The sequence below is a fragment of the Pholcus phalangioides genome, unplaced genomic scaffold (assembly GCF_987345545.1).
Source record: "Pholcus phalangioides strain wild (caught in Gottingen) unplaced genomic scaffold, Ppha-v1.0 ptg000004l_1, whole genome shotgun sequence".
Taxonomy (NCBI): domain Eukaryota; kingdom Metazoa; phylum Arthropoda; class Arachnida; order Araneae; family Pholcidae; genus Pholcus; species Pholcus phalangioides.
Genome location: NW_028301597.1, coordinates 1,591,121 through 1,868,902, shown reverse-complemented (window position 1 = coordinate 1,868,902; position 277,782 = coordinate 1,591,121). Strand labels below are relative to the sequence as shown.

The 277,782-nt window shown below is 36.4% G+C and overlaps 6 protein-coding genes across 10 annotated transcripts; 2 read left to right on the top strand and 4 right to left on the bottom strand.

The window, feature by feature from the left end:
* The first annotated feature begins 69,291 nt into the window (after window positions 1–69,291).
* Window positions 69,292–137,509, top strand: LOC149086411 (uncharacterized). The gene is made up of 5 exons (XM_089255440.1): window positions 69,292–69,580; window positions 103,425–103,797; window positions 125,266–125,405; window positions 133,621–133,686; window positions 134,854–137,509. Exons 1-4 carry the CDS (start codon window positions 69,521–69,523, stop codon window positions 133,675–133,677), a joined length of 630 nt encoding a protein of 209 aa, XP_089111566.1. The 5' UTR covers window positions 69,292–69,520; the 3' UTR covers window positions 133,678–133,686; window positions 134,854–137,509.
* A 271-nt stretch (window positions 137,510–137,780) lies between these two features.
* On the bottom strand, window positions 137,781–140,901 carry LOC149086410 (uncharacterized). Its single transcript, XM_089255430.1, has one exon. It carries the CDS (start codon window positions 140,786–140,788, stop codon window positions 139,808–139,810), a length of 981 nt encoding a protein of 326 aa, XP_089111556.1. The 5' UTR covers window positions 140,789–140,901; the 3' UTR covers window positions 137,781–139,807.
* A 5,208-nt stretch (window positions 140,902–146,109) lies between these two features.
* Window positions 146,110–183,325, top strand: LOC149086408 (uncharacterized). Of its 2 annotated transcripts, none has more exons than XM_089255419.1 (13): window positions 146,110–146,457; window positions 158,077–161,850; window positions 163,000–163,154; window positions 163,312–163,480; window positions 164,604–164,827; window positions 166,034–166,293; window positions 167,931–168,043; window positions 168,246–168,354; window positions 170,379–170,472; window positions 170,739–170,866; window positions 180,589–180,702; window positions 181,457–181,610; window positions 181,727–183,325. In XM_089255419.1, exons 1-13 carry the CDS (start codon window positions 146,376–146,378, stop codon window positions 182,090–182,092), a joined length of 5,742 nt encoding a protein of 1,913 aa, XP_089111545.1. In that variant the 5' UTR covers window positions 146,110–146,375; the 3' UTR covers window positions 182,093–183,325. The 2 variants fall into 2 exon arrangements, with proteins under 2 accessions (XP_089111545.1, XP_089111536.1); XM_089255410.1 differs by having other exon boundaries at window positions 166,034–166,305.
* LOC149086409 (DC-STAMP domain-containing protein 2-like) lies at window positions 172,548–174,818 on the bottom strand. Its single transcript, XM_089254813.1, has one exon. It carries the CDS (start codon window positions 174,816–174,818, stop codon window positions 172,548–172,550), a length of 2,271 nt encoding a protein of 756 aa, XP_089110939.1.
* Window positions 183,326–184,128: 803 nt separating the features above from the next.
* Window positions 184,129–204,838, bottom strand: Top3beta (DNA topoisomerase 3-beta). The gene is made up of 16 exons (XM_089255397.1): window positions 204,333–204,838; window positions 200,524–200,601; window positions 197,866–197,988; window positions 197,382–197,549; window positions 196,358–196,492; window positions 195,763–195,875; window positions 194,944–195,144; window positions 194,537–194,620; window positions 193,711–193,831; window positions 189,931–190,113; window positions 189,366–189,575; window positions 188,371–188,588; window positions 186,433–186,613; window positions 186,093–186,292; window positions 185,860–185,974; window positions 184,129–184,452 (listed from the first exon to the last, which is right to left on the bottom strand). Exons 1-16 carry the CDS (start codon window positions 204,564–204,566, stop codon window positions 184,225–184,227), a joined length of 2,592 nt encoding a protein of 863 aa, XP_089111523.1. The 5' UTR covers window positions 204,567–204,838; the 3' UTR covers window positions 184,129–184,224.
* A 19,073-nt stretch (window positions 204,839–223,911) lies between these two features.
* Nup50 (nuclear pore complex protein Nup50) lies at window positions 223,912–256,178 on the bottom strand. 4 transcript variants are annotated; one of them, XM_089255369.1, is made up of 7 exons: window positions 256,047–256,178; window positions 246,605–246,749; window positions 241,293–241,851; window positions 237,894–238,250; window positions 235,591–235,669; window positions 231,049–231,164; window positions 223,912–224,329 (listed from the first exon to the last, which is right to left on the bottom strand). In XM_089255369.1, exons 2-7 carry the CDS (start codon window positions 246,746–246,748, stop codon window positions 224,118–224,120), a joined length of 1,467 nt encoding a protein of 488 aa, XP_089111495.1. In that variant the 5' UTR covers window position 246,749; window positions 256,047–256,178; the 3' UTR covers window positions 223,912–224,117. The 4 variants fall into 4 exon arrangements, with proteins under 4 accessions (XP_089111495.1, XP_089111508.1, XP_089111489.1 ...); XM_089255382.1 differs by having other exon boundaries at window positions 237,894–238,235; XM_089255363.1 differs by having other exon boundaries at window positions 256,060–256,178.
* Between the last annotated feature and the right edge of the window lie 21,604 nt (window positions 256,179–277,782).

Below are 277,782 nucleotides of genomic sequence, written 5' to 3'. Positions count from 1 at the left end.
GTATTTAGAATTGCAAAATCCAATGCAAATTTGCAAGGGCTTCTCAGTGTACATGGCATTAAGCCTTTACACAGTGACATCTTAACATAATGCCCAACGGGGGCTCGAAGTAAACAGTACCCAAAGTTATCTAGTTTCATTATTCTGAAATCATTTCTTTCAACATTTCTGAAAAAGATTTTGAATAATTACGTCCTTCAATTATTCTGTAATTACTTTGAAATATTTATTATTCTGTGAAGGGGTTCGTGGCCTTCATCTTACTGACGAAGGGAGTCCCTGGCCTTCGTCTAATTTGCACAAAGGGTCGGAGGAAACGGCACAAAGGTCGGGTAAGAATAACTGCTCTATCAAATGATTTTCATTGCAGAATTGTTGAGCGCAAAGAATGCACTCAACAGCTAAATAATGCGAAATAAATGTGTGGATGAATTTCCGTATCAATCCGGCAATTGGTTAATGCCACAGAAGGCTCTGAATGAGCAAAATTATTCTGCGCTCACCCTGCATTTATTCAATTTGAAAACAAAAAATGTGTGTGAAATATTTTCAGTTTTATGTTATTTGTTGTATAATTTATCGAATCGAGAGGTTTTACTGTATCACGCACAGACATGAGCTGACCAAATCACAAATGAATCGAGACACCTATAAACTCGACTGATTCGTGTCAACGCCAGATTTAGCAGACTAAATTAAGCGGGTATTGGTTGCATACATAGTGTAAAATAAAAAAGATCCTCAGCATCTCATCTTTCCTTAAATTCTCATTTATCCAATATTGAAGCTGTTTAGCTAATTGGTCAGTTATTGTAGCGTTTCTTTTTATAGCGCTCTTTCGTGTTTTAAAAAACATATTTACATTTTGGGCGGCACCTGGATCGAATTAAACGATTTTCTATGGAATCCTATGAACAATCGCGTTTCAGCTTACGAATGCCATTCCAGAACGAATTATCTTCGCTATCCGAGGTATCATTGTATATCCACATTAGAAGGGAAAACAATTTTCTTTGCAATAAGCAAAATAAGGCACCCGAAGAAACGATAACCCTGAAAATTTTCAGCAGCAGAAGAAAAAAATATATACATATGGAAAATCGGATTGACTTGATACGGATCCCGCTGTTGAACGAATAGGATGCGAAAAGCAGAAATGACTATAAAATGAAACATCCGTGACATCATGTTGATGGCAGTTGAACTATATGTATAAGAAGAGAGGCAAGTCCAGTTCGTTTTTATGGCTCCCCTCCCACGTTCTTCCCAAGAGAAAAACATTGGCAACATATGGGGGGGGGGGGGAAGCAACAATGATAAAGTGCAATCTCGAGTGAAATCCACGCGCGTGTGTGAATGTCTCGACAGTTTACTGCTTCTCCATTAATTGGCTTGGTTTTGCTCAGTTATACGTTCCGGATTTCGTGTGTGTGTATGTGATAGACATTTTTTTTTTCTTTTCTGTCTTTGGTTATCTTGATAGCGGAGCTGCACAAGCAAACAATCTTCTTGTTATTCCAAGCTATCAGTACGTATATGCTCGTGGTGTATATGGCGAGGGGGGGGGGGGCTGTGGGAAGAAAGTAAAGAAAAAATAAAGACATAAGAGAAAGAGGGCCACACACTGACAGAAAGAATGATTGACCTCGCCCATCTGTTATCGCTGGTAAAAGCCAACTGGAAAAATTTGTACTCACCACGAGCATGAAATGACCTCAACCAAGTAGATGCGGCACCAGCTGAGGTTTATATTTCCTCACTGCGGATGTACTTTGGTTTCACCACCCTCTGCTTTAAAAGAAAAGGGGGGAAAAAACCATGCTAACAACATTTCACTGCTGCTGAACCTTAACTGGCAATGGAAACGAAGACGCCCTCTTCGTGAAGCTTTTTATTGTGTATGTGTGTTTGTCATTCAAGGATGTCAGATTTTGCCAGTAAAAATTCAAAGCACCACTTGTAAAGAAAAATATTTGTCTAGCACTTCTCGATATTGCAACCTTTTTTTTTCATTGCGTGATTAATTTATTTCGCGGCCCGTATTAGAATTACTAATTTGGTTTACTCACCGTATTTCTGTTTTCGATGAACACGAAATTCTTTCCAGTTTCTTAAATGTCCTCATCGTTAATCAAAATAATCACCTTCAACCCAATTTAAGCAAAGAAAAGGAGTTATAAACACATTGCAATTGGTAGCACGTTTTAAATGTCAAATCCAGTACATGAAAGCAAAATATGAAATAATCCATATGCGAGTGCCCTCGTAAGGCCTAACTCGGCCTTCTTTTATCTCAACCGTTCGTCAAAGACGTATGATTCCAATTTGCAATGAGAAAATGCCAAGAAAAAATGCTCAAAATGTGTTTAGGGGCCATTCAAGTATTACGTACGCAGATTTTCAGCCCTTTTTGACCCCCCCCCCTCCCCTTATCAGCAAAATTTCATCAGCAGCTTAGAATATTTCATATCTTCAAAAAGGGATGGTTGATGACGTAAGCAACCTTCAAATCCCCGCCCCCCCACGTCATGGAAACTCAGCAAATTCGAAACCCCCTCCCCCCCTCGATGCTGACGTAATACTTGAATGACCCCTTACGAATCACTGAAAATACACTGTCACAAAATAAAAATAAAGCCAAAATCTTTATTTGCCCTCCTCTCCCCTCCTCCGCGTCCTGCAACTACTAATTAGCAAGCTGCCTATCTTTCCTGAGAAAAACAAAAAAAAATTTGCAATATTCGCTGAGATATATGAATTAAAAAGCAGAGAAAATTTATCAAACAACATCACAGACTAATGGTCAAAGCTCCTTTCCTCTCATTTATGCGGTTCTTTCCCAACTTTTCTCAGATTTTTGGATTTAAATATCTCAGCGAATATAATAATTAAAAACATGGGATTTTTTTTTGTTGGGTTCCAATAAAACAGGGCAACAATTTTCTAATTGAAAATTAAAGGATGGGGGGGGGTATAAAAATTTGGATGTTTTATTTTTTGTGACGCATTGTATTTTCACCCTCAAAACTGATAAAGGGTGATTTTTAAACACATATTTTGAGCATTTCTTAAACTGGAACCACGCCTCTACGAAGAACGGTTGATGAGATAAAGGCCGAATTAGGACTTACAGGACACCCTGTATATTCAAACTCGGTGACACCGAAGATTCTCTGAAATTTTTTCATCACAACCGAGGTTGACGTTTTCAAGACCTTTTAAATGCGAATAATATAATCACATGCAGTCAAATACAATACATGAAGTTGAAATTCCATTACACACACAATTCGGGTGACTATATTTTTTCAAGAAAGTGTGAGAAATTGGGATCCTGTATAGAAACAGGACTCTCCGTCAATTATCACCAAAAATTTAATACATGAGGTCGGTGGCATTCCCAGTTATTGCTTATAAAAAACCCTCAGCGGAAACAGCAAGTCTGAACTAAATTTAAATGTATTCATGAGAAAAAAGGTTGAACACAAAGGTTGGCGTATAATGGATATTTATATGTAAGTATACGCGTGTATTGCCATATGCTCACGCCACATTTCTGAATTTCTAATTCTATACGCTTACCATATTTTTAAATTACGCACATTCTCTGTGTGGATCAGTCGAGACCGCCAATTACTGGTGCTATAGCCGAAGTGACGTTGCAGCCAATGCAATTTTAATTTTTTTAATTTTTTAAATGTTAATTTTAAGTTTAAGTTATTTATTCTTCATTCATACACAGAGCCGCCCTTAAGGGTGTGTGACAGGTGCGGTCGCATCGGATCCCTTGGTTTGGGGGGGGGGGGGACTCCGCATCCCAATTTTCAACCAATCTGGGATTTTCCCCCTCATTAATTCTGAACTTTCATCAGAAGCTCTGAGATTTTTCCTCTTTCTGAATTTTTTTTTTTATTATGTTTTATATTTTTTCTCTCATTAGTTTTGGATTTTTTCTCTCATTAATTCTCAATCTTCATCATTCTTTAGGATTTTCTCTCTCTCATTAATTCTTAATTTTCATCAGTTCTGGGATTTTTTTTTCCTTTGATTTATTCTGAATTTTCATTGCAGTAGATATTTTTAGCATTCTACGATGTTACATCAATCTTTGTATGCCGACTCACCTCCCCCACAAATTTATAAAATCAGGACTAAGAAACCCCGAGATTATTTTCGCACCCGCCCCCGCGTCTGTTAAGAGCGATCCTGTTCATACAGATGTGAGAATGAAGATTTAACACAGATTTATAAATCATACAGAATATGGTTGTAAAATAATGAAAAAAAAAATGAAACTCGAAATTGCAGGTCTTCGGCTTTGCATTTATGTTCGTGAAAGATTCGACTTATTAGTTTTTACTATTATTATAAAATAATATTTACTCTTCTCTTCCAAAGATTTCTTTATGGTAATGAATGTTGTCGAGATGATTTTCTCGCTGGTGAGCGAAATTGAACAGCTTTACGATTCCGCAATTTTTTGAACATTCCCTCGCAAAAAGATGAAGTTTGAAACTTTGAACGTGACCTTCGAGATGCGTTAAACTGCTTCCGTTCGGAGATTTCCGAGACGCTTGAATTTAATGGTGTTTACTTCCGTCCAACTCTAAGAGAAACATCAGGTATGATATAGATATTCAACCAACGCGACTCTTTTATCGGCTGTTAGCTTAAGCCCCCAGTATAACATTAATACCGCCCGCCCGAGTCAATTTATAGAAGTAGATTATATTGAACTAATAAGAGAGAGAATGAATCGATTCCGCTTCGCCAGCAATGTGAGTGGAGCTAACTCAAAAGATGGCGCCACCCGAAGTTCGGTTCCTCCAGGAAAAGTTTAGTTCTTCCTTATGCCCATCTTTTAACCAGGCTATAAAATCTTGATGAAGTCAGCGCCTCTCTCAGACTTAATTATATTTACTTTTAATACGCCGTTACTAGTTCCATACGGCTCACACAAACCTCCCCAACTCGTGTTTTAATTAAGAACCCCTCCTCCTCTGATTTGCTTAGTTCATAAAACTTTCAGTGAAGGAGTTTGTAGCTAGGGTGGAAGTATCTCAGCTGATGATTTTTATATTCAGTAGTAAAATGGTAATTAAAAAAAATAAGAGGAATAAGGAGGGGAAGGGCAAGACAAAACACGAACTCGCACTCCTCGATAGAATATATATGAGGTAATTAATGCAAATGAGTTCACCTACCGTCAAGCGATGGCGATAGAACTAATGCCAAATAGTCGTAAAACAATGGCTAATCCTCTTCCGCCGTTCAGTCAAATTTAAGAACTTATTCCCTCCCCCGTAATCCTAGGCGACCGGAACTGATTTTTCAATCTATTCAATAATTGCTTCGAAATATCGACAACTTATAATCATTCACTTAAAAAACACAAAACTTTCGAACCTCGTTTCTTGCAAACTCTATAATTACTTATTTTCCCTATTTTATTTCCATTACAGAAAAATTATATTTGCCAACTTAGTTGTCACTCAATTATAACAAACCGCATGTACGGGGTCAAAAGTCGTATCACACTACGCGCCATACAACTCATTACACTGGTCAACATTTTCTACAAAAAATTTTCATAACATGAGTGCAATAAGTTTCTTTATCCGTGGATGAAGTCACTCTCCGCCATCCATACAAAGATTTTTAACAGCTGGCTGATGCGAAGATATATTTTTGGAAAAAGAGAAGATCCAACTGCCCCTGAAGGGAATCGAACCAACGCCCTAGACCACTAGACTGAAGAGGAAACGAGTACCTCAATCTTTCCTTGTAGTTCGTGTGTACTGAACGGGACCTTACATGGACGGTCGGGCAGAATTCAGGCCGAAGCTCACAATTGCTGACGATGCCACCAGATGGCGAGTTCAGATATTCGTTGCCTCTGTAGTCTAGTGGTCTACGGCGGGGGTTCGATTCCCCGTAGGGGCAGTTGAATTTTATCTCTTTCCAAAAATATATCTTCGCATCAGCCAGCTGTTAAAAACCTTTGTATAAGTTTCTTTAGACTAATTTCGGGGTGCTGAATTCAAATATCAGTAAAAAAAATATATGTTGATTTTTTTTCTTACGAAAATATTCAAAAATATTGTTGATTTTTTACCGTCTTGGGGAGGAGGTATGACACGCCTATGCGCCCACTTCCCCTGCTAAGCCTCTGATCAAACCCAATTTAATGTGAAGATGTGGCAGCGCACTAGTGTAAATAGTTAAACTTATTTGGAACATACTCCATCTGCGACGTTGACTTCGCTGTAGTTAGAAATGAAATCAGGTTTCCATTCTCGAAGTTTCAGATGCCAAAAATAGAAGTACAGTTATCTAATATCATTTCACACGCATAAATAGGCTAAGTATGCTAAATTTTTGGAATATTTTAAATATTAAACACCACATGACAAAAAACAAGACGTGATGGACCTTTTTTAATTTCAAATCTAGAATCAGTACCTAAAAGTTGATTAAGAACAGCTAAATTTTTTTAATGTTATGAAAACCTTGTATACCAGTGTTATTTGGAAGTATATCTAGATAATCTGTGCATATATTTATTTCTAAACCTTATGAACAGTTTGAACCGTAAAATGAGGAGAAAAATAAAATATTTTTGAAAATATAATAAAGCCATTTTCTTTTCAAAATACATGAATTTCATCATTTTACTTGTTGCAAACATTAATTTTACATTTAAAATTCCCCAGTTCCCATAAGTCTACAACCGGTTCTCCACAGAAAGCAATCGTGCTTACGATATTCGATGCATACTACGAAAGACGCAACAAGACCCTCCACGCGGTTGCTTCCAAATTCGGAAGTCAATTGGCAGCACTATTTGAAAACATTCCTCAGAAGCAAACTTAATGTCAGGTTTACAGCACATACACGGCAGATTTCAACAATTCGTTAGAAGTCCCTCAGTGGACTACTTATGACGTGCATCTGCGGTTTAGTAGTAGTAGTAGTAGCCTACAGCAAGTGTAGACCTAGTTCATCAGAAAGTTATGAAACTTAGGGATCGTCTCAAAGAAAAGGAATCGGATGCATTTTCAAAGCCTTTTCTAAGTTCGAAATCATTATAGAGGTTCTAGTATAGAATCACTGTGTTCTTGTAAAGGTTCTTCGCCATCACATCACGTTCTTACAACACAACGTCATATTTATAAGTAAAGATAGGAAAACAGAGCAGGTTCATCGCTCGAGAAATTTCGATACCCCACCGTGGGACTTCAGCAAATGAGTCAAACGGTTGCAAAAATTACCATTTGAATTCAGAGAATGTCTAGTGTTGAATGCCCAATTGATATTTTTTCTTTGTATTATACACATACAAGACCACAACAGGCAAAATGCCCAACAAGGTAGCTGAGAAAAGATGCCAATCACATGGTATGGTATAAACAATTAGCGTTTTCACGCTGCTCGCAGCGCAGAAACCTACTCCAGGCAAGTCTTTAGACAACTCCCTGAAAAATAATCAGGGCCAGGGCCATAACTTCGGTTTTTGTCAAGGGCTAACAAGTAATTATCTTCATAAAGACCTTTCCAGTTTTTTTCCGTAGCCATCTCGTGAATTCTTGGGGTTATGACTTTATTATTAAACCGTACATGCAACTCGTAAACATTCCTATGGGAAATTTCTAACGAACTGATAGCTGCGTATGTTCTGAGTGCATGTGTGACCATAACGTATTTATGTTGTTTGAATTATGCTTGTTTCGTGTCATACTGGTGCTGCCATTTTGTATTCCATAATTTGAATTGAAAATGTGATAGTAGAAAATAGCTAATGTGATAGTAGTGAAAATAGCTAATGTGATAGTAGTGAAAATAGCTAATGTGATAGTAGTGAAAATAGCTAATGTGATAGTAGTGAAAATAGTTATGACTGCAGAAAAGGCGGTTCAGAATAGGGGGAGTTTTGTTTATAGACGACCTTTAGGAGGGGAAATTATCACGTCCCAAAGACAAATAAAATACTTTAAAAAAAAGCTACTCCTATACAGATCCAAAAATAATGAACTATTTCCGTAGCATTAAAAAAATACAATTAGCATTACAAATTCCACAGAAGACATTTTGTGTCAATTATAACAAAACTTAAATTATGTATATATATATATATATATATATATATATATCATTAAAAAAATAAAAATAAAAACATAAAAACATATATTGTGATCTCTCACTATTAACGCCTGAATTAATTAAGATTATCGAGCGCAATGTTATGTTAACCAACTACAATACCATAGTAACCAACGCTTTTACATTGTAACAACTTCAAGTATACGTCTCATTTAGATCCGATGGAAGGATTGCTGCACCCTATAGGTCACAAAGTGTGTTTATTTTTCTCTTTTTTGTTTATATTGTACCGTTTTGTGTTTGGACGTTTACTGTGTGTTTTTTGTATTTTGTCTGATTGCGCGTGTCTTTGAAAAAAAAACATGGTCCACATATCCCTGGACGGATCATGCATCTTTTACGTTATGTAAGTAATTTTTTTTTTAATTTAATTCGATAAATGTCAGTGTTGTTGAAGGCGTTATTGATATTAATTCTTGTATAACGAGTTGCAGAATGGCAACAGCATGGCATTCGAATGTCAGCTCTTTCATTGATCATGTTTTAATTTGCTGCACGTTTGTTAAAGTATAGCTAGTTTCACGTTCGTAAACGATGTCATTTGTATCAACAAACAAGAGTTTGCATATTTTACGTTTAAATATAATATCATATCAAAAATGCATGTAATACAGAAAAAAAGTTGAGAAATTTTCGAATACTGAAATTCAAAATTTAATGGAGATAAAAAAAACAGCTATTAAGATAATTAATCGTCTTCAATATACCGTTTCCATATAGTCCACAAATTTATTCAAAAATTACATTCATCACGCTGTTATTATTTTTCCGTCGTTTTTATTCAAACTATTATGAAAAATTCTCAGATAAAAAAAAAAAGAATGCTCTATGCAGTTTTATAATTCAAATAAATCCAATAAAAACATTAGTTTTACGGCAGTGTATGTAAAATTACGGCTCACGTACGCGATAAAAGATATGCGTAAAAAAGCAAATACACAACGTTTTTTTTTTTTAAATTTGTTTTTTGTTTTTTTTCTGCTGACTGGCTAAACGCACGAATGAATGCTGTTTAATTAGTTATAACAATAGCAACTGTGCCAACAATAAAAGTTCTCTTTAACAAAAAAAAAAAACATGATGAGAAAAAAAGATAACGTTAAGAAAAAAGAACAAAAAAAGATTGAAATGCCGGTGAAGAGTCGATAAAAACAACAGTTAAGTCAAATATTTGCTTGCATACACCGTAGGTTTTAACGAGTTCTCATCTGAGTTAGTTCTGTTCGACTGTATACAGAGATTAACTAGGATCACACAGAGAGAGAAGACACACACACACACAAAAAAAACAGAACATTAGAAGTAACATTGAAAGCGTTGCTGCACCCAAATATACTGTTTCTCTTTTTTTTTAAACTTTGTTTTTTGCTGTTTTTTATATGAGATGTGACTTTGTTGAGTTTTATATATATTTTAACAGCGACCACCCACTATTTCCTGGTGGCCAGATAAGGTTATGCTGAGCGTAAACAAAGAGAGAGAGAGAGTCGAGCACAAAGTGATCGTCGTCGCCACGTTCACAATAATTACCACTGAGTCACGTTTTCCTTTTTTCACGCGCCATTACTTTTTACCGCTATTTTCTGGTTTACTCTCTCTCTCTCTCTCACTTCAGTGTGTTTTCTAAAGCTCGACTCCCCGGAAATTCTCATTCCACCAGCAATACGAAATTTCCCCCAAAATCTAGAAAATTTTCATCAAAAGAAAAATAGCATCAAAATGATGATGAGGGGACGACTCGTGTTTTACACGCGTCTATCCCCATGTATCTTAGAACATGCAGAAAATTGTTTTCCCTACGTCTTATTGATTTCAAAAATTATTAACTAGTTTTTGGATTATATTTGAAACAATGTTTGATTGCGTGACTTGTTTGATTGCGTTCAGACTATCTGTCTAAACTCGCATCATTTCCAAAGACTTCGATGCGGGGATGCGAGCCGGTCTTCCATTCAAAAAAGAATTGAAAGACAGATGGCAGCACCAGCATAACACGAGACAAGCACAATTCTGACAATATAAATACATTACGGCCATAAATACACTCAAAACAAGCATTGCATTCTGGCATGTTTTCTCACAAATTTTCCCAAGAAATTCTACAGCAGAATGTGCACGAGGCTCGTATACGGTTAAGTGGTGGTAGCATTTCTAAAACCGCATTTCTAGAACCGCTCACAACACTCATCTCAGAAAAAGGTCGTAAAGAGTTTAGCAGTGGTCCCCCTTGTCTCGTGCTCGCAAATATCTAATCACTCATACAACAATGTTTCGTTATGCAAGGAATAGATCTCCTTTACAGAAATATGATGATAGCCTTGCGATGTGAATACATGACCGTACATGCACCTCGTAAACATTCCTCTGTAAAATTTCTGACGAATTGGTTACATGCAATAACGTGTTACGTGTGTGTGAATGCGTGACCCTAATAATGCAACTACAATTTTTTTTATTATAATGTATTTTCATTTTAAATTTTATTTCGAAATGTGAAGTATATTCGAAAAGCTAGGTAACAGTATCTATTCCCTGTATTCAGTAAAAAGACACTCGCTCAGTACAGCCATATATCATTAATTTTCAATAATTCTATTAAAACTATAATTTACTATATGCATAGCACACGCTGCGATGAAGAGTTTCTCAACCAAGATTCGTAGAAAATGTATATTATTTCTCCAGAGTTCCACAAGCGTGAATAGAGTGAAAAAAGGTTTATAGTACACGCAGATCCGCTTTTACATGTGCGGCAGGTGCGGTCGCACCGGACCGGACCCCGCACTTACGGAAAATTACTAGAAGCTCACACGGATTTTGAAATTATTTCTCACGTTAATTCTGAATTTTAAACAATTATGAAATTATTTATTTTCATCGTTAATTCTGTATATTTTTATCATTTCTGGAATTATTTCGTCTATTAATTCACTATCAATATTTATATTCACTTATCAACTCTAAAATTTCAATTGTTTCAATATCTTTTTTCTCATCAGTTCAAAATTACCTTCAATGATGAATTTTCAACAATTTTTGTGTTAATTTGCATTTAATTGTGTGTTTAAAAAGTTTTGTGTGAATATTTTTCAGCATCCCCATATATTCTGAAATAATATATGCCGCGATCCCCCCCTTCCTCCCAGCATATATATTTTTGGGGGAAAATATGGATCCTAAAAATATTTGGTGCCCCGAAATTTTTGAGACGCACCTGTCCCCGCGTCTGGTGAGGGCAGCCCTGAATAAATTATAGTATGATGTCTCAAAAAGATTCGAGACGGAAGTCCAAATATATATTTGAGTATAAACGAGTACGTAAAATTACGAATATGATAGGTTGTGTGGGGGAAAATGAATTTTTTTATAAATAGATGGTTCTCACATTTTTCACTGCCGAATACAAGATCTCATCGAAACGCTGGCGTCAATTTGAGGACGATCCACACGAAAGCCATCATGGTAAGTTGTCTGAAATAGTGAAGAAGTGAATGGTATGAAGGAGAGAGAGGGGGGGGGTGGTGTGTACCGAGTTGGTACAGAGCAAGGCTTTAATCTGAGTAAAAGGAGATGATGAGCGCGAAAAGCTTTATAGTACAGACATTGTCGGTGGCCGTATACGGTCCTTGCCTTTCGAAAACGGTTAACAGCGTGTAAACACGGCTGCAGAGCGTGCGTCAACTTCTAACAAACTCATTAAAATCCCGGAGCGAAAAACAAATATTTACCAGAGCTCTAGTAAATGAACCTAAACCTAGCCGAGCTAATAATGAGTTTTGCACCGCCACTCTCTAAATATTGCCATAATAGACTAATTACTTACTTTCAGGAACAGAATAAAAGAGTAACAGGATCGAGCCGACGAGGGAACAGCGGAAAAAAAATCTACTCGGGCTTAGAAAATAACTTCCCCCCCCCCCCAACCTTTTTTTTTGCTTGGCTCGAATCATAATGCTTTTACTATTATTAGGCAGCAGCACCATAATGTATCCCAACAAATTCCCCATTTTCACCTTCCATTCTTGTTCTTCGTCACTGACCAAACAGAATAAAATAAAAATGTTTACATACAAAAAAAAAATGTGTACGCAACGTGTTTTTGAATGAGAGTTTACAATGTTTACCTGCGCCATTGTCCGACGTGAAAAACTCGAATTATAAATGAAACACACTGAACTCGTTAATTTTTCAGACGTAAAATTCGAAATATGTATGATTAAAAAATGAAATTTACTTACGAAAATTAACTGCGTTTTTTTCTCTTCGTGTCTTTCTACATCTTGTTTATTTTACATCAAAAGACACTTTTCTTCCTCCTCACAGATTCAACAGCAAAAAAAATAGTAATGTCTTGATTATAATTGATTCGGAAAAGAAAACAATCCCAACTCCAGTTAGCTTTATCTTAAAAATTCATGAAATTAATTTAAAAAAATTGCTTAGATGTATTTCTGCTATAAATAATCAACGGACAATACCTATGTAAATAATCTTTAAACATCATATCAAGCATAATGAAAATAAGTTATGTATTATTTTAAACATTTTATTTTAACTCATTCTACATTTGGTATTTATCATCTATGAAAAATCGGTGTGTTTTTTTTATCTACTAGCTATAATACACCGCGCTGCCTGAGATTTCTTCAATTGCTAAGAGGATTGAAAAAGTGACAAATCATTACAAAGGCATAAACTATTATACATAATACTGGCAGCATTCAAGAAGTAACAAACCATTGTAAAGGCATATGTATGTTTGAAACGCATTACTAGGGAACCACGGTAACCAAAGTAAACACTCCGAAAGTGAGGCTCGGAAACCATTGTTGCCCGACGGTTTTCCGTCCATTTCGGGCATTTGCTTAGCTCCGAGAAACCTTAAAAGTAGCCTATCGTTCATTCCGGGTCCTGTTTGGTATATATGCAAAATTTAGCGACGATCGATCTAAAATTGTAGATTTGTATAGAGAACGCACACAGACATAGAGACACCGACAGAAAACCAATTTTATATATACAGGGTGTTCTGTTAATGGACCGACAAACTCAGAGGGTTGTTAGTAGGCATCAAGAGAAGAACAAAAAATTTCAATGGAGCATGGTGTCGCAAACCACATTGATAGGGTGAAAATCGCGAAAAACGCATGCAGGTTTCGACGTCACGCTGGGATGACAAAAAGTACAATAACAACTGCAAAAAGATTTATTTGATTAATTATTACAGGACGATACTCATTGAAACAGACAACTAACTGCTACAGCGACTATCGTCTGTATAAAAGCTTACCTGGTATCTTCGAGCACGTCCGGGAATCGTTTTTAAGTCGTTGTAGACTGTGCAATGACGTCAGTGGCCGCCACTTCCAACAACTCTTGTAATAATTAATCAAATAAATCTTTTTGCAGTTGTTATTGTACTTTTTGTCATCCCAGCGTGACGTCGAAACCTGCATGCGTTTTTCGCGATTTTCACCCTATCAATGTGGTTTGCGACACCATGCTCCATTGAAATTTTTTGTTCTTCTCTTGATGCCTACTAACAACCCTCTGAGTTTGTCGGTCCATTAACAGAACACCCTGTATATATAAAATTGGTTTTCTGTCGGTGTCTCTATGTCTGTGTGCGTTCTCTATACAAATCTACAATTTTAGATCGATCGTCGCTAAATTTTGCATATATACCAAACAGGACCCGGAATGAACGATAGGCTACTTTTAAGGTTTCTCGGAGCTAAGCAAATGCCCGAAATGGACGGAAAACCGTCGGGCAACAATGGTTTCCGAGCCTCACTTTCGGAGTGTTTACTTTGGTTACCGTGGTTCCCTAGTAATGCGTTTCAAACATACATATGCCTTTACAATGGTTTGTTACTTCTTGAATGCTGCCAGTATTATGTATAATAGTTTATGCCTTTGTAATGATTTGTCACTTTTTCAATCCTCTTGGCAATTGAAGAAATCTCAGGCAGCGCGGGGTATTATAGCTACTCATTGTAAAGGAATAAGCATGTCTGAAATGTATTGTTTTGGAACCTCGGTAACCATAGTAAGCTTTCCGAATGTCATTGCTGAGGCTCAAGTAACATTGTTGTCCCCAAGAGGTGGCTAAAATATTTCATTCCATTTATTCATTGCGGAGTACCCTCGCCCTCAGGAATTCGTCACTGGGTGATCATCACACGCCAAAATCATTGCTTCAACTCAATATCGGACACTAGATAAATATGAAAAATATAGTCATACACACTTGATGTTGATAAACAATTCACTATTCCGCAAAGGAATTATTAATTGTTTATCAACAATCTTACAACGTGTCAAAGACACGAAGGAAGCTTGTAAAATAAATTCATAATTTGATTTATTTGCTATATTCATAAATATGTTGCGGTAAATGTGATAAATGATGTAATTATACATAAATACTGGTAATTATGCATACTTATCAAGCATTTTGGTAAGTTTGATAAATTTCCCTGAATTAATCACTTTTACCAGCGATTATGTATAACACCCAACTGTCGTGTGGGTGAAAAAACATGATGAATCGTACTATTTGGTATACTATACGTGATAATTCATACATGTATTGTATCATTCTATCGGTGGGTAAGATCGCAAAATCTGTTATCATTATATCGGGGTCCGACTGCATTCGTCACACGTACTAGACTCATTTGGATTTTTTTTTTTCATATTTATAAAATTCATTAAAATTACACTTGGGTATTTATTATGCATAATCACAGATGAAGGCGATAAATTTCAAATATTTATAAAATTTACCAAAGACGATTGGGAATTATGCATATTCGTCGGTAAAAGTGATAAATTTATCAAACTTACCAAGACGATTGGTAAATCAACAAAAAACTTGTTATTATACTTATATGTCTGATAACCCTTATCATATATATATTTACCCAAACATATATATATATAGATTTATCTTTTCAATCACGTATAAAATACGTATCGTAAAGTTACTAGCTTTCACAGCTACAGCTGCCGCCATCTATGATTGAAACTCTAAACGAATTGGTCAAACAAATAACAGGAAATTAAAAACGTTATCAAAATATATATTTTTTTTTCAATTTGACATTTGTTCTCCAATATTTTATTTTTTTTCAGATTCATACAAAAAGAAAAAGTGGTATTCAAACTGAAAGAATGATTTTTGCGTGCGCGTGTGTGTGTGTGTGCAGGGCCGGAAACGCAATCATCCTTTAATCTCTCCTTCAACATTACAAGGGCACGCCAAAGTGGGTGCTTGGCCCCGGCTGGCCAAGCATCTAGTTGCGGCCCAGTGTGTATGTGTGATGTTTATTTTAAAAGTAGTGTACAACGCGGTGTACAGAATTAAAAAGTTTGCATATTCTCATATCTACAGCCGTAACTATTCAATAGAAGAAAAGAAAATGAAAAGAACGTCATAAAAAAAAAGGTGTAATAAGAATTTTTCAAAGCCCTTAATACCGTACCAAAAATATCCGCATAGCTTTCGGTCAACGTGTTCGTAAAAGAGTTTCGCCGCAAAGGGGCACGTTCTCAATTTAGGGACAAACTCAATGCCACACTTTTGAATGGAGAAATTTGGATAACATGTCATGAAGCGTCGGTGACATGTTCGTCGAATAGTAGCACGTACTCAAAGATTTTCATTGAAAACACTTTCTGGCAGAGGCGCATTTATGGTTTAGCCGCCTATGGGCCACACGAGTTTTGGTCGCTCTTATCTCATTCCAATCTGATTTTCTTGACCATTCATTCCTCGAATTCGCCTCCCTGTGTTATAACCCGATTGCGCCCACACCCTTGTTACTACGCCTGTAACTCTAAAACATTATTTTGGTCACTCACATGCTTGCATAACCCCCATCCTGGAGCTGGCCCCTGGGATGGGGTTTTAGGTGACCTTCCCCTCCTAATCCAGACTTTCCATAAGCTCTTCTTAGTGAATTTATAGCATGGATAAAACAAAAATGATGGTAATGGTCATGGGCCCCAAGGCTGGTGGTCAGCCCCAGTTTTATGGTGGGGAGGGGGGGGGGCATGGGCACTTTTGTGTACTTACAGTTTGAACTCAAACTGTAGGCCCCCCGGACCCAGGTCTTTTTTGTTTTTTTCCATGCTATAACTTCACTATGGACGAGTCCGTGAAAGTCTGGTCTGGGGGCCGGAAAAAGATCCCAACCTAATAGAATTGCTGCAGAATGTGCGAAGCATGGGCACTCACGTGCTTGCAACACAGTGTAGGTCACTCTTTTGATCATTCACATGCTTAGACACACTCTAGTTGACTATTTTGGTTATTCACGTACTTGCACACTCTTTTGTTGGTCAATCACTTAGATTGCCAATTGTCAATCACTTCCCTTACACCCTAGGTCACTCTTTTGGGCCCAGACACACTGACATTTGGACCTTTTCACTCACTGACATAGTCCCTTGCTCTCTAGGCAGATTTCCACCCTTCCCCATCCTACCAATTTTCTTGACCACTCATTCCCCAAATTTACCGCCCTACACTTATACACCAGATAAGTCCCCCCCCCACACTTCCTCCGTAAATGCTCCATTACCTTCCACTGAAATAATTTAGCCCTTCATTTTTTCTCCTCATCCCTTCACTATCAACATGGTGAGGCATTCTCAAAGTTTTGCAACTTTCGGGGAACTTTAATTATCTTCACCCTGCACTTCAATTTCAAATCTTTATTTCAAGCTGTTGAAAACTAAGACAAATGCAACCATCACTACGCTTTCTAACCCTCAGCGTGCTCCCATCATTAACGGACGCGTGTGTGTGTGTGTGTGTGTGTGATCAGTGTAATAACGTACCAATCATCTCTAGGATTACAATTTTTTCTTTTAATATGAAATTCTTTAAATGATGTATAATTATTTCTGTATTTTCTGACAGGTTTGCTTGCACTGCATTTCACGGGTGGGTGTACATTGTCTAACAGTAGGGTTACCAACCGTACTCCTTTTTGATGTCATTTAAAGCGTCCTCCTACATTTCGGAAAGTTGGCCCTTTTGTTCTCCTTTTCAGGTTTCCGGAATTATTTTTCTTTTTATTTGAGGGAAATTTTTTTTTCACCATTTTGAAACATTTATTGATATGAGTGTTTTGTGTTTTTCCCTACGCGCATTCACCAATAGCCGTCGAAATTCCTAGAATTTTTCCCGTTTGTGCCTTTTTTAACGCGTTTCTGTTTCAGAGTCGGGAAAATTATCGTTGAGGCCGGTTTTATTGGTCGGAAGAGTAGTGACATCTATTGGGAAGATTGGGATAAGTGACGTCAACATTAGCAAGGACTATTGGGAAGATTGGGGTAAGTGACGTCAACATTAGCAAGGACTGTACCACTCTTTGCTAATCGTTGTTTTGTCGGTGATTGTGGGTTTGAATCCAGATTTCTCTGAACCACACCTTTTTTTCGATTATATTCAATTTGCAAGTCTAACTTTGATTGCCATTTATCTTTCATAAAAAAAAGTTAACTAAAAAAAAAAGATTATTTTTTTCACTCGGCCGTACTAAGAAAGCAACTTTTCTCCGGCTATTCCCGCAGCCTAGGGGGTTAATGGTGTCTTGAATAATGAAATTACAAAAATATATACATTTATAATTTCTCTTTTCGATTTATAAATCTGGAAAACATGGGGGATTTAAAAATGACTCAGCCGGCAATCTTTATCATATTATTTCGGTTCGGCGAATTACCGGCAATCGCGATGGGAAAATCGTCGTATAATCAAGGGAGGGATCGTTTCCCCGCACGAGGTTATTTCGAAACGCGATCTTCTCCAGCCGCAATAAACGTTTCTCCCTTCGACGTATTCGAGTTCATCGCGAATCCGAGTACGTACTAAGTCTCTCAGTCAGCGATTCGATATGAGATCACCATATACTTTGTAACTTGGGCCGACACCATCCATCATCATTTACTTGTCCACTGACAGCAACCACCACTAGTAGATAGATAGATAGATATCGTTGCTATCGTATGGATAACCGAGCGAAGAATGCGTTCATCCTCGGTCACGATCAGATGATGGTCCAGATTTGCAAGTATTCACAAACTGATTATTAAGAATTGATTTCGTTCAGGCTAATCAAATTACCCGATTATATATTTTCACTTTATTATTTATTTATACTTTTAGTTTCCGGAGAGATACATATAATAATGGTTGAATCAATAAGTGATGAATTATTCTCGAAAATTCGTAACCGTGACCGGTAACAATTTCCTTGCACTTATTGATTGTCCTTTTGTTTTCTTATTTTTCTGCTTCATTCGAGATATTGTCTAACTCATTTATAATGACCTTCGAGTTAAAGCAAAACTATGTGTGTCGTTGAATCTGCAGTTGGGGCTTTTTAAGATAATGGTTCTCCCCAAATTATAGTATCAAATGCAATCACGAAACATTGATGTAAAAAATTGCAGAAATAAACAAAATTTACACCATTTTCAGGCGATAGCTTTCTGTGTATAAGAGACGCATAACATATCTTTGAATATCTGAATCGACGGTAAAAACGGAACCAAAAAATGAGGTTTTTCTAGCTCGTGAACATGATTTCCAGTGAATGAGTGAAGATTTAAGAGATTAAAAAAAATGTATGGACTGAAAATAGTTGTAGATATACTGTACTTGTAGCTTGATATGGGTGTAAAAAAAAGACGAAGAAGAGAAAATATCATTCTATATCATTGATGATTTTTGTGGTGTTTGGTCAGAACATGATAAATCCAAAATCACATTTTTGAGATATAAGCATTTTCATTGTCATTTAAAAATCAAAAATAAAGCATGCACACAAATACAAATTAAAATATCATACACAAGCATGTTGTTTAGCCGTACGCACGTATTTGTATATTTATCTCACTTGTAATTATTTATAATTAGCAAGACTTACTTTTAGATCAAAAATCCATTTTTTGGAGATATCACGTTCTGACCGAACACCACAGGTTTTTTTCGCACTACTGCCATTTTCTGCACACGATGCCTACTTAAACCAGGATTTACAATTTATTGCCGATTCCGAACGGCACGGAAGAAGGTCATCTCACCTATAGCCATTGGATATAGGAGGCTGACCCGCATGCGCCATCTTTACCCTTCTTTGTAGCATATTCAATAATAGACGACAAAAAGATTCAGATTTGAGTGTCACACCTTGATCTATAGGTTGAGAAACATAATCGATATTAAGTGGTGCACGTTGTCGTTGATTCCAGCTGAACAATGTTAAAATGGGCATTAAATTGCATTTAAAATACGGTAGAGGAAAAGCAAAATATATTCTATTCAAGCTTTTATTAGTTTTTAAAAGTTTGATGTTTAACAACTTGATCGAGGAAAGCAAAGTCTGGCTTCTTGTAAGATTTTTCCAAACAAAATTTAGAAAAATCCAAAGTTTGGACATACAAAAAAATCATGACTTCGAATTGAACGAAAAATTGTTATATTAAATTAGATAAAATGCTCAGGGGGGAGTTCTTAAGAGTTCAAATTGTCCGAAATTCGAATTAACCAAATTATACTGTATCAGATTTCGTTGCATTTCATAGACGCTAAAGAAAAACTAGACTCTCTCTCTTTATTTAGGAATATCCCTTATTTTCGTTACAGCCAAGGTGTCGTTCAAGGTTCATTGTAGTTTAGAATTTTAAATGAGCAATTTTAACCCATTTTTGACCCCTCTTCCAAAATGGCACATGATTATTATACATGATTACTGGTTAATTGAATACTATGTTCGGGAAGTTTCGAAAACATTTAACGTTAATTTAGTATTTTTTTCTTCTTAATTAATGCATGGACCTCTTTCACGACGTTGAGAAAAATATTTTTCAAACAAATTTTAAAAAAATAATAGGGCTCACTCAATAGAACTTTTTCATTTTCAAAAATGATTGTCTCTTACAAGAACTGATTTTTTTTTATTGTAAACATAGCGTTGCACAAACACAATGTCGATCAATGATGAGTTTTATTGAGCTATAAGAGCATTCGTGATAGTTATTAAACTCGTTGATTGCTTCGGTTACACTCACGCAAACGGTCCTCTACCTCCTCCATGATAGCCTTGCAAATTCTATTTTATGAAAAATGAACACGCTATTGATAGCTAACCATCTTTATTTCTTAACTTTAGACTATTAAAATATGAAACTTTATTTCTTCTCATCTTTCTGCTTAATATCCCTTTCGTAACATTCTTCTACCACTCCAAATTTAAAGAAAAAAAATTGATTAATAAACATGATCTCATGGAACTAATCATCGAAATGTGTCGCAAGCTATTATCAAAAGAACTCGGTCCGAAGCCTGTGATAGGTAATTCAGCAAAGCCATTCGCTATAAAATGGGGCAGTATTTCTGGCAAGCTGTACGGATGTGGGATAAATCTCAGCGTTTGTGATCGTTCGATACCCCTTGCTATCTTGGCAATTTATCTCGGACAAATAGGGGATGGATTTTGTCGGCCTACATCATGGGACTAGCGTAATGGGAAACGACAACGTGGGGAAGAGCAATGGCCGCGAATAAAGAAGACAGAGTGAGAGCAAGGTGTTAATTTCGGATGGAGAAATCTTCCATCATCCTCTTCGTCATCCCCTCTCGGATCTCTACCAAGACACACAACAAAGACAACTTATAATGAGAAAAATCGAGATTAGGATCTAACTCGCATATCGTTTCCTGTACTGTTTTTCCACTACAAAACATTGGAGTAACGTACAATGAAATGACTCTCGAAGAGATTAAACTCATCCTAAATTCACCAGTTTTAAAAGTTTCACCCATTCTGCAAATTGAGAGGGAAAATATCTGGAAATTCGCTGATGCCACTATACTGTCTTTGGTTTATAACGAGTGGTATTAATATATTTATTATTTTCACACTATTTATACAAAATAAAACAAAAATCATTAATCCCCCTGAAATCGATTTTTCAAGCATGGCTTTAAAAAATATGTCATCCATTTGCAAATCAAATGCCAAAATTTTCGTGTTACGCAATCGTTATTAATTTGCTCTTTCAAAATAAAAGAAAGAAGTAATTAATTATAGTGCAAATGCATACAAGAAAAAACAAATAACACTTTGATCGCCATTTTCTGAGATTGTAATTTTTGAACTCATCCGTAAAAGTGCAACAAAAACTAAAAATTCCGAAATTTCGCAGAAATGCTTATTCAACATGTGTTAATAAAAATGGACCTCCGATTTAGCGATGACCAATGGGAAGTATTTAAAAAATGGCTGTATATTAAGCTCATACATGTCCCCCCCCCCCCCAGAAATGTGAGGAAGTGACCGAAACAAAGGATAAACATGGCAAAATCTATTGTTCTATCACTTTGGTTCCCCGCCACGAAATGAAAGTGATCCCCCTCCGAACGAGATTTCTGGCTACGGGCCTGCTTTAAGTCATCCCACAACACCCAAATGTCTCAATACCCGAATAAAAATAAACTATCACAGTATCGTTCAGACTATGAAAAATAGAAGTAGTTTTCTTGCAAGAGAAATAAATACAATACAGCAGTAGTTCTCACCATGCGACCATATAGGCTCCTTTGTGGTCCTGGGATATACTAAAGTAAAATGACAGGGGAACTACGAAAAGTGGTGAAGGGGGCCACAGAGAGCTGTGAAGAGAAATAATTTCTTAAAGTGAAATATATATATATGTTAAGAAAATTATATATATATACATATATATATATATATATATATACTTTCACAATCCAACAGAGCTTTCCATAGAACCAGAACCATTTTATCCAGGGCCTCATATCGGTGCCTACATGATGAGATCTGGTGCTATGATTTTCGAATGTAAATATGTAAGATGTTACTTCCACCTAAGTAGGAGCGTCCCAGAACACCATTTTGCCTGAAGACCACTGATGTTGTGACGGCCATGCATAAAATCTCCACTATAATAGAACGAATCTCACTAAACTCTAGCCAAGGTAGGCGTGGACCCAGGGTGATGAGCCGGGAGGTTTAGCTTATTGTGTAGGTTCGCTGAACCTCGTATTTTACCACAGGCCTATTTCTCTCGTATAATTCTGCTCCTGGTAGGGATGATCACCCATCTTATCGGGAACCGTACCTGGCCCAGGGTTCCAGGAATAGATCTTATCACATAAAAAAATGTTTATTATGTTTATTATATAAATTTACTTTTGACTGAATTTAATTGGATAAATAGAAACGGGCCTCGTTGTTGGATGAAGATAGGGAGCCCTGGATAACACAGGGTGCTCACGAGAAGAAAATATTTTGCCGGGGGGGGGGGCATGGGCTGAAATGAGTTTGAGGAAACACAGCACACAATACAGTCTTAACAACACCGTCAGCTTCAACTTGTTGGAAGCTGGACTTGTTCAAATGTTGAGTGAGTAGTCTCTCGTACGTTACGAGCTCGCAAGTCGAATATTTTTGTACCCGTAACCTTGAATTACTCGCACATCGAGACGCTCATAACTCGAGGTACCTCTGTATTTGATGCAATTAAATCCACATCACTGTTCGACGTCGAAATCTAGACAAGTCACGCTCCCATAAATTCAACATCAGCCACGCGCAATTTTCTTTTTATCTGTTTTTAACGTTTCCGCTTGTTTGGCGGCAGGTCTTTCTCAAATTAATCAAAATTTACGAAACCTTAAAAATTTGCATCCCGTAAAAAATTTTAAAAGACAGCTATTAAAAAAAAATCAAACTTTTTCTGAAAATATCGAGTCTCTACTTCTGATTGACACATTATTTTACTTTTCAAAATTTACATCTCATACTTGGATGAAAATCAAAACGATGGCATGTTAAAAATTGGCTCTAAATATCCAGAAAATATCATGCATGGAAATTACAACTAAAAACATCGCAGTGCTAAACACTATGTACGGAAAATTTATCCCCACCGCTACGAAAATTCATCGATAAAATAACATATTGAGTGAGTGGATGAGCAGGTGAGTAATTGATCAAGCGATTCGGGGTGGTAGTGAAAGAACAAATGAGTAAATGAGTGAGTGAATGATCTGGTGAGCAAGTGAGTGAGTGATTAAGTTAGCGAATGAGTGATTTGGTGGGCAAGTTAGTGAGTCTCTCATACAGTCACTGAATCGGTAACTCACCCAATCAATCACCACTCATTCAGTCGTCAATAGTGGCATTCACCCACTCACTTGGTCACTCAATCAATCGCTCATTCACACTCAGGCACTCATTTTTATATATGTTTACCTACTCAACACTCACTAGTTTATTTTTCTAGCTTATTCATCAACTTATTCGGTCACTCACTCGATCAATCATTCAGACAGTAACTCACTGGTGACGAACGGTTGTCGGTGAATTTTCCGTTAAATACAAAATACGTTCATTTTTACCTTTTACCACACACATGGAGTACAGTCAAACCTCGTCAGTGCGTCACCCGGTTAACACGTCACTCCTCTTAACGGATCACTTTTTGGAAGTCCCTATTATCTTCAGGCAGGAAATGTCACAGCTATGGCTTATTCCGTTTAATGAGTCACTCCGCATATCAAGTCATATTTTTGCTCTCCCAAGAGTGACTCATTAACGAGGTTTGACTGTACTTGGGTGAAATGAAATTAAAAGCCATAATTAATCATCACGCATGGGAAAACTCATACCAATACATTAAATTTGACATCGACTCAACCCTTAACTGGTGTGGGGGGGGGGGGTCATTAAACACATTCTCCATCTTGCCACTCCTCGAGAACGAAATGCATCTGGATCATCTTATTTTAAGTATTTTTAAAGCTAGTTGTTCACATGTGTTTGACAAACTTATGATGTTATTCTACTTTTTTCCCCTCTATGTCATTTATCAAAGCTTCCGTGTTAAGATTGAAATGGCGTATCGGAAGAGCGCCAGTTTTCTCGATATATAACAGTTTCAAATTAGTCGTGAAACACAGGGTATCCGAGCTGAGCATGAGGATAGTGTTGTTAGCGTTGTTGTACGTGAATCTGTGTGATCAACATGTCATGGTGTTGTTTGCATGTACTGTGTTTTTGACTTAAAATAAGACCAATTCTGGTGCTCGTGAAAATACAGTAAATATTATTTTAATTTGTAAATTTTATTTTCTGTGAGTACATTTCAATCATATCTGTTCATTTTTTAATCATGAAAGTTGCGTTCAAAGTATTTAATAAGTAATTTAATTTTTTTTAAAGTCTTTTGTATCCATCCATTTTTTTCGAATGCATGTCTTAATAAAATAAAATTTTTGGGAAAATAATTTAAAGAATTTGAAAAATTATTTAGTGAATTAATTTAGTGATGAAGTCATGTAAAATACGCATTGTTTTTATGAAAACTCTTTTTGTTGATTTTTAAAATGCATTAATATTTGCTGGGTCCAACGATGCCCTTTACGCACAGAATTTTTGCAACGCCAGTAAAGGGTTAAGCTATGAATAATGTCTTTTGATTTCTTTTCATTAATGTATATTTCAATGTTTCTTTAGGGTAGAGTCATGATATGTTTTATAATTCCCCCTCCATTCCGAGAATGGAAGATTCCTTTAGTACTAATTTACTCGACACACACTCTCAGTAGACAGAAAGATTGTCTGTATTGCACTTAAATGTGACGAATGCGTGCAGAGAGTAAAAGACGATGAATGACTTTGTGGACTCGAAGAGACCAAGATTTGTGGTACATCGCAGGAATCTGTCGCAGGAAGTCTCGAAAGCACGTCAGCATTGAGACGAATTTCTCGTCAAACTGTCTGCGCTAAATCGTTTGTGATGTCATCTGGAACTTCAAACAAACGATTCTCGATGATCTATCTGACAATGGTCACTCGACCGTTCCCTCATATACGACCCACCGACCACCAAGTGCAAACGACTGTAAAAACTCACCAACAACCGACTTTCTACCGATTCTGACTCCTTTTTCACTTTTTTTTTTTCTATTTTTCCAAACCATTTCATTTATATTCTGTATCTCGATATAAACTTGGAGTTTATCTTTTATAGTTTTTCAGGAAAACTTTTACGCACGACGCATCGAAATCTTGAATCTTAGCCACTCTACATTTTACCTTTGGTTGATTTTTATTGGCTAAGTCAGAAATATTTTTTACGCATTCGTTTTCATCATTAACCGCGCATATTACATCGTCAAGAAGGTTGCTCAACCTTTTAATGTGACCACTACTTCAGTGATTTTGTAATTTTAGATCTCGCACTTCACCAGTTTGAATAGTGCTTGGCTTCGTAGGATGTATCCAACGAGGAAATATATTTACCAAGTATGGCGCAGTCAGTTACTGATTTCTAAATTTTAAAGAGGCAGAAACTCTTTTTGAGCCAGCTGTCTGAGAGGTAATTTTTCTTGTCTCGGCACTTTTTGCGTCATGTAATGGGAAAATTTCCATATCATTTTGGATAAAAAGTCACCCTCGGTCATTCTAGACCAGGGGTGGAGTATATAATCCGCACCCAGTATAATTGCTTGCTATGGCATCGCGGGCCACAAACATTGTGAAGAGATTTATATATATTACTAATTAACTTAACCCTTCATTTAATTAAATACTAATTATAAAAAATTAGTAATTAATTATATTAACTGAACTCAGGTCTTTGATGCAGTAGTTTTTTTCTTTAAACTCACGGATGAGCTCAAAAACTGCAATCTGAGAAAACCACGTTCAACGTGTTTATTCACTCGTATATTTACACTATATACTTAATTCATTACTTCTTTCTTTTATTGTGAAAGAACAAAAACTAACCGATTGACACGAAAACCTTTGCATTTGATTTGAATGAAATATTTTTTTAAAGTCATGCTTGAAAAATCTACTTCAGGGGGTCGTGACACCCCTTAAGGGAAAAAATTGCATATTTGTATTATGTATCATGAATTTAATACTATTCCTAAAAAAGATATATATTTTAGATTATATATTCCAACAATTCCGATTACAGTTTCGCACTGAAAATCAAATTCATTCAAACACGGCAGTTTTAGCATCAAAATTAATAAATCCACTTCAGATTTAGTTTTTGATCACTTCGTACAAGAATTCTAGAATCGTAAGTAATTTTTGTTTCAAGCTCTCCAACAACAAAAACCATTCGAGTTTAATTACGTTAAAACCTCAAGTTACGGATTTGATTCGTTCCTGAAACTGAATTTTAGACCATAATAGAGCTTTTTGCATGAAAAGCATATTAACCGATATTTTAGAGATTAAAATCTTGCGTTGGTATCTACTATGAAAACAAACAATGTACGGCCTCATGCTACATTCATTTTCATGCGGCACGCCAGTTTGAAACGAACAACAAATTTCACTTCCATAATTGAAACAAATAGCTTTTGTTGTTAGTTTGCGACAGTGGTCCCAGCGTAGATTTTTTTTCTTCTCGTGTATAATTAATAACAGCATATTATTGTTATTTTCCCATTGCATAATAATAAAGTAAATTGTTGGTACACTAAAACCCCTGCTATCATCTACAAAAGATAAAGAAAATTGCACACCGTAATCGATTGTCTGCCGCAAAATATCCTATTCCCATTAGTTCAAATTGATGTATATTCATATTCGGTACAACAGAGATAATTCTACGGCAAACGTAAAAAAACAAAAACAAAAAACATAACCAGAATTACAACTCATAAAAATATATACCGGTATCATCCCGAATATTTTTCATTTCCATGCCGCACACATAGGTTGCGAGAAAAGATGCCGAACAACTGCTCTCAGTGCGGATGAGTAAAAAAAAATTCCTTTTTTTCAGTTGACTTTTATGAAAAATAGTTTGCAATCAAACTCAGACTAGCGAAATTGAATATAATTGGGGAGAAAAATGCGTAATTTAGACATAGAATCTGAATTCGAACTCACAACCACCGATAAAATAGTGAGTGGGGTAGGTAAGCAGTCTACCCCATCACTTAACAATATACACCCGACGGACACAGTACCAACAAAACCTGTCAGGAAATGGAGAAAACAATAACAAAAATCATTGAATATAAACGTTTATACAGGGTACATAATGGTAACAGAGGGTATGGCATTTTGCTGGTGAACCATTGATCCTAGAGACACACTTGACACTTCCAATTAGATAAAATACGAAAATAAAGTGTGGTACGCAATTATGACATTCATGTTGCAAGGGTTTTGTATTGCTATTTAAATAAAAATGTTAACTTTTCATACTGACACCCTGTTCATCAAAAAAACCCCATGTGAAAGTTGTTGCCCCTGTCTCTAATGATGCCAACAACAAAAACTCCATGTTTTTAAGTGCAATATTCACTGAGATATTCGAATTCGAAAAATGAATTTTGAAAAAAAAAACCACTATTAAATACGACTAAGTCGTTTTACCCGTTATATATATTCTAGTGTATACTAATTAATATTGTGTGTACGAAAATTATATTCTGATATATAATTTTCACTCTGCTTTGATATAATTCTGCTTCAATATACAATATATACGTCATCTATACCTTATTTAAAGAAATATCATATAAGAATGACAACAAACCACCGGGCAAATTAAAATGTGTGTTAATAAATGCCAGGAGCTTGGGTAACAAGAAAGATTTTTTACAAACTATGATAGTTGTGGAGGACTTGGATCTTATAGCCATTACAGAATCTTGGGCAAGCGATGGGGATGAATCTTTCTTACACATCTCCGGATACGATACTTTTTTGAGAAATAGATCTGATAGGAAAGGGGGTGGAGTGTTGATATACGTGAAATCATGTTTGAAGGCTAGAGAGTGTAACGTGCAGAGAAGTGATATTGAAACCATATGGGTTGAACTTGAGAACAAAAGACGTCATAAGCTTATTGTTGGAGTTTGTTACAATCCACCGAATAGGGATCAAAATTATATCGCCAAAATGCATGATGAAATTTCCTACATGTGTAAGCGAAAGAGGGTTCTCATACTAGGGGATTTCAATTACCCGGGTATTGATTGGGAGAACCTTTCATCTGGAAATCAGTATGAAAGAGACTTTCTTAAGTTGGTGCTCGAAAATTTTTTGTATCAGCATGTATCAGAAGCCACTAGGGGTACTGCTATTTTGGATTTAGTTCTTACTAGTTCTGAGGATCTAGTTGAACATGTTTCGGTGGGGGAAGAGTTTTCTTCCAGTGATCATCGTATCGTCAGATTTCTCTGTAACTTTTCCTCGGGTAAGGTTGATAACAAAAGACTGGTTCCTTGTTTTCGGAGAACTAACTTTGATGTTTTGCGAAGAAGGTTAGCGGAAGTTTTCAAAGACCGGTTGGAATCAGTAGGGGTGGTAAGTCAATGGGAAGAATTTAGTACGAAGCTGTCCTCTGTTTTGCACGACGTCATACCCTTTGTTCGAAAAAAGCGTGTTTGTACATCACACCCTCTATGGTTCACGGATAGCGTGCGGAACCTTTATCTTGAAAAGAAAAGAGCATTCAGAGAGTATAAAAGTGGACGAGGTGACCTATCATTGTTTACTGATAAAAGAAGACTGTTGAAGAAAGCGATAAGGGATAGTAAAAAGCAAGTTGAATCTAGGTTGGCAGATAACATTGGCTCTGACCCAAAATCATTTTTTCGATACGTCAATAATGGATGTAAGGGGACAGTTGGCCCCCTCTCGATAGGAGGCTCAAAAGTAGAGAGCAATGTAGGCATGTGTAGTGCTTTCAATGACTTTTTCGCGTCGGTTTTTAATGGAGATAATGATATTCGATATACGGGTGTTGCATGGGGTAATAAAACGCTCAACGATATTCAAGTGGAAGACGTGGAGGTCCTAAATCTTCTAAGAAATGTATGTGCAAGCAAAGCACCAGGACCAGATGATATCTATCCCAGGGTTCTCAGGGAAGGTGCTAATGAATTGTTGGGGCCAGTCGCACAGATATACAGGAGTAGTGTTGCTGAGGGTATCGTCCCGAGAGATTGGAAACTGGCTAACGTTGTTCCGATATTTAAGAAGGGTAGTAGAGAAGTGGTGTCTAATTATCGTCCAGTGAGTTTGACGAGCTCCCTCTCGAAAATTTTGGAAATTATCATCAAAAGGCAGTTTGTGAAGTGGATAGACGAGAATAATGTATTGTCGGATAATCAGCATGGGTTCAGGAAGGGGGAAGTCATGTGTAACTAACCTCCTTTGCTTCTATGATTACGTGACTAAGGCTTTGGGTAAGAGCAAAAATGTCGACGTTGTTTACCTTGATTTCCAGAAGGCATTCGATCGGGTCCAACATGGCAAACTCTTGAAGCGTTTACACGAGATTGGAATAGGGGGCAACTTGCTGAATTGGATAGAATCGTGGTTAAGAGATAGGTCGCAACGAGTTATGGTGAACGGGGAATTCTCTGGTTGGACAGACGTCACAAGTGGAGTTCCTCAGGGAAGTGTCCTTGGCCCCATACTTTTTTCACTTTTTATCGGTAAACTCGATCAGGGTATCGATGGAATTACTAGCAAATTCGCGGATGATGTGAAGCTAATGGGGGTAATCGGGAATGAAAGCGATAGGGAGTTGCTCCAGACCAACTTAAACAAGATTGCAGCATGGGCAAATGAATGGAGCATGACGTTTAGCGTAGATAAGTGCATGGTCGCTCATTTTGGTTCGAACAACCCACGGTTCTCTTACGAGTTGAATGGTGTCACTATCCCGGATGCAACTAGAGTCACCGATTTGGGAATTCTCATTGACGAGCGACTTAAGTTTTCTGAACATTGTTCAGCGGTTGTCAAAAAATCGAATAGAATGCTTGGTCTCATTTTCAAAAAGGTCTCTTCGCGTTCTCCTAAAGTCATTCTTCCTCTTTTTCGAGGCTTAGTTCGTCCTGGACTGGAGTATGCTGTAAGGTTTTGGAGACCATACCTACAGAGGGACATAGACTTGGTTGAAGGGGTGCAGAGAAGAGCTACGCGTGTCCTTATTGGCACACAGGGCTTGAGTTATGAAGAAAGACTTCATTTTTTGAATATGTTTACATTGGATGAACGCAGGTGTCGAGGAGATATGATCGAAGTGTTCAAAATTTTCAATGGGATGGATAGGATGGACCATGAACTTTTAGTACACCGCCAATCGACTGCTTTTACAAGGGGACACCAGTATCGATTGGTGAGGGACAATGCAAGGTTATGGTGTCGCAGGGAATTTTTCTCCAATAGGGTTGTTAATAAATGGAATAGCTTACCCCCGGAGGTAGTAAATTGTAACACAATTGACACGTTTAAAAAGAAATACGATAAACATGTTGGGGTAAATCGAGAAGCTATCCATTCTTAGAATAAGACAACCATAAGTATTCTTTATGGGCATTGTATAATATTTTTTCATGTGTATATAGTGTTTGTAATTTGTGTTAATTGCATTTTTTAATTGGGTTGCTGTATTTTTGAAACATATGACAACCATATTTTTATGGGCATCTTTTTATCAGCCACCTCGTTGGGCATTTTGCCTGTTGTGGCGTTGTATTTGTATTTGTATTTGTATTAAGAAGAAAAAATTGTATTCCTCGTATATATATGATTGAGCACGCTACTACACTGATCATCCCTCAATGATGGAAGCACGCTGTGAAGACTAAAACCAACCATCAATTCTGTGGTGTTTGGTCAGAGCATGATATCTCCAAAAAAATGGCATTTTGATCTAAAAGTAAGTCTCTTGCTAATTATAACAAATTAGAAGTGAATACGTGCGTACGGCTAAACAACATGCTGATGTATGGTATTTTCATTTGTGTTTGTATGTATGTTTTACTTTTGACTTTTAAATGCCAATGAAAATGCTTGTATCTCAAAAATGTTGGTTTTGGAGTTATCGTGTTATGACCAAACACCACAGAATTTTATTTCGAGCATTATATCAAAAATTTTGCTTATATTTGATTAGTGGCAACGGGGCTCCCAGTGCAACACTTTTTTTTTTTTGTATGTTAAAAATAGAGAGAGAACATTATAAATACGAAACATAACATTTTTGTTTTTTGTCTTTTTGCTGGTTGGCAAAATGATTTTTCATATTTATGTCAGCCCCTAAATTTCTCCTTAAATTTAAATTAAAAAAAAATTTAAGCACCTACTATAATTGTATATCCATTTTCATGTGTACTGTATTTTAAATACTGTACATTTATATTATTATTTTTCTGTTTCATCTGTCATTCTCAAGCGTTGTGTCCATGATATTTGGTATTCCAACTTTTCCAGTCAAAGTGTAAATTGGAACTGTGATTCCCACACGATGTGCCGATGATTCCTAAAATATAGGATGTCTGGATTAGACAAGGTGTGTAAAGGATTTAGTCTCTCCAGGACGCGGCCGAACACGAAAATGTTCCGAATCACCAATACCGATGTTATGGTGCTGACATCTACTGACGAGAATCGTACACCCAAATTTTAAAAAGTTTCACGTACATACAATTATACGTAAAATATTTAAAATATATATATATATACTTATAACCAATTCTGAAAGCATGTTAGTGTATTCGCAATCAGCTATGTCATTTACCTTGCTGAATAAAACTAAATAATTGCGATTGTGCCAGAATGTTTATTGGAGTGATCTAGTGTTGCCATCTATAATTCTTAATATGAACTGTTTCTAACTTTCTCATGTTTACTCGGATGTTTTGTTCCAGAAATACGGCCTTGAAGGAAAAATTATGAGATTAAACGAAGAAGGAACTTTCATTTTTTCATGGAGACGTAAAGGCCTCGTGCCTGCTCCCCCCCCCCCCCCCAAGATGATAAAATACTAAGGTAATTTTTGTTTCATAAAAATATTTTTATATAGATATGATGTATAAAGATTTATAGGGTAATAAATAATGAATGCATAAAGATGCCAATTTTTTCGAAATGATGAATAAGGGCTACTCCTTCAATCATAATCAAATTTTTGGGTTCATATTTATCTTTTCGGACCTTTCAGGTCAAGATAAATGACTCGTTATCGGAAAAAAGACTTGGTACCTTAGGAATTTACCAAGGCTCCAGCCTGGGCTCGATGATTCGCAATATTTTCCATTGATGATTATCCTATGGTGCCAAAGGGCATTCTGGATTTATACGCTGACGATGTTATATTAATTTCAACCGAAAGAAAGCCCTTGAAGACGTTAAGTAACCTCCAGGAGCTGAACACAAATGTCAAAAAATGGAACACATGCAACAATGCCAAGTCGAATGTGAACAAATGTGTGATGATAAAAGGCCCACAAACCGAGATATCCCATCAAACACGAAGATCATCATAGAGCGACAAAACATAGTGCCATCGACTCAAACTAAGTACCCGGGTGTCACCCTGGATGAAAGACTCAACTTCGGGAGCCATGCCAAGAACAACATCAAAAAGGTTCAGATCCTCTTGGAGAATCTAATTGAGATTCTGTTATCCGAAATCCAAACTCAGTTTGAGCAACAAAGTTTTGGATGTACGAACAAATCATTCCACCAGTGTTAACACATAGTGCCCCAGCTTGGCAGCTTGGGCTTTTCACATCCAAGAACAACATGTACAAATTACAACGATTCCAGAATCGCATCCTCAATCGCTTCAATAGAGCACCAAACTGTTTCCTCCTCACCGATGTGCACAAAGATTTGAAGGTGTCGTCCAGGTATTCCCACATCAAAAAACTAGCTCGAAACTACTTCGAAAAACAAGAAAGGTCGTTTCGCCAAGATCTAAGAGAGATCTCCAATTATGATGCTCGCGAGTTTTTGGAACATCTAAGACCTAAAAACATACTCCATAGAAAATATGTGTCCAAATTTTGAAAAAATGTGTGCGCGCTTCTGTATATAGTACTATATATCTACTCTATAATATAAAATCACAAACTCGAAAAGGACCTGTTACTAAGCAACCGAGTGACGGAAGTGGGTGAAGTTTTTGAGTGACGGAAATCTGTTACGTTTTTGTGTTACGGAAGTCGGTTACGATTTTGGGTCAAGTATTCATTTAACTCTAGCACATATTGGGACCCATTTGACAAATCGGGACCATGTTATGTGCATGTACCGAGAGACCCGGGGGGGGGGGATTGTACGTATACCTTCATGGGAAAGTTAAAAGTTTTCATTTCCAGGGGTCCTTGATGGATCTCATTGTTTTCTTGCTGCTTTAACGTTGAAAAATTTGCGATAGCGGAAGCACAAGATATATCCAGTCTGGGGGCTCCAAAAAATTTGCGAATTCGGTCACGGGTAGTTGCGTGGGTGGTCCTGGATTTTATTCGTTGGTAAAACGAATACAAATGAAAATGTTTCATGGCACTCGCAGCGGGATATGACTGACAAGCTTCCAAGTCACCAAGTCGGGGGCCCCATGTTTACAGGTTTCATTTTGGGGGCCCTGGATGAATCTCATTCTTTTCTGTTGTAGAATTTGCAACAGCGGATGCCCGAGATAAAGCCAGTCTGGGGCCCCACTAAAAGTATGCGAATTGGTGTCCCGGGTAATTGGTTGGGGGCGCTGAATTTTATTCGTTGGTAAAACGAATACAAATGAAAATGTTTCATGGCACTCGCAGCGGGGGATGACCGACAACCTTCCAAGTCGGGGCCCCATGTTTACAGGTTTCATTTTGGGGGCCCTGAATGAATCTCATTCTTTTCTGTTGTAGAATTTGCAACAGCGGATGCCCGAGATCAAGCCAGTCTGGGGCCCCACTAAAAGTATGCGAATTGGTGTCCCGGGTAATTGGTTGGGGCCCTGGATTTTATTCGTTGGTAAAACGAATACAAATGAAAATGTTTCATGACAATCGCAGCGGGGGATGACCGACAACCTTCCAAGTCGGGGGCCCCATGTTTACAGGTTTCATTTTGGGGGCCCTGCATGAATTTCATTATTTTCTGTTGCGGAATTTGCAACAGCGGATGCCCGAGATAAAGACAGTCTGGGGCCCCACTAAAAGTATGCGAATACAACGGGCAACTGATTGGGTGCCCTAGCTTTTATTCATTGGTAAAACGAATACAAATGAAAATTTTTCATGGCACTCGCAGTGGGGATGACCGACAAGCTTCCAACTCGGGGGTCCCATGTTTACAGGTTTCATTTTGGGGCTCTGGATGAATCTGATTCTTTTTGTTTTTTAACATTATACAATTTGCAACAGCGGAAGACCGAGATGAATCCAGTCTGGATTCCCCACTAAAAATCTGCGAATTGTGTTCCCGCTACTGGATGTGGGGCCCTGGATTTTATTCGTTGCAAAATTGAAAAAAATTAAAAATTTTCGTGGCCCCTTACAGGGGTGTGTCCGACAAGCTTCCAGGTCAGTGCTCCATGGGAATGTTGATAGGTTCTAATTCGGGGCCCCTGGATGTATCTCATTGATATTTGTTGTTTAACATTGTAAAATTTGCAACACATCGGTAGCCCGAGATATATCCAGTGTGGGCCCCACTAAAATTCAGCGAATTGAATCTGGGGCCCCAGTTTCTGGGGGTGCTTGATGAATCTCATTAGTTTTTTGTTGCTTTATCATTATTTTTATTAAAATTCGCTTCTTCAGTAAGCTGGTGCTTTCACACGTCTCTTTCCATAGCACGCTGATGAAGTGGGACGAAATAAACAAGATATGTTGTGAAGAGAAGTGGGAGGGGGTTGGCCGCCAAAGGCGGAGGGGGGGCACAGCCCCCCTAGTATTATATAAATATCGAAACATTCAATAGTTTATCTTCCAAGACAATGTTTAAGACAGTCTCACGAGCGAAGACATCAAATGTGTGACGAACTGATGGAAATAAGGCAATTTCCCACAATATTGTCATTTTATGCCAATGTGATATTGCATTACCCCAAGATGAAAGAGAATAGAGCTCTGCGCTCTGTATAACGTTCAACGGTCACGTCAAATATGAATGTAAAGGTCATCTTTCTTTTTTATTATAGCACACCAGTTTTTAACAGGGTCAGATATTTTATAAAGTTGATTTGTCAATCGAAAACTTTTCCCTACGCTCCACTCAGTTTACATCTGTTGAAAATCGATAGAAAGTCTATTTCTTTTAAAAAAGATATGGTATTTTGAAAAGAGAGTTTAGTGATTTTTAATCGCCACTTGAAGGGTAAATTAGTTTCTGTTATTTTGAAATAATTTTTGTAGATAAATAACTCATAGTAACTCGAAATGTTTTGGGAAGAAATTCCTCATTGCCCTCCCAAAACTGATGTGCCCCCCCCCCTCCTCCAAATGTCGATCCTACGTGCGCCCCTGCAGAGATCCAATCATTTTAGAAAACAATATACGATACACAAAAATCAGTTTGATAAATATAAAGGTTGTAGGGCCTCGAGGTGGGAAGGTTTTTAACCTTTTAGACACGGCGGTCAAATTGAAACTTCCCACGAAGCTTGCGAGCCACCAATTTCAGTAATTTAGTGGCATCTTAATAGAAGGGGCTAATGAGGTAAAGGCCCCCCCGAGTTAAACAGGAACAGAAATAATTGAAGACTTTTATTTATTCTGAAAATATTTCTTTTTTTTTAAATCAATTTTGATTGGTTCTGAAATAATTTCTTTCACTGATTCTGAAAAAAGTCTGTGATTAATTACTGATTATATTAATTAATTCTGAGATTAATTTTGATCCGAAATCACTTTATATGATTCTTTATAATTATACGTATATTTCGGTGATTCTGAAAAAAAAATTATTTTCCTTCTTAATATATTTTGAAATCGTTTCTTTGAATAATTATGTAATTATCCAAAAACAGAAACTTTGTCTAATTTTAATTCACGGAAAATAATAAAAAATTCCCGTTTTTAAGACAAATTCTTTTTTTTTACTGGTTTGCGAGTTTTGGCTCTGCAATGGGGAACCGTCATCAGAACCTCGTGGTGAGAAACAACACAAGTAATAAAACCGCGGGGGGGGGGGGATGATGACGATCGAAAGTAAGCATTCATACCTCTTCCCCCCCCCCCCCACACACACACATACACACACAACGGTATCGCTACTTGTATGTGGTTTCTGACCAAGAGGTTCTGATGACGGCTCCTCATTGCAGAGCCGAAACCCGTAAACCACTAAAAAGAAACAAAAATAATGCATTTGCCTTAAAAATGTGTTAATTATTTTCTGTGAATTATGCAATTATTCTTTTATTGATTGTGAAATAATTTCTATCAGAAATTAAGAAATTATTTTTCTCATTGATTTTTATAAGTTATTTTCTGTCATTAATTCCCAAATCATTTGTTTGAAAAATTCTAAAATTATTTTTTTCATTAATTCTGAATTTTCATCAATTTTTGTTCCGAAATAGTTTCTTTTATTTATTCTATAGTTATTTCTTTCATCAATTCAAAAATCCTTTCTGTCGTTAAGCCTAGAATTTTTCGTTTTTACATGTTTTCAACCATTTTCTGAGAATGATCGGCAGGCCCCGACATGAAGCTTTGATGGCCAAATGTGGCTCGCGAGCCGTGCGTTGAGGAGCCCTACTGTACAAGAAGAGACTTTCGTTGCAAAAAACAAGGTGCTACGAGAAAATAATACATTCCAAAGTGGAGCCATGTGTGATATAGTGTTGATATAAACTGCAGAACTCTCTATCATTCACTGAATCAGTATATCAAAAAATACCGCCCGCTATGTAATGTGCTTCCACTTTCATTTTTGCTTTATGATATTTGATTTTAGCACTTGTAAAGCTTTTTCCAATCATATTCCCTATGAACTATGTTCTATTTTCGTGTTCCCCACCCCAGGTTTTATCCAGGGACTTCCCTCCCCCACTCTCCATCCAGGAGCGAGAACTCTCTTGATATGCAATTGTTTGTTGTTGGTTTTTTTTTAATTAATTTATAATGAAAAAATTTCATAAAAAAAATGACAAGTGAGCTTATATATATTTTCAAAAAAGAATCACTTCCTCTTTTGCAGGAATTTTCTCAGGAATGGGCTGCTCTCTCTCTCTCTCTTTCTTTACAAAAGTGGAAAATATCCCAATAGGTAGCATGTACTAATGGAAGAACATTTAAATATATATAGATCAACGTTGTCCAAGAATATTAAGAAGTTGGTGACTTCTTACTATATTTCTTGATCAACATTCGAGAGCGGCAAATATCTACATATGAGTTATCCACACATGAATTTTGTAAATATTCCGTTTTTGAAAGAAAATTAATGGAAATGTTACCTTTTGATTAAAATTTTAGCTGGTCAAGTCTAAAAATTAGAAATTTCTATGTCATCTGTTGACTCCATAACGTTATACAGTAAAAACCTGTTCATAACGACACTGTAGGGACCTAGAAAAAATATTGTTACAAAAAGGTTACCGTTATAGACAGTTTGAGCATTTGTGGTATTCCCTATTGAATAGGAATTCCTCCGGGACTGCAGAAAATATCGTTATAAGGAAGTTTATCGTTATAGACAGTATCGTTATACACAGGTTTCATTGTAACTAGCCCAGCAAGATTACTGCTCTCTCGTCATTAACATAAGAAACACGATCATTCTATAGTGGAACCTCTCATAAGGGGCCATTCAAGTATTACGTAAGCAGATTTTTAACCATTTTTGACCCTCTCGCCCCCCTCCGCTTGTCTGCAAAAGTCAGCATAGAATAACTCCTAACAATAGTTCCAGTTAGCGGACACCTCCACAGACGGACACTTTTGAATCACATCGACGGGACTGAATGTATCTTACTATCCATTAATTGACACGCCGCGTTAGCAGACAAATTTTCGGTGGCAAGAGTGTCCGTTATCGGGTGATTAAAAATGCCGAAGTATATGAAAGAGTTGGACATGTTCCCCTTTCAATGGAAGCAACTAAATTTACATTGTAATTTCTACCCAAACTATTCCCGTTGGGTAGAAATTAATAACTTGTCAGGGTTGCATAATCTGACAGAGCTTATCACAAAGATTCACATAAACCGTTAAAAAGTGCATTTCGGGGAAAAAAATGGAAATGTGCCTTTTTGAAAATAAGCTACTCAAATAAGGTCGATGTACAGATTCAGAGTTTAGCGAGCCCCCCTTTTGAGGGAGTTCTATGGTTTGCCGTCTCAACATCGTGGAGGGGCCAAGGCAAAATGATGTTCTGGGATTCCATAATCAGACGAATCGAGTTTCATCTCAGTGTAATTTTATCCAGATGTTACAACGTAAATTTCTTTCAGTACCATAAAAAGAGGCACGGAGTTGATTCAATAGTTGATTTATTGTTATTATTATTTTAAACTGTACAAATATTTTGATTTCTATATTTTCTTCAGTTATTTATTTACGGAATTTCCACGTATATAGATAAATTAACCTCTATTTGTGTTATTATATTTTAATTCTAGAATCAACTGTAGAATTTGTATTTCTCTTGGACACTCTTATTGAAACCACCCTGTATATACATTTAATAAAACAATTTTTTTGTTGAAAAATTGTGTTAGAAAGTGACTCTAGCAGTCATTTTCGGAATCGAAGAAGGTTATTCAGTGGTATAGTCTATTATGATGAGAGAAATTGATTCCATGTTGGAATGAATCCCATAGAATTGAAAATGCCTAATGCTCTTTATCATTTGATTCGGTATACAGGGTGTCCTGTAAGTCCTAATGCGGTCTTTGTCTCATCAACCGTTCGTCGTAGAGGTATGGTTCCAATTTAAAAAAAATGCTCAAAACGTGTTCAGTAATAACCTTGTAACAGTGTTGAGATTGAAAATGCAATAGAGTGTGTCGTAAAATAAAAAATCCAATTTTATACACGGTTCCCCTGTCCTCCAACTTCCAATTAGAAAGTTGTTGCTTTGTCTCTCCTGAGGACAACAAAAAGATTTCCACGATTCTAAGTGCATTATTCGCGGAGATATTTTATTTCAAAACTCGAAGAAAAATTGGGAAAGAACAGCATAAGCTAACGGACAACGTTCTAAAACCTCAGTTTTTCTTTCCCAAGTTTTTTACGGTTTTTGAATTCAAACACAACCATGAAAATTCCACTGGTAAACGTGAAATTTATTTTGTTGACCTCAGAAGAGACAGTACAACAACTTTTTTTCTATTCTCTGTAATTGAGATTTTTAGGATTAGGGTGTCCATATAAAAATTTAAAACTTTTATTTTGTGACATATACTGTATTTTCATTCTCAAAACTAGTAAAGGGTTATTTTTTAATGCATTTTGAGCATTTTTTAAACTGAAACCATTCCTCTACGACTAAGGATTAATGAGATAAAGGCTGCATTAGGACTTACAGGACACCCTGTAGATTATCATAAGCAGATTGAAAAATAAGAGTTATTGCAATCAGCTTAGATTAAATCAGGGTGTTTCATCAAACGATTTAAAATTTTATAATTAGCTTCAAGATGTATTGGACTCATCACAATAAGCTTCAAAAAAATACCATTCTGACTAGTAAGTGGTAGATAATTTTGCAATTGGACAGGTTCATTGCAAATTGACCAAGATTTTCGCAATACGCCTACAGCATATGTAAAGTGAATCACCTCAACATTCCCACAGTTTATGGTGAACGAAATCTATAATTTAAAATTTCACTTCTCGTGAGATACGAAATCATCAACATTCACATGATATATAAGTAGATTAAATCCATACATTAAATGTTTGCATGAACTTTTTGGTAGCAGCAATCAGCATACGTACACACACCACCTGTCATTGTCGCACGCATGAGTGCCTTAACTGTAACCGTCACCTGCGCAACATGTCATGGGCCACGACCACCATCATCCATGGACCGACGGTACAAAGGAAAGAAGCCTACCAAGAGAATCTATGATATGAAGTTTCACCAGAGTTTAGAATTCATCAGCGGACAGCTGGTGGCGCGTGTGCTGCACGTGCCGCATGTTCAATCAGGAGACCACCTGGTGTCCCATCCCTATCATCATTTCTTCTCTCCAAAGAAAAAGAAAAACTGCTCAGCATTGCCTAGTGGTGTGAGAAGATGTGTCGGGGGGGGGGGAGGGGGGGGCACACCAATCGCCGTTTAAAAAAGAAGCCATCTGCAGTACATGAACTGACTTATGAAAATTAGATCTGCTCTCGTATTACAGATGCCGCAGGCCTGCTGCTTCACAGAGGCCATATTAACATCTCAAATAGAGGTCTTAAAACTACATAGCTCCAAAATAATGGAACGAAACACATTCAAGAGACGCAAGAGGGAACAGAAAATTAGCTCTAATTACAACTTCGCTCTGTTTGAGATTCAATGAGGAATATATTTACATTATAGAAATGAATGAGAGCGACAAATGTCTTCAAAGTATAATGACAACTCTGTGGTCACTGTAGAAATCGACATCTCAATTGACCTGTACCAGCTTATCAAGAACATAAATAATTCAAATTCTCATTAGCACTAATTGCTATAAATGGAAATTCGAAAGTATATTCATATGAAATGCTTAGACAACTATCATATACCCTGTATACGTATATGATGAATAGGAATATGTAGGATTCAAACGAAAAACTTCGCGCGAATGTTTTCAAACATACACTGGAATTTATTCGAAAATTTTATAGTCCATTTTCTTTATACAGGGTGATTCAGAAAAGATAGGAAAAACTTTAAGAAGTGATAGTACACACCGATACAAACAATTGTCATCAAAGAATACATGGTCTAACATGAAACGCAAACGCGTTTTGAAACGGCCGCTCCGCAAACGTTAAAACGGAATTCCTGTTAAAATTTATCGGAAGAAAAAGAGCACTATATATGTATGCAAATGTAACCTGGGGAAGAAGAAGAAATTGTATACAAATCTGTATCACAGTGAATAAAACGCGCAGACTCAGTATTAATAAATTGCGCCATTATCCCGTACGTTACAACTGTTAGAACGCTGGCATACGCGCCTTTTATTCACTGTGACGCAGATTTGCATACGGTTTCTTCTTTTAACCCAGGCTACATTTGCATGCATGGTGTTCTTTTTCTCCCGATAAAATTTCAACAGGAATGCAGTTTTACCGTTTGCGGAGCGGCTGTTTCTAAACGCGCTAGTGCGTTTGCGTTTCATGTTGGACCATCCATTCTTTGATGAAAATTGTTTGTATTCGTGCGTACTACCACCTCTTGAAGTTTTTCCTATCTTTTCTAAATTACACTGTATACTTATACACGGAATGCTTCGTAAAAAGTGTCGCAAATGAATAAAAACTCTACGGTCCATTTTAGAATTACATTAAAATATGGAAAATATCATTGCCAAAAAGAGAAGGATTTGAAATTGTGATTGTTATAGCTCTCCCCCCCCCCCTGAAACATGATAATAAGTATAATATTAAAAAAAATTCACTTTTTATCCTGCCACAAATTCAAAAAAAAATGCAAAATCGGTGAATTATACATTCATTCATTCAACACCATTCCCAGTTTTTCTCTTATTGCTATAATTTTTTATGTATTCTATTTTAATTTTAGAATCAACTCGCATAAAGGGAATTTATAAAGGGAATAATAACCATAAAGGGAATTTTCATATTTAATTTCAGTATCATTCGAAGATAAAAGAGATATCGGTGATGCAAACTCGTGATTTTCGACAGTTTTAATTCGTTATTTCAGCACGCAAAAAGTTTAAAAAAAAAGAATTTCAACTATTAGTATCTCGAGAATTATTATTATTTTTTTTTTTTCATATATCAAGGGTAAATACACTGAAAAGCCAAAAGTCATGGGATACGTCTTAATATTGCTGCACTTCGCCGGGTAAAAGGAAGTCCCACGCGATATTAAGAGGTATCTCATGCCTTTTGGCACTTCAGCACTGAAGTCGCGGATTGCCTCTTACTATCGTGTGGGACCTCCTTTTACCAGACTTTTGGCATTTCAGGGTATCTTCTGTAAAAATTGAAGGAAAAGTACATTTCATTAATTTCCTTTCTTTTTATTTTTTTACATCACATACCTATCCTTTTCTTCTTGTTTGCTTATTATTTTTCATATATTCTATTTTAATTTTAGAATCAGCTCGCGAAACATTAAGAAAAATGACGTGAGAAATCAATCACTTAAACTATCTATATCGTGACGAAATTCATATCACATGTTTCTTTCGTTAAAGAGAAGCGTATATTTTACCTGTTATTTTTTTACTTAAGAAGAGCGTGTAAAAACCAATTTTTTTTATATCTTCCCCAAATATCATTTTATGGGCTTGCAATTGTAGCAGTTAAAGTATTGGCCGCCTTCCACTCAAATATTTTCTGTCTCGAAGAGTATAATTTCAAACAAGGGAGTGCGTGGGCGTTTCAGAAACTATTAGACTATAATTTGAATGCAAGATCAATGTAGAATTCTGAAACGAATTAATGTGCAACCATTTTTTCGTGATTCTGTAAAATAGTTAGTTCCTTAAGAAAATTGTCACAATTCCTACGAGAAATTCTAATAAAATTATTCCTAATAAAGACTAATTTCTAAATATAAATACTCGTCTCTCCATTTTATCGCTTCCTCTGAGAGATGTTATCTTGGCCCTTTAACATAAAAAATTATAAGAATTAAAATGAGGATGATAATAACTAAAAATATCATAATAAAATGATAATTATAATTGTCCCATGTGTATGTAAATTATTCGGTAGGTCATTTTAGTTCTTATTTTTAAAAAAATCGTTTTTCAAGCAATTGGTACAAATTATTTAACCTAGTTCTTTAAAGCAGTGTTTTTTTCACCTTCTTCTGCCCGTGGCTCCCTTTTGATGATATTTTCTTCTCGTCACCCCTTTTGCCTTATCGAAGGCTCCCCCACCCTCATCCGGAAGCGAGACCTTTCCTTGTTATTCAATTAGCTTTTAGACTGAATTTGTAACGAGCAAAAATATCATAAATATGGCCGATCTCCAAACGTCCGATTCAGTGAAGGATCTTCGGGAGTCGATGGGAGGTCTATGCATAAGAAGGCAATCATATATCCTCGGGGTAAAATGATGCTTTAGACGTCTAGAGCAGTGTTTCTAAACCACCGGCCCCGGGCCGCGGCCCAGTACCGCCCCCTAACACTAGTTACACCGGTCCGTGAGTGATTCGAAGTTTTATTTTTCCCATTAATTTCTCGTTATTTGTATCCGTTTTTTCTTTTTTTCAGACCGAGCACAACTCAGGTCTATCGCCATGGGCAATTCACTACCTAGTGAGTTGTGCCGGAAATGTGAGTGTGTTTACCTAATAGTCTGAGTGCGTATTTAGTGTTGTGCATGAGTTTTCAGTGCTGCCATCTATATTTCACAAGTGAAGTGTAGTGACTGGATATTTCTGCTGTTTTTAGTCCTGTCGCTCTCTCTGGCGAGACCTTTTAATGGAGAGATCAGCTCACATTTGCTCCTCAAAATTGGAAACCACAGAAAACCAACTTCAGTTAGTTGTATGTATGGCCGGGCCTTTCACTTACTCAAAAGAGTTTTATCGGGACGCGGGCTTCTAAAGATTGAGAACCACTACTCTAGAGCAGTGGCTCTCAACCTTCGGAAGCCCACAACCCGGTTGCCTTTTCTTTATAAGTGGTAAGCCTCGATCATACTCACGTCCAATGGGAAATAAGTGGGTATAATTGAAACACTCACGACTCCGTTTGACTGATGCCAGGGTTTAATACCGAGCCACGGACCGGCGGTTGAGAAACACTACTCCACAACCCTGCACTTGGCTAAAAGTAACAGCTTTTAGCCAAGCGTTTATAGTCACGAAAATCATTGCATCAATAACACAGCCCATCATGTAGGTCCCCTATAGCCCTACTTGGCTGAAATAACCTACCTACCAATTCACACACTATTCAGACCTCATTATCAGACTTCACTTGATAGCAGACACAGGCTCTTCGAATGGGGAAGAGGGGGATTTTGACCTTCCATCTATGCTTTTTTATGCAAAATTTTTGTTGGAACGGGGGGGCTGCCATCTTTATCCGTCTATGCCTCACATTCACTTAAGCCAGTGGTTCTCAAAGTGTGCATAGCGGCCCTAAATGCGTCACCAACCTTTGTCAGAGGCATCGCGGCTAGCTGGACATATTGGCGTACGCAAGGGGGGGGGGGGTTCTAAACTCCCCGAGCCAAGATTATAGCGTTATTTTGCAGGAAAAGAAAGTAAACCCCTCCCTCAAGGAGAAAAATAATCTGAAACCCCCCTCGAGAAAATTCTGTGTACGCCTATGGCTGGAGATATTCATTTGTGTGCCCATTTGTGCTTTGAAGTGGTTCTTTTATAAGTGAAAATAACAACTAAACACTGTTCTGGGGTGCAGCAGATGAACCATGATTGGGCAGTGGACCGGCGGATGACAGAAATTTCAAAGCTACTGACTTAGCCCTTTGGGCCGTGTCCGTGTAGCCCCATGAATTAAGACGACACTGGTTTTATGAGCAATTCTGTTGGATTCTGAAAGTAGTCACACTTTTCCCCTCATACCATATTTCACTTAAAAACTTCACTTCTGAATTTTTTTTAAAGTTCTCTGTGGTCGCCTTTTCCCCTTAAGCACCTGCCGCGATTCCTCTTTCACTAGATTATTAGCCGTGACCCCCTTGTAATATCCCAGTAGTGTGGGGGGGGGGGAAGGGCAATATGGTCCCATGTTGAGAAACACTGCTTTAAAGTAGTCGGTCGTTAGAAAAAAGGTGGGTAAGCAACGGACTAGCATATAAGTGCTGTAATCGTACACAAAATTAGTTGGGTGACCAATCAATCTCGCTTCAACACTAGAATAATAATTAAGCCGAATCCTTTTAAATGAAAGAACGGTTCAACACGATTTACATGACACATAATGCGTGCCCCACTGATCTTTTTCTTTTCTCTTTTTTTTCTAAAGAATTTGTAGCGGCATTACCGTAATTTTGTCATATGTGCATACATTTCCATCTATTTACGTATTCAACAGTTGCGAGGCCTAATTTTAGGGTTTACGGAATCGATGAATACGGAACATGCGGAAATCTGATCTCTGGACGACAACAAGTAGTTTGAAGATCAAGCGGGCATCAGATCATTGACTCACTGAATAGAATCACGGTTCACAAGTGGACTATAAGATTGCGAATACTGCCTTATTTGCATATGAAAGACACGAAATTACTTTAATAAGAACTCTCGGCAGTGCCAATTTGGAGAGAGAAGAGCTTTTCTGAACGCGTTGCATATTCTCGAGAACACAAACTGTTCTTTCTATTATTATTTTGTTTTCGAGATTCGCGTTCCTGCTTAGTATAATAATAATTATTTTATTTTATTTTTTTACTGGATGCATATTGTCATAAGACGGATCATCATTTTCTCTCAAAGCTTCGTTCTTTTAATAGTTTTGATTATACGTTTGGGTGCACTGGATGTCTTGACAGCTGCACAGTATGTTTACCATCTTCATAAACGGATGCATCTCATACTTCCGGGAAAATATAAGAAGAAAAAGAACGTTTTGAACCCGTTCAAGGACATAAACTCACAATTACTTTGAGTCTGAAATGGGCGGGAATTTGCGGCGAGAATTAAAAAAAAAAAGAAAAATAACTCGACGGACGAGACGAACAAAATATGAATATGGCTTCATCCGATACAAAAGAGATGTTCATTAACTATTATTATTATTTCACGTTAACGAGGAGTTCTGAAGCTGAATCGCAATTAGTTTCCAAGAAGTACAGCTTAGTTACTTGAAAATCTTGCACAATAGATTTATCGTTATAGGACTGTTTTTCCATTCGCTAGTCCCGTGAGAATGCATCGAATGAACGTAATGGGCTATATTTACTAGCAGCGCAATAGTAACTATGAGACAACAAAAAAGCAATACATGAATGGCTCGGGTGAGAAAGAAAGTTACTATATTATTAAGCACGTTCTGGGAAATTCAGGATGGAATTCGTATAATTGTAGGCAGAAGCGAAAAACAAAACCACACAATCAACAAAAAAAGTGCTTTCTCTCTTTTATTGATTGAATCAGGGATGCTCAATGTGAGGCTACATGGAGCTCCTTACGGTCCTGGTGATATATTCTAAGGGAGCTACGGGGGGGGGAGTCAAGGGAAATGGGAGCCACAATAGGTTGTTGAGGGAGTGAGAGGGGGCACACAGAAGATGCGAAAAAGTTCGGCTGTAAGAATGTTTCATTTGAAATAAAGTTTTCAAGTGAAACATTTTGGAAAAAATGTGACTGCTTTCAGAATCCAACAGAGCAGTCCATAGAGCCTGGGCCATCTTTACGTATGGGCCCATCCGAGCATTATTCGGGAGCCTCATGCCCATAGTAGGCCTACATGATGAGATCTGGTGCTACCTATGATCTTCGCGAATAAGTACACGAATATACAAGTATACACTATTACGACCAGCTAAGTACGGAAACACAGAACATCGATTTGCAAGGGGACCCATGATACTGAGACGGCAATGAATAAACTTCCCCTATCCCAGGGGATCACAGAATTCTATCCCAGGTTATGTCGGGACGGACTATTTATTGTGTATATTTTATGAGAAAGACCATTTTAACAATATAATATTTCGGCTCTTGGGAGTGATAATAACCCCTCTCACCCGGATCAACGCCTGGTCTAGGATTCCAGATCAGACTTATTTATAACATTTTTGTTCATTATAAATCCAATTTTAAGTAAATTAAATTCAATAAATATGAATGGTCTCGCTATATACTGGATGAGGGAGGGGTGCCCTGCGTCATAAGACGGAAGTTACGAGAAGAAAATATGGTCCAAAGAAGGCCATGAGATAATAAAAGCAGTTCTTGAATACGTAGCTCATATTTTCCTCTCAGTAAAATTCACTTCTTTCCCCTCAAAAACTTTGGAATTTAAAGAAATGGAAAATTCGGGAAAATATTATAGCGGATGATAATATAGTGAAATATACCGTCTGTAGAAAACGTCTCGAACTAATGGTAAAACATCACCTAAATACAGTGATTACTGATTGTAATTCAAACTGATTTGAAAATGATCTGAAATTTTTGAAGTGTCAGAATACTTTGAAATTTTGTATGAATGCACTCACTTTTGCGAAAAGCAATGAATGCATTCGCATCTCGAAGTTGGAAAGCCGCAGAACACGTCTTCGAAGAATTGTTACATCTCCTTTGCTTGAAGTGTTCAAGCCACTAAAAAAAATTGTTGTACGAAATGTGTATGGAGGATTGATAGAGGTTTAGAGGTTACTCAACAGACTGCATAAGTTTTTGATGCAAATTCTTCGTTTTGAAATAAAATTTGGTGACATCTCTCTCTCTTCGTATGCCTGTCTGTCCACATAAAAAGAAAGTAACGAGTTAAAAATCGCAAAAGGAATAAACAGTAATAATTTACTATGGAATGCAAACACATATTTTTGAGAGCTTTGAAGACATATCATAGAATTAAATATCATCCATATTCAATATAGATGGCGCAAAAAAAAATCAAGATGACCGGAAAGTTAGCCCAGTAATTTTTCAGACAAGGTGTGGGTAAGTACAGTGAGTAAACTCACCGATCGCATTCGTGCAAGGCCAATCATGATAAATCTGTATGTTTTTTATTTCTTCGCTGTAAAATTAAATCCTTCTGTTAAGGGAAGAAATGACGAGAGGTTTCTTGACGAACCATCTGCAAAGTGAGAGGCAGTTTTCTGCAACTGCCTCTTCGTTTTGAATACTTATCACGCACGCATCGAATAAAGAAGAATCAATCCCTAAATAAGAAACATCTGCTTGTATTGATGAGATAGAACCTTCCTTCTTGCAAAAACTCATATTTTTTCTCCTCCTTATAAAAGTAATAGGATGAGATATACAACTGATTGTTACATCAACAACTTCTCTCTATATATACATACTTTTTTTACATATATCTAGGCCATTTAAAACACAGGAAGGAAATATGAAATGTCTCCTCTTTTTTTGTTCATGCAAAGTTTCCGGTAAAAAGACCTCTCGTGTTTCATTTCGAACATTCGAGCGAGTAGCCACCTGCCACGAAAAATGCTTTCCACGTTTTACCATTAATGTGAATCTCAAACATATGCAAGCTCATCATTTGACCCTGTCATACCCGCAATTCTGTTCCATTTTGATTATTATGTGATCCCTATTCAGAACCCGGAAGATTTCCTACTTCTTTTTTTCAGGCTTTTGGAGCTTTTTTTTTTTTTTTTTTCCTTTGTAGTCATTTAATTTTCTTTTTTCAGGCATTTATTTATCCATTTATTTAAAAATACAAACTACAGGCAAAAGCCCAGTTACAGTTTGCATTCAATTTTTTCCTACAAATTCTATGAATATTTTTATACAACTTACGAAGATCTTTTAGGACTATATTTGTTAGTAGTTTTTTTGTTTTTTTTTTTTGCAAGTATTAACTTCAACAACATGCTTTTCCAAAACAAAAAATCATCAAAATTTACCCATACTTTATTCCACAAAATTGCTTAAAATCATTTGAGAAAGAAATCCTTTAGTTAAGCTATGTAAGCTTAAGCTTTAGTTAAGCTTTTATTTCTAATAATTTTATTGATAGATGATAATATCATCTGGGACCCAACCCGTGCACTCGAGGGTTAGCGGTGCTTCCATCGGCAACCGTTTTAATTTGGAAGTGCGGCCCAAAACATTTTTTCTTCTTCCAATGCGGCCCAATAAACCCAGACAATTCTAATATACAGAAAAGAATGGATTTGTTCTGTTCACAATAACAACTCGATTTCGAAATTGTCATGTGCTTGTTTCTCCGGAAACCATTTCACTGAGTTAATAATTTACTAGAGATTCGTTTGTTTTTCAAACCCGTATTGTCATGAACTCAAGCTAATAAGCAACGACTTTGACCATCGTTCGAGAAAGATATTGAGCATGTTTCCGTTCACAGTGAGACATAACAAGCATCATTATATGAAGAGAAAAAATACGGGCACATAAATGTCAATCAACCATTCCTACAAAACACGAAAGCCAAATCGCCATCGTAAAAGTTGAAGTTCGTTACCGATGGTGCCAATCCATGTTGTGCGGAAAATTCGCTCATTGCATCGCTTATTGGAAGGACCAAAAATACTCGTGTTGTGTACTTAGTTCACGATCACGCTCGCAATAAGTATACGGATGCATGAGAATCGCGGATTTCTAAATTGTCAAATTAAAGCTGTCACGATTCAATAAAAGAGACCAAATAAGTCGATTCCCCCTTCCCCCAAATGAGTTAGACTATATAAAGCTATGGGGATTCTTCTTATGAATTGTGGGAAATTCTGTCGAAAAGACCTTCGAAATATGTTCACACAGAATTAAAAAGCAACGAATTGATTGCGTGCAGCAGAATTTGCTTCACACGCAAAGTGACCATGGGTTTTTGTCGTTATCTCAGTCAGTCGAGGCAAATCGCTGTCGTCACTCAACCATCTGGCACCGAAATTCGCAACATTGTGTCGCATGCAATCGTTATTGAGCCATATGATTCCAGTGGTGGGACTTGACACACATAGTGTTGCACCTAGATACATGCATCCTATAGATGGAAGGTCATGTTATTTCGTATAATTTTAATAGCCTGCTCGGCTATCGTGATAACGGTGGGAATGCCTCTTGTGTGTATTGATTAAATATCACGTATGAGAGGTTGTGGGAAAATTTTTAAGGACAACCGAAAAATCCCCATTTCTCGAAAACCTGTTGAAGCAAATATATGAAAATTTTGAAACGAAAATTGCAAGTAGAACTAAAAATTTCCCAATTAAAATAATGTCGATGAGTGCTGCACTGCTCCAGAAAAAAGTTATTGAGATTATGGTAAAGGTCAAAACCTGGAAAAAGTGTAAGGACGATTGAAAATCACGTGCAAATATTTTGTTTTCATCAAGAAAGACGCTTTTTTCTTCATAATATATATTTATTTATTTTTGAAGAAGAAGAAAGAAAGAAAGGCTTTTATTTGTATGAATAAGATACATACAATGACATAACAGGAAAACAACGCAACACATAAACTACACACAACTGAATCCGTCCAGGGCAGATCCATGAAAATAACATCAAAATAATTTCTCGTAGCAACAACATCGCTTTATATATATATTGCTTTTTCATTATAGTTTTACGAGGAAGAATAATGATTTGAAATTGGGTTTTATTATGTCTGACATTTCTTGGAATTTGTCTTATTCTAAACCAATCTGTATTTCCGAATAGAAAGAGTAATAGTCGAAAAAAATAAAACGTAAGTTTTACTGACATTGAATCTGTAGTCATTTATTTGGATATTTAATGGATGATGAGTATTAAGCGTGATTGTATTCAAACTTTTTGTTATTTTTTTGTTTAGTAATTGGATATTGCAGTCATAATCTCCTCTCCATATGCAAATTCCATAATGAACAGTGGACAGGATCTATGTATCATAAATAGTTATTAAAAAAATTCTGATACAATATTTCGGAGATTATACATTCTTATATGTATTCTATTGTTGAAGATTTCTGTATGATTTGTCCATTTCAAATTTATACTGAATGTTATTCCTAAATACTTGAAGGTTTCAGTCTTTCCTGTTTAAGGGCAATCGCAGATCTCATCCATTCAATTTGGGGAGTGGTATAACTGAAATGAATTGTCCACGTCATTCCTTCGAAGAAGGAATGTTATGTTTTGTTTTTGTGACATTTAACTGCAGTTAATTTTTACAGAACCAATATTGACTTCAAGTCTTCTTCTGCATGTTGCTTTAATACTTGATTGTTTGAAGCTGATATGTGTTCAATGCAGCATCATCGGCAAATGTGACTAATTTCCTATGCAATTCCAAGGACTCTCGGGTATCGTTTATCTATACTGAAAATGTCAGTGGTCCCAAAATTGATCCCTGAGGAATTCCTTTTCTTATTATCTTAAAATCACTTATTATATTATTTTATCATCATTTTGGAGAAAGGTAAGCCATAAATAACTATTTGTTTAACCGTCTTCCAATCATGTTTATTATAACTGCAATTAGATTATGTTTGTTTTAGTACAGCGTACCATTTTTATACCCTCCATGAGTCAGAATGCAACACGAGAGAGAGTGCTCTACAGGATTAAAAAAAGGGCTTCTCAACGACCACTTGATTGGTTCCACCAGAATTGGATAGACACTAACACTTTTAAGACTGTTAAAAATGTGCAAGAGCGGTGTCCTGTTGGAACAAAAACTATCTGAGAGCTATGAGAGGTGCCTGAGAAAACAGAAATTCTGCCGAGACTGGTAACAGCTCAGCCAAACATATCAAGAAAGCAGATATTTCCTGGATATTATGCTGAGGTGAACTCGGAATGTCCTCTTGTCTCCGCCGGGTATGCAAGAGGGCCTGGGTTTGAGTCCCGGCGGAGACAAGATGACTTTTCTTCCCGATTTCACCTCAGCATAATATCCCGAAAACATTTTTCTCTGCTGAGACTCTTGATATGCCTATACGGTATTTCCAAAATAGGCCAAACCTTAAAAATATATGGTAAAATATCATTTTTAAATTTTGTAGTAATACAATCAACAGATTTTCAGAAAACATGTTTCAAATTCAAGTAAAATGTCAAAAAATAGCATTCTTCGTAAAACGCGTTTAAAGTTTTTATTCACAGGTTATTTGTATGTAAAACCGTTACATAACGTGGACGTAACTTCTGTTCTAAGCGTCATATAAACAAAACAAGGCATGTTTTGGAATCAAAAGATGGGGCTTTCATAAAAAATAAAAATAAATAGACATCGATATATATATTTATTTATTTATTCGAAAATGGCGTTTTAAACGTAGTCGGATACCTTAAAACAGTGTTTCCTCAAAGTGTGCATGGCGGATTTTTCGGGGCGTCACCGTGAGCTACAGATATTGATTTGTGTGCTTTCAAGTGGTTATTTTATGAGAGAAGTTATCTTCTAAACTATATAAGTAGGTGAGCCACAGATGAGAAATGAATTGGGCAAGGGTGTTCAATCTTTAAGACAGTGCGGGCCATTTCATCTATTTGGAAACGTATAACGAGCCACAAAATTAAGTGATCCGGAATAGCGCCGCAGGTAACTTAAATGATATGTAAATATACCGCGGGCCATTTAAGTGTGTCGCGAATCACCTAAGCGATCTGTAAATGTGCCGTGAGTCTCTTAAGTGCTCTGGAACTGTGCCGCGTTGATCTGTAAATATGACACACTTAAGTGATCGCCTAAGCTGAAAACGTGTCGCCGGTCACTTGAGTGCTCTTGAACTGTGACTCGGGGCACCCAAGTGATCTGGAACTGTGCCGCAAGTCACTTAAGTATTCTGAAAATGTGGCATAGGTCACTTGAATGGTGCCGCTTAGTTCGATTTTACAAAATTAGGTATGATGTACCGAGCCATGGGCTGAGCATATATGCCTTAAGTATTCGTATCTTAATGCGAAAATGAGTAACCAATATATATTCGAAAACAAAAGCTCGCTGTGCAAGCATCTTGGATGATAGAACAGATGAGAATTTCTCCAAGTCACGTGATCTCATTTCTCGGAAGCCATCTGCCGTGAGTCCTCTACTTGGTCAGTTTCACCTCCGATGCAAAATCAACGTCACTATATAGCGCTTGCTCTTTTTTCTTTTAAGTGGGGTTATATTTCTTTGATGGCAAGTTCTTGTTTTTCTTATTACGGTGGTGGTTCGAACGAAGACGACGGCTGCAGCGAAGAAATATAAAAATCTTATTTCTTCCTCGTGGATGTTGCGCCTCTAGGCCAACAGGTGGTCGCGAGGACCCCTATCACCTGCTGAACTCGACACGCAACCAAGAGCTGGCTCTTGTTTTGTAGCAAAACTTGATGCAATATTTTGTCTTTTTTCTCTCTCTCTTCTTTTCTCAAAGATGTCGAGTTGCTACGCACATCCAAAACTTGAGGAAAATAATTTCCGGTGATTAATCTTGACTTTTGTTTTCCGCATTTATTCAGAAACTGATTGGACGTCTGTTTACGTTTAGACGGAAGAGAAATTTCAAAAACACATTGATCTATCAGCACATCATAAAAAAACTTCTCAAAAATTCATCCGTATTAAATTTGTGCTATTAAAAATGGACGCATTTCCGACAAAAGCACATGCGAGTGATATATTAAAGCCGGAATCCGAAGTTTGCCAGCCACTTTTTGATATGCTCAAACACATTGGTCATGATTAGAGCCCAGATTATATGCACTAAAAAAAATAACGAAATATGCTCTAAAAATGTGTGAGTACGGCAATGACAAAACATCAATATATGCATTAAAAATCACAAAATTTGAACTAAAAAATTCCCCCAAACGTCGTTGAAAATCTAAAAATATGTACTTAAACAGAAACTATGCATTTAATAAACAAATAACCACGCAAAAAGCTAATGTGCTTTTAAAATGCATATTTTCTCTTTCTTAATGAATATTCGTTCGAGAAAACCATTCTGATGGAAATGAATAAATAATGAACTTCTGAATACTTTAATTTAAGAATTTCTAGTTACTAGTAGTTGTGCTCACCAAATAGGAAAATAATTTTGCTCTCAAGAGAAATGACGTACACGTGCACACCAGACTACTATCTCACAACAATTATAAAAGATTATAGAGATTTCGCCCAACATCAAATTTATATGCTCTTATTCTGAAATTTTTTTCAGTTTTACGCATTTATATACATTAATGCTGAAAAAGGCCGAAATATGCGAATGCACTTTTGCATGTGATTCATTCTCTAGTCATGGCAGATGCACATGGTGTAAATATTCTCGTTTATTTTATGAGTGATGTGCATTTTTCGTTCCCTTGGTTTTATGGTAGAATGTAGTATTGAACTATTCCAATCATTTTGCGAGTCAATTGTCTAATTCTTAGAAACGCAGTTTAGCGCATTTGTCTTTTGAAAAGCGTTTCGATAATATTTTTTACGCAGTGAATCTGTGAAAATATTTTCATAACATGGTTTGATCATTTTTGTCGCACCACGATCATTTTCTGCACACGAGGGCTAATTAGAGCGGGACCTACAATTCATTGCCGATTCCGAACGGCAGGCTTGCTTTCTTATACTCATCGAGAGATTGGTGCGCTAACCCCTCGATAGGGGACTCCCTGCGGTAGCAATTTTTTCTGTGGTCTTATCCCTGTGTCAGGAAAGCTTTCTGACAAGGACGAATCGGGTATCGAACTCGCGACACCTCTAAACATCCTTTGGTACTTTAGGCGAGTATCTTTTCGACCTGGGCTACCGCGCCCCTTCATAACATGGTTTATAACTAACTCGATTCTGTTTACCATAGCGAGGGCATTAGCAGAATCGCGTTTTGGAAGGATCACAAAACGTTAGAGAGGGGCACAAGAAACCTCCTCCAGAGAAATTTCGAGTTGCCAACCTTCAAAGAGCATTTGAATTACCGTAAATTGATTAAACCATCATACACCGTTTATGCAACGAGGCTTCCGTGCGAAGCTCGTGACGTCACTGAAGAAGGTAATTTCCCTATTGCCATTGGATATAACAGGCCGACGCATGCGTTATCTTTACATTTTTTTTTTGCAGTATATCCAATGGCAATAGGAGAAATGGCCTTCTTCATTGACGACACAGGCTTCGTGCGGAGGCCTGGTTCTGTAGGTGGTGTTGGTACGACTCATTTAGGAAGCTCTTGCGAATCAAGTTTGGGTCGTGAACCATAGCTCAAGAATCCATGGCTGTAATTCGGTGTTTCTCAACTTTTCTGAAAATGAGGACAAGTGAAATGTCTGAAACAATTTGATGGACCACTTGAGTCCCGTATTACGAGAAAATTCCTGTAATTTTCGTTCTATTTTTCTCTATACATTTGTCCCATTTTTTCAACGATACTTATTTGAATTTATAATATTTATAGTCGTTAATACACAGAGTATTCATAGTGTAAATAGTAAGTTCATAGTATAAATAGTAAGTTCATAGTATAAATAGTAAGTACATAGTATAAATAGTAAGTTCATAGTATAAATAGTAAGTTCATAGTATAAATAGTAAGTTCATAGTATAAATAGTAAGTTCATAGTATAAATAGTAAGTTCATAGTATAAATAGTAAGTTCATAGTATAAATAGTAAGTTCATAGTATAAATAGTAAGTTCATAGTATAATGATAGTTTTATACCATCTATTCATAGTGTAATGATAGTTACGGCAAAAATTATAAATAGTATTCATCTCATATATTTGTCAGTTGTCCCGTATTTTACGGATTATTATTTAAAAGATCCTAGTTAACCGAATTTTACTTTTCCTTAGTGAAATATGGCCACAAGATAATTTCAATACTTTTTTCATGAAATAAATTTTTAATTTACTGCGATTTGTAGCAACACTTCATTTCCACATCTTTCAGCAATTTTAGTAGTAATTAGCAAATTGCATTTAAAGCAATAAATTGCAATTTTTGACCAAATTTAGTGGCATCAATATTTTGGATTTCAATTTCCTGCATGCTCCTCGATGATATATAGTGATGTCACGTATGAAGGTATAATTTTATCTCAACTCATATGGATATTACTAACATCAGTCACTGCGGATCACTAATGCCATCGTCGCGGACCATAGGTTGATAAACGCTGCTATAATTGCTTTTGTACGACCCATCCCGGAAGTCTGCGAATTAAATCTACCCGAAGCTCAAGAATCCGCTGCTGTAAGTGAATTTGTACGACTCATCTCGGAAGTCTGTTTAATCAATTTTGGGTCTTCACCCAGAGCCCCTGGCTGTGAGTGGATTTGTCCGACCCATTTCAGAAGCCTTGCTACCCATAAGTTAAGAACCCTTGCTGAAAGTGCTGCCCTGGAAATTCAAAGCGTCTGCGTATCCCTTAAAATGCAGGCATTCAGGCGTACGAGTTGCATGCACTTTAAGGTACTTCTAGAAAGTCGCGGAAAGCCTGCGTACTCCCTGCCATATAATTAAGATTTTGTTCTTCTTTTATCACTTTGCTCATTTTTTTTTCATCTCATTGGTAATTATTTTTTGTGTACCTCTAAACAGCTGGTCCCTTACCCCGAGGGGTATAGGTCGGGAATAACTTTTTTACAATACGGGTTCATACAAATTCCGTTCGATTGGCTAACTGAACCCATTTGAGATTTTATGTATTTTTCCCTTGTATTTTGCCATTGTAAAATTGAGCTTTTATACGGCCCAGAAAAATAGTCATGTGTGAAATACGGTTCGCAAGCCGAAACGTTTGTACACCCATTCATTATAGTTTTGCGTTGCCCTATATAAACATGTATTGTAGTACTTTTACTTCTTGAAAACCTGTTCGTTCTTTTTCTTTTTTGTATCCTTCGGAAACAGAAATAAGTAAGGTATGAGAAAAATTCAAATAATCATTTTTTTTCATTCGCTGGGGAGACATTTATAGTTATTAATTGCATAACGCCCCCCCCCCCCCACCATGCTAGGAACACGAATGTGCAATGTTCTTGAGAAAAAAAGATCGTGGGAAATGGCGTTTGAATTCTTCTTAAAATATTTTGTAGCATCATGTGTTTCAATAGGGATTTACGTTCGCGTTTAAAAGCAAACTAGCGATAACAAAATAAGGTATCCAATCAGCTGATAAAAAAAAGTGAAAACATTTGTACATTCGTGCTTCTAGCGTGAAGGGGACGATGGCATTTATTAACGTTGATTTCCATATGGTATTGAGATTGGTTATTTGAATAAAATGTGAATATTGAGTTTTCTTAATTCCACTTCTTTGTACTCAAAACGGCAGTGGCGTCGTTGGAACCGGAGGGAGGGGGTTGTTGTGACACCCACGGAAATTTGTAGAATGAGTCCAAGCACTCCCGAAAATGGATTCACAAATAGAAATCTCTACATGAGACCCGAAACGAGCACCACACGCCCCTGCAAAACGGTAACAGATTCAATGACTTAGGGCATTATCACTACACGTCTTTCTCGTGTCTAAACTGACTGTGAAAACAATACTTCCGACCAAACAGAATCGATAACACAGTCATTCAGTATATAGGCATACATAAATTTTCAAATCCATCAGACTTTTCAGTTTGATATTCCTCCAGAGTTCACTGCTCTTCACTGACGACAGATAATCTCTGAGAATATATCTAAAATTACAGCTTCCGACACAATGTGACAATTCCTACAAAACCGGCGCTTACGTTGGATGATGTATTTTGAGTGATTGAAGCAACCATATTATGATCTTCATAGAGAAGACTAATCGTGCCCTAATCAAAGCCTCTTGTCGCAACCATCGACATAACCTGAAACTGGGCGGTAATGATTGCGCTAACCATCATCCCACAATACAGAGCCTGATGATGCTAATAACTCGCTATTAGATCGATCTAGAAGCGATTCGATCGTGGAATACTAATTCTGTAAATTCGATTCACTTGGTATTCCGCGCGTAAAGTAAGTGCCACGCGATATCTTTTTACACGATTCCAAAAAGTTACATGTTATTACGTTTTTCTGTTGTGTAAATATTACTGGAAGATTAGAAAGAAGGTCAATCGAGTGTCATTGACACACTGAAAATTTAGTGCATCGGGAAATCGTAAATAATGAAAAACTCACTTTAATTCATAATTAGCTCGATGTTTATTGTTTGGAATTTTTGTCCAAAATACTTGACTAACTCTCCCCCCCCCCCTTTATGCGAGCACGGGGCAAGGGGAGCCACCACTATAAATCTTTGCTAACTTTTCCGACACAACTCTGCCTCTTTTGAGGTAACGGAAGTAAGGTGCTTCGCATCAGTCCGGGGTTGTGAGCGGTTCTATCTATCTATCTATCCATTCCCCCCCCCCAATATTTGACATATTTTATTAAACCTTCAAGTGGTATTGACGAGATATCGCGCCTCTTATTTTAGCATTGACAAGCCCAGATATTTTGTAAACTTCGTTTCTCAATGCAACATTTTCCCTGCACCTTTATCTTTGCACCTACTGAAAATCAGAAGGAAGCCTAATTCATTGAAAAAGATATGCAATTTTACGGGGCGGAAGAGGGGGAGGTTTAAGAGTTTTCACTCTTAAACTTGAAAGGATTATTATCGTCGATTCTAGTTTAGATGATAATTTTTCTGCCAATGGGATTTTTGTTATTTCACTTTGATCAAAAACATTTTACACGGGTATTAATGAAAGTGTATTCACAAGCATTTTACGCAAACTCGAACCCCTAATAAATCCCATCCGTTCGATATTTTCTGTGTTTTTCAGTGGTCTTAAGGCCTTGGAAATTTAATTAAGCTTTTATACTTCCTGGAAAAGTATCTCAAAAAACTATATTCAGTATCTCGTGATTGTTTCTCACAGAGAGCAACAGGTCTCTCTCTCTACAACGGTATATTATTCAACGGTAATTTATTCATTCATTACGCTTTACTCACTATGAGGTGGGAAAAAACTCATAATTTAAAAAACTGATTGCAGATGACAGCACTACACATAACAAGTATTACACAGAAACAAACTTCATGGAAGGTTCACTATACGTACACACACATTCCAACATGTACCAATTCGTTAGAAGTTCCTCAGAGGAATATGGACAGGTGCATGTCTGGTTTAGTAGTAGTATCTGGTCATCTATATTCAGATTCCAGTTACTGTATTTTCCTGGACATAGTCCACGGCTGCGTGTAATTAGGACTTGGTCGTTTAGCGTCCCAGTGCGAGAGCAGTTTTGCGTCCTTCTTTGAAACTTATATGCATGTTGCTTTCACCCACGAGAGATGATAGGGATCAAAGGCCCTCCCTCTAAAAAAATGAACACTCCGAATTCGGGTCCGTCAAAGAAACTCTCGGAGGAAGGTTCCGAAGTGTAGGACCGTCTTAACGTGTGGGATTAGGTCCACTGGGCGGTTCAGGTGGTTAGGGAGCCTGATGTTTACGAGACATATGCAAAAGAAAATATCTAATGCATGAAAAAATATTTTTAATAGGGGTGAATGGTGACTTAAGTTTGGGAGACGTGCCCAGAAAATCTATGCGGAGAGAATTTTTTTAAATGAGATACCGGCTCGCATTCACGCCTCAAAGCTGGAAAGCCGCAGAAAACCAGCTTCACCCAACCACCACTGTGTCGTCAATGGGGTTCGAACTTGGATCCTCAGGACGAGATTCCAGCACGATTTTGTGATATACTGTAGTTCCACTCTCAAAACTGGTACAGGGAAATTTTTAAATACATTTTGAGAATTTTTTTAAATTGAAACCATTCTTTTATGATGAACGGTTGATGAGATAAAGGCCGAGTTAGGACTTACAGGACACCCTGTATATATGTATATTTGGCACTTGGTCAGATTTTCTGACCTATTTCCCGAGTCACGCTCGCGGCAGTATCAAATCTCAGTGCAGCATCCTAATAACACGAGAAGGTACAATAATGTAAATGAACCGCCAAATATTTTTGGTATTTTAAGGGTGTTTTTTTTTTCCTTCAATCGAAACGCAAAACAAATACGAACACTAATCGAAAGAAAAAATTTTGCTACAACTCGAATTTCATGTGATAGATTTTCACAAGGAAAGTAAAAAAATGTCAAAATGTCTGCTTTATGTATGTTTTTTTACGAATCGAAAAATTCAATTTTTATCATCATTTTAATTTTTGTGAATAATCAGTCAACATGTTGCAATTTTTTCGCACCCCCAGTTAAAAACCACTATTTTAAAAGCAGGATATGAATAATGTTGAAAATAAAAATATTTTTAGGTGTCCAAAATGTTTAAGATATTAGAGCATTGATGGTTGTTATTCAACATCTTACCAGCCTTACCAAGTTTAAAATTTTATTTACAGGTAGCCAAACGAAGAATTGCTATAAATAAATTCAAAGAAATAGTAGATCTAAATTAGTGGCGTAATAAAGGTGTCCCGTCGGCCCGAGTCAAATAGGGAACTCCAAAATAATTTATAAATTTTATTCACCCATTTTATCATGTTTTTTAAACTTCTTGCTTCAATATCTCATTTCATTTTGTTATTTTCACCGATTCCATTTCGTGTTTGACCACCGAAAGAGTTTTACAGACATTGGGAACACCCCCACCCCCGAACTCTTGAAAACGTTGTTGGTGTCATTTGTAATAGAGGGCCTCATATCTTCACGAGCATATTAACGAAATGAAGGGGGCTTATGGGGAAATGAATCATTTTAATGTAGAGATTGAAAACTATGATTCAGGAGAGAATCCATCAGCTCTCTAGATAGTTGGTTCCGCTCTTTGTATATTCAAACAAATGAGACCTTGTATGAAGTCATAGAAAACAGAATTCACTTAGCCTCGTTTTTCTCATTATCGACAAACACTTATGCAGAAATTTGAATATCACTCAAAATAAGTAGATCAAAAGCTCACACCCGTGTGCCTCGATGAAATTGTTTTTGAGTCATTCCTAAAACAAAAATTTTCTTTTAACAACAATAACAGTTCATACCTAAGTAACTGAATTTTCTCTCATCCATGATTCATTCAAACTTCAAAAACAATTTTTGATTTTTCTCCGTTATATGAAATGAACTAATTGAGCAATTATGACACAGTGAAAATATTTTAACATGTTTCTTTTCCCAAAGCTTTCACCATTTTTCTACATTTTTTAGAGACCAGTTTAATAAGGGCTTTCCCATGTTTTGGGATATGATTGGAGTGTTTAAAGTTTTCAACGGAATGTATACGATTAACCATGAGTTAGTTGTAAATGTCATTTGTGTTACATGAATCAAAAAATATATATGCAAGGTGCATAGCAAACAAGAGGTATGACATCAGGGCCGCAGTGTGCCTTCTCGGAGCCCCTGGGCAGACTTTTCCTTGGAGACCCCCTCTCTTGAAAAGGGTTATTATTATGCAAACAAATGTAAACTCTTATGGGACCCCCATTCGGCTTGGGGCCCAGGGGCAGTGCCCGAGTTGCCCCAGTCTAGTTACGGCACTGTATGACATTTTACCGGTGGACCGTTGATCCTAGAGGTATACTTCTAATTATAAAATATTTCCAAATGACGTGTAGTACTCAGATAAGTCATTCATGTTGCAAGGGGTTATGTAGTTATTAAAGTAAAAAAATTAACTTTTTATACAGTCCCTGTGTGCCCCAAAACCCAATTAGAAAGTTGTGGCTCTGTCTCTTCCGATGCCAACAAAAAGATCTACTTTTTAAGTGCAATATTCACTGAGATATTCAAATTCGAAAAACGGGGAAAATTTGGGGAAAGAACACGTTAAATGCGTGTATTGTTGTGAATCAATGTAATACTTACATGAAATCGGTCATAATTTCTTACGGGCATTTTATTATTTTTTTTCCTCATCGTTTTTAGTTTTTTCATAGAAATTTCTTTATTTTGGGTTGACGAACTTCTAAATTTTTATTTGACATCCATATTTTTATGGGCATTTCCTTCAACCACCTCGTTGGACAATTCGCTTGTTTTGGTGTTTGTATTTGTATTTTGAGGTTTTACAACTCAACAAGAATCGAACTCAAATTAAATGTGTGACACAAGTAGGTTTTCCGTAATACTTCTTACATATACTCACATAATTCAAAAGAAAACTCAGTTCTCATTGCTAAACCCATCACGTCACTCACTTGTCATTGAATTACAAGAGCTATATCATATTTCAAATACATATATGTAAATCTATATTCGTAGATCCCGCCCATCATTCACGAAGCTTAACATCTGTAAAATGCAGATGAATATTTTATGGGCATTGAGGAACACTTCCCAGTCCATCTGATAGCTATTCTTAACGCACCAACTTTCGGCTATCAAAGTTTAGGCTCTCCTATCCCAGCTAACACACGAACGTCTTTGCCAGCAATCTAGAATCACCTCTCAATTGTAGTTTACCAATGGCAGTTGAATATGCAACAGATATCGATGTCTTCATTTGTGATATCTGTCGTTGACATGGTCGTAACTTGCACTCTGAGTTCACTCTTCACTTTGATCAAAGCAAGTAACTTCGAATCTCGATTGTGTGTGTGTGCGTTTAGATTGCATTGAAATTCGACTGCGAATGCAAATAACCGGCTTTCAAAAACATAACAAAAAAATGGGAGACATTCGAGAGGTCATAATTAATTTGAGCGTTCGACCATGGTAAGAGAAGGGTTCCTATCTTGAGAATGAGAGTGGGAGGGGGAAAGAGGGGATGGCTGCTACAAAAGGCATGGGTAGGTGTTGTTGCACACCTTCTGCATGCAAAGTTGGAAAACTAACAACAGGTGGAGAGAGTGGTCACCTGGAAGAGAACCTTCTTTGATGGCGGTGGAGGATCCGTTTTCATGTCCCACGATCACGTGATGGCACAAAGGCCTTGAACCCCTTGGTCCCTTTCATTTCTCTCTCTCTCTCTCTCTCTCTGCTTTTTCTTCGCATATTAAAAGATAGAGTCGATCCAATCGGGAACGTTTGCAAGAGAAATATATATATATATATATGGACGAGTCCAAATAAGGCATACTGCTTCCTTGCTTCCATCCCTTTTAACGTTTGAAGGACATTCCCAGAATACAATGGTCCTCCCTTGTGTTGAAATGTTAGTGAAAGACTTTTTCATCAGACACTATCATGATTCCCACGGTTGTTCACTGATAAATAATAACGTTATTAACCCTGTCGATCAAATTCTTCCCTTTAAAATATTCCCAATCACTTGACATCGTACGTGCTCAACCCACAGCAAATGTGGAATTCAGATTCATCTGATGTGACCCACGACCTCAAACTTAATTTTGTAAAAATGAACTAAGTGGTACATGTGTACACCCGCGGTGCAGTTCCACGTGACTTACGTGGTACGCAGCACAAATCACTTGAGTAACCTGCAACACAGTTACAGAGCACTTAAGTGGCTCATGGTGCAGTTTCACATCACTCAAGTTACCCGTGACACAGTTTCACATCATTCAAGTAACTCGCGGCACAGTTCCAGATCACTCCAGCAGCTGGTGATTTTACAGATCACTCAAGTGGATCGCTGCACATTCCCAGATTACTTAAGTAACCTGCGTCATATTTACAGATCACGTGAGTAACCCGCGACACAGTTACAGAGTACTTAAGCGGTCCATGGGGTGTAGTTCAACATTGCTCAAGTTAACCGCGGCACAGTTCCAGATCATTCAAGTTACCTGTTTGATAGTTTCACATGACTCAAGTTACTCGCTGCACAGTTTTAGATCACTCAAGCAGCTAATGATTTTACAGACCACGTAAGTGACCTGCGGTGCTGTTTCAGATCACTTAAGTGACCCGCAACAAGTTTTCAAACCAATGAAAGGGTTTCCCTAAAGGTTGTGTGTGTGTGTGTGTGTGTGTGTGTGTGTGTGTGTGTGTGTGTGTGTGTGTGTGTGTGTGTGTGTGTGTGTGTGTGTGTGTGTGTGTGTGTGTGTGAGGACCCCCCCCCCTCCTTTTGCTTTGCATCCATATTTCTTATTGTTTTGTACTGACCGCGAATTTTACTCTATCTCTCATTACTTATTTGAGGTGGTTCTTACTTGAAATCCAGTTGAGGACCACTACAAAATGGATTTGTGTATTCTAACGATAACAGCTGTAATAAAGAATCCACATTGCTACATGTTATGTATTACATAATCTCCAGCTTTTAATGATTAGTTAAAAAGAAGAAAAATAGTTTGAGTTCGGTAATCTGGCAACATTCAACGGATCGGGGATACGCCAGCAAGTGCTCACTAGAATAATTAATAAGGCCGCTCCGCAATAATAAATTATCTTAAGTAAATTAATTGCGTGTCTCGGTGATATTTATTCAACGAGCGTTTCTCTTACTCTTTATCATCGAATAGACCGCAGATGTCTCAAGTAATTCCAATAAAATACACAGCGCATTGCTTCGTTTTCGGCTTAATTTGTTTGTTCGCTGCCCTTATTGCTGCATTTATCTTCATATATCTTCATATAGATTTGAGAGGAGCACTTTTCGCTATTCGAAAAACATTCATATAGGCCATTTTTATTTATTTATTTATTGCATTTTTCCCTCTTGTTAATTAAGTTTGCCTTGTGCATTGCCTTGAATCATGTGATTTCGGTCATGTTAATTCATTAGTGAAAGACGAATCTAGCAAAAATTCGTCAAATATGACGAACATTGAGTTAGTTGCTAATGTCATTTATTTAATCACACATTGATCTATAAATGAATTATATATAAGTTACCGATGTATATAATTCGATTTTACGAGATCAGTGTTCTCGTGTCATTTATTACCGAAACCCTGAAGTTGGCCCTTTCATGAAGTCGACAGTTCAGTTGACCCGACCAATGTCAGAAATTTGAGCTTTAGCCGGTCCCTATATATAAAATCCATATCAACACCCCTCTATAGATAAGATCATATCTATAGGGGTGTTGTCCGTATACATCCCTGTAGATTTCGGATCATCGCCACGCTGGCGTATTTTTTTTTTTTTTTTTTTTTGTGATATTTATGGCCGTGGTCATAGCTAACCATAATTATTATGGTTATCTATGGCCACCCCAACGATCAAAGGAATCTGAATATCGATATCTTAGTGATACATATCTAGGGAAGTATAGGGATCGACATATAGGGGCCGGCTAAAGTTCGGCGAAAGACCGAATTTCGGACATTGGCTAGGTCAACTGGGCTGGACACTTCGCGAAGGGGCCAACTTTGGGCTTTCGCAGTAACATATGAATGGAAAAAATATATATAAAGGGTGGACGAGAAGTACTCCACACATTTTAAAAATTAACAAATCAACCAATTGACATAAAAAAGTTCGGTTTGCACTAAAATACTTATCATGACCTAGAGGTGTTTTTTTTTCATAAATTAAAAAAAGTTCAAATTTTACTCACAGGTGGTGCATGAATAGTTCACGAAATTTTCTTGATATTTTAGAAGGCAAATTCCATACGTTGTCGACCGTATTTACCGCATATGTAAAATATTGACAGTAATTTACTGTGAATCAGCTGCTGGGGCAAAAAAAAACTTATTTTTTTTTACGTATAACAATTTTCTTGAATACTTTTTTCAAATATAACAGAAAAAATATTTTGGGGTAAAAAAAAATATTTCTTTTAAATCGTACTAAAAAGTATATAGGGTGTCCTGTAAGTGTTAATGCGGCCTTTATCTCATCAACTGCCCGTCGTAGAGGTATAGTTTCGATTTAAAAAAAGCTCAAAGGCATTCAAAAATTACCCCTGTACCAGTTTTGAGAATGAAAAAGCAGTGTGTCTAACGAAATGAAAAAAATCTACATTTTCATATGGGGCCGTTCAAGTATTACGTCATCATCGATGGGGGGGGGGGGTTCAATTGCTGACTTTTGATGACAAGGGGGGAGGGGGGGGGTTTGGACAATGCTTACGTCATCAACCTCCCTTTATGAAACTATGAATTGGATTCAGAGGGGGCAGAGCTGATGACGAAATTTTGCTGACAAGAGGGGGGAGGGGGGTCAGCGTGTTGCTGACTTTTGCTGACGGTGGGGGGGAGGGTCAAAAATGGCTAAAGATTTGCTTACGTAATACTTGAACAGCCCCTATGTTCCCCGTCCTCCACCTTCCAATTAGAAAGATGTTGCCCTGTGTCTCTTCTTAGGACAGCAAAGAAAATCCAAGTTTCTTAGTGCAATATTCGCTGAGATATTCAAATTAAAAACCCTCAGAAAAGTTGGGAAAGGGCAGCATAAATATGGGAGAGGAGCGTTGTCCGTTAGTTTTTGCTGTCCTTTCATAACTTTTCTCCGATTTTTGAATACAATTATCTTAGCAAATATCGCACTTAGAAACTTTTTTTTTTGCCTCAAGAGATTCAGAACAATATATTTCTAATTGGAAGTTATAGGACAGAGGGGACCGTATAAAAATGTACATTTTCCTTATTTTGTGAAACACTGTATTTTCACTCCCAAAACTGGTTGGTGCAGGGTAATTTTTAAACGCCTTTCGAGCGTCTTTTAAATTGGAATCAAATCATACATCTACGACGGATGGTTGATAAGATAAAGGCCGTATTACCACTCACAGGATACCCCGTATACAAAAATTTTTATAAAAAATTCATAAGAATCTCTAGAAATCGAAATGTCAAAAAAAAAAGTTATCGGAAAGACCGACCGAGAATTTGAATTGGCCCTAAGACCAAAAAATTGACTTTCACAGGGTATAGTTTTTATTCCAGATTTATTAGTTTTTACCTGAAAAAGTTTAACAAAAATAATCTTGGAACCGAAAGATTCAACACAAATTTTAAGATTTTTACTCTCAAAAAATGGGGACCTTCCCCTTCCCCAAATCTATCTGTTTTATCTGTTTCTTTCTTCTTTTTCTTTATTTATTCTGTAACAACTGGCATTACCAAAAATCTCGAATATAAGGAGATTAATGTCGGTTTAAATAGTTTTAAATTTTTTGGGGGTTAAGAGAGATAGAGAGAGCCATATGTCGCTACTGCTTCTCAGCTGTTGTGTTCGCTCATGAGCTCGCTGTTTCACCCTTTCCTGACCATGTCGTTAGTTCCGGGTGACGAATTGCTTTCCATTTCACTAATCAGTTTTCTTTGGAAGTTCACCCCCTTCATGACAGACCACGTCTGTTAATCCATTTTGCGAACATATGTCGAGGCGTATATAGTACATACCGTCGAGTCTCCATGTAACGCTACGTTCGATCAAAAATTTTCATTTTGGGGAAATTATTTCCAATGTCGAGTGAATTAAAAATACTGTGAGCAACCCATATGTTTTCGTGTGGTCTAGTCCACGGTACTTCAACCGCTGGTCTGTGAGAAATTTTTGCTGACGCGAAAGAAAATTTAGCCAAATCTATATGGCCACTACGTAATTTCAAATTTTAAAAATAGAATGCTGTCTCTAAATTAGTTTTCATCTCTGTTTTCGCTGTCAGTTGGTCTGCAAATTATTTTTTCCGCGAAACACATAATTTTTCATTCTAAACAATTTGATTTTGACATTAATTTTTTGTGGTCTGCAAACTATTTCTCCTATTTATATTATTTATTATTTATTTTTGCCCATGCACAAATTACTCGTTCAATTTATTACTCTTCTGCCAAACTATTTTTCCAATTTATTCATTTCTTGCCGGTCCGTAAACTATTTTTACTATTATTTTCATATCTACTTTGTTAAGTTTGTAATAATCGAGTTTGACGTGATTTTGATGCCAGTTATAAATGGATAAAATCTTGCTTTGCAAAGTTGAATAACTTTTACCTCGAATTTTAGTTTCAATCCCCACAATTTTCTGCGATATTATAAATCAAGCAAGTGAAATTCCAGCAGCTCCCATAAAAGGACAAACAGAGAGAATGAAGTCTTTCTATATAAAAAAAGTATTGTATTTACATGGCCGTATTTTGTACTGAAATGACACTAAAACATACCAAAATATTGAGAAAAGAAAAAAAAGTAAAATGGGGTTTTTTTGACTAGCTATTTGCCACGTATATTCCTTTTCAGAGCGTGGTGCCACAAACGTGTTGGTTGCTTTTTCTCACTGTAGAATTTTTTCTTGTTACCTCAGGGAGTTAAGCCCTGACTTAAAGGATTACGTAAGTTTTTCAGTTAGAGATGTGATGAATATGAACTTTGAGCGCTTTTGTCAGTGGGCAGTACTTAAAGTTGAACTTTCAGGGGGTTTTTAAGATGACTTCCAGAAAGTGCTTCCACGAAAAGTGTTATTTATTACATAGAATTCCGCAATAAAATTCTCGAAAAAATTCAACGTGAAGATGAATATACCCTGCATCATCTTGGCTGTAAAGTAAATGAACGAAATTAATTATTTCTTCACAAAAAAATGAAAATTTGAAAAAAAAAATTGAAGTTTTCGAGTATCAAAAATGCAAAAAAACATTTTGAAAATTCCAAAAAAATTAATGCCTCAGGTCTAAAAGGGTTATTCAAATGTATACGAGATCATAAAGGGTCAAGTTAGATGGTTGTTCTGGAATGAGAAAAATAGAATGCCATGATTAGCGATCGGAGTATATGCAAATTCATAAGTGCATATGCATTTGCATATTTTGTCCTTTTTTAGCATTAATACAAATACAAATACAAAAACAACGCCACAACAGGCAAAACGCCCAACGAGGTGGCTGAGAAAAAGATGCCCATAGAAATATGGATGTCATATATTTCAAAAATACAGCAACCCAATTAAAAATGCAAATAACAAAAATTATAAACAATATATACATATAAATGCATAAAATTGAGGAATCAAATGCATATTTTTAAAGTTTTACGAAAGCTCAATCATATTTTTATAATTGGTGTCACATAATGGTCTGGTATGCACGTGTACGTACGCCATTCCTCTTAGAGCAAAATTATTTTCCTATCGCTGAGCAGCCACTAGTATAACTAAAAATTCCGACGTTTTTTTTATCAGAGTTTTTCCATCAGAATATTTTCTGTAAATGAGTATGCACTAAGAGATAGAAAATATACATTTTAAAAACACGTTGGCTTTTTTCATAGTAATCTGTTTTTTAAACGCACATTTTATGTTTTAGTATATGTTTTGGGTTTTTTAAGAATTTTTTTGGAAATTTTAGTGCACATTTGGAATTTTTAATACTTATTTGGACACTTTTTACTACATAGTTTCATATTTCTAAAACATATTTCATTATTTTTAGTGCATACAATACGGGTTCTAGTCACGATAAAATTCAGAAATGCATTGGAAAAGAAAAGCTGTAGGTGCCGTAGAGCTGAGCCGTGCGTGTATGTGTGTAACTCATCGAATAGCCGTCAGGAGGCACTCGATACCGACCAGTATTTAGAAGGGGAAAAAAACATTTCTCTCTCTCCCCCTCTCTCTCTCTCTCTTACTATCGCAGGAACAGCTGATGGGAGAGAAAAAAAAAGGTGAAGGGAGGAAAAGAAAAATGTTGGAGCCATCATTTTTTATTCGGGGAGCCACCGACAGCAACGAGTCTCTCTCATATTTGTATGATATTAGGTAGTGAGAAGAACATGAGGACGATCACGGGCCGGATTGCGTTCAGCGCGTGCTCTTCGTACTTACTGCACAAGATCTGCTGATCTCTTTCTCTCTCTCTTCTTTTAAAATAAAGCTCGTCTTCTCTTATTAAAGTGAAGAGAATGAAGTTACCGCCAGAAAACGTTTCTTAAGCAAATTACGGATAATGGTTCGAAGAAAAGTGCGGATAAACCTATCGTTTATCTTCTGTTCTGTATTCATCACGGTAAGTTTTTGTTTTCTTCTCTCTCTTTGTCTTTCTTAATTCATAAATATGAGTGCGTTATAACGCGAACTTATTTAGTAAACAGCATCGCTTTTTTTTTTTTGCTACGACAACAGTTTCAAATTTATCGATGATGATTGCACTGTATTTCTTGGCCTACCGCTTGTGTTTGAAAAAAAAATCGTAAATTTAGAAGCTTTTTGGTGATTATTTTTGATTGCAGAAGCTACTGAAATTTATCATATAAATTTATATTAAATCAATAAACAAATTTATAGGTGCAGTGAAACCTCACTACAACAATGCTCGACATTACGATAAATCCCTCTAAAGCAATTTTTTTTTTTGTTTCACTGAGTAGCGTTATATCGAGATTTCATTGATTTTATTTCAATCTTCATTCTTACTTTTTTTTTGTGCGTTTAGTCTTTAATATTTCTTCTCAACTGTTACTGGATTTACTTCTGTAGAGGGAATGATTAAATAAACACTAAATCACTGCGATATGATAATTATCCGCGTGACATTCAAAAATCAACTAATTGAATAGCGTAACACCTTCAGAATTGGAAATATTGTTATAAATTATAAGGTATATATTTTTTTTTAATTTCTCAGTCAATAACTATAAATGTTTTCTAGAATTTTTTAGAAAAACTATTTTTACACATTTTTGATAATTTATAATTTCATTCAATCAGTTTTATTCTTTTGGCCACTGGCATTTGACAATTGGTGGCAAAAAAAGTTCCACAACACAAAATAATATAAAAATCGAATAGTTATCAAAAAAATATATATAAGATGATATAAATAGACAGAAATAAAAATACACGTCTGACGAGAAGGCGATTACAAGAGAACTATTCACGAAATTCTCAATTTCAATGCATAGATACAATAAATTTATATGTTTTAAAGCATGCAGAATTTTTTTCTGATAACTTGTGGTACTTAAGAATTTTTTGAAATAAAAATATAAAAAATATTTTTCTTTTATTCTTTTTTGATCAGACTTCTAATTCATTCAACTTTATTGGATCACAACTTCGGCTTCTATTTGAATTTTAGTTTAATGTAATTTTGTTTTTCGTTTTTACTGAAAATACTCGTGTGAATTTGTGCTGTCAATATCGAAATCTAAGCATTGGCAATTTGAAAAAAAAATTACTTAAGTTCTTTGAAACGGCTTAAATCTAAATTATACGAAATTATATTCTCTGAAAAATTGAATAAGTGATCATGACTGCCGCTTACGGCTGCACATCGTAATTAGTGATTACTGTTGCATTTCTAGTGCATGTAATATTATAAGAGTATGTGAATGAAATCAAAACGATTGGAAAAAGCTCTGATTTCTCCGAGAGATAAGCCCTTGTCTGAGAGAGAACCTCCATTCAAGATACGAAAAATGATTATCTCAAATTATCAAGCATCATTATCATGATGTGCTATGTACAACAAATTATATCGCCCTGTTTCTTCAATAATTTATATTATATCGAATGAGCAAGAGCAAAACGTCTCTTCTCCGTTTATTCAAATGAGAGGACGAAGATGTGTTTCTCTTGATATGCTTTCTCTTTTTCCATCGGCTTCAGTCGTAGCGATAATATCTTTCACGTAATTAGCTGTCTACTTCATCGTTAATGCATAGCTAATAGCTCAAGTCGTGGTGACTGAACTTACTCCAGCACGAATAGAATCAAACTTGGTCGGATGGAAAGTCATTATGTTTCATCACACTTTGAAAGCATAATGTATCAGTCTCTAAAAATTGATATAATCTCAACTGCAACAAATGTCGAGCGAACATTTTTTGGAGGGAAGATTCCCAGTTGAAGAGCCATGGTCCAGTAGTCATGGTCCCATGGAGCCATGGTCCCTAGAGTTCTTACCTCGAAACGTTTTCTCTACTTCTCCTGCAGATTTGTCTATTAATAGGGGCAAGAATACGATTTTCTCGGCTATTCAGAGATGCCTCACAGCATGGTCGTATCCAGACAAGAGCAGACATATGTAGCTGCACAGGGCAGCAAAATTGGAAATGTAGTAATTTATAAAATGAAGTTTTTTTTTATGTTAATACTAGGCTAGAAGTTTCAACAATTATGACTACGAGTTCAATTACATGAGAGAAGAAAAAAAATAGGCTTGTAAGTCTCTCAGTCAGACCTCGACACCGTCCTGAAAGCCTACACCCTTCCATTATATTTATAAAAATGTGGAAAAATGTGTTTTGATCAAAGGCAAAAAAAATTAATTTCATGGGTGTGTGTTTTTAGGTCTATTTCTAAAGGCCGGACGGCTTTAAAGAAATAATTTCTGCAATAGGAATTCTTAAATTTTTGAGGTCCACGGACCATTTGTGTCAATAGGATGAAGGCCAGGGATCCCCTTTGTCAATAAGATGAAGCCCACCGACTTCTGTTCGCAGAATAATATTTAAAAAAAAATAAGTCCACTATTTTCTCGTTCAAGCTCACGGATCACGTACCCCCTGAAACCACTTCAAGGACCCCTAAGAGGTCCGCGGAACACTATTCTACGTGTTAATGTATTACTTCATGTCCGTTGCAAATGAAATTTTTTTAATACTTTCATGTTCATGTATTTCTCGTGGAATGAAACTAAAACTTCAAAAAAAAACCTGCTACATGAATGTACGCCTTGTAACCTCCTACACAAAAAAGACGATCTTTAAATCCCTTTTCCTTTTATCGAAACCCTCCCATTCGATGGGATTGTGTATTTAAGTTTTCTTCTGAAGGTTCGGTCATCCAATCCAAAGAGACGTCAACCCTTTATTCGGGAAGATCCCCTGCGATTCAATCCAACTGGACTCTGATTTGCATAAACTGGGGACTCGGGCCTGGTTAAGAAAGGGCAAAAGATGTCGTTTCATATTTTTATTCACTAAAAGGGGAAGGAGAAATGAATAAGATCGCAAAAAAAAGAACAATATCGAAACGAAAGATGTCTAGACAGTATGTCTAGACAGGCTCCTTAATCAGCACCTCGAATCTCTCTCATTTTAAATGACTGGACATTGAGTTCACATGAAATGTGATACGACATTGTTAACACACATTATAATATATAGTTAACTCTTCTCTTTTCTTCCCTCCAATTGAGAAACATCTCAGTTACAGAAAAAGAAGACAATAGCTACTTCTCTAATGAACACACTGTTTTGTTTCAACTTATTCATATTATGACACTTTGACGGATCTACTGTGTTATGCCATCCCCCCCCCCCCCCCTCAACTTTTGTGTTTTGTCTTTGTCCGCTTTCCGTGAAAAAAATTCCTAATTTGATTTATTCTCGAGTTAGCAATTGAGGGCATATCTTCTTTGAAGATTATTTAATGTAATGTTTTTATTCTTGATTCATTATAAGAAATACATATTAGCACACTTTGACAATATGCACCATACGTCGCATTAGAACAGATGTTCTCATCATATGGGTAGCAACTTCTGAGATGGGTCGTACAGATCCACAGACAGTTTATAAATCCATTTATTGCGCCCCTAGTAGTTTCTAGGGCATCTTAATGACATCGCTGAGCTGGGCTAGGACCCAGATATTTTTCGAGGATCTTTTAAGCCATTCTTTCATATATTTTTATACAAATACAAATACAAAGCCACAACAGGCATAATGCCCAACGAGGTGGCTGAGAAAAAGATGCCTATAACAAATATGGATGTCATATACTTCAAAAATACATCTTGGGAAAAGTACGTATCCGAAAAGGATGAATTACTACAGAATGCACTAGAATGCTGAAAAATATCTACTACACAAAAATATGAACATACTGAACGAAAACTAATGAAAACTCAGAATTGATGAGAATTTCAAATTAATGAAAAAAATATGTAATTCCAAAAGTAATGAAAACATTTTTTAAGTTGAGAAAAAATTAATACCAGAATTAGTGCAAGAACTGATGAAAGAAATAATAATTGAAAAAAAATCAAAAATTGAGATGAGAAAGAAATAATTCTAGAATTGAAAAAAAAAAAAGAAATCAGAATTCACATGAAAAATAATTTAAGAGTTTTATTATCTATTTTATTCGGGGACCTGGCTCAGGTTCCGTTAAGGTCCTCCTGTGAAGACATCACACAGGGGTTTCGAAAAGGTCGAAAACCAAAAATTTTATAACTTAAGAACATTCAATAAGCATTTTTAAATCCGAAATATTTTTTAAATAACGAAGCTTATCGTGTTGTGGGTTTTGGGTTGCTACTATAAAAGGCTAAGAACCCCTGCATTAGGACTCCACTCGATGCATATCGAATCGATATATGTCCGACGGAAGTTTAAATTTTATATCAGATCGAAACGCTCATATAATTGCATCTATGTCACAACTGAAATTCAATCCCGTAATTGCATAACTGTTAATTGGCGCCATTCATCCAGGATATATAACTGTCAGGCTTCGTATATTTTTCCTTAGATAAATAGTTAGATTAGAATGGAAATGTAAGAAATATATCGATACGAAGAACTATTCTGGTTAAATCGAACTGGTACTTCTCCGAATGATTAATATCAACGAAACGAATTCAAAAGTTTCGAAGAAATGACCGATTGCTTTTCTACGAAATGCTACAGAATAACAACTGTACGAGTATATAGTATACTCTCACGCATAAACAAGCATAGTCAATTTTAAAAAAGCATGTTAGGTTGTACATCAATCCAAAAAAAATAATAATAATAGCATATACAAGGAACTATTCTTGAATTTTTTTTTAATTTTCTTCTCTTTCTTTATGATACACATTCAGTGGTGATCAAGATTGATTGGCATGCCATGATTGGTCTTCTTCACGCCTCCTACTTTGTCTATCACCGAGGTTTTATTCTATTTATTCGTTTTTTACTTCTATGACTTCTCAGAATATTTGACTCTCATATATTATTAGTTTTTCTTATCTGACTAATTAATTTGCTTCTCGGTGTTCCTTATTCCATGTGCATCTCCATTCACAATTTTTTTTAGGCAGTATTAATTTAACTTTGAAGACAGTTTCAAGAAAACTTTCTAATAGAAACAATTGAGAGAGAGAGAGAGAGAGAGAGATGACTTGAGAAATCAATTTCTGAGAATCGAGAGCTCGAACTTCTCTCCTATGAATATATAGTATGTATTAAGAAATCATTGCTCTAAAGTAGAAAATTAATTCGTGAATCAAAAAATTAAAATGAGTTGTGTCCTCGTCACGTCCGCAAGTTTGGACGAGAAAACGCCTTTTCACTTCGTTGCACCAAAGAACGCTAAGCCTGGTACGTAAACTTGAAGATGTTTATGATGTGATGTAAAGATGTGATCTTTTCACATGTGAGAGTATCATTGGATTTGCGATAACAGGATGTATCCATAGATACCAGTGACTTTTTAACGTAAATACGTCTTTTAAATCATTTAACAATACTGGATATACTCCCAAACAATTCGTAACTAAATCACTTGAATACTGACATCTCAGAAAGTATTCAGAATCTATCAGTTTTTGATGTCCTCGGGTCGATCTTATTAAGACAAATTTAATAATACTATTTCAGTTTTAATACTTCTTCTAGTTTGGGTACGAATTTTTTATTCCATAGTATATTTTATGAAAATTAGGCATCTAAAATAAATCAAATTTTCGTGATAGTCCAGTCAATTACACCAACTCGAAGGCAATCGTGCTTCTTCAATTGTAGGTCATTCCCACAGACACTTTCGTTTTCACGGCCAAACGATCACCTCAAAGAGATTTCATTACAGCCAATTCTAAGAATAGCTTCTATTGCTTGTAGAGAAATTTCCAGAAGTTGTAATCATTTTCGACATTACTGAACTTGATTCAGGAATTTTAGTTAGTGGAGCGATACATGCTTTGATTCATTCATTAATTCGTTTCGATGCACTATGACCATTTTATGCTCCCTGATTTGACTAATTACACGTGGACAGAGTATTAGAATGGATTCCGAAGACAAATAAATCACTGCATAAACCCAAAGTTCGAAGCCACACCTGTTAAACTTGAGGTTGTTGAGCTTATTTCTGTCAGTGAAAGCAAGCATTTCAGTGCACGGTGATGGTAGGAAACAAAAAGTGGCCATGCGGAATCACGCCAAAAAAATGAAAACAAAATATATGTTTTTGTGCTGATAGTTCATACTGATATACCATGCGTTAGTACACAATCCCTTGTTGAGCCAACCATGACATCGTCAAGTAAAAGTAGTAAGTGACAAAAAAATTCGATAGTAAATGCTGATACACAGAAAGGAATCGTACGATTTCCGGATGCGAACACTTACCTCCTCGATTCCCGCCTTCTCCTTTCACTTGAAAAAAGAAAAAAAAATGAATGTATTTTGCCGAACGTCAGAGAATTTTGTTAATCCAAAGCACGTATTGACATTCGATGGGCTAGCTCTCTTTGTCTCGTGCCTCCCTCGCCTCCTTCTTACGTACACTCGTAACCTCATCCGAACCCACTAATGAAATGTCTGATAACGATGCCCACCGTTAAATTACCCATGGAGGATGATGCTTCCATGATGACATGCGTTTCGGTACGAACATGCGTGGATGTCGAAAAAAATTAGTCGAGAGGGAGGGGTATAAAGAGGACGAATTTGGGCCTGCAGTTATCGTCCCTATGGAGTCAATAAGGTATTGACCTCCAGCTCTTCTTCTACTACTTGTAATTCTCTCCCGATCTCCGCAAGTATTGTTGTCCGTGACCAGAATATTTTCGTCCATGTTTCCTAGAGGAAGTAGAGAACCTTAAGGCCTCCCCCTTTCTCTTCAAAATCACACACACAATCTTAAAACAACAGAGGATTGTGGAAAGTTGCCTTTTTTCTCTCTTTCTCTTTTCTTATCCGTGAGACGAATCGTCTTGAAGATGTTCACGATCCGATTGTTGAGAAAGAGAAGAAAAAAAAAGCAGTACAATCGTTTTGCATGCTAACATTATTTGGCCATTTGCGGTAGTGTTATTATTGTTATTATTACTTAAATGTATATTTATTATCATTTGTGACATTTGTTTGGAACGCGACCGTCCTTCATTTGGATGCGGACCGTGTACACACACACACACACACACACCTCACGAGCTCGTCGTTGTTTGTTTTCTATTCTGCTCGGACAAAACGTGTTCTGATTTGTGTATTTGCTGACGTTGTACTTATCTGTGTTTTGGGCAACGTGGAAATTCCTTCACACAACATGATGGGCATGTACTTATTTGGGAAAAATCACACGGAAAGTTTCACGCGATTTTTTCTCCCTAAGTATCTCTTGAAAATAACATCCTGTTTAAAAATAGAATTTAAATTCAATCGGAATAAATCGAATGTTTAGAATATCTTGTCAAAATGTGCCATTTCCCCGTTGCTAGTTGTTGCGGACACCAGGGAAAAGTCCTTTATCTCCTTCTTCTTAGGATCTTACTTATTTTCGATTATGATAAAGGCTAATTCCCAACAAAATTAGGCATTGAATAGTAAATCAAAATAAAATACTAATTTCTTCGAGTAAATTTTCTTTAACAAGCTGCAACAAGATACTAGATTACATCGGAAGTTCTGGGTGTTTTCTGGGTGTTTTACTGTATGGACCAAGAGAAAATATCGTTATATCTAGTAACAGAATTTTAACATTTCCAAACAATATTTGAAAAAATATCGTTACAAAGGGATTTATCGTAATATTAAGTATCGTTGTAGTAAGTTTTCACTGTATTACAACACGGTGAAGTTTGAATTCTACTGACATGTTCAGTTTTACTTTTATTCCATGTATAATCTGTGATTGCATTTTGAGGGATTTGTAATATAACTGATGAAGCAATACTGCATTTTAGGAAATCGATGTAATTATTTTCTTTGGAAAATGAAAGTAATGTTAAAACTTTTAGAAACACGCAGAAGTGAAATCTTGAACTTATTTTCTTCACTAAAAATCTTACGAGAGAAAACGCTCAGAAATTTCTCGAACAACCCTATGTTTCTGATATAATTATCAATATGCATATTTGTTTTTAAAAAAATATCAGGAAACTGGGAATGTGTGTGTGTGTTTTTTTTAATGTTTCCTATACTCAAACTGTCGCATTATATTTGTTCTTTAATCCAATACTTTGTGACATACTTAACTGTTGAGTATGAAACTATTATCTTTCAAATGATTTTGCTTTCTTCAAAACGGCGTTTCGTGACTTCACTTGCACACTTTCCGTGCAACAGGCAACACCTGAAAGACTCGCTTTGATAATCTCCACTCTTTTCTCTTCTTTTTTTTTCACCTAAGTACCTACATTTGTATGCTTTCGCTCTTCTTTGGTGATAAGAAAGAGATTATCTTCTTCCCTCTTCATATTTTTCCCAGTTTTTTTGAGGACGACGGAAAAGAAAAATTGAAGAGAAATAACTAGAATGTGTGAGAACTTTGAAAGATAAATCTACTCAGTTGCTCAATCGTTACTTGTTCCTACCTTCTGTCCTCTGAAATACAAATGTCAGCTCAAGAAGTCACGTCTTACTCTTTCTTTCTCTCTTTTTCTTCTTTTTAAATTGAGGAGGGAAAACCTCATCGAATTTAAGATATAATTGTGGTATAATATGACATCATTAAAACTAATGTCACAGTAAAAAAAAAGATTCAAACTGACACTGTTCTTTCACTGCCACTGTTCTAAATCCGGTTGATAGGCATCTCGATCCGACAACTTCTCTGGTTTTCGTCTTAGTGTCATGGATTTTCATTTCTCGTTCGAGGTGTATGTTTCGTTGTGGAGAATTCCACATGAAAGAACTCATCGTAGAAAGTCGTAATGGAGAGTTTGTGAGTTTCACATCTTTTCTATGCAGCCGATTTTTTCCCACACTAGTGTGTGTGTGTGTGTGTGTGTGTGTGTGTGTGTGTGTGTGTGTGTGTGTGTGTCTACTAAATTTTGTTCTTCTCTCGAGGCAGGGCTCTTTTTGGACGTGCAGCTGCCGAAATAATAATTTATATTTCGGATAAGAAGAGCCTTCAGCAAATAAACTTGAAAGGCCGATAACATTTCATCAGTTGTTGGAGCCTTTATCTCTTGCCACGAAACAGGTGTGCAAATGTTTACGTATCGGCACGATAACGTAACCTTTGCATCCACGAGATTTCTATTCTTTTATTTTTCCTGAGTTTGCTTTGCTTTTACTCTTTCATTTCAATCTCTATCTCTCTCCTTCCATACAAGATTTTATTATTATTATTACCATGATGCAAAGCTGTAGGCGAATGCGAGCATTATTGTGCGATGCGATATTTCATAAACAGCCCGATCACGTCTGTATTTCCTGTTTTGAACTTCGCACGTGGATGCCCGAAGCAAAGCAGAATGACAGTTAATACGGCGTACTAGAAATCCATTGAATCCATATGGGAAGAGGATTTTGATTTTTAAATTAATTCCTTGTTTCCTCATTGCAAATAAAAATTATCTTTTCTATACACGGTTAATCAAACTCTTCAGGATAGCAATCGTTAAAGTCTCGTTTCTAATAACTCAACCGGAGAAAATTCAACGCGGGATTTTGATAGAGGTGCCAGGGTTGATCCAAAAAAATTTCAAAAATTTTAAATGCTGTTTCTAAACTTGAGTATCTACATCAAGACTTGACAAATCCAAATCGTTGATGCTTAAAATTTTACATTTGTGGTGATCGAATTGGAACAAAACAAAAAAAAATTGGAATTTATGTGAGTATTCCCACCAGTTATGGGAAAAAAAGGTCACCACAACCCGGTAAAGCCTAAAAAAAATATTTTAGCCCTGTTTCCTGAAAAAACTCTTGGAGACTCGTACGAAGTTTATTTGGCTCCTAACTTTTTGTTTCGATTTGTCAAGTGAGACCACCTTGAATTACTGTAAACTTGGATTGTCCGAAAATTAATCGAAAATGGCTTTATTAGTGGAGAGCGGTCCTACTCAACTTATTTTAAACTCAATTTGGGGGCTAAATTCATTATACAAATGCAAAGATCCATAAGCTGGTTGAGGAAGGCTGAAAGGGATTCCAGGCCTGGGGAGGAGAGGAACCAAAAAAATATATATATATACTGAAACTACTCGCATTCGTGATGGGACAAAATGGAACAAAACTCATGCTTAACAAAAAAACAGAGGTAAGAGGAAATGTTGAAAAGTTGTCATTATAAAATTAAAATTATTAAAGTCTTACAAAATCTCCTGGATAAAATGCCTCATATTTTCAACGAAGCTCACTTGAATTTTTATTCGTTAATGAAATCAAGGATTGAGATTACTTTCATGACATAAATTATATTATGATAATTATGACTCCAATTATGAATTGGAATGAATAGCAATTGTTTCTACCGTGTCTTGCACCCTCAACACCCCTCCCCATTAGCGATTTCTTTAGAAATTTTAGATATGGTTAGTGTAGTAACTTTACTTATCCTTAACAATTTTTTTATTTTGGTGTAATAAACATCTTTACTCACCTTTTGGCAATTTTGTTGGCTATAATTTGACTAATCAACTTTACTAATTTTTAATGATTTCTTTGGCATACATATTCCTAATTTGCAAATTTACATACCATTGGAAATTTTTTGGCGATAATTGGCGATGACATAGATCCCGATTTCCCGTATTTTTAAAGAAAATATGGTCAGTGGTCAGCTTTTTACTACTGTTACTTTTCTACCGGAACCCCTTCAGCGGGTTGGAAGTTGTGCCCTCCTAGTGTACACGATATCATTTTTGCATTGCACATAGACTAAAAAATAAATTTTGAATTTTGTGAATATTAAGCATGATATATTTTGTCAATGGCGATAGTCCTCCCGTGACCTTTCATGTATCTCAGGGAAATGCATAAGAGGCTTCCGTACCTCTAGAAAAGACGTAGAAATCGTACGTACCACTTGAGATGCGTGGGAGTCTTGTTTACCTCTACAGATGCGTAGCGAGACGCCTAAAAGCCTAAAGATCCATAGGAGGCTTTCTTAACGCTACAGATGCATAGGGCGCTTGCTCACCTCTAAAGATGCGTAGGAGGCTTGCTCACCGCTAGAGATGTGTAGGAGAATCGCTTGCCTCTACAAATGTGTAGGCGGATCGCTTACCACTAGAGATGAGACGTAGTTGTGTAAATTTCTAAAAATGCGTATGAAATTTACATACCTCCTTGTTTATTATATCACGATCGATGACTAACTATCATGCCTGTATCTGTATACACAGGGTGCATAGCAAACGAGGGGGGGGGGGAATGGCATTTTCCTGGTGATCCGTTGATCCTAGAGGCATACTTCCAGTTAGAAAAAGGTTTCAAATAGCGTGTAGCACTCAAATATGTCATTCATCTTTCAAAGGGGTGCTGTATAGATATCATAATGAAAAAAATTTAATATTTATACAATCTCCGTGATTCTATAAACCCAATTAGAAAGTTGTTGCCCGGTTTCTGCTGATGCCAACAATACAAAAATTCCACGTATTCAAGTGCAATATTCAGTGATATTTTTCAATACAAAAATTAAAGAAAAATTCCGGAAGAACAGCATATATATATAAATAATGGAAAAAAGCGTTATCCGTTAGCTTTTGCTGTTCTTTCCAAACTTGTCTCCGTTTTTGAATTCAAATATCTTTGCGAATATTGTACTTGGAAACTTGGAGTTTTTTTTTCTCGGCATCAGAAGAGACAGGGCAACAACTTTCTAATTGTGTTTTTGAACTCACGGGGACTGTATAAAAAGTTAATTTTTTTCATTTTAATAACTATACAGCATTCCTAGAAACATGAATGACATATATGAGTACTACACGTTATTTGGAAACTTCTAATTGGAAGTATACCGCTAGGATCAACGTGTCGCCAGTCAAATGTCATACCCCTAGTTTTTCTGTGCACCCTGTATAATCATCTCTTTTCACTTTTTCTTCTATTACTTTATCATTTCGTTCGCGTAGCCCGGCTCGTCACTTACTCCAAGGGATACACAAACTACAAGTTGAGAACCATAATCTATCTCATTATTCATGAAGACACTTTTCGGGAATTCTCTACGGGTCGAGAAATATGTACGCATTCGCGAGGTCAGAACAGACTTGAAATGAAGATATTTTCCGCGTAAATGCTTGGCTTAGATGGAACAAAATGGAAGAAAAATGTTGTTAATGTAGAGGCAACAGAAAAGAAAAAGGTAGAGAGTATTTTATTTATTTTGTTTTGCTTTGTTGTTGTTTTTTTTCAAGACAGACAAGTCTCGGAAACGTATCTTCTAAAAAAGACATTTTCTCGATCGTTTCTCAGGAAGCAGATCGGTTTATGAGACGTGCGGAAGAATGGATGGCAGGATAAAAATCTGCAGCGATTTGAAAAGCGATTCTCGACGAGACAATAAAAATCCTCCGAAAATATATATATTCCACTATTTTCTTTTTTTGTTGGTCTTGACACACGCGTGCCTACATCATACAACTCGCGTCGACAGGTGTCTAACCCAGCATTCTTTTCCTGCCTGCCACTCACTCGAATCACCACGTGGAATTTCGGCTCATATAATAATAATAAAACGCGTCTTGAGATGTTTATTTCTCATTCTCTGAACTGAGGCTATCGATCTCTTCAACTTGGAACACAATGATGAAATATATTTGCAGCGTTTATCGTACGTTTTTACTGCCCGTTTGATTTCTACGTTGATATCATAGTTTCTGGATTCTTTGGGTTTCATTCTGTTTTCTACAAAAGAAGTTTCATCTATCGCTAGTTATATAAGTTAGATATTTATTCATTCATTAAATAAAGTCATTAATTTCCGCCAAGTTCACAATATGTCATTGAATGCCAATCGCACTTAAAGAGAAGATGAAAAACTAATGATAAAAATCCATTTAACTGGTTTCGAATTCTGAGACCTTTTTTTCTTTCAATTATCATAAGTTCCAAATATATGAAGTTTGGTTTAATCATTCAAAAACAAGCCTTAAATAATTTCCTAAATTTCTTTTATCAAGTTTACCATGTCATTATCGAGAAAGATGCATCTTACATTGGTATTTGAATTTCATCACAATCACTATTCAAAAATGCATTCAGCGAATGGATTTGCTGCACTCAAACTTTTAACGACTATGCTGTATTACAGTGGTTCTCAAGCTTTCCAAAACCGCTGCCCGATTTCATTCATTTCTGTGAGTCTAAGGTCCAGTCAAACACACGACCAACGGAAAATGAATGAGGAAAAATGAAACGGCTAATCACTCGCGGCCCGGTATGAATGATATCAGGGTCCGGTACCGGGCCGCGACCCAGCGGTTGAGGAAACACTGCTGTAGTACACTGTTTCTTAAACTTTCTATGCCTGTGGCCCTGCTTTATTAGCTTCTGTGAATGCTAGTGGGGTTCTGGTTCGATAGATTGTGTCTGGCGCCTTCGAGGAAGAGCGCAAACCATCCCAAGATGGTCTCTCTGGGCGGTAAGTGGTCACCGTCCGTCTACTTGTGGCCCATTTTGGACCATGTCTTTTTTTCTCGTCCCCTCTTCCCCGTCATCCAGTATTTCAGCATTTCCCCTAATTTTGTTCGGTTGATCAAAATTTCCTCTACATCCCTCCCCCTCCATTGGTGAGACCCTTTCTAATTATTAATCCATTATATTCTAAAACTCTATTGTTGAACTTTTTCAAAAAATAATAATATATACATAAAAATGATAACATGAATGAAATACAAAAGGAGAACCACTTGGAAAAAAATGTTTTATTAAATTAAAATTATTAACTAGTAATTAATCATTATTTATTAAAAAAATTGGAATATTTTTATTGAGTTTTTAATGTTTATAGCAGTCACTTCAAAGTTTAGGTACAACAATCAAAACTAAAAATTCCACTGCTTAATTAGGAATGAAAATAAAGCTGATAAAAAAAAGAATGATAATAAAACCCAAAAAAAAAAGGGACGTTTATAAGTAATGGGTAAAATTGATTTTATGAGTAAATCTATAATCAGCACAAATTTCGATAAATAAGGTCGATTTCCGGACTCCTGGGACTAAAGTCAGTGAGATCACCTCTTGTAGGGGTTTTATGCAGGGCCATCACAATATTATGGTCGTTCGAGAAAATGGATGTCATAGAACTACTTACCCCTGGGTAACTGCTTACTTATCTATATACTGCTCCCTAAAGATAGTTTTCCAAACTTTTTGTTCCATCGCCCCCTTCTTCAGAAATTTTTTTCCTCTCATCACCCCCCCCCCCAACACCAAGTGAACCCTAGGATCCTATGTTATACCTGTAGCTTCTATCGCCCCCCGGACAGTTTCATTCCCCCACCGGGGGCGATATTGTCCACTTTGGGAAACACTGACCTAAAGCATAGTACCAGATATCATCTACGCTTCTTAACATGACTCTCCCGGTAATACCATGATGGACCAATGCGTTAAGATAACCTTGGTTCTGTGAGTAGCTCCGATAGATTCTGAAAGTATATACAGTATATAGTCAGTTTTTTTTCTGCAGTATTTCACTTTATTATTATTTTTTTTTCATATTTATATTGTTTTTCACACATCTCCGTGGTCCTATCAACAAATTGTCGTGCCCTCCCCTTCATTTGATTTTCATCCGTGACGTCCTTACAATAACCCAGGACCGAAATAGGGCCATTATGACCCCAGATTGAAACCAGATTGTTCACTCGAATGCTAAAAATGAACTCAGTTTACTATTAATCAGCCAGGATGATAGCTGCCTATTGTTTGTGGAGGAAACATCCGTCCAATTTATTAGAGACCAGTGTTTAGAAATTTTTCCAGTTTTTTTTTTCAATGAACTTGCATTTTCAGGAGGAAAAAAACGTTCGTAGAAGCAATTTCTTTTTTCTTCGCACTCGTTCGCACGTGTAGAGCTTATTCTAATGGTCAAAACAAACTACACTGACGTGATGTGATAATCCAGTGTAATTTGTTTCGGCATTAAGAGTTGGGCTAGTACACCACTTTCGTCGAACATGGTGTAGCCTAAGGAAAAAATTAGCATATTTTGTAACTGAAATATATTTGTATATATATGCGTTGGCTTATTAAATTCTATTTATCTATTTAAATTCCCGATATGTCGGCGAAAAATTTCTTCCGTTTTAGCTGGCTATGGAAAATCAGCTTTTCGATAGATTAAACAAATGTTATATCCATCATGGAAATGGAGGTTTCGAGAAGTTTCATCTGAGTAATATATATTTTAACAAATTCCGTAACACATATAAATATGTGGTTTAATAGTAGTAATATTCAGTATTTAAAGAGTGTGGTTTTTAAATTTTTTTGAACAACATCCTTGGATTGTTTTTATATCATTTAATGCTGGGTTGCACTACTTGCGGACAAGAGGTTCCATCCGGCCCGCGAAAGTTGTACCAGATGAAAATTATCAATATACACAGAACACGTTAACACGTTAAATACCTAGGCTGGCCATATTTCTTTCATAAAAACACAGGCTATCCGCAATAAAGTTGTGAAGTCAAGTAAAGTTGCCAATTACAGCCAGTACAGATCCCTGGACAGATCGTAAAGATCTCTTGGGAATACGTGCTGATCGCATTAAAAAAAAAATTAATTTAAAACAATTGTCAAAGACATGTCAAGTTAGTCAAAAAAGAATCGTAAAAGACAAGTAAAGTTGCGAGATACTGTCAAAAAAAAAATTCTAAAAGGCAAGTAAAGTTGCCAGTTGCTGAAAAACAGGCTAGACAAATTTTTAGAGGCAAGAAATAGTTGACAAAAAGTCAATTATAGCCATGAATATCGCTAAAGTTGCTGAAAAATCGCCAATCGCTGAAAATGATATGTACTGTAAGTCAAAATGTAATTCGCCGAAAAAACGTATGTATATGCTTGGCAAATATGTGTGAGACGAATATATTTATTTCACCATAACAAATATTATGATGCAGTCATAATTATAAGACATGGAAAATAGTCGTAATTCATTATTTCAAAAATTCAACTAAGCCTTGTTGAAAATAAAGGAAGCAATGGGTCGTTTCATAAAAAAGAGCTGGGCCGATAAAAATTACGGGTGTTATGGTCACCATATCTGATCCACGGACTGAATAGGTTGTGCACTCCTGCTTCGATGAATCACTAACAGAACGTCAACTTCAATCACCTTTTACGTACGAATTATATTGGGATCAGCGTCTTTTTATAACCTTGAAATATTTGAGATTTCACTGCTGGGCGTCGACTATAATAACATTTGTAAGCGCTTCGTAACGAGTGTAACGCCGAAAATAGCAGAAAACCTCCACGGGCTACAGTTATAGAAAGAAATTTCGCCTACACGATCAAAAGAAACGGAGGAGGAGGAGGAGAGGCACCAGGTTTAGGCAAAGCTGGGGTTTGAACCAGGGAAAAAAAAAGAATATGCTTCAGGTTCAAGAGTTTTTTTTTTTTTTCTGATTCTCAACTCCTACTCACAGTTTTTTCTTTTCCAAGTGCTTTAGACAGCATCTAAAATGAGAGAGAGAGCACGACTTGAGTTCAGGTATGAGATGGCTAAAAAGAAAATAAAAGAATTATGAAAAGAAGAAAGTCTTATAGGTAGTTCTCTCTGTATGGGGGTTCGGGGTCGATAAGAAAGCATTTGGAATAGTTTTTCTTTTCTTTTTTTTCCCCCTGACAGAATAAGATACAGGTACGTGTATGGTATACATTAAAAAAAAAAAAGCTTACAGGACGGATGAATAGTAAGGAACCCTCTCTAAGGTCAAGGTTCAAGGTATTACTCGTTATGTGAGGTGGAGGCGACGTAAATGCAAGAGAATGAACGCGGGAGGACAGAAATAGATTTTGAGCAAGGAAAAAGGGGAACGAAAATTCATATTTTTATCCTTGGTACAACACAGTAGAGATGAGTAAATTGTACTTTCACGAGTTCCACCGTAAATATATATTTTCTCGTTGAATATTATTTTCATTAGTTTTGAATTATTTTTTCATCAGATATGGATTTTTCACTAATCCGGAAAAAATCAAATATGAATCTCCACCAATTATGCAACTATTTTTTTTCATTAACTGCGAAACTTCTTCAATTCTAAATATTTTTGTTTCAATATTTCTCGAAGTATCATTTCATTAATTATGAATTTTCATGAATTTCGAAATACTTTTCTGAAATTATTTCTCTCATTAGTTCTGGAATGTGTATTCTTCTGAAATACATTTTTTTTCCATTGAGGTTTATATTTCAGCATTTCTACAAATTCTGTAACTATGTAGGCCTTTTCGTCACCGGGCCACTGCAAAATGTTCCGAGGGCCACCCCCTAATATATATAGTATTTTCAACGCGTGAGAAAAACACTCCATTCTCAACTAGGACAAGTGTCCACTAATACTTTTGTCACAGGGATTCCCAACTATGGATGCACGGTTCTCTTACAGGTCCTCGGAGAGATTTCAGGGGATCAACGATCGATGATATAAGGACACGACCAACTTATTATTTAACATTATTATGGTTACGTATATCAGCTAAACTACACATGTATTCCGAGGTTAATTTTTAATATATTATTCATTTTGCGGGCGGCTCTAGGGCTGTGCAATCCGTTCGGGAATTTCAAGATAAAAATTTTTATGCATAAGCAACGTGTGGGGTTTGGGGCATACAAATCTGCGATTTTTTGCCAGATATTCTCGATGAGCACTGAAAAGATACCTAGAAACGGATCAAAATTTTATCTCGAGTTGCCCTTGTATGTATTACAGTAAATGTGATAAATCGGTTATTATGCATTACGCCAATCGTCTCGGTAAATTTGATAAATTTATCACTTTTATCGATTTATGTATAATACCCAAGTGTCGTTGGTGAGTTTGATAAATTCAAAACATTATACCTAATGATAATTTGATAAAATTATACATAATATCGCTATACGATCGTGAAATTTGTAAAATGAAAGTTTAATACATCGGAGTACAATCGTGAAATTTATTAAATGGGAGTTCGTTATATTGACATCCAAATGCAAAATTAGTCAAATAGGAGTTTTTACGTTGGTGTATGATTGAATACGCCCAAAAATATTTAAAAATTTTCTAAATCAAATAAGTTGCTAATAGTTCGTTATATCGAGATTACCAAAATGAACTGTGATTATGCATAATAACCAGATTTGTCACATTTAGCACATAACATATACGTTGAATAATTTTCTGTTAAAGCTAAATATTTTTTTCTAGCGTGTCTGTCATCTTATTGACGCGAGAATCTGTGGAACATGAAAAGTTAAGAACCTCCCCCCCCCCCCATTCTTCCATGTTTCTTTTCCAGAAATTCTCACACAAATTTCAGCATTCGTGATCAAACTAATTGTGAAAATGCATTACCAGAGTCATCTGTAATAGAGTCACGATCTCGGTACAGATAACCAATCGGAGACACATTAAGTATAATCAATAATCTTGAAACATGGCAATATAAATCCCCAGGAGGAGGAAAAAATTGGGACGCGTATAAACATTACACAGTTTTTTCGCACACACATCTCTCATCGCAGAACACCTGCTCTTGAATATCTGCATGATGTTCCGTTTGAATCCCCAAATCGACCCTAACCGTTGCAAAACATAACGTCATAGCGGGAAGGGCAAGAGCCGGATCGGGATTAACGTAGGTCTCGTGGTAAAAGACCTCACCCCCCCCCCCCAATTACACGCAGGGACATCATACTATAAAAAGTTATTAGCCACTATTGCGGTGGGCATGATTAGAATTGTTGCCCACATGTCGCTGTGAAGAGGAAGAGTGTCACGCTAGTTTTCCCTTCTCAAATGAAAAAAATAGGGAGAGGTTCTCATACAGGGATGCTTCATGTCACGCCTTTCAGTGGAATCTAACTTATGTACGTACATACAGTATATAGCCAACCTACCGCAAACTTTCTATTTTTTTTGACATGATGTGCCGCCTTCATGCTCAAGAGAATATAATTACATTTGTGTGTGTATGTAAGTGGTTTGATGATTCACCAAATCTCGCATCTGCCGTGTGTCTTTTTCTGCATGTAACGGTTTTTTTTCACGTTCCATCTCTTCCCACATTCCCACACAGTTAAATAATTTCCCGCTTCACTAAACAATTTTGAGCGATCATTCATTCATGAATTATTCATGTTTTATCTGTCTTTTTAAAAATTCTATTTTGGTCGTTGAATGAATTGATTATAACTCGAATGGATGTGTGGCAGAGAGAGATATAAATAATTAAAATTACAGTATGGACTCTGGACTATCCGGCGTAATGTAGCGGAAGGGCAGACCGTATAATAAAAAAACCGGATGGGACGGAGTTCTGTAAATGGTCATTTCCTAACCTCCCATACCATTAAAAAACACCCTTTTTATTTCAAAACCCGCTCTTATTCATGTATTCTCTGACCTATAAGTACAGGCCAGTACTTTATAAATGTGTGTTATGTACTGTACTGTGTGTGTAAATTTTAAAATTTTCAACCAGGTAATACCGTATAAAAATATTGTACACATTTCAATATAAATTTCGTAATGATTCACTTAATTCCAGGAAACATAAAATCATGTACACTGTACAATATGAATACATACAAACTTTTAAAATAAGCAAGATACAGTGAAACCTTACTACAAGGATGTTCGATATAATGATAAACCACTCTGCAACGGTGTTTTTTAACAAAAACGGATGTAAGGTGGTGCTATTAGCATATTTTTAATTAAAACAACACAGCAAATTTGAAAATAATTAGAGTGGATTTTTTAATGAACCAAAATGGTTAACTAAGTGTAAAATATAAAGTTTGTTTCGATTTTGGTGTATTTATAAAAATCTCAAAAAAGTTTAATAATTTTTACTTTGAATTGTATTTCTTTAATCCCCTTAATGTGGTGTGTGCTTTTATAAATTTCTGAACGCACGTAATATTTGAGTACTGATCGAAAAACCACACCGACAAGGAATCAATTCCTTCCGGATAAAAATTCATTGCACTTAAATATATTACCATATTATATACTAAATGCATATAAATTACTTACTAAAATATCAAGAAAGTTGAGAAAAGAAATAGATACATACAATGGGTGTGTGTGTGTGTGTGCATTTTTGTTCTGACCAAGTATCCGCCATGTATATTCAAATATACACGAGACCTAGAGGCTAACTTATCAATTTTGAAAATTTCTTTTAATTCATCAATTTAGGAAATTCATTCGATTTATCGATCTTGGAAGTTTCTTCAATTTATAAATCATTAAAATTTAATTTATCAACCTTGAAATAAAATTCCTAAAATTCGGATTTGTGAAACTGCTGTTGGAGTGGATTACGTGAACAGCCAATTTACATAACATAAGTAATTTGTTAGAAAAAATTTCTTGTACACCTTACGGGTTTTTAGAAAAACTGTTTTGGCTCCCATACTTAAAGTAAAAACGATAGCTCTGGTGAGAACCAAATGAAATAAGCTTTTAATGGCAAAGAAAACTCTTAAAATTCACCCAAAATATTACTAAAAATATTAATGAAATCTTTATGCAAATTCGTTTAGAATAGCCTTTTTAATAGCTCATTCAGGATGCATGCGGGGTAGCGGGTTGGACTATTAATCTAAAGGGTTTTATGACTCGTTCGTAAGTCCGTTTTGTTTCTTGACATTTTATTATGTATGTTTTGAGGTGCATTATCTTTCTGACATGTCAGTTCCATCTTTCCATCACATATGCATATAAAAGGGTTCAAGACATTGCATGGAATGATGACTGCAGAATTTTATTTATGGCACAATATATCATTAATACATTTTTAGCTCAAAAAAATATTAGTACTGTATGTCTTGTTTTTCGGAACAAAGAAAAGATAAAATAACAGAACTGCAACGAGTAAATTTTTTCTTCTCATTCCCCAATATTCGGAACATGGCTTCTTTTCCGCTTTAAATTGATTTGTGTTCTTTATCTTGGTGCGTAAGGCCAAAGTTAAAAAATCGTTCTCGGTATCTGTAAGTTTATTATCATGTCAAAGGCTTGGCATGATATTTTATGATACAAAATTTTCGATTGTTTTTTCTGTGTCGGTTTAAGGTAATCTGACTGGCAAAGGCTATTAAAGTTCGATTCATCTCCTATGATAAAAGAGTTCTGGCAACTTGGGGCTAGACCTAGAAGAATGAAATATACTCACATACCTCCAGAAACAAAAACAAAAAAAGCACACACACAAAAGACACAAATAAAGTAATGTGGAAAAATACACGTGTCTTTTTCGAATGGTCAGGACGAATTATTAACAGATTTTTTTTTTTTTTCATTTATATATTTTCTGGCGTTTGAGTCATTTTTTCTATTTGATCCTCCAGAGAGATAGAGAGAGAGAGAGAGATAGTATAGCCAACGCCAGCTATATAAAACAGTGGTTCTCAACCGGGGCCCTGGGATATTCCAGGGGAGCCACGGCTGCTGATACGGGGACCATGAAGAAGTTTGTGAAAAGAGTGACTTAAAAAAATTTAATTTCAAACAAAATGCATAAAATATCTTTTTCGCAATTTTTTTCATATTCAAGTAAAATTAACATGAGGAAGGAAAAAAAAGTGGTTCATGTAATCTCGGTGGTTTAACGACTTGGGGTGACAGTAGGCCCTGACAAAAACTATAAAAGAGGTTTAAGCAAAATGGAGAGTAACTGTAAAGACAGGAAATTGTGCGTGATCTAAGATTTTTCGTTCAAAGAGGAAGAAGGCCGACAAAGATTTGTTGACCAATCATTAGTGTTCTTTTGAGTGCTGGTTATAGTGATGGTAGTAAATGTGATTCAAGAAGTAGATGGGTGAAAAATGAAAGCTTGTAAAAAAAACCATCGTTTTCATGCAGTTGCAGACAGGTGGCCATCTAGCTTAGCATAAAGCTATCTTCAGCTGGGCACTGAGTGGTTTGTTGAGGGTCAGAAAATCGAATAAAGAATGAATGCTCTGGGGTATTTTTTATGAATTTTAAGAGAGGTGCCAGTCCATTGCCTCTGCTAAAAAAAGTCGAATCCAGTTATAACGAACACCAAGAGACTAAACCATATATGAGGAAAAATACCCGTGAAATTAATTTTTTTAAACTATATTGCTGTATAACTTTAAAAAAAATTGCAATTGGCAAAAAATTAATGTTGTTTCAATCGCAAGTGTCCGTATGCTATTCCTTTCAATTTAACAGGAAAGACGTAATTTTAAACATATTTAAGACAGTCTTAACGTAATTTGGTTTGCTGATTGGTTTCTATATGCAATCCAAGCAGAAAATGTATTGGGACTTCCTCTAAGACACTTCCTCTTAGACCTTCCAAGTTTTTTTAACCGATACTGTAATGCGTCTTATTAACTGGCCTACGACATCCCAACTAATTTCAATGCACTTTTCCTATCCTGAACGATGTTGGGGACATTAGAAAAAATTTTAAAAGAGTGTATGGCCACATTTCAAGCAATTTAAATCCGTTTATTTGAAACTCGGTGTGTCTGCTGATTTCTCTGGAATTTAGACATAATTTCCAACTATCAACTCTCCACGCAGTTTTTGCAGATTGTGAAAACGCGTCGCTGAAGTGGTTTTTCATGCGTATTATCAACACTAAAAATAAATTTCCGATTGACCGATACAAAGAGACGCATTGAGCCAGTTATGGACGTTTCAAAGTTAAGACTTACGTGAGAATTTATTGCACTTTTCTCTGAGAAATCAGCAGACACAGCTAGTTTCAAATAAACGGATTTAAATTGCTTGAAAATTTTTTGGAGTTCCTGTCAAAATGAAGATGTCAAATAACTGAAATTGTGCGTTGCTTCAGAATTTTCATCGAATCTAGAACTATGTCTTTCATTTGTTCCGAATTTTCTTCAATTCTGAATTTTCATTAATTCTGGAGTCATTTCTTAAGTTTATTCAGAATTTTTATTAATTCTAAACGTATTTCTTTCATTTATTCCATTTATTCTGCATTTTCCCATCAATTCTGGGATTCTTCATTTTCATCATTTCTGGAAGTATTTCGATCATTTATTCTGTCTATTCTGAATCTTTATCAGGGGTCTGGAATTACTCCTTTCATTTATTTTGAATTTTCTTTGGGACTGGGATTATCTCCGTGAATTATCCTTCCCATTTTTGATTCATAGATTCTTAATTTGCATCAGACAATTTCTTTTATTAGGTCCCCCTAAAAAAAAATTCTGCGAGATATTTCCATTAAATTTTTTTTGTCGATTCGAATTTACTTCTGTGTCTATACTTTTTTGTATGGACATTTTTCAGCATTTTCCCATATATTTTGTTATAATGTATGAACTTTTTGAACGTGCCGATTTCCATCCACCTTCCCCACGGAATATGTCAAATCGGGGATAAGGGGACCTGAAATTAAGATGCCTCTGGCCCTGTCATTATTTTATCACTGGGCCCCACGTCTGGTAAGGGCGGCCCCGCCGTGTAGTAAAAAATTATGAATTCGGGGCTTTTGACATTCGCTGTTCTAAACTAACAAGCATATTCCACATTAATATTCTTTTGATTTAAAGGAATTATGCAGTTGAACCCCGCTTATAATGAAATCGGGCAGTACGAAAGATCGGTTAAGGAAAAAAAAACACATTGCGTTAGTGAATCTACAATACCAAAATAACGCTTATAGCGAATTGCTGTACTTATGAATGCCAGATCTAACGAAGTTTTTGGCAAGAATTGCTTTTTTTTCACAGGATTAAGTTCCATAAAATTCAAAGTTCTCTATCAGAAACAAAGTCCAAATATGAATACTGTACTGAAAAAGGCTATGAGGTGTGATCTGTAAGCAAAATCTCTCACAATAGGTAGCGCTTTCTATAGATTGGTTCTCTTTGCCCCTAAGAATAAAGAAAGATCGGCATACCCACGGTTTCATTTATGTCAGCCTTTCTCAGTCTTAACAAACACCAGGACCATTAAAATGTCTGTAATAATTCAATGGACCACTTAAGCAGCGGTTCTAAACTTCAGTCACCCATAGTGCCCATGCGTCAGTCGTCGTCCTTTATCTCTGCGGCCCTCCAGAATATCCTGCAAAAGAACCATGTCAAAGCACTGAACAGGCAAACATCAATATCCACAGCTCTCTTCTAACAAAGGTTGGTGGCAACGCTTCTAGGAGCCACGATGCACACTTTTGAGAACCACCGATTTACAGTATAGGATCTAGTATTTCGTTCGAACCTATGTGAATGCCGTAAATATTTGGAGCACACGTGGATAATGTTCATTTTAATTAAGTTAAATTTTCAAGTCCGAGAACCACCTACTAGCGCTTAGACTAACCCTACCTGCACCTCGTACACATTCCTCTACGGAATTTCTACCGGATCATTGCATGCCAGAGAGTGTGTGTGGCTCCTAACGTATTTATGTTGTCGGAGTTATGCTTGTTTCGTGTTCTTGCTGGAGTGGCCATCTGTCATTCATATTTTGAAGTGAAGATGGAAAATTTGCTTGAATTCTCGTGATATGTAATTAACGTGTTGAAAGTCTACCTGCACTTTTTCAAATGGAAGGTCGTCTCGCATTCACTTCTCGAAGTTGCAAAACCGCAGAAAACCAACTTCAGCCGACCATCACTGAGCTGCCAACGGGATTCGAGCCTGGATTCTCGCGATGGCAGTCCAGCACGATGCCCACACGACCCACAGCGGCTTTGAGGACCACCTGTCCCATCATCGTGTCGAGTCCGTGGTCGAGAAACGCTGCTTTCAGCGGATTCCTCTCATTAAACTCGAATATTTGTCATGTGTCGGTTATAAAAAATATCAGATATTGTAAATGTTTCTTTTCTTTCCCGTGCGACTTCGTTATATCCAAACTCGACTGTATTATGTAAGTACTATGTAAGAAATTAGAAATGTGTGCCTTCCCTTATGAGTAATAATTGTTGAAATATCCCGGGAAATCGAAGGGATTGAGAAAAAAAAGAAATAGAAATGGATTTTCTCTCCTACTCTATGACACGTTAAATTCTGAGGATATTCTAGGTTTCTACTAACTTAGAGAGATAGTAATGATCAACCACTACCTCTCCTAACTAGACTCACTGACTGCCACCTTGCAATCCAGTGGTTAGGGAGCTAGTTTCTGGCTATGCAGGTTTGGCTTCGAATCCCGGTTCGGCCATGGATGTCTACTAACATTAACAAATTCCATGTATAGATCTCGGGAATACGTGAACACCACGTTATTTAAAGAAAAATAATTTCGAAGCATAACTAAATCACAGTAGAGTAGGAAAAAGTGTGCGTATTTCGTGGGAAAAGAATAAAAAATCATAGCAAAAAAAACAATGTTTTTTTTTCCTTTACCGCAAGTGGACAACAACAGATGGTCATCGGCGAGATATTATATGTAGCGAGGATGACGTGGGACGAGCACCGGCCGTTACAATGTGCTCTTCTCATGCTCTGGTGCCCTTGGCAGTATGTCATTGAGACGGTATGCCCCAGAATTTTTACGGTTGAAAACATTGCTCACCACCACCAGAAAAAAATAAAATAAAGGTTAAAACATATCTGTGTTTTTTGCTCTGCCTCTTCCATCCACGCTTACCTACATTTGCAGGAAAAGCTTTGAAAAAAAAAAAAAACTACTACAGTCAAACCTCGTTAATGAGTCACTCTTGGAAGAGCAAAAATATGACTTAACAAGCGGAGTGACTCGTTAAACGGAGTAATCCATAGCTGTGCCAATTCCTGCCTGAGGACAATTGGAACTTCCAAAAGGTGACGCGGTAAGCGGAGTGGCGTGTTAACCGGGTGACGCACTAATGAGGTTTGACTGTATATAGAGAGAAAGAGAATTTTTTTCAACTTTTCCAAAAAGTGAATTACAAATTGGTATTTGAAAATGCACATTGAAATTTATTCTCAGAAAGGGAAAGAATTTAATGTGAAATTTTATTGTTTTGTGATAGTTTTCATCTAATAACGAATCGAATTCTTCGTAATTCCTACTTTATTTTTTCAATCGAAACCCTGATCTTTCGTGCTTGGGACCAGTATTTTCCTAAAATATGGCGTTTCGTTCTATAATATAGCAATGAAATATAATGAGATAGATTCCCTACTTTTTGTGGATTAAACGAAAGGTAAGCTTTCTTGCCTCGCAATGCTTTTCCCTGTTTCAAATAGCATCGCACACACACACTCGTGTTTGTTTGTCTATCCTCACGCCACCACTCATTTTTAAAAAACGATATCCTGTTATCCTTGATATAGGATGAGTATGAGTATTCGTGGTGAGTTTGGCTTAGAATCCCGATAGCCAAATATTTCAGCAATTTATATTCAGCTATAGATAAAACCAATTTCAAAATTAATTTCATTGCAATAAAAATATGTCCCAATTTTTTTTGATTAAATTTTATTAATTTAGTAAAGGGATGGTAGTTCAAGGAACGGTTCGATTTGCTTATTGCTATGACGTGGGTACGAAACATTCAGTTTTGTGGTACTGGGTACTTATTATAATGTATATGGCATTCGCTTTTAATGAATATGTCCCATTTTTTTATGTGATGCTTACTTTGATTTACCATAAAGAAATCAGCGCATCCTCGCGCCTGTTCTCAGCCACCTCGTTGGGAATTTTGCCTGTTGTGGCGTTGTATTTGCATTTGTATTTGTATCTCGAAGATCGCAGACTGAAAGAGCATCCAAGTTTGACTCCCAGTGGAGGCAAAAAACTTTCCAAAGTTAATCTAGGCACTAATATCCAAGAAATCTTTCTTTGATTAATTCACAATCTTTGTTTAAATCGGGAATGGAGATTATTTGCGAATTATACGATAACGAATATGATTACAAATACAGTGGATCCCGCTTACAACATTTTTCACAAAACCGTCATGGAGAAACGTTGTTAACGGGAAACGCTTTAAACAGGAAATCTCGATGAGTATTAGTAATAGTTTGGACAGACCAGAATAAATCCTACTAAGCGGGAACGTTATAAATGGGATCCACTATACTCATTTCTCATATTTGTCGTGTTCAACTTTTTTTCATGGAAATACATTTTATGCTGCTGCAAACTTACTGTAACGCTTTATTTAGCTAAGGATTATTTATATGCGATTTTGTCGACAATCGGGAGCATTTTTTCGTGAGAACTGCACAATTTACCTAACTTTTCTTGCTAAAATATGGTCACCCCCAATCATAATTAAATAACTTCATGCATAGTATTTGATTGCATTTGATTATATTTACCACAACTGAAAAGTCTGCAACCTCGGTTATAACGACAAAATTTTGTGGAAGCTTCGATGTCCTAAAAATCTAGTTTGACTGTAAAATGTTTATAGAAAGGAAGATTCATACTAGTGGAAAATTTGTCGGAGGTTCAATGAATATAGTTGTTACCGTAAATATGATAAATCCAGTTATTATGGGTTACCACCGAGCATTTTGGTAAGTTTAATAAATTTTCCTAATCTTATTTTCACCGGCGATTATTCATAGTACCCAAGCGTTGTTGGTAAATTTAATAATTACTAATAAAAATATCACTTTTATCGGCGGTTATGCATAATACCCAAGTGGCACATCGTTGGTACACATGATAAACCATGCTGTATGATATACTATATATGAAAATTCATACGTGTATCATTATATCGGGGTCCGACTGTATTAGTCATACACACTAGACTGATTTGGATTTTTTTTTCATATTTTCAAATTCGCCAATTGCACTAGGATAGGGGTTCTCAAACTGGGTGCTGCGGATAAACAAAAGCAAAAAATACCAAGTATTTATCAAATTTACCAACGACGCTTGGGTATTGTGCATAATCTCCGATAAAAGTAATAAATTTATCAAACTTGCCAAGACGATTGGTAAGTATACGTAATTACCTATTATTATGTATAATAACCAATTTATCATATTTTTATCGTGTCATAGTCATCGCATAAAAGCAGCTAACGCTAATCTTTGTTCGCTGTTGATTATGCAGAAACAAATATCGAAACCAGTGTTTCGTGCAGCTTCTATATGGAAAGAATGCGTAGAATCGGCAGCAAATCGCCACGCGAAAGCACCACGCTGTGCACTTTTTTTTCTTTTCATTCTTAAGATGGGTGAGAGAAAAGGGCTATTAGTCTAATCACCTTCGTGAATATGCGCGTGATGTGATTATGCCATCGTCCGTCCTCTATCTTTCATTCTCTGATCACTGAATATAAGATGAAGGAAATTTTGACAATCTCGTAAGGTGTCTTCTCATAATTTATACGCATTTCACCTCTAAATTGTCACGAAATGTTAACGGAATATGAAACAAAGTATTTCTTTCACTGAAGCACTTACCTTTTTTTTTTTCGCCTCAAGAGCCTGTCTAGCGGTCGTTTATTACTCGCTGGAATTGAAGGATTAGATGTCACGAACATGTTGAAAAAAAAAGTGTGTCGAACCTTGGAAATCTTACGACCATAAATCCGTTATTGACCGTTATCATGCCTTCTTTTTTCATCAGTATTATATTATATGGCCTCTGGATATGCATCACGAACATTATAAATAAAGGAGATTGTTTCTGAATAGAAACGAGAAGAAAATTAAGACGAGAAACCACTTTGGAAACGTTTGATAAGCACGAGAAAATAACGTTTACGATTTTTCTTTTTGAGTTATTTTCTCGTACAAAAAAAATTATCATTCAATGGAGCTCTTTTTTGAATTGATTTTGAGAATGAAGCGTTGTTATCAATTAATTCCGAAATATTTAGATATCATCGCAAATTTTTATAGTTATTAATCGAGTTACAACGTTTGATTTAAGTGCATGAATTCTGATTAACCATCAGAAATTCAAGTAGATTCAGTTCAGAACAATATGATGGCTACACCAGAACAACATTACTTGACCGCAACATGTAATATACGTGTAGGTTCCTAATACGGGACAAACATTCAATTCAGAAGGTTTGTTAGTCCATCTGTTCTCGTGTCTTCTAGCGATGGGTCCAGACCATTTTAAACGTTTTATTCTCTTCATAACATTATAGAGCAAACCCTTTCTGGGCTTCTAGTTCGAGTCATTCGTTTGTTGTCTCATCTTGCAATGCCTGGCATACATATTTTCATGTTTCTTCGTACTGCGTTCAGTATTTGTAATATTTACACGAGAAAATAATGTTAAAGTCGTCTATTGAAGCTTTCTCGCACAGAATAAGCATCATTCATATGAGCATCACTTATTTCATTTCATTCAAAGAACAAATAATTGGTGAGATGGAAAAAAATCCAATATTCCTGTGTACTACACTCATGCTCAAAAGTTAAGCAGCAAACTGATAATTCTCCATTGTAACGGTATGATGATCTGGACAGAAATCGCTATTGACATCCGCATTTACCTTAATGTCTCCGCTAGAGGTAAGATTCAGAAACAGTTAGTGCATTATCGAGATGACATCCTTGAGCATATGCTCGCACCATTTCTCTCTGTCACGGGTCCTGATGATGCCACGTTTATGAACGATAATGTGAAAGTCAACACAGTTTGTGTTGTCGAGCTTTACGTTCAGTCTGAAACGCTGACTCGTATGGAACAGCATATTCTTTTGACTCGAACCTAATAGAAAATTATTAGACATCCATGGGAAACGTTCAACTGCTATCCATGACCCTTCCCAAAGCCTCAGTGAGTTGCGAACGTGTCTTTGACTTAAATGGACCCTGACACAGCAAAACGCCATTGGTAATCTTATTATTGGTATGGTAATATAATTGGTAATTGGTATATAATCGACGTTTTCGAGCCTGTGCATCCAGCATAGGTGGTCATATTCCACATTGGCTGACCTTCTCTATTGAACTTTTTGTGGCTAAATCTAATATTGTTATTTTCTACGACAGTTATTAAATTTGAATTTTTTATTCTCTTTATAATTCCACCAGGGAGTGTCGTTTGCTTCTGTCATCCTATGATCTGTGTAATCTCTAATAAAAAAGAATTGAAACATTTGCTTTTATAATAATTTTAGATTTTGTTGCTTAAATTTTCATCATTAGTGTAGTATCTTAGCGAGATATTAATTATTATTAGATATATAAAATTCAGGCGAGAAACCAGTCCAGATATTCTTGAGATACACGAGAAAGCAATGTATAATATTACAAGATAATAATGTATATATAGTAATTTACAGCTCCATACCCTTTCCGCGACAAAGAGAAAGATCACTAAACCCTCTGCATATACATGTCATATCCTTTTTTAATAGACTTTCTTCCAATTTTCAGCAAGTGCTAAGTAAGGAGTGTAAGTGTGTATAAATGTTTCATTTAGTAATCCACTTTGCAAAATATCTGGATTACTTAATGATAAAATAAGAAGCTTTAAAAGCTTTCCACGGAACGATAAAAATCCCTAAACACCCTTTTAAATGCAGTGTCTTTTTTAGGAACTAGGCTTCCTTCTGATTTTCAGCAAATGCGAACTAAGGGGTATAGGGAAAAAGTGTTCCACTGAGAAATCAACTTTAAAAATATCTGGCATTGTCAATGCTAAAATAAGAAGTCTTTTATGCCGCTTAAAAGGTTGAGAACGCAATATATCTCGTCAATGATGTCAAGGGTTAAGGTGGAACGACATTTTGTATTTTAAAATCTTACCGTTTCTGCGAAAAGTACTCAATCCAATGCTAATTCTCCCGTTCATTCGAGACATTGCCTATAGTTCGTCGTAATTAAACGTAGATTTGTAATTCCAGTTGTGTTATTGAACAAAATATTTTCAAGGAAAAAAAAAGAGTGGAAGCTTTCCTTTTCTGCAGATTCATTTTCAAACACACGTTAATGCAATACATGGCAGCCCTATTTTTCTCATCATTCCTTCAAATTCATCTACATTATTGTTTATAATAACAATGTCATCGGCAGAACCCCCATAAATACGGTCGAGAAACTCCCCATTTACTTCAATTCCATTTTTATGGATTTTTTTTTTTTTTTGGAATTTTTTATGGAATTTCTTCCTTTTATCCAACTCTTAGAATACTTCTGATACAGTAATATTTGATTACTTCTAATACAGTAATAGAATAATTATTTGAATACTTCTAATACAGTAATAGAATAATTATTTGAATACTTCTAATACAGTAATAGAATAATTATTTGAATACTTCTAATACAGTAATAGAATAATTATTTGAATACTTCTAATACAATAATAGTATAAATATTCTGCTACTGCTATAGTAGTAGAATACTTCTATAGCAGTAAATAACTTTGGTAAAAACATCACCCCGTCTTCTTTTCTAAGTTCAGAGTTTTTACTTACCCTTCATGAATAAAAATTTATATAAAAATAAGTAAACGCGAGAGAAATTAGTTAATTATTCTTCCTAAGGACGTAATAGAGCTTATATAAGAGCTCTTTTTTTTTCTCATTCAGGGTAATGAAGTGAAGAGAAATATCGTCGAGGAGATTCGAGATATTCTGTTTTTCTTTTCAGGCCGGACAAGTATTTATCAGCAGAGCGTAGCTAAAAGACCGCTCTATGGAGCGGATGTTCTTTCACGTACACCTCCAATTAGAGCAGTTTAACGCTCTCAGTCCCCATCACTTTCTCTTCTTAGTGTTTTGTTCCTTTCCTATTTCTTTCAATGAGAACTTGTGAATTATTGTTTTTTCTTTTCTTTTCTCTTTTTTTTTTGTTTCTGAACGGAAAATGAGCTATTAATGGAATTCTTTTTTCCTCCCCTTATTTCTTGCTTCATTCTCTTGTTTCATTCGAAAGAAATATTTCCACGCAATTCGGACAATACAGGATCGCATATCGTAGTCGTAGTGTGTGCGTTATAGCCACAGGAAATGAGTCCGTCTTCCGGTGAATATGAATAAGGGTTTTTGGACATTGTATGATTCAGTTTTGTGTGTGTGTTTTGCACTTACAAATTACCGTATTTCGTGTAGCGAAATGCATTCTAAACTATTTAATAAGAATTTACCATCCGTACTAAAACTGCTTCCGTAACTCAAAAGATATTTCTCGACTATTCGCATGGCTTTGATAATACATATATATATATTTTTTTTTGTAATTTTAACATTCCATTTACACGTGATTTGAAGTATTTTATTAGTTCTTATATAAAATTCTCTTATGTATGAAGTAACAAGTAACTGAATCTTCTCTTCGAGTGAGGAATGTAGATAAAGTTTTTTTATGAATAAAAAAATTGATGATGTTTTTTTGTAATATTTCATGCTTGAAAACTGCATTTTTACTTTCATATATTGAGCTTGGTTTTATAAAACAGTTACTGCATTCTAAAACAAGTTCTTGTGGCCATTAGATACAGTTTCCAACCATGCGTTAAACACGCGAAAGTTCGATAAATTTAATATCTACATCTTATCATTTCAGACACTCTCTCAACCATCCTAACTGGAACCAAGGGTTAGCCTTTAAAATAAAAATCTGGTTGAGCCAAATATAATTACGTACTATATCAAATCTGTTTAGTACTTCGCAGAGGAAATAACGTAATACAAGGATACTAACTCATGGATCAGGCAAATGAATCTCAATAAAAAAAAATTAAGAGGTAATATTTTTTTTATTGCGAGTTGAGACTGGCATACTACGCTTGCTACTTTTTAACCATGCATGCACTTTTGAGAAAAAATTGAGGAAATTTTATGGGAGAACAACGCTAAATGAGAAAAACCCGTTTTACCCACATTTAACGCTGTTCTTTCCAAAATTTTCTCCGTTTTTCGAATTCCAATATCTCTGTGAATATTGCACTTAGATACAAGGAATTTTTTATGTTGGTCTGAGAAGATACAGGGCAACAACTTTCTAATTGGAAGTTAGAGAACAGGGGGAACGTATAAAGATTTAGATTTTTTATTTTGTTACACATTGTATTTTAACTCTCAAAATTGGTACAGGGTAATTTTTGAGCACCTGTTGAGCATTTTTTAAACTGTAATCAAACCTCTACGACGGACGGTTGATAAGATAAAGGCCGTGCTAGCACTTACAGGACACCCTGTATATTACCAATATTGCATATTACATTCTTACTATTCTTTTTTTGTTGTTATTATTTGTTGTTATTAACAAACTATTGTTGTTGCGTTGCAATATGTATATGCATGTAGATATGTGCAATATATACATTAAAGTTACCCGACATGATCCTGCTCCCCATGAGAGTAATGGATAAAACTGTCAAATTTTGCTATTAGTGCCAGAAGCATGTACAGTATGAAAGAAAAAACTATATAAATAGTGTCTACTTTCATAGTTGTCCAATGGCTATTTCTTGAACCAACTTTTAATTGAATTCTTTCCGAGCTCACCTCAGCATAATATCCGGAAAATAACTGTTTCCTTGATATCTCTGGCTGAGAAAGAAGCCATCTATATCTCTTTTAATTGAAAGTTAGAAGTCATGGAGACAGTATAAAAACTTAAATTTTATAACTTTTTTTTCATTTGAACGTCATTTGAGATAATGGATGACATCATACGAAGCATTTTTTTCTCATCGAAAGTTGTCCCTAAAACCAACGGTTCAGGAAATAGCCTTTGAACAACGATAAACGTGAACACCCTGTATACACACATAATAATCAGTCTTTACCGTATTTTTATATTTACGTGTATACGTGATATATGCACTTATTTTATAAGTAATGTTATTCCATTTTTTCAGTCTGTGATGGCTAGACACGCGCACCACTTCCGAAACCAAGGAATAGACTGTCAAAGTTGCCCACCAGGTGAAGGCGTAGTGCATAGGTGCAATCGGCATCACGACACCGAGTGCCGGACTTGCCAACCGGACTATTATTCGAGCCATCACTCCAGTCGACGACCGTGTTACCCATGTTCAAGGTGTGGCTCTGGACTCTACGTAGCACACGAGTGCACTCCTACCAGAGACACTGTGTGCGATTCTTGTCACACTTACAAAGGGCCGCACAACGAGGACTTTCGTAAAAAGTGTATTGTGCCATTAACGGGACTCCCTTTCGAGCGAATTGACGGCAGCGACTACGAAAATCTGTCGCAACACCACAGCAAAAGTGAGTTTCAAACATTTTAGAGAAAATTCAACCTTTATAACCCAACCCCCTAATATTTTCAGGTGGTTTCCATATATTCTTCACTCTGCATTTTAAAAGCTCACTAGCTATAATACCCGGGTCTGCCCGGGTTCTCTTCAACTACTGGGATGATTGAAAAATAGACAAACCATTATAAAAGAATAAACTATAATACCGGTATCATTAAAGAAATGACAAACCATTGTAAAGGTATATGCATGTCTGAAATGCATGGCTAGGGATCCACGGAAACCACAGTAATCACTCCGAAAGTGACCTGTTGAGGCTCAGGAACCGTTGTTTCAGTTTTTTGCCCATTTGGGGCATTTGCCCAGCTCTGACGGACTTTTAAAGTAGCTTATCGTTTAAGTCGAGTATATATGCAAAATTTGGTGACGTAGATCTAAAATTGTAGATTTGTATAGAGAACTCACAAACACACACACACAGAGAGAGAGAGAGAGAGAGAGAAAATCAATTTCATATTGTATAGATTTATGTGTAATCGGAAGAGGAATTGAAAACATTTTGAATTCCAACATATTGGAATTCTAAACATAAAAAGACAGTCACAATACATACCGAACAAAATATGTCCTTCGACGATTGCACACATTATGTATAAAAGGTCATAATTTTTCTTCTCCCTTGGAGCAGGGGTTTTAAACTTTTCAGGCATTGGGGACGAAAAAAAATTTCCATGAAGCCCGAGGGCCAACAAGTCAACTCCGGTATCTAGGTTCACATAGTGTCAGATAGTGTCACCAGATTTCCTTAAATCTGGATATATTTTTCACTAATTTAAAAAATATTTTTCATTCATTCTAAAAATATTTTTCATTCATTCTAAAAATATTTTTCATTAATTCTAAAAATATTTTTCATTAATTCTAAAAATATTTTTCATTAATTCTAAAAATATTTTTCAAATTCTGAAAATATTTTTCAAATTCTGAAAACATTTTTCTGTAATATTATGAATTGCGAGAGAAATACTATTTTTTCACGTGTTCTGAAATTATTTCTTTCTCATTAATTCTAAAATTATTTCTCATTCTGAAATGGTTTCTCATTAATTCCAACATAATTTTCCCCATTCGTTTCAAAATGTTATATAAAAGTGAATTGTAATAATTCTCCCACTAATTTTTGTATTAAATTTTTTCTCATTGAGGTTTTTCTTTCTCAAGAATATGCATAAATTCTGTAACTTATTAGTAAGAATTTTCATCGGCGGGACACTGCAAAAATCTTCGAGGGCCACATGCATTTGCCGTGCCTCAGAAGGATTCGGTAGTTAAAAATCGAACGAAAACGAATCATTTATCCAGACATTGTTTTCTCTACGGCACTTCATCATTGGTAGGAAGTGTTAATCCCGTACAACCAGCGTTTAGAATACTTAGAAAGAGCAAAGATTAACTATAGCATTGAGGAAAATAAGTCATAAACATAATCGCATGAAACTACAGATAGGCAAGGAAAGACTAGTTTCGTCAATGGTGCGAAGGAGCCAACCTTCAGAGAGCGTGTTTATTTACATTTCGGCACTTCCTGTCCTCGAATTCTTAATGGTTTGGGTTGGGAAAAGCAAGAAGTTCACTCTCATTCCTAATTCTGTGTCAACCCCAGTTCGAAGCACTCTCCTAGAAAAGACGTGATGGGTAACATCAATTAGTTGTAACCTTCGCAAGCCCTAATGTGAAGACGGACAGAGAGAAAGTGCACCCCCCTCTCTTTCGTAATAGAATTATCAATTATAGAGTTGTCAACCCTTTGCACAGGAAACCAAAGCAAACTACTGCTGCTGATGTATGTATTCGCAAGCAGAGCTGGTGGTAAATTGATGAATCCGTGTTAACGTTGAAGATAAGTAAATTAAAGAGTCCATTAAATTTCTTTGCGGGGGGTTTTATCCTCCCTTCGAATTCGAGAGTTGACTCCACCTAGAAATCTGTTTACTTTGAATTAATGACTACACGTGAGACGAGAATGCATCGTACACGTATTCTATTCGTCCGATGTTTCCATCGACTGGGAAGAACCATCGCAAAGCCAGATAGATGACCCTACACAGTATATTAGTATAGAATGCATTTCTTCGAATTCATTGAATTATGTTGCATTTAGAAAAAGCAATTATAAAAAAATAAATAATTATTTTTCTGTGACTGATGTGATGATACGAAAAATTTCGGAACGAGTTCGTGCCATGTTTACTTTATAGTTTGGTCAACGCATTGGACGTGGCGTCACGTCGTGGTACTCCCCTGGTATATTTCTTAGAACTCTTTTTTTTTCCCATCAGCAAAGTTCCAAAATAATGCATGAAAATCCATTAACGAAAAGCATTCGCCCTTGAAATTTATAATAGCTGCTTCTAACACGCTGAAAATCCACCTTTAACAGCGAAGAGCTCTTAATAATTCAAGGCGTAATTATAAGGAACTTGGAATCACTGACTGAACAAAACAAAAAATGTGGAAATAAATAGTCTGCTGAAACAAGTGAATCTCATGGGACCATGAGATGCGAAAATGTCCATCTGTTTTTAAATTTTTATAGCCTGACAGAAGAATGGTTAGCTTTGTAGCCTTTGGCCGTGAAAGTCTAGATTTGAATTCCTGTTCGGCCTAAATACAGTCGAATCCCGTTATAACGAACCTTACACCCTTGGCATCATCACCTTACACATCCTCGCGCCATTAAAACATAAAATTAAACTCTTGTTTATATTGGATTGTATTTACGTGAAAAGCCTTAAATTTATCCTCGATCGTGCGTGTTCAGTGTTTTATATAAACATCCATAATGGAAAATAGTAGCCGATGCACGTATTTATGTAATGTATAATATATTCTAACAATGCAGATTTAGAAGAAAAAAAAACAACAGCATAAATTTGGTAGCACGTGGTTACGGTGTTGCTTCTAGATATAACGACAATCCCTTCTACAAACGATATTTTTTCTTTGTGGATGATGTTTTCTTTCAACGATGAAGAGCCGTAGAGAAAACAATGTCAGAATAAATGATTCGATTCTGTTTTCTTTTTGTTCTTTTTTTGGGGGTGGGGGGGCTTGACGAAAATGAATGACATTACCCAATAATCCCTGAGATTATACGTATCGCATGGGAGTTCTATGGCAGAGGTCTTTAACGTACACCGGCGGACCACGTGGCCCTTTTCTGGCCCTTTTTGCAGTGTCCCACCAATGGCTTACACTTAACTCATGGAAATGTTTGAAAAAGGAAAAACTTGATGAAGAAATGTAATCCAGAACTGATGAAAGAAACAATTTCAAGTTAAATTTTAGAAAACATTTCGGAACTAATGAGAGAAATTATTTTGTAATTTTTGAGAAATTATTTTGTAATTTTTGAGAAATTATTTTGTAATTTTTGAGAAATTATTTTGTAATTTTTGAGAAATTATTTTGTAATTTTTGAATCATTTTAGAATTAATAAGAAATCATTTTAGAATTAATACGAAATCATTTTAGAATTAATAAGAAATCATTTCAGAATTAATGAAATAAATAATTTTGGATAATTCTCGATAATTTGATAATTTCTCGTTGATGAAAAATATTTCCAGTGCATCGTTATATCGAGGTTTCACTGTATTATTTTTGACTAGTGAGGATAAAAGTTATATCAATGGTGATTATACAATAGGAAACATTGATTTGGACTGACTGTTTCACTTCACGGAATGATTCCTTTATCGAATTTTTGAAGCAATTTTTCACGGAATTATCTATCGTTCAGATCTAGTAGGAGGTAGAACTTTTTTTAGGAAGCTTAGGAAAAAATCACTGTTTTATTCAATCTTTTAATTAATAAAAAAAAGTAACGATGTTTTTGTTTTTTCATTTAAAACTTGATGATACCGGTTCAAAAAAAACCCTTCATTTATTGAGAAAGATAATAAAGTATATTGCGACTACATTCAACTTATTACCTATTATAATTAATATTTTTGGCACGTACGCATGTTATAAATGTCTCATTATTTGCGTGAACGTCTAGTACCTCTCGGCTGATTTCCGGAAAAAAAATTCACCTCAGAAGGTAATGGTGGCACCAGCATGTAATCGTAGACTATAATATGTACAGTGTATACAGTGCATGTGCGCAACTGAGGAGGAGGAGGAGGAGGAGGAGGAGAAAGAAGAGTGATAATATATATTTTTTTTCTCCCCTTCCCACGGTAAACATCTGTTCTCTTTTCGCTTTCTGTTTTCTTTGTCCTCCCACTTTCTTAGGAATATTTTTGGTTGAAGACAAGTTTTTCTTGTTATTATTTGTTCGACCTTGTTCCCTTGTTGGAATAGCTCCCTACTTGAAGGAGAGATAACAAAACCCCATAAATGTTGCATTCCGCAAGCACTGTCATCGCAATATGTGGCTATATTTCAGCTCTACTCTCTTGTCAAACACTTTTAATCTATATTCTCTATATGTAGAAAGTTCTACTGATGAACTTGATGTGATGAAACTATCATTGACTTGAAATTATCATTGACTTGAAATTATCATTGACTTGAAATTATCATTGGCGAAATTATCATATCACTTGACATGATCATTGACGAAATTATCATTGACTTGACGTGATCATTGACGAAATTATCATATCACTTGACATGATCATTGACGAAATTATCATATCACTAGACATGATCATTGACGAAATTATCATATCACTTGACATGATCATTGACGAAATTATCATATCACTTGACATGACCATTGACGAAATTATCATTGACTTGACGTCATCATTGACTTGAAATTATCATTTTATTTTTGATATATATATATACAGGGTGATTATAAAAAAAACTACCCCGACATATGGGCCCCTAACTATCATACCATTCACAGAAACTGAATGAAATTTTGGCATAAGGTATTTTGATGTATGCGCTCAAGAATGATATGGAAAACGACAGTGTCACTCTGACAGTTACGGTTACAGTGAGAAAATATCAAATGGCAACACCAAGTTTTTTGTATTGGAATGTGATCTCCATTGTGAAAAACCCTAAAACCCTAAATAGCGTTCGAACGGCAACTGTAGCATGAAAATCACCGGCAGTAGATAGGCTAAAAGTGAGGACAACCAATAAGGACAGAGAAGCAGCATAAAATAAAGCATTTTATTGTGTTTCACAAATTTTCCACATGACCTTGTGGAGCGAGGACTAATCAGGCTGGGATCTCAGCCGAACAAACGGTGTGACGAATGAAACGAACATTAATGCTCTGGTGCACGGCAAAGTCCTTTTTCCTTGCCTAGCTCCGGGGATTTTCGTGCTACAGGTGCCATTCCAACGCTATTTAGTGTTTTTCAGTATGGAGATCGCATTCCAATACAAAAAACTTGGTGTTGCCATTTGATATTTTCGAAATTTTCTCACTGTAACCGTAACTGTTAGAATGACACTGTTGTTTTCCATATCATTCTTGAGCGCATACCTCAAAATACCTTATGCCAAAATTTCATTCAGTTTCTGTGAATTGGTATGATAGTTAGGGCCCCTTTTGTCGGGATAGTTTTTTTTATAATCACCCCGTATACGAAAGCACATACACAGAATGATTCTTGAAGCTCAAGTTCTGAAACAAGCATTCTTTTTTGTCACGGGTACAAGGGACACATTAGGCTCTAGCGGCCGATATTGGCTTTAATGAAAAAAAGTGCTGCAGATTATTAACTGAAAACCACGCAAAAAGTGCAACAAGTTTATTATTGACAGCATCACTCAAAATTCCAATGTCTTAATTGGGATTAATCTCACTACAATTAAATCATTGCATTTTTCAACCAGTAGAGAGCACTGTTTTGCTTGGCATGATTAAAAATATGTCTGCCTTCTGGAAATTCGTAAATATCCCTGTTAAGCAAAATCATAGTCGTAAATAATCATCTTATGATGATGAGTATTCCATCGGAAAGGCATGTTTTAAGCATGCCAATCCCAATAGTTTATGATGATTTTCTTTGAATAGTGTCCCGCATGATTTCTTCCATATTCATCATACTTACGAACTTCATTCCGGAATTATGCATAATAATCTGTAAAAGTGATAAATGTAGGAAAATGTTTCAAACTTACTGAGATGATTGGAGATTATGCGTAATAATCGGCAATTATTGATAAACACCGATTTATCACTTTTACCGTAACATGTGTGTAAGGGTAGTGAGAGGAGTCCTTCGGCCACATTTTACAGCTGAACCGTTGATCCTAGAGGCATACTTCCACTTAGAAAAAGTGTCCACAAGTAACGTGTAGACCTCAGATAGGTTATTCATATGGCAAGGGGTTGTATAATTATTAAAATACAAAAACTAACTTTTTACATGGACACCCAGTTCCTCAAAAAACCCTATTAGGAAGTTGTTGCCCTTTTTCTTCCGAGGGCAATAAAAACAAAATCAACATTTCTATAAGTGCAATATATCCAATATCGACGGATATATTTCAATTAAAAAAATCAGAAAAATTGAGAAAGAATAGCATAAATAATGGGAAAAAAACGTTTTCCATTAGTTTTTACGGTTCTTTCTAAACTTTTCTCCGATTTTTGAATTTGCAAATATTGCACTTGGAAGCGTGGAATTTCCTGATTCTTTCCTGATTGGGTTTTTGAGCACATGGTGTCCATATAAAAAGTTAGTTTTTGTATTTTAATAACTATACAACCCCTTTCAATATCAATGACATATCTGAGGTCTACACGTTATTTTGATACTTTTTTTTAGTGAAAGTTGCCTCTAGAACCAACGGTTCGCCAGTAAAATGTGGCCTAGAAACTTTACTTACTACCCTGTATATGAGAATGAGTTGGGGTATGCGTATGGAATAATCTTGTCCTCAACAAGGCTGCAATATCGTGCTAGTCTTGCACCTAGAAGACACGATAAAACACTTTAGCCATTGCAGCTGAAATTCACTCGCATTAAAAGTGGTAAAGAATGCTGCAGAAATGTTTCGTTTTGCTTCTTCTGTGCTGTTTTCGCCAAAAAGAACTCATTCAATGACGCCTAAATATGCCAGTAGAGCCTAAATGCGTCACTTGTGTTCATGCATTCTTTGACAAAAAAAATGGTTTGTTTGATGTATACGTATCAAAGTTTTTGCTATCAGTTCTAAATCACTTTGTATAAAGAGAAATACAGTGAAACCTCCTATGAGTTTGGACATCTGTGTATATTAGACATTTCCCCACATTGGACGGTTTTGAATGAAACCGACCGTAATCCTATAATGTCCTAAGAATGTCCCCAATATTGTATCTCTATACCTTGGATACCTCTCTAGCTTAAACAGATTTCAACGGAACGATAGGTGTCCAACTTATAGATGTTACTATACGGGTTTCTGTCGAGATATGTCTTCTAAATAAGGAGAGCACATACATAACGAATTCCTCTTATCATAAAAAGGGTGAATATTCTTTGATTGTACTAGGCTAGGGTGGCCAGATATCCCGGTTTTTCGCTACCGAATTCACTGTCCCGAAAAGAGCTTTCGTGACGCCTGTTCGTGCAGGTTTTTCCACGCGCAATCAAAGATCCTTGAAATGAAACTCTTTTATTCTGAAATTTCAAACACAGGGGATTAGATCAGATTTTTTTAACTCAGAGTGTTCTTGGTGTAATTACAGTGCCTGTGTTGTGGCTTGAAATATATACAGTGTTATAAAAAAAGAAAGTAAAAATTTGAAGTGCTCCGTCAACTTCTTATGCGTGAAATAAAGATGCATAAGATGGCAACATGTGTTTCAATGTGCAACTGCGATTCTATATACGGTCACGTAATCCCGAAACTCAGAAATGAGGACGTTTCACACGCACGCTTGGTAGTGCCATTTGCAGATGTTTGCAACAGATAATCACCACTTTAAATACCCTTGTATGCAAACTTTTTTTTGGGTGGGGCGGGTACTTCTTTAAGGAGGGAATCTGATCATTAGAGAATCAGGCAATGAGTATTATTTCATCCGTTTTGTTTTGTTTATTTGTGAATGAAGAAGTGATCCCAGCTCCATCCTGACGCATGAGACCCACCTGGAGGAGTCCTTCATGTCGTACACCTCAGATCCCGTTTATACGGAACGTCTAACAACCATAGCCCCATCCTAATGTTTTACTCGTTTTGGCGCCTCTATGTATAAGTAGAGTGATAATATATACATATATATTCTTTCTGCATTGTGTGAGTTTCCAATTCTACACCATAATACCTACCAAATGGGAGTTTCGAAAATGTCCCGGTTCTGCCCCGGTTTTTGATAAGGAATTTCGGGATTTGTCCTGGTTTTTCAAATACCTCATCTGGCCACCCTATGCTAGGCTCAAAACTAGAATACCATTGAAGATTATCGACTCGATAATGTTGTTCTCACGCTGTAGAATACTTTAACTCCCCATTACAGATTTCCATTAGCATTGTGAAGAAACAGCCATTCAAACATACGTCTAATATGTAATTACAAGTATACGAGGAAGGTTTTACAGAAAATGCAAGTTTTTTCAATCATGTTAAAGTTAAGAGTATCGGGAAAAAAAACTAATCGGTTAAAACAAAATGTCTCAGAAATAACACAGATGTTTGGAGGCATGTTTAGATTGTTTACTTAACTCCTAAGTTCTCTCATTCAGGATTAAGCAGACGTGATACATCTATATTATGTAGAATCATTTGGCAAAGAGCATTACAAACACGCGTCCCTTTTCAAGCTTGATGTTTTCTTTTGCTTCATTGTTTTTCTTTTGACAAGGTTTTCGAAGATTGCAATCGTTCAGGGAAGGAAGGAACCAGTTCGCGCTTCTGTTAGCAAATAAAAAAAATTAGATTTTTTTTTATTTTACGGTTTATCATTAATCGTGTACGAGAGAAAGATGGTAGTTATCCACACAAACAACAGAGTGGGTTGCTGCAAATTTGTGACAGGCAATCGCTCAAATTAGCCGGTGATTGATTTGAAATAAACACGAACTACGAGCGGTGTCATCGACACGTTACATGAGTATTGCTATTTTTTCCTTGAGATGTACGTAATGGTAAAAAAAAATGATGTAAAATCGACTACCTGTTTCGCCAAAACAGAACTGAAACCGTAATGAAAGAAAAAGAGTTGTTCTATCAAAGTTTTAGATCTCAGCCTAAAACAGAATAGACTGCCAGAGTAGAAGCACTGGGGGTTGATAGACATATAAATGACTCCAGCCATGAAAATGGTCACCAAGTATTTTCTATGACATGAATGTCGCTCTCCACTTGTTAATACAAGATATACAGAAGACTGGATGTTGTGAAGATATTTATTATTTGAGATGTTAATTTTTTAAGGAAGGAAAAAACTCATCTCTGCCTCTACCGGGAGTCGAACCCGGGTCCCTCGATTGTAGCTTAGTGGTCAGAACACTCGTCCGGCAATCGAGGGACCCGGGTTCGACTCCCGGTAGAGGCAGAGATGAGTTTTTTCCTTCCTTAAAAAATTAACATCTCAAATAATAAATATCTTCACAACATCCAGTCTTCTGTATATCTTGCAAGTATTTTCTACTTTCATTCAAACTCAATTGTCTTAAAAGTTTAGTATCAAAGTAATATTCTTATACTGCATAAAATCCTAAGTTTTTCGATTTTTTTTACTTTTTATTTATTCATTTTTATTTATTTTTCAAAAAGTAAAAAAAACATTCACCTACAAAAACAAATAACCAAGGAGACTTTAGTTCCATACTGGTTATTTTTTATGGGCAATTTTTTGCAGCCACCTCATTGGGCATTTTCCCTGTTGTGGCCTTCTATTTGTATTTGTATTACAATAAAAATAAATTATTTGTATATGTGAAAATTATTACAATAAATATTTCTGTTGCAATAATTCCAAAATTCTATGCTAAAATGTCTTACAGAATACTAATACTAATACAAATATAACGCCACAACAGGCAAAATGCCCAACAAGGTGGCTGAGAAAAAGATTCCCATAACAAATATGGATATCATATATTTCAAAAATACAGCAACCCAATTGAAAATGCAGTTAAAAACAATATATACACATGATAAAATATTATACAATGCCTATAAAGAATATTTATGATTGTCTTATTCTAAGTATCCATAGCTTCTCGATTTACCCCACATATTTATCGTATTTCTTTTTAAACGTGTCAATTGTGTTAGACTTTGCTACCTCCATGGGTAAGCTATTCCAATTATTAACAACCCTATAGGAGAAAAATTCCCTTCAACACTATGACCTAGAATCGTCCCTTACCAAATATAAATACAACGCCACAACAGGCAAAATGCCCAACGAGGTGGCTGAGAAAAAGATGCAAAAAGATATCCAATCGATACTGGTATTTCCTTGTAAAAGCAGTCGATTGCCGGTGTACTAATAATTCATAGCCCATCCTATCCATACCATTGAAAATTTTGATCACTTCGATCATATCTCCCTGACACCTGAGTTCATCCAATGTAAAAATATTCAAAAATTGAAGTCTGTCTTCATAACTCAAGCCCCGTGTGCCAATTAGGACACTCGTAGCTCTTCTCTGCATCCCTTCAACCAAGTCCGTGTCCCTTCTGTAGGTATAATCTCCAAAACCTTACACAATACTCCAGTCCAGGACGAACTAAGCCTCGGAAAAGCGGAAGAATGACTTTAGAAGAACGCGAAGAGACCTTTTTGAAAATGAAACCGAGCATTCTATTCGTTTTTTTGACCACCGCTAAACAATGTTCAGAAAACCAAAGCCGCTCGTCAATGGGAATTCCCAAATCGGTGACCCTAGTTGCATCCCGGATAGTGATACCATTAAACTCGTAAGAGAACCGTGGATTGTTCGAACCAAAATGAGCTACCATGCACTTTTCAACGGTAAACGTCATGCTCCATTCATTTGCCCATGCTCCAATCCTGTTTAAGTTGGTCTGGAGCAACTCCCTATCGCTTTGATTCCTGATTAGCTTCACGTCATCTGCGAATTTGCTAAGAATCCCATCGATACCCTGATTGAGTTTATCGATAAAAAGTGGAAAAAATATGGAGGACAAGAACACTTACCTGAGGAACTCCACTTGTGACGCCTGTCCAACGAGAGAAGTCTCCGTTCGCCATAACTTGTTGTGACCTATCTCTTAACCACGATTCTATCCAATTCAGGAAATTGCCCCCAATCTCATGTAAACGCTTCAACAGTTTACCATGCTGGACCCGATCGCATGCCTTCTGGAAATCAAGGTAAACAACATCTACATTTTTGCCCTTACCTAAAGCCTTAGTCACGAGATCATAGAAGCAAAGGAGGTTAGTTACACATGACTTCGCCTTCCTGCACCCATGCTAATTTTCCGACAATACATTATTCTCGTGTATATACTTCACCAATTGCCTTTTGAAAATAACTTCCAAAATTTTTGAGAGGGCGCTCGTCAAACTAACTGGATGGACTCGACAGAATAAACTGCTGAGAGACCAAAAATAGATTTCATGACTAAAAAATTCTGCTCATTCATTGATACTATAGAACATCTAAAAGAAGTTTTAATGCAGATAAAGTAGCAATTTTCTACAATTTTATAACATAACAAAGGAAGAAATGAAAATTCGCGTATAACGAGAAATTCGTTATAGCTACAGTTTTCTTCGTTATTGTGAACTGTCGTTATGACGAATTTTTCGCACTTACTATCCTGAATATTTATTCCAAATGTTCTGATCCGATGCTTGTAGTGACGACATAAAACGTAATGAAAACTTAACGATTTAATATACGAAAGAAACATAACGAGGAGGATGACACGTGTATACAAATCGGTGGTATAATTCCAACTGGCATTTTTCTTTTTTTTTACAATCACCAGGAGCGTGAGGAGGGCGCGCCATCTATACAGATAAGAACGCACTACAGCACTCCCCCTCCAGTCGAAGACGAAACATTTAAGAGAAGACAATTTGAATAATAATCATACAAATAATAGAAAAAATTGCAATATATATATATATACACCATACATAATTACGAATCATATAGCTAATTTCGAAGGGTCAATACGAAATCGCACTCTTCGGCCAGACCTGGAAATGTACTGATTTTTGAACGTGTCACATAAATTATTATTTAACATAAAACATGGCTTAAGGCGATCTATGGATACATTTTTATGATTGCCATTAATGTTCAACATAAAATACTTATCAGTTCTTGAAATAACTTCAAATGGTCCGGTGTATGGTTGTTGTAGAGGTTTGCGTACACAGTCTTGTCGAACGAATACTGATGGAGAAGTTAGCAAGTCTGTCGAGACGAAGGGCTTAGACGAATTGTGATGAGAGGTTGGTACTGGTCTCACACGGGAGAAATGGTCTCTCAGTCTCTGCAAGAAGTCATATCGAGGTAGGACGTCTCGCTCATTCGAGTGCCGAAAGAGTTCACCGGGAAGGCGTAGGGCTGTGCCGTATACCAACTCAGCGGTTGATACTTGGAGGTCTTCTTTGATGCTGGAACGTAACCCCAACAGGACTGTAGGTAGAACCTCTGTCCAGTGCTCGTTACCTTTGAGGACACACATCAGAGAGGCTTTGAGATCGCGGTGGAATCTCTCAACCTGGCCGTTACACTTTGGATTGTAGGCAGTGGTGCGGGATTTTTCGATGCCGCACAGCCGTGCAAGAGAGCGAAATAGATCACTCTCAAACTGACGACCTTGATCTGTGGTCAACTTATCAGGAACGCCAAACCGACACACCCAGGTAGAAAAGAATGTCTCAGCTGTAGTTTCAGCGGTTTGGTTAGACATTGGTACCGCTTCGGGCCACCGTGTGTACCGATCAACGCACGTCAAGAGATACGTGTATCCTTTAGAGGGAGGCAAGGGTCCGACAATGTCCAGATGAACGTGTGCAAAACGAGAATCAGGAACCTGGAAAGAGCCTAAAGGAGACTTGGTATGTTTGATAACCTTCGACTTCTGGCAAGCGATGCAAGTACGACACCAATCTTTGCAGTCTCTCGCAATCGATTTCCAAATAAATCGTTTGCGTACCATACCTAGAGTGGCTTTTATCCCAGGATGGGACAGATTATGCACAGAGTCGAACGCTAGACGTCGCATTGAAACGGGTACATACGGGCGTATATCGTCAGTAGACACATCGCAGTAGATATTAACACCGGAGATATCGAAGCGTTTTAGCTGAAGCCCAGTTTCACTTTGAAGCAAGGTATGCAATTCATCATCATCTGCCTGCGCCCGTGCCAATTCTGCATAATCGATTGTACAAGGAGTGTGGATTTCACAAATTCTTGAGAAAGCATCAGCTATGACGTTACTATCCCCAGGCAAATATCGTAAATCTGTCGAAAACTGACTAATATATTCAAGATGTCTAAGTTGCCGGGGAGAACATTTATCGTTACGTTGTTTGAAGGCATACGTGAGAGGACGATGATCACTGAAAATTATGAAGTTGCGTCCCTCCAAAATGTGCTTGAAATGCTTAACAGCCGAATATATTGCTAAGAGCTCTCTGTCATATGTACTGTACTTTTTTTCAGTCGAACTGAGCTTGCGTGAAAAAAATGACAATGGTTGGGTTTTGTTTCCTATTTGCTGTTGAAGGACTGCACCCAATGAAGTGTCGGAAGCATCAGCAGTCAAAAACAATTTTGCATTCGGAACAGGATGGGCGAGAAGTGCAGCGTTGGCAATTGATTGCTTGCATGACAAAAAAGCGGACTTGGCCTCCTCAGACCAAACTATTTCAGTTTTATCTTTTTTTATCTTGCTTTTTGCTAATTCATGCAAAGGAGCTTGCACCCTGGCGGCATCTTTAAGGAATCTGTGATAGAAATTTACAATTGCCAAAAAACGCTTCAATTCAGTCACTGTTGATGGCAATGGATAATCGAGCAATGTTTGTACTCGATCTGGTAAAGGTGCAATCCCATCGGGAGAAACAAGAAAACCCAGAAAATTAATTTGACGTTGACCGAATACACATTTAGATGGATTGATCACGATACCATAGTCATTTAGTCTTTGAAAAACACGTTTTAAGTCAGCTTCATGAGATTTTTCGTCAATGGAAGCGATTAACAAATCATCGAGATATGCGTAACAACAATCTAAGGGTACGTCCATAGTGCACCGCTTCCCGCTTCTCGCTTTATTGCTTAAACCGCGGCAGTTGTAGAAGGCGAGATGATCCCGCGCGATTCTAGCCGGTGGTGGTTATAGTGCACCGCTCGCGGGAGCGTCTGCCTGCATGAGCAGTTGGCATCATGGAGCTATCACGTGGGGGATCTATTGTGTGTGTTTTTGTTGACAACAAAAAATATTTATCATAAAATTTAAATATGAAAGAATGACGAATGTACATGAAATGAATAGGACTCGCCTTGAAGTTGCAATGGGTTTAGTGTAACCGCTAATTATAGTTAATTAATTAATTGATAATAAATCAGCGATTTCGCTTTTAGTGCCACAACAAATTTTCGATTAGAAAACCGAAAATTAATTGTTACAAAATTCTGTTTGATTTACTTTTATCGTTAATTAGTTAATTAACTAATTATCGATCATGATTATTATAATAGTTAATTACGACAAAACTAAATCAAACGGAATTTTGTAACGATTAATTTTAGTTTTTCTAATCGAAAATTAGTTAATTAATTTGGTTAATTAACTAATTAACGATAAAACGAAATCCAACGGTATTTTGATTAATCAACGGTATCGTTTTTATTATGTCAACTAATTAACGATTAGTATTAACAATAATTAGGCGTCATAAAAACTCCGTTGGATTTAGTATGATCATTAATGGCCCTTAATTAATTAACGATTAATTAACTATTTTGCTTATTATTACGTCATAACTAATTAACGATTAGTATTAGCAACAATTATCCATCACAAAAACTCCGTTGGATTCAGTATAATCGTTAATTAACCTTAATTAATGATTAATCAACGATATCGCTTTTATTATGTTATATCAAGTTAACGATTAGTATTAACAATAATTATTCGTCATAAAAACTCCGTTGGATTCAGTATGACCATTCATGATCCTTAATTAATAACCGATTTCGCTTATATTATGCCATAACTAGTTAACGATAAGTATTAACAATAATTAATCGTCACAAAAACTCCAATTGGATTTAGTGTAATTTTTAATTTTCCTTAATTACTTAATGATTAACGATTTCGCTTTTATTATGCCATAATTAATCAACGATTAGTAATAACGATAATTGTCGTTACAAAAACTCCGTCGATTTACTATTCCACTATAAAACGAACTACTCAAGTTTTAGTGGAAAGTATCCGTTTTAAACTGCAAGCGGTGAGCCGGTCAAGCGAGAAAAAGAAATAATAATTCATTCCGGTTAAAGCGGGTAAAAGCAGTTTGAGCCGGTAAAAGCAGGTAGGCGGGCGCACTATGGCCGCCCCAATGAGTTTTCACGATCTTTTTTCAGCCGCGATGAAGCGAGTAGCGAGAAGCGGTTCACTATGGACGTACCCTAAGTCACGAAATGCTTCGTCAATAAAACGCTGAAACGTTTGAGCTGCATTTTTCAGGCCGAAGCACATATAAACATATTCGTATAGCCCAATGGGCGTAATTATGGCGGTTTTGGGAATGTCTTTAGGATTGATTGGTATTTGGTGATATGCTTTTATTAAATCGATTTTTGAAAAAATCTTTTTACCACTCAAGTTGATGGAAAAATCCTGTATATTTGGAAGCGGGTATCTATCTGGGATGGTTATTGCATTGAGTCCGCGGAAGTCCCCACAAATTCTCCATTCGTTGCTTTTTTTGGGTACAAGATGGATGGGACTCGACCAAGGGCTTTTTGAGGGCCGAATTATACCTTGTTGCAACAGTTCATTGAATTGTTTTTTAACAGCTGCAAGTTTTTCAGAAGACAATCTTCTAGCTTTTGCGAAAACCGGTGGTCCCGTAGTTTCGATGAAGTGCATGACAGAGTGTTTCTTTGGAACTGCATTTAGAACTGAGCTGGTAAGCTGAGGAAATTTGGCTAATATGCGGTGGTATGGAGAATCACCAGAGATCGGCGTTAAACCAAAAGAGCCGTTTTGGGATTCTAAACCATTCACTGATAGCGATGTTTCATTATCGATCAAACGAGAATTTTTAACATCTATAAGCAAACCAAATCTTTCCAAAAAGTCGGCTCCAATAATGGGATGTGAAACATCTGCCACAGTGAAAACGAAAGGAAAGTCCCTCCTTAGTCCAAGATTCAGAACTAGATTTTTGTTGCCAAACGTTTGGATTTCGGATCCATTTGCAGCATACAGTGAGAGTTTGTGAGGTTTTGTCAAGTTAGTCAGGCGTTTCGGAAAACAACTGATTGATGCGCCAGTGTCAATTAGAAATCGGAAACCCGTATTAACGTCGATGACAAATAGGCGACTATGGAGAAGGCTTTCGTCAGCTGTCGCCGAAACAGACGAGCCCCTAGTTTTCCTGAAACTGACATGGAGGAATACATTTATGAGCTTTTTCTCCAAACTGCTCATGGTACCAGCAAAGCCTTCCGTTTTTCAAAGGATCGCCGAATTTATTTCGGCTACGAGATTGAGATCGTTTGCGATAACCGCGAGATGGTCTAGGAGATCGCGAAAGCCTTTCAAATGATTGCCGTAGCGAAGCAATTTCGTTTTTCAAATCATCAAACTCTGAAGTGTGAGACACAGCTGAAGTATTAGATGACACATTAGAAACCTCACAAATTTTTTCGGCTATTTTCGCTAACCCAATTAACGGTTCACTAGAAGCTTGTAATATTTGTTGGGAGTGCAAAGGTAATCTCTGCATCCAGAGATTTCTCAAAATGTCACTTTCCATTTTACCCTCAGCTAACGTTTGCATTACGTGCAAAAGCTGGGACGGGCGTTTGTCGCCTAGTTGAAGCTCCTGGAGTAACATTCGCAATTTGGAAGATTCTGATTGTTGAAACTGCTCCAGCACGCGAGTTTTGAGAGTCTCGTACATGTGCTGTTGGGGAGGATTGCGAACGATATTAGAAACATAGTTCAAAACTTTGCAATCAAGAGCTCCTACAACGGCGTGAAATTTAGTTTCATCGGCGGTTATGCCTGCCGTTTTGAATTGTGACTCAATTTGAAGAAACCAAATCTCTGGATTTGCTTCCCAGAACGGAGGGGCTCGAAAGGCAACACGTGAAACTTCAGCTGATGCAATAGGTTGAGCCATGACAAATGCAAGTATGGAGACCGGCAAATCAAGAGTAGAAAGTTTATTCCTCACCTTGAATTTCCAGGAACGTCTCTATATTGGGTAGAAACGAGTAGACTTGGCTTGAAAAAAAAAATATATATATATAGTATATCCAAAAGACTAGGAGATTAGACAAGTTTCATCTTTGAAGAGCGTACGAACGGAAAGCACAAGGCGCGAAAACGAAATTTAAACGATGGAGAAATTAACTTCAATGTCCAAAATCAGATGCGTCCTATAGGTCACCAGTGATCCGATGCTTGTAGTGACGACATAAAACGTAATGAAAACTTAACAATTTAATATACGAAAGAAACATAACGAGGAGGATGACACGTGTGTACAAATCGGTGGTATAATTCCAACTGGCATTTTTCTTTTTTTTTACAATCACCAGGAGCGTGAGGAGGGCGCGCCATCTATACAGATAAGAACGCACTACAGTTCGAAAATGCAGCCGGTTCAGTCATACAACCAATTTGAAAGACGTATTTGCACCAAAAAAAAAGAAGCATTGAAACTGCGAGTCATGCAGTGTTCGCCAATACGCATCTAGATGATTGATTCACGCATCAAAATTCAATTCTGCTCTTCCAAGGTTCGTTGAGGAATGAAAATACTTCTTCAAATTTTATGTAATTTTTTAAAAGTTATTTGTCTATATTTTTCTTTAAAAAAATACCCCTTTTTTTCGAAAAACTACCCCTTCGAATTTTGGATAGAAGGGAAATTGTCCTCCAAAGTTACTTTTTCGGATAACACTGGAGTCAAGTAATAACTTGCTTTTCAGTCGGTATTTTAACGAGTTCTTATAAATTTTAATCGCAATAAAATTTTTGAAAGTGTTTTTTTATACGTGTGTATCATGTCGAGAAGTTCCAGTATGTAATGTAATCCTATAGTGATGCGTTATCTTGATCTCAATTTTATTGAGTGTTTTTTTTTTCATATTCTGAGAAAAACGACATGGGAGGATTAAATTTTTAATAACTTTTCTACGGCGATTTTATTTCGGTGAAAGACTTTTTTATATCCTTTTATAATATATGGGTTTCGGTTTAACAAAATATAATGGATATTTAAAGATTCATTGCCGTAGTGTGGCGCGGAAATAAATAACTTTCTTAAAATTAATAGCCCGGAGACGTAAAAGATTTTCTTCTGTAGCACTGCGCTGGAACGCCATTAAAATTACATTCAAACTGATACGTAGAGGAACATTATACAAATCAGCAAAGATTGTATGAGACCAAAACAAAAATCAGATAAGAGGAGAAAATTTTCTCCAGACTCCTCATTTGAATATTCGGCGGCTTTTTAGCCTTTGTTAAAAAACATCGTAAAAGGACATTAACATACGTACGTGACTGTGAGATTGAGCTTCGAAACACACGGGCGCGTGGTATAGTTAGTTCGTTCATCGCTAACTATGACAATGGAAGGAATAACAACATCCTTTACTATTTCTTTTATTCTTATTTACTATTACTGTTTCCTCTTGACATTCATTCATTCACTACTGTATGAATACGATAAGTGCTCTGGGCAGTGGATCGTGGTGAATTCGTTTGACTTTCTCTCATCTTAATAGGCAAAACTCAAATTAAATATGCATTAAAACAATGTATACATACGAAAATAATTTAACATTATTTAACGATTCTACTGGGATAACACGAGTTCAAAATGCTACCGCCGGACACAGATACCCAGCTATTACAGCTTTTTACAATGAAGATAATCAGTAATAGATCTGGTTGCTGTCAAACAGTTGCTCGAATATAACAAAAAAGAAGAAGTTGCAAGAACATGTGTACAATGTTCCTACATATGAACACTTTTATTGAAACATACTTTTATACGGAAATATATAATTCTTGATTCTCGATGTACAGGGTGATTATAAAAAAACTATCCCGACATATGGGCCCCTAACTATCATACCATTCACAGAAACTGAATGAAATTTTGGCATAGGGTATTTTGATGTATGCGCTCAAGAATGATATGGAAAACAACAGTGTCACTCTAACAGTTACGGTTACAGTGAGAAAATATCAAATGGCAACACCAAGTTTTTTGTATTGGAATGTGATCTCCATTGTGAAAAACCCTAAATAGCGTTCGAACGGCAACTGTAGCATGAAAATCACCGGCGGCAGATAGGCTAAAAGTGAGGACAACCAATAAGGACAGAGAGCAGCATAAAATAAAGCATTTTATTGTGTTTCACAAATTTTCCACATGACCTTGTGGAGGACTAATCAGGCTGGGATCTCAGCCGAACAAACGGTGTGACGAATGAAACGAACATTAATGCTCTGGTGCACGGCAAAGTCCTTTTTACTTTTTCCTTGCCTAGCTCCGGGGATTTTCGTGCTAAAGGTGCCATTCCAACGCTATTTAGTGTTTTTCAGTATGGAGATCGCATTCCAATACAAAAAACTTAGTGTTGCCATTTGATATTTTCGAAATTTTCTCACTGTAACCGTAACTGTTAGAGTGACACTGTTGTTTTCCATATCATTCTTGAGCGCATACCTCAAAATTTCATTCAGTTTCTGTGAATGGTATGATAGTTAGGGGCCCATATGTCGGGATAGTTTTTTTATAATCACTCCGTATATAGATGTATATATAATTCCTTAATGTTAATTTCAACCATTTCTCTTTAACTCTCTGGCTAAACAATAGTTTCCCTAAACGTTCTGTTTCATTGACGTCCCCCCCCCCCCACTTCTTCACTTTTTTCTCTCATCGTCCGCCATATTCATCTCTACCTATAGGATTCTATCCTAAACCTATAATATATAGCTTCTACCAACCCCCACCCCAGCCTCTGAACTATTTCATTACCTTTGACCTTTGAAGACCAAGCACATCCCGCTTCCCCTCTCATTGAGATATCGAAGGATGGATGTATTCCCGGAGGATGGGTGTGTCTGGAAATTTTATTAAATATCTTCAGGATAATAAATAAAAATATTACATATAGATTGCACATATAAATTCACACATAATTAATGTTCGTCAATGGACGGATCATAATATACGGAGGAAGAAGAAAAAATCAACTATAAAATCTACATCATATTCTTCCGAAAGTTCTTGATTCCATCCGAAGTTGAATACTCAAGCGTCCATGCGCTCTAAACAGCGTCCCTTGACAGTATGGTCATAGCCTTGTTGAGGTACATTCCTGAAGAGTCCGTTGGTTCGTAAAATCTCACCGAGATAGGATCCCGAGTACACACAACGGAAGTCCTGTAATACTTGGGGTATACAAAACGGGTATAAATCGTCTTTCTGCAACGCCGACTCGTCTTTGTTGTTATACGTTGCTTAATAGTCCTATACAGGAAGATGTAATGACTCCTGATGTTTCTCCAAATAAGATGTATTAATAAGTTATAGAGAAGTAGCACAGACATCCATGGAAACCAGTAACCGATGGGCCATATAATGAAGTGTAGGCGCGTAACTTACATAGTTCATCTACGGATGGTAAATAAAACTTTTGCTATAAGATGAGCGTGCTCTAACAGTTATACCTTTCAGGTCCGAATCAAGATCAGTACGTGAGGACGTATAAACCACCGACAAATTGAGATCATATATTAGCGATAATTTATCACGTCAACGTCGCGATTATACTATTTCATTACCACAAGGAGGCAATATTGTCCACTTTGGGAAACACTGCTCTAAACTACAGTGTTCTCCAAGTTTAGTGGCGTTCGACAATTGCTTGCTGAACAAGTCAAACTCAGTTGTAACGACATAGAATATTCCACAAAATTTTGTTGTTGCAACTGAGGTTCAACAACGGAAGCTGGCATTTTTCAAGACCTTTTTTAATGAAAAATTTCTATTAGGAGGCAATAAAATGCTACGCATGAACTTTTCATTTCATTAAGTTTATGGTTTCCTCGCCAAATAACTAGTCAGCTGTCGGCGAACAACAAAAATAAATCTTTTTGATTATAAATGTTATTATTCAAAATCTAAAGTTTATTTTAGAAGGAAAAAAACTCTTATTTTTAGTTTGATAATTTTCTGCTCATGTAAATATGGTTGCTTTCATGCAACATTGAGTTTTTCATAGTTTTTTTTTTTTTTTTCAGAACTTGTAAAAGATTCCCAAAAATCCCGAAGCATCACTTCTTCGATCGTGGTCGTTGGTGTAGTCACTTCGATATCTATCGTAGCTGTTATAGTCACTATCACATGGTTCATTGTCAAAAGGAATCGACGGCGTAAAACGGTAGGTCTTAAAACTCAGTTTGATTTTCTTCGTCACTTGGTATTAGATTTAGTATAGCTCTAATTCCTTGTGTGTGTGTGTGTGTGTGTGTGTGTGTGTGTGTGTGTGTGTGTGTGTGTGTGTGTGTGTGTGTGTGTGTGTGTGTGTGTGTGTGTGTGTATCCCTTCTTTCAATTTAGGGGACACCAGTATCGATTGGTGAGGGACAATGCAAGGTTATGGTGTCGTAGGGATTTTTTCTCTAATGGGGTTGTTAATAAATATAACAACTTACCCCCCCCCCGGAGGTAGTAAATTGTAATACAATTGACACGTTTAAAAAGAAATACGATAAACATGTTGGGGTAAATCGAGAAGCTATCCATACTTAGTATAAGACAACCATAAGTATTCTTTATGGGCATTGTATAGTATTTCATCATGTGTATATATTGATTATAATTTTGTTAATTGCATTTTTAATTGGGTTGCTATATATTTTTTGGAAATATATGACATCCATATTTTTATGGGCATCTTTTTCTCAGCCACCTCGTTGGGCATTTTGCCTGTTGTGGCGTTGTATTTGTATTTATATATATTCTTTATATAGAAAATTGCCCTCTGATTTACAGCTTTCAAAAGCTTAAAAAGTCTCACCACAGAGAGCAACAGACCTACAAACAGTACAAATATTCAGTCACTACACATCACTCACTTCACTTCTGAGATATAGGTGGCAGCACTGAAAAATCATACATAACACTTGATACGCACTCAGACTGTTAGGTACACACACTTACACTTCCGGCACAACTCACTAGGTAGAAAATTGCCTATGGCGATAGACCTGAGTTGTGCTCGGTTAAAAAAGAAAAAGCTTTCAAAAACCACGTAGAGGACATTTGTATGTCAAAATCCTCCATAATCTACGAGGACTGTATTTTGAAAATGCATGGAAAATAGTTTAAAGTTGTCAAGAACAAAAATAAACACACACGGTTTTCCTTTCCTCGAAAACTCACATGACGACCTAATACTGTACTACAATACGAGGATAGCGTAGTAAAATGCCCTACTGCACAGTGGTTCTAAAATTTTTTTCCACTGGCGACTCCCTTAACCTTGTCATAACCGCTGCCCCCCAGAATAGTCTAGAAAAGAAACATTTCGAAGCACTGAAGGTGCACACATAAAAATACCAACTCTTTGTGATGTCTTTCACAGAGGTTGCCGATGCCTCTAGGAACCGCTACGCACAATTTGAGAAACCACTGTCCTACTGCAATGCACTTTCTTCTGCAGAATATCTTATTGCTGGGTGGATTGTACTTACATTGTAAAAACTTCGGCTGCAAATTTCCGGATTCACTCATCCTTCGAAAACGCTCCGATATTTCCCTGAGATGTGAAGCGGGTGTGTGTTCGTTACTTCAATGTTGTCACTTCCAGTGTCCTTCCGCAATAGATCATGTTTGTGTACATTGCAGTGGTGGTTGTTGAGCAGTCATGTAGGCATCATTTTCCGGCACAACTCACTAGGTAGTAAATTGCCCATAGATGACTATAGATCTGAGTTGTGCTCGATTTGAAAGAAAGAAAGAAAGAAAATCATGTGGGCATCACATGCTGGAATCCCATCGTGAGGATCCACTGTTTTTGGTACAGTGGTAGTCGGATAAAGTTGATTTTCTGTAGTTTTTCACCTTGGAGGCGGGAATGCGAGCCCCTCTCTCGTTTGAAAAATTCTTTCCCCAGAAAGCAGGCCGACCTTCAACATGATACTTGCACAACACGGAAGTTCGGGCATTTGCCATTTTCACGTCAAAATAACAAAGAGAGAGATGGCATTAACAGTATAACACGAAACAAGCATAACTCTGACAACACAAATACGTTAGACCACTCACACAAACACACAATACGTTTTGGTATGCACCACAGTTTATTAGAAATTCCCCAGAGGAACGAGATGCGGTTAAGTAGTAGTAGTAGTAGTACATACACATACATTTGTGGTGCTACACGATTTTGTAAAAGTAGGGTCGAAGTGTTGTAGTTGATTCTCAAACGAGAGAGTCGAAACATGATTCAAAGTTCACCTGCATAACAGTGAAGTCGATATGAATATCTGAAACTTCCGAGGGCAAAGACTCTTCTTCCTTTTTTTATGAAAAGAGGAAAATAATAATAAGAGACAGACGGAAGGAAATGTAAAAGGTCGGGTTACACGTCCTCGTCCATAAGAGAGAGAGAGAGAGCCCTAGAAGTTCAATAATGATGATGACGACGGACGACTATCATCCGCTGCCCGCCAACGGAAGGGTGGTTTCTATAACGCGCATCAAAACTGAATTGGATGAGTTTTTGTGCGTGTTTCGCGTTTCCCCCCATTTTCTTTTTCTTTTTTTTTTTTCATTCTAACACAAACACAAATGAGAGACTTGCGCGTATATGTTTCTTTCCTCTTGTTATTGGCACTATTATTTTCGGCAAAAAAATGCGCACCTGTTATATTTGTGGCGGAAGCTCTAGTTGCTTCGTTCATAATAAAGAGTAGGATTGTCTAGTCGGCATTTTGTTCTTGATTCTTTCTCGCATATACTCTTCGGGCTTTTTTTTTCCATCTTCCGTCCATTCATCCAGTACCCTTTCGGAATTATTATTGTTATTATTATTTCATATAATATCCGAGTCTAGTTTTTTATAACGTCGGTTTTTTTTTATCTCTCTCTCTAAAACTAACGGAGCGAAGAACCTACGACAAAATTTTTTGCTATGTTTCCCTTGTTTTGCTTTCTTCTCTTGAAAATGCCGTCCATTTAACGTGCCATCCGAGTGATGAGAAATTACTAAAGCCATTTTTCCACTTTTTTTGTGATTGTCTGTCCGTTTCGTTTCGTGTTTATCAACTGATGCTAATTAACAGAGATTTTAATTATTGAGAAACAAAACAAACATATCCTCTCGTTTGTTTTATATTATTGATATATTGGGCAGTGTCAAGGTTATATTACGCAATTCTTTGTTATCAGCTGAGGCAGACATCAATTTTTTTTTATAAATTGTACATCGAACGTATTCAACTCCTCTTATTGCACAAAATATGCCACGTAAATCTAACAACATATACATGATTTAGAGAAATACTAAATTAAAAAATATACACAATCACTCTCTCTCTCTCTCTCTCTCTCTCTCTGAGCAATAAAGGGAAGTCACTGATATTGAAATTAAATATTATAATATTTAATAATTAATATACGATAATTAACAAGTATTTTTTGAAATACCCACCTTGGGGGCTCACATTTTAAAAATATGACTTCAGAGCCTTGTTGCGCTTACACTGATGCAATGTTTAAATTAGTTTTCGTTTCCTAAAATATAAACTAAAATAAATTGGCTCTAAATATCGACTCATGACTTCCGCTACGAATAAGTTAAATTAATTTTCAATTACTCAGAATTAATTATGAGGATTTAGCAAGCATTTTCTAAAAAAATGTTTATTTATAGAAATGAAAAAAACAGTAATCACATGTGTGTGTGTGTGTGTGTGTGTGTGTGTGTGTGTGTGTGTGTGTGTGTGTGTGTGTGTGTGTGTGTGTGTGTGTGTGTGTGTGTGTGTGTGTGTGTGTACGTTTTAAAAAAGCAGGAAAGGTGTGATGCATATGAGAATGTGACTCTCTTCCTTTAAGATCTTAAATATATTTTAATGTTGTTTTCCGATACTTTGAAGCTTACTTCGGGGTTAAGAAATATGGTAGTATTCTTTATACTGATTTCTAGTCAAGGCATTTTCTTTCGCTGAGAACACGACTGAAAAGAAATATTTTCATGTTAAAACAACCGATCAAAAAAAATTAAGGTGAAAAATACAGTGCCGTAAACCAGGGCTGGACAAATCTCTGAAAATTCACATGCCCGACTCTTAAAATAATACATGCTCAAATCAATACTTTATATGCTCACATGTCGAGCATGCAATTGAAAAAAAAATATGCTCAGACAAAATTTTTAAATGCTCCAATCATATCAGGCAATAGATTTGCTCAGCCTTGCAGTAAGCACTGTCAATCATACTATACGTTGATTTGCACCAGCTTTTCGCTCATCTTCAACTTTTCTTCCAACGACATTTTAAACCATCTCAATATAACAACTCAAGTGATGAAAACCTCCTGTTAATGCTGAGCTAATTCACATGTGAGCATTGATTATTTCACCTCATGATTATGAGTCCACCTTCGGCTGGAGAGAAGTGTGGATATCATTCGAGATTTTCCGAAAATGGACCCGTATTGTAAAAGTTGGTATCGATACGCCCTTTCACGGCCATAGAAATGGTGGTAATGATGGCACCCCGATGACAAACAGAGGCATATACATGTATTATGTAAAACTTATGACAGTGACAAGGAAACAAGTTTTCGTTGTTTCTTTTATATGTCATTTGTTTCATTTGTATTAACAGCTGCAGCGTAAATATAGGAGGAAGCGAATGTACAAAAAAAGCTAAACAGGTGGTTGAATCATAATTATTTCATTGCAACTACTTATACGAAATCCTATCAATAAATCATCGAAAGATCGTGGAGAAAGATTTTTGAACAAAGTCGTTTTCGATATCTCTTTTCCCTCTTTTTTTCATATTTCATTAATTATTTCTCAATAAGAATTCATCTTTACTTAATCGTCTTTTTTTCAACTTTATTTCATTAATTATTACATAAACGTCAAAAAAAGAAATTCGTCGTGATATTTATGAGTTCTATTGATACTGTACTTTTTTAAGTCTTTTGTATTAATTGTTTTTTTCTTAACACATTGTTTAAATATCTATTACTTTTTTTTGATAAATTCTTCTTCTATCAATCTTTCATACTACTCAAAAGTCAATGCTATAATTTGATGAAACCCCGCCACTTATTCCCAAGAGTGTGTCAAAAATTCCCATTATTTATAAAGCACTGTAGGAAAAGTATGATTCACGCTTGAAATCAATGTTTATTGCACACATGTATATGTATATTTCTTCCTACACATTCGCATGCGAGGTCATTCGTGGCCTTGTATGAAACGACGATATCCAAGAAAAGTAGCTACATCAGGCTGGGAAGCGTCACCTGTGGGAAATGGCGAATCACGAAACTTGCTAACACTGTGAGTGTGAAGCCCTGCCACGCCCAGCACGTGCAACAAGTTCACACCGTTCTTGGAACGATACGGAAAAATAAATTACGATAAAAAATAAAAATAAAATCATTTTATACCCCACTCACTTATTCGTTTTTCCCGATAAGATTGGCCTCACAACCAACAGAAAAAAAAATTGATACGAATCCTTAAAAAATGAGAAAACTACGAACAAAATCATGATGCTTTAATGGAATTTTTAAAATACGGTAGTGCCTCAATTACTGGGGTTTTTTTTTTTCCTTCCAAAAAAGCATTTTCTTGTATCTTCCATTTTTCCATTGAAAAAATGTATATTTTTAATATAATTAATTATAATATCTTCCATTTTTTCAATGGAATGATTATTCCTTATTATTAATAACTATTATTTTAGATGGAAAATTTCTTTGGAATTTAAAACAATCCATTTAAAAAATAATAAGGATCTCTTTGATTTTTCTCCACATTCCCACAATATGAATACTCGTTTGAAAATCAATCAGCATACTATATACAAGCTGCCCCACATTATTCGCACAGTAGATATCTCCGCAACACGAAACATACACAAATCACTAGAAGCGTTCAAGTGACGTGCCGGTACTCGAAATGCCTCACGGGGTTTTTATACATAAAAAGTATAAAAATTCACTTTTTATACTGTCCCCATGTGCTAAAACTTCCAATTTGTGAGATGTAAATGTGGCTCTGAAAAGTCATTTACGAAAAACTTCATAATTTTAAATGCAAGCAATATTTACGGAGATATTAGACGTTTCAGTTTTCAGCATATATCGCCAGTGATTGAGGTTGTGGTGTGAAAATTGCTAAAATGTAAATTAAATTCAATGTTGTAAAAAGTCTGTGATTGTCAAAATAATTGTCAAAAAAGGTAATTCTTATTCATTGTGAATGAAAGAAATTGTATTGAGGAGTTCATTCTACGTGTTTGCAGTCTAAAAATGGCAACTTTTGAGCCAATGAAAACTTTCCAACACAGTTGCCAAAACATAGCGAAACATTTAGCGACGACTTTGATTTTTTTAAAACAAAAAGTAATGAGTGGAACCACTTCCACACCATTTATTGGCAAAGAAAAACTTAAAATTTATGGCAAATTTTCTTACCAACCGGCGTTAATGGGTTAATATCCCGATGAATATTGCATTTAAAAATATTAAATTTTTTACTAATAACTTTCTAGAGCGGGATGTACATTTCAATAATTGGAAGCATACGAAGATTGTATAAAAGTTTAATTACTCTATTCTTTATTTTTTATGTATACGATACCTGAAACAAATTTTAAATTTTAAGTAACTGCACGTCGTGATCGGCTGAAGTTAGTTTTCTGTGGTTCCCAACTTCAAGGCGTGAATGTGAGCCGATCTCCCCGTTAAAAAGTCTCGACGCAGAGAGCAGCAGGTGCATAACGGTACAAATATACAATCATTACACTTCATTCACAAATTTAAATACAGGTGGCAGCACTAAAAAATCATATACAACACTAGATACGCACTCAGACTGTTTAGTACATACACTTTGATCCAGATTCTGCCACGAAGGTGGGCTGGGGAAAATCTGTACAACGGGATAAGTCCGATAGCAGAATCTTGGCGTTCATTTTTGTTCATTCACGTCATTTGAAAACGTTTTTTCAATTGAAAGTACGTTTTTAAAGTTAACGGTTGCAGAGATATAAGTTAACCCCACCGGTGAAACAGTGGTGGTCGACTGATGTTGGTTTTCTGTAGTTCCGAACTTCGAGGCGCGAGTGCGATCCGATATCGCCACAGAGAGCAACAGGCCTGCAACTGTACAAATATTCAATCATTACACTCCACGCATAGTTCGAAAGACAGGTGTGAAATGGTAGCACTATAACAAGTATTACACAGAAATAAAATTTACGTTAGATTTATAACATTATTACCCGCACAACTTCCAGCACGGCCCAGGTCTGTTTCGACCACCTGCTTATATCTCGTCGTTGAAACAGAGTGGTGGGCCATGATCTGGTTAGGAGGAGAAATATCTGGTGTGCTAGCACTTTAGGAACAAAATCATTTCGGTTTGCGAAGTTACAAGAAATATTTTGTACACCTTATAATTGCTGTCGTCTTCAACTTGATCAAATTACACAATTTTCCATGTGTCGAGTGAGATTTTTTTCGTATTTTTCAAGAAACTTGTGTACTTCAAGTACTTTTCGTACTATCTTGCTCGTAAGTCGAACTCGACTTACGACTAGATAGTTAAACATTTTCAATGAATAACTTGAATTAACTTACGTTTAGACACTCTTAACTCGAGACATCACTGCATTACAAACTTTTAATAAAATTGGGTGACCAGACATTCCAGTATAAAGGACTTATTCCGATATTCTGGCCGGATTTTAAGTTGCATAGATGACAAGATAAGCATAATTTGGTCATATACAGGCAATATTTAGCGAGAATCCGCTAGATGTCCCGGTTTCGTTCTCTTAAATGCGGTCAACCTGTGGAAAAAAATTTATTCTTTTTAATTCAGAATAAAATTGATCCGAATAAATCCCGATTTCTCTTCTATTCTAAAAAAATTGCCTCGTAATAAGTTTGTTATAGTTCTCTCTCTCTAGTAAAAACGAATTAGTAGAAATAAAGTTATAATACTGATACGAATGCACTTTTTACTTAAAACTTTTGAATGAAAAAAAAAAAAGAGAAACAACTTTATGTTGTGCAAGCTATATTGCAGGAACAAAACGCTGCTCATGTAGACATTGTTTTGACAGTTGTTTCCAGATTCATAATTTCAGTGAAAAGAAATCAACGTTCATTCATGTGACTATAACATCGTCAATATAAACGTTTCTCATAATGGCTATGACGGGCGATGTTTCATTTTTATTGTATCCGTGTACTATTTTATTTTATCCATGATGAGAAGCCATATATTTAGTTTCTGATTTAGTTGGTTGGCTTGTTAAATGAGAAATTGTTTAGTATATCTATCCGTACATGATATCTTTATTTATTTGCGTTTTTTTTTTCTTTGTTCTTCTTCAGATGGATTCGAAATATACATATCATGCGGTGTCTACGCAAGAAGTCGTGATGTTATAACGTCAGACGGTGAGTAAAACCATAAAAGATCAGTTTCGCGATGCCAGAATAAAACAATTGGCATCGGGGAGAAACAAGCAAAGTAGTTGTAAGCATTGTGTGTGTGCTCCTAGAAAAGAATTACATTAAATAAATCGCGCATAAAATACGAATGACTTGCCGTTTAAGAATAGTTTGCGAAACACTGCTTTCTTATGTTTATATGTGTGTGTGCGCGTCTATTTTTTATTTACCTTTTTTTACTTCTTCGACTATTGTCTGGTCTTTTTTTTTATACCGCCATGACTTCCGATACACGGAATTGTTTAATACTGTCATTTGTGAACTGTTATTGCTACGAAAATGTTTTCATAAACAATATTTCGTTTCTTGAGCCAGTCGAAGAATTTGTTCCGTAGAATGTACATTTACGAATTCGATGGTCTTGTCGCCATTTCATTATAATTTAAATTTAAAAAATATTACTTACCTATAATTTTGATACAAAAAGAAATATGTTTGGTCTTGTAATCTTCCTCTATTTTTTAGAGGAAGATTTCAGTCCATCCATATATTTGAATACCCTTCCAACATTTCATATAGTTCATAAGCTAGAATCAATGAGCAGTTATTCCACATTTTGACATCAGAAAAAAATGATGATGTTTTTTCCGTTCAATAGAAGCTAATAGTAAATTTTGAGTTTAAAATTTGGTATAAAAAGAAGGTTTAAAACATTATTGAAGATAACAAGTTTTAAGGAAATTCATTGAAGAAAAAAGTTCTCGTTAAATAGTTTATTCTATTTTTCTCGTTTACTATTTGAGGCATTTAGCATGTTTTTAGAGCAATTAAATTCGGGGGTTCTTAACATTTTTTATTCCAAGGACCCCTTTCCCAAATAATGTTCATCAAGTAATAATATACAGTAAAACACAATAAGTTGATTATTTTTCCATCCAAGTTCAAACTCCCCTAAGGGGTCCGTGGACTCCTGGTATAGGACCACTATTTCAATATTCAGCTGTTTGACCAAAAAAAATAAATCTAACAACTTCTCCGCAACCAAACTTTTTTTTTTTAAATAATGCTTTGCATTAAATAATATGCTTGGGTTATTTGACTTATTCAATCGCGCACAAATGAAATTAAAATTTGTATCGTTATTTTATTTTAATGGATCTTTTCATCTTTCAGAGATTGAAACCTTAATCGAGACTGCTAGTGCTGTCATCTGGCGGTGAAGAAGCGTACAATGAAGTAGAATGTGGCATCCAAAAGCAAGCACTCCGTAGGTGTGAATAACAAAGTCGAAACACCAACTTTTACGATACATGTGGAGACGATGTCTTTGCTAAATTACCAAGTTATCTTTCATCTCGAGCTGATTTCATCAAATTGTTAAAGTGTAATCTGAGTCTATACCAAAACAAAACCTACTAAATTTTTCAGAATTAAATATGTAATTTTTCAGCATATCAGACTAAAATGTTTTCGTAAGTGTAAAAACTTTTTAGTGTCATATGCATTTCTAGACAAATCTATTGCCCGACATTCCTGGGGCCATGTAAACAATTTTAACCGGGCATGTACCTTTTCAACCATAGACCAGCTTATAAAATATTGATTCAGGCATGTAAATTTTTAGTTAATAGTAATTTTTAGTAAATTTTTAGATTTGTCCAGCCCCGGTTTAATTTCATGTCATAGAAGGGTTGTCTTTGTCTATTTCTGTGGCGGATACATGCCGTATTTCTTGGTGTAAGTGGCAAGTCGGAGAAAAAAAATCGGGAAAAAAAATCTTGTTAAACGTAAGCTTTTTATTTTCCCAGGAAAAATATTATTTCGTACATAATTTCTTACTAAATGAAAGAAAATCACTATAAATATGCTAATCACGATCCTGTAAAATGCCTAGAAACAAATAATTGTTCTCTTAGATTCTACAAACACATATTTGCAGAATGTGAGATGGTCAGACCCAATTCTGGATAGTTGATACTCAATTAAATTAGTTGATACTTGGATTTCATACCAAAATGTTTACAAACCGTTACTACTTGTCTTTCTTTACACATAAACGTAGACGCCACATCTGCGTGAGCACCACATTCCTGCATTATTGCGTGTTTAAAAACACAAAAACAGCCGAAAATAAGACAAGAAATGTTTTAGTTAACTTTATCATTGTTTTCAAGATTTGAATTATCATCGGAGCCTTTTTTTTTGAGTCATTTGAAAAAATTCTGTTCATTGTTACTTAAAACATTAAAAAGATATATCATTTCCATTATCTCATGGCGTGTTATACAAGCATGAACTTGGAATATAGGAAATTATAAAAATATAACAACTTTGATAAATAATAGTGTTTTTATCTGCATATAATGTATTGGTGATAATATCGATTTCATTCACAAGGTTCATGATTGCATTCTAGTGGAGTTTAATTGAATGGAATGCAATGTTTCAGAAGAGTTGAATTTATGAAATGATGTAAAAAGTGCTTCATGATCTCATCATATTTTATTTGTTGTTATTTTAACGCGGTTAAGATATATTAGCGCTTAATTGCAATTGAAGACGAAATCTTTAATTGTAATTGGCATTTATGATTCACAAATGGTGTATTTGATGTAATTATTTATGCGTGTTTGTCTAATAGACTAATCTATTTCGGCGAATTGATCGATGTTTATGTGTTTCGTTCATTACACCGTTTTATTGCTTTACATGTTCGAATTTCGATATTTTTTGAAAATTCATTTTTTCCTAAGATTTATTTTTTTCTATTAATTAGGTTGCCCCATACATTCATAAATAGTTAAAAAAATTCATAAAAAATTAAAGGAGTCATTAAATTTGAATGCGGTGTGCGAAAAAAGTTTTAATCGGGAAGTGGAATTTTTTTCTCGGTACAGAAAAAAAATTAGTTCAAATTATTTTTCGTCGGAAAAATGAAAATGTAAATCACTGGAAATATGCTAATCACGATCTTGTAAAATGCCGGGTACACGATTAATAGCTCATTTCTTAATTTCTCTGTTGCTAGCGCTTACATAAAGTTTTTATTGTGATATTGATATTGGTGGATAAAGAACCATTGGGGAAGTTGTTTTACAGTTTTACCTCAGCCACGAATCACCGGCTGAAACTTTACAAATGTTTCGGACACGGAAGAGAGATTGATAAGGTTCAGGTAGTAAATTCGGTGATTTGCTTTCATGTAGCGCTTTCGATCAACAAAAATTTGAACTAATTTTTATATGTATATCTATATATATTGGGGAAAAAACCCTTTCTTTCTTGAGCATAACATTTTTTTCCATGAACCACATTCAAATATACCGATTCCTTCAATTTTTATGAATTTTTAAACTATTCACAAATTTATGGGACACCCTGTATATAAATGCCTGTTTATTGTACAAAGTCGTAGATACTTCAATGTGTGTGTGTGTGCGCTGCAGTATTTTCTTCAACGTAAAGACGAAGATTAAAAAATTGTACAGTTTATAGTTTATACGTGTAAATTTATATGGTTTTATTTATCCAAATGTCCCTTCAGAACAAGGATATTTAACATTTTCTTAGTAGTTCGATGATTTTGTTTAAAATGATATTTGAATTTATAACTGAATCATATATTTTTCTTCAAAATGTCGTTTCAGTGGAATCTATTGTCATAGATGTGTGTACATGGTTTTTTTTTTTTCTCGTATAAATAAATATACTGAAGAAGAAAAATTAGCAATGTGTGTCTCAAGTAAAATGCTATGCGTACAGAGTTTTTATTCAATGTACATATTTTCAATCATGGAGAATAAAGAAAAAATACATTTTTTGTTTGAAATTTCTTATTTTGGGTACAAGAAATGGCTCCGTTTAAGGAGCTCCTTGGTTTAAAAAAAATTGTCGATGAGTCAAAACAGGAAAATATCTACATCAGTCTGCATCATATAATTTCCCTTATTTTACATCAGTGGTTCTCAACCAGTAGTCCACGGACCGCTTGTAGATCTTTGTATAGGTCTCGGGGGGGGGGGGGACTCTTGATAATGGGATTCAAGAAGAATTATGAAAATTGGAGGGCAATTATTTCACGCTAGATATAAGCCCTCCGAACATGTTTTTGGCCGGGGGCCCATTGTGCTGTTAAGACGAACCTGGTTCGTATGGCGTTGTATCATCTCAGTCTCTGAGAAATAATTTCAACCGTACCAGTATATAATGATGATAGCATGCAAAAAAATGTATTGACGAGTTTCGAGCCCGTGCAGTGAAATAAATCGATGACAGTGTTCTGAGTTTCAAAAATTTAATTTCTATATAAAGACAACATATCAGTTCTATACTATATTTGCATTACAATAATTCTCGGATTATAGGTTACATCATACTTAGTGTGGGTTATATACTGTAGTATTTCGTCTGCAGATTCTTTTCTGAGAAGTTGGAGTGGAGATGAATATTTGTGAAAAGTAATTTCTCAAGGATTTAATTGAAATGCGAGTAGTAAAATCGACATATTTTCTACAAAAACGTGACACCCCCCCCCCCCCACTCCATTCCGTTTTTCGAAGTTTCATTGGTAAGAATATATTTGCAAACGCGAATTATTCACAGATGCCGATTATACATTATTTAAGGTTGTGTGTGTGTGTGTGTGTGTGTGTTTTCTTTGTGAAATTCTCGGGGATTATACGTAGACAATTTTACGAATTTTTTTTTTCGGACGTTTTTTCCGAAACATCATCTGCTGCCATCTGTTGTACAAAACTAAAACTATCAAGAATGATTTTTGCAAAATACGACCACAGCAGGTCGAGATGAAAATCATTTAATTTTGCTTTAGTGACCCCTTTAATCAGGGCCGTCTTAAGAGCATCATGGGCGCCCGGGCCAAGTGGTTTTGCCCTACCAGATAAATTCTAGAAAATTTCAACCAAATCTCATTTTTGTGAGGCCCCTCTTCCCTTGAGGCCACCCCGGGCCATGCCCGGGTGGGCCCATGCATTAAGGCGGCGCTGCCTTTAATATTTGTGAATAAAATGTGTTTAATAAAAAATCTAAGAACTTCTTTGAGTTAACTAAAAAAACGCCAATTATTTCCATTAGATATTAAATTCAAGTTATTATTTGTCTTATAATTAGTAATATTTTATTAATTTCCATCCTTAAGTGTCGCATATTAATTACTATGAGTAAGCAAATGTGAGGATTAACGATTATCTTTTCTCAAAATTAATGTTTAAAACCTTCTATAGTCACGTGTATATTTGACAAAAAATGGTAATAAAAATGCATTCTATACCAATTTCCTATCTCAATTTTTTTGGTACTTCACAAAAAAAAAATTTCACTCTTAAAAAAAAAAATTTTAGCGTGAATTCAGTACAAAATACGGCAACATAAGTAGAATAATTTCTTATGTATAAAGAGATGCTTGCTTGTCGGTGTCATTTTTCGATAGTTTCTGAAGTTTTACGTGTTCGGAAATAATGTATATAAAAGCTCATCAAATATATTGATGGGGATGGGAAATAAAATTCAATGTAAAAACTAGTCAACATTGTAAAGCAAGATTTTATCTGTATACATAATATTATAATACCAAGATAAACTGAATATTTTACCTTTTTTTTAATTAACTATTTTATTGAATTTAAAAATTCCACTCTAATTGCTGTTTTGATGTTCGTTTCAATTGAAAACAACACCAATAGACATCTTTTTTTTGTAGAAAAAAAATTTTCAATGTTTCCGTGGGGGTTGAAACAAGGAGGTTAGTACTGTAAGAACAACCCCCTCTTTTGCGAACACCAGCTGGACAAAAAAAAAATCGTCCATGAAAGAGAGGTGACCGTAAAAAAGGGGGATTCCTACTGAAGCTTTTAAAATAAAACTCGATTATTATTTGTCCTTAGAAAATGTGTGACCGTTAAGAGGGGTTTTACTATATTTATGATTACAGTACTGTACTTCAAAATCGATTTGAAAAAAAAATACGTTATGACAGAGCTCACGAAAAATGCGTGTGAAGGTCATTCGCTAAAGCACACAAACACAATATAAAAAAAGGTCATCCATTTCACTGATTCAAATGAAGTTCGATAATATTAACTGGTTAAAAAAAAAATTGAGCAATCTGTTATGGGAGTACCGTATTAGCTAAATTCTGATAATCTTCACAACATGCGTTCTCTTCGAACGAGTTGAAGAACCCGGTATCGACGACGGAAATTTCCGGAAAGTCAAAAAACCTCACCCTTTTTCTCTTTAGATGCACTTTCAAGTGTTTTGTCAGGTGATCGGATCGAGTGAACTTCTTGGAGCAGGTGACGCAGCTGTAAGGTTTGACTCCCGAATGGGACCTCTTGTGTCTCGAAAGTTCGTCCGACCGGGAGAATTTCCACGTGCATCCCGGCCACATGCAAATGAACGGTTTCTCTCCGGTATGTCGTCTCAAATGCGTCTTCAGGTGAGAGCATCTCGAGTACACTTTGGCACAGCCGTGATGCGTACAAGCGTACGATTTTCTCGCTTTCAAAGATTTCCCTCTTCTCTTGGTCCTATGGCTCTGGCGGATACGTTTTGTGGCACCCGAAGACATTTCTTGGAACGGCGATGACAGAAATTGTTCGTCGCTGCTCTCGGGGAATTCGGAGAAATCAACGTCGGTAATGTCCAGCTGTTCTAAGACGCCTGCTGGTACATCGTGACTGTGAGGAACATCACGGAACTCTTTTCCCCCTTCTGTTTCCTTCATGAGAGTTCTGAGTCCGACGCCGAGAACCACGAAATCTTGCTGTGGCTGCTGAGATATATTAATCTCTCGTCCACCCACATCCACCATCATCTTCTGAATAGTCTCGACGTAACATTGATCGAAATCACAACTCGAATTATTGGCGCTAACGTCAGGAAGAATCTGCACCTCGCAATCGTAGGAGCCACCTCGGTTCCTGTCCAAAACTTCATCAACAACGTTGTTCAAGCCCAAATAATTCAAAATATCGTTGCATTCGTGCTGATCATTTTTGAAACTGTCTAACGAAATATTCGACTCTCCATCGTTATCAATCGGCTCTTCGGTCAAAAAAGGACTGAAATATAGGGAATTGTTATCCATCACGATTGTCTTAAACACGCTGACGGCGGCAATGAATTAGGATACAACGTATTAGATTTCTGGTTGAGAAATGCAATATTAACACTTGTTTAGTAAACTCAGCATGCAGTAATCGAAAGGGAACCCCTAGAGAGAGAGAGAGAGAGCTTATCTTTGACGACTACATCCGCACGATTAAATGGTTTCCGGCACTTCGCGTAATCGGGGCGCTTAAAGCTTTTCCTATTCCATTATTTTGTATCATTCTTTCGCCACGATGGTTCTCTCACTCCTAGATCTATGGCTCGAGATCGCCACAAAAAACTAAATGCTTTTGCTATGGTTTGAACCCGAGGAACTTTTAATGCAAATACAAGTATGTAAGGAATATACCACATAAAGTTTAAATGAGAACTTTCTATGAAGGAAAGTACAACTTCTCCTACAAAAACTGCTCCTACAGCTTTTTCTTTCGCGTAGTAAGTGGCTCGAATTCTATCGACGATCAACAAAAAAAAAATAGTTAAAACACAGGATTCATAAAAAGTTCAACTTCGGGCACTTGTGGTTGTTTATTTAGTAGCTGTGCAGGTGTGAGCATCATGCTCAGGACTCTCGTCATGAGGGTCCAGGTTTGAACCACGTTCGCGGCACAGTGGTGGTCGACTGAAGATGGTTTTCTGCGATTTCCAAGTTCAAGGCGAGAATCCAAGCCGGTCTCCCATTTGAAAAAGTCTCTCGTCAGACATACTTGAACAGCCTGAAAATCCAGGAACTTGCTATTTTTACTTTAAAAGACAGATGGCAGCACCAGCAAGAACACAAAACGATCTCAACTCTGACAACATAAATACGTTAGGGGTCACACATACACTCAGAATGCACATTTCGGCACGTGCCGGTTCGTTTGGAATTCCGCAGAGGAATGTGTACGAGATGCATGGTACGGCAAAGTGTAGTGTTTTATTTATTTAGTTGAGGCAATGCTGCTCAAAGTTCGTCAGGATATCCGGGCTGAAGGTATCCAACAGTAAAATGGCTTATAGTGAGCCGGGCCGTCTTAATAACATCATGAGCTCCTGGGCAGTGATTTTTTTTTTTTTTTTTTTTTTTGAGGCTGCCTTGCCAGTTTACATACTTTCAGAAAATTCAAGCAGATTTCATTTTTAGGAGCCCCCCCCCCCCTCTTCCCACGGGCAGTGCCCAGATGGGCGCATGCGACAGCACTGATAGTGAGAGAACCACCCATAATTAGTTATAGGCTTAAGTCGCATTGAAAATCGAGCAACTCCTCGAGTTAATAAAGTATCTCTTTTCAAATGCTTAATAGCATTTCAAGTGTTTTAAATAACAGATACGCTGTTTCATATTATATAGAAGGCTTAACGTTTCACTCTGAGCACGGCGTTTGACACGCGTCACTGTTTAAATTCAGTTAGCGTAAGCACGCACTCAACAGTAGTGACGGCCACATGCTACTACTACTTCTTAATCATACGTGCACCTCGTAAACATTCTTCTGCGGCATTTCTAATAAATTGGTACATCCTGGAATGTTTGTTCTGAGTGTGTTACCGTAACGTATTTATTTAGCTAAAGTTAAGCTTATTCCTTGTTATATTGGTGCTGTCATCTGTGTCCATATTTGGAAGTGAAAAATGGCAAATGACTGAATGTTATGCAAGTGTCGTATTGAAGGTCTGAATGTGAGCTGTTGAAGGTCTGAGACTGAAAATAGACCTTTTTCGAATTGGAACCCAGCTCGCATTCACACCTTCGACCCCCCCCCCCTTCCCCTCTTCGGCGACATGGTTGGTGGTCGGTTGAAGTTGGTATTCTGTGGTTCCTAACTTCAAAGAGCGAATGGGAACCGATCTCTCCATTAAAAAAAGTTTCTCCACAGAAACTTTATCAGGTCTACAACGGTACAGATATTGTCATTGTTGTTCACCCATAGTTCGTTTGGAAATGAGATAACAGCAATTAAAAAACTCCCGCATAACTCGAGATACGCACTCACACTGTTAGGTACGGTACAAATGCACGCTTCCGGCACAACTCGTTCGATAACTCTCGCATTCGTGCTTCGAAGTTGAGCCGTCCACCAATGTGCTCGGCTGAAGTTGATTTCTGCTGCTGCTGCTGTTTCCACTAAACAACATGCACCTCGTAAAAATTCCTCTGAGAAGCTTCTAACGTATTGGTGCATGTCTAAAAGTGTCATGTATGTGTTAGGTACTTAACTTGAAGTTTGTTTTTAAAAAGAATGCTTGTTGTTCAAGGAATACTGACAAGTCTTCCGAATTCGGGGGAAAAAACAACTCGCCAGTTTATTTCGTTTTCAATACTTATTCATTTTTATTTTATTCCTTGTCTATACCTATTGTGCGTGTTTTTTTTAAATGCATTTTTATTTGATTGCTCACAGTGAATGGGAGATTGGCTCGCGCACCATAGTTAGAAAACCACAGAAATGTTCAGCACACCATGCGTCCTCATGTTGGCAGTCAGCGTGAAACAAAGTAATGTCAGAAGCTTCACATAAATTATCTTTTATGTTCAGACCAACTGAACCCTACGAAGACAGAAATTCGAAAATACCCGGAAAATAATTTAAAGTCAAAAGGAAAACGACGGGAATCTTCAAGGAATATAAAAAAAGTCAAACACTTCTTTAATCGAAAATTTATGGGAAAAAAACGCTCAAAACTTTCGTAACGACCCTCAAAATATTTCGTTTCTTACTTTCCTTGTTTACGTTATTTGCAAAAGCTTTTACAACTAGAATGAATACAAGCAAAATAAAAAAATAAAAAAAACCACACAGTTGAAAGGTATATTAATCAAATTTTCTGAAAACAGCCGAATCGGCATAGTAAAGGAAAAAACCATCAAAAAAGAGAAATGCATGTTGGTAATCTAGATCAATCTCAACATGATGATCGCATTTACTTGAGCGGGTAAACATTTCAAACACACCTTGCTACTAATGTCCAACATTTCTCTCCGCTTACAATGAACCCAATCAGCGGTCATTAACCTAATCTCTTTCTCTCTACGTTTTGATCTTAATCCGTTATTTCTCTAGTATCGGAAAAATATGTATTTTTAAGAGAGAGAGAGAGTGTGTGTGTGTGTGTGTGTGTGTGTGTGTGTGTGTGTGTGTGTGTGTGTGTGTGTGTGTGTGTGTGTGTGTGTGTGGGGCGCGCGCGCTCAGTTTTTAGACCACTATTATTTCTCTAATAATTTCAGTGAAACCTAAATATAACGATAAGAAAAAAAATCGTTGTAGAGGAGAGTTAAAATTTTATTATATCGAGAGTTAGTGTTATCGTCAGTCGCCGCCAAATTTATGCTGTACTTAGAATTTCCTCTGAATTGGCGTTATTAGTACTACCATAAAATGCATTTGTAAGTGTTTATTCGCACCAAAAAATTCAAATTGAATAATAAAGTTCAATTAGTTGTTCTTTTCTTGTAAAGTAGTTTACTGCGCAAAACTATTGTGTATAACGTAGGAAGTAGCTTCACTACAACTTCATTTTGCTGCAGTTTTGAAATATAGAAATTATATTGACCTATCTTGAATGCGATCATTTTAACTGAATTCCATACGTGGGAATATTGTAAATCTATACATATAAAGTAGCATGTCCTAAATAATTCACTAATTCACTGACTGACTTGACACCGCCGAGTCGAAATTGCTGTAGCTATAAATATGACATTTAGTCAGTAGTTTTATTTCATGATTTATAAAGATTCACTAAGAAGGGTTTTCTAAAATTCCAACCCTAAAGGGGTCATAAGCGGGTTCATAGGTTATATAGAGAAATCATGCCGAACCGAAACCACTGGAACTCTAAATGTGAAATTTTATCAGTAGTTTCATTTAATGACGTGAAGATTCACTAAGAAGGAGTTTTTCGAAATTCGAAACCTAAAGGGGTCATGAGGAGGCTCAAATGTTATTGGTGTGGGGAAATCATCGCTGAGCCGAAGTCGCTGAAGCTATAAATATAAAATTTGGGCAGTAGTTTTATTGTGTAATGTAAAAACTCACTAACCAGGGATTTTTCAAAATTCATACTGTAGGGGGACAATCATTGCTGAGCCCAAACCACTGGAAGCTTTAAATATGAAATTCGGTCAGTATTATATTTCATAATATAGAGTCTCACACCAAGACGGGATTTCTGGAAATGCAACACCCAAGGGCGTCATGAGGGATTCACGTGTTATTGGAAGGAATCATCGCCAAACAATTTCCGGATTACCAAATCCACGTAGTGGTCAGTAACAGCTAGTTTTAGTATATTTTATGTTCAAACTAGTCTCTTTTATTTCTATGGAAAAATTCACTTTTGATTAGGTACTATAATTTCCGGTGAATAAGCCACTGGGGTACACAGGGTGTCCCATAAATTCGTAAATAGTTTAAAAATTCTAAAAACTGACGGAATTTGAAAAATTTGAATGTGATTTGTGAAAAAGTTATTCTCTCACACACGAAGGGGGGGGGGAGGGAATATTTTTGCTACAGAAAAGAAAATTACTTCACTTTTTTGTCTATAGATAGCGCGGCACGGAAATAAATACACAAATTACGGTACTATAAAATAGGCTGTGCGATTTACAGCTCATTTCTGAATTTTCCTGTTGCTGGCGCTGCTGGTAAAAAAATTATTGGTGAAATTCTTTTGCCTCAGACACGAATCAATAGCTGAAGCTTTACGAACGTTTCGGAAACAGAGCGATTTAAGAAAGGTTCAGGTCCAGAATTCTGTGATTTGCTTTCGTACAGCACTTTCTGGATAAAAATTTGAACTAAATTTTTTTTCTGTACCGTACCAAAAATAAAATCCCATTTTGAGAGGGGGGGGATGCGTATGTGTGTAATGTGATAAATCGGTTATTACACATAATAACAGGTTATTATGCATACTTACCAATCGTTTTGGTAAGTTTGATAAATTTATCACTTTTCCGGCGAATATGTATAATATCCAAACGTCGTTGATAGATTTAATAAATACTGAAAAACTTATCACTTTTACCGGTGATTGTGCATAATAACCAAGGGTAGTTGGTAAATTTGATAAATACTTGACATTTATCGCCTGTAACTGTGATTAGGCATAATATCCTAGCGGAATCGGTGAATTTGGTAAATATGAAAAACATTCTTTGGATACGGTGCATAACCGCCGGTAAGAAATCATAAATAAAAAAAAATTCTAATAAAAAGTAAGCCAAACGGCGATTTTCCCACCGCGACATTTAGCGCCAGCGGCAGCAGCAGCTGTTCGCCAGTGTTATTAGCAGTCGGGCGGAAGGGAAGTGCATAGCAGAAGTCCGTCAAAGCAAACAAAAGTCCGCTATGGAAATGATTCCACGCTCCACGAATTAAACTGAATGTCATGGCTGTTCGAACAGATACAGCCGATGACGACGGAGGTGATGACCATACCGCGATATTTTGCGTGGCAATAATGGTCGTGGTCAACACCTCGGAAATCACGGTCATCACCAGGGGACTCCTACAACCAGGGTTCAGCCGAACCTTTCGTCCGGTGCCGTTTCGAGTCAGTTGACATCGGTCGTTGTCATGGAGATGAATGGCGTGTCTTGGCGGCTCGGCGAGCTGATGCTGCTGCTGATCTTCGCGGGACAACTCAAAATCACTGGAGGTGAGCGAAATTCAACAATAACATTATAATAACTGGATAAATAATATTTGCGTAATCTGTTTAACTGAATACTATTTACATATCCTCGTAATGGATATACATTCTGTGGATTAGATCTTCTCTCCCATGAAATAAATCCCTTTACGTGGAAGCACAATTTGTAGTCCACCAACACCTGTCAGCACATCGTTTCACCGTGAACGATCATGCATTTTCCCATCTCTGATACAAAATTATCTTTCACATCAGTTGTGTCGATACATTTTATTTAAATTTTTTAAAAAAATCCATGTCCTCCTTCCTAAAACAAAATATACTAAAAAATCCGTTATAACGAATACGGCTTATAATAGGAATTTCACTATTACAAGTAATTCTCAAGTGATTGTCAACACCTCAATGTTAGAGGTACAAAAAATATTGGCTTATAGCAAGTTATTTATGAATGAAAATCAGAACACATTCGCTATAACAACGGAAATTCTCGAAATGCATGTTTTCTTAAAGAGTTATACATAAAATGGACCGGAAAAAAAACAATAACATTTTTTTTAGTTCTCTTCACCCTATTCATTGATGTTTATAAACAGGACATGTTATGCCTCCAATGAATAAAAGCACCCTCATGTTGTGTCTTATGTTTTCTTGTTATCTAAATAGGAGATGGAAAAGCACAAAATTTTATTTGTTAGTGTTGGTTGATCAGGTGGTGCATGACCCCTGGTTTGGATCGTTTGAACATCGTTTTTATCACCAGAGAAAATTTATTCCTCCCCCCCTCCCCTCCTTTCCGGGAATTATCCAAAACTGGACACAGGGCAAACAGGTCTTAATCATTTTCTCTGCCATAAGTTCATAAGTCTTATGGCTTTTTTATTGATGCTAAAACTGCATATCTCCGACTTTTTTTTCCTACTATGGAAAGAAAGAGGAAAAGTTTAGCAAGAGAAACGAAACTTCAGATTTTATTCAATGTGGAATCGCGAAAAAATTCGGACTTCCATCGTCTCAACTTTGTTTATATTGTTATACAATCAACATTTTTTTTCCAACTCTGGATGCAAAAGTAGTTCAAAATAAAAGCGAGAAAAAGTGAATTTATCCAGTTCGTTTTTTCCCCTATTTATATGTTTTAACAGTTCAAAAAACTAACATTCGTTTACAACGAGAAGTCAGTTATAACGGCACTCTTCCCTCTGATTGTGAACTGCCGTTATAAGAGACTTTCACTGTAGTTAAGTTGTATGAATTAGAAAGTATTTCTTACTTGATTCAAACCCTTTCATTGGCAAGCGTTGAAAGGAGAAAAATTTGGGAGTTAAATGAATTCATCATTAATGTTAGCCAGGCTAATTCAATGATAAACCATCTCATTGAAATGTTCGGTATGAACATAAGTTAGTTCTTAATGGTCGTTAAGACTCATACATTTGTCACATGTTGTGGACAGCTCTTGATGTTTGCAACATGTTTGACAGCACCGAGGTACCCTGAATTTTTTTACATGGCAAAAAAAATTATTGTCAATAGTAAAAAAAATACATGCGATGGTGCACTTCTTGGGGGGACACACTGCATTCATGTGATTAACATAGATTGGAATAGTATAACATTATCATTTATTGTTGGCCTACCTTAGTTTCTACCATTGTTGAAGAATGCACAGCAATATGTCTCTTCACACATGGTATTTCCCTCCAAAATGCAAGAGCTGAAAATTGTTCTTGCTTGGCTTCCCAAGAAACAAGAGAAAAGTGTACCTTCTAGAAATTCTCTGATAATTGTAGGAACTTCATGAACAGCTCACAAGTAAAAATTGAATGTTAGAGTTACTTAGAAGCGTCAAAATGTATCGAGACGAGAGGTGGCGTTATCATCATTCACCACCAAATTTATGCTGTTGTTGACATCGCTTCTCAATTGCTGGTATTTATTCTCAGCAAAAATTTCTAATTGATTAATTTGTGATGAATAAAAGTTTTTTTTTTTTTTTCATCCTTTAAAGCAGTTTATTGTACAATACTTTTCTGTATTACACAGAAAGTATCTTCATGACAACTTTATTAACATTTTCGAAGGGCAGAAGCGGACAATACCAATTACTAGTACCATATAGACACCCTCGAAAGAATTCAAATTGGTGAAGAATTGAAAAATACATTGAAGGTGATTTTGAGCGAAATATAAAAAAAATCGTAGCAGTGAGAGAAGAAAAGATTTCGAGATACTCTGAAAAAATATCGTTATAGAGGCATTTGTTGTAGTAGAGGATATCGTTGAATCTAACAATCGTAAATTGAGAGTTTATATCATTAGACCAAGAGTTTCAGCTAGTGTTCCTCGGAATCCTGGGGTTCCGTGGCAGGTTCTTTGGTGTTCCCCATGGTCAAACGCCACGGAACCCTTAAAAATGCCGGAGAGCTTTCAAAGAAGAAAACTTTATTGTTACCGATATTCGCAAAGCTGTTCTTTGTTTTGAATTTTAACGATAGTGTCGTTTAAAAAAGTCCAGGCCACTTGAATGACTATCCTAGAGAGTGTGCAAGCGTGTGAGTGACCAAATGAATGTCGAGCTGGGTGAGGGACGAAAACAGTGATCTAGAGGGTGTGAAAGCATGTGAACCACCTAAAGAGTGACTTAGACACAAAGGCATATTTACGGTGTGGGGGAGAACTAAACGGGCTATAGTACAGAGCGGCTAATTTGAAGGAATGAGTAGTGAAGAAAACTGGACAAAAATGGGTGAAGAGCAGCAAACTTTGTTTAGCCCACAGGTGACAAAACTATAAATCCGCCTCCGGAGGGGGAAGTCCTTTCCGACGTCAAAGCTCTCATCAGAGAGAACAAAATTATGTGCGCTTTGTCAATCGCTAGAAGAAAATGAGGCATTCCCAAAGCGGTACCTGCTATTAACCATAGCACCTGATCCCATTATCGTGGAATGCTCTATGCACTACACAAGGCCCTCCGGGCCGTGCTTGGTGGGGCCCATGTGTTAAGACGGCCCTGGGGTGTTTTATTAAAGAATCAGGCAATATCTTACTTCTTCAGTTCAGAAACAAACAAAATGAGTGAAACTTAGATCATTTTTGTCATACCACGGTCATTTTCTGCATACGAAAGCTAATTAGACCAGGACCTATAATTTATTGCTGATTCTGAACGAGCTTTTTTTTACTCACGAAAAGGTTGGCGCGTTAACCCCTCGGTGTGGGACTCCCGACGGGTAGCAATCTTTTTCTGTGGTCACGCCACGTGTTCTATCATACCCCCGCGTTAGAAAAGTTTCTAACAAGGATGAACCGAATATCGAACTCGTGACACCTCTAAAAACATCCTTTGGTACTTTAGGCGAGTATCTTATCGATCTAGGCTACGTGTGCTCATAAATGAAACAGCACACTGAATGCTTGATAATTAATATATACCCTCCATTCAACAGCACCGCAGGTGTGGTTCTGTTTTGGTTACAAAACAGTTGTTGTTCATTGTTGGTGTAGTGGCATCACCTCTTGTGAATATATGTAAGGAACATAAGTCAAAGATCGTGACCATGCATCCTCATGTCCGAGTTTAAGAATTTCTGGTGATCCTACTTCAACGCTTACACTCGCATAATTAGTACGCAAATAATAAAAAATATCGTTAGATTGGAGAATCCTGATGTCAGGATTCTCCAATGTAAATATTGGATAATTCTCCGATTGTTCCGCCGAGCAGTCATATAACCATCAAGGGTTCCGCGAGAAGCTCTACGTTGGAAACTCTCTGCATTAGACTATAGGCATTTCTAAACAAGATTTCGAAAAAACATCGTTCTATGGAGACTCATTGTTACATCCAGTATCGTTGTAGTCAGGTTCCACCGTATTTACGGAAATCTCCGTGTGATTACGTGTGTCATACAGTAATACATTGTTTCTCAAAGTGTACGTCGAGGCGAGCTGGAGATATTGTTTCCTGTGCCTATTTATGTTTTGAAGTGGTTCTTTTATAAGTGAAAACATCTATTAAACTATTCTGGGGAGCCGCAGATGAACCATGAGCAGATTGACTTTTTAACTTTGATCACCCTCGGCTCCCTTGCCGAGGGTGATAAAAGTTTGAGAAACACTGCAGTAATATAATGTTCAGTGTATTCTAGAAATATTCTGAAATATCCACGCTTACTCAACGAGTAAATTTTTAAGATCAATTCATTCCATTGCTATCTCCGACGTCATTGATATTTCATATCCACCATGTGTAGGATTGATAGATACACTTAACAATTGAATTTCATCCCGATAATGATTGGTAAGATGTCCGGCACACCATGTCTGATATTGACTCTACAGAACGGAATGAATTTTCTACTTTTCTTAAGGGATTATTGAAGGTGACATTATATATAACTCTATCATAAAGTAAACAAAATCACTTTCGTAAGTGTATAGGAAAACCAAAAGCATTATACCATCGCCATCTTCAACACAGGTTTCACGCGACATGTCGTGTGTGAAGCGATAACGATGAACTCGGAGCAAGAGCAATTCATACTTTATGTCGTTTCAAACTGATGGAGCTCGTGCTTTTATTACCTAAATAACTATCGAAACGCAACGTTCGAGTGAAACATTAATAACCTACGTTTCCATTTTGTAAGTAAAATAATAATAAGCCTAATGAAAACATGGATTTCGCATCTGTGAGGTAAATTAAATTAGAAATCGAAATTTATTTCGTCTTCGTATTTATCACTGATAATGATTATACAAAATATGCGGGATGCATAGCAAATGGGAAGGGCATTTTACTAGCGAACCGTTGAACCTAAAGGTATATTTTCAATTAGAAAAAGTATCCATATAACTTGTAGCACTCAGATCTGTCGTTCATGTTGCAAGGGGTTGTGTAGTTATTAAAATAAAAATATTAGCTTTTTATACAGTCCCCGTGTTCCCAATAACCCAATGATGCCAACAAAAAAAAATTCCACGTTTCTAAGTGCAATATTCACAGAGATATTGGAATTCGAAAAACGAAGGAAATTTGGGAAAGAACAGCGTTAAATGCGGGTAGAACGGTTTTTCCGCATTTAGAGCACTTCTTTCCCAAATTTCCTCCGTTTTTCGAATTCGAATATCTCTGTGAATATTGCACTTAGAAACGTGGAATTTTTTTTTTCTTTGTTGGCATTAGGACACACAGGGCAACAACTTATTTTGTTCTTTGGCACACGGTGGACTGTATAAAATCTATTATTTTTTATTTTAATAACTACACAACCCCTTGCAACATATACGACATACCCGAGTAATGCACGTTGTTTGGATACTTTTTCTAATTGAAAGTATGCCTTTAGGATCAACGGTTCGACAGTAAATTACCATACGCCCTGTTACCTACGCACTCTGTGCATATATAATATTATATACTTGTATATGATATATATGTTACGGTAAATGTGATAAATTCGGTTATTACGCATAATCACCGAGCATTTTTGTAAGTTTGATAAATTTCAATAAATTTATCACTTTTGCCGGCGATTATGCATAGTACCCAAGCATCGCGTCGTTGGTAAACATGATAAATCGTACCATATGATATACTATGCGTGATAATTCTTACATATACTTTATCATTATATCCGGGTACAACCGTAAAGTTAGTTATAACGTTCATTATAATGGGTTCTGACTATATGCATCACACATACGAGTCTCATTTGGAATTTTTTTCATATTTGTCAAATTCACCAATTACACCAGGTTATCGTGCATAATCACAGATAAAGGCGATAAATTTAATTTATCAAGTTCACTAGCCACACTTGTTTATTATGCATAATTGCCAGTAAAAGTGATAATTTTTTTAGTATTTATCAAATTTACCGACGATGATTTGATATTACGCATATTCGCCGGTAAAAGTGATAAATTTATGAAACTTACCTAGACGATTGGTAAGTATGCATAATAACCGATTTAAGACATAATTAACAGATAACCTTGGGACCGAACATTCTGTCCGCTGACGGAACGTGTCCATTATAGGAGGTTCCACTGTATAATTTTGTAACTGTTCTTCATCACTTTACTAATTCTTTTTTAAAAGTAATTTAGCTTTTATAAAATTTCTTCAAAAAAATTTAATTTACGGTATTGACTTATAGGCAAAAATTCCTGACACATTATATGTTGAATCTTCAGTTACTTACGATTTCGTGGGCATTACAATAAAACGCAGAATACTCATCATCTGTTAAAAAAAAAAGTTTAATAAACAAAAGAATGGTCTCGTAGGATTCATTGACCTCATATTTTGACCTCACCGGAAACGCATCCCTTTTGTGAAAGTGAACTTCTCTTTCAATTATGTTGCGGGGAAATGTTTTCAATATGAACACGCGCGTCGTTATTTTTCCACTCATTACATTCACCCTCATCATCCTGGACATTTACAAAACAAAACTCCGCCAAAAAATACCTACATAAAACGTGTTGCATTACTGCAATAGGGCTATTGTTGGGTTGGGAATGTGAGGGAGGCAGGGTGACGAGAGAGTTGGTGAGGGGCGCCCTGGGGGGTTGGATTTTCTTGGGGTGGATTCGCCTGGCTGAAACACCAGTAGGTTTTCCCGGTGCGGCCGCGGTCTTATGACCACTGTGCTTAAATTGCAATAGCGATAGAGCCTGGACGTGCTCGGTTCATTCTGTATTCTGCATTACTGCAAGCATTAAAATCTTTCAGAACACGATTCCAATGGATGACGTGCGATCAATTTAGACATTTTTACTCTCGATTTCCCTAGTTTTGTTCAATTTAATTTGTGTATTAAAACTTTTAAGAGCAAAATTCAATTCTTAAGTAATTTTTGAAAAGAAATGCATATTCAGTAACATATATGATAACGTCAGTGTGGTTTGTGCGTGTGATTAGCGCAGACCTGGGTTCAAATGGCTGTTGAAACAGAACGGTCAAATCAACCACCTAGGATCGGTTTTAAAGTTTCTGGAAAGTTCGGGAAGTACATGGAATACCATTTTCATTTTTTTCCATATTTCCAATTTGAAACATGATAAAAACCTGAAACTTTCATTTCTATAAAATTTGGATTCTTGTTTTTGCTTTGACAAATGCATCGTATTTAAACATAAAGCCCGTGATAGACTACTTTCAAGCATATGCAACCAATGACATTATTGGTGACATTTGCTCGAATGTTACCAATAATCTCATTGGTTGCTCGAAAGTGGCACGCTTTCGTGCTACTTTTAGTAGCATGTGTATCATTTCTGTGGTTCTCAACTTCGAAGCGAAAATGCGAGCCGACGTCCCCGTTAAAATTTTCGCCACAGAGAGCAACAGGCGACAACGATACAATTATTAAATCATTTCACTTCACGCATGGTTAGAAAAACTGATGGCAGATGGCAGCACTACACATAACAAACATATAATTACATAGAAACAAACTTCACGTTATGTTCATTACACGTACACAAATTCCAACATGCACCGATCCAATTCGCTGAAAATTCCGTAGAGGAATGTGCACGAGGTGTATGTACGGTTCAAGTAATTGCAGCGTTCCACTTGGGACCATACCTGAAGTTGGAGAAAATCTGATATTCCATATTACCCGACTATTCCATAATACCAGCACTTCTTACATGTCTAATTGCAAACAAGAAAATCACTGAATGGCCATAGTTCGGAAAAATTACCAATTAATTAATGCCAACGGCTTTTCAATTAATGCTTGACTTATTAAACAATTTTATCAACACCCATACCTTTATCAGCAATTTTTCAAAGCTTTATCAACTGTTGAAATTGTTCAGTGTTGCGCAACAGGGCCGGAGCTAGAGGGGGGCGGGGGGGAGCAAATGCCCCGGGTGGAAAAAATTTAGGGGGTAGCAGTTTTAAGTGGGAACAAAGAACACCGCTAAAAAATTATCGAATTTCAAAGTTGTGGAGGGGGGGGGGGAGGCAAAATCATGTTTGCCCATGTTTGGCAAAAACCCTACTTACGGCCCTGTTGCGCAATGTAATATGAAAGTGTAGCATATTGTTCGAAAATTGTGAATAAAAAAAGCAGTGTGATCAAAAATTCAGAATTTTTGGGGCAGTAGTTTTCTTTAAATCTAACGGATGAGCTCAAAAACTGCAATCTGAGAAAATCGCGTTCAAAGTGTTTTTTCTACTATACATTTAAACTATAATCCAATATTTCTTTCTTTAATTATGAAAAAACAAATTAACCGATTGACAAGAAATTTTTGTATATAGTATTTTATTTGCAATTAAATGAAATATTTTTAAAGTCATTTTTGATAATTCGACTTTTTCAAGTCGAAAGACTGGTGAGACCCCCTTAAGGGGATCCGTGGCCTTCATTCCACCTGCAAAATATTTCCGGGAAACACATAGGGTTAAGAACCCCTGGTTTGGATTACCAAAGAGCTAAAAAAAAACTTTAATCTAAAAAAGGCTTAATCCTCGAACAGTTTCACCCTAGATATAAATTGCTAACTGTTAAAAATAATAAATTTGCTTCCTTGCCATAAATAAGATTTCGTGCAAAACATGACTAACTTTTAATTGAAGAAAGAGATGCTGTGTGTGTGATCACTTCATTAAAAGCTATACAAATCGCAAGAGGGTCGTCAACCTCGTTCGAGCGTCAACATTCCAAGGAGAAAAAACCCATTTCCTCCGAAATCCATCAACCAAGTGGTTCCTTCTCTTTTCCCAGATACCTATATTTTATATGCGCCCAAGTTCTTAATGTCCTTACCACGCGATATTTTGAGCTCTTTACTATAACAAAATACACACGCGGAAGAGAACAGTCAAATTCCACGGAAGTTTGACCCACTTCCTCGCGATATTTCTTGAGAAAAAACCAAACTTCTGTCTTCTGTCTGAAATAAGCTCGACAGATGGCGAGAACTAAAAAAAAGAAAAGAAGATAGAAAAAGACAAGGAATGTGTTTTAATAACTTTTCCCTCCCTTCAATGTAAATGAAATGACCCTTCCGTGCTTGACCATCAGCATATAAAGCGCACGTGATCGTAATATAAAACGAGACGACGCCCACTTTTGAAGCTACTTGAAAATTGAGTTCTGGACAATCCCCCCCCCCCCCACGGCGGAAGTCCACCATCGATTCGCCGGGACCGTAAGTCACTGAACCTAACAAATATCGAAAAAAGAATGACTTTTTTTTGGACAGCTCTTCGGACCGTAGCGAGACGAATAGCCGAAACACGCACTAATCACACACGTGATTTCACTATGTGTATGTAGCTTTGTCAAATAGGGAACCGCGAACGTTATGATAATCATACTGATAATAACATGAATGAGAAAAAAAGTTGGAAGATACGAAAAACTAGATAGATGTGCGGTTCGTGTCCCGATTCATTTGAATGGTGACATCAGGGTGTGGTTTGAGCTTATCTTTGTGGTAGGATTGAACTATTTTTCGACATCTATCTATGATTTGAATTTTTAGCTTCTGTGTATATAGAACCGGAAAAAAAATTAGACATGAATATAGTGAGTTAGGTTACTGGGTTTTTGTTAGAATACGGGTCAGTGGTGTAGGAACGAAAGAAACATCTGTTGAGAGAGAGGGATATATGGAGGAAACGGAAAGAATTCGGCACTTCCTTGATGCATGAATAAAATTCTGAAACCGATCAGTACCTGCTGATAAGCATTTTACATAACCATATGCAATAGACTCTCGATTATCTGGCACTCAGTGTACAAATACAAGTATAAAGGCCAAACAGGCAAAAATGCTCAACGAGATGGCTGAGAAAAAGAATAAACAAATAGCCCATAAAAATATGTTTGTCAAATGTATCTATTGTAAAATACAGCAACTCAAAATAATGGCACATGACACCAAAAATAAAATATACATATAAATAGTATATGAGTTACTTACCCCGACCCGGCGAATGTGATTCGCCATATGGGGGTTCCCCGGAGGGAGCATTTATTTTCTCAATCAAAAAAAAAAAATTACATATATACATTCTATATCACCGGAGTACCATTGGTCCGAGATTAACAATTCACCTTACAAAATTCGGGCAACATCATTAACAACCCGCGAGCAGGAATTTGATGCTCCCGATTACCACTTTTCAACCTACATGTTAAAATATATACATTCTATATCACCGGAGCACCATTGGTGCTCCGGGGATAAATAGTACATATAGAAATAGAACTAGTATTAGAATAGTATTATATCCGGGGATATAAATAGTATATATAGAAATACGGGGGTGTGACCTGAGAATAATCTGCCAAACGAAAATGGGCGATAGACGAGCATGAAACACCACAGTAACCCTGTGCGATCTCTAACCGTTTTCGAGTTATGGTGGAAAATGAATGGATTATGAAGGGAAAATATCGCGCGCGCGTGTGTGTGTGTTACTTTCACATTTATAAATAAAATTTTATTTTTATTTTCTTTCGGTATTTCAATTTTTTTCACGAAAGTATTTAAAAATATTTTTAACGTCTTATGGGGCCATGATTCCCCCACCCCTTCCCTCCCGTGCGCCTCTCATATGGACAACCCCCAGATACCTGAAGTGTATGGGGGGGGGGGGGGAGAGACCTCGTAATAATGAAATTCGGTTCTATGATTTTTCCAGAGTAGGCGTGTGAATTGGTAGGCAGGTGATTCAAGTGGTAAGTTGGAAGCCCCCACAACATCACTTTACCCCGGGTTGGCTCATGGTGCTCTCAAGACGATCTTACAAGCAATACCATATAGTAACTTTAATGGGTAAAATTGTTGGTATTACTGCCGTTAGAAATTCCAATCATGATTTAATGAGTCATGTTATTGCGTGATCTGAAATTCAACTCGTGACGGCGACAAAAAAAAGAGCTTTTGTAACATTAGGTGACCAAAATACGGTTTGAAAATAAAATCCAATAGAAATTAATGTCACGAATTCCTTTCAATTTGACGTGTTGGGTATTTCACGGGTGTCTTCATAGCACGACATCGAGTAATTCATTTTTTTATTATTATTTTTAAGCATCATATTTTTAAACCTATTTGTTCAGTAACTCAGACAGTAAAAGATAAAAATTTCGCTCTGTTCAAAACACATACCTTAGGAATTAGAAAAGTATACTTTTTTGGTGTAATTATGCATATTAATTTACGCAGGATTATGAATCAGCCATATCTCTGTCGCATCATGTTGCAGTATATCATGCTTTCAGTAGCATACTTACGATACATGAAAATTCAAGCATTTACCATTTTTGATTTCAAAATATGGAAGACAGGTGACAGTTAGAATACGAAACAAGCACAACTCTGACAACATAAATACATTAGAGGTCATAGACACACTCAGAGCACACATTCCTGACATGCATCGATTCTTTAGAAATTCTGCAGAGGAATGCGTACGTGGTGCCTTTTCCGGTAAGTAGCAGTAATATGCCATGTTTCAAGATGAAGTTTTAATGCATACAAAACAGCAAGTTTAAGGACTTTGAATGCACCTTTTTCATAAAATTTTCATTGTTTACTTCACATGATATTACAACGAAAATTTTTTTGTATGTTTGTTTATTTCAGGGCATCCGATCCCACGCAGAAATCTACCATCAAAAGAATATCAAGCACCGATTTCGCGCTACCAATATCCGTGGTTTGATGGACATTGGCGTGGGGGACAACGCAGCATCATCTGGATGGATGATATGTCAGGAGATGGGCCATTATTTAATCCCTCTAATAATGAACGACACGAACCAGTAATTCCAATGAAAGAAGAAATTTCAGAAAAGCTTTACCTAAAAACACCAAATCCAGACTTAATCAAGCCAAGTGTAACGTTAACATTCAGTATTGATTCCGATACCAGAGACACGGAAATACATCCGGCAAGCGATGATGAAATCCGACGCAGATCAGTCGAATACGGAGGTCCATCGTCCCTGCTCGGCACTTTCATTTTCCGACCACTGATTCCGCCATCTGCAGAAGAAATCCTCCCTTCCCCAACGCTCAAAACATCTAATATGGATTCTCCCCAGTATACCAAAAATTGGAAACTCCACGAAGATAGCTCAACCTTTCGCTCTACGATGGAAATGAATGACGATATTGACCAAAGTTTGCTGTTCGATACGTTTCTAGTAACAGCTGTGTCAGCCAGTTATATATACGGTCATGGTACGCCGTATCCTTCGAATCCAGATCACCCCATGAGTAAACAGGAAAAGGATACATCTTTATTTAAATCAAGAACCACGGTCATCACAGCCTTTGACGAAAACTCGAGCGAAAGCAGTAAAATGAGTACGAATCGAGAGAGCAGTAATTTCTTCACTTACAGAACGACAGCTTACCAAACAATGCATTTCATCCCGTCTAGAGGCCACGAGGTGCCACCACTGCAGACCGAACTCTCTCCATCCATGTCTACCATCTTTCCAACCCCCTATGATGCCAATAGCATGGGAACTGAGTTCGCGTCAACAGTGAAAGACAATTTCCTTCCCACCACAGAGAAGGTTGATCTCACTGTCACGGTTTACAGCCGACTAAACAGGCCCTCGTTCAAAACATCGACTGATTATCGCGATTGGTATTCAACCAAGCGATACTCATCTTACTACAAGAGCTTGAATGATAACGTCGATGAGCTGATTGCTACATCAACTGATGATGGACTGAATCCTTTTATATCTGCAGGCCATCACGACATAGAAAGCAGTAGTGCTCTTGAAAGAACTTATGATGAACCGTTATTTACTAGTGCTCCTACAGCTGTGATCGGTGACTATTTCAGTTCGTCATCTCTCCCTACTCTTTCTTATGCATCTATCGAGAAGAAAACAATCAACACTTTTGATGAAGCTGAGGATTCTGAAAATTATATGGAAGAAAATGGAACATTCCCTCAAAAAATGGAGCTTTCAACAAGAGAAGACACCAAGTATTTTCTTAGAACTTTCTTGAGTACATCAACTTCTGAAAATTATGATCAAAGATCTAACGGATACATCCTCGATGCTTCGGAGATAATCTCGTATGATTCTCTTCCATATTCATCTTGGGATGAAGAGATAAACAGCGCTATTAAAACGCATTCATCTAGCCCAATTAGACTCACGGTAACAATGAATCTGTTACCAACACTATTAGAAACTAATGAAAGTATCTTCAAGACATCTCTGATAAATATGGCAAGCGTTGATTTTACTTCTGAGATGGTCCCAGAAGATTCGCGGTATGAACCAGATTTCTCAACAGACACGTTATCAACGGTTAGTTCATTTTCTGAACCACAATTCTCCAAACATCTCGGAGGTACCATTTTCGATATTGAGTCGTCGTTGAGTGACATGGAAACTTCCACTATGGCACACGGTAAACCTCGTTTGCCTCAGCCTCTCACTCCCGATTTCACGAGGGAGATCCAAAGTCCTCCAATTTCAAAAAGTAAATATTTTGAAGGATCATTTCATATTTCAAACACTGATTCCATTAAAAATCCGTTTAATGAAAAACTCAGTTTAAGTGAAGATCAGGAAAATCGTGAGAATCCTTCGGCAGCAACTTCAACTGAATTTCTAATTTTTCCTGACGCCTCAACTGCAGAAATAACATTGCAACATCATATGACCGTCCGATCAGAGCCAGTTCTAGAGTGGGATCTGAAACGAACAAGAGATGAACCACAATTTATTTTTGGTACTTTCAGCAAACTGGAAAGTACCTACGATATCAGACCATCGAATATTTCAAATACTGCTGATCAGAGTATTTTCAATCTACATGGGAGCTCACAGCTCGATACCTCTATGAATACACCTGATTTTAGGGGAACCGGATCTCTTTCTACCGAACTCTTTAGACTCACTATAGCAGAAGAACCCGATGGGCATTCCACAGTTGTTTCTCAACATGAAATTTTCGGAAGTCACGGCAAAGATTTCACGCCTGTTGATACCAAACCATATTCTCCCGAATTCTTCGACAGGGCTCGAACAATTGAATTCGGTGAAGATTCGAGTTCTGTCTCCCTTGTCTCAAGTACTCAATTCAATACTCAAACTTCAAGCATCCACCCCGTCTTTTCATTTCCAATAACAACTAAGAAGGGTGCATCAACTCTAAAAACTTCCGTGAAGACTATAACCCCTAAACCAGAAACTAATGATATCATTTCTACCAAAATTGAGATGGCATTCACTGCGACCTCACCTGGTATCTATTCTACTAATCTACCTACAACAGCAGGACTCGGGATCGATAGCAAATTTACGCATCAGAATAGCACAAGCTCGTATAAGAATGATTCGATTGGTGGTGCAGAGCATGTCCGTGATACATTAATACCAGCTGGTTCAAAAAAACCAGAAGAGTTTGACAGTGCCTTTCGAGATTCAGGAAGTAGTTTTTTACATACCACGAACAAAACTTCTGAATTACTATCGCCATCTTTTCGATCCCCGGAATCCACTTTGAACCCGACTTCAAGCATTTCACCAAGTACCACACTTTCCTTTACTCCGTCAAGTGTGGCATCAACTGGACTAGAACTGTCAAAGCATTTGCTTAAACCGACGCCATCGCTTTTGGAGAGCGATTCCAGAGAGAATTCGTTTATGAGAACTCCGAGTCTATTTTCGACATTGAATCCTCCTCGAGTTGTTTCCTCTAATCATCTTGATTCGACAACAACGTCACCAAAACTAGTAACTTCGGAGCAGAGAACGGGTCGAAAAATAGACAGCTCCTTTACGACTAGATCCCATATGATCAAGACACCAGTCATCATACTCAGTTCGCTGAATAATTGGGTCTCGTCTCCTTTGAGTCCAGTCAAATCGGTAGCTTCCCATACATCGCATAGAATTTCACTCACTTCTCAAAGTAATCGGCTTCCTTCTACAAGCAGTGGCTTTAAGTTTTCGTCACCTGCAAAATCTGAAACTCCTTTCACCTCCTTTTCGACTGCTATTTCATACCATCCAACCGAAAAAATTACTTCATCGCCAAAGTTCATCTTGAAGTCACTCAAACCAGTCATCGAAGAAACACCAGATGTAGGCGTGTTTCAGTTGAAGTCATCGTTAACTGTGCCAAGCTTAACTACAAAAACGAAGTCATTTCAAAAGACTTCATCGAACATGGATTTGTCCAACTTGAATGATTCCGTTCACTCGGTAACCCCAACGATTCCAGATCGAAAACTGGCAACTGATATTCACTCGTCGTCGACGTTACCTTCACCGCCTAACAAGCAACGGGAATCAGATACCAAAGAATCCGAGACGAAGAAGAAGCCACCGTTAGAAACTTGGCCTTTAGAAGACAGCAATTTCTGGATTCTGACAAGTAAGAATATTTCAATAAAAGTGTAATATGCAACAGATCGAAAATTACTGACAAGTTACTAAATAGAACACATAAATTAATCATCCCCCCCCCCCATGCTAGAAGCACGAATGTGCAATGTCCTTTGGAAAAAAAATAACGTAGGAAATGACACTTGAATGTTTACTCTACCCATATTACTTCATGGAAGTTATTTTCTTAAAATGCTTTGCTTTGTAACATGTGTTTCAATAGGGATGCACATTAACGTTTCAGGCAAAACTTAGCAAAATAAGGCAAACAACCAGCTAATAAGAAAAAGGTGAAAATTTTCACATTCGTGCCTCTAATGAAAACATTTATAAAGATAGGGTAACTACAAAGTTCGTTCTATTAGAGCTGCGAGTAAAATCATAAAAAATTAAGAAATATAAGCACTACAGCAAAAAATAATTTATTCTTTTTCAAAGTATCATCCCTCAGATAATATACTATTGTCTCATCGTTCAATCAACTTTTCAAAGCGCAAGTAGAGAAGGCTTTTTCTGGAAGCTGCCTCAATGAACCCTACAAAGCCAAAAAGTAACTAATGATTCTTCCACGGATCTTCATCAACGTCGGAAACGGACAGAAATCACATGACGCCAGTTTGGGACTGTAAGTGGGGTTGGGGCATGATTTTAATATTGCATTTACACGTTACGTTTTAGTTTTTAAAATTTTGTGACAACGCATAACGAGAAAGCATCATGAGTTCGTAAAAATTTCAATTGTGCACGGTTCAGTGAGGCAGCTTCCAGAACAAGCCTTTCCTACATGCTTTGGAAAGTGAAACGATGAAATAATTCCATATTTGAGAAAAGATCAACTAATGCATCTGAGAAAAGACACTTTGAAGAACAAATTATTTCTTGATTTTTTATTGTTTCACTCCAGTTCAAATGCAATCATTGGAGTACACAAGGGGCCCCCCGATCAGAAATTATATCGTTATTTCGCAGGGGGGGAAAACGTAAAAAAAGGAACCTTCAGAAGAAGAAAATTTCGAACCGCCCTCCCGCTTGAGAAAATCTTGCGTACGCCTATGCATGGAACGCACGTTGTATATTGAATTTACAGTATATTTTGCATCCATACCGAGTTGTTAATAAACGTACTGGCAATTTTCAGCATTGGAATCGCCATTGGGTCGTGAATTGCCAGAGAATTTTAGTCACACGATGGAGCTCCGCCTCGCCAATGCGTACAGCGAAGCATTCGCATTAGACCGAAAGAAGAAGAACGAAGGTTCACCACCTTCTAGGCTGGAATTCATCATCACGAAAGTATTAAAAACTGCATTTATGTAAATCATTATTTACAGCATGCACTATCATGTATAAAAGTACTTTCATGGAAGACCATGAAATTGCTATTCTTGATTGTATTCTCAATTTTTGTGGCTATTCGTTTATCTTCATTTCATGGATTTACTTTTTCTAGATTTTAACCTTGACTAATAAGATGATGCAGAATAGTTTGGAGATGATATACGTGGTCGAGAAAGGTGGTCATCTCGTTCCGGCCACGACAGCTTCTTCGATGCTCAATGGTTTGAGCCACGATAGACTAAGAGAATTTCTCGGGCATCGCATCATCGAAAAAGCCGTCCGTAAGTTCTGTAGACACAAGTGTTTTGTCTTAAATTTTATTGTTAAATTTTTCGTATGAGAATTAATTTGAAGTTCGAAAGTTGATTCAATACTTTGGAGGATTTTCTATCAAGTCACATCAAGTGAGAAATTTTAAGGGGGTTGGTTCACGCAAATTTTCCAAAAAACGCATTTCCCAATTTTTAAATTTTTAAATACTATGAAATTTTCTGTGCCTAACTGTGTTTAAGTTTTTGTTCTACCTGTATCAAAAATATTTTAATGTATTTTTACATTAACTGCTGGCAGGCATTACACATGCTAATGTTTTTCACTAAAATGCGTTTTTCTCAAAACTATGTTTATTGTTAGATAAGGAACATTTTTTCAAACACCGCTCATTCAAATATATTGAAACTTTGTGTGCCTCTCAACACTATAGTGTTACATACTTTAACACGAGCTTTTAGGATTTTAATTGTTGGTTGTTTTTTTTATCGAAATTTAACTCCAACAACATGCAACTTTTTCAAAAATCATCAAAATTTACCCATATTTTGTGCCATAAAAAATTTTTAAATAATTTTAATTAAAAACCCTCGAGTTAAAGTGTGTAACACTACAGTGGTGAAAGACATACAAAGTTGCAATATATTTGAACGAGCGGTGTTTGAAAAAATGCTCCTTATCTAACAATACACATAGTTTTGAGAAAAACGCATTTTAGTGAAAAACATTAGCATGTGTAATGCCTGCCAGCAGTTAATGCAAAAATACATTAAAAATATTTTTGATACAGGTAGAACAAAAACTTAAACACAGTTAAACGCAGAAAATTTCATAGTATTTAAAAATTTAATAATTGGAAAATGTGTTTTTTGGAAAATTTGCGTGCACCAACCCCCTTAAGTATTTTACCCATAATACGCCATAAAAGAAAATTTGATTACTACCGATCCTTCATTAGTGGTGAATATAGTGTCTGTATAACGTGTCGATTCCTGCATTCCTCGCTTAATCGAATATCATGTGCTCTAAAATCGCTGATAGTTGTTGAAGTGGGACCGACTGTAATCAAATAGTCATAATCTAATCATTATAACGAAATTCCGTATATGCTAAAAATTGCCGAACTATTTCCAGCTTATCGAGCGGATAACGAAGACCCGGTATTGGAGCAGCCCAGAGGCACTTCGACATCGGTGATAGTCGGTAGCGTACTTGGAGCTATCCTCTCAGTGTTGTTTCTCATTTTGATATATTTCCGATGCTGCAAGACCAAAACCATATCTTCAAGGCCACCGTCTTCGGCTAGTGGCTCTCTTCAACGATCTCTGTCGGTGTATGGCCAGCATAACAAGAAACAGGTGATATATTTTAGAATAGAGACCGTGTCAGCCTTCGAATATTATCAAGCACCACCACATTACCATAAAATCGAAAAAAAAGCAATACAGTGAAACCTGTGTATAACGATACTGTAAGGACCTAGAAAAAATATAATTATAGATAGGTTATCGTTGTGTGTGTGTAGAGAGCTTGAGCATTTTTGTCTTATTTCCTACTAAATAGGAATTCGGTACCAAAGAAAATATCGTTATAGATAGGTTTATCGGCATAGACAGTATCGTTATACACAGATTTCACTGTAATAATAACTGAAAGCCATTAGCCAAAGGCAGATACAGGTATACCTGTGCAGGCTAACTTCAATGTGTGTTTTAGGAATGGTGATAAGGCGCATGTTCAGTTCTGATAACAGCTTTCGTTAATGCCGTAAAATCTGAAGGTTTTTTTCTCCCGTAAGAGAAGAAAATTTTATTTTGAACATACGAATCCGTCATTCCAAAAGTACCACAAAAAACACGAACTTGATTAATTTTTGTGCTTTCAATGTCAATTTTTTCAACACGGTTCAAATTTTGTATCGTTTGATGCGATCTTATTTATTAAAGAGTAAAAAAAAAACAATTTTCCGAGAAGAAAGTTTAATATACACCCATGTGGCTATCTTATTATGTATTATAAAATTTCAAAAAGAAATGGTATTCGAGACATATAGAATATTGGAAACATTCCAGAATTGAAATATCGATCATTTTTTGATACTATAAACATGAAAACAAAAGATGTCAATTGCACACCAGCACGCAAACAAGGTCATTGTCATCGATGTACGTTGTTGACTCGCCAGGTATTTTCATAATTAGCCACGCAACTAGACAACCAACCACAAAACTCGCGAAACTTTTCTTTTATAGATAAGCTTTTGTTCGATCGAGGCAGTTGCTATGTAGCTTAATGTATTCCATCTGCAATGTTTAAACAATCCAAAATCCATCTGTAAACTTACAATTGGGATTTTACTGAGCTTATTTCAAGTCAATATCGTAACCGTTATTACGTATGATGAAAATTTATTTCAAATACACTGTGTTATATAGTTTCGAATTTTTCAAAGATGCAGAAAGTTACTTTTTGCATTCATAACATTGAGAGGATTCGCGCTATGAATTGTTACGTTAGTAAATAGATCAAAATAATTACTTTTAATATATTTATATTCCCTTCAGATTTTCCAAGAAACGACGCAGTACATATCAGCCGAAACCGCTGGAGATTTCCCGAAAAGTCAATCGTCTACTCTAAGTTACCCAATAAAGCCCGTTGATATACCAGCACCTCGTGGTCGAACCCTGCCACCGCTTCCGCATAAAGATACCAAAAGAAAGACTTCGTCTTCCCCATCTGGAACAGCAGCAACAACGACAACTACAACCTCAAGACACAAGAAACCAACAAAAAGACTAGAAAAACGCAAAGAACATCCCGAGTACATACTTCAGTAATTTGAATGGAATCATTAAACTGTGCTGTTAATTGACTGTTGAATATACATATATATAAAATTAATTTTAAGGAAATTTAATAATATTTTTTGTATATAGGGTGGGTGAGGAAAAATGACACATTTTAAAAATTGATTGAGGAAAATTAACCGATTGTCAAAAAAAAAAAGTGCGGTTATCACTCAAATCTCAAATATTTATCACGACGTAGAGGTTTTTCCCGAACTAAAAATAGTTTAAATTTATACTCATAGATGACGCTATATCACAAGAAAAAACCTCCACATAACTTATTTTATATAAACGACACGAGCTTTACTTAGTTAATGGTTATTTTGATTTACCTTACACAAAACTACCACCTTTATACATAAGTGCGTCCGTGATTCTTGTCTTCAGTTCCTTGATGTTGGTTACACGAGACATAACACCTTTGTCTTTGACACATCCCCTCAAGAAGAAATAGTAGGGAGGGTTAAATGTGGTCACAACAAGTTTGCAAATATCGACGATCTGTTGCACCATTTACACCAGTGTTTCCCAAAGTGTGCGCACGACTCCAAGGGGCATCGCGACGATCTGGAAATATTGACGTGCATGCCTATTTATGCTTCAAAGTGACTTTTATATGACTAAAATCACTTTATCTACTAAACTATTCTGGGGAGCCGCAGAATAACCAACAATAGGCAAGGGAGCCTCGACTGACATTTCGAAAACTACTGATTTATCCTATTTATGTCACATCGTATTCGTTATGTTGTTTTTTCTATGATACAGCGTCAGGGCCCCCGCAGACGTTTTTGGAAGAGATTCTTTGTTAAACTGTTCTGGGGAGCCACGAATAAGCGTTGATCAGGATAAGGGGCACCGTGGGTAGAAAAAGTTTTAGAACCCCTGCCTAACGATAAGTATTCTTCGTAAACCACCCTTTTTTTTAGGTCAATTATTAATTTTCAAAATGTGTCATGGACTTTCCACCCTCCCTGTATATATATACAGCGTGCATAGGTAACAAGGCGTGTGGTATTTTACTGGCAAACCGTTGATCTTAAAGGCATACTTTCAATTATGAAAAGTATCTAAATAACGTGTGGACCTCAGATGTGTCATTCATATTGAAAAGGGGTTGTGTAGTTATTAAAATAAAAATGCGAACTTTTTATACGGACACCCTGTGCCCAATTACAAAGTTGGCATCTCTAGTGATGCCAACAAAAAAAATCTAGGAGAAATATTCACTGAGATATTCGAAAAACGGAGGAAAGTTAAAAAACAGCGTTAAATGCGAATAAAACCGTTTTACCCGCATTTAACTCTGTTTTTTTCAATTTTTCTGTTTTTCGGATTCGAATATCTCAATGAGTATTGCACTTAGAAACGTGAGGTTTTTTTTTTCCGTTGGCATCAGGAGAGACTACTTTCTAATTGGATTAGAAACGGGGTCTATATAAAAAGTGGAACTTCAATAACTACACACAACCCCTTGCAACATGAATGGCATATGCGAGTACTAAGTATTATTTGGCTACTTTTTCTAATTAGAAGTATGCGTCTAGGATCAACGGTTCGTATAAATGTGTGTATGTATATATATTTACATTCACAAATTATTTTATAGACAGACTGATTCTGGTAGCTCAGAAAAACATCGAAGGAAATCACGGAAAATTAAAACAGCATCGTCTAAACGTGCGCCTGAGGCTACAAAAAGTGATAAAAGAACGAAAAAGAGTGAGTCTCAAACTAGTCCAATTTCTAAGTTTTTCAATCATGAGCATGATTCCGAAATGAAATTTTGCCTTATGACCATCATTATAAAAACTTAGTTGTTTTGGTTTTATTCTCTCTCTCTCAATCGATAGTTTCATAATCGATATTGCATTCATGATCATTTTCTCAGCTTAATTTAGTGTATATTTCTTCTTGAAAATAGGTATTGTAGAAGATGCCTTTGATACGTCGACTGAATCATCGGTATCACAGAAAACCCTAAAAGAAAAAAAAGCACCCGACTCTGCTCTGGATACTGGACAATGCACAGAGTATGCTCTCAAATCTCACTCTCCGACAACTTGATAATCGTCATAGTTTTTTTTGCTTGTCGTTTGATAATCAGATCAATAGAGAACGAGCGGATCAGAAGTGGTAGAGAAAGAGACCAAGGGTTCTTAACGTATGGGTTGCGACCAAGTTAGGGTCACAAGGGTTTCCGAGGTGGGTCGTTCAAATCCACTAATATCCAGGGACTCTTAAGGGTCTAACGAATCCACTTACAGCCAAGAGTTTTAATTTATGGGTCACGATCCGAATTTAATTCACAGGGGGCTTCCGAGATGGGCCGTACAAATCCACTTGCAGCCAAAGATTCTTGAGTTATGGGTAATGACCCAAATTTACATCGCAGGGACTTTCAAGATGGGTCATATAAATTCACTTAAAGCCACGGATTCTTGAGCTATGGGTCACGACTCAAGCTTGATTCGCAAAGGTTTCCTAGATAAGTCGTACAAATTCCTTTACAGTTCTGTTATAAATTCACTTATTGCGCCACTGGTTTCACTAATTTCGAAAAACAAACAGTCCCATGGGTCGCCAAGCTGATCTTGTTATTGATTTTGGTTGGGCTGAAAAAAGGTTAAACCCCCCCCCCCCCCCCCGTTGTAGACCAATAATCCTGGAAAAGCATCTTGGCCGAATGACATGCCACGATGTCTCCTTTCCAGTACTGAGTTGAATCGCTACTACGTCACGTTTCTTTATGGCAAGGAACTTCAACAAATGGCCCTCCTAGCTTTTTACTACGGCCCGTCGAAGTAAGCCATTTTTATAAAATAGCTAGTTTACATGGAAAAACAATTAAATTCCAAAAAAGAAAATCGTTAAAAAAAAGCTCTGGACACTGAGATCTCTACTGCTGCATTTACATAGAACTGTGAGCGAATCCTCAGATTCAATAGTAATAGACCTGATACATTTGATACATTAAAAAGGCCATCTTAACGAATTCGGGGGGCCCTGATCCAAAATAGTTTTTGAAGCTTACGCGTGATTTCTTATAGGCTACATATTTCGAGAGACCAAATTCGGCATCTACAGAAATTATAAAAAAAACCACCGTAATAAAAGAAATAATTTTATAATTATTGAAAAAAATAAGAGAATAGTTAGAATCATCACAAATAATTTTACTACACGCGATCAATACAACTTCATCAACATCTTGGAATACTTACACACACACACATTACGTCAATTATATTTCTATAAATCTATTCTCTCCCTATTCAAAGGTCAATTCTCCTTGCCTTTAAAGATATCTCGATATTCAAATAGACTAAATAATATTGTCAAGAGTAATTTCAGAACTACAGTTTTTCATGAATAAAAACTCAAACTTAATGAAAGAAATGAATTCAGAGTAAATAAAAGCGTTCGATATATAAATTTGGAAAACCTGGTTAAATAACCGAGAATACCACTGTATGACTTGGTGGCCCGCGGGCTTCGTGGAAAGTTCAATTTGGCCAGCAAATGTCTGAAAAGTTGAAGACCCTTGCTCTATGACAAGTATCTCCTGGACACTTCAGATGTTTATCGAATTTATCCCATTTTAAATTTTTGATCACGGCTTTCATCGGATCATTTTATTCAAAACAAAAATGGCATTCAAGAATTTACATAATGCTGTACTATGTTTTAGCATTTGTCAATTAAATTTGCAATATATAGGTGCTCTTCTTCTGATACCGAGCGTAAACGGTGCTCAAGGCTAAAAAAGTCACATCACCCCCCCCCCCCCTCCATGGGAACAATCGATCCGAGGTTTTTCAAAACATCGAGAAGTTGGAAGATTATAAGAGAAGTGTCGTCTCGAAATTTCTCGTTTCTGTGTTCGTTCATAATTCCAAAATTTGATAGGAGAAAAGCATGAGAGATTATTTTTTCAACAATTTTTCATTAGTACTATTATAAGGAGGGTATAACTATTTATAAGGAGGGTATGTTGTGAGCGAGTGAAATTATAAAGCAAATTCTAAACGTTTTTTTATTTTCTGATGTCCAACAGTGGGTCTGTTTCTCCAACGTCATCATCCTCAAAAACAGATTCTGGTAGTGGAGGATCGAATGCAGCTCTGTTGCCCCCTGCCGGTAGTTTATTGGTGAGCACGACACAAATACGTACCGCACTGTACAAATCACTTATGCACAATATATACTGTATTGCGCACATATCAGCTTATACGCTCGCTTGCACTGCTCACAATCCCGATTCTCTATAAAAAGTAGATTAATATTAAATTTTCGCTTTCTTCGCACCGCATTTAATTATTTCGACACGGTTTTAAAGAATTTATAGTTCACTAATGTGAAATTTCGACGAGTACGACAAGTAGTAAAAACTACATTTATGTGTTTTTACATTTAGGCGACGATATCTAGCTCCAGTGCTGCTACAGATGCAACGCATCAACATCTAGCCAAAGTGAGACAAAGGATTTCGACGTTGTTAGATGACGCTTTTGCTATGGCTGGAGGTCAACGCATAGCCAGCAGGTGATTGTAATCATTTATATACCTCTATTATTTCAAGAACAGCGCTACTAAAACTTATAATTGGTAAACGCAGTGCACGCAAACGTACGTTATACCAAGGGTTCTTATTACGAGACCATATGGCCTCCCTTGTGGTACTGGGATATTTTAAGGGTCTCACAGGAGCAAATAAACTGGAAAGGGAACCGTGACAAGTGCGGTTAAGAGGGGGGTGCCACAGAGAGTTGAGAAAAATTAGATGTGAAGAAATAAAGTTTATACTGTAATTGAAATATGGTGGGAAAAAGTGCGACTTCTTTCAGAATCTAGTAGAATCGTCCACAAAACCAGAGCAATCTTAACTCACGGGCATACCCAGCCCCTCCTAGAGATAGAAGGCCTCCGCACATTGCTCGTGACGTCAGCAAGTAGGCCATTTTCCCTCAGAATATTCAGGGGAAAAAATTCCCTGGACAATCCAGTATCATCGTTTTGCGGAAAAGAAATGATCGGGCTCAGAATTGGCGATTTCTATGCCCCACATCCAATCACCATGCGGTATTTGTGAGCCAACCAGGAAGAAGAAACGCCAAAATAAGAAGAAACGAAATAGGATGCTGTGATTCAAAATGTGGCACACTTCCTAGGTAGTCGTAATGGCGTTACAGGTAAACTTTGAAATCCGTGCGGAGGCCTTCTATCTTTAGGAAGTGCTGGCCTATACCGAGGGTCTCATGTCCATAAGGGACCCACCTGATGAGATTTGGTACAATTATTTTCGAGAATAAGTATTGGCATAGGACCCATGATGTCGCGATGGCCCTGAATGCGATAAGGACTAGATGGAAGCTAACTGCCCAGTGACACCAGGAGAACGATCTTGCAAAACTTTTGTCCACTATAAATTCCCTGAAAAAATCAATCCTATACGTAGAAAGGGTCTCACTCCTGAATGAGGGTGGGAGACCTTATGTATCACTATCGCATCCCTTTTTTCTATTCTCCAGTCAGGAAATGGTCGTCGCAGCCGATAGCCCTGCATAATTCAACCGGAATTGGAAGGTGGGAATCCTAGGGTAAGACAGTGCAGCAGGAAGAAAAAAATATGGTGCAAAAGGGGCTATACCAGCACATCCTAGAGATAGGAGGCCTCCGCACGCTGCTTGTGACGTCAGCAAGTACTCCATTTTCCCTCAGAATATTCAGGGGAAAAAATTAACTGCTCGTGCCAGTATCATCGTTGTGCGGAAAAGAAATGATCGGGCTCAGAATTGGCGATTTCTATGTCCCATGTCCAATTACCATGCGATATTTGTGAGCCAACCAAGAAGATTCTATACGAAAATAAGAAGAAACGAAATAGGATACTGTGGTTCAAAATATGGCAAACTTGCTAGGTAGTCTTAATGACGTTCGTTACAGATGAAGAGATCTCGGCAACGGGATAAGTCCAGTGGCAAAGTTCTGGCGTTAATTCAGATGAACTTTGCACCCTGTGTGGAGGCCTTCTATCTCTAAGAGGTGCTGGCTATACGGGCAATAAAAGGTTTAAAAAACACTCCGCTATACTACCTATATATATTAAATATCATATTTTCTTCAATTCTCTCATCAGATTACATGGTATTTACGCAAGTATATGTATATATTTTTTTACATCAAATTCCACAGATAAGTCATCGTAAGCCTATTGATAAGACTTTTAGTTCCCGAAAGGAATTTCTGCTGCAGTCGTTCCCTCAGTTTTAATCGATAATTTCTCATCCTCATCGCTGGAATCCTTTTCTTCACTCACGTCCGACAAATCGTCATATTCGACAGGATTCCTGCAGATTGAACAAACGTTATTGATGTCCTCGAAACATGCAATACAATACAGACCTCTGCAAGCAGGAGTCTCGCATTTTTTGAAGTTCTCCTTATCCTCTGGTTTTCCCGGTGCGTTGCAGCAGATGCAATAACTTTTGGAGTAACCCAAAGATTTAAGAATGCGGTTAACGAAGGGATACGTGCTCGCAAATCTATCCAATATCGATATGTCTTCTAACGTGTCATCCCCGTAGAATTTTCTCCGTATTTTACGTCTCAAGAACTTCAACAAATTTCCGCGTGTCTTTAGTATGTGATTGTGCAGCCAAGATGCCCGGACTCTTTCTCTGTGGGGATAAAATATGCTGCATATGACGTGTCTCAGACGCAACCCGTAGGCTTCGGTTAGTGCAAGGAAGACGCACAAGCAATAAATGATTGCAAGTTGCTGATACCTGTCCTGATCGATAGGGATGGCCACCGGTAGACATTCTGTGGTGTCGAAGTCGGGCGCATTTCCCATGATGGGATCGAAAGACGTGATCAGTTGACGATACATGTCAGCGAGGACACCGTCGCCGCTGACCGTCATCGCAACGTGAGAGGGGACTCCTCCGCTAGCTTTTATCCGGCCATGGAATCTGACCATCTCCAGCAAATGAAACAGCGAATAGTCTAGTAGAAGTATCACGCCCATCTGCATACCAGATATTAACAGGAGAGTCACTGCTGTGACCAGTCTGCTGCTCTCCTTCTTGCCCATGCGGATTGAAAACGTTTTTACGTACTTTCTCCTCTCGCGGCGTGCCAATGGCAAGATCGTCTCTTTGCTCATTTCAGCACGTCTGTCATCGATCTCCCGCACAGCGTACGTGATGTAAATGTTATCGAAGTGATCGACTTTCAGGTATCGTATTCTGTAGAAGATGGATTTGATGACGACGAAACATATGAACAGAGACATCCCCAAATCAGAAATATCAATGATGGCGTCGAAAAACTCGATGCGCTGCTTGACCTCTTCGGAGATGTCGCCTCTTATCTCTTCGAAACTCTTGCTCTGTTCGAACGAGTAATTGTAATAGTGAACAAAAGTAATGTTCACGTAGAACTGATTGTACATATTGTGAGCGAATTCCTTCACTTGTTGTTCTAGCGGCTCGATTATCCCTGATTTCACGGCTCTTGGTATTATGCACAGCAAATCCACTATCCTGGCCAACTCGCACACGTACTTCACCAGGGTCACAATAGAGCACAAGAAACCCAGTATCCCCATCTTGCTCCTGCAGTCTGCTATAGCGTCGTCGAAGGCTTTGGTGCAACGCTCGTACGGAGAGCCATACTTTTTGCTGCAGACTTTGGCTATGCTGAGTATCCAGCCAAACATATTTTTTATAGCGGCTATTATCTCCAGAAATAAGTCCCGGATAGCTATGAAAGCTTCCTTCATTTGCCTCGCGAATTCTTTCAGAGCTTTTAAGACTTCTTTCATGGTGTCTACCACGGATATTAGAGGCGCGATTATAGATTTCATAATCGATTTGGTCTGATTGGATAGAAGTTCCTGGCCACAGCTCATGCTTTCGACGAGCACGTTCGCGTTGCGCATTGCGTTCTTCGCCGGTCCACTCATGACCAACACGTAGCCGTAAGCCAGCAGAGCAACTCTCCCTCTGTTCGAGAACAGCTCCGGAATCACCAAGAGACACACGCATCTAGCCAGGTCGGAAAACGCCAGGCTCAAAGTCATAATTATGCCGAAGGCACTGCATGCTAACGTGGTGATTCGAGGATTCCAGCTCAGCTGATTCACGAGGAAGAAGAACAAACATGTGGTAAGAAGCACTCCGAGCACAAAACCCAAGATACTCTTGATGACGTTGTTTTCGGCGGTCCCTGGAAGGCACATGCGTCTCAAACAGAATCGGGATTGAACGTCGGCAGAAGAAGAGTAGAAAGTCGGGTGTAGGCAACACGGACAAAATGCTCTGCAACAGCACTCCTTGCAAAGGTTAACCGTCCAGCCCCAGCACTTCTCGTACCACGGATACTTCGGCGGAAGTCCTTTGTGTATTCTCAACGAGTTTTCTTTAGCTTCCATTAACCGATTGACGGCTCTCTTCAACTTGTAGGCTTTTAATAACAGAAGTGGAGAAGCCATTTGTAGAGAAGTTAGTTGAATCGAAAACTTCGAGTGATCAATTCAATACGAAATCCGACCTTAAATATTTACTCGATATCAACACGTTAAACTTTAAAATGACTGCAACATAACTCAAACTAATTTCAGGGCAATATCATCAAGACTTTTCAACTTTTCTCTCAAATTTTCTGTAATTATTTAATTCGAAATTTTACAAAACAAAAAAAAAATATCGCGATATTTTAAATTTTCTTCTGTCTCCATCCTATAATTTGTAAGTGTGTGGTCCATGTTGAATATTGCATTAAAACTAGAATCTCAATATCCTCTTGAACTTAATATTACTTCCTAACGTCTATGAAATTTAGAATAAGGCTTGGGATTAAAACGCAAATCCCCTTAGACAGAAAAATTAGTTACAAATACAAATACAACGCCACAACAGGCAAAATGCCCAACGAGGTGGTGGCTGAGGAAAAGATGTCCATAAACATCACACTGCCATGTAGCGACTTGTCATTTCATCAGTAAGCAAATTGAACTAGTTTTAAGGAAGCCTACAAAAGACTTTCTGGATGTTATGCTGAGGCATTACGCTTCTATGCGTGTTACAAAGAAAGGTGTGTTCTATGGTGGATTGATTAGAGAGCTGCGTTTCCGCAGCTGTGATCCGCGGGCCACAGGTGGTCCGTAAGCAGTCTTGACAGTTTAATTCGAACTGAATGATAAAATTATTAAAAATAATTGTGATTGATATTAGAATAATGGTATGGGTTCAAATAAAAATTACACCAGTTGATTCTTAGGTTCACCATACATCATCGAGGAAGATGAGATCCGAAATACTGGACTCACTAAATTTTGCCAAAAAATTCAATTCGGTAATTACTATTGCTAAAATTGCAGAAGGGTGGGGAAAATAAAAGGTCCAATACGTAGCCGCAACTCTCCCTCTGTTCGAGAACAGTTCCAGAATCACCAAGAGATATAAAAAGACTGCTAATACAAATCCACATTAAAGAAAATGTATTTAATGTAAATATATTCGAATGATCAGATGCCCATATTTCATTCAGAAAAATACGGTAAACTGGGATTTTAAATAAGATAAATACTGGACATCGCTAAACGGTGATCAAATACGTTGACAGAAGTAGGAACAATCACCCCAATTGCTATTAAAATTGCTGAAAAATTGTGGAAAAAAACGTCGAACCTAACACATACCTGAGATGAATATTTATATTTTTCACCATAATTATCATATGATTTATATATGTATATATATATTATGAAAACACCCTTTGTGTTCACAACTTTAGTAAATATTGAAAATTCAAATAAATTTGAAAAACGGGACAAATGTATAAAAAAATCGAAACAACTAAAATTACAGAAATGTCTCGTGATACAAGTGGTCCGTCAATTTCTGTTAGACATTTTACTGGTCCTTGGGCTCAGAAAGGTTGAGAAACACAGGATTAAAGCGCTTTCTCGGATTGCTAGGGGGGTTCGATACCCAAATGCACACTCGCCTTAAATCCTTTGAAAATTTCCAACGCATTTTATCGGGGGTGGGATGCACCTAGAATTCTTTATCTATTTTCAGAAAAATATGTTACAGTAAATGTGATAAACCCAGCGAATATCAGTACGCAAAATCACCGGTTAATTATGCATAATCGATCATTTTGGTAAGGTTGATTAATTTTGCTACTTTATCACATTTACCGGTAATTATGTATAGACCCCAGCTTGTATTGGTAAATATGATAAATCGTCAATGAATTAATTACTCAAACTAACCGCACATTTTGCTCAAACTTTAGTGTAGGATGATGGATTCAATAAATGATATTGATTATTTTTAAAAACGTTGATAAATGTGAAGAAAGCTAACAATACAAGACTGAGATAAGAATTTATACGTTTTTATCCTTAAAGCACTTATTTTCATTTGACTTAATTTTTATGGCAACTGAAAAGCTGTTGAATTTACGTGATATTTCCACACGATTCCTTCCGCACATATTCATCCATACCTACCAACTTCATTCGGGAAACTGCATAATCGCCGGTAAAAGTGACAAAAGAGTAGAAAAATTTATCAAACTTACCGAAACGATTGATTATTCATAGTAACCTGCGATTATAGATAATTTTACCGACTTATCATATTTACCGTAACATATAAATCATCACACATCGTTGTATTACATAGCTCACCTCTCCAACGGGGTCATATAAAACAATGTTTTGCCAACGTTTTGCCAATGTTTGAGGTCTGGGAAATTATATAAATCAATCAACCGATCCAAAAATAATTATTTATGATTATAATAAGCCGTCCTGAACTTTGCCGTGGCATAATATCCAGAAAGTATCTTTCTTAAAGACGGTAAAACATCTCTTTGTATTGTTAAGGACGCAATTTCACCTATATATAGACACCAAACATAAAATCCTCAACCTTGAATGTAAAATTCGATAGCACATACGTTTTTATGATGTTATGAAACATACATTGGTGTACACTTCGTAGATTTTCATGTGTATGGAATTCAAATGGTTTTGATGTAATACTAAGTTTAAATAAACTCAACGACCGCTAAAGGTGTTAAACGCATATTAAAAAATATGCATTATAATCCACGAGATGAGACGGCTACGACACGTCATGTCATATCGAACGACTGCTTTATTTTCCTAGAAGAACAAACGAATCGTAAAAGCTCAGTCGCTGACGAACTATATATAAAAGGAAAAGTATAATATACTGTATACAGTAGATAAGGTAGATAACTGTTTTTAGAGGTCTCTTTCGCTCTGATATGTATAGAGAAAGGTGCATTAAAGTGTGTCCAAAATGATAAAGCCACATACAATACTCTATAAATAACAATTTTTTTTCGAAGTGAAAATTCTTTTTTAGCTAGATATCCCTGACTGTGTGTGTGTGCATGGGATTAAAACTATTGTAATAATTTAACATATATCTGCATTTCTTATGACAAAAAAAAATTAGATCAAATAGTGGAATCAAAACCTGCCCCAAAATGATAAAACCACTCAAAAAACACTAATGTTCAATTATGTTTTCAACGTCCAATAAATTTTCCATTGTTCTTTATAATGTCAATAGGCATCGATCCAACAAGTTTTTGGAAATGCTGCAGCGGAATATCTTGCCACACTTTGGAAGATCACCCGTTCAAATTCTGAAACACTGTTGCGTTGCTTGCCATGCTCATACACTTTACGTGCCATTGTAGCCCGCATGTTTTCCACCGGATTGAGGTCTGGAGAACATGCGGGTCAGCCCATCACTGGAATCCCAATCGCAAGGAACCATTCTCAGGTCAAATTTGCATTGTGGAGGAAGGTGCACATTGTTCTGTTGAAATTGAGCTGTGGAGAAATTGGGATTCAACAAAATGGAGATAGATACTGATTCAACAGTTGCTGATATGTCTGAGCATTCAGACATTCAGATATAACAGCTAACTGCACTTTTCCACTAGCACTAATAGCAACCCAGACGGTTACAACTCCGACTCCTTGTTGACGCTTAAGCCCCGTTCACATGTGCAAATATTGCGGTTAAAGCCCCGTTCACATGGGAAATAGAAAAGCAGGTTTAAAACCCGCTTCAAAAAATTTTCGCCAATGACTACTCTTCATTTCCTTCCTTACGAAGGAAAAAGGTCGTCAAACGCAGGTGCTAGAACTCCCAATGCTACCGCAATATTAGCATGTAAACGGGGCTTTAGTTATTTTTCTGATATATCACGTCAATAATAAACTGAAGAGCCAAAAAAACTGGTACAGGCATGCGTATGCAAATAAAGAAATATGGAACCAATCAGAGTACGGCGCTGCGGTCGGCAACGCCTATATAACACAACAAGTGTCTGGCATAGTTGTTAGATCGGTTACTGCTGCTACAATGGCAGGTTATCGAGATTTAAGTGAGTTTGAACGTGGTGTTATAGTCGGCGCACGAGAGATGGGACATAGCATCTCCGAGGTAGCGATGAAATTTGCATTTTCACGTACGACCATTTCACGAGTGTACAGTGAATATCGGGAATCCGGTAAAAAATTAAATCTACGACATCGCTGCGGCCGGAAAAATATCATGCAAGAACGGGACTGACGAGAACCATTAAACGTGACAGACGTGCAACCCTTCCGCAAATTGCAGCAGATTTCAATGCAAGTGTCATCAACAAGTGCCAGCGTGCGAACCATTCAACGAAACATCATCGATATGGGCTTTCGGAGCCGAAGGCCCACTCGTGTACCCTTGATGACTGCACGACACAAAGCTTTACGCCTCGCTTGGGCCCGACAACACCGACATTGGACTGTTGAGGACTGGAAACACATTGCCTGGTCTGACGAGTCTCGGTTCTAATTGCTTCGAGCTGATGGACGTGTACGGGTATGGAGACAATCTCATGAATCCATGGACCCTACATGTCAACAGGGAACTGTTCAAGCTGGTGGAGGCTCTGTGATGATATGGGACCCCTGATACGTCTAGATACGACTCTGACAGGTACGTAAGCATCCTGTCTGATCACCTGCACCCATTCATGTCCATTCCGACGGACTTGGACAATTTCAGCAGGACAATGTGACACCCCACACGTCCAGAATTGCTACAAAGTGGCTACAGGAACACTCTTCTGACTTTAGACACTTCCGCTGGCCACCAAAATCCCCAGACATGAACATTATTGAACATATCTGGGATGCCTTGCAACGTGCTGTTCAGAAGAGATCTCCACCCCCCTCTTACTCCTACGGATTTATGGACAGCCCTGCCGGATTCATGGTGTCAATTACCTCCAGCACTACTTCAGACATTAGTCGAGTCCGTGCCACGTCGTTTTGCGGCACTTCTGCGTGCTCGCGGGGCCCCTACACGATATTAGGCAGGTGTACCATTTTTTTGGCTTTTCAGTGTATTTGCAGTCCCTTTAATTTCAAATAAAAATTTAAACTTGAAACTACTGCTCGGGATCGGCCAATTGACTTTGCAATCGCTCGAAACGACAACTTATTCCAATGCAATTCATCAATTTTGTTTCGTTCATGAGCTGTTAAAGATTTTCCTCTACCCAATTCGAAAGAAAACGTAAAATTAAATTCGAGACACAAAACTACGCGGTTTGCCGATACCATAAAACTGGGGTTTTTTTTCTTTTCCTCTAGTCTAGCAGCGAAGACTGCCGGCGAAATTTGCATGACGGCGCGATAAACATAGGTGGCTCTATTATTTTGGGACACTCTTTGAAAGAATATTCGATAATTTTTTTATCCTTTGAAATTTCAACAAAAAATTTTCTGAAAAAGATTTATTACGAGCTAAGTATGGGTGTCATACAGCAGTTCTTATCAAGATAAACTTATACTTAGGAAAACCCGAAAAATACAGGTGGCTCTATCATTTTGGGACACACCTTATATTTGTGGGGGGAAAATCATAAACAGAAGTATAAAAAGGAGGGGAAGTAAAAACAACTTCCGTAGATAATATGATTGCTATAAAGCTTCATGATAGTGAAGAGAGGAAAGAAAACAGAGAGAACTTGTTCGAATTCACCACGCTGGCGTTTGGACGTAATATTACGCCTGTGATCGTAAAGAGGTTAATAAAACCGTCTGACATGACGTGGCCAAGTCTCATCTCGTGGTTGGAGGACAGTAACTACGTATTGGTTGGGCGATAATAAAAAAAGCCGTTTCTAATCTTGTTCGTCTTCTCTCTTGGATTCCTCAGCTTACGAAATCAAAGAATTGAACCAGGAAATGAAGAGAGTATTCAGAAATTGAACGGCCTTCAATCCCCATCTATCGATCGGAGCGAGTTTTCACACAGAATCGAATATTGCGGGTAAGTAATCTATACCCTCGATGAATTTATGATCCTGTTTTGTTTTTTTTTTCATTGATTACTATCAACTCTCTAAAGGGAACTGTATTGATAAAAAACAAAAAAGGAACATCAAACCGCATCGCTACTGTGACTTCCCGCGTATAACCTCGCGGGATATGCAAAAAAAAAAATGTTTTTAATTGCCTGCGGGCTATATAACGATGCGGGCAATACAACGAAACTTTTTTCTATTCCGGAATCAGACGAAAAATTTCAGTCCGAAATTGCGTTCAAGTTTTACTTATTATAAACTTACCGAAGAAACGGGTTTTGGAAAAAAATTCTTCCCGCTATTTCATCAGGTTTTCACCCATCTACTCTCACCTACCAGCGGAAGAAATGGTACAACCCCACACACACACCAATGCGGATTATACACAGGAATCTACGGTACTGCAACACTCTTTTACAGCATAAAATTTATTTACAACTACAAGTAAATAATTTTTTTTCTCTTGAAGACGGTAATCTTTTTCCTGTTTGTGTCTAAGGCCGAAACACGCTACACTGACGTGACGTGTTTTCACGTCATGTCGGAGACGTTGTGAATTCTAATTCGTGGGAATTTTGTGGCATGCAATGATAGAATTTCCCCGAATCAGAACTCACAGTCTCTGAAATAACGAGAAATCACGTCACGGCAGAGTAGTGTGTTTTGGACTCAAGTTATTGAAACTATTTTTAGTGATGTGTGCACCAATATACTCCATAGGAACGAACATATCTTGGCAAATTCTTCGTTTCGATCCAAATCTGCAGGAAGAGTAGCTGAAAAAGACTATCCTCTGATTGGAGCGTTAACTGACGATGGTAAACTGGAGATATTACCGAAACAAGTCTGGCCATTCCCAGTGGATACAAGAAAAGTACTAAAAATATTTAATCGCCTGACAACTCTATTAACACATGCGTTTGTTCTTATTAACGTATTTTGAAAATTAAATATATAAATAATTTTTTCCAAAACACTATTTTTTTCCAGGCTGATAATCAGACAGATAGACTCTCTCGAAGCACTGAAAATCTTGAGTTTAAACTTGCAAGCGGGCGAACTTGCAGAGAAACTCTAAGAGCTAGAAGCGCGATCCTCAGGCGGTCATCGTCAGTCGACGAGCTGGAGAAAAAAGATAACGGCTGGTCACCGAGCAGGAGAAAAAGTGTTTTCAACGGATCCGCAATGTCAACTGGCATGAATCCAGCAGCGTTGGAACAATATGATGAAATAGACGTCGTAACTGCAATGAAGACCACCGAGCCAGTAGAAGCCATCATAGAGGCTATAAAAGATGAACTCAGAAAATTCAATTCCTCTATGCCAGGATCTGCCCAAAATGAAAGTTTTGCTTAAAGCCTGGTGAAAGCACATCCATATCAGCAATAATCCTACATCATTCTTAGTGTTTGCATTTTATGGAAGACAAACAATTATATTTCCTTTAATTAAATACTGTGATCATGTTATGAATTTTAAGTACACTGCCATGTTCATTGAGAAGCAAGAGCTGGAAACAGTCAAGTTCCAAATGGTATTAATTTAGACCTTTGTAAGACCCATTTCACCATCCATTATCATGTGTTTGTCTTGATCAAAACGATCAAAGTTCTAATCTTTGTCATTCTCATCATAAAAAAAACTATTGGTTACCAGTATTAAAAAGAGTGTAAATTTATTGAAATTATTATTATTCTTCCTATGAAAAGTAATAACTCCTTAAAAGATGTTTAGTCAAACCCCACTATAGCAAACCTGGCTTATAACAAACCTCCAGATACAATAAATGAAACTTTTGGTATCATCCCATAGGATCGTTTATTAGATTGGATATAGTGTGAACCAAAGTTTGTTTCTTGGAGTTTGTTATAACAAGGTTTGGCCATATTAGTTTGTATATTGTACTTTCATTGAAGGCTGGATATTGAAGATTTTAACCTGTATTTATGTACTGTATATACTTGTGTGTATAAGCCTTCCCCCTCCCCTTTCAGGACCAACAAAACCGCAATAAATTAAAAACCCATGTATAACCGACCTCCAAAATCAGCATATTTAAAAGGCAAAAAAAATTTCATATTTTCATGCAAATAAAAGTTGCAATGAAAAATGACTCAAACTTATTAGGAAAATTTTTCTACAAGGAAAGCCAAATCATCATAAAGTGTGGCATCTTTTAGTTTTCATCTCCAACTGGGCTGCTACAAAAATCACTCTATTCATCAGTATTGATTAATATAACTACAATATCATCATCTAAAGTGGTCCAATGATATCACTGATCTTCAAGTTAGACGTGTGGAGGCCATGTAGTTACATGATATGGTTAAGTGGGGGTTGATATTTAATCCTCAAAAGCTGACCCATGTATACACCGACCCTCGCCAACTTAAGCAACACATTTTTCAACCAAAAAACTCTGCTTATACATGAGTATATATGGTAGTTTTGTTGTAAAAGAAAATGTGATGGATATAGTATTGAACTGGAAATGTGATCCCCCAAGTTTTCATCACTAGCTATGTATCTCTATTTTTTTTACAAGATAATAGAAAAAAGTAATGTCACATACACATAATTTTCGTCCACAAATTTTGAATTCCGAGTCATTTTGGAAAGAAAAAATATATTTGTAAACTGTTGCATAATCACTGGGTGATGAATACATTACAGTTACACACCATGTTTTATTTTATACAAATAGATAGTTTTATTTCAGAGCTATTTCAAGTGACTGTTAACTGATAAAGTTTAATTTTAAATCAATTGTCTTAAATGGATTCTCCTATACCAGGTTTTCTTTCAGGGGAAAAACCAGATACACTGAAGAAACTGCTTCAATAATGTACGATGAAGGAAAAACTACTGTGAGTATGTGAAATCTTTTTAAAAAATAAATATGAATGAAAGAACTATGCACTGTCTGCCAATGTGAAGGTTGTCGTCATGTCCCAGTTTCAAACTAGGGGAAGCATATAGATAACAAGATGTTTTTTCTATCGAGCTTGAGGTGACCACCGGTAAACAGCACCTTAATTTCTAACCCAACTTGTTAACGGCAGTAAATTGCAGTATAACTATATGGCCAGAGTTGGTGTGTGGTGAAGTAGTCAAGGATTAAAAAGCTTTCACAACTGAAAATTCTGGAAAGTTATAACTAGAATAAAAAATAATTATTTAAAACAAGAATTCCAAATTATTTCAGGAGGATCATGAAAATATTGATAACAACTTACAGCTGTCCTCTCACTTCCACCACTCAAAGGATTTAGAAATAATTCTTTTTACGAAAATCAAAAAATTTGTAATGTTAACACAAAAATAAAAATCATCGCATCCCATAATTTTTTTCACAATTACATTGAGTATCATGGAAATAAAAACACAAAGAATTTAATAAACAATTTATAAATAGGTTTTTTTCTTAAAAATTCATCTACAGAATACAAAAAGAATGCTGCAGAGCCTATTTATAAAAATGGATGAAGTTAGACAAAGTAAGCAGCCAATTGAGCCATTTTGTCCTTAGGCTTACTTTTGCCTCTGCCTTTGGATCGCCCACCTCTTCCTCTACCTCGACCACGCCCTCTACCAGGGTTCCGAAACTGCATCCTGTTTTTCATTGCTTGTTGCTGATCCACAAGAGCAGAAAAACGACTATCACAAAATATGCATCCGGTGGCTTCTGTGCAAGTGCCCCCTAGTTTTGTCTTCTCCTGTAAGGACGATAAATAAAACCATCCATAAATCAATTACAGTCATAATTTGAAATTGAAAAAACATTAATACTAATCATCATTTGTTGAACCCTTTCAGACCCTGGTGCCATAAATGTGCGGGTTTCTTCTTCTCAATGCAGAATTTTTTTTCTTTTTACCTTAGGAAATTAAGCCCGAACTATTTTTCCCATTTATATCCTTTTATTATCCATTTTGATTTCTAATTCAAAACGGATTGTGTACGTTTTGAATTAGAAACATGGTGTATATGAACTTTGGGGGCTTTCATCAGAGAGTGGCACATAAAGTTGAACTTTGGGGGGTTTAAGATGGCTTCCAGCAGAAAGTGCCTCCAAGTAAAGTGTGTGAGATTACATAAAATTTAGTAATAAAATTCTGGAAAAAATTGTATGTGAAGATGAATATACCCTGCATCCTTTTGGTTGAAAAAAATTTGAACAAAGTGAATTATTTCTTCACAAAAAATTGAAAATTTGAAAAAGGAAAATTTGCTGACATTTATTTTTTATGCATTTTTGATAATCAAAAATGGAAACACATTTTGAAAATTCCAAAAAAAAATGAATGCTCGAGTCTGAAAGGGTTAATATGCATAATAAGCTGTCAGAGTTACAAATGAAGTGTCTGATTGTATTTCAACAATGAAACATGGCATAATGGCCCAAAAGAATTGTAGTAAGGTCATAGCTATAAAGTCTATAAAAGACAGCATACCCATAAAGATAATTTTATTTTCCCATATCCAGCCTAAACATTATAGTGGCTAAACATTTAATCTATGAAATATTTTTCTCAACTAAAAGTTACATAAACGTTCCAAGTTACGAAGATTTTCAACAGCTGGCTGATGTGAAGATGAATTCAGGAAAGAAAGAAAATTCAACTGCCCGCAGTGAATTGAAACTATGTCCTCTTACTTGCCGGGTATGCTTCCTAGACCACTAGACTACAAAGGCAACAAATCTCAATCTATCCTTAGAGCTCATGTGCACTGAATGGGACCATACATGGGTGGTCTCGTTCAGTGCATTAAAGCTCTAAGGAAAGATTGAGAGTTGTTGCCTTTGTAGTCTAGTGCGCTCACCCAGCAATTGAGAGGATGTGGGTTTAACTCCCCACAAGGGCAGTTGAACTTTCTCAAATTCATCTTCACATCAGCCAGCTGTTGAAAACCTTCATACGGATAGCGGAGCATGACATCATCTTTGGAAGTTCCAAGTTCAATTTTCTTTTATGAATTACATTAATTCAATGAGATTGAATCATTTGCATTCCTACTTTTGATTGCAAATGGGATAAGCAGCCTTAGCCATATTTGAAATCAAAATCCCCATTTATGAAATAAGATTTAAAGACAGAATACAAATCAAGAAAAATGCACACCCTTTTATATTCTACTAGGATCAACTGACTCCCACAATCTTTGCAAGTGTCATCTTCACTTTCACAAACAATAACTTTGCTGGCATCTTCAAAAAGATGAACAATCACATCACACCTATTGAAATATAATAGAAAAACTTTCAAGCTAAATTCCGAAAATTCTTCAGAAAAATCACACTATAAAAATAAGTCATAAAACCAGTAAACTCTTATTTGCATATGTTTCTACCTACTTATTGCAAGAAAGTTTCCACTTTGGGCCTGATCCAGGGTCTAATACAAGAACACCCCCATCACACACTGAACAGTTAGCAACTCCTGTACTGACCAAGGAATATGCGCAAGTCGGATGTGTGCATGAATTACAACCAGCTAATTTCTTCATGTCTCTGAAGGGAGGGTTATTGTAGCAGTAAGGACAGAAAATATAACTCTGTTAAAGAAAAAAGAATTGAAAATTATATAAATTACCAATTCTCTTGATACAGTGAATAACAATGTGAAAACACTAAAAATTCCAGTGAAATAAAATATTTCAACAAAGATAATGAAATTATTGAAAAGAGCTGTTACCTTTCCTTTGGAGCCACCAGTCCATTGAAGCAATTCAAAATCATCTAAAGGACATTTCAGCTCCCTGAAGATCCTTATACTTCCATTCTGAGGAACATTTAATGTTTCATCACATGTCGAACAATGCAAACGAGAGGGTTTTGTTGCTATTAGCTTCATGTATCGTCTGCATTTGCCACACCTAAAAAAAATTTCAGCTTATTAGAACAAAGGTAGCCAGATAGATCATGCAATCAGGGATGTTATAATTTAAAATCAACAAAGATGCATAAATTCATAAATAAATTTCATACTTCAGAGTTATATTTGAAACTCTTCGACATATATTTTTCCCCCAGTCAATTCAAGTTGGTTCTGGGGCATTCATTTATAGCAGTTTTATATTGCTGTAATGTTAATTTTGTTGGTAATTTTTAAAAATATATCGGTCTTTAATTATAGCATCTATAAAAAAAATCAATTTATTTTTACTCTCTAGAAAGAACAATTTTGAAAACTTTTCAATTTCGAACTGAGATTTATCACGTTATACATATTATTTTCAGAAATCTGACAACATAAATACATAAGGGTTCATTCATAAACTAAGAAAGCACATTCTAGTATGTACCAATTCATTAGAAACTCTGCATGCAGGGGAATGTGTACAAGGTTTCATGAATGGTTAGTAGTATAATGGTTAAGTATACAGGGTAACCTGTAAGTGCTAGCACAGACTTTATTTTATCAACTCTCCATACGAAAAAAAATAGTTTTACCTGCATTTAACATTGTTCTCTCCAAAATTTCCTCAGTTTTCCGAATTCGAATATCTCTGTGAATATTGCACTAAGAAACATGGATTTCTTTGGCATCAGGAGAGAGAGGACAACAACTTTATAACTGGAAGTTAGAGCACAGGGAAGACCATGTAGAAATTTAGATTTTTTATTTTGTAACACTGTATTCCAAACTGTCTCCCCCAAAACTGGTACAGGGTAATTTTTGAATGGCTATTGAACATTATTTGAACTGGAATCGGGAATCATACCTCTATGATGGATGGTTGATGAGATAAAGGGGTCGTGCAAGCACTTGCCGGACATAGTATACATGCAGGGTGTTACCTTGAAGTGGTGACAAACTCAGAGGGGGTGATATCAGGCATCAAAAACAACAAAAATTGCCATAGAACATGGTTTAGCAAACCATCTTTAGTCCGTGAAAATCACAAGAAATACTTTTGAAGGGTGTAGCGATGAGTGGGATAAAAAGGCCAATAAGTAGAAAAAAAATTATTTGACAGCATGACTCCAACAGACCTTCGCAGCCACAACTTTGAATAACCTTTGTAATCACTTCTCACCTACTTTCTGATATTGACAGCTGTATTGTAATCATGCTGTCAATGTTTTTCTACTTATTTTTTATTAGCCTTTTTGTCCCACTTAACATTACACCCTTCATAAGTATTTTTGCTATTTTCACTGACTAAACATGGTTTGTGATACCATGTTCTACGGCAATTTTTGTTCCTCTTGATGCCTAATATCACCCCTCTGAGTTTGTTGCCAATTCAAGGCAACACCCTGTATGTATAAATATTATTAATCTAAATAAATGATTCATAGCCTTTTGTATTTCATGAGCCCTTTCTGCCAATAAAATGAAGGCCATAAATCCCTGTACAGAATTGTACTTAGTATTTATTAATAATTAATGTAAAGACAATAAGTAAATTGTTCTATCACCTAAGACCTCCCCTGAAATCTCTCCAAGGACCCTTAGAGATCCATAGACCCATGGTTAAGGAACCCAAAATCTAAATCATTATACAGATTCATATAGAAAGAAGAGGTTCCTATAATTCCTGGGCAACAACTAATATTTGATATTTCATCATTTTTGTGAATTCAATCTACAAAATATGAATGTGTATAAATCATGAAATTGATTTACCGTGACTGCGGCTTGCCACTTTCTGACAGGGGACTGAAAGATGCCTCAAAAAGTTCATCCATAAGAGGGATATGCAAAACAAAATACTGGAATTTCAACCGAAATACAGTGATGGTATGATGTAGTACAGAATGGAAGTCCTCTTTTCCTAAGGCAATAAGACTAAGTTGCTTTTCTACAGCTGCTCTCATAGTAGGAAGAACAAGGTCAACGTCAATCTAAAAATTAAAAGAAAGAAATAAAAGAGAACCAGAGTAAAACATTAAATTAATTTATGTACCATATGGTAACAGAATTAATCCGTAACAGTTCATTATTGTACTAGAATTTTAACACAGAGTTTTCCAACCAATGTTCCGTGAAGATGGGACAGATGGGTCTGCAGGCAACTTAGAAAAATTAATTCTAAAATAAAATGTAAGTTATTCAATGGTGTGCAACAAATAGTCGCATGGGTTCAAACAAAATATTACACCCGGGCTTGAAAAATAACAGAAGTATCAATGGCAGAACAATTTTTTTAGGAGCCAAGAATTCCCCCCGCCCATCCCAAGAAAAAAAGGCCTAAAAATGTTTCTTTCAACTTTCTCAGAACAGTGACCCTCTTCTCTTTTATGTTGGTATATGTTGATAAAATTACAAAAATTTTGTGATATATTTTCAGACTCGAACTTAGTAATCTATAGACAATTGATACCCTAAATTTTCTATGTGATAGATGATCTATCACATAGAAAATTTAAGGTACCAATACCAATTTTTTAATTGCCATGGCGGCCTGGTGTCTGCGATTTGTCAAGCCCTGTATTAGATCATATACTTGTTCTATCAAATTGTTTTGGAAATAAAATTAGTCTGTGGGTTGAGAAAGGCTGATCTAAATGACTGGATATAAAAATCAAACCAAATAGAATAGAGACAAAATAAATAAATAATGATATTTCCTGAAATCTGCACACACACACCAGATGTTAACTCCACAAAATATCTCTTACTTTCTGATAACCATGTACTAAAACGATTCCCAAAGTTGTTGGTTTTAGTCTTCTTCCACTGCTCACTGTTACATAGTTCCTCTGACAAATATTATTTATATGTACTGGTATTGAGGCGTCAGTTCCTATTCCATGTTTCTCCATCAATGTAATCAGCTCAGCTTCTGTCAAATAATCAGGTGGGCAGGTCTGTTTCTCATTTAATTTTACCTGTTGAGATGGTAAAATTAACATAATTTAAAGAACCATCAAAACTAAGAGGTCACCAAACAAACCATTCAAAACTGTCTACTAAAGTCAAACTCTGTTTTAATGAATACAAGAGACCAAAAATTTGGTTTGTTATATCCTGAAGTTTACTATAGCCAATCTAATAAGAGTTGATTCGATTATAATAATACATCCATCTAATTTTCTACCAAAATAGCTATTCATTATAAGCCGAATTCGCTATTCAACATGGTTCAACTATATATGAAGGCACAATTTTCCAAGTGAAATTTGTATATGTACATACAGAATCTAATCATACATTAAATTTTCAAATACATTATTTTTTTCTCACCTCAATGACTTTGCAAATGTCTCCTCTCTTCAGATTGGGAAGTGTTTCATCATCTCCTATACCCTGCCATGACATAACTTTTGTATAACCAGGATCCAGGAGTGTCTTACCTGAACATGTGAAACTTTCTTCCCCAATCTCAAAACTGATAACTGTGTGCAAATATTTTAAATCAGGAGACAGCTGAAAAAAAAAAGTGATGATGCATTATTACTTCCGTTTTTCAAAGTATAACTACTAACATCTAATCAAAGAAAAATAAATTGCTTCGCTTTTTTTTTTAATATACAATTCAATCCGCTGTGGTGGTCGAGTGGTTATAGTGCGGACTCGTGATGCGAGGATCCGGGTTCGAACCCCACAGTGGTGGTCGGCTGAAGTTGGTTTTCTGTGGTTCCCAACTTCAAGGCGCAAATGCGAGCCGATCTCCCCGTTAAAAAGTCTCGCCACAGAGAGCAACAGTCCTACAACGGTCCTACACCCATAACACTTCACTCATAGTTAGAAAAACTGGGGACAGCACTACACATAACAAGCATTACACAGAAACAAAAACTATACGTCAGGTTGCACTACACGTACACGCACATTCCCGCATGTACCGATTCGTTGGGGGTTCGTTGGGGGGTTCCGCGGGGGGGGGGGGGTGCATTTGGGGTGTAGCAGTAGTAGGTAGGGCCTCCAAAAAATGGCTCGGGGATCCATGATGTTCTTGAGTCAGCCACCTCGTTGGGCAATTTGCCTGTTGTGGCGTCGTATTTGTATTTGTATTTGTATTTGTATTTGTATATAAATACAAATAATATATAATACAATAATATACTTTTTTATTTTATAATATACAATTTTTTTTTTTGATCATTTTTTTAGTCGCACCATGGTCATTTTTTGCACACGAGGGCTAATTAGACCGGGACCTACAATTTATCACCGATTCCGAACGGCAGGCTTGTTTTTTTTATACTCATCGAGAGGTTAGAGCACCAACCTCTCGATGGGGGACTCCCTGCGGTAGCAATTTTTTGCTGCGGTCAAGTCACCGTTTTTTTGTTGTACCCCTGTGTCAGGAAAGTTTTCTGACAAGGACGAACCGGGTATCGAACTCGCGACACCTCTAAACATCCTTCGGTACTTTAGGCGAGCATCTTATCAACCGGGCTACCGCGCCCCTTTATAATATACAAGGAATATCTTTTTCTTCTGCAATTAAAAGCTAATTTATTTCTTTTGAAGATACTACAGAGACAGCAGATATTACATAAAAAGAATTGAAAATTTATGATTTATGTATGTAACAATTATTTATTATCTATAAATGCTGTTCTATTACGAGGAATTTTTTTCCACTTTTGTTTTTTAACTCACTGTTAACTTACAAAATGATCCGTTTAACTTACAAAAAATAGCATATGAAAAAAAATATATATATAGGGTGAATGTGGCCTATTCCGCCAAATAAAAGGGGGAGGGGTGATAGATGAGCCTAATTGGAACATAAAACATTCTATCAACCTTGTCCTATCTCAAACTGTTTTTGAGTTATGGTGAATAATTGATTATAGGAGAAAAAGATTTTCAGCCTAAAAAACCCTAAAGTTGTGAAGTTTAAAGACTTACAAGCAAACTAAGCATATATTTGGAAAAAGCAGAAAACATCCTATAAAACGACACCGATTTCATCACAATATCTATATTTAATGGTGAACTGCAAGCACTGAAAGATTTGTGAAGTTAAAAACCAAATTATTGCCAAAATTTTAAATCACCAATTCTGCAGACACCCTCCTAGCTACATTTGGTGAAATTTACTAAAAACTTGTGTCTATTGCACCAGCTTCCAAGAGCCTATAATAAACTATATAAGTATTCCGGTTCAGGAGAAATTTAGCCTTTTTTTGTTCACAATACATCACTGAAATCAGCATTTCTCATAGATATTCGACAAAAATTAGAATTGGCAGTTACAGATTTTGGCAGCAATTCGATTTTGCAGAAGAGATACCATTACGTGACACCACCTCTATTAGAATATCTGTATTTAATGGTGAGCTACAAGCGCTGAGAGATTGGCGAAGTCAAAAATTAAATTCTTCCCAAAATCTACTAAAATGTCTGCTTTGACGAACAGGTAATGCATTGCAAACAAAAGGCAAAATTTCTTCTGAACCGAAACACCAATATAGATCACTATAGGCTCTTTCAAAAGAAATGGGCAAATTTTTGGTAAATTTGACCTATTTTAGCTAGAAGGGTGTTTGCAGAATCATGGATTAAACATTTTCGCTCAATTTGATTTCAAACTTTTCTTCAGTGCCTGCAGCTCGCCAATAAATCCAGATACAGACAACACTGTTTAATGTGGTCCTATTGGGACTCAGGGTTTATGGTAACAATACCAGAATAACTATATTCAAGGAAAATCTTGTTTGGAAGTACGGTGACCATACATCCCGTATGGTGAAACAGAATGTCTAGCAAACAGGTGTTAGTAAAACAGAACAACTCTGTTTTCTTTCCCACATAATTTATTGAAAAATTATTAATTGTTTTATTTTTTATTATTTTTATTCTAAAACACAGAAACTTTTTCCCATCTTTGAACTATAATCTCAAATTTTTTTTAATTCAACCATTGTGAGGCATTGGAATGGAAGCGTCACTAATTACAATACCTTTTTATAATGAGCAATACATTTCAGATGCCTTAAGAAAGTCTCTCAGAAAAATAAATTTAAATCAGGTCGATTGAAAGAAAGTGATCAGGAGAACAGGGGTTTTTCTTCTGCCTTCACTATAGGATAATAATAATATTGAGAGATGAATAATAATAATTATCGAAAAAAGAAGAGTTCCCACACAAATGGATCCCAGAGGATACTAGGGCCTGATTATGGCATTCAGGTACAGAAATGTTTATCAACAACAGAGAGGGGGCAGAGAACGCCATCTAGCCTCCTACATAGTCCTGCAACCTGATAACGATAACTTAATGGTGACAAAAAAACTTTCGACAGAAAAAAAATTTACAACATCCGAATTCCTGACAACTAAAAGCATATTTTTCTCATGTTATGATATTGGTTCATTCCGTTCTTTGGAAAAGTGATAACAATACCCAAATGATACCATTATCTGTGATTTTAATAAGTGGAATCAACTGTATTTCAATGGAAATAGTATCACCTTATAGGATTTTTTCTGCTTTTTCCATATATGTGCTTAGTTTGCAAGTAGGTCTCTCAGAAACTTCACAAATTCTGGTGTTTTCAGACTTGACGCATTTTTCTTCCATAATCAATTATCTCCCCATAACTTGAAAACAGTTCGTGATAGGACATGGTTTGTAGGGTGTTGTATGTTCCACTTGAGCTTATCTCTCACCCTCCCCCTTCATTTCGCAGAATAGGTCACGTTCACCCTGTATATGAACTTCAAATATTTACAAAATATTATGAGAAACATAATATGAAGAGAAAAAATGGAAAAATAGTAATAATGAAAACCATTCAAAACTCCAATTTGCATAGGAATTGTATACTTGAATTAAAAGCTTCAACTGAACAGAAGATGATTCATTTTTGAAACTGTTAACTTCAACAGGGCCGTAACTATGGGTTTTGCCACCCAGACCAAACATTATGTTACTGCACCCACAACTTTGAAATTCAATAATTTTATAACAGTGTTCTTTGTTTCCACCTAAACTCTGCCCTCCCCCCCCCCCCCCAGTTCCGGCCCTGACTTCAACAGTAAGTGCTGTAAACTTAGTGTTGAACTTACAGTTCCTATGAAATGCCTTGTAATATAATCATATAACTTCCATGAATCATCATCAAGTTCACTTCTAGATGCAGCTTTCATAGGGGTTATGGGTGGATGATCGCCAGAATCGTGTCCTTCCCTAATAAACACAAGAAAAAAGCTTTCAACACCAAAGTAAATAATATGGAAAATTAAAAATCAATTCAAATAATATGGAAAAATTATTTCAACTTTTATAAGGATTAAGATGGTATCTCACAGGAAGAAATTTGTATATTTCATGTTGAAATTATTATTAATTTGAGTGAGTGTACATCCTAAATACAAAAGATTGTAAAATGGGACAAAATCTTAAAGATGAAAAAAAATTTCAAAATTCAAGTTCTTAATATGAATTTTTATTGGTTTGAAGATTCTCAACCTATGATAAAAAAGAAAACATGCAACACATTTAATGCACTGTTACATAAAGAGTTGGGTCTTTTTATTTTAGAATACAGTAGGTATCAAATTCTAATACAGTAAAATTTGTTAATGAGAAAGTAGCAGTTTTATGTATAAGCAAATTAATAGGAAAATAAGCAGATGAATCATTTTATGATAGTTTGGAACTGAGGGAGAATTTTTATAAAAAGCTTATAAAATGCAATGTATTTACAAAAAAATCTCAAAGGCTTGATGATCTGTATCTAAGGATTTTGAGAGAATTCATTGATCAGTTGACTTGACTAACCCAAGGCAAAATAAAGCTTGCTCTTTTGCCCATTTGATCATAAACTTGAATAAAATTATTACAAAAAACATATCTAGAAAAGAACATGTTTACGCTAATCAGACGACAAACCTGGGTCGAACAAGAGTTCCAGAAAGCAGATCACGCACCTCAGCACCCCAATCTGAGCTCTTAGACTGCAACATCAAAGTTCCTCTGAAAGATAGAGTTAAGTTAATCACCGGCAAAAGATAACACAGATGTTGCGACAAAATAAAATTCTTAGAAAGAAAGAAAATAAATATTTTAACAAAATTGATCGTTTTTTGTTATTTTTTTCATTGTTAATTACATACATACCAAAACAAATTATACATATTAAACTGTGCCTTTCAAAAATTTAATGAACTAATCAATCACATCAACAGTCAACAAATAATAACAAATTAATGTTTTATATGATTTAGATACACATTTAGCCGAAACTACTATATGTATAATGTGCAACAACAGAAATTAATTTTTTAGTGAATACATACTTAAGATTAAAGTTGTTGGGATAATGAGTTGTCTCTGTCCTAGGGTAGCTAATGTAGCCTTGAGTGTAAAGTCTCTCTGCAATTTGCATAGCATGATGTGGTCCCATGTTAAGTCCTGAGCTAGCTACACGCATGAGTTCTACAGTGTTCAAAGCCAGAGGGCGAGGGCGACTTTTTTCTTTTTGCGAGACATTTGTTACCCTGCAATATTGAATCCATACGCTCTTCTAAACTTATTGATGAAAAAATTCTTGTGCAATATAGAAGTTAGAGTTCAAATTTTAATCAATGAATGCTTCAAGACAAAATCAAAATTTATTGTAATTAAATATTTAAAAAAATTGACTGAAAATTCTGAAAAAAAAAGACAAAATACACAAAATTACAAAACCAAACATACAGCAATGTTAAGGTAAATAAACAAAGTTATTAATAGGAATTATTCTCATTTCTTTTAAGACATGTCCGAAAGCCGGAGCAGGGATTTTTGTCCCTCGGGACAAATATAATTTCCCCCCCCCCCACAAATTTTAAAATTAGATAATTTTGCAATATGTTCTTTGTTTCCACTTAAAACTGCCGCCTGGGGCAATTGCCCCCCTAGTTCCGGCCCTGGCATGAACAACAAATTTCAAGATTAGAATTTATACTTGTATTTTTGTATCATTATCAAGTCAAGAAAAATTTAGAACTATAAATTAAAAACAAAAAATGCATAATTAAAGTAAAATGAGATAATCAGCATGCCACAAGGGAAAAAATTATTAATTATTCTTTTAGGCTGCATATCAAAACTTGTAGAATCATATGCATACTTACAAAGCTTCTTTTTTGTTTTTAGTCATGCATAAGAATAAATTAGCCACTTCATTGTCAAATGTGCGACATCTGTCCCATTCAAGAGTAAGCACTTTTTCACTTGAAGTACATACCTGAAAAAATTTATCATGAACCTAAAATTTCTGCCTCAATGCAAAGCCGTAATCCTGAATAAGCATTGCAAATCAAAAGTACAAAAAATATTGATTTTCCTTGGCTTAAATTTTATAAAAAAATATGTATTTTTATAACTAATGTAAGAATGTGTAAACAAATGACAATTTATTTGTATGAATTCACATTAAAAAAAGGGGGATCTAATTCAACATCCCCTGGTCTTCTAATTCTGTTTGAATGTAAAAGTTTCCAAGAAGAGGGATTTTGATTTTTTTTACTATTGTATGTATAAACCAATTTCAACCCTGAAAGCTCATCATCCACACGTGATTAACAAATAAAATCTGCACATTGAACGTAAATGGTGTTTACATAAAAAGTAGCACTGTTCTTACAAGTGGGAAGGTGAAAGATATTCAGTAGAGACTTTGATTCATCAAAAATTTTTCTTTGTGGTCATGAAAAAATTTATACTTACTTTCACAGAAAGAACCCAATAAGTTTCAGGTTTAAATGATGCAATCTTGTCATGGCGTTCAACACAAAAGCCAAGAGTAGGTGTCTGGCATGGTCCAAATGAAATCAAACTACTATCCAAATTTCCATACTTATTCTAAAACAAGAGACAATTTCAAATAATTTATCAAGATATTACTAAAGTTTTATCCCTTATTCAGGGCTGTAACTAGGCTTTTTGTGAGGGAAGGCAAATGTGATTTCACCATCCCCCGCCCCCCACTGCAAAGGTTAGTAGGTTAGTGATTTTATAATGGTATTTTTGTTCTTTCCTAGAATTTGGCATCCTGGGCACTGTTTTCCCTTCTGCTTCCCCCCCCCCCTTCCAGCCCTGCTTGAAAGGGATTTTTTATAAGTGAAATTATAAAGATGACTTTATTTCAGAGCAAGAGAGAGCGTGTGTGCCTACCATTCTTTCATTCTCTGCCATTCTTTTTTTAACAGTAATTAACCTGTTACATCAAATTTTCTTAGAGATAGTTATTTTTTAAGAGAATTTCACAAATGCAAATTATTTCATTCTTGTCATAATTTCCACTTTCTAAAACATAGTACTATATAATAATTAAGTTCACTGCAATAGCCCTTGCATAACTATAAAGATTATAATTTGATCACAGTTCAGAAATTTGAATTTAGTTATACAGTAACCCCTCATGTTATCACATATGTTGGGAGACAAATTTTTAACAAAAGCTCTAAAGGATATCGTATGAAATTTCTGAATGTGTGTCACAATCAAACTGAGTTTGGCACAGGGCTACTGTACAATACTTACACAATTACTGTAAGAAAATAACATAATATGTCAAGAGATAATTTTTGGACAAACTGCTTCTGCATACAATCAAAAACCTTTCTATTTTAACATATTCTTTTCATATTTTGAAATAAAGATAAATGGAAAAACTTAGTAACAAATCTAAATAACTAATAGACATGATTAATATTGATTCAAAGTTGATTGAAAAGATCAGGCTGAAGACCTGGAAAAACTTTGTCTGATATCTCGTAAATGCACATCCTATTCTAAGATCAAGTTCTTGCCGAGCATCAACACTCATAGCTTCATTTTTATTGGGCTCAATGAGATTTTGCATAGCTGTCTTGATGTCCTTATCAGTTATGGCGCTGAATTTTGCTCGATAAATTACCTAGATACAATAATAATAAAAATTGTAATATTAATTAAACACAGAATAAATCTCATTTTCAAATCAAATAATGCTGCATATATGCATGCTATAGCCAATATGTCTAGAAACTATGAGTATGAACAAGGGCCAGTTCGAGAAGTGGTCACCTAGTTCTAGGCAACTTTGCAAAGTGATCAGACTTCGAGAATAGGTTAAGGTTATAATAATGTTCTCAATTCAAAGTTGCAACATATAAAGAAAGGATTTATTGATATCACCCAACTGCTTTCAAATTAAACTTAATTTGAGAAATGAAGAAAGTTGATTTAGTTACCTGATCACTTCTTACAGAAGATATTTTCATGACTTGTGTAACAATGTCAATGACTTCAAAACAAATGTTTTCGCCTTCTTTGTCACAATCTAGCCACAGCACTAAGTAATCACAACCTCGAGCCTAAACCAGGATTAATTAAAAGGAAAAAGTACTTTTAAGAGAATTGGTAATGCGGAAAGTATAATAGAGCATAAATACAACTTTATACAGGGTGCACAGCTAACAGTATGAACCGTATTGCTGGCAAACCATTGATCCTAGAGGCATACTTCCAATTACAAAAAGTATACACATAATGTGTAGACCTCAGATAAGTCATTCATGTTGCAAGAGGTTAGATAGTTATTAAAATAAAAGAATTAACTTTTTATACGGACACCCTGTGATAAAAAACCCAATTGGAAAGTTTTGTCCTGTCTCTCCTAAGACCAGGGTTAGCAGGTTTTCGACGCATGGCAGTTTTTGATCGTTAAGTTTTAACTATGGTTTAAACTGCCACGTCAAAAACTTAAAATATTGATTTTGAATATCAAAATTCCTGTTGAAAATACAGATATTGATTGCATGTAATGTTGGAAATGTGACTGTCATACAAGAATGAATACTTTTAATATGATTGTAAAATAAGATTCTGTTCTCTACAGAATTATTTTGGACAATATATGGGTATTTTTTTTCATATAAAATATACAATTTGAATAGAGCATAACATAAAAGCTGAAAGAAAAACTATGGGACTATTTGATATTCCTCAATTCAAGATTCTTGATCTTCAAAAAGTTCTTCAATTGCTTGTATATGTGTATTGATATAAACCATCTGCTGTACTCTTTTCATAACAGATAGGTGTTTAAAAAGTTCTTTTATGCCAAAAAAAGTCATGTTGATTTCTGTTATTATTAAATTATCTAAATAATCACTGCGTGTCGCTTAAAATGATACCCTTATTATACATAATTTTAGAATATAACTAGCAGTCAAAACACTAAATTGTAGGACTAAATTGTCTTTTAATTTGGCAGTGCTAATTGCGTACAATGCTTGAGAAAAGCTCCTATAACTTATTCTGTGTGAAAAAGTAAGAATGGCAACATTGACAAGTAAGTCTGAGGTCAAAAAATCAACTCTATGATCTCCTATCACACATATTTTGAATAAACAGCTCTATTTTGCTTAGTAAATTTAACACAGGTAATGAGTAGTTTAGATAAGATGTACTATAAAATTATATATTATCTGCTCTAGACTGACTGTTGAAAAATTCAAAATTGCAAATTATATTTTATTTTAATTATTATAATAAATTAGTGTTTAAAAATAAAACGTAATACACAAAAAAGTAAGTTATCATGTTATCAAATCAACCTATATATTCAAACTATTGTCCAAAAGCATCTGTTTAGGTTTTTGATTGTTTAAACCAGTTTTTTATGCCTGCCATGTCAAAAATGCAACCCTGCCTAAGACCAACAAAAAACTTTTCACGTTCCTAAGTGTAATATTCACATAAGTATTTAATTTCAAAAACCAGAAGAAAGTTGAAAAAGAACAGCAAAAGCTAATGAACAATGCTCCAATAACCTTATTTATGCTGTTCTTTCGCACAACTTTTCACTAATTTTTGAATTCTAATATTTCTGAAAATATTATACTTAGGAACGTAAATTATTATTTTTTTTTTTTTTTGCCTCAGGAGAAATAGGGCAACAACTTTCTAATCAGATTTTTTGAAGACAGGGTGCCATATTAAAATAAAAAAATTTACTTTTTATAACTATACAATTCCTTGCAACATGAATGACGCATCTGAGTTCTACACGCTATTTGGACAATTTTTCTAATTGGAAGTATGCCTCTAGGATTAACATTTCCCCAATAAAATGCGGCAAGGGGAATCAAGTAATCATCCTGCATATCTCAACGTCTTAATGATCAGACTAGTGAAAAAAATTATTAAATTAATAATGAATTTTTCATTAATTACAAAATTCATGAATTGAAATCATATAATAAAAATTATATGGAATAAATAAAAATGAGTATGTTCCCTTTCATGTAGGCTAAGTTTTTAAAAAAAATGCAGCTTATCATTAAAGTCATGTCCTGTTTAGTATACAGTGGATCCTGCTTATAATGTTCCCTTTTAGAATGTTTTCCAGCTTAGTAAGACCTATTTTCAATGTCTTATCTTTCACTAATGCTCATCGAGATTTCCTAGACCAAGCATTTTCCAGTTTACAAAATTTTTTTCATGGCAGTTTTTTGAAAAACGTTATCAGCAGAATCCGCTTGCGCATGTAAAATTTGCGAAAATTGGTAGAAAATTAGAGATTTGTATTATGTTTATGATTATTGACCCTGGGTGATAATCAGAAACATAAATGAATCCTCCATGGATAAAAATGGCATCAGTCACGAAAACTACTTTTTGGAAAACAGGTCACAGTCTTGACAGTTTTTAGCTTTCTGCATAAATTTTGAAGCTTTACTTATGGATATCTTATATTAGACACTATCAAATAATGCTCTTTTGACATGACACCTAAAAACAAATACTGAAGCGGGAAATGTCAAGAAGTAAATAATTGTGCAAAAAAAATTAACTTATGCTCCCTTTACATGAAGCAATTTTTTATAATCAAAAATGTTTCATACTTCTACTTGTAAAAATTTTGGCATCTGCAATTTAGGATTGGCCTCTTTCTTCTCAATAGGTGCTGAAAATAACTCCGCCTAGAACACCACAAACATTACATTAAACAATGCATCAAGAAAAAAAATATTATCTTCCAATCTCAGCATTTATTAGACTGTCTTATTAATATCTCAAATTCTTGAACATCACTAATAGTTAGGGATACGTAAATTACATACATATTTACAAATTTAATGTGAGACAGATGTGATAAATGCAAAATTAACAATTTTGGCAAACATGAAAATTTGATATTTTTTGTGAAATTTCAATAATTTATACTTTTTGAAAAGAAAAAGTCGTAGTTTTTACACAGCACTTGTGAGTGCGTTTGAAAGGGAATCCACAGACATCACTACTTCCCCCCCCCCCAAGCCTTGTCCACATGTAGAATGGGGTTTGAATGGAGTGGGTGAATAGAACCTGCTTGTGTGGAAAATCTTTTTCTCCTAGTAGGAAAAGAAGAAAAAATTGGTAAATTTTCAGTTTCGTACTCCTTTCCGCATCCTCCTTTGCCATTTTGTTTTACTTCAGAATGAAAAAAAAATGTGTTTTTTTTCATTTTTTATGTAAATAGTCAACACAGCTTAAAAACATGTATTTATTTTTGCCATCGGTGGTTCATTTCGCTAGTACTTCTATAGTGATTGGTATATATTTTCTATGTTCACTAGCAATAATAGACATATCAACATGGGATGTATTCACACAATACAAACATCATTTTATGCAAGTTTTGTGAATTTTGTCTAGAAGGGCCAAAGCCGTATTAATGGTATACTTAAATTAATCTTTAATACAGCTTTTTGAGAATGGTTGAAGAGAGGTATTTTGCAGAAACATATAATCTCTACTGAACAAATGCAAAACTTTAGATTTTAAATGCTTTATTTATTTTTTTTATTTTTTTTTTTTGTTACGAAATGCAAAATTTCTGTTTCAAATTTTTCATTTTTTGCAAATGCGAAATTTCTGATTTTAACTTTTTTTTTTCCTTGCAAAATTTCCATATCTCTACTGATAGTATATATCAGGGCTGGACAAATCATGAAAAAAATCTAGGTGCTAGAAAAATTCTTTAAGTGCCAAAAAGAAATTTTACCCGTAGAAAAAGATCCAAAGTAATGCTTCCTTTGACTTTTTCAAGGCACAGTGACCCTCTTTCATGTTGGTAGATATGCTGCTATACATTCCAAACATTTTGTGGTGCTCTCAGTCGGCAATTTAGTAGCTACACTAAGAAAAGTTTAGACACGATGCCAATTTTTTAGTCGAAATGGTGAGCTGGCACCTGGGATTTGTCCAGCCTTGATCAACATAATGAAAAACTTGAGCCCTTTTATAGTTTCTTTAAATTTCAGAAGGAAGCATATTAGAGGTCTTCTCCGGAAATCAAGCTCGGGTCCCCTTGCAATCCAGGCAACCAAGCTAACCAATACACCTTAGAGACACAATTATCTCTTCCTTAAAGCATACACAGAAGCATGATGCACTGAGTAGAGACATTGCAGCCTCCTTTAACTACAGCAGTAGCCGTCTCAGATGGCGCAGTATAAAAATATATGTTTTGTAGGAAAGAGACTTTCTGGATATTAAAATGCTGGTACTTAAATATACATGCTCTACTTCATATGAACATTCCTCTAAATAAATTTCCAATGAATTGGCACATACCCGAATGTGTTGTGCGCGCATGTGTGTGTATATGCATGACTAAAATATTTATGTTGTTTTGCTTGTTTCATGCCGCAATCTGTTGTCCATACATGTCCTTCATGCTGAAGATCTGCCTGCTTTCTGTGGAGAGATTTGTTACCGTATAGTATATGCTGCTTCATGAGTATCAAGCTTGTGTGTGTTGCAAGAAAGGAAAATTTATGCCTCTATAGTATATTTGTTACAGCGCTAGCCTAGATTGCAGAAGAGCCAGGTTTCAATCCCAGGAGAAGACAATTAACATTTCTTTCTGAAGATTACCCCGCCATAATACAGTAAATGTTGCTTATTAGAATGAGGGATAATGTTATCATTTGGGTATTGTTATCCCCCACCGTCACCACATTGGTGGTCGGCTGAAATTGCTTTCCTGTGGTTTTCCAGCTTTGACACGTGAATGTGAGTCGATCTCCAATTTAAAAAGTCTCGCCCCAAAGAACAACGGGCCTACAACGGTACAATTATCCAATCATTGCACTTCACTCAAAGTTAGAAAAACTGATTGCCGATGGCAGCAGTGCACATAACAAGCATTACACAGTAACAAACTTCACATTAGACTCACAACACGTACACGCGCATTCCAACATATACCAATTCGTCAGAAATTCCACAAAGGAATGTTGACAAGGTGCATGTGTGGTTTAGTAGGGTATTCTTATCACTTTGTTGCAAAGAACAGAACAGAGCAATACCATAACATGGGAAAAAATCGTTTTTCAGGACTTCAGATAGGCTAATGCTATCGAAATTCTTTCAATAAAAGCCCATTCAGCCCATTCTGAAGTTTAACCAAACTCAATTTCTTTCCTGTAAGTTATTGTTATCAAGACTATGTAGGAGGCTAGAACGTGTTCTTCTCCCCCTCCCCCTTATTGACAAACACCTCTGTACTTAATGTCGTGATCAGTCCATATTTACGTTAGTTATTCGTACACATGTGGAGGTGTTTTTGCAATGACTTTCCTATAGCGAAGGCGGCAAACACACAATGGGAAAAAAAGCCATCCATCCCTTCAGTTCTTGGTGTCAGTTTCTTTCGGTTGACCATATTCAAGTTCCTTTTTCGGAGAGACTTTCGCAAGGGATCTATGAAACATATATTGCACATTGAAAAAAAGTATTATAATTTCTGATATACAGTTTCACTCTAACACCTTGCAATGCCTGATTAACAAAAATGCAAAACTTTAGCTTAAAGAAAAAAAAGTGGTCCCCTTTTAGAAAAGGGGGGATCGTTATATCAAGCATCAACTGTATAAAGTGGAACCTCGCTGCTACAATGCTCAACATAACAATAAATCCCTCTATAATGATATATTTTTTCAAATCTTGTTTGAAAATGTCCATACTCTAATGTTAACTCATCAACAAAGGTTGGTAAAAAAATTTGCCATTCAAAATTCTAATTTTCCCAAAAATTGGTGAAAGTGGTTCCACTCAGTATTTAAGTTTTCCGGCTTCGAGAAACGAATGTGAGCCAGTCTTCCATTTGAAAAAGTCTTTCCTCAGAGAGCAGGCAGGCCTACAACACGATACTGGCCAAACATGAAAATTCAAGCATTTCCATCTTTACTTCAGAAAATGGAAGCTAGATGGCAGCATGAACACAAAGCAAATGCAAGTCAACAGCATAAATACGTTAGGGCCAAACATACATTTAGAACACACATTCTGGCATGTGCCGATTCATTATAAATTCCGTAGAGGAATGTGTACGAGGAGCATGTTCGGTTAATTAGTATGTTTATCCTTTCTAAAAATCATAGACGTCTTTAATGGGTTAAACTGCTGCCTCCAGATATAACGATATAATCCATCTACAACTATAATTTTTCTTAGTTCGCAGAGTATTGTTACATTGAGGTTCCACTATATGCGTGTATATATGTATTGGCATCACCATCGTGCCTCTCCAGATCTTCAAGTCTACCTTCGTCTTTGGGCCATGTATATGGCTCTATGTGCGGCAGAGAAACTGACATTACAACTATCATATGTATGCAAATGCTATTGTGGTTATTTGAATAAACGAAGGGGATTCCTCACTCACCGGGTCGACTCTATCCCAGTTGTTGTATTTACCAATGAAGTCGGTGGTCATGACATGACCGCACACCGAAGTCATCTTGAAACGAGCTGGTTGCGATTTGAACATGCCGTCGTACTCGTGGACAGAGCAGGCCCCATTGAGACCCTTACGGGAGCGCGAGCTGCCATTCGAAAGGATCTGGGCCAGCGACTGAGCCAGGGAAGGTTTCTCCGCGACCATCAACACCGTCTTCATCTCGGTACGATAAATTACTGAAAATGATTGTTGTTGTTATTGTTGTCTATCCACTCGTGCAGAAGGTAGAACGATTGGTACAGCTCATAATAATAATAATCGGCAATGTTAATCCGTGGGCTGTATTAATTTGACATGGATACACCATCTTGCTCGTAATGTAAACAAACCAAACCGCCGGCCAGCGAAATAGACCAAGTCAAGTTTTTGAGCATAGGACGAGAAGTTAAATGTGTGAAGTTCTTCTCCTTCAAATAAAATTAGATCTCAGTATCAGTACTGCTGCTGCTCTCTACTAGCGTGTTTTTGAAATACGTTTGAGATGGGGGTTTTTTTCCCCCCACTAGTCTTCTATCTCGTCACTAGGTAACAGCACGGGTACTATATTTTCTTTGTTTTTATAGTTTTACTTTTGTGCAGCAGCATATTTATAGCAGCATATTTTTTTTTTCATTTTGTGTTTTTTATTGTTGTTACTCAACCCTTTTCGGCTAAGAATAGGGTTACCAGAACCAAAGACAGAAAGAAGTACACATCTGCGCACGCATCCTTAGTGACGTCCAAAGCTGCATTAAGTTAAGACGCCTTCATACAAAGCGTATCAATAAGTCTTTAATACGCTTTGCCTTCGTATGTATTAAGGAGTTCTACATAAAGTAACTTTCAAGCGGCTTTGGTGACGTCACTTGTCCCAATTTCCACAAAAGATGGCGCCACTATTTCGACCAATAAAACCGGCCACAACAATAATTCTTCCCAACTCTGAAAGCAGAAACGGAAAAAATTCTGGGAAATTCGACGGCCATTGGTGAACGCGTGTAGAGGGGGGGGGGGGCACTTATATCAATGAAGAAATATGTGTTTCAAAGTGGAGGGGAAAAAAAATTTCCCAGAAAAAATTAAAAATAATTCCGAAAACCTGAAAAGGAGGACAAAAAGGTGAATTTTCCGAAACGTATAGGAGGACGTTCGAAATGACATCAAAAAGGAGGACGGTTGGTAACCTTAACCAGGGTCATAGCGTGTCTTCTCGAGGCCCTGGGGCAAACTTCTAATTGCCCCCCCCCCCTCCTGTGCCCGATTTTTTTTTCCTTCTTCTACTACTTCGAGAGCACGGAATCAAAAGTATTCAGAAAATGGAAATTATGAAAATTCAGAATAAATGTAAGAAATAATTTCAGAATTTATGAAAGTTCAGAATAGCAGAAATAAGAAAAGAATTCAGAATTTCAACATTGAGGAATAACAATGCACAAAAAATAAAAGAAATAGCTTCAGAACAGATAAAAACTTGGAATTTATTTAAAAAAAACAATTCCAGACATGATGGAAATTCAAAATTTACGAAAGAAATAATTCTAGAATTATTCCTTCCTAGATGAAAATGCAGATTTACAGAATAGATAAAAATTCAGAATTTATGAAAGAAATTATTGTTACCGTAAATGCGCACCCTTCTCATCCCCCCCCCCCCCGAAAAACGCGGGCCTGGAGTGACCGCACCTGTCGCACACCCTTAAGGGCGGCTATGAATGGGGCCCTCCTTGAAAGGTTTGTTAAAGAGTTGCACAAATAAGTGTACATTTTTTTATGGGGGGGCCAACATTGGTCTCGGATTCCCCCTGCGCAGCGCCCCGGTCGCCCCAGCCCAGTTTCAGACCTGTTTCCAGCTCTTATGGCCTCCTTTGTACAATATTCCCCCCCCCCCCCACGTCTTATCCAAGGCCCTCTAATTGGGTCCGAATGGAATTGATCGTTTTCCACTTCAGAGAGAATTTTCCCTCTGAAATTTTCTTCATTAAATCAAAATCAATCACCAAGTTGATTCATACGTTGCATTGATATTTAATTAACCACGTGAAAAAATTATTCGTATGTATTTTCGATAAAATTCAATCGGAAGAGGTTTAAGCTTATTGTAAGGCTTCGGGGCATGCGGGCATGCATAGTATATATCTTGATTCGCAGTTGCCTACAGTGCACGCCTAGGTAGAAATAATTTCGGACTTTGAACTCCGGTAAGTAATTTTCCCGAGAAGATTGGCTTAGTTGTCTAAACTCCACTGTGTCGGGAAAAAAATTGCATCAGTCTTTCTGCTCTTCTCGCACACACATTTTATAATGCGTGTGCGAGGACTCCTCATGGACTCCTCGAAAGTGTTTAATGATTGTCAAACAGAGCTAAATGATGTTATGTTATTATGTATTTATAATATAATAATTTATGTGTTTTATTCTATAAGAAATTCATAGAAATTTATAGAAATTCATACAGAATGATTCTAAATTCATGGGACAAACCTTAAGAGATGATATAAGACACTTGAACAAGCATTTTTGATCATAGAATGTGTGGTCGAATCGCAATAGCAATGGCGGTAGAGGGTGTTTTTAGAGAGTACACAAATTGCACTTCACCAAAAGCAATATCATATTTTCCTGACGGATTTTATGTAATAAATGCAATCAACCATTCGAGGGTGCAGGGCATTGTAATGTGGTGGGCTTTCTCATGGTGCAACCTGGGTAACGCAAATTCTACCCCCAAGCCATTATTATTGTTAAATTATATAAATTACCCTTGATCATTGTTTTGCGCAGCATAACCTTGATGGTTCTTGCAGCAATAAAAAACAAACTCCAATCCTTAGGTGCATATACACCCTCGAATGGTTGATAGCACATATCGCAGCCATCAAGAAAACATTGGGGAGGCTGCAAGTTGCTGGTCGTCATGTACGTACGCACGCAAGAGAGGGAAAGAGCATTGCATTGTTTCTTTTCAGAAATTATTGTGGGTCTCAAACGGCCTCAGCTCCTAGGTTCCGGTGCAAATACGTCAGAAAAATTTGATATTTGTTCTTCGTGAAGCGCGGTTGAGCACTCTCTGAAAATACCCTCTATGGTGGGGTTCCTACGTAGAGCTTCTCGCAGAACCCTTGATGGTTATGAGGCTGTTTAGCGGAGCCCTTGATGATAATGAGGCTGTTCTAAGGAACTCTAACAAAATTTTCACTATTTATCCAAAAAAAAGTGTGCCCCGACTGTCGTCTCAACAGCATCATAGCCCCAGGGTAATATGAAAAATGGCTTATTCACCACCTCTTAATCAGGGGCATACGCAGGATCGACTTTTGGAAGGAGGGGGGGGGGAGGGAAGGCTTGGAGTACAAAAATTGTCTTCCCAAGAAATTTTGAGTTACCACCCTCCAAAAAGCATTAAAATTAATAGAAATTGGTTAAAATAGCATATAATGATATTTTCTTTCGGTATTTTAATTTTTTAACCCGAAATATTGAACTTTTTTTTTATTAGTCAGTTGCATGATCCGCCCTTCACTCCCCCGCCCCCTGCTCTTAATATACAGGTCCACGTATGGACCTTTCAAAGGGGTTGGGGCTGGCAGGGCTCCAGCCCGAGGCCTGAGATTATTTCATCATTTTTTTTCTCACACTATAAGTTCATAATAGAGAGTCCGTGAAGAGTCTGACCTGGGAGTTCACCAAAGATCTCAGTTTAGGGCCCTACTACAGGATGGGTCTCGATGACATGCCCGATTGAACTCATGGTTGGCATTGAAGAGGTTGGAGCCCGGTCATCCTATTCGAAGGCATATTCATGAATCAAGAGCTTTGATTATAAACATTACCAAAGCTTCCATGCAAGAACTCTGGGATGTGCTTTAAATAATCATAAAAATGCTTGAAATAATCATGACGCTAATCATCGAATCACGGGGTTTTTATCTGAGCGGTCGTTTTTTACACTACAAATTCACTATAGAGAAGGCTTCCACGAAAGATCTCAGTCTAGGTGGTGGGCCTAGTTTCAGGATGTGAGGGGGGGGGGCACGATCAACACCGAGATGCTCGCAGGGAGAGAAAAAATTTTGTTCCTACATGAAATGTGCCCTCACTCTGTTTTCTTTCAGATGGGGACATATTGTCTTTTACTTCACTTGCAGCGACCTGTTTCTTTGCTCATAGAATTTCGGTATCTGGTCAGAATGTCAAAATAACATGCTATGAAATTTCTTTCTGCGCAGCAAAAAATCTCTGTATGAACACGGAAGCATTCTCATTCTTAGTCATTCTCAGACTCTAAAGCCCCGTTCACGTGGGAAATAGAAAAAGCGGGTTTAAAACGCGTTCAAGAATTTTCGCCAATAACTGCTCCCCATTTCTTTCCTTAGCTTAAACGTCCATATTTCGTAAACTTATTAACCATAAAAAATGATGTCATTCTTAGTTATTTTTGCCCATAACCAACAAATGGGTAAAAATAAAATTTTAACAGATAAAATATGTCTTACAGAAAACAACTACGTATACAATACAAGGTGTATTTATATTGAGAAACATCATCAAACCCTTCTGCCACCTATCAAATAAACTGTTATGATTATTCGATTGGAATGGGTGACCGGTTTTTGATTAATGTGCAACATGAAAAAAATCAATACAGTGTGATGCTTATAAATATTTTATAAGCAATAATATCAGTTAAATGGTTAAGTTTGCTTCAAAATTTAAATAATTGATATTTGTGTACAGTAAAATAATGTTAGTAATTCGTACAAAGTGTGTGACTTTTTGTGCGGAATCACGGATTGTGCGGAACCCCAGTTGGGTGTCACCATCGCTTTTGCGATTGTGATTCAGCCGGATCAATAATTCTTGTTTAGGCGTCTTATATCACCTCTTGAAGTTTGACCAATGAATTTTCATGAATCACCCTGTCATTTTCAGTTAAATACTGTATTGCTTTGTCGTCGTCGTCCCCCCGCCCCATAAATAAATGTTTTAAAAAAAAGTATTTTTAATTCTAGGACATGACGATATCCTCTTTGGATGCACATTTCATGTTGTCAGTCATCTTCAACTACGGCATTCCGCTATGCACTTACGCTTCTTGTGCTTCTAGGAGCGATGCAGAGCAATTTCCACGAGACATCAGCGAAGTTCCCGTCGTCCTCGCTATAGCGAACGTAAACAGCGACGTTTCTCTGCCTTGTCATTACTGGTATTAATAGCATCTTTACTATTTGGTCTATCTATTTTCACAAATAAACAAAGGCTGGTCGTCTACTGGAAGCTTCCATGAGCGAAAACGTGTCACAGAACAAGCCGCGTGTATGCGTAAAACCGTTATATTAATCTTGTACATACACGCGACTTGTTTTCGCTCCTTACATAGTAGCTTTCAGTGGGCGACAGACTTAACACAAGTACTATCGCATATCAACAGGGGCGTATCTAAAGGAATACAAGTGGGCTATAGCCCTGGGAGGCAAATTTGTGAAATGAGTGATTAGTGATCAAAAACATTAGATTAGAATAAGAGAAGGGCGGCAAAATTCGAATAGGCCGAAAAGCCATATTTTTCCCCTGCCGGGGGGGGGGGAGTCTCATGAAAATGAGATCTGGTGAGATTTTAATGTGTAATCATGCGAATTGAAGGGCACAAATTTATGGTCAAATAAGAGAGCTACCTCAGAAAAATCACTTTTCCCGGGAGCCCGCGATGCTCTTAAGTCAGCCCTAGGTTGGAAACCGCTAATCTGGGAAAAAATAGAGATCTAAATTATACCCTTAGCAATTACCGTTCCGCTTGTGCCCTCCAAAGGATGATATAGCCCTCTCTTGGGAAACCCTGGTGTAAAGATTAGAGTATTTATCTTTATATAAATGATTTTTTTTCTAGTGTGACGCCACCTTAAAATATTTCCAGTTGGTGTCTAATCAAAATAATCATCTTTTTTCCCCCTCATTTTTATGTATTTTACTGGCGTCTGGTACATTAGCGATCAGAGAATGGGGATGACGGGAAGAATATGGAAGCGAAAAGATCTACACGGCAATGTGATGGAGGTTAAACTGGATATGCACGACGACGACTCGAGGAATCGCGTGCTTGTCGACAAAGAGCACAACCTGTTGATCCGCAACGTTCAGAAGAGCGACGCCGCTTATTACTTCTGTTACGACACTGAACAAGCAACCGGCCTGCCAAAAATGGAGATCCTCTTAGACGGTATATTGTCATATACGATACACCATTATTATTTTTCACCGTGAAAAAAACAAAAACGACTGTTGCATAAAATATGATTATCACGAAAATTTCTTGCGCAGAGAGCAGTGAAATCTACATCCTACGAGATAACTCAAATTACAGTGGAACTTCTCATAACGGACACTCCTCGTTAGCGGATAAAATTTTCGGTCCCTTGGATGCACTGAGCTATAAAGGTTTCCTAATAGCTCAGTGCTTAAATGTCCGTTATCGAGAAGTTCCACTGCGATAATGAGGTTGAAATGCTTTTCATAGCTATGAATTTTATGAGATCCCGAGAGATCACATTTTTTAAGGGGTCTCCTACCTTTTAACATGGTTAAAAAACTTCTTGTTTATAAATATATATTTAACAATTTCATTGATTTCATTTTCAATTGCGGTTTTTTTTTGAAAATTTGTAAAAAAGTAGATATTGGAGGCATGTAAAATTTTGTACTAGCACATATGATAGCATATACAATCAAATATATGTGGTAAAAAGTTAAAAAAAAAATCAATGAATAAATATTTCTACGTAAGACAATTTTTTTACCATGTTAAAAGATACGAGACCCCTTAATTCCTCTCATTTTCTCTATTTCCGTTCATGCCTCTCCCCCCTCCCCCACAAGGGTGAGACTGACAGGTCACCGTGGAGCTCGAGAAAATTCTCGTCATTTTTTGTTTTTCGCGCTGTAAATTAATTATTGAAATGCCCATAGAAAAGTCTTGTCTGGGGTGCCCGTCGAAGGTCCCAGTCTAGGGGCCCTGCTCCAGGATGTGGGGGACCATGTGTCTCCGTTATAAGTTTTTCAATTTTTTCTTCATAAATATTTTGCCTCACATGTCTCACAAAAAAAAATGCAAGTTCAATCATAAGATTACATTCCCCCATTAATCTACTGTTTTTCGTTTTGCTTTTTTTTCTCTCCAGTGTCACGGAGATCCTTCCTGGAACCATCAGTTTTACGTAAGTCTCTCTCAATTTACCGAGATTTTACGAGATACTTATATTTGCAGTTCTACATTGTTCATCAAGTGAACAACATCGCTTTGTAGTTAAGTGTGCAATTAATATCGATCTCGCCATTTTTCAAAATGTATTTTTCTCTACAGTGATGTATTTACGGCGGAAGGGCTCATGTTCGGACGGGCGGGAAATTTGAGAAATGAGTGATCAATAAAATTTGTAGAATGGGAGAAAAAGATGGCAAAATTGATATAGCCCCACCATAAATCCGCCTTTTTCCAGAGAGCGAAGAACTAGACTAGTTAGTGACCAATCAAGTGACCTAGAGAATCTGGAAGCATGTGAATGAACTAAATAGTAATGTCGAGAGCGAGAAACCAGGTCAGTGAGTGAACAAAATAGTGTTCATTCATGTGAATGACCAAAAGGGTGCGCGAGCATGTGAATGACCAGAAGAGCGACGTATAGAATGAGGGACCAGGTCAATGAGCGACCAAAAGAATAACCCAGAGAACGTGCAAGCATGTGAATTACTAAAAGAGTGACCTAGAAAGTGTGTAACAAGTCAGTGAGTGACAATAAGAGTGATCTAGAGCGTATGCAACATGTGAGTGACCAAAAGAGTGTATGAACATAGGAACAACCAAAAGAGTATGCGAGCATGTGAGTAACCAAAAGAGTATGCGAGCATGTGAGTAACCAAAAGAGTATGCGAGCATGTGAGTAACCAAAAGAGTGGCTTAGGGACACAGTCGTATTTGGGGGGGGGGGGGAGCAAGCGTGGGTCAGCACCAGGTGGCGAATCGAATTCGAAGCGGTCAAGAAACCTACACTAGAACGGGAGAAGAGCGGCAAAATTTGTTCAGTCAACAGATAACAATCCAAAAAAAAACCGCCTCTGTTCTTCTCATTTTCAAAAGATCTATCAGAGAACCAATACTTCCTGCTTACTTCCGATTAGCAGTATCTAAGGAAGGACGCACTTCTTGCTGTTCGAGAACTCCTGGAGGATGTAATGAAATTACCTGGCCGTATTTTTGTGTGAGATGGCAATTCAATGAATATAAATGGAAGAACTCTTTTCTTCTGTATAATTCGATGTTAATTAATAAAATATTAAATTTCAGAAAATCCGGTGAATCTGAAAACTGCGATTCCCCCGTTGCTAAAAGAATGTGACAAAATAAGTATGTTTTACTTTTCTTTTCTTTACTAATATATTTCTATCAACCAAAGGGTTTGCTTGCTCCCAATTTGATCAATTTTCATAATAAATCAAAAAAAAGGCTCCCCCATCTTAAATTTTGAAGATGTTCCCAAAATTTTTTTTTTCTACTTCATTGTTTATATAGTTTCTACATCAGGGGAGCACAACCTGTTGCCCGCGGCCCGGCAACAAGTTGCGGCGGCCCGCGAAAGGTGTTCCGGTATCAATACGCACAACACGATAAATATATATACAGTATATACACACAATTGCACGTAAAGATGCCAATTACATTGTAGCCAAGAATTTTTCAAAGGCAAGTAAATATCATAATCACAACCAAAAAAAATTGTCAAAGATAAGTCAAGTCATCAACTTCAGCCCCAAAAAATTGTCAAAGGCAAGAAAGATTGCCAATTAGAGTCAAAAACCTTTCAAAAGCGAATAGAGGCCAATTACAGCCAAAAAAAAACTTCTTTCAGAGAAAAGTAAAGTCGACAATTGCAAGCCCAAAAAAATTGTGTCAAAGGTGAGTGAAGTTGTCAATTACAGCCAAAAAATTGTCAGAGGTATAATTTATAAGGCAGGGAAAAAGAAATCTTAATTCTTAATCTCAAAAATTCAAGTAAGCCTCTTTGAAAATCAGGCAATACACAGGGCATTTTATGAAAACGTTGGGACGACCAAAATTTTACGAGAATGTGTCCTGAATGTCTGAATGTGTACACTACGAGATTCGTGTAAAATACAGGCCATCCACATATGCAAGTTTCTAGCCCGCGAGAGGCAGAATTGCCGCATATCTGACCCGCGGACTGAAAAGGTTGTGCACCCCAGTTCTACATGATTTGGTTGTTAATTCCATTAGCATGAAAAATATCTCCTGTGGGTTCGAGAATGAATTTTCGGAGCTACCCCACATTTTGTACACAAATTACGAATTGTCGTTTTCTGGGAGAATCATCCTGCATTAATTTTTTCTTTAGATCCGTTTTTTAAACTGGAAGCACAAATCAAAATTGTTTGCAAAGTTATTGTTTTTATTAAGTCAGATTCATCTTCGATGACACCAAACTTATCGATCACATTACCAGCTCTATCCTTTATAAAAGTATTTTAGGTCGGGTCCCATCATACTATCGAACCACACATGCACCTCGTCCTCGCCGCTGTGGTGGTCGAGTGGTTATAGTGACGGACTCGCGATGCGAGGATACGGGTTCGAACCCCACAGTGGTGGTCGGCTGAAGTTGGTTTTCTGTGGTTCCCAACTTCAAGGCGCAAATGCGAGCCGATCTCCCCGTTAAAAAGTCTCGCCACAGAGAGCAACAGTCCTACAACGATAAAACATTCAATCATAACACTTCACTCATAGTTTGGAAAACTGGTGGCAGATGGCAGCACTACGCATAACAAGCATTACAGAGAGACACAAAAAAAACTTCACGTCAGGTTTCACTACACGTACACGCACATTCCAGCATGTACCGATTCGTTGGGGGTTCCGCGGGGGGGGGGGGGGTGAAGCCTAGTAGATAGGGCCTCCAAAAAATGGCTCGGGGGTCCATGATGTTCTTAAGTCTGCCACCTCGTTGGGCAATTTGCCTGTTGTGGCGTTGTATTTGTATTTGTCCATATTCCTTTGAGGAACTTCTAACGAATTGGTACATGTTGGGATATGTATGTGTAGTGAACCTGACGTGAAATTTGTTTTTGCGTAATGCTTCCATCTGCCATCAGTTTTTATAACTATGAGTGAAGTGCAATGATTGAATAACTATATTATTGTAGGGCTGTTGCTCTGTGTGGCACGACTTTTTGACGGGGAGATCGGCTCGCATTCGCGAGGGGGGTTGAAGATGCCTGTCTTAACATGTATTATCACCCTTCTCAATTTAGCAGTAGAGTTCTGGGACACCCTGTATAATTATACAGTCAACGTTCGTTATAACGTAAATGAGTTATTGCGACCGTTCCATTGTAATAACCAGTAAGATAAATGCGCGAATTCTCTTAAGAAGCTAGTTGGAATGAAATAGTTTCGTTTCGCACCCTGTGGTATCACTTCGCAACATAGCATCCGTTTGCCTTAGAACGAGGTGGTCGTTATAACGAAAGTCGAGTGTATTAAGAAGAGTTGTAAACTTGAACATACTATTTTACAACTCTCTTATTTTTCCTTCTTATCTCAACCAATTAGAGAATTTCAAGCCTTTATCGGACTATAAGTGCATTATACAGTGGGGACCATGGGGCAAATGTGATGTCTGCGGTAAAATTGGCCAGAGACGCAAAGTTGGCGAGTGCCGCTTGCAGAAGACGGCAAAAGCACGATTACAAGTAAGTTGCATGTACAGAGTAGATACTCTCGACCGCCCAGAAACCACACCAGGTGATTCCTTGTCGAAAACTAATGTGGAAAAACCTTTTTAGCTTTTTTGATTTGACCAATAATCCCTGAGTAACGCGGGGACTCCCTGTGGTAGCAATTTTATGCTGCGATCAAGTCGCCGTTTTTCGTTGTACCCCCGTGTCAGGAAAGTTTTCTGACAAGGACGAACCGGGTATCGAACTCGCGACACCGCTAAACATCCTTTGGTGCTTTAGGCGAGTATCTTATTGACCGGGCTACCTTGCCCGGTTATAACATCACTTTACACGAAGAGGAAAAGCGCCAGTCGTGAAATATGACCGAACTTGGCTCTTCTAACGGGATTGAATAACGCAGTTCATTTGCAAGAAGTTGCAACCTGCTGCGAATTTATTTATCGTTGGGTGTTTGGAGCGTAACTGACCACGACCTCCTATATAACCTATCTAGGTGGTCGTGAACTGACCGGATCAACGTCACTGACGCGTCACAAAACTTCAAAACGTTACAACTGCCGAAATGGTCGTCCGATTCTAAAACGGAAAACCCTTTTCAATAGTAGTTTCTGACAAGGAATCACGTGGTACACTTTTTGGGCGGTCGATGGTATTCACCCTGTATACTTAAAGATATCTCAAAAGAAAAAAACACTCATCACAACTATAGCTGGAGAAACCGCGATACACCCAGGCTCTGTCGCAAGAAGCAACGTAAGCTCTAGCTCAACAGCTGCTCAAGTTGAGTTCCTAATTAAAAATCAACTTAACTAGAAAACTCTCAACACACTGTATAGAAAGTTGATTTTTTCCCCCCTCTTAATCGTTTTATTCTGCCTCCCTCCAGGACACAGTTGGACAGCTCATAGAAGCAGATATTCCTATTATCGGCGTTGGATGTCATTCCCACTTGTTGCAGGCGATTCCAGAAGCGGGTAGCATTCTGAGTAGCATACCGAATGTAGTCATAATAGAGAAATGTGATATTTCTTGTGGTTTGTATCGTGTTATTTCTTTATACTTGCGCTATGACATATATATGCTCAACCCATGGCCTGGGGGCCAAATGTGGCTCCCCTAGAGTCATCTGATGTAGTCCGTGCCCTAAACCCCAAATCTGTAAAGATGAACAGAGTCAGGGATTCTCAAACTTTTCCACCCCGTGGCGTTTATTACCCTAATCAACGCTCATTCGCGGCTCCACAGAGCAGTTTAACAAAGAATCTTTTCGAAAAACCTTTGTCGGGCCGCCGCTCCATGGCGCACAGTTTGAGGACCTCTGAACTAAGCACCACATTACTAGATCATTTAAGTAACCAGCGGTGAATTTCTACATAATTTAAGTGATTCATGGCAAATTTCCAGATCACTTAAGTGACCCATGGAACATTTACAGATCACTTAAGTGGCCCGTGGCACATTTACAGATCACTCGAGTGACCTGGGAAGCATTCACAGATCACTTAGGTTACCCGGAACGAGTTCCCCATCATTTCAATGGTCCACGGCACATTCCCACATCACTTAATTTGCCCACGGCACGTTCTCAAACCAATGAAGTGGCCCGCTTTGTCCAAAAGTTTGAGCACCCTTGCACTATGAATTCGATAACAACGACCGTATACAATACATAACTGCAACATTGAAAATACAGTCGAATCCCGTTATAACGAACGCTAAGAGACCGGAGGAATCACTTCGTTAAAACGAAATTTCGTTATAAAGGAATCCCAGGTTACTTAGCATTGTTCCTATGTAAACTTATTTGGGGGATTAGAAAGTGTTCGTTAAAACGAGATTTTCTCTATAATGGTATTCGTTAAAACGAGATTTTCTCTATAATGGTATTCGTTAAAACGAGATTTTCTCTATAATGGTATTCGTTAAAACGAGATTTTCTCTATAATGGTATTCGTTAAAACGAGATTTTCTCTATAATGGTATTCGTTAAAACGAGATTTTCTCTATAATGGTATTCGTTAAAACGAGATTTTCTCTATAATGATATTCGTTAAAACGAGATTTTCTCTATAATGGTATTCGTTAAAACGAGATTTTCTCTATAATGGTATTCGTTAAAACGAGATTTTCTCTATAATGGTATTCGTTAAAACGAGATTTTCTCTATAATGGTATTCATTAAAACGGGATTCGACTGTATATGCAGGGTGTCCCATGAAGACCGTCCAAACTCTTCACAAATAAATTCCTCGCTTGGAATACATAAAAAATGCCCAAGGAACTGTACCTGTACTACCCGAGAAAAATGCGAAAGAAAAGTATGACGCCATATCCGGTGCAAGGAAGAAAAAACTTTATTGGAAGCATGAACATCGGTATACATATGTTTACATAGGAAGATATTCAAAATATCTAGCGCGCATATCGAGGAATGCATGCGCGTGCCGTGGAATGACGTCAAGCCATCCAATAAAGTTTTTCTCCTTGCACCGGATACGGCGTCATGCTTTTCTTTCGCATTTTTCTCGAAAACTATGGGTCGTACAGGTACAGTTGTTTGGTCACTAAGCGAGGAATCTGGCCGTGCAGGATTTGGGCTGTCTTGATGGGACACCCTGTATATGTATATATATTGCTTCCCTATCTTTTAACACGGAACACTTACGAAAGGATTTATTCATTTCAAAAAAAAAGATAATCTTTGAACTTCTGTCTCAATGGTTTTTCAGATGAATTTAAAGCACAAGGGAAAGAGATTACTGCCCACAAGAAGAACGCATTTCTCAAGAAACTTCACGTGAAGGCTCTGAAGGACATAGGCCAGGGTAAATTAATTAATCTTTTAAGGTCTAAATCCGTTTTTTTAACCTTTCATCATCTATAACAGTACTTCTCAACCGTCGGGCCGCGGCCCTTAACTCTAGTCACACCGGGCCGTAAGTGATTCGCAGTTTCATTTTCCCCATTTATTTCTCGTAAGGCCCCTTTCAAGCGGAGCGGATGTCATGCCGGAAGTTTTAACAATTGGAATATACTGAGTCTTTCGGACGAGATGAAATTTCCCCGCACCTAGGAAATGTTCATGCGGGTCTGGACAGGGTCGCAACCAGGGAGGAGCAGGCGGGTCTCGTGCCCTGGACACGAGGGGGCGCAAATTTCATTCTGAAACCTCTCCTTAAACATTACAAGGGGGCGTCAAAATGCGTGCTTGCACCGGGTGACCAAGCATCTAGTTGCGGCCCTGGGTCCGGACGTCGTCCGCATGTGTCAAAACCTAAGTGCGGGCTCCGCATCCGCACATACAAGTTTTGACAATTGGGTTATTCTGAGCTATTCACACGATTCGGATCGAATTCGCCCGCATCTTTGGCTACTTTTTAAAGATGATTTTGCACGGATTTTTTTAAATTATTTGCCATAAATACCCTTAAAAACACCATATGAGGGTCCCTGTTCATCAATAGGATGTACCCACACACGTCTATCCCTCCGTTTCCTTCTGAGATGTAGATATAGCAACTTTAACTGCCTTTTGTCCATAATTTACAATTTTATGGAATAAAACTTGTCAACAACGGCCACTGACGGACCAAAATTATAAGCCGTTCCGTTCATTACGAATATTTAATTGACTAAATACTTTAATAACTTTTAAATTTAATTTAAAAATTTTAATTTTTTTCTTTTTAAATATTTGAAAAATTATTTAAAAAAAATATAAATATTTTAAATTATATTATTTTAAATATTTATTATTTTTTTAATCTTTTAATTTTTTTAAACTTTAAAAAAAATACTTTTATTAAACAACGTTATCCCCGTACGGTGTTCACTCAGGGCCGGATTAAGACGTTTGAAGACCCCCCAAGCACTTGAATAGTTTTGGTGGTTCCCCCGATACCTTCAAGTACATTTTACTCGATATTCAGTCGATGAACTGAAAAAAAATGAAATTTTATATTTCAGAAGTGACTAATCTAAGGATGGGATTTCACTTTAAAAAGCTTATGAAAGTTATTTTATAAAACTTGAAAAAAGCAACCAATAAATTTATTGGTTGCATTTTCTCGAATGTGACCAATATGCTCATTGGTTGGATTTTTTAAGTTTTATAAAACAGCTATCATCAAACTTTTATAGTGTAATACCGGCCTAAGACAAAATTGTGATGTGAATATTTCTAAGCACAGACATTTTGAAAGTCTCCACCCCTCCCCTTTTTTTCTACTTGCAAAGTCTTTGATATCTCCTGATTTTTTTTGGAACATCGATGTTTTAGATTGGATTTTTCGAACATTGTGGATGTTTTTGGAATTTTTCTTTCATATTTTTCGGAAAAGACATTGCTTTCCAAAATCTTTTTAAAATATTTTAAGACATTTTCTCCCATCGACTACTTGTGAAGATCGAATGAAGGCATCTTTATACCCATATTCTATGGGGCTCTAGGCTGCCTATGGGCACTGAATGAAGGTTGAAGGAGAAAAATAATTACAAAAATATTGCGAAAAAATAGTTTTTATGCACGAATTTCAAACTTCATTCGAAACGCCCGCATCTTTAGTTTGTAATTCGTGCATAAAAACTATTTTTTCGCAATATTTTTGAGTCTAGAGGTCTTTTTTCCTAGTCGCGAGCACTGCCTATACCCATCATCAAAAGAGCACTTTTACGGCAAGTTTGACATATGAATGCAATTCCTCCAGGGTGTTTAATTAAACGTTGATCAAGTGTTCGCGAGCACGACATCGGACAACATCGAGCACTGTGGGTACTTCAGGGAGCACCATGGTGCTCGCGATCAACGGGTTAAAGATGCCTGTGCTAGAGTCATATTTCTATTTTTTTGTTCAACGTTGCATCTGCGAGCATGCGATTATAATTTTTTTATTCCCCTTGATTTTTCCAGTGAAAGCCAACATCGTTACCGAACAAAAACAAGAAAAGGAAGGTGTCACCTTGACATTGTTCTGTCCAGGGTAAATGTTTCATCCAGATGCAAATCACATATTAATAATGCATGCCTTAGTAATTAAGTTATATTAATGCGCAAGGTGCGTGTTTCTATCAGGACTACGCCAGATATGCCGATTCGCTGGAAACGCAATAACAAGTTGATGGACGCGGAGAAAATCAAACGGAAGACCAGGGGAAGAATCAGCATCGATGCCATTGATACTTTACACATGAAAGACTTGAGAAAATCCGACTCCGGAGAGTACATCTGTACATTTGATGATGTCGAAATCGGTCTAATAAGACTCTCGGGTAAGAAAAAAGATGCTATATATCCATAGACATTCGCACCCATTTAATTATATTTCGTGATTTACAAAGCGTAGTTTCTCACGAGATTTAATCCTTATAAGATTGTGCAATTCCCTCCCGACAATTTAATCTCCCTAAATTGTGTGAATATACGCATTCAATTTATACTTTTTCGTTTCAGTTTCGTCGATATACACACCATTCGGTAAGTATCTACCACATCTTATCACGAGCATTTATAAATGAAAATGTTAGAAGGCATATTCATTAAAAACAATCGTGTATAATATCTCTCTACTATTAATTTCATATACTACTGAAATATATTTAGCCGTGTTAACGCCAACCCTACGAGAATTTAAGCCTAATAATATTTTGATCTTCCTTTCCAACTGGTGTTCCATGAAACCCTGGGATTCGGCAAGAACTTTTCGGGGTTGCGCAGTATCAGAAGCTGTAAAACGTTTCATTGGCGTTATAACGCTGTTCGTTCTAGAAATATTCGCGTTTGGTTTTTTTTCACACAAGACACATACCGACCCTTAATCTCTCATTGAAGGTTTTCGTATAAAAAAAAATCTTGCAATTTCCGAGGATCTTGTGTAACAGTCTCATAATCATCGGGGGTTTGACCCCCCGTAATAATTAAGGGTTTCGTGTACATAAGCCCCGTAATCATCAAAGGATCTCTAAAATTCACGTGATCGTAAGGATTCCTAGTGCAGTCCCGCAATCATCGATGGTTTCACGCGAAACTAAAACGTTGGAGACCTCTGTCCTAGATGATATATTGCATGGCATGCATTTGAATCTTGTGCCGTTGCATATGATTAGAGCATTCAAATTTTTCCATCTCTCGAAATACAACTGTGATGATAGCTCGAAGAATATTCGCACAAATAGTTCCTAATATTATCAATCTTTTTCGATTGTGCGGGATTTGAAAAAATACATAAATTCTCGAGATGCATTTCTATTTACAGACTGGACGACGAACTTCGGTATTCTCACAATCTCAATGGCCTTCAGTTTTGTCCTGTATCTATGCGGGCTAGTAGTCAAATGCATATCCTTTAGGAGCCAAAGACGAACTCAAAAACGGAGACAAAAAATGTTGAAAAGTAAGGAAAACGACGGACTCGATAAACTGGTTTCCGTCGTTTGATTCCAAATTATTTTTCAACCAGTTTTAATTCTCGAACAAGGAGAAAAACATTTTTACCCATCTATTTATTGCATGAAATAAAAACATGCATTTTCTATTTGTGTGATCGGTGTACCATAATTTACTTACTATGAAATTTAAATAGCCTGAATGAATTCTGTGTGTGTAAAAACACAGAATTCACCAGATGAATCTGTCGTTTTATGTATGCATTTCTAGATTTCTGCTGAAACTTACGGTTTTGCCGCCTATATATATAAGCCACACAAATGTTTCCTCCCTAAGCCATGGCTAGTCTAACCCCTTCATGCCACAGGCTTTTGACAAATTTGGACAACCTATATTTGACAAACCAGCGATATTTCTAAAATTGGTTTCCTTCTTAGAAAAAGAAGGGGGAAACAGTCCAGTACCTCTCTTTTATACATAGTAGAAAAATGTGTGTGGTGGGGGGAAAGAACACTTCCGCTCATAGGGTTACAATAAGGCTTCGTGTGATAATGGGAACGTAAGAGAAAAACATCCATAATCATTAAGGGATTAACCTCCTCCCCTGTAAATATTCTCTGGGATTGAAGAGTTTGAAAATATTTCCAAGATCATAACCCTAGATATGTAAAAAGTTGTATTGCTAGTCTAACCCCCTTTTTTAAAGTTTTTTTTTTAAATTTTCCCAATAGACATTACAACTGCCACAGTGAAAATCGTTAAACCTTCTGGAAATTGCTGCCTATTTTCAAGAATTTTTTTTCAATTGGGTGAGCTGATAAATGCTTCCCATCCCACCACCACAAAATGTTAAACAAGGAACAGAAAAAAAAATTGTTTTGTTATTTAATGTATGCTTAATTGTATACTATCTTGAAGGGGAAAGAAAAAACACCCTTTCCCTCTCCCCTTCTGTTATCAGACTTCAAACAAAAACTGACTACCCACTGGTAGTTGATTGACATGATGGGAGGGGGGGGGGGGACATGTTATCAAGAGAGAAAACGGTATCTGGGCTTATCAATGCCGAAATGAGAGCATTTTAAGAACCACAGCTATTTTGGGATTGCCAAAATAAAGCAGGTCAAGTTAGACAAGATATCTCGAGATTGTCACTGTAAGGTTTAATAAAGTAAATTCACTGAAATGATGACTAACAAACATCTTAAAATAATTAATTTGTTCATTGTAAAACGAAAAATTTTGTTCAAGATTTATTCAATTAAAAACCTAACATACATGTGCTGATTCTAACCTAAAAAAGAAAAGCACCCAGACTTCATTTCTTTGGAGAAATGAAATTTGAGAAAATTAAAAAAAAAAACAGATTGACATACAAATAATACAATATTGCCCAACAAATATCTTTAGTTACATCACTTATTTTTTTTAACACATGAAATGAAGTAAAAAAAATAGGCCTGATATTAAATTTCTAACAAGACCTAGCATTTTAAGGACAGATATTGCGATACTTTCAATAGAGCCCTTTAATACAACTGACCAAATGTTACCTTCATTCAGAGATTCTCAAACTTTTGACAACCGTGGCAGCATCATAAAAATATTCTAGTGTGTGAAACAAATTTTACCTCTTAAGTTCCAAAGTTGAATGTTTCATATAATCCTGCAACGAACCCTCAGCTGAATGAAAAGGTTTTCTGCGATGAAAATTCCCAGAATATAATTTCTATACAAAAAAGCTCTTTTCTTCAAATTCTTTCAGAGATTGTTCTGCAATGTGCCTCAAATTTTTTGGCACATTCTGCTTTGGGAAACCTCCTAACCACAGACTCACATTTTATATTGCTATATTACCTTCAGTTTGAAATGGTGCATATTTCAAAAACCAATATGATAAAGTTAAAATTATGTAACATTTCGAGTAAAAAAAAACCTACTTATTTCATCATATCATGCTCTTCAATAAGCCCATTAAACCAGGATGTGTAGTTTTGAACTAATTTGAATGCTGGGCAGAAACATCTTCATACCCCAGCTTAGATTTCAACCCAGCCTAAAGTTATGCTAACCCCACTACAGCTTGTGAATTGGCTGATCTTCAGCGCATTTGGAACGCATTGCGATCACAAACACAAAAAATATTTTTTCTTCGTAAATGAAACAAATTTATGGTTTGAACTATTTTTTCGAATTATAAAGTATTAACTTTGTACAGTGTAGACTATTTTTTTGTGCACAATAAACACCCATTTTGGTTTCAATACCCGAATTTGGAGACAAAAATTAAGCCAATGAAAGATATTACCATGTCTTTTTATAAGACTTGGACAAAATTTAAATCTAAAATTAGCTTTAAGAAATGTGAGTAACACTGGCTTCTCATTAAAAAAAAACCTCTAAAAGTGATGGAATGTTTTTATTTGTAGTCACTTGATTGGTGAAGTAAATGAGCAATGAAAATTTCTCTTATACAAACAAAAGATCGTTTCTCTGATAACAATAATTAATAATACCCACACGCATTACAGTCATACTTCATACACACAAACAAAAATTACAAACAGGAGTATGGATCCAGACATTAGATGAATCTGCAAGATATCTCAAGATTGATGTTTCTTAAGCATCTCAAATAGTTCATCTGCATCTTCTGATGTTTTGACTCGAATCAAGAGTGGAACAGGTTTCTTGGCATCACCAATTGCAAATTCCTTCTCTACAGGTGGATTTGGGATGCAGACAATCAGAACATTGTTTTTTCCAGTCCTTTGCATGGGTAATGAAGCACTCAGCATTATATTCAAAAGAATGTTACCTGTGAGGAGAAAAACAACAATTGTTGCTAAGGAAAACTAATTTGCACATTTTTCAAAACCCAAAATCGTCCCTGTTGTTCAGGATTAATAAAGACAAAAATACATGATGGAGGATACACAAATTGAAAAATATTTGCAGCAGTCAAATTTCTTAGGAGCAAGCCTGTCCCTTGCTCAAGAAAAAAAGTCTCATATATACATATTACAGGTGATTATAATTAAAATTCTCTTACTTTGAATACAGCCAAATTTTCAAGATATCTTAATGAGACCATGGAAAAGATTTATGCAATAAAATAGCTCAATTTTGACCACCAGGTGAATAAGTGGCACTTTATTGAATTTCTTTTTCTTCCATGGTCCATATAGCATATATACCAAGTTTAAATAAAATATATCCACCATAACGGGTGCTACACCAGTCTGAGTAGTTTCAGTATACTGACACTGCTCTGACTTATGAAGTGCCTGTTTTGAAGGAGGTATTCCACTGAAACTTGGTATGTTACAGTAAAAGCCCGAAGACTGCTACATCATTCTACTGTTCTGGAATCAGCATTACTGCAGAATTTCTTGACCATGCCCAAAGCCTGATTTACAGAAACAATTTGAAGGGTTCAGGGGAAAAATGACTTCACAGTAATTTTTTCGAAAAAGGGGTATCACAGTACAACAATTTTAAAGCCGTAAAAAATAGCAATAAAGTTTTGGTCCAATGGGGAAAACGATTATAATCCAAACCTTCAAACTTGTTTTTCTCAAAATCTAATTTTTGCTGTAAAGTCATTTTTCCCCTGGACCCTTCAATTCGTAAATCAACCATTATGAAACTTTTCTAAATTTTGCTTCTCATTCTGAATACATTACAACCTGAACTTTCCAATACTTTCTACTCTTAATGATTAAAAAGACTCGGATTTTAAATAGTACACCTTGATCCATAGGTTAAACAGCAAAATTGAAGGGTCATCATCGGTATCAAGTGGTACACATTCTCTATTCACTTCAGCTCAACAGTGTTAAAATGTGTACTCATTTATCAACGAAAGAGTAGAGAAAAATATAATTCAAACCTTTGTCTTTAAAGATCCGTTTTTCAACAACTTGGTCGAAAAAAGTAAAGTCTGACTTGCAAAATTTTTCCAAACTAAATTTACTCATACAAAAAAATATATTTTTTCCCCTCCAACTTTTGAATTATGAAGGAAATAAAAAAGTTGAGTTCAACAAGAAATTTTAACAATAAATTAGAAAACTCAAAGAGTACATGAACGTTTGAATTATCCAAAATTTTAATTAATCATCTAGTTGTACTTGTATATATATATATATATATATATATATATACTAGGGGGGCTCTGCCTCCTGCCGCCTTTGGCGGCCAACCCCCCACCCACTTCTCTCCCGGACATATCTTGTTTATTTCGTCCCACTTCATCAGCGTGCTATGGAAAAGGGGAAAGGGACGTGTGAAAGCACCAGCCTACTGAAGAAGCAAATTTTAATGAAAATAATAATAAAGCAACAAAAAACAAATGAGATTCATCAAGTATCCCCAGAAAACTTCCCCATGGGGGTCCCCAGATTCAATTCGCTGAATTTCAGTGGGGCCCCACACTGGATATATCTTGGGCTACCGATGTGTTGCAAATTTTACAATGTTAAACCACAAAAATCAATGAGATACATTCAGGGGCACCGAATTACAACCTGCCAACATTTCCATGAAGCTCTGACCTGCAAGCTTGTCGGACACCCCCCTGTGAGAATTTTTCATTTTTATCAATTTTACAACTAATAAAATCCAGGGCCCCACATCCAGTAGCGGGGACACAATACGCAGATTTTTAGTGGGGCCCCAGACTGGCTATATCTCGGGTTTCGGCTGTGGCAAATTCTACAACAGAAAAGAATGAGATTCATTCAGGGCCCCCAAAATCAAACCTGTAAGCATGGGGCCCCCCGACTTGGAAGCTTGTCGGTCATCCCCTGGTGCGAGTGCCATGAAAAATTTTCATTTGTATTCGTTTTACCAACGAATAAAATACAGGGCCCCTAAATGAAACCTGTAAACATGGGGCCCAGACTTGGAAGCTTGTCGGTCATCCCCCGGAGCGAGTGCCATGAAAAATTTCCATTTGTATTTGTTTTACCAACGAATAAAATCCAGGGCCCCCAACCAATTACCCGGGACACCAATTCGCATACTTTTGGTGGGGCCCCAGACTGGCTTTATCTCGGGCTTCGGCTGTTGCAAATTCTACAACAGAAAAGAATGATATTCGTCCAGGGCCCCCAAAATGAAACCTGTAAACATAGGGCCCCCGACTTGGAAGCTTGTCGGTCATCCCCCGGAGCGAGTACCATGAAAAATTTTCATTTGTATTCGTTTTACCAACGAATAAAATCCAGGCCCCCCAACCAATTACCCGGGACACCAATTCGCATACTTTTGGTGGGGCCCCAGACTGGCTTTATCTCGGGCTTCGGCTGTTGCAAATTCTACAACAGAAAAGAATGAGATTCGTCCAGGGCCCCAAAATGAAACCTGTAAACATGGGGCCCCCCCGACTTGGAAGCTTGTCGGTCATCCCCCGGAGCGAGTGCCATGAAAAATTTTCATTTGTATTCGTTTTACCAACGAATAAAATCCAGGGCCCCCAAAATGAAACCTGTAAACATGGGGCCCCCGACTTGGAAGCTTGTCGGTCATCCCCCGGAGCGAGTGCCATGAAAAATTTTCATTTGTATTCGTTTTACCAACGAATAAAATCCAGGGCACCCAACCAATTACCCGGGACACCAATTCGCATACTTTTGGTGGGGCCCCAGACTGGATATATCTTTTGCTTCCGCTATCGAAATTTTTCAACGTTAAAGCAGCAAGAAAACAATGAGATCCATCAAGGGCCCCTGGAAATGAAAACTTTTTACTTATACGTGAAATCTTCCCCGGGTACCCCGACCCTGTGTTGGGAGCACTGCTGTTGTGTGTGTATATTATACATATATATACCTCTCGGCATGGACCTCCCCCCCCCCCACAAAGGAAGGGCTGACAGGGGCCACAACGATTCTTATCACTTTTTGATTTTTCACACTATAAATTAATCACAGAGGGGCCCCTGAAAAGCTGGTTTGGGGGCTCGAAATCTAAATTCCAGCCTAAGGGCTCTGCTGTAGGATGTAGGAGCCTCTTGGTACATGCACAGAACATGGTCCCGATATGTGAATATCGACCCAATATCGATATATGAATATGAATGTACAATATATGAATGTGAATATCGATATATGAATCGAAACCGACTTCCGTAACAGATTTCCGTCACTCAAAAATTTCACCCACTTCCGTCACTCGGTTGCTTAGCAACAGGCCCTTTTCGAGTTTGTTTGTGATTTTATATTATAGAATAGATATATATTGCAGAGCTCAGCACGGATCGTGGCCTCAAAACTAGTGAAAATAGTGACCAAAATGTTTAAAAAAGTGACCAAATAATGACCAAAATAATTTTAGAAAGAGACCAAATGGACAATGAATTTTGATTATTACCAAATTGAATGAATTTAGTTTTTACTAAACTTTGTATTTCAATGGGAACTCATCGAAATTGCTTTTTTTTACATAATAGTGTGAAATAAATCAAACTCAAATGCATTCTGCTAACCAGAAAAGTTTTGAATAACTTATCAAATTTATCAAAAACTATGCATGAGAGAGTAACATTACATCCTTTCTAAGAAACAGTAGCAATGCCTTTCCCCATGTTGCTTTTCAAAACCCATCTTGAAAGCAATTTAAGCAGGAAAAACTTCAAAACGGGAAAAAGTTTTCACATTCAAAGGAAAAAAAATGAAATAAAATTTGATGAGAGAATTTGTCCCATCTACATTCTAGTGGATTTTTCATTCATGCTATGATAGTATACAAAATGTACTCAAACTTTTTTAACTAGTACAAATTTGATTTACATACCTAGGTTTGTATAATACGTTCCAACAAATTTTAACAAATTTACTACAATGATTAAAAAAAACTATAAAATTACATTTTGAACATTATTTTAAATTATTACTTAAATTACTTTGAGGGAGGGCAATCCACCCTCCCCCCAGCGTCAATGGCAGAGTCTACTGATATATATTAATTGTAATCTGCCGCACCCCTAAGACCTTCAAGTCTATCTCCACCTATGGCTGGACTGGGAAGGGTGGGTGAGTCTACTCTTTTACAGGTGGAGGGGGGGGGGGGCACAAAAATAATACTGCCCTTGGCTGAGGGAGAAAATAAACCAGTTTTGAAATTGTTTGGTTTTTGAGAGAAAAATTTTTAAATATATATATTTTTCTTTTTTTTACACACAACATACACCCCTGCAAGAAAAAACCCATTCCTTTACCCAGAAACTATAATTTTGGCCCCTTCCCCCCCCCCCCGTAATTTTTCAACAGAAAAAGACTTAGCGACCTTCCCCGGTAAATTTCCCATGAACCTTGTAAACACCAACTTGGGGACTTTTTTCCGCGCCAATCAATCGCCGTTTTGCGGCGGTCAATTCTAGATGGTTGACAAAGGGTACATAAAACTACAAAAAATATATAATTTATAATATGAATCAACCTAATATGCGGCAATTTGAGAAAATCGATAGAAATATATCGGGAAATACGGAAAATTAGGATAAAATGAAGACAAAAATCGAATCAATGACATACAGGGTTTATAAATGCGGTTGATAGAGTTTATGGATGCTGCTGTCACGGCTACCTAGTTTAGCGCGAAAAAAAGTCGCCCACGTTAACTCTGACTCCTTCCGTAATTTTCAACGAACAAAAACAGTGAATTCGCCCCCCCCCACCCGGGACATCCGATTTACCATGGCTGTAATACAATATTTTTTTCTGGAGGGGAAACGTAATTTTACTGCCCCTTGACTGTGAAATTCGATATTTTTGCAAAGGGGCCATTCAAGTATTACGCAAGCAGATTTTCAGTCATTTTTGACCCCCCCCCCTTGTCAGCAAAACACTGACCACTGACCCCCCCCCCCAGCAAAATTTCGTCAGCAGCTTAGAATATTTCATATCTTCAAAAAGGGGTGGTTGATGACGTAAGCAACCTTCAAACCCCCCCCCCCCCGGCATCAAAATTCAGCAAATCCGAAACCCTCTTCTCCCCCTCTCAATGCTGACGTAATACTTGAATGATCCCAAAGGAATTTATTCCCTTTTCTTAATTATACCATTCCATCAAAAATGCCGTTTGAGGCATTGCCCCCCCCCCCAGTTTTGAGTTTGGGATCTGATCACGGTATGTAGGAATCCGGGCCGCAAGTACAAACTAAAATTTACTATCGCCCGGAGATATTTATACTATCTATTTTTTTTAACGGAAAAAGAGTCAACTCTGCACCCTTCCTCGTTCAACACCCGTGGAACCAGACCCTGCCCTCTCCTATTGCGGTCATAACAGTGACTCGAGACAAAAACGTTTTAATAACTTCCAAGGTCTAAAAAGGGGATTTTTTTACACAACACCAAGAATGGAGAGCAACATGTCGATATTAAGTCAACAATCAGTATCGTGAAGATGCTCTAAATTAAGTTATGGCCAGAAGCGGATAAAGGTCAGTTGTTGACGGCCCCGGGCATAAAAAAAAATTATTAGGCCCCTAAAATTAAGGAAAAAGTTTAAAGTAGAGGCCAAAGACGCGCTCGGTGTGCGCACCCTTAAATCTGCCTCTATTTACAGCTCGCATGCACGTTAACTGAGTTTTTATCAGCCTGATGACCAATTTTCATCTGATTTGGAAACCCTTGTGTTAAACTAAACGTTGAATTGCAGGATTCTGTGATCTTTTCATAAATAGTTCTCCTTTCGACCATATCTGGGGCTACGGTTTCTTGCTGAGATTTAAATCCAGTTAAAAAAATAGTATGAATTTTATTTCTAGATAGACCGCGATTTTCAATCGAATGATTTTTTTTTATTGTAAGGAAATTCAAAATACCTGCGAGCTTCTTTAACCTTGGCCAGCTACAACAATATTCTCCAAAGCGTATTAATAATACGCTTCATATGTATTAATAGTACACATCTTTAATACGCGCGCTTTGGTATTCTCCCACTGCACGTAAGTTAGTTTCTGCACAGGCGCTCTTAAATCATAATTTTAAATAACTAAAAAAAATTAACAAAAGTAACGATAGAACAAACAACAAATGTAACTTGCTCGATGCTCCAAGAAAGGAATTCGGCCCTTAGGACTAAAACTTTTTAAAATAAATAAAATAAAGGATCAATTTTAAAATAAGATGAAAATGAAAGAATGAGTGAGCATCAAAGAAAACATGCTACACAAATAAAAGTGAAAGCCTGAGGATTTTTTTGGGATTGCAACGGTCGACCATATATAAATCCTATTTTCTCTGTTCCATTTTTAACAATAATTGGCAACTTTGTCACCAAATATGATGCTAAAAGTTGGCAATCATCAATTTTTTGTGCAAGAAATCTTGATTTCCCATATTTTTCCTGAGAAAACGTGGTCAGCCTAGAATTAAAAGGACTGGAGGAACATTTTCTTTAGGGATTTTCCATTCAAAAAATCTGATTTCAACCGGAAGATTTTGATAAGACTAAAAAATTAAAAGCATTAGCATTTAAGGGAAATTTTTTCCAACAAATATTTTGTTTAAATTCAAATTAACTCACCGAGATTGGTATCAGCACGTATTAAAAGCTGAGTTTTGCCATTCATGGGTTTTAGATACAGCACACCAACACCTCGGTCGACGTACTCCCCATTTTTTTGGCAGAAAAGCTTGCAACTGAAAAAATACATAACTCAATGAAATAAGGGAGGGAAAAAATCATGAACATAGTTAAAATGCAAAAAAGTTTGTCTTTTGAATGAAAATGTGCCCAGAAAAGCTGAAAACATCAAGATGAAAAATATCTGATGTCAAAATTATTTTGGTATGCACACATCTATCACAATTTCCAAAAACAAAATTATTTGACATGCCATTATTGTTCCCGGTCTTTAATTTTGACAAAAAAAATTGTTTCAGCCACATTCTTTCTTCAAATCCTGAAATTTGAGTTTGATTTATATTCTGTTCATTATCAGATAACCTATGTACAGTGCAGTACGCCTATGAAAAGTGATTCTAAATTCATGGGACAAACTTTAAGAGACGATATAAGACACTTAAACAAGCATTTTCAGTTATAATGTATAGTCATTAGACATTAGAGGTGCTTTTATGAATGCACAATAGTACTTCACAACAGTAGGAAATATATTTTTCTGACGCATTTACTGTGATATGTACAGGGGTTGGACAAACTAATGTGAACACCTGTGCAAAAAACAGCACTCAAGGGAACCTGTCATATATGTCCGCCCTCTGTTGTGGAAGAGTTCCACTTAGTGGGCGATAATGTGCACACATCAGTTTAGTCGTTGCAGTGATAGCGTTTAGATGTGATGTATATTGGGGCATTAAAACTTTGTTATGGCTGACCTCACAGATTACTAAAGAGGCACGATTATTGAAGCCCGTCTTGCAGGGGCTACAGTAATGAAAACGGCCACCCTTGTTGATGTCGGGAGGAGTACTGTGTCTATGGTAATGACAGCCTATAGCAAACAAAAAAAGACATCTACCAAGCATAACAGTGGCCGAAAGTCGAAGATGGCTGATAGACCCAGAAGGGTTTTGAAGCGGATTGTGGCCAGAAAGCACAAGATAACAACATCCTAGATAACATCTGAGATGAACACACATCTGCAGAAAGGTGTATCGACAAGAACTATCCGCTGTGAACTGCATGCAGCAAACATACAAGGTAGAGCGACTATTCCAAAATCATTGGGGACACCATGCAATTCCTTGAAACAACGAACATGGTGTCACAAACATAAGAATTGGACACAACAATGGGAGAATGTCATCTGGTCAGAAGAATCGTCGTTCACATTATTCCAGACTAACAGATGTGTTTATGTTTGTAGAGTGCCAGCACAAGCCTATGATGTTGATTGTCTCTTTCCTACTGTTAAGCATGGAGAGGGATCAGTGATGCAGTGGGGCGTGATGTCTCACTGGGGTCTTGGCCCACTTGTTGTCCTGGATGGGCGGGTTAATGAAGCGGTTTATGTGAGTATTCCCCTGGCCGACCATCTTCATCTAATGATGCAATATTTGTTCCCTGATTCTCGACCTGTGTTCCAAGAAGATAATTCGCCCGTCCACACTTGTGGAATTGTCACACTGCTGGTGTTCATCAACTGACTTGATGAACACCATTATGAACTGTAACACCTCATGTGGCCCGCTTGGTCCCCTTATCTTAATACAATTGAACCTTTGTGGGGTATTTTGCAGGCCGAAATGTGCAGTAGGTTTCCACCTCCAAAGACATGTTCTGAATTAGTAGCCTTTTTACGTAGGCTACGTATCCCTGTGACTGTTGCGCATGACTTGTATTTGTCCATCCCACAACGGATACAAGCTGTAATTAATGAAAAGGAGGGCCAACAGCCTATTAATAAGGATTTTGTTTCATTTCACAGGTGTTGATATTATTTTGTCCAACCCCTGTACTGCCAGCCATTTGAGTGTGTGCGTGTGTTTGAGGAACTAGAGATGTTTCATTACAGAGGTACTACTATTATACATAGAATATAGTAACACTGAAAAGTCCATCGAGACCAGAAAGTAATATTGTTATAGAGGTGATTTAAATTTTAAATTCTTGTCATTTTGTCCAGTCAACAACGAACATGCTATTTAAGCAGAGAGATTTCTATTCTATTTTTCTTAGCTACTGAAGAAGGAACTTAATATACTTCTGAAATGCGTCTAGCTGTTGTCCTCTTGGTATTTTGGGTTTACTGACGTTTCCCTTTGTATATTATGTTATTTAAGCTTTTTTAACTCATCATTGATAAGGCTAAATGCCACACAAGCATGAAACTTACAACATTCTTCATGGAAAAATTCACAGAAGGCAAACTGTCAGATGAGTGAGGAGTTTTTTTCCCCACAGACAGACTACATCTGAGCAACCGGTTTCATTTCAGATGTCTCATTATCGACATGAATCGCACAGGTAGTGTGTGCATGAGACTTACTTCAAATATTACATAGGTACTTCAGAGTAATGTAGGATACTGAAGTGCCTCTTAGATCTTGCAGAGAGAGAGAGGACCATGATCATTAGTTTTCTGAAAGAGCAATAGATAAGACTTTCAATTAATAAGTTGTGGCTTTATCACCAGAAATCAATGTGACCAGAAAAGGGAACACAAAGGCGCACCTTTCAGTAGTGGAAAAAAATCTACCATGACCCATGAAACAAAGGAAAAAAATCTTTTATCATTCTGCACGCACATTTTACTACTACTTAACCGTACATGCACCTCATACACATTCCTCTGCAGAATTTCTAGCAAATTGGTACATATGCAAATGTTTTTAACAGCTGGCTGATACAAAGAGGAATTTAGAAAAGAAAGAAAATTCAACTGCCCTCGCGGGGAATTGAACCCACATCTTCTCACTTGCTGGGTGAATGCCCTCAACCCCGAGACTACAAAGGCAATGAATCTCAATTTTTCCTTAGATCTTGCATGCACTGAACAGGACTGTACATAAATGGTTGGACCTAACTCAGGACAAAGCTCAAAATTGCTGACACTCAGGGCTCCCACTCAAAAAATGAGAAAAAGTAGGAAAACGCAGGACTAAAAAGAAGGATGGGGGAGGGTAACCCCCTTACACAACATAATCATAACATAATGGGGAAAAAATCCCTAAAAAAATTTTTTTCCCAAAAAAAAATTTTTTTTTTTTTTTTTTCAAATTAACTTTATTTTTCCCTAGCACTATTTCAGTCAAGCTAAAACAAAATGACAAATGACTTGGTTATAAAACCAATTTTTGGCCAAAACAGTGCACTAGCAACCCCAGATAATTCTTTGCTGTCTCTCCTCATATATATTACATTCTTTTTTGGGGTCTTCCAAAGTGACAACCTTGTCAACTCTCTTCGACAAGGCACAGAAAATTTCGAAAACGTAAATTTTTTAAGAATGACGCACCTTCGAGACCACTTTAGAAAGCACAATGCAAAATGTGCAAATTACAAGATCTGACGTATATAAGGCAAGGTGAACTAGATAGTTTTACTGCGTTGCTCATCATTTTTTAAATTTTTCTGTTTTGTTCACATTTTACTGTTCAATGCCAATGTAATCATTTTTGACAAATGAAGCACTTTCATTTCTAGCTCTTTGCTGAGCATTGTAAATATTGTTTATGCCTGTTCATGCCTTAAAAATATAGAAGAATATAGCATCAGAATCACCAAAGCTAGAATAGGCCTATGTATCCAACTGCTTTGAAATGCAAACTGTTTTTTCCCCTATTTGCACCATAATTTTGAATGATGAAAGTTACTGTCCAAGACCACGAAGTAATAAATACAAAATTATTTTTCCATCCAGACAGAAGTTTTTAATGACTACTATACTTGTTGAACCCTCAAACTAAGCAAATGAAAAATTAATCAATCAAATGGTCCACATACCCCCCCCCCCACCCTCTCTAAATTACCTTAAAAATGATACAATTTCTGCTTTGGCAGAATCATTAATTGCATTCTCCAACATTTGCAATATTTGGCAATATATCAATAATTTCCTGCTCAATTAAAATCAATTACACAAATTTTATCGATAGGATTTGGTAAAAAAATAAGAAGACAAACTAGAAAGTAGGACATTTTACCAAAAAAGTAGGACGAGTGAGAGCCCTGTGACACTGCCACCAGATGGCAACTTATCCAAGGATGATGTCGCTCTCTGCTATCCATACAAAAGTTTTTAACTGGTCCCATTCAGTGCACACAAGCTCTAAGGAAAGATTGAGATTCATTGGTTTTTAGTCTAGTGCAGTCATCTGGCAAGTGATAGGACGTGGATTCTATTCCCTTCAGTCAGTTGAATTTTCTTTCTTAAATTCATCTCCGCATCAGCCAGATGTTAAAAATCTTTATATGGATAACAGAGTGACATCCTTGAATTGGTATATGTCGAAATTTGTTGTGTAATTATATATATGCATGGCCCTAACATGTTTATGTTATCAGAATCATATGCATCTGACCACTAAGAGTAGTGAGAACTCTGACAATTATAACATTCAGAAAGTAAATTAATCTGAATGTTTAATAATTAAAAATTACCGTTTTGAGTATAAAGCGTCATCTTCTTTGACCTGGACCACTTCATTGCGAGGGGGAACATACTCTTCGTCTTTGTCGCCTAAAAAAATACACATTTTCATTGCACAAAAGAATTCAATGGGGGGGGGGGGTATATTGAATTTAGAGCAACCAATTTAAAATCTATGATGTGAAAAAACTGAATTCAGGGTTCTCACTCTTTGAAAGTAAAAAAAAATTCAAGGGCTATTCAAGCAAAATTTAAAAATTCAGGCACATTCATATGACAGTTGATAAAAAGCATGTTTTAAATCAAATCAATTCCATTTTTTCAAATTATATTCAACATCCACTTATTTTTAATTTTAGCGAGTTTGAAATAATAATTCATTCAAAGATTAAGTTTCAAAAAACAGTTATAGTTCTCATTTTAACTTAAGAACATAAAGAAAAAACATTTAAAAAAATTGTGTAGTTCAGCATACAAATGAAATCTAAGCAGAAATGTTTGAAACAGTATTAAAAACGCGATTAAAAATCTAAAAGGACAGTAATGTATTGCAACAGACATTCATTAATTTAATAGTTTAAAATACAGTGAAACCTCGCCACAACAATACTCAATATATAATGAATCTCACTACAATATATTTTCAAATCTTGTTTGGAATTGCCTAGTCTAATGTTAGACTCATTCTAAGGATAAAACCTTCTAAAACGACATTTTTTTAAGGCGATTCAGAAACTGCTACAACTTTTTTTTTTCTATTCTCACTCCAAATATCCTTAAATATATTTTTACACTCGTCACGTATTTTAGTTCTCTGAGAACGTCTAATAATATCAGTATTTGATACCACCAAAAGAGTAATTGTGATGAACATTTTACAGGGGCAACTTAGTTTATCGACTAGGGCCTAATCAATTTATTTTTTATTTTTGCAGCAAATAAATACTCAAAAAACACTTTTTTTTTTGGTGGTACTAGCAGCACAGATTTAGAAGAGTTACCAACAGCAGGATAAATTACATAGCACGCGATAATGTTCCCTCCCAATATATTGATAATCCCTCTACAATATTTTTTCTTGGTCCACAGAATATCGTTATATATATCGAGGTTTCACTGTTCTTGTATCTTAACACGTTCACGCCGGCGTGCATCACCGGTGGGTCACACTCGACTGTCCCATCAGGCTGTGTGCACCAACGGTGGGTCACACTTGAATATTCGGTCAGACGCTGTGCCATATAGTTGAATATGTGAATGGAAATTTAACGTATTTTAATTGAAAAAAGTAGGATTTACTTTATCTCAACATTATAAACATAACTTATAAAACAAAAATTCAGTAGTAAAAACATAATTCAATACTATAAACTTAAAACGCACTGTTACTGGATGAACAGTTGCACATACAATGACTGAATATGCAATAATACTGCCCCCACCAGATGAAGTGAAGCATCAATTCGAGCACCGCCTCACAGCGAAAAGCATGAAAATCTGTGAAGGTGTGAATGTGTTAAGCTTTGCTCTGCCAAATTTTATGCAACATATTTTAGAAATACCTCAGGTATGCAAGACCATATGTCCTGTTTTTAACATCATTGTTGCTCTCTTCATTTTCATCTCAGTGAACAGTTTGAGAGGAAGGACAAAAAAACTTATGGAAGAAATCGATTTGCAAATGAAAATGCACTTGGAAATGATTTTTCCAAGGAATTTTGCAAGGACCTTTAAAGGCTTTCAAAATAAATGTTTTTTTTCACGGATTTTCAAGGATTGTAAGCACCCTAGAATTTCCCTATTCACCACTGCCTATAGAAGGTGTTCGAATCTGAACAAACATATTTCAAAGCCAGCACTTAATTTCACTCAATAGTCTCAAACATATTTTGGATCGTAGATAAATTTGAATGATTTGAAACTAACAGGAGTCTATAGCATTTATATGTACTTGATGCTGAAAATGTTCTAACTCTTCAAGCAGTGTTACTTGCTCTTATATCACTACAAGCAAACAAATTTATTTGAAAGACAGTACAAATGTTGTAAGTTTGTGTGTCCTTAAATAAAGTGTCTATCAAAAATTCAACAAAGCATTTTTAATAAAAGAACTTTTTAAACTTTTATAGCATAATCCAAGACTAAGACATTTACTGTGTATCTCCCAAACCTGTTACTAGGGAAAAGTTATGAGAAATAAGGAATAATGAGCATTTTCAGATTTAAATTTTTCGTTCTGTTTTTGAATAAAAGATATTACATCATCATCAACTTTACTTTTTTTCTTTTTTTAAAGAATGGAACTATTATTTACCAGATTCAACAGAACTAATCTTCACAGCAGGTGAAGCAAGCTGAGAGGTAAACAGTTTTTTATCAGAAGTAGCAAACACAGATTTTCCATCGAACGGTGAACTAAAACTCAAGGTGAACGGCTGGCGTTCTTTAGCATTCGCAGGATTGTTGTCTTTGTCCAGCTCACTTTTTTCAGTAGTTTTGGGCATAGCTTGAGACTTGCACGTCTCCGTAGGATACTTTACAGAACCAAAACTAACTGTGGATGTGTTGGTAGTATTTGACGGGAAACCAGCCCCATATTTCATTTCAGGTTCACTTTTGTGTTCTTCCACAGGCTTCGATGATCCATCACGAGACGCTAATTTAAAAAAGTCTGTAAATGAAAGTAGTCATAGAGACGGCCACTGTTAATAATTATGCAACCTGAATATTCATACAACACAAATTGATTTCATTAAAACTTTATACACAAAAACAATTTTGACCTCTGAATTTTTTTTAACAATTCACAGAATTTTTGTTTGTTGTAAGACAGTTCCTTGCATAAGACTGGGCTTTACAAATAATAAAAAAAGAAATTTAGGTGCCAGCCGAATTTCTTAGAAGCCAAGAATGATTTTGTTCAAGATAAACAGTTCTAAATAATGTTTTTTCGACCTAACTGGGACTTTATATCCACCTTTTTATATTAAAAGAGACTATCATGAAATCAGAACATCATAAAAGATTTAGCGATCACATACAACATCAATTTGGTAGACGTCATGACGCCTGGGATTTGTCAAGTCCTAGTGCAAGGTAAAGGTTACTCTTTATGAATTTTTCGGAAGCATTTTAAATTAGCATGGAAGAGAAGGCTTCCTTAATATTTTTCTAAAGGGAAAATGCGTATTTAGGTATGAAGATAATTACAGAAAATCATGAGAACGAGACCATTCTCAAAACAATTTAGAGGATTGACTGAAGAACTGAAATTAAATTATTATATCACTGCTTAATTTCAAAAGGTTACATGGACCAACTACTATTTTTCTACTAATCGAAGACTTAAGACGTTTGGAAACAACTTGGTACTGTAAGGTCTGGTGGAATAAGCCCTGAAACAGACAGTGATCACTAAGAGAGACAAAAATTTAATAAAATTGTCACATACCTCATGTATAGTGGGAAAGCTTATAATCATGAGGGGGGGGGGGAATTAAAAATTTGACTCAGTGCTTATCTTTTCATTAGAATTATCTTGGAGTAATGTTTAAAAGGCTATGGATAGTAATAAATCCTTTTAATTCAATTCTAGAAGGAAGAGAACAAAAAACAATTTTCATGGCATTATAGTCTATCAAAATCAAAAGCATAATTTTTAATTGGCTCTATAGGCAAATATTTTTGTATCTCCAACAATAGTTCCTCGAAAATCACTTTACAAATAACTCATTACAGCGAGATTCTCATTACAAGCTTTAGGTATGTGATGCATACAAGAGTGCATGCTTCCCCCCCCCCCCCAGAAATTCCTGCATTTAGTTCTCGCCCTAGTTTGACAGATTTTTTTCAATGGATACATGGATGGGCCAGGATTTGAACCCAAACCTGCCAAACATGAGATTGAAACCCAACCTGAGAAACAACACTAACCACAAGTCCATCAGTTACACAATATTTATATGGAAGGGAAAGAAAATTTTTAACACTCCAACTAAAGCATGTAATATACACTACTTTCACCAGGTTCTGTTTTCTTCCGGAAAAAACTGAAAGAAACCAGAAGAAATGGATAAATTATGTAAGGTTACAAAATTAGGTTTATGCTATTGTTAGATTACAAAATGACAAACCTCATAAAATTTCATTGGTTTCAAAATAAATAAAATAATTAAAGCGACAATGATGCGAATGACTGACGTAGGGTAAGGGGTCCTTGGTTCTCTTGGTGTTTGATCAAGGGATTCCCCGAGTGAGTGCTAATTCTTCAATATTTATACAAGGCTTTGCACTTGAAAAGTCATCTCCTGCATAAACTAAATAATTATTTGGCACACACATATCAAACACACATAAAAAATAAAAATAAAAACACGTGGGAACAATTCAAATGATCATCAAACTTCAGAATGTCTTCAGAGGTCTGTCCAGACATCTTTTGTAAGGTCCTATTTTTGTGAAAATAATCATTGATTTTGTTAAAAATAAGCAGACATGCCGACTTTTGGAGTCCAGAAATCCGTAGATTCTCCCAGAAAGGGGAAGCCCCCAGTCGTCATAACTCCAATCAAAAAAATTTTTTTATTCATTTTTGTGAAAATTAAAAAAAATCAATCAAAGAAAAGTGTCCTCCTCCTCGTAGATCCTATGTAATCCCCTGAACATAACATAATAATGCAAAAAATTTGCAGCTTAATTTTTACGCTATCTCGGAAAGTCTCCAGTTTTATTTTTAATATACAACAGTATCACTCAAGAATTTTCTACGCTGTCCACACGAGAGAGCAATCGCACAGAGATCCCCGCATAGATCACTGCAGCTGTCATAACCTACAGCAATCACAGTTACTAACATACAGTACAATCCAGACCGACAGCTCAGTGCCATGTCAAACCAAACGGATTTGGAAGCATGGCTGAGAATAGCACGGGTGATTCTGACAGCGTAACTGAACTAATGAAACGGGGCAAGGGAAATCTACATATACACTGAATCTAGCATTCGTATGAGCTGACAAATGGTTTGCTCAAACATTGAGTATAAAAAAAAAAAAAAAAAAAAAAATCGGTTTTAGGCTGATGCAAGAAGTGCTGTACACCGAAGATGACTGAATGTGAACTAGTTGTCAGTAGAGAGCTGTTTCTCAAAGGACCCCGTTTTGCAATAGGAAAAACCACACTTCCAACTAGAGCTGTATGATTTTTGCAGTCCACAGTTATCTGGCAACTTTACTCCCCTTTCTGCAAAGTATACATCAAAAATGGCATACGTGCAGTTAATACTCATATTTTTGCTAAAATCGAGAAAAAGTCCAATTTTTGGCTAAAATCTTGAGAAATTTTGAAAAATTTCAGAGAGCTGAAGAAAGGGTAAAAAATCCGGTGTCTCCTGCCTAAATCTGGAGAGTTGGCGAAGAGAGGTCTAAGTAAATAATTTTGTGGGAAACAAAACAATCTATTTGATTAACCAAAAAATGAAATGCTAAATTTATGGTTTCATTAATTTGTATTTTGTGAAGGCCAGTTTTCCGAAGGGTTTCGAAAACAGACCCACATTTTGGCTTGACAGACCCCTGGTTTCTATTTTATATAGAAACTATAGCATTTCTATTTGCATTAACAATTTAATACAAACTCTGTTTTAGATAATCATATCAAATTCTGCTTCGTTATAAATATAAATTTATAAAAAAAAAAGAACAATAATTATTACCAGATTTCGATTGTTGAGTCCGCATCCACTCAGTTTTTTCTGGCATTTTGAATGATGAAGCTGAGGAGCCCAAAAACACTGATGACCGTTGAGTACTGGCAGCAGCTTTGCCTTTATTCAGATATTTTACTTCCAATTCTTGAACATAGTTCTTATAGTCATTGAAGACCGGACAAAAGTTACAACATGGATTCTTTTCAAAGTGCATTTTCATCCATTCCATCACACTACCATTAAGATTTCTAAGCATCTTGAAATACTGGATGTCTTGTTCCTGATCGGGGGTTGTCTGATTGACTCCAGTGACAGTTTTTTTCTCAGAAACAGTTTCTGCTGGGGCTTCAACAGCTGGAGCACACTTTATTTCCTCTGGTGATTCCGAGCAGCCATTCTGGGAACTTTGACTTAGCCCAACTGGAGCAGTAACACTTGTTTTGGCACTTTGTGGAAGAAAATTAAAACTTGGTTGAGCAGAAGACTTACTGGAGAATCCTGTGAATGCTCCGAAAGGACTTGAAGAAGTACTACCAGTCAAATCACTACCGCTGCTTGTACTGGTCTGCAAAATAAATTAATAGATTTTAATATTTAGGTATTTCATGAGTATTAAGCGTCAACACATTTTTAGAAAAATACTTGAGCTTATCAAGTCAGAGACATGAAATACAATTGAACCCTGATTCAAAATGAACCACATAGGACTGACAGTTTTACAATCAAATAAAGGAATTGTAAGATCAGGGTGAGATCACGAATATATACATACAAGGACTGTTCATTAAATTAGGGTTCTATTGTATTTTTATTACAAGTTTCATGCTAAATCTAAGATTATCTATACTTCCGTTATAACCATACCACAAATACACATTTTTGACACCAAATTGTAGCATTTTGGCTCGTTTCTTTCAGCACACCTTGTTTCAAAAAAGAAAAAAATTTATGGACATTATTACACCAAAGAACATATCGGACACTAAACTGGAGGCATAAATTTGAAGAAAATTTGCCAATGATGCAAATAAGTGGTATAATAATCCCAAGTAATAATGTAAATTATTAATAATTAATGTGAATAAATGAAAAATTAATGTAAATAATCCTAAGAAGTGGTATACTAATAACTGAAGAGTACCTGTATTGGGTTAGTATTTTTTATCAGGGCAAAGTGACACAAACATGAATAAAAGAAAAAAATTATAAGATTAACAAAAACATAACTTGGACTTAAAATAATAAGAATTTCTCACATAACAGTGAATCCTCGATATAACGATACTCTGCAGACCGAGAAAAAATATTATTGTAGAAGATTGTCCCTTATATCAAGAGGCAACAGTTTAACATTAGAGTATAGACATTTCTAAACAAGACTTAGGAAAAGAAAAATTGTTGCAGAGGGATTTATCATTGAAGAGTTGTTTCATTGTATTATTTAATATTTAGTTAAATAAAACTAATTGAAATAACTTGATGGAATGACAGTTTCTTAACAGTGAACTTACAAGTATAATAATTAAAATTAAGGTTTTACAGTTATCTAAACTCAGATCTTATAAAGTTTCGCGTGTTTGTGCAACAGTTTTCCAGAAGGCTCTCACCCCCCCCCCCCATTAAGTCTAGTCTAATAGGATCTTGATCCTTTCAATAATTTGTGTTTGCTCACCACTTTATTAAATTTGGTAATCCTCCCCCCCCCCCCCCCCGCTACACATTCAATTGCCAAGTTCCCTCGAAGCTTGTAAACTGGAACCTTATCATAGTGTTCTTGACTGAATGAATTACAATCAACCACTGGTATGCACACTTTGCAAATTTTAATCTGACAACATACAAATTGTATTGTAGAGTCTCAAAATGCTTCTTTAAAGGAAAAAAGAAGCAACAATTAGAACACTACCTTTAATTTCCAATGAACTGGAAAGAGTAAAGCTAATATCTGTAGCTTTCTCCATGGATTCATTGGAATTTTAACATCCAAATATATAAATGTATGTAACATTTTTACTTAATACTTTATATTATGAAGGGTTCATTCGAAATTTCTTTCAACTGTGCATCTCTACCCGAGAAACAAACGCAGTTGTCTTTTGACACGAAGGATGAACTGGATTAAAATATTATTTAATACACATGATACATACTGTACAAATTCTCTAGCACATTCAAACAAAGACTGCTTCCATTCGAGCCGAAAGCATCGTTTCAACTATATCTTGTACACTACAGACAGAGAGAGAGAAAAAAGCAAAAACAAAACACAGAGGGAGAGAGGTTTCGTTAATGACGTCACAATCGTCTGGGTCAAATCTGACACCACAAAATATATGAGAAAAACATCTCTCTCCCAGTTGGAAAATGCTCTGAACAGGAAATATCAATAAGTATTAGAAAGAGTTGGGACCAAGAGAGATTAGTCAAAGCGAGATCCACTGTATCCAATGATTCTCCTAGTTTTATGGGTTAAAAACTTTCTTAAAATGCAAAGATTGTTTATTGAGCCATAGTGCATAAATGTTTCTTCTAAAAAAACACCAACATTCGAACACAGCAGCTCTTTAATTTTCAATGAACTGGAAAGAGCAAAGCCAATACCTGTAGCTTTCTCCATGGATTCATTGGGATTTATGTTTAAGAATTACAAAGCACCAAGGCAGAATGTTTTGCATTGTTCCGTCAACAAGCCCTAAGCTGAAAGAAAACGTTCAGCAGTAAAAATTCTATTGTTTTCTGCATGAAAGAGTTAATTTTTTTCTTTTCTTAAGATTCTACCAGAGACTGTTCTGCGAGGCAAGTCACAATTTTCAGAATATTCTTCTTTAGAGTTACAAAGTAAAAATCAACATACAATACAAAATATAAGCAAGCACTTTATCAGCAAACAAGATGCAGGTAATCGGGTGGGGGGGGGGGATAAATAAAACTGCAATAACCTTGTTACACTAACAGATTATTATTTCAAAGAATGATTGGCATCCCTTACAATAATATTTCAAAAAGTTTTATTATATTAAAAATATCCTTAATTTTTTTAATACTGCAGAGATTTTTTTGTATGCAGTATCTTAACATGCTTCCTTACAAAGAAAAAAAAGCAGCAATTGAAACACTACAACTTTTAATTTCCAATGAACTGGAAAGAGTAAAGCCAATACATGCAACTTTCTTCATGGATTCATTGGAATTCAAGTTTAAAAATCAATATACAGTAAACACCATGGCTTGACAAATCCCACTGCCGTCACAGTGGTGGTTGGCTGAAGTTGATTTCTGTGATTTTCAACTTTGAGGCACGAATGCGAGCCGATCTCCCCTTTAAAAAGTCTCGTCACAGAGAGCAACAGACCTACAAATGGTAAAAATTCAATCATTACACTTCATTCACTTCTGAAATATAGATGGCAGCACAAAAACCAGACACAACACTAGATACGCACCCAGACTGTTAGGTACATACACTTACACTTCCAGCACAATTCACTAGGTAGTAAATTGCCCATAGATGATGACAGACCCGAGTTGTGCTTAGTTTGAAAGAAAAAAAAAGGCTTGACAAATCCCAGATGTCTCATCACCATGCAGACTAGAAAATTTATATTGGTGCCTAAAATTTCCTGTGATTGATAAAAATTAATTTTTATGACAATATAACTGCCAACATAGAAAGGGGTCATATCAAGTCCTAAAAAACTTTGCTGGTGTCTGAATTTTTTTCAATACATCAAGCCCTGGTAAACAGACAAATTTTGCCCATTTGAAAATGTAATGGGAGGTACTAATTTGAATACCTTCTATTCAATCAAAATCATGAAAAAATATTGGATGACAAAGTGCGAACAGACCACTTACAAGGGACCATAAAACAGGTTCACAACCATCAGCCACATCAAATTTCTCAGGGAAGCCACATTTGGTCCACAGCAGGACTTGACAAATCCAAGGCCCAAGGTTGCCATGGCAACTAAAGAAATTTACACTGGTGCCTTTCCTATAATAATTGAACTGGAGTCCAAAGACAGCACAAAATTTCAGCATTGCATGGAAGAATAGTCAACAAGTCCCAGACAAGTTAAGAATTAACTATTTTGAGCTGCTAAATTCTTAGCTTCTATGAAATTTGGCTGGAGCCTAATTTTTTTCTTCTTCCCGATTTGTCAAGCCCTGGTCCCCAGACCATGGATTTCACAAGTATGCTCTTTATCAACAGAAGGAGAGCAGCTATTGGTGCAATTCTAACATGCTGAATGTCAAACATGATAATTACAAACTATACAAAAACTGGATGTTGCGTGAAGATGCTGATTTTTTTTTAAAGAAAAATTCATCTCTGCATTAAAAAAAGGAAACCGGCACCTTAGCACAACATGCAGTTTCCTGTATACCTTGTATAAACAAGCAAAGAGCGATATCATGAAACATGATGAGGATTCTTGAATGGAATGAATAACCCAGTATGTGTCGGTTTTCAATTGCTCAGTCGACAAGTACCTCAAGAATATGAAATTGGACATTGTCAAACACCGTTTTAGTGTGGGCCATGATGCTCACAAGCAAGATTGAAGAACTCGGTGCAGGGGTAAAAACACAAGCAGACATTTAATTCATCAGCAAATGAGGAGCAGGTAATCAGAAAAGCCATTGTGGTGGTCAAATGGTCATAGTGACGGACTCGCATCGAGAGGACCCAGGTTTGACCCCCCCCCCTCTCTGCTGAAGTTGGTTTTCTTTGGTTGTCAACTTCAAGGGGAGAATGTGAAACGATCTCCCTGTTAAACAGTCTTGCACAGAGAGCAACAGACCTACAATGGTAGGAATATTCACTTCACTTCTGAAATATGGATGACAGCACTGAAAAAAAATCAGACAACACTATATACGCACCCACACTGTTAGGTATACACATTTTTGGCACAAATCACTGTGTAGTAAATTGCCCATGCTAATATACCAGAGTTGTGCTCAGTTCGAAAGGTAATCAGAACAAAAGACCAATAAAAGTATAACAATCTTATAATTTTTACAATGAAGAGATCAATATACCTTTACAACAATATTGCGAGGTTTCATTATACCATATTAGAATTCCTTTTGTCTTTTTTAATAACAGACTACTACTGTTCTGTAGTGTTATAACATGCTTCCTTATGAAACAAAAGAAGCAGTAATTGAAACACTACAACTTTTAATTTCCAATGAACTGGAAAGAGTAAAAGCCAATAACTGTAGCTTTCTCCATGGATTCATTGGAATTAAATTTTCATTTGCAGTAAATATAAAAAAATAATTTTTATCGTCAGTAGTCCCATACTCACATTTATAGTTCTCCTAGCTTTCTTTATGACGCGAGTTTTCAGTTGTTGCTCGCTTGCAGTCGTGAATGTTCCGGGATCTTCTTTTTCTACTTCTTGGTCCCAATTATCATGATTCAACTGACTGTTAGACACACGCTTGGACATGCTGACAAATTAAAAATGCACAATTATTCTCTTCAAAATAACTAAGTATAAAAGTTACAACCAGTCCCCATGCAGACTTCTATCAAAAATCTAGTGTATGGCTATTACAAACTTCTTTTTTTGTTACGTCATGGCTGCAAACTTTGGAGAATGAGAATTAGGGAGGTTTTTATACAGATCCGAATTCTGTACAAAAATAAAGAACTTTCGAAAACTGTGGATTTTTCATAAATAAAAGTATAATAGTAGGGATTCTTCCTCTGCAAAAACTTGACATCTTGCAAACCATTGGTGATTAGCTCGAATCAAATCACACCAATAAAACTCATCGTACAGAAACAGGACATATGGTCAAAGTAGATGCAAGTCATCTCGCCAATTTCTGATGTCTAAAGGCCAAACTGATGCTGGTTGTTTAGCAGATTTTATTCCCCCCTTTCAGAGAAAAGTTTTTTTTTGTGATTTCTAGCACAATGGCAACAATTTAAACTGAAGAGCCAAAAAAACTGGTACAGGCATGCGTATGCAAATAAAGAGATATGGAACCAATCATAGTACGGCACTGCGGTCAGCAACGCCTATATAACACAACAAGTGTCTGGCATAGTTGTTAGATCGGTTACTGCTGCTACAATGGCAGGTTATCGAGATTTAAGTAAGTTTGAACGTGGTGTTATAGTCGGCGCACAAGAGATGAGACATAGCATCTCCGAGGTAGCGATGAAATTTGGATTTTCACGTATGACCATTTCACGAGTGTACCGTGAATATCGGGAATCCGGTAAAAAATTATATCTACGAAATCGCTGCGGCAACAAAAAGATCATGCAAGAACGGGACCAACGACGACTGACGAGAATCATTAAACGTGACAGACGTACAACCCTTCCGCAAATTGCTGCAGATTTCAATGCTGGGCCATCAACAAGTGTCCGCGTGCGAACCATTCAACGAAACATCATCGATATGGGCTTTTGGAGTTGAAGGCCCACTCGTGTACCCTTGATGACTGCACTACACAAAGCTTTACACCTCGCCTGGGCCCGACAACACAGACATTGGACTGTTGAGGACTGGAAACACATTGCCTGGTCTGACGAGTCTCGGTTCTAATTGCTTCGAGCTGATGGACTTGTACGGATATGGAGACAATCTCATGAATCCATGGACCCTACATGTCAACAGGGAACTGTTCAAGCTGGTGGAGGCTCTGTGATGATATGGGACCCCTGATATGTCTAGATACGACTCTGACAGGTACGTAAGCATCCTGTCTGATCACCTGCACCCATTCATGTCCATTCCGACGGACTTGGACAATTTCAGCAGGACAATGCGACACCCCACAAGTCCAGAATTGCTACAAAGTGGCTCCAGGATCACTCTTCTGACTTTAGACACTTCCGCTGGCCACCAAAATCCCCAGACATGAACATTATTGAACATATCTGGGATGCCTTGCAACATGCTGTTCAGAAGAGATCTCCACCCCCTTACTCCTTACGGATTTATGGACAGCCCTGCAGGATTCATGGTGTCAATTACCTCCAGCACTACTTCAGACATTAGTCGAGTCCATGCCACGTCGTGTTGCGGCACTTCTGCGGGCCCTACACGATATTAGGCAGGTTTACCAGTTTTTTTGGCAATTCAGCGTATGTCTATTTCATATTTATTCAAATGTTTTATTCAAATTCGTCCCAAACTTTTGCGAGCAGATTTCTGTGGACTACGTGCAAAACTCTGTCGGATTCGCTTCACATTTTCGTCTGACATGAGGGGACGGCCAGGAGATTTCCCTTTATACAGACAACTCGTGTCTCGGAATTGTTTATACCATCACCTAATGCTCTGAGCCACTGCCACAACTAGATGCTCCGTCATTCGGGGCAAAGGTGCATTTTGGTGCTCCCTTGTAATGTTGGAGAGGTTTGAGAATGAAATTTGCACCCCTCTCTGGTCCAGCATCCGGGGCACGAGACCCGCCTGTTCCCCCCTAGATGAGGCCGTGCTCCGAGCGGTAGGAAGTTCAAGCAGGGCGAAAAGCATGATGAACAGTTGTTACGGACTCGCATTTCGCGAAGGTTAGAACACAAAACGATGCGTGAAACTCGAGATTTCCTTCTTTCTACATATACGTTATTCTATCAAAACGGATTAAAAGCTGAATAATTATGTACATTACTTAGTGTACATTACTATTATAACATCAATTCTGGGATTGAAAAGTAGTCTTTTTTTCCAGGTAAATTCTCTGGGAATAATCCCTCCCAAAATAAGAATTTTTACAATCACGGTTAAAATTCAGGAGATAAAAAAAATTACAGGAGTCCAAGAGATGGAATAGAAATTTATATTTTTTTGTGATTTGTCAATCCATCTTATGGAGATAAGGTGCCCTTCCTTCTCGAGGGTCAAGCCTGGATGGACCCCTGCATTCAGATGGTTTCCTGCAATGGTTCTATGGGCAGTTTTGTTGAATTTTGAAATCAGTCCCACTTGTCACACCGAGAGAACTGAACAACACCAGGCTATCACACAAGGTGAGTTAAGCACATTGTCCCAGGTGCCCTCAGAGATTTATTGATTAAGTAAAATTAAATCGGCTGGCCACCACTGGCAGCAGATATTAGTTTTTATACACGGGCAGATGCAATCATACACATCACCAGTGTGAATTACAGCTAATCAAATCAAAATTAAATGTGTAAAATAAAATCAATCACACGTGTCACTTCACAGATTTTACTTGAAAGCACTATTTTTTTCGCAGCTATATAGAGAAAGTATGTACTCTATACTTGTTAATAATACAGTAGACTCTCGGTAACTCGACACCCTAAAAATATGGTAAAACATGTCGACTTAAACGGATGTCGAGTTAGCGGGGTTTCGCTCTAAATTTTTGTCCAATCATTTTTGTGTACATAATTATACGCATTCAAACAATTCGATTAAATAAAATGCGAATTCTCTCATTAATTTTAATTTGGGGTTGTTTCATAATAGAATCAAAACATATAAAAAATTAACCTCATGAAAAATAATCAAGTATATTTGTTTGTTTTTCTTTCCGCAGAGAAAACAAAAATTCTACACTGTCCAGTTTATCCCGCGATTGTTCGGCTTTTTCCTGAGTGCGTAGGTAATCAGCGTATCACATCTACAGCTTTCAATGCATCATGGCGAGATGATGTAGATACTTCATCTGAACTGCAGGTTTTTTGATTTTCCGATAAAACTAACGGTTTCAATTTTTCTATAGTTTGCAGCCAAAAGAACTGTCAAACATGTGTTTTTACCTCCTTCAAATTTTTCGCCTTTGAAGGCAAGCATTTGGTTAGGCAAAAAAATGAACCTGTCTCATCACAATTAAACACATCCGCATCTTTATACCCTTCTATCATTGGCTTCAGAATATCATTCTTCCAATTTTCAACAGTTTCTTGAGATGCAGATGTGCTCTCTCTGCAAACTTTCCTAAAAACAATGCCATGGCGCTCTTTGAATCCGGTCAACCATCCACTGCTCGCTGCAAAATACCTTGATTGAGATTTTTTGCGAAATCCTTTGCTTTCTCTTGAATTATTGGTCCGGGTAATGGGATTGAGTGAGATCAAGTGGATTTAAACCACAAAAGAGTTGCTTCTACGTCCCTGAAGTCTGCTTTTCTTATGTGTTTTCTGCTTGGTTCATAAGATGCAAATGCTGACAAAAAATTTTGCTTATTTTTGGCAAATGTTGAAATAGTATTCCGTGCAACTCCATATTCTTTGGCGAGTTCACTCTGAGTTTTACCCGATTCTAGTTTTTTAATTTAAACTTTTGATTTTAAACTTAAAGTGTGATGTTTGCGTAGAGCCATTGAATGCCATTGTATTCACGGCCGTCAATAATCAAGATGACAACCAAATGACATATTCAGCGTCTAACTAGGCTTTAGCTCTTTTTCTTTTACTCTTTTTCCAAGAAATCGTGAAACTGAATACCAATGAAAACATTCTTTACAGCAGACGATATCAAAACTCCCAATACATAAGATTTTCATCTAATTTTGGATGTGGACAATATCCACACGTTTTTTTTACCATGAAAAGAATGAAAGACCTTTTCTGGAAACTTCACTAAAATGATAAGCAAGCCAAGAGATTTCAAACATTCATTCTTCACATACACGCCCCCAATGCAAAAAAGGGACCCATCATAGAGAACAAAGAAACAAAGGATTCTCAAAGTACCCATGAACAATGTCAAAAAATTCTTATAACTAATAGAAGGCCAATTATAAAAACCAGTCGTGGTGAAGGGACAAAAATCGTAGTCGACTTAAGCGGAGTTAAGCCAAACATGTGTCGAGTTAGAGAGGTTTTCCTACATTGAAATTAATATTGTGCCAACCAAGGGAATAAGAGATGTCGAGTTATCCCCGTGTCGAGTTACCGAGAGTCTACTGTACTAAAAACTATGTATTTTTATGTAGACATACTGATTTTTGGAAAATTTTCATCTCTGCTCAATCAGTATCTCTACATAAATAAAGTTTTCCAGTTTATTTTATATTTATCTCTGTCTTCATTATCTTATATCTTTCTCTATGTATGTTGCCATCTGGTGACGTACTGTCATTTACGAGCCATTAGCTAATTGCTGTTACTGTCTATTGCACGGTCACACCAAGAGAACACCATATACCACCATTCACACCATATACAGAATGCATAGCAAACAGGGGAATATGACATTTTACTGGCCAACCGTTGATCCTAGAGGTTAACTTCCAGTTAGAAAAAATTTTCAAATAACGTGTAGTAATGAGATACGTCATTCATGTTTCAAGGGGTTGTACAGTTATTAAATTAAGAAAATAACTTTTTATACAGTCCCCGTGTGTGCAAAACCCTAATCAGAAAACATGCCAAGAAAAAAAAATCCATGTGCTTAGAAGCACAATATTCAACAAGATATTCAAATTCGAAAAATAGAAGTTGGGGGGGGGGGGGAACAGTATTATACAGATGCAGTTAAAACGATCTTGTTCCAGACTCTGCCACGAAGCCTGGCTGGAAGAGATCTCTGCAACGGGATAAGTCCAGTGGCAAAGTTCTGGCGTTCATTCATTCAGTTAAAACGATCTTTTTACATTTCAGCTGTTTCCCCCCCCCCCCAAATTTCCTCTGATTTGTAATTCAAATATCTAAGTGAATATTGCACTTGGTAATAGAATTTTTTTACAATCAGGAGAGAGGAGGGACTTTTTAAGTGGGTTTTAGGGCACACAGGGACTGTATAAAAAGTTAGTTTTTTAAGAGCTACACAACTCCTCTTGAAACATGGACATACTTGAGTACTACATGTAATTTGAAAATTTTTAATAATCGAAAGTATACCTCTAGGATCAACGGTTGGCCAGTAAAATGCCATACCTCATTTGCCCTGCACCCTGTGTATGCTCTCCAAAGGAAGAATTCCGTCACTATATCTTAGTTGGTAGAGCACTCGACCAGCATTTGAGGGACAACAGTTCACGTTCCAGTCGTGGCAGAGATGACACACACAATCAGCATCTATACATTAGTTAGGTTTGCAGTATAGGCTATCTTGTACATCATGCTCTCAAGACCTGTGGTGGCTCCCATTTCACTTGATTTTTCCCACACAGTGAACAGGACCACAAGGGGGGGGGGGGGTAGCAATATAACGAACACCAGAGAGTTTTTCAATCCACTTCACCGGCCACATCACTATACACAATTTCTGTCGTTGATGAGTTAGGTTGTATATGAAGGTGTCATCTATCGATGGCCATCTCAAACTTGTTAGGGAAGATATCTTATCTACATTCTTTCTCCAGAATCAAACCTGGGACCTGACGGCAACCTTCACAGTCATAGAAAACCATTGTACCACCATGCCACTCTGACATAATTTGTTTCTCAACCCCTAGGACCATGTGTCCTGCCTCGAAAGCAGTGCCATCTCAATGCATGAGCATAGCACGGGGACCTCAAGAGAAGTGAGGCCTCAAAAATTAGAACTGGTTGAAATTTGAGAATTCATAAGGTATGGCCTCGGAAAAATCTGTTCACCTGGGATGTACACTGATGAAAATCAAGTTGAAGGAGAACCATGACAGGCTGCTCAAGGAGTCACAAAGCGCTGCAAAGAAACGTTCAAATATAAAGAAATGAAGCGTCAAGGGAAATACGAGAAATAGTGTGACCATTTTCAGAAAAAAAATGAAGTGGAACTGCCCATAGACAGGGGTGGGAAGTGACTAAGTCCAGTTCGGAGCAGCTTTGGAGCAGCAAAATTCAGGATTTGGAGCAGATTTGGAGCAGCAAATTCAGGATTCGGAGCAGTTTTGGAGCAGCAAATTCAGGATTTGGAGCAGTTTTGGAGCAGCAAATTCAGGATTTGGAGCAGCAAAATATGGGATTCGGAGCAGATATTTATAAATTGGAGCAGTGAAATTAACAAGAATATTTTCGTTAACCCTCAACCCTTTTCAAAATAAAACTGCACTGTCTTTTGTTATCAAACATCTTTTCGTCAGCTTGATTTTTGTTTTTGGTGATTTAGGCAAACACCTTGTTTGAAAGAGCGGCTGTCATAAAATTTTTTGCACCAGTCTATTTAAGATGATTTTTGTTTACTGAGGGCACTATTTGCTGCCTTGAACAGCAGCACTTCAAATGAGCTAAAAAATTTTTATAAGTTTTTAATTTTTTTATACTTGGAAAGAAATTGTTGCAAAATGGGAGAGAATTTCGGAAGAATCAACTCGATGTTTGGCGATTCAGCACTCATTATCTGGCGAGATTGGCGATCTGATACTCGATATTTGGCGAGATTGACGATTTAACGCTCGTTATTTGGCGATATTGACGATTTACCGCTCGTTATTCGGCAACATTGGCGATTTAACGCTCGTTATTCGGCAACATTGGCGATTTAACGGTAGTTATTCGGCAAAGTTTCTAAACTAACATTCGTAATTCGGCGAACATGCGCTTCTTACTCCCGGAATGAAAATTTTTTTCACGAAACATCGGGATTTAACACAATGACAATCGACTACAGTAATTTCTACTGCTTCCAGTGACAACTTTTTTTTTTAACGGAAACACTCGAATTTGCACTTTAAAGCTGAAAGGCATTGCAAACCATCTTCAGTTCCACGATCACGGAGAATATCGGGGTTTCGCGATGGAAAGCCCGATCAGGGGCCGATAGTTTAAGTATAGTGGAATAAAACACGCTCTTCTCTCTCGAAAAGAAACGTTTCGTGGCTGGCAGGAACAAAAAATTTTTGGCGTCCTTTCCGAAATTCCGGGCATACTGAAGCAAAATTCGCTATTTGGCGCAGAAAAATGTGAAAACACGCTATTGGAGCAGGATGGCGCAAGATATTAGTTTTGGCGCAGTGCGGCGCAATTGGCGCAGAGTTCCCACCCCTGCATAGAGCCATGGTCATCTATCTCAACACCCCTAAAACAGAATATGCCAAAAACTGTGACATACGTCACAGAACAGTCAGTACTGCTGTAGAACAACCTGGAAGAATTTAAAAAAAATTATATTATGGGAATTTTTACCGCAGAGCATTTCCAGTCAACCAAGGGCTTGTTGCAGAATAATGCGAAACATTCTGCTTCGAGGCTCAACGCTTGTACCAACTGAGGCACAGCTTGAGTGCATAACAGGACCCTGCAATGAGATAGATCTCATACTGTGATCACGAGAGTAAGTAAAAATAAATAAATTCATAGGATGTTGTTTCCAGCCAAAGTAAAAGCTTCCAGGACATCTTTTTGTTCGAGAACCCATGGAGATTAGATGGCACTGCATACAGAATCTTCCCCCAACCACGAAAATCCTCACTGAATCAGGGTCGACCTCACTCAAGTAATTCAACATCAATTTGCTCAAAAAATCAATTCAATAAGAAGAGGCTCTAAAGATTATATCACTCCACATGGTTGGACAAATCGAAAAAAAAAATTTAGGCACAAACCACATTTCTTAGAAACCAAGCGTGCTTCCCCCACAAGAGAAAATATGTCCTACATAATTTTTTGTTTTACCCCACTTTTCCACGATTTTATTACCACTTTCTACGTTGAAAGACACATTGTTACGAAAACAAAAATTCACTTTATAACAATAATGCTTACAAAATTTCAGGTGTCAATACCAATTTTCTTGTTGCCATGGTGACCCAGTGCAGAGTTTATCCACAACCCCGCCTTCCACTATTCATACAAAGGTTTTCAAAATCCGTCTGATGTGAAGACAAATTCAGGAAAAAAAATTCAACAGCCTCTATGTCGATTCAAACCCACATCCTTACACATGCGCAGGAGAGCGCACCAGAAGGAACAACGGGACTGTACATGAATAGCCAGACCTAACTCAGAAAGCGATGTTGACATAAAGAAAACATTAAGAGGGGCTGAAAGTTGCTGGCCATCCCACATATACAGGACTCAAGCACGTACACAAGAGGGAAGGTGCATTGCACTGTTTTTCAGAAATTATTGGGGGCTTAGCCCCCTTCTAAAATTTATTGGGGGGGACTCAAATGGTCTCAGCCCCTAAGTTCTGGTGCCTATGAACGCATCCCACAGCTAACATACACTGACATCTTGCCACCAGATGGCAACTCTGAAAATATCTCTGCGCTATTCAAGCGGTTTAAGAACTGATTATATAGCTGCCTCCTGTAGAAGTTTCAAAGACAATTATACCGTTGGCAGCTGTATAACCTTCCTATGGATAGCGAAAAGTGACAACTTCAGATAAGTCACCATCTGGTGGTCAGTGTATGAACCTGTTGGCTGAGTTAGGTCTGCCATCTTCCCATCAGCCAGATGTCAAAAGCCTTCCTAAGGGGAATTCTAACTCATAGAGGGGGCCTGGATAAGACAAGAGGCCCATGAGAAAAAAAATTAGTCCAAAGGGGGTCCAAAAAAAAAGTTAATAAACACCGACGTACACTAACAAAAATGAAATTTTCGGAGCGCAGTAATCGAAATCACTTCACTAAGATAAAATACATTTTTTACGCCTTTAAATCTATTATTAAAAACGAGTTTTTTATTTCCTTATGTAATAAATGGTGCAATCCTCAAGGCCAGTCATTGGAACTACCCAATCATAATCACAAGATCCAACTGGAAACTTACTCATCTATGGCCAAATAGGTAAGCCTAATTCATGGATAGGCATCTGAGCGATATTATAATGTGGGTGCAGCAATATAACTGCGTTGGATTTAAAAAAAGAAAAAAGGACTTACTAGATGGACTTACTTTTCTCAGTTTATCGGCCCGATAAAGTCAGATCTCAACCATTTGATCGGCTATTGATAAATTCTGAGACAAAAATCAGCAAATTCGCATCCACTACCTGCAAAGCGCCGGAATTGTTTAACTTCCGTCGCTTTGCCCATTCTTGATGCTTGGGTCCTAGCGTCGCAAAGAGGGAAAAAAATATTGGATGACTATGGAAAAAACGCTTTCTCCCCTCCCACGAAAAATAATTGAATATTTTGGGAAAAAATAAGTTGTACGAATGTTGATTTTTTGCGCATGTTTTCAACGAAAATTTCTCGGTTCTCATTGCCGAATCCGATTTACAAATTCAAAAATTTGACGTACGACGCATGTTTTCATTAGCAAACCGTAACGTAAAAGACAGATGGCAGCACCCACCATATTACGTCCTCAGTTAAACTAGGATTAACAGATACCCTCATTTGTGGAAATTGTATGCCCGTTTTTTCACGTTATTTCGAGCGTCCACCAACGTTTTTGAAATTTCTTCATTTTCTTCCCATTTTCAAGTTTCCGGAATTATTATTTTTTTCTTTCTAGGAAACAAAGTTGCACTGTGGAATGTATTTCTTTTTCACTGTATGGTTTACGGTGGAACCTCCGATAACGAGGCACCTTGGGACTGATTGACCCATAGGCATCAGAAGTGTTTTAGACCCATGGACAGTGGCGTATTTACGGGGGGGGGGGTTGACGGGCTATATAGCCAAGGGTGGGAAGTTCATAGGGACGGCAAATTTGAGGAATGATTGATCAAGAAAATTAGTAGAATTTGAGACGGGCGGCAAAATTTGTATAAATCTCAATAAACTCACCTCTACCCAGACAGCCAGTGACTAGGTCAGCGAGTGACTAAGAAAGTGCACAGGGTGGCGAATTCGAGGAAAGAGTAGTCAAGAAAATTAGACTATAATGGGAGAATGGCGGCAAAACTATAAATGTGCCCAGGGCCGGTCTTAGACTTAGTGGCGCCCGGTGCAAAAACAGTAGTCAGCGCCCTCCCCCTCCCCAGGCGAAAATCCAGAGTGATGTGTCTGAGGCAATTTTTGCTAGTCATTACTGTCCCGTAAAGTACGGGACAGATTCATTCTACATTATTATCAGACTTTTGGTGTGGTGATCGTCCATATCCCCCCACACACACACACATCTTGGTTGGATATTAAGGCAATGTATATTTAACGTGTTTCGGCACCGCTTCTCATTTGGCACCCGGTGCAATTGCACCGGTCGCACTGCCCTAAGACCGCCCCTGAATGTGCCTCTGTCTGTGGGTGCTCAGATCGAGTTTCAATGCAGGAAATTGCCATTTTTTTATTTAATTCTGAAGGGGGGGGGGGTTCCTATACCTGTTCGATAAAGTTCTGTGGGTCGTACCCACTGCACCAACCCTTTGCGCCCGACACCACTGAAGGTTTCCCAAAGCGAGAGGTCCTACTGAATATGGGTTTTTTTTTCTCCACATTCTTTGACCAATCACTGTCGGAATTTGTAGGAAATCAGATTTACTCCCAGATTTACTGCAAACATGACAGAATTTTAAGGCAGAGACTTTATGAATGTTATTAGTGCTAGAGCGAATAACATTGGAAATAAAAGTTTGTTGTTTCCACCGGGACTAGAAGCTAGTCCTCTTGCCCGGATAGCAAGTTAATATGTTAATATGTATAATTAATAGCAGTTCTTGTGTGTTGTAACAAATAAAAAAATAGTTTTAACTCTGTGGTATATTTGTTAGTGTGCTGTCAAGCATAATGTTGGTAAACTCACTCAATTCTATGGAGACGGGGAGTTCGAGTTGTCATATGTACGATAATTTTTTACTCCCGAAACGTACCTGATGAAGCTTAAAACTCAATGTACAAGACATCGTGTGCGCAACTGACCTTCCTTCTTACGAAAACCGTGGCAAATTTACCTTTTCCGACGAAAATGTAAAAATTTTCTTTGAACTTTGGAGTTTGTTAATCTTAACATTCCGATTTTAATGTGTTAAAATTTTTTGTGTACCTTTCTTTGCAATAAAGAGTTAATTCTAATGTGTTAGGTATTTTCATAGTTTTAATTTTTTTTTTTTTTTTTGTGATTTCCACTGGTTTTAACACAGATGGCCCCCTAGTTGTTTTTTTTTTTAACATGTAAGTGTTTACTCAAGTGTTTGTCATGTTTCTACAGATTGTGAAACTAGATCGATCGAGACTAATGGTTTATGATGGATTTGAAGCATTTTCGTACATTATCAGTTAATAAAGCAGTTGAAAGAGGACACGAAAGTGGCCAAGTTGTCCCAGTTGATGATATCTTATAACTTAGGTTGCAGTTATTGAAGCGCCGTCAAATCTTCAAGATTGTTTTCAAAGATTCAATGTTCTTCAAGTTTTTTTCTTTTCTAAACCCTGTATACGTATTAATTCAAATGTTGGAATTATATTTTTTCAATATTTAGTTTTTATGAATAAAAGCAAAAACAAAAAATAAACACATATAGTTAGTTAGGCAGTTAACGAAACACTTTTTCATTAGCAGCTTAGCAAGTTGCAAAAATGTTCCCCAGTAAAGCAATCACTACTGGCAATACAAAAGAAAAAAAAACTGCATTGCAAACACGCGTCAGAGAAATCTTTGCCTAGTAAATAAACTGCTGACAGAAAACGAATTCGTATTCAAAGGAGACGAACACGAACGGCTGATTCTATCACTTGTGATCAGTCCGTATGTAACTCGATTTATCGACGATCTATTTTGCAGTTGCGTAATTGCATTCACGTTCAATCGATTCCAATGACTTCTCGAAGAGTTTCCCAGAGAAGTTTGTATATTTTCTAGTTACGATGGATTTATAAAATGAGCAGGTTTCGAGAAAAGAAATTATTTCGTAAACTGAAATACCAATTGATTTTTCAGACTTTTTAAGATTAAGAACAAAAACATTTTTGTTTTCGCTTTGAAATCAATTAATTAAATATGACCACACAAAATCAACTTTTTTTTTCCATCAATTTTTATAGATATCAAATATTTAATAAAAAATTCAATGAGGAGGAATGATATTGAAAAATATTTAAATATGTGCAGTGCATTTTTTTAACATAATAATTAATATCTATTGTTATTTGAAAACTATAAAAAACGATATTACTCATGTATTATCATACAGCAGCGTTTTTCAACCGGTGTGGCATGAGAGGTTCGTAGGTATGCCTCAAAAAATTCTATACCACATTATTTTCTAATGAAATCCAAAATAATGAGTTCAAATTTTATAACAGTAAATGTAAAAACTTAAATTAAGACCTTTATGATATCGGTGTATTACGTATTTAACTGAAAATACACAGAATTAAAAATAATATCTTCCATGAAAGGGCAAAACACTAAGTAATACAGTTCAGCAGACAAACTTTTAACATTCAGTAAATTTTTTTTGCGAAGATATCGTAGAATATTTTTTATTTTATCGACCATTGTAAGCAACAACGAAGTGACAAGATAATTTTTATTTCACATTTATAATTGTGCTTAATTTTCATAATTCGTCTAAGGGATTCTGAATATTGATTAAAAAAAGCGAAATATTTATCTGCTCGCAACTTCACATTTGTGCATAGGCGTTAACTTGTATCCAGCCCATGAGCCCGAGCCTCAATATTTGCCAACATGTCTATAGGAATATTGAGTTTGAGGCCCCTCCCCAATATTTTCAATAACTTTACGTCTTTGCATTCGTATGAATAAATTTTTTTTTAGATTCCTACTATGCAATATTAAAAATAAAAGCCGATCATATCTAGGATATACTTGGAAAAAAACTTAAGCTTCTGCACGTCTAAAATTCGACTTCGCAAATTAGAAGATCTTGTACAAAAGCTTCAAGCTCAGATATCTAATTGAAAGCTTTGTTTCAGAATTTTAATTATCCTTTCATTGCAAATGAAACTTAATTGCAATAAATTAATTATAAAATTAAATCATCAAAACTACTTTTTCTCAAAAAATCTCAATTTAATTGTACCGTGAAGTTCAACTGTATATTCACGTGATGAAAAAAATTAGAAAAACACTTCCATATGTTACGAAAAAACAAAAAAAAAGTGACAGCATTGGAACTTGAAGTTAATTGCGCATTTAACGGTAATTTTTCTCTAAAATATTGATTTCATAGGTGATTTTCATTAATGCTCGAAATGTGACAGACAAATTCTGCTGTAATAAGAGATCAAATAAATTCTCAAAAAAAAAATACAGACAGAACCTCCCACTTTGTTCTGTGAGTGGAAATTTTGTCGATGTAAACATGATGAATTGTTAATGTTTTGTCCCCGACAATATACTGTAATGATAACGGAACATAAAGATACGGTTCCGTCTTGATGCAATTTAAACCATCGCGTAGAGATTCTTGATAAAAAGTCCCAAAAAACAATCCCAAGTGGAGTAAAAATAAATAAAGTAATTCCCTTCATAAAAACAAATGGTAACTTAAGAATCTGTATTTTTTATACAGTACGAGTATCACATTTATTCATTTGAATGAAAAGTTCACGGTAATTTGATAATAAAAGACTTGGGAAGAGGAACTAACTTGTTAAATCATATACCGTATGTAGTTAGTTTCGTTTTTCTAATTGATGCAGGAAAAATTACCACAAAATGAAAAATGAATAAATAAAAATGCGTTTTGATGTATAATTTCTTCTTTAGAAAGATCTTCTTCAAAAGATTCACCTACGTCAAAACATTTGACGCTGCGAAAAATTGCAAAAGGCTAAACGCATGAAATAAATCCTCATTAAAATCACTCGTAAATAAATAAAATTAATTAAAAATTAAAGTACTAATTAATTTTTTGGATGGTGAATCCCAACGTGGATCCCAGCCCCACAACAAGGGGGCAATTCGAGTTTTTCTATGAAGGCTTGGAACCTTCTCCGAACTCCCTTCATTTTTTATATCAGTTCAAATTTTGAGTTCAGTCAATTTCTTGATGACTTTCGTTTATTTGTCCCTTTCAATGACAAGCTAAGGGTTCTTAATGTTTTGTGTTCCATAGAAAATTTGTGCCAGAAGTTAAAGTCCACGGTCCTCTTGTGCCCATAAAATGAATAAAAAAGAAGGCCCCGAAACCCCTTTACAAAATAATATTCTGTATACAGCAATGTAAAAACAATGAGTAAATTGAGAATAAGAACTTACCGGGGTGTTAGACTGTGGTCTGCTATTACTTTCCGATGCTTTGCCTGCAGTTGTGGCAGGCATCTATTTTCAGACGTGAGTCTGGTACTACCGAGTGCCGACGAGGAGCCCTTCTCTTATCTACTTTTCCATATTCCCTTGCTAGAGATTGCTAGAGATTTGGTAGTACCAGACTCACTGAAGGTAAATGACCAACACAGCTGCGGGTGACACGTCAGAAAGAAAAACTACTACTAAACCATACATGCACCTCGCCCAGATTCTTCTGCGGAACTTCTAACGAATTGGTACATGTTGGAATATGCGTGTACGTGTTGTGAACCTGAAGTGAAGTTTGTTTCTGGATAATGTTTGTTATTTGTAGTGCCTCCATCTGTCATCAGTTTACCTAACTACGAGTGAGGTGTGTAACGATTGAATAACTGTATCGTTGTAGGACCATTTCTCTCTGTGGCGAGACTTTTTAAATGGGAGATTTGCTCCTCGAAGTTGGGAAGCACGAAAAACCAACTTCAGTCGACGTCAGAAAGAAATAACAGACAGAAATGGAAGCAGAAGTATGGAAGTGGGAACGGGGACATAAAGAAACCGTGTTTCAAAATTTAAGGAGGCAAAGCAAAAATGAATGGTTATTACATTAGAAAAAAAACTTTGCTATGGAACTACGAAGTTTCCCGGGGGGAGGGGGGGGCGGTACCCTTGATAGAAGTACAGAGGGCATCAGGTTTTCACAGATGCTTTGGTGGGACTAGGGCCGTAACTATGATTTTTGCCACCCCACAACTTCAAAATTCGATATTTTTGTAATATGGTGTTATACCGCCCAATAAATTTTGCCCCCCCCCCGTCCCCCTAGTTATAGCCCTGAGTGGGGCATCGCCTAAAAAGGTTGATAACAACTGCTTTTGAATCATCAGTTTGATTATTTTTGTCGAAATATATTCATTAAAACCCAATTCAATTAATTATATTAGCTTGAGATTTGTAAATAAATTACTAAGAGATGAAGAGAAAATATTTACGAGAATATGTTTTAATGATATTTTGTGTTACGGAATTTCATGTAAGTGATCTTTTATGATAATATTTTATTCATAGAAATTTCCTGTTAAGAAATATCAGCGACCATTAGCGAATTTACTCAATTCGAATCGATAACAGATTCAAGCATTAATATTTAAAATGTGAATGTTCCAGATTTCATTTCGGTTTTTAAAGAAGGTTGAGATATCGAATGATATCTTTTATGTTCTGATTTTTTCTCGGAATTCTGAATTTTTTTCTTAAATTTTATCATCAAAGCATTTTCAATTTGTCAAATGCATATGAAGCAACATTTCTTATTTTGCAAAAAAAAAAAAAAAAACTGAATCGATTTTTTCCCCTCCGTTGTTTTTTATAGATACTTTCTTTCTTCGCTCAACAACCAATAATAAAAAAATAATGTAAATAATTCAAGTTATTTTATAATTTAAATTTTTTTTAGCGTGATAAGAATCTAATCCGAGATTTCGTAAGAGGATTTCGAGTTCCTTCTTTTTGAGAACTTTATTATACGCTAAGTAATGACAAAGATTGACAGATTGTAATATGATAACTGCTAGAAAAAGAATGACACGTAGAGTAGCTATGAATCCAAAATATGTATTTCCACTAGTCTTCAAACTGCAATAACAATGATGATGAGGCGTGAAAAAGCGCAATTGCTGAGAATCCATTCATTATCGTTCAAATATGCAGACATTTATTTCTTGAAAAGAATCTTCTCTCTCTCACGTAATCAAGGTGTTTATCGAAAGTTCAGTGAGAGAATCGTGTTTGTGTGTTGAATAATGAAGAAACTTCTTGATGTGGTTTTTAATCATGTCTGTATAAGATGTCACCAGCACTAATCATTATAAAAGGTTTAAGAAAATGCAATTATCCTGAAAAGGAATTAAATTCTGAAAAAAAGTTTTATACATCTTGACGTTTTTTACGTCCTTTTAAATTATATATGTCACTGCCAAAGCCCTAAGTTGGCCTTCGTGAACCGACCTGAAATCCAGTTGACCCAGCCAATGTCCGAAATTCAGGCTTTGGTTGGCCCTTATATATCGATCCCTACGATTGAAGATCCTCACCACTTTGGTGTATTTTTTTTTTTCTTTTTTGTGATAATTATGGCCATTTATAATTATAAATAATATAGCCATTTTCAGTTTAGCTATGGCATCCCCTAATGATCGAAGAAGTCTGAATATCGATATCTTAGTGATCCATATACAGGGATGTACACTCAAATTTCATTAATAAGTCACTCTTAGGAGACCAAAAATATGACTTCATAAGCGGAATGACTCATTAAACGGGGTAAGCCATGGCCGCGCTGTTTCCTTTTTCCATATTGATGCATTCATGCATAAAAAACCAAATTTTAGTTATTCAAACAAGTTCAGTCATGAAAATTGATTACTCGAGTTTTTCATAATCAATTATTGTTCATTTGCTACATAATTAGATTAATTACGCATCTGAACAACACAAATATTACCTTTTTCAATGTTTACGAATTCGCAAATTTTTCAGCACGTTTAAAGGAACCAAAGTAAAGGCGTCTTTTATGGCAGTTTGATTCTTTTGATACATCATAAACGAAAATAAAATATTCTTCATGGTTCGAAAGAAAATAGTTTATTTTTCAGTGAAAAATAACACTGGCGAGTTTTGTTTGTGTGGAATTGGAAAATGAAGAAGCGATCCTTTTCTCAAAAAAGATAAAAATTGGAAGTCTCTGTTGTGCTTTCCGGTATCGATACAAATTTTCTTAATAAGTCGATTTTTCATATTCCTCCACTATAACGCTGCTTTGTCTTTAAAGGTGAACGAACTGTTTTTGAATTTGGGGAACATGTTAACAGTTGGGTGAACACGGGGTTACAGATGTTCGACAATCGTCCAGCTAAGATTTGTTTAAAACGTAAAAAAAAACGACAAAAATATTGAGTGGCTTAAACTGAATGTTTTTTTTTTGTCCCTAAAAAAATAAAAATACGGCGAATTTCTGCCGTGGACATCTTTTCAGCAAAAGCTGACCAAGAACAGCAACTCACCAAGAAAATAAATTCCAGCTGAGGGAACCATTCCCAAATAAGAATTAGCCCAATGTTGAACGAATCTGTCAACGAGCCTGCAGTGAAAGGCGGAGGGGGGAGCCCCAGTGGCTTCTGCTTGAAAAGTTTCTGATTTGAATGGTAGTTGCGAAAGAGCGCTCTGACAAAAAGTGGCTCCTTAAGCGGAGTGGAGTGACGCATTATCAGGAGTTTAATACCCCCCATACAGTACAATTAGGATTTCCAAAAAGTTACCGCAAAGCGGAGTGATGTGTTACTCGGGTGACGCACTAACGAGGTTTGACTGTATAGGAATCAACATACAGGGGCCTGCGAAAGCCCTAATTTCGAACATTGGCCAGATCAACTGGGCTGGTCAGTTTGCAAAGTGGTTACCTTCGAGCTTTGGCCGTAACATGCGTTGCAAGTAGGTATTTTGTATTTGTTCCAAGTCATTTTTTTTTTTTTTTGAAAATCAATTTATATATTCTAATGATTTTTATGGATTAGAAATTCAAATGTAGTACAGTAGACTGGACTATCCGGTCTAATGGGGTGGAAGAGTGGGCCGGATAACAGAAAAGCCGGATAGGCGGGAGTTCTATTAATGCTCATTTCATACCTCATACCATCAAAAACACCCTTTTTATACGAAAACCCGCTCTTATTCATATTTTCCGACTTGTAAGTATAGAGGCGAGTACTTCATAAATATTTGTACGTTTTAAAAATTTATTACAGAAAAAGAAGTCCGAGAACAAAATTTTGTACGTATTACCCGAAATTGAAAAGTGTGTCTCTGGTTAACGCACTTGCCCGGTATGCGGGGGGGGGGGGGGGTCGATTCCCGTAGGAGACAAATAACTTTATTAGTTTCGACATAACATCCAGAAAATTCAATTTCTCAGTATTATTTCAACTTATTTAATTGAAAATGATTACACACATTGGCTACATACTTCCAACGCCTTGAAAAGTAAATTATTCGTAATTTTTATTACGGAAGAATTATAATCATTTTTTAACTATGCTGGATAGTCAAGCCGGATAGTCGACAGTATATATCTACTGTACTCACTTTCTTATCTTTTAAACAAAACAGCTAATTTGTTTCATGAAATTCTACGAAACTCCGTTTATGAATTTTCAAAAAATGTCACTATGAATATAATGATTGTACAAGTTCTATAGAGAAGATATTTGTGTGCATTCGTGTGAATGTGTTTTCGTTTTTCAAGAATCCTTGCTAATTGTCATTTACAGTATTTCCGTAATTCGAGGATTATATGCTAAAAAAAATTCGTTTGAATTTCGTTGATGCGAATCGTATGCCGCTGCGAGTATATAAAAATATATGTGTGTTCAATATAATTTATTATCTGCAGGTTTTTGTTGTCGCTGTTGCTGTTTTTTTTACGAGAATGTGGAGGAGAAATAATTATTTTTAAAATTAATTAGCAAAAAATAACTTTTTTAAATTTTATAGGTGGCGCATGTATGCAAGTGGGAGAATTGAATTTTTTTTTAATTCCAAAATGTGGCCAACAATCCCGTACATTCCTCAAGATTTCATTATTATTGAATGAAATTTTGATATGTTGATTATACGGAGGAAAATACGGTACATAACATAACAATCCTTCTCATAATGTATATATATTGTCTAATGCAGGGGTTCTCAAACTGTGCGCCGTGGCGCCCTGGTACGCCCCCAACTTTTGTCAGAGGCTCCGCGCAGCTGTGACCCTGACAAAAGTTTTTCGAAAATATTCTTTGTTAAACAGCTTTGGGGAGCCGGCGAAGCTCACGCATAAGCATTGAATAGGTAAAAGGAATGCCACGGGTGAAAAAAGTTTGAGAACCCCTGGTCTAATGTATTATGGTGCGGTAAGGTTAATAAATTTTGGGAATTCATCACATTTACTGTGATCATATATCAGAGCCGTAACTAGAGGGTATCGGGGAAGCCAACTGCCCAAGGTGGCAAAATTTAGGATGTGTCAGTTTTAAGAGGGAAGAAAAACACCATTAAAAATTATTGAATTTCGAAGTTGTGAGGACGGAAAAATTATGTTTGCCCGAGGTGGCAAAAATCCTAGTTACGGCCGTCATGTATAATCACCAGCTCGTATTGATAAATATGATGGATCGTCAATGGATAGCTTGAATATACTGGACATTTTGCTCAAACTTCAGTCTAGAGCAGTGGTACCCAAAGTTTTTATGTCACGGAACACACTTTTCAGAAGTAAACTTTATCACGGTGCACTAATTTCGACAACACTTATACGTTGGTGCCGTATATATATTGCGATAAACGTAATGAATCTATTATGCATACTAATAAATTGCATGCATTCAATTGCAATTTTATGCATTCGCATCTGTAATGCATAATCCCCGATTTATCACATTTAGCGTAACATATATAAGGTATTCCTTGTAAAGCGTCGGAAAGTGAAAAAATTTTGTGGTCCGTTTAAGGACTGAAGTTCCGTGTATGGAAAATTAACAGCTTGAGTTCAGTTGTGATATATTTTTTTTAAATAATGATTGCGGGAAATACAGAACAAAAAGTTTTCACATTGATCCCAATCAAAAAATGCAAAACAATTGAATTTGCAACATTGAGAAAAAAATTTACAACGAAACATTTGAAGATTTTATTTAAATATTGGCGATTAAAATTTTCGATTTTTACACTTATCACGTGCTAAAATTATCTCATTTATGTTAAAACTCGAGACTTACCACTCAGTACTTGTCATTATTTTCAAATGAAAAGTGGCAAAAACCGAAAGTTCCAACTGCTGACATTTCGACAAATTTTTACTAATTTATATTGCAATTTATATGTGCAAAAGTTATTATTTAATTTCCGTATTGCTCTCAAAAATATCATTAAGGATGAAACTATCACAATTGAATTTTTAGTTGGCAATTTGCCATATTTACCTTTTTGCTCAAATGGACCTGAAAGTAAAACAACTCGTACATGTGCGAGGGCCACTCTGAAAGGTTTTAGCAGCTCTCAGAGCTTGCATGCATTGAAAGAATACTAAAAACATTCACGTCTAATCGCTCTTATTTTTTCAATGCATTTTTTTAACAAAAAAATTGCCATTAAAGTATTAGAGCCATTTAAGTAAGCATTGTTGCAATTTTCGTGTGGGGTTCTTCGAAACTTCCCTAAATCATTTTGAAGTAACAGAGCCCCACGTTAACCAATGAGTTGCATCAAGGCCCCTTTCCCTCCTATCTTCATCGTTTTCGTAAGAGTAGGTTTTCTAGCATGTGTAAATGTGGAGGGGAGGGGAACCATCTTTCACTATGCTACAGCATGAGAGTAAACGAAGGACTTCCTTTCTGGCTCTACTACGCCACAGAATTGCACTACCTGGAAGCTACAATTACTGAAAAAACACTCCAAAATCGAAAGAATTAAGCGCTGCTTATTAGACACATCATTTCAAAAGAAGACAAAATCACAGTTACGAAACAGTGCCAAAGTACGAATGTTTCAGTTCTTCTCACAAGGTGATAACAACCCTTCATCAGACTCAGATTATGATCCTCTGGCATGAGATGAGATATTTTGGGATTGTCTCACAGTGTCTGTGCGCGGCTTCTGACAGACAATGAAGTTCCTTGATTCCCGTTGCTGTCAATGGACACAACGTCGGCTGTCTTGTATATATTACTAGCTATAATACCCGGCGTTGCCCGGGTTTTCTTCCATGAGACTTTCTCGGATCACGTGATATCTCCCTCTTTTTTTGAGGGACATGCAAACCGTGTCCAAGTTCACCAATATGGCGACTTCCTACGCGACTCATGAAAGAAACAAACCTAGATTTAAAGAAACGTAAAAATAAATATATATATTTTTCTTTTTTTAAAGGGTGCTAGGTATTTCGATCCCCCCCCCCCTCTTGAACTTCAAGTTATTCATCTCTGCCTGTTTCTGCTTCAAAAAATTCTTAATTAAAGCTGTGGAATTTTTTCTATGTACTTTTTACGGGCTCATAAATAATTTTAAAGCAACCTAAACTACATGAATTTATGCAGTTCAATATTAAAAGAACAATACGGAGACATTAATTTTCATGCTTGAGAAAATATAAATAAAAAGTTGAAATCAATGTTATTCTATGGATATCCAACTCGAAAGTGGTCCGGCTAATTGCTTCATATTTAATTTTCTGGGCTTCGTATCTCTAAGCGAACTCAATATTTCAAAAATCGAGTATTTAATACAATTTTTAAAATGACTGATGTGACAGAGAAAAAAGCCCACCAAATTTCCACATTTCTACATTAAAATCGGCAATTTTAACACTGATTTCTATGGGGGGGATCATCCCTTGTCTTACCCTCAAAGTGATGCTGATGATGGTGTCTATTCAAAAAGCTCTCATTACTGAGAAGATTGAATAAAGTGGCAAACCATTATAAAGGCATAAACTATTATACATATACGTACAGCATTGAAGAAATGACAAACCATTGTAAAGGCATATACACGTCTTAAACGCATTGCTAGGGAACCACGGTAACTAAAGTAAACGTTCGGAAAGTGATTGTTGAGGCCCAAAAACCATTGTTGCCCTACGGTTTTTCGCCCATTTGGGGCATTTGCCCTGCTCTGACAAAATTTTAAAGTAGGCTATCGTTTAAGTCGGATCCCATTTGGTATATATGCAAAATTTGGCGACGATCGATCTAAAATTGTAGATTTGTATAGAGAACATATTGGGCCCCCATATTTTGGACAGACAGACACACACACTCACAGACAGAAAATCAATTTTATACATATAGATATGTATGAGTGTTTATATGTTTGTATATATATGTGTCTATAGTTATTTGTGGGCCCCCTTCGTGGCCTGCTGGCGACGTGCGTATGCGCCTGCCCATGTAACTTCAACTTTTTGTCTTCTTACCCGCTGGTGATCTTTCGGTGCTTGGTGCTCCGGATGTTGCATCGCTCTTCCACCATGGCCCAAACCCTTTGGGTGACCAGCTTATATTCTCTATGGGGACAGAGCGGGAGTCATGGTGGTTACGGGTCCTCGCGATGCAACCAAGTTCGACTGCATTGCCTACGATTGCAGATTTCTTTATCATCAGAATTTTTTTTTTGTTAGTTTGTTTTACTTTTCTTTAAAATTTGTCTATTATTAGATAAATTATTTTATCTCAGACTTCCACAACATGTAAAAATAATATCACTAAAAGATAGAAATTCCCTGTTAAAACTTGATGCATTGAGATAAGAGCAAATTTCTAAGTGTTTATTCCTATCTGAGACTTTTTATCCGAGTCCCTTTATTTAATGAAAGCACTTTTCACTAGTTCCGAACGCTCAATTAATTTGACAGCAGCAGTAGCAGGTCTAATGGCCAGCTAAAGTAGATAGATGTAATGTTGTTAAAAGCGCGTAAATGGAATTCTGTTTCACGCACAATCATTTAATATGGGGCAACTACGCCGTTGTAAAAGATCAAAGAGTTTTTTTTCTCTCTCTCTAGGAAAGAGATGCAAAGTGCCGAGTATGATAATGATTTTGACAGCCTTCTCTGTAGTGGACTTTTGAGATAGATTTCTCTCTCTCTCTCTCTCTCATACTCTCCCCAATTCAATTCACGATAGAAAGAATTGCTTTCAAGTAAAGACCTGTTGCCTTACGAGAGAAAATTCTTTTGAGCCACTTTTTTTCCCCCTCCATCGAAATACGATGTCACGGCATGAGAAATTATTTTTTGTTGCTACATTCTCATGAATCAAACCCATACCTATTTGCAATTTTCCACTAAATCAATGTCATTATTTTTTCTATGAGTTATTGTGAGATTTTATGATCTGATGTCAGAGGCGAATTTAACGGCGGGTGCCCTGGGCCCCGACTTCTGAAGGGTCCCGAAAAACACAAACTTCACTTTTTATCTAATTTATGGGGGCCCAATATTTTCTTTCGTGCTCGACCGACTTTAATCCGCCACTGTCTGATGTACTTACACCACAGACAGATGCGGATTTATTGTTTTGCCGCCTGTGGCCTATACAAATGTTGTCGCCTTTCTCTTACTCTAGTCTAATTTTTTTGAGCACTCATTCTTCAAACTTGCCACCTTCTGGGTAAAGCTTGTAAAGTACTCACAAAACCTACTTAGCCTCTGCTTCTGCGAATTCGCCTTTGATCGATTTGCACACTTTCTTGATCAGTCTTTCGGTCGCTCACTGTGACTTGGTCCCTCGCTCTTCATGTCACTGCCATACTCACACACTATCTGCGCCACTCTATTGGTCACTCACTTACTTATACACTGTTTCGGTCACTCCCATGTTTGCATACGCTCTAGGTCACTTTTTTTAATCACTCATACGCGTTCAAACTCTCTAAATCACTCTTTTGGTCACTTACATTCTTTGAAAATCTAGGTCACTCATATACTTGCAAACTCTCTATGCAATTCAAATGCTTGCAAACTCTCTATGTCACTCATTTGGTCACTCACTGATCTGGTAACTTGCTCTTTAGGTTACTCTTTTGGTGACTTTTTTGTCGCTCATTGAACTGATCATTCGCTCTCTAGGTCACTGTCGTGCTCAGAACTCTATAGATCCGGGGTTCCCAAACTGTGCTCCGCCAAAGATTTTTTGATGCTCCGCAAAGAGAGTGGAAAATAAATAGTAAATCATTTTTAGAATGTTTCAAAAACTAACATTCATACTATGTTAAAACTGGGAACTATATATCTTCTTTATGAAAGAATAAAAGCAAGTGTTTTTAATGTAATAAAATATATCAGAGGTTGTGGGGCCATGAGTGAGCACCCAGATGCTCGCGGGGAAAGGATACATTTTATTCCTTCGCGAAATGAGGTAACTTTTTTTTTTTTCTCCACGTAGTGGACCCATTCTCTTTTATTTCACCTGCACAGACCTGTTGTTTCTCCGCGCACAGAATTTCGATATTTGTGACAAAATAACATGCTGCCTTAATAGGGATTTTTTTTGCTCAGGAAAAAACTGTATATAGAGGGAGCTTTTTCACAGCCATTCTCAGGCTCTAAATATCCATACTTTTTATCGCATTGATGTCTTTCTTTGTTTCTTTTGCCAACAACCAATAAACAATTAAAAATAAAATTTTACCAGCAAAAATAAGTCTTTCTAGAAAATATTGAAAATATAAATACAGTATATACTGCATTATATGTGTTACATGCGAACATCATTGAACTGGACCAACTACGCTGTCGCCTATCAAATAAAATATCCAACTGTTGTGATTCTTCGATTGAAATTTATGATTGAACTTTGAGCAATGCACCGCATAAAGTCAATATTGTATGGCATTAATAAATATTTTAAAAGCAATAATATTAACTAAATCGTCAAGTTTGCTTCAAAATTTTAACAGTTGTTGTTTGTGTAGGGTAAACTAACGTTAGTAAAATGCGCAACGCATAGATTTTTGGTAATTGTAATTGAAATGGACATAAACTAGAACTGCTCTAGCCTATGTTCCTTGAGATTACAATTTCGAAAAGTCAAAGAATGTTTTGCTCATTTTACTAATGTTAGTTTATTCTGCACAAAAAAACTTTAAATTTTGAAGCAAACCTAACAATTTAACTAATATTATTGCATTAATAGACCGGGAATGTGCCCGAGTGATGCAGTGGTAGGATGCTCCCGTCTTCCACCATGATGGTTACCAGCTACGTCCACGGGTTCGAATACAGAGAAGAACATAAGAAACAAGCTTTTTACCTACCGAGCCTTGGGCGACCACCGATAGATGGTGCCTTCATTTCCACCCAACTCCACTCGTTGGAAATTTCCGTATGGAGATGTATGACACCGGAGTTGGAGTGTGGGGTAAAGTAGATAGGTCAGGAACGGACAATGGTGTGAGAAATATCATTGGTCTCCGGATTGTTCCAAAACCTTAGCAACTCAACTCTATCCATATGCTTCCACAAAAAGTTGCGAAAACCTTCAAGTATAAAGTAAGTCTTGCAAAAGGAACACACAGAAAAAATTATCTACGATCAAATAAAAATTGGCACAAGAAAAAAGTCAGGTCTTTTGTATAGTTCACACTCATATACAATTAGTCAGTTTAATGAAGAACTAGAGATTAATATTGAAAAATTAAAAAGTAACATATTAATAGTTGGAGATATGAACATTGATCTATATAGTAAAACTAATGGAACATCACAATATTTGGCCATAAATGGATCCGAACCACTGCACAAAAAATAACACGAGAAACAAAGAAAAGTCACACATGCATAGATCACGTCTTTTACAGAAAAAAACGGAATACCTCACAAAACTTCATAGTGTTTAACACTAATATCACTGACCACTACCCAATATAAGGAATTATAACCTTTTCCGATAAACAAGAAGGGAATTTAAATCATGAAGATGATCAAATAACAAAAATAGGTTATAAAAAATTTTAACAATTCTTATCAAAAATAAATTTCAATTGCATAACGAGAAAATAATTCGGTACAAAATAAATACAAATAAAAAATTAATAAATAGATATTACAACAATGATTACTAATCTCTGGACTAAATCTACAAAAAAAACTCCTAAGAAAAATAAAAAACAATGGATAAACTAAAGAAATACTTGAACCACAAGGAAAATTTATACAAAAAACATTGAAAAAATCCACACATAATTTTATATGAACGTGAGTACAAAAGTTGTAACAAAAATTTAAAAATATACATGAAAAAGGTAAAACATGAATACTTCCAGGAGAGCTTTAAAGCTTACGAAAACAAGAAAAGATTACAATGGCAAATTATTATAAAAAAATGTATTAAATAAAGATTAAAAAAAAAAACTTTTCCAGTTTTTCAAAATCCAACGGAACTTGCAGATAAATTTAATCATGAATTTGTTATAAGACATATAAGTAATGATGAGGAAAATGCAAATTTTTGTACTTGTACATAACAAGATCGCCCTCCAGACACCTCTATAAATTCCATGCTCTACCTTGAAACTGAAAGTCATATACTGAGACAAATTGTGGCAGAAATTAAAGAAAATAAAGCAAGTGGTTTTTTGTGATAGAATTACACCGAAAATGATGAAAATAATTTCCCACTACCACATAGATGTGTTAAATATTTAGTGGATTCCTCAATAACAAATGGAGTATTTTGTTCTGAACTATAAAATTCCCTCGTACATCCTATTTATAATCAGGAGATTCCAATGATACAAACAACTATAGACCAATTCTACAGACTTTTTCAAAAATTTTAGAAAAATGTATGAAATATCGACTGATCAATATTTCTTAAATCATCAAAAATTCTTTGCAACCAATCAATATGGCTTTCAGAAAAACAAAAATACAGAAATTCCAATTCTAAAATTAACAAGCTTGTAAATAATTTAATAAATAAAAATAAATAATCAATAATAGTATTTTTGGCCCTAAAACGAGCATTTGATTATGTGGATCTAAACATCTTAACAGAGAAACTATGTTTAGTCGGTATAAGAGGAAATATCTTAGAATGGTTTAAATCATACTACTACACTAGATGACAAGCTCATAATAGAGAAAAAAATTAGCAATTTTCAGGAAGTAAAAAAAATCGTCCCATAGGGGTCGGTCTTGGTGCCGATACTGTTTTTAATTTACATAAATGAACTAAATAAATTAAATCTCAATGGTAGCATTATATCTTTTGCAGATGACACAGTTTTATATGTTGAAGATACAGAAATAGGTGGTTTGGTTAAAAGAACAGAGAAGGATCCAACGATAATAAATCACTGGCTAATTAAATATAAATTAAAAATAAATACAAAAAAACTAAATTTATGTGCACGAAAACAAGAAATATAAATGACAGTAGAGAAATCCACGTAAAATTGCACACTCACTGTCAATCTCAAACTATATCAGAATGCAATTGTAAAGAAATAGGTACAGTGTTTAATTATTAATACTTAGGAATAGTTATACAAGAACCTAAAATGGAACAGTGAAAAAATGATAAAAAATACTCAGAATGTACTCAGGAGTCCTTTATAAACTTAAATACATAGTTGATAATAACTTCTTGAAAGATATCTTCTATGCATGGGTTTACTCAAACATAAATTACGGAATATGTGTCTGGGGAGGAGCATATTATGAAAACATACGCAATTTAGACAATCTTTGTAATAAATTAAGAGAATTAATAAATGTTCCAATGGATAACAAAAAAATACAGTGCCACATATTGACACTAAGACATGTACAGAATTTTTAAATTCATCATCAGAAATGAAGAATGATTAGTAAAAAATGAAAATAGAACCTCGAATAGATATAGAAATATTTATCGAGTGCCTAAAAGTAATAAAACATTATTTCAAAAAAGTTTTTTTTTTTACATTGTTTCAAAAATAATGAACTTCATTTACACTAATAATCACATAAATAAATAAATTAATTAATTAAGTTCGTAATTTCTAAAGTAATAGAAATACAGAATATAATATCTTTAATTAATAGCAGTGATTTGAAATCAGTTATTGCCCAATGCATGTTAAAAATATATAAATATAGTAAAATACATCTTATACTTAAAAGAGTTGTTGCTGAAGGGGAAAAAAAATGAATAATAAAAATCATATATAGGCCTGCTGGAAGGACCTGTACTGTCCCTTGGGGCTACATAGTGCATGTAATATATGTGTGTATCTTGTGTCGTTGTCGTGTAATTTATGTTTTTATTTGTATACTGTGTTACATTTTGTATTTGTATCCAGTAATTTGTTGTTTGTTTTAATTTAAAACAAAAGAAGACGGGCAATTTGACAAAAATAATTATAATAATTAATATCAAATTAGTTTCGTTTTCTAAAATGGGGCATTTTTATTGAAATTGGGACGTATGGTCATGATTAAATGTTCGTCGCACCCAGGTCGAGCGCAACTTTCTGCGTCCCTGTGAACGTTAGTGGCTCCACGATAAACTTTCTGCCTAAAAAGTGCTCCGTAACTACTTAAAAGTTTGGGAACTACTGTTCTATGTCAAGTGTTTAGTCACTTACTGACCTAGTACCTCACTCTCTAGGCAGCAAATTTATAGTTCTACCGCCTTTCTCCCATTATAATTTCATCGCGTGAGGGCTGTAAAAATTTTGCCACATTTCCCCCAATATACTAGTTTTCTTGACCGCTTATTTCTGAAATCTGCCGACCCTCTGATTTTGCAACCCTAAGCTACAGCCGACTTAGCTAGTCACCCCCAAACCCCCGTAAATACGGCTCTGACCACAAACTTAAACAATTTATAGGTTTACATACATCTATAAATCTGAAATCCTATCTCAATTTTCAAACTTTTTCCCTTTTATTCTATTTTTTACGTTTTAAAATTTGTATCTATGGTTTTTATATGCATGATAGAGAAATTTGATATCGATGGTAATCATAATCGAAAAATGCTCATTATTTCTGAGAATCATATATAAAAAAAAAAAGATCCAATTCCAACATACGTCAAAAAATAAATTGAAAATGAGCATGGAGCTAAATGAGAAACAACGGCAAAGAGAAACGAAAATGGATTCTATTTCTCTCTCTCCACAGTAGTTTTACTTAATGTGTATAACAGACACAGATATACTTGCTAAAAACGGTTTGCTATTTCCTTTCCTTTATTTTTTCTTTCTTATTATTATCCTCATTTGATTGCTTTTTGTATGTGTGTGTGGGATGATTGTTAGGAGAATGATCGAATTTATTTCCTATTGCCTCTTAATGCTTTCAGCAGATCATTAGGTTAGCCACAGAAACAAACAAACGCCCGAGAAAGCAAAAAAAGAGAAAGGTACTAAGTAACAAAGAAACAAAAAGTCTTCCCACAATACCGTTTGCAGTGTTAATCGCTACCCATGCTGTATAATTAAATGCTTACCCCCTATGTTTGGTTTCCAGTGACATTGAGAGAATCGTGTTTTCATTTTCTGTCTGTTTTTTTTTTTATAAAGAAAATCATTTTCTTTCACCATCCGGTGGAAAAGTCAGATACGAAAATTTTATTTTCCGTTTGCATTGATGATGATTTCATTGAGTTTAGTTTTTTTCCGTATCCATTGGGACTATAAATCAGAAATATTGTGATTTCTTTATTATTCTCGAGTACAGCTAGGATAATCCATGATCTTGGCTTTAACCAACCCTGAAATGTTAACCGGGATTGAGGGGGGGGGGGGATGTTAAGGTGTGCCTAAAAACTATGCAGGCTGTCCCAAATATTTTGCAAAGCAGATATCTCTGCAACCGTTGACTTTAGACAGAGCCGCCCTTACCAGACGTGGGGCCCGGTGTGAAAATTACTGCATTTTATTAATAATAATAATGTTATGTATATGGTGGGGGAGAGCAATCGGCATCCAAAGATTCATATATTATTACAGATATACGGAAATGCTAAAAAATGTTCAAACAAAAAAAAAACATGTATATGTATGTGTATATATATACTCCAATAACATGTAAATTTCCAGAGAAGTTAACGAAAGTTTCAAATGGATGACAATTCAGAACTGAAGAAAATTTTAAATTAGTGAAAGAAATAATTCCAAAACTAATGAAAATTCAGAATTAATGAAAGAAAAATTCCATGAATAAAAATTGAATTAATGAAAGAAAAATTCCATGAATAAAAATTGAATTAATGAAAGAAAAATTCCATGAATAAAAATTGAATTAATGAAAGAAAAATTCCATGAATAAAAATTGAATTAATGAAAAAAATTTAGAATTGATGAAAATTTATAATTCCAAAATAAAAGAAAGTTTATTATACCAAAATTGATGAAAATTCAGAATTCCAGAATTGATGAGAATTAAAAATTAGTGAAAAAAAATTCCGGATGAAAATTTAAAATTCCAGAATAGCTGAAAATTTATAACTCCGAAATTGTTAAAAATTTATAATTCCAAAACCGAAATAATATATTCCGAATTCCAGAATTATTGAAAATTCAAAATTAGTGGAAGAAAAAATTTGGGAAAAAATTGATGAAAGAAAAAATTCCGCATGAAAATTCGGAATTACGCAATTGAAAATTTATAATAATAAATTCTGATTGCTTTGAAATTTGGTAATGTACAGTATATATATTTTCGATAATAACTGATCTTTGAAATTTTTATTTAAAAAAATCTGATTTCAACGCACACAGCGAAGTTTTCGTTTACTACGTAACACTGAGAGAAAATCTTTCATAAAGATATAACCTTTTTTTTACAAAATCTAATTTTCCTTCTACCGAAAGAAATAAAAATTACGAATGCATTAATAATATTTTTCGATACGTCATATTAAAGAAAATAGTAATAATGATCAAAATATG

Excerpts from the sequence above, each read along its gene's own strand:
- LOC149086411 (XM_089255440.1), top strand. The coding sequence starts at position 69,521 with ATGGTTCGAAGAAAAGTGCGGATAAACCTATCGTTTATCTTCTGTTCT. Across the intron at positions 69,581-103,424 it reads TCTGTTCTGTATTCATCACG|TCTGTGATGGCTAGACACGC; the intron begins GTAAGTTTTTGT and ends CCATTTTTTCAG. Across the intron at positions 103,798-125,265 it reads GTCGCAACACCACAGCAAAA|AACTTGTAAAAGATTCCCAA; the intron begins GTGAGTTTCAAA and ends TTTTTTTTTCAG.
- LOC149086410 (XM_089255430.1), bottom strand. The coding sequence starts at position 140,788 with ATGGATAACAATTCCCTATATTTCAGTCCTTTTTTGACCGAAGAGCCG.
- LOC149086408 (XM_089255410.1), top strand. The coding sequence starts at position 146,376 with ATGGAGATGAATGGCGTGTCTTGGCGGCTCGGCGAGCTGATGCTGCTG. Across the intron at positions 164,828-166,033 it reads GCCAGCATAACAAGAAACAG|ATTTTCCAAGAAACGACGCA; the intron begins GTGATATATTTT and ends TATTCCCTTCAG. Across the intron at positions 168,044-168,245 it reads TGATAAAAGAACGAAAAAGA|GTATTGTAGAAGATGCCTTT; the intron begins GTGAGTCTCAAA and ends TCTTGAAAATAG.
- LOC149086409 (XM_089254813.1), bottom strand. The coding sequence starts at position 174,818 with ATGGCTTCTCCACTTCTGTTATTAAAAGCCTACAAGTTGAAGAGAGCC.
- Top3beta (XM_089255397.1), bottom strand. The coding sequence starts at position 204,566 with ATGAAGACGGTGTTGATGGTCGCGGAGAAACCTTCCCTGGCTCAGTCG. Across the intron at positions 197,550-197,865 it reads CTTCTGTAAGAAGTGATCAG|GTAATTTATCGAGCAAAATT; the intron begins GTAACTAAATCA and ends TATTGTATCTAG. Across the intron at positions 194,621-194,943 it reads CCCAACAACTTTAATCTTAA|AGGAACTTTGATGTTGCAGT; the intron begins GTATGTATTCAC and ends TCTATCTTTCAG.
- Nup50 (XM_089255369.1), bottom strand. The coding sequence starts at position 246,748 with ATGTCCAAGCGTGTGTCTAACAGTCAGTTGAATCATGATAATTGGGAC. Across the intron at positions 241,852-246,604 it reads AAGCTAGGAGAACTATAAAT|ACCAGTACAAGCAGCGGTAG; the intron begins GTGAGTATGGGA and ends TTTATTTTGCAG. Across the intron at positions 238,251-241,292 it reads GACTCAACAATCGAAATCTG|ACTTTTTTAAATTAGCGTCT; the intron begins GTAATAATTATT and ends TTTCATTTACAG.